The following is a 212990-nucleotide window of genomic DNA, read 5'->3' as shown; positions in this document are numbered from 1 at the left end:
CCTCATCCAATAAGCAGGTCTCCCTGTCGTAGAAGGAGATCAGGTTTGTCAAGTATGACCTGCCTTTCATAAACCCATGCTGACTGGGCCTGATCATCTGGTTGTCCCGCATGTGTTTTGTGATGGTACTCAGGCTGAGCTGCTCCATCAGCTTCCCGGGCACCGACGTCAAGCTGACAGGCCTGTAATTTCCCAGATCATCCTTCTGACCCTTCTTATATATTGGCGTCACATTGGCCAATTTCCAATCTGTCGGGACCTCCCTGGTCAGCCAGGACTGCTGGTAAATGATGGAAAGCAGCTTGGCGAGCACCCCAGCCAGCTCCTTCAGCACCCTCGGGTGTATCCCGTCTGGTCCCATAGACATGTGTATGTCTATGTGATGCAGCAGGTCACTGACTGTCTCCTCCTGGATTGCGGGGGGGTCGTTCTCCCAGTCTCTGTCTTCTGGCTGAGGAGGCTGGATTCCCTCAGTACAACTAGTCTTGTTATTAAAGACTGAGGCAAAGAAGGCATTAAGCACCTCAGCCTTTTCCTCATCACTTGTTACCATGTTTCCTCCTGTGTCTAGCAGGGGATGGAGGCTCTCCCTGGTCTTTCTTTTGCTGTTGACGTACTTATAGAAACATTTCTTGTTGTCCTTGATTGCTGAAGTCAGATTAATTTTCAGGTGGGCTTTAGACCTCCTGATTTCCACCCTGCACAGCCTCACAGCATCTTTGTAATCATTGTGAGTCGCTAGTCCCTTCTTCCAAAGGCCGTAAACTCTCCTTTTCTCCCTGAGTTGCAGCCAAAACTCCCTGTTCAGCCAGGGTGGTCTTCTCTGTCATCGGCTTCTCTTACAGCACCTGGGGACAGCCTGCTCCTGTGCCATTAAGACTTTCTTCTTAAAGAGAGTCCAGCCTTCAGACCTCTCCTGGCAGCCTTTCAGAGTCATAATAATGAGCAATGCAGGCTGTCTGAGGAGATCCCAGTACAGTTTTCTCCTGCAGACCCAAAGACACCCCTTTCACTCTCCAACCTGGAAGAAGTGAGGAAGGTTGGAGGACTAGGACATCCATTCTCCTCCTCCTAGGGCTGCAGGAGAGCACACAGTGTTCATTTGAAATGTGTTGTTCCTCTTAGCACCACAGAAATGATGCATGTGGCCAGTGCATGTGGGCTGGGAATGCTCTGTGTGAGCTGGCAAAGACCAGTCTGCTGTGCATAACAGTCCCCAGTCCTTGGGAAACTGGAGACAGGTGTTCCTGTAGGATTATCCATTGTTTTATATAGTGTATTTTGTTGGAATCACCTGGAGAGCACAATATTGTCAGGATCAGAGTGAGACTTTGAAACTGGGGTTTGAGTACAATTAAGCTGATATTGATAGAAAATGTTTGGGTTTGGGAGGGGAGGGAGAAAGGTTCCTTCCTGAGGAAGACGTTCTGGTGCCATAACACATTAAAATGTGATTTTACACGGCTGGATGGTTGCTCATGAGTGCAAAGCAACTAGCATGCTGCTTCAGCCTGGGAAGGGCCTGCTGCTAGGAGCAGCACTCCTACTAGTAGGACTCAGCTCTCCAAAGCACTCATGTGCCTTCATTGTCTCTCTCCTTAATAAATGCATTAACTGAGGCTGTCTGGAGCTTGCAGTACCTGCAGTACTGAACCCAGAGTTTGTTTAATAAGGAGCCATAAAACCATAAAGACAGCAACACTAACTCCTTTGCATAAATAATGCTCTAATGCTTTGACTCAGTATTAGAGTCTGTGTCTTGCTAGTATTGGCCCTGATTTAAATAAATGGAGGCTGTGTGCCCTCTTCCTCTTCTGTGGATCTTTAGTGATCCCGCACAACTTAAAAATTTATGTTCTTAATGCCATGCCCAGACTCAGCAATAGTTTGTCTGTATGCCTCCTTCTTGCCAAATCTCCCTTGCAGATTTGATTACATAAAGCATCATTCATTTCCTGAACTAAACCTGCTCTGTTATCTGGTGCCATTCTAATACTACCCTGAACAGAAATGTAATTTGGTTATATATTCAGTGATGTCTACATACTGCATAAGTTTCTTTGGTGCTGAAATCATCTGTCTGTGAAATATGCCATGTAAATCCATTGTCTTAAGCGATGGAAAAGTATGGGGCATAAACCCATAAATTAATATAACCATTCATTGTCTTAGACAAAATGCCAGAGGTATTCACTATTGTATTTGTAATGGGCCAGGATTTTCAATATTCCCTACTGGTCTTGGTGGAGTTATTGTGTCAAAATCCAGCAAAGCCAGGGTTAGGTTCAGTCATTCCTGATAATTGGACATCAGTCCCAGACACACACCAGAGCTTGGGGGCTTGCTTTTTGGCAGGAAGGTTTTAATATGCTGTCCTGTTTTGTTGCTCTTTGTGCATGGACGCTACAAAGAGACTCCTCTATTTCAGTCAGTCAAACCTACAGTCTGTGTCTCTTTGCTCAAAAAAATAAACAGATGAGTAAAAAGAAATAGGCACATTATGTGACAACATATTGACCTTGGCTCACCCTGTCTCACTCACACTGTTTGTTCACTCGGGCTTTGCAAAGAAGATGCCTTTTTCAAAACAGCCGTGCTCAAAAAACACCAATGGACTTCACTAAGAGGTATGCTTGCTATTGGCGGCAGCTCAGCCACACCAAGGCACAGACATCTCCCTGCTGGGAGTGGCAGTTTGCTCCCAGGCAGCAATGGTGTGCCCCAGGTCCTGGGCTTAGCCCTGCTCAAACATGCAGTGAAGTTCCCAGCCAGGTCACTGCAGCCGGGCGCTGTGATGGTCTTCGCAGAGAAGCCAGCTGTCCACCACTGACGAGCTCTTGTGAGGTGCCTCCCTTCTTGCCTGATCAGCTGCTCAACTTTTGTAAATTTGGGACACTTTTGCTTCTCTTCAAATTGAGTTTCAGACATGAGTTGCACTCAGAAAGCCTCCACACCTGTCTACCTGGAGCACCACCAATAACAGCACGTTCCTCAACACAGCTAAGGAATTTCTCCCGAGATGGTAGGGATATTGCCAGTGGGACAGAAATTCATCTTGTCCTTCATACTCACTTCAGCAAGGCCATGTGCCACACTGAGATCACTGTCAGAGGGGTAGAATTTCTCTGTACAAGGGCAGCCATAATGTGTTCCCAACAGCATGCTGCTGTTTCTATTTCAGCTGTTGTCTACTACAAACTAATTTATAAAGCTTCTCAGAGTCATAACATGCTACCTGATTTATGAAGATATTTACATGATGATTTAAGATATCTAGGTCCCATTTTCAAAACTGACTTATGTAAGTAGTTGTCTATATCCTATTTTCTTTTAATGGGCCTTAAACACAGAAAAGATGCCATAAAGTATGTGTATTCCTAAGGATGCATCTCTGAAATGTTTCATCTTTCCATGACCATCAACCATGTGAAACAAGAAACTCTCAGAATTGTTAAAGTTGAATATCTGTCAGCAAAGAGAGGCCGAAATTTTCTTTTTCTTGTTAGCATATCATTTAAAAATATCTGTATGTGCTGAACAGGATCAGCCTGTGCTCTGCCCAGCTCTGTGGGGCAGCCTCTGTGCAATCAGTCCAGAGAGGGACAGACTATAAAATACAGGCCAGGAAGAGTGAAGTCAGAGACAGGAAGAAAATGAAGACAAATTGGGAACCCACCAAGCAAGGCAAAGAAGTGTAACTGCACTGAGATAACCTTTTACACGTTGGAATTGGCCAATTCTGCATACAGTGCAGCAGTGCTGAATTCACTGTGACAGAATAAACTCAGATCAGCCCAAATCATATTTGCAAAGCAGCTTTTCCCCTCATAGCTTGGCTCTGTGGGCACCCCAATGCCAGCAGCTCCAGCCTCCCCTGCCTTTCTGACCCTGCGGCTTACTGGTGCTTTGCAGAGCAGGCAGCCAGCTGCTCCTTGGGGAGAAGCACTGTCAGGATAAATATTGGAGCACAGTGGCTAATCCTGCATGTCAGGAGACATGCGAACTTCCACTGAGGCTTGTAGGATTCTCAAAGGGTTTCCATTGTTTGTTATAGGAGGAAATAGTAAAGCAGCTTCCCAAACTCCTGGGCTATTTACACATGTAATTTGTGTGCCAGCTAAAAAACATTCCTGATGGAAATTAAAATAAAGTCCCAGCCAATGTCCTACCCAAACCTTCCTTGAGGGGAGGGCATGGGAGAGACACAGAAAAAGAGTTTTATTTTTTCCCAAACCACGGGTTGGGGAATTTTTTTTTAAATTTTATTCCCAGTACATACTTTATTAACCTCTTAAAAGAGCATCCCACCTAAATATTGGTGTATTCCCACTGCTATCTCCAGATTTATTTTTTCACAAAAAGTCATCCGAAATACAAACTCAGCAGTTTGGTGTACAGGGAAAGTATATGATACTCTCTACAGACCCAGAGACACCCATAAGTTGTAGGACACTGGTTGGATCTGGGGCCCATTTTGCATGGCAAGTTCCCAAGTGGTGAGAAACCCCCAGCGATGGGAAGGGAGGCTGCACCCACCCCTCTCATTCCTGCTGGTGCAGTCACCTCCACCTCTTTCCCCTTATGTACAAAGAAGGTCACCTCCACCTCTCTTCTCCCGTGTACAAGAAGCTTCCCCGAGTTTCAGACCTGAAAGGATTTGCCCCTTCATTGGACGGGTCCATTAAAAATAGCAGAAGTTGGGGAACTGGTGGTGGAGAGTCCAAAGAGCAAATGCTGCATGGGCACATCAGATCTGGGCAAGGTCCAGGGTTCACAAAGATGGTGACAGTGTGTCTTCAGGCTCTTGTAAAGGAAGATTTCAGAAAGAGGATAAAAGAGCTCTTGCCCCAGCCCTCAGGTTGTGTCTTTCTGGCTCTAAAAAGTAAAGAAGTATCCAAGAGAAAAAAATCCATACATCTTTATTGCAAGGGTATGGAGAATAGTGTGAAATGTCTTTGGTTTTCTAATTAAGAATCTCACCTCAGCGTATGTGTATGAAAGAGTGCAAAACCTATGGGAACCTCAGTTTGAACAGTCATGTTTCATTTCTTTCCAGTTTCCTCTACAGAAAAAGCATCAAAATCTACAAAATGTCTGAGCAAAACCCCACATCAACTTAAAGTCTCCAGAGGGCTTGAAAGCTTGCCTAGCTTGCAAGAAAATGTTGCTAATTTGTGTTGCATTGACCATCCCAGCAATTCAGCTGCATACTTACCCTTCTTTTTTCACGCCTACAGCAGAATTCCCTGTAAATCATCAAGGAAAAGAAAACAACCACCTCTGTTGCACAACTGTGTCCATTTACTTCATCCCAAAGCTTTGGTCCAAGTAACATGTCCACCACCACCAGGCTGAAGTGAGAAGAGATGGCAGGCAGGGGGCAGCTGGTGGGTTGCCCAAACTTCATTTGCCATGTGGGTGGAATGGGGGGAAAGAAAAAAAGCAGGAAGGGGTTAAGGCAAAAGTCTCCTCATGAACAACTGTGCCTGGCTCAGTCCTCTCCAATCTGGAAAAGCCCACGGGAGACCTCAAACATAAACAAGTGAATAATGTGTGCAAGATCCAAGGCTCTCAGTACCATTTTGCAGAAAGGATTATTTCATTTGAATTTTCTATAAATGAGTCATGACCTACTGATAGCTACAAAAGTCTCTGTATTGCTTCTGCTAAAACTGGGCCTCGGAGATGTCGCCTTTTTTTTCCACGTTAAAATTTTGGCTCCTCATCTGGTGGGAGCTGTGGTGCTGACTGCGGGTGGGACAATGCAGTGGCAGAAAGCAAAACCAGGGAAATTTAAATAGGAAAAGGGAGAGAAACAGAAGATTTAGTGCTGCTGGAGCCCGACCATTCACGGGGCCAGTTTTAGAGCTGGTGTCCCCTCATTGCTGCTCTGGTTTTCTGTCCCAGCTAGGGCTGAGGGACACAGGCGCTGCATCTAACACCTTGCCTTGCCTGTCCTGCTGACCAGTCACCAGAGGAAGGATATATGCATGGATCCCTTAATCCTTGTTTTTTAGAATCTTTTGCAGACCACCTTAAATTCACTGGAGAAGTGCTCGATCTTGCATTAGGTACAGCCCTGCCATCTGTCGGATTTTTTTTTAAATTAAACGGTTGTTTAATATCAGAAAAAAACCCCACCTGACAGCAGTTGCTTGGTTTTTTATTTCAGTCAAATATGTGTTTGCTTTCCTAAAGGAGTTCAGAAACAAGCAACAACCCTGACACTTCCTGGGGGAGGCCAGTTCATCCAGGGCCCCATCCACACAGCCAGCACCCAAGGCTGCACCCCTTCCTCAGAGCCTGTATTGCCAAACATGTAAACTGGCTTCAGAGATGGCAACATCCTGCTTCTGTGGGCATCTTCCCACATGAAAAGGAAAAGTTTCCTTTTAAGGGAAAAAGGTTGTTTTTTTCACCTAAGATTAACAGATCATCCGTCATGTATGTTTGTTTAGGCTCCAGAAAGACTTTCTGGGGGAAGAAGACCAAGGTACTAGAAGACCCTTTAACCTAACAAAGATAGGGATAAGAAGACAAGCGATGGGCATCTCAAGCCAGACAAATTCTTATTAGACACAACTATTTAACAGAGGATGAACTATAACACAATAGATGGAGGGAAGTGGCAGGTCTCTGCCTTTTTGGAGTGAGATTCCCCTAGATGTTCTCCAATGGGGACAGCTGCATGTCAGCTAGGGACCCTTTCTGTCTCTGGAGAGCAACAGGCACTTCCATGGCACAGTTCATTTCTTCAAATAGACACTTCATCCTCAGGAGAAGATGCATCACATCCTTGCAGTACCTCTGTACCTTTTGCTCTCTGGTGACCATGCAGGGAGCTTGGGATGATGGTCAGAGAAGTGTGCCTTCTGTGTCTAGGCATCTCTCTGGTAGAACCACTTGAATGAAACACAAATAATGATGCCCACAGCTCAGGTGACCAGGTGCAGTGTGAAACATGATGCTTACTCATCCTCAGGTGATTTCACAGTCCCTTCTGGCCTTGCTCTCTGTGTTTCTGGGGCTGGCATCACAGCAGAGCCACAGGCATGGTGCAGCCTGCAATGGGGATGACATAGGCAGTTAAGGCCAGCCCATGATCTGGATGACCTTGAAAACTGCTTTGGGTTCCTTGCTCCATGTGATTGTCAATGGAAGGGGATGCTCCTTTGGCAGTGCTCAGTGTCAAGCCACAGGAGAAATCAGCCGCAGCTACCCAGCAAGCACTTGCTCCACAGCTGTGCCCAGCACAACAGCCACCACCAGCTCCTTCCTTTCACCATGAAGAGGGTTCAAAGAAAAAATGAAAACAGACTTACCAGAGAGCTTCTGAGCATGGAGAATATGTTCATTACTATTGTTCTGATTCAAGTCTCCAATGATTTTGAATATTCTCACATTACTTACTTGCTCTGAACAGAAGAAACGATCACTCTGGCTTCTGTTTTCATATACTTAAGCTACATTTAACAGAGAAGAAGCCCCAAGAGGTTTTTGTGGAGTGACCCAGGAAAGGTTAGTTAAACTGGCAACTGGATCTTTTTTCTTATGAAAATAGAAGAAGCAGGGTTTAGAAAGTGCTTATTCAAGATGCTATTGCAAATGCAGACAATGGCAGAAGATGGTCCCTGAAGTATGCTGTTGGAAATAGTATTTTTAGAACAGTTGGTGTATTCGTAGCAGGGAGCTTGCCCTGTTCTTCCAATAGTCTTATCCAGTTTCACACTGCAACTCTTATTGATGTGTCAAAACAGGCAAATTTCCTCTCTGAAAGCCAGCAGGGCTAAAGAAAACACTGGAGATAATGCTGTGGGTGTTTTACACTATAACAGAAACAACAGGAGAAAGCTCACATCTAGTTTGCACTTGAGAGGTTTGCCCACCCCCCAGAAGTTCTTCCCCACAACGGACTCATTCAAAAACTCTTGGGAAATTTGGTCCTACCCCAACTGCAGCTGGAGCTTGACAAAAATAATGGAGAACCCAGGCAAAAATGCTTTCTGAGTCATGTATCTGATTCAAGGCAAGGTTGCAGTGTGCTGGGAGACAGCCTGAGGGGAACATGCATGGATGAGCGACGTTGCCTGACGCCCAGCCTGAGTTATGACAGTAGCAAGAAGGTGACATTAGGTGAACATGCACTCCAGACCTTCACCATGGGCAAATGCACCCTCACAGACATAGCCCAGAGGATGTAACTACACTGGTATGGAGGGGTAAAGCTCAACTCTCAATTAAAATCTCAGCAATCTCACTTAACATCCACATTGCTCATATACATGTGCAGGCAGCCTGAACTTTGCCCAGCCATGGAGGAGGCTGGAGGGGAGGACAAAAAGACACACCAGTTCAGGCAGGGTGGCCACACCATCTAAATTAAGCAGGTCATATATGGATTGTAACACCTCAGCTGCATGCACAACCCGCACGGTCTCCAGGCACCTTCAAAGCACTGGACCAACCTGGAACTTTCTTCAGTGATGCTGGACCTACAGGTGCTCGTGCTCCCAGACACAGTTCAGGGTCAGCGTAGGTCCCCTTCACAGTAGTTTGGGTGGAGACACTGATCCAGTTTTGGAGGTAAGTGAATTTAGTAGTGCAGATACAAGCTGTGCTGCACCTGCTGGCCTCAGAGTCAGGTAATGGTCTCTGGTCTGTTTTATTATAGTGGAGAGACAGCCTCTGGGTCTAAAATGTACCTGATCATTTTTCCATGTACTTTCTGCTAACAGGATCTAGAGTTTCCTACTATGCATTAAACTGGGACATTACTATCATTAAAAATCACTTTATCCAATCAGTTTTATAGTCGTCTGGCAGTTACAAACTTTTGTATTCAAGTGCACACTGAAAGTGTGTCTACATGACTGTCAGCCCTTTGTAGGTCTCATGGAAATACCAAGTACACCTTTAAAATGTCTATCTGGGGTCCTGCAAACAGAGTTGCCATGGCAGCATGGAAATCTGGCCCAGCAGGACATGTTTGCTTGCCTTTCCAAAGATGGCAAAACATTCAGAGCATCTAATGGATACTTCTTTAAAACAAACTGGGATTAAAGAAAACCTGGCTTGCCCCACTCTCTTAAAGCATCATCCTGAGACCTAAAATCACTAGTTACATAAGAAAAGGGGTGAGACCATGGCATGAGAGACCCATTGGGATCAGAGACCCCTGTAAGCCTGATGTGAAATCAGAGCAAGCCCCCAGCAGCAAGAACACAGTCACGTCGCTGCCAGTGGCTGGAGCAGCTCTCGACACAGCAGTGTTGTAGTTCTCCCTTTGCCTTCTGCAGGTGGCTGTTGCGCTAATAATTACTGCTGTTGAAACTACCTGGCTTTATTCTCTTTCATTATGTTCCTTCTGACTGGAGAAATTACTGCACTTGGAAAGTAAACAGCGTTTGTTACAGTTCTCCTGAATATCAGTGCTGCTATAAAACATTTAGAAAAACCACACACTATGCAGGAAAATAAACAATACTGAACACCAGTTGTTAGTATTTTCATCATGCCATAGGAGTGCCTAATGTTTGACTGGAATTACAAAGACAGCTGAGAGCGTCTGCCCTCCAGGGCCTGTGGCCTCAGTTCTTCAAAGACTTCAGGACGTGCTTTCATCTGCCCAGAGCAGTTGTGCAGAGGGGATGTTTCATGTGCATAAAGGTTTGTGCCTAAGTATTTGCAGGGCTGGAGCCTGACCTGATGACCACAGAAAGTAGGAGAAAACTAGTAAGAGTAGCAGAGGAGTTCAGTCTTTATTGGACAAAATTTAAGTTGAGGCACTCGGCAGCATCAGAAGCCATTTATGACCAAAAACTTCTGTCCCTATGAGAAAGGAATGCAGGAGCACTTCTTAAATGCTTAGTCTAATTCAGACCCATCACGACCTGATGATCCAGAGGGATGCAAACATCCCCAGCTTCTTCGTCAAGTTGTTCACACTATACATGTCCAGCTGTGCAGTGATGAACACAGGGAAGGAACAAGGGAATCCCTCCTGATTTATGCCCTGAAGCTTGACCCATAATTTAAAATCTCTGAGACTCCTACATCCTCATATTCAACCTCACCCAGAGCTTTTTTTTTTGAGACAGATAGCTCCAGAGCTGAGCACGAGTTTGAGCCAGATAGCTCCTGTTGACCTGCAGCATTTCTGTCTGCAGAGTATCCAGTCTGGATTTGGGGAATCCTCTTCCCCTGCATAAACAACTCCAACACATTTCCCCAGCCTGCCAGAATTTGAAGTTTAACCCCTTTAATATCTTGTTGCTTTTCAATATTGACATATTGACTCCTCTCTGAATGTATTCCAGGCATTTATTTATAGGCCATAAGGAACTCTCCCATTCATCTTCTCTTGTACAGGCCAAAACTTGTTGCACCTTCTGTATTTGCCTCCTCATTTTCTCATGGTGAGCATAAATCCATCAGCCTTTTAATCTTCTTTTTATGCCTCAGCCCACACCTCTGATGAAGTGAGATCCCACCAGTGTGAGAACCAGAGGTCAACCCTATGCTGGGTGAGGGGCTCCCCCTAGCCCAGGCTTCACCAGACACCGATTTCCACAGGTGACTCCTTGTTCCTAGCAGGGACCATGCACGTCGGCTGCACAGTAAAATAGGAGGCCACCTAAGCTGCAGCTTTTTTCCAAGTGCTGTGTTTTTACCTCTAAGAACTGCTCTCTTTCCTTAAAAGGTGGGGGGAAGGCTTAGAAACATGTCCAGGTAGTATTTTCTTTGTTCTTGTTTTTTTTACCCCTCCTTTTACTTAGGACACATCAGTAATTTTGAAGCCCTCAGTGAAATGGTCTTGTTAACAGCCCATGTGCTTGCATCAGGGAAACTCCCTGCCAATGATCCGGACAACCACTGTCAAAGCAACACGGCATTTATTGGAAAAACAGTTACATAACAAAAAGCTCCTACAGGTTTTCTACAGACTCAAGTGCTGCCCCCAGCCAAGGCTAGCTGCTTCCCAGCAACCCAAAGCAAAAGTGCCCTGTGGGACCGCCTGACTGCCTCTGCCCCCACCGTCACCCCAGTGAGCCTCAGCACAGGCCATGGCCAGAGGCAGCACTTGCAAAGGAGCCACCCACTGCCTCCCATGTGAGGATTTTTCAGAATTACTGTTTTTTAGGTAAACAAATCTTCCTTGAAACAGGGGGAGGAAAGAAAAAGTCAGGGTTTTTTCCTGTTTCTAGTGGTTGGGGTTTTTTTCATGGGCTGGGAAATGACTGAAATGCAGGGTTAGTAAAAGAAGAAGCAATGAACCAGCCCAACATGGGTGCCTGCACACCCAGCAGCAGCAAGGGAGGCTGTGCAGTGGTGGCTCTTCACTGGCGTTGGACACTTGGAGATCAGGGTTTTGACTTGACTGTCATTATCAGTGTCTCCTGGTTTTGTCCAGGTTCTCATAGGCAGCTGCCTTGGTGAGACTGGCAGAAGAATCTAAAAGCCCATGTTCCTGAGGCTGCCTGTTTCATCTGGTTAAAATGTGGGTGGCAGCACTATGAGCCATTTCTCTCCTTCACAGGGGAGCAGGAGGGGAGTTTGGGCTGAATTTTAGTATTGGGGGAAGAGGGCATATTTCACAGTCCCCTTTGTGTCCTGCCAAGATCTTACACATTGCAGAAATTTTGCAGAAGGTGGGATATCTGGTGGGAGACAGGAGAGAGTCATTGCCCCACATCCAGCAGTAAGTGCAGCAGTTCCAACATTTCTCCCCGCTTATGTTATTAATGCAATTTTGGAAATGCCAAACAGACAATGTGGAGACTAAATTCTGATAATCAGGAAAAAAACCATAGCAAACATGAAAGTGGCTTTTTTATGATATTCTTGGATGGCTACAGCTCCAAGAGGCAACCACTGAAGATTTCTTTTTATAGCAACAACAGCTCCAGCATCACCTAATGGGGACTTAGAATTTGGGTCATGATAAGGGGGGGCTCTTGCAAAGCGACGTTTCCAAACGTGACTCTGCTCTGCGCAGTGCCGCACATCGAGCATCGGCAGGTAGAAGAGGAAAATGCAGCACTGGTGCACACAGGTAAACATTGCCTTTCCCACCCTGAAGTATCGTAACTCAGTAGTCAAAACTCCCAGAGGGACATCTTTCCCATTGCACCGTGAGGCCTGGTTGTACACCACACGGGAAGCATTAACATGGCTTGGCCAGTAAGGTCTGCAGTAGGATTTGCGGCAGACCACTGCTTACCTTGTCTAATGAAGATGGCTGACACGGATGGTGCACTCCTGCACTCTCTGAAGCAGAGGAAACCTTTTTTTGAACACCTTGTTCCTAGGGAAAAGGTATTTAGCTACAGCCTAAGCAAATGTCGGTTCATAGTGCCAAGCATGGAGGATGAAAATGTGCTTTTTACAAGGGTAATGGGTGGGAACGTGCCAGCTCAGAGACTATTACCACCAGGTGATGGGTTGCCCTTTCTCTGCCTGTCTCCAGCCAGCCTATAGCTGCACTATATGTGTGTCATGTTAGGAAAAGGCATAGAGCTGAGCACCAGAGGAGAGCTGAGGCAGGTCGGGGATGGGCAGGAGGCTGTAGGGTGGTGATACAGAGGGTGCCCGTGACACAAGCCAGGGCTTTGGGCAGCTGCCAGTGGGAAACAGGCAACAAGAGCAATTTATAGAAGAGGAGTACATGCTGCCTTTGATTTAGCAGCTTACTTGGTACTGTCAGAGGGAAGCAGGGAATTATTATGATATTTGCCCCAGAGACATTTTCAGAAGCTGAGTAAGTAAAGAAGTAGGTGTAAGCTCCAAATTTGTTGGGAGAGAAAAAATATTAATAATGAATGGATGCTTTTCAGATTGGAAATACTGCTAGTAAAACAGGCTGTTCATCTGACCAGTGGTAATCTGGGAAAAGGTGTAGACTACGGTGTGTTAATTTGGCTAAGAATAGAAATACATATAATTTAAATGCAGCTGTAACATGCCACTGAAGCTACAGAGGTGTCTCTAGTGTGACCATCGGTGTGGTTTCGAAAGAAAAAAAAGCTTTGCATCTTAGGACATATTTTGTGGTATACATGTAACACCTATGCATGTTTTCTGCCTCTTCTCCCTCAGCCTTTACTCTTATATGAGATGCTATAAATACTGAAGAGCCCCATAAATACAACTTCTTTCATCTAGTATATGTTCAAACTTGACACTACAGATAAAGACCATGCTCTGGTTTTATCAGATCTGTACAGCTGGCGGTGTTACCCCTTCCTGCTCCAGAAAGAGCAAACAGGGCTCTCCTCCACGCAAGTCCCCCAGGCAGTGCCCAGCATAGTCCCAGGAAAACCCAGACCCCGAGGTTTCTCTCAGACCTGAGGTGACTCCAGATTTCACTCATGGTTATCCCTGCAGGTGTTTTGGGGAAGGCCCTCTGTCATCCCTATCCTCATGGGCCGGACAGGAAAGGTGTCTGCACATTGGGAATCGCAACAAACAGCAAAATTATGCAGAAAAATACACAGTAAAAAAGCCATATTTCTTTAATTTGAAAAACTGGCCAAAATTCACTCCGTGACAGTGCTGTGCCAAGGGGTGACCTGTGTTCAAAATGAAGGGGCAGGAGCCAGGTTAGATGCCCTGATCCACCTTTTAATCTGGGGTAGCAGGACATCAGCTCTCTACCACAAAAACGCAACAAAACTCCACAATTTGTCTGGAAAAGCTACAGATTTGGGCCACAGGGCTGTGACTCCTTGGAGCATTACCTGAGTGCCCATAATTTGTCCTTAGCAGAAAGAGCAGTCCCATGTTGGCATGCAGGGGAGGAAGAGTGACACCCTCCCAAATGTGGATCAATACTGCCAAATTAACATGCTCAACAATCATGCCACAAACCTCAAAACTCATAAAGTTGTTTTGAAAAGCACATGATTTTAAAAAAATGCACTTTTTTTTTTTTTATTTTTCTGTTTACTCAGTCTCCAGACTTCTGGTCCCTGAGGTCGGCTCTGCAGCCAAAGGGCTACAAACGTTTTCCAAAAATGAAAGCCAAGCTTCTCAAGGAATTGTTTAGTCACACAAACTTTAAGAAAAAAGCACCAAAGATCACAAGACTCCTGATAATTTTCTGGACTTGGCATCATACATGATTTGTCATATAAGCCTGCGGAGAAAGATGGTTTCAAAATCCTCAGAAATGCTCTCTGGTTTTATGGAAGCTCCTGAAGAACTGAGTATTGGATTTCCTTTTTAACTTTTTCTTTTCTTTTTCTTTTTTTTTTTTTTTTTTTTTAAATTAGTGTGGTCCCTGAAGTACATCAAGTATTTATGTACTTAGCATTTCAGAATTTGACTATGTCAGGGAGCATTCACAGATAGGCAACTTTCTGTCTATCCATCTGGATTCAGCTGGAAAACTTTGACTCCAGCCTTCAGCATATTCCTTAGTTCAGATTCTCAAATAACACGAGAGTGGAGTAAATACTAAATTGGCTTCTATTATTGTGCAAATGGACAGACAGAAAATGGAAAAAAACGCTTAGTACAGGAAAAATGAGTCTGTAAAATAGGTAAAAAGAATTTTGTCAAATATTCTCATTTACAATCCCACACATAGTTCTGTTAATATGGTTAAAGAAATAATAAAATTACATAGCTTACCACCAGTGGGTTAACAATTGCCTTAATAAGAAATGGGAAGCAGCAGAGTGGCGGGGAGGAGGCAAAAGGCACAACCATCCCAATGCGTCTATGTGCCCTGACATCTCCATCTGCAACTGGTGCCATTGCTTTGTAACTTCAATAAAGTCATGATCACACCAGGTCTCTCTTCTCCTGCTTCCCCCCAGTTTAAAAAATAGACTTCTTGCAGCATTTGCTAAGCTACAAACATGCTTTTCAGAAACATGACCATGAAGGCTGCAGTTCCTCTTCCACTCACCAGGGCGTGTGTAAGGACACTCGATTAATGTGCCTAGCCTTAGCAATAAAATGAAATTCTGATTTTATCATAATATTCTAGCTTGCTGATCTCTTTCACTAACAGAAATGAAAAGCTCCACAATACCTGTCCTCTCAACAGCACATACCACTTCCTCAAGGTTAAATAGCTCACATTGCACTGCTCTCTCTGCTACTTGCATGTAATTATATTTTCTGTGTAAGTCTGTGTGTTCCTCATCTCCCAACAATTCATAGGGACATACTCTGGTGGCATACTCTTGTGCCAGCCTTTGGAAATTGTCTGTTTTCTATGAGATTAAGTTCTTCCCTCCTAATTAAAAGAATTGCTCAAATTTGGCAAAATTAATTGAATATACTATTAGCTAATTTATTTTTAGTTAGACCTAAGGGAAAATCCAATTTTAGATTATGAAGTTCTACAGCGCATCTCCATCTTCTCCCTTCCCGTCAAGAAACTATTTCTGATGAGCCGAATCCTCCCAACATTTCCCACCCCCAGTACACCAGTACCACTGCTGGCTGACTGGAAAGCTGCATACGACCAGTCTACAAACCAAACTGACCCCTAGGACCTGAAATCTGAATGGTGGTGACTCCAGGTGACTGCAGCTCCCTCTGCTAGCTTGTATGTTGTAGAAATCCAAGCAATACCCCCTTACCGTAGCTGCAGTGTCTGCCCCACTGGTGCCCACATGTGAATTTAAAAGAATTCCCTGATGGTTTAACTGAATATTTGCTTAGGAAAAATGTCTTTGTGGGTAAACATTTCCTTGGAGACTGGAGGATACTGCATTTCTCCAGCCTGATGCTTGGTAGCTATCCACCTTAATCGCTTTCAGATGCCCTGGTATTTCTCCATTGAAGCTCTCCTGATGGTGCACTGACAGTTTACCCAGTCAGAGCTTTTGTCTTTGTAGAAAATGAGCAATACTGCAGTGCTATCTGCAAGGCACTGCTGAGAGAGTTGCAAAGGAGCACTGTGCATGGACTGCATGCACATGCACCAAAATTGCCCCAGAAACGAACCCTGCTAAAAGGTTAAAGACCAAAACGGCTCCATTTTACCAGCTTGCAGCTGACAAACAGGGACATACTTCTCCCCTTGTCAAGAAGATGAAGGTGAAATAAATAAAGAGTGCTGTAATAGCACTCACCTGAGAGGCATCTGGCACTCTGAGCCACAGCAGTATGCACACACCGGCTTTAGTGTGACCCTGGCAGGAGCATGCTCCTTCCCAGACACAAGATGTTTTATACAGCAGCAGCCCAAAGGGCAATGCTTCCCCCCTGAACATGAGTGATTTCAGACATTCAGGTGTTATGGAAACCTGAGTCAGGGGGATGTGGAGTTAAGGGATACACTTCAATTTGAGAGGCTCCTTCTCCCACCTGAATTTACCTTGGATTATCAGCAATGCAGATGTTTCTGCTGTTCATCCTCTTGTTGGATTCAGTGCATGCCGAGGGAAAGAAGGAGGTTTCAGTGTCATGGTTTTCATGCACAGCTGAAAACTAGCTGTTAGCAGTAAAAGATGCATTTCAAAAGGAGGCTAACCATACCAGAAATGGAAGATTGCTGTGTGTATACATATACACAGCACTACTATGGATGTGTTGCACAGTATATCTAACTAGTTAGTAGCTATTATTCAGGTGAACAAAGAAGAGAAAAAAGAAAAGAAAAAAAAAAAAAAAAAGAAGAAATGAGAATGTTATCAAAATGTACACCGGCTGGTGGCTGGGACCCCCTCTACAGCCTCAAGGCCAAATTCACTGCCTGTCCAGAGGCAGAAAGTGCCAACGGCTATCAGGGAAGCCATTGTTATGTGAAGTCTCTCTGTCCAGGCTAAAAATCTTGTATTCCGTAGCCTGTATGAAAACTGGATGCTGCTGCTCTTATCTGGCCATCCTCAGCACCTGGCTTTAAGACCACGTTCACATTTCCCTTGCTGTAGGGCAAACCAGACCCTCCTGTCACCCTCAGCATAAAAGCAAGTGACCTCAGGGCTGTCCAGTCACCTCCAGGGCCGGTGAAAGCAGCCCAGGTCCCTGCTTCAAGAGGCTAGGCTCCTCTCAGGGAAACAGTGGTGCTGGGTGCCCATCACCTGGGCACAGGTACCTGCGGTGCCAGCAGCCGAGTCACTCGTGCCAGGCAGAAAGAGGGCTCCAGGGCTGTACTTCAGTGGAAATGGCCCCCTGAAACACCACAGGGTGAGGTGACTGGGAGCAGCTGGGGCGTTGCAGGCACAGCCTTTGCCAGCCAACTCCCCATAGCCAGCTCGCCAGCACACACCTGAGGGTGAACAGCCACTGCCCTGGGGCCTGAGAACAAAATTCCTCAAAAAGTTAGTGATGCTCTCAGCAACACTGCACAGCTAAGCGTCTGGTAATCGGGGAGAGACGGTTTGCAGCTAAATGCTCTCTTGGTGTCTGTGGGGCAGCAGTGACCCACAGGAGCTGCTGCTGAACCGTTTCCTCTGTCCCTGCCATGGAGTTTTATCTGCATGTACCACAGTGACCACCAGCTCCTGCCTGCTGGGGCTTGGCTCCTCCACCAGCAAGGCTCGGGACTGTAATTTGTCAGCCCAGATGCAGCTGTCTGTGGGTCTTTTTCTTTCAGGTCTTCTTCATTTACAAACAAGGCAGATGTCTGCTCCAAATGCACATCTAGGATATCCACCCTCTCTTTGTCCTCAGTGGAAAACAAGTACTTTTTGAGTGCAATTAATCTCCTCAGAAAGCAGAAGTCTGAGCAGGTCAGATGACTCACATGCAAGAGGCATCTACTTTTGTCCTTCAGCTGGAAGGGGAGCATGGGGTGCCCAGGACAGCAGTAGGCAGCAGCAGTGTGTGGTCCCACAAAAGCAACACTTGGGCACCATACCCATTCCAGCTCCCAGGGACCCCCACCCTAGAACTGCACAGAGATCTGCTTTTAGCACAGTGCAGCTTTCACTGATGTGACCACCCTCACGAAGGCCAGGTCAGAACAGCTATTCAAAATGTCATGGTTTTGAGTGTGCAGATCCAATGCTGTCCTCTGGCTTTTTCCTAAATGTTGGGCTATCCAGGCTGTGGTCCTAGTGGAGGGCTAGAAGTTAAACACATCAAAGCCTAACAATAGGAAAATTTATTTCCTTGGTTTTATATGTCCTTACTCATAAATTTGTTTTTTGTTGCTGTTTCTCATCCTACTGCAGTATGTTAGTCTAACAATAACCACCAAATCTTAGATTGCAACGGGCCAAACTGTGTTAATAAATTAGTCAACAGGCTACTTGGGACTTCATGAAACCTGCTGATAAACCTTCGTTACAGAGAATTACAGATTTTCCTAAAGGACTGAGATCCTATTCTTGGAGGGTGACATCCAAGGCTTTGCCTGTTTTATAACATAAGAAAAAGGCAGAAGAAAGTTTAATTGCTGCATTAGAGACCAGCAAGTCTTGTCTATCAGCTTCTCATTGATTTCTGGTAAGTGAAAATATCTGTCAAACTGTTCACCAAATACAGCTACCATCCCTTTAATTTTGAGACAACCACCTATTTTAACTCTTACTGATAGATGGCTGATTAGTTATATTATCATAAAAAAATTTTTTCCAACCCATAGACAAAATTATTTCATTTCAGTCAACTTTGCAGGCTTCTTAACTTATACTCTCCAAGAAAGATTACAGAATGGAAAGCAGAGGCTCTGCAGAGATGCTGCTACTTATGCAACTTAAATTTCATTAAATATAAGGTGGTAAAATGTATTTGTTTGGATTACTTATCCAAAGGTCGGTAGTAGGAGCAGGGAGATACGTAGCTAAACATAATCAAGACTTGATGTAAAGATGAACCTCACAGTCTGGAGTCCTTCCTCTTTAGCTGGTTGTGGGACAGGTTCTTTCCACATCAGGGAGTTTGAACAAGTGAGGTATTTCAAGACAAAGTCTCGCTTACTAGTGGTGAAGCAGAGGACCAGTAGACATAGTGGTATCACTGTGTTTATGTTTTCTGGCTACCATGGTGCAAGTTTCACTCATCTCCTGCCCAACCCCTCTCCCAGGCTCATAATGCTCAATAATGAGCAGGCTTTCTATTTTATTCTATTTTTCAGAGTGACCAACTCAATCTAAAAAGCAAGCACAGAGAATCCTGATTGTGGAAACAAAAATGTATATTTTTGTGATAAACCCAGTGGATATAGTAATTACATGCATCACCTTTTTATGCATATCTCTCCTGGCAGTTCTTTGTCAAAAAGTTCTTCATCAAAAAAAGGTCGTTTAGATGAGATGTTGGGGGATATGGTGTAGGGGAGAACTTTGTAGAGTAGGGCTGATGGTTGGACTCGATGATCCCAAGGGTCTTTTCCAACCTGAATGATTCTGTGATTCTGTGAAATACGATGTCTGCCTGGGTGAGATGCTGTCTCTTCTCTACTGCAAAGGGGTGCATCTCTCACCATCTGAGCTCTCGTTTTCCCTGCATGCCCAGAAGATCTCACATGGCATGGAGAATAGCCAGATATCTGTGCTATGTGCAGGGTAGCAAGTGTCCTCTGTTTTCTCCCATAAGAATGATAAGGCTTTCCCTAGATTTACTCAGAAAGAACAAACCTCTTACTCTGCTATCAGATGATCTCCTTATGGAAAATGCAAGCCCCAGGAAATAGTTATGGCTCTAAATCATTTCAGACAGGGCCTGGCCACAGCCAGATTTTCAAAGCCCTGTTAAAAATAGGTTTTCACTCCCCAATTTCATTTCCTATCCAATTTTCTTTCAGTACTGCACCACACCCACACTATTTCTCCTTAAACTGAAATGCTTCCCACCACTGCTTCCTTTCAACACCCCTCGCAAGGCTTGTCATTTACTGTACATCTGCATTTTGCAAGCCATGGCCAGCAACCAAAAAAACTGAGCCCTTCATGTTTTGCTTAGCACCGGAGGGAAAAAAAGCAACATGTTAAAAGGAGGCCCCAGCAGATGGCAAGCCGCCCCAAAATGGGTGCAAGGCTGAAGGAGGGGTGTGGGAATACTCTAGTGGCTCTGTAGTACTTAAGCACAGAAGACACTGGGACAGTCTGACACATGAAGGTTATTTAGGACTAAGAGCCTTTCTTGAGGTAAACATTCCCCTGCAATCACCAGAGAGGACAACTTTCATAGTCAAGTCAGTATTGCAATGAGTGAAGATGATGAGATGGGCCCCAATGGATCTTATAAAAACCTCAAGTTCATCTCTACTCGATACTTTCATACAGCATGAAAATACCATGTGAAAATGTATACAGTAGAGTTTGTGGATGACAGAAAACTGAGGAGTGATTTGGAAGAGAGACTTGAAATATAGCATGAGCTAGATAACTTGCAGAAATAGAGTGCAACCAAACTGAGATTTAAAAAGACAAATGTGAAATGCTTCCTATCTAAGGGAAACATCAGATGCATAAACACACAAAGTGGAGATGTTGCTTTTGCACAGCACAGCCCAGCCTAGAAGGAGAGTGGATCCACTGGATACAGGAGGCACTGGCACAAAGCCAAATGCATCCCAAGCAAGAATATTGCTCAAGTGTAAAACAAGTAGGGGCTTTTCCTGAGCTAGACTGCCACGGGTAGGTCTTGGTGTGAACACAGCATTCATCTGGGGTCATCCTTCTGTCAGAACTGACAACAAAAATGTTGGAGGAAACTCAAAGAGAGAAATGAAAACAAAAGACAAAAAGTTTAAAAAAAACTGACAATTGAAGAAAGCGAAACTGAGTGTGTTCAAGAGGGGTAGGAACATGTCCGAAGAGGTCAGTGAGGTGTAGAAGGCTACTTCTACAATTGCACAGATGACTTCCCTATTCATTTATAGAAGATAAAATAACAAGCAGGGGACAAGAAGAGAAAACAAGGATAAAATTATATGTATTTTCAAGAAAAGGTGCAGAATTACCATAATTGGTGGAATTAGATGGGACATGCTGTGTAGTCTGGGCAGGTCCGTGCTGCTGGCTGAAGCTGGCATGGGCAGACCACAGCTCTCCCACTTACAGACTTGAGTCTTGCCAGCTCCTGCAGCCGCAGGGTGCCGGTGCTCTGGCTGGTGCTAGTCAGGCACTCAAAGCCCCCTTTCCCTTCTACCCACCGGAGCCTTGCCCCATCACCCCTCTGACACACGCTTCCCACATATCATTCAGAGTAATTATTTTAACAATGATTTTCAACTCAGCTATCCTCAGCGGGATTTGCTTGCTTATAACTACAGGCACTTCAAAATGTCACTGATCTTGCTTACAGAGGCTTTAATTTTTACTTGGTTTATATCACAGATATTATCCTGAAAATAATGTGAGTTTCTTTTGAACAGAGATCCGAAGCAACACATCAGCCAGCACAGAGAGGTGCAGAGGGACTTTCCCACAACATGGCACCTTCAGTGGGCCCCTCTGCCCTGTGTTGGAGCTGAACGTTGTCTCTTGCAGAAATGGTGGGCTGCTGTTTCAAAATACTGAGGAGAAATTTGTAACCCTTTTCCTAACTTCAGGCCTTAATTTTCTTCCCCAAATGTTGTAATGTTGATTTTCTGAAATTTTTTATTTTAATTATTCAGGGGAAGCTTATGTTATGCAGTAGCCTCCTCCCACTGCTCCCTTCTGCAGAGGCTGGGGAGTGGGAAGCCCCTTGGAGCCCCCCGATGCTCTGCAGCTCCCTGAAGCTGCTGGTCTTGCATGACAAAAGCAGACAAGCTCATTCATTGGAAAGCAAGAGGTCTGCGGGGAAGCTTCTTACAGGCTCAGTGAGCAAGGACACAGGAGGACTAGATTGCATATGGCTTCAGCTGCCAAAATTTATGTCTGCTTCTGTGTAGTGAGGGTCATGCTGCTCTTGTCTTTCATCAGACCCTTTGCTGTTTAGTTTTTATATTTAGACAGCACCTTCCATATTAGAAACCACATGTGTGTGTGTGCATGTGTAGGTTATCTCACTTGGAGGCAGAGGATACTGCGGCACGGTGTGACAGATGCCCGTCAGATTTTAAATGTCTCGCTATACTAATGCACAAAAGACCCGTCCTCTGTACAGCAATAATGAGAGGACCACACATACAGTGTGGCGGCAGGAGGTGGCCCAGAATCCCAATAGATTCACTCCAACATCTGCACAATGATAGATTTTTCTTTTCTTTTTTAAAAAATTTTGATCAGTTTGAAAAGAAGAAAACAAGCAAAACCACAGGGCACAGTAAACTGCACAGAAGGGCAATGGTCTGAAGTTGTAGAAATCATCGCAGCACTGTGTTAGGACGCTGGGAATTCAAAATGTTCAACTATAAAAAGAGAGCTTGCATTCAAAGGTGACATTCAAAGCAATTCAAAAGGCATAATAAAGCAGTATGTAATTAGGTACACAGTTTGTATCAAAGGTCCTCTTATTAAAGAGCTGCTGAGCGTGCTATGCAAAAGGATTTAAAATAGACATTTCTTGTTAAACAAGGTCTTGTTTCTAACATATCTTCCTTTTTGACTTGTTCCTGCAGCCAAGGAGGTCATATCATAAGGCTAAATTTATGATGACATAACTGTTTCCATGGTAGCAAACTATTGTCATAAACACTGAGCTTTATGACTTCACAGCTGGATTAAGAAAAAAAGAGAATCAGGCTGGAGAGAGAGGAAGTTTTTTATTCCAATAAGAGTTAAGGGAATACAGAACATTGCAGGCAAAGAAAATTGCTTTTTGTGTAAATGTTCTTTTTTAAGTTTACCCCAGTGTGAAAGTCCCTTTTAAGGGATATAATTTGGGTAACGATCCCTCTCCTATTTAAATGCTCATAAGGCTAATGAGCAAGCTTGTCTATTTTTGGAACACTTCAGCAGTAGGGCTGGATGTTTTGCAGCAGGAAGCCAACTGTATTGAAGTGTGTTTTCCTCGCTTGCCTGCAAGCTCCTGACCCCTTCCTCAATGAATTTCTGTAACTTCACCAACTAGAAAGCCATTTACAGGTGAGGTTAGCTTATTTATAAGAGCACATTGACCCTACCGGCCACCATTCACCTCCTCATTACTTGGATTATGGTTTTGTTTTACTAATTATGTTGAAACACCTGTGACTACGGAATGAAAATACCTGTCAAGATGGACAGATTAAAATTTAATTGTGTTTTTAGGAAGAGTTGTTTTCCTGACATGGTCATTTATGTCCTTAAGCTGTTGGTAATTATCAACAGCCCTTGAATACAAAAATGAAATCAAGTAAATTTGGTTGTGAGACGTCAGAGCTGCCCTGTGCTGCTGTATCACCAGAAGATGTGATATACCGTCACACCTCAGATGATGGGACTCACCCTTTCAGGGGCAAATCCTGGGCGAGCTTTGTGAGCATGAAAGCCCCATGGCTACATGCCCATCCCTGTGGGCCCAGCCCTGTATCCCAGCCCTGCTATGGCTAAAAGAGAGAGGCCTAGAGAGGTGCCTGGTGCCCATCACTTGCCACTCCAAGAACCATCCCATTCTTCTTGCAGGGGAGATAAGGATGGGGTGGCTGTAGGTCTTCTGGGTGATCCAGGGAGAGGGGTAAAGATTGAGTTCTCTGGGAGCCCTCAGTGGTCCATGGGGGGAGACCTCAGGGCCACCTCTCTGAGTCACCCTACCACTCTGCACTGGCAGGTAACTAGCCTGTGTGAAAGGGCTCCCTCCAGGCAGCTACAGCAGACAGGACAACCTCCATCCTCACTGGCTGGGAAGGTGTTGTCAAGAAAAGTGTCACATGATGAAATGCTCAATATTCCTACATTAATGCAAGTGGTGAAACGCCCTGTGTTGGCCTCCATCAAAGACAGAGCTCAGAGCTAAAGGAGGTTTATTACTGTGTCTCCTAGTGATTCCCCTGGAATTTCTACAGCAGAAACAAATTAAATATAACTCATTTTACAAGTAATTAGCACATTTCATTTCAAGAAATCCCAGCTGACTTTACCTACTAGGCACTAGATTAGTATGTCCGGCACTAAAATGCGCCTGCGATTTAGCTTTCTAACAAAGATTTATTCATGTGCAGGTACTCTACCTTGTCAAAATATAAAATAATAGTGCAGTTAGTGCTACAGGCTGCAAAATTTCTCCCTGAGCCACACCAAAATGAAAATGCTTAGAGCACAAGGGCTGGCCAGCCACAGATCCAGCACGCAGCTGTTGCTCTCCCATCAACTATCAAAGTCTCAAGGGAGCATTTTTTATTTTCTTTGAAAGGAATCCAAAATAAACAGAAAGGTCACTTTGTAAGGCTACTTCCTTCCCATGAGATGGAAAATGGCCTTGCTCTGTAAACTGGAAATGCCAGGTCTGGATACTGAGAGCTGTACACTAGAGGTCACTGCTATAATAAAGGAAAGAGCTAGCTAGCAGGTAAGGCAGGGTTTGTTCTCCACCTTATTATAGGGTGACTCATAATGAAAAGCAACAGCTAAGCGAATTATATTGTACTTCATCAAATGTAAAGAATCACTGAATAAGGACTATTCAGCTATAGATGAAAACTGAGAGATCTTCAGATGTTTGGAGAAAGAGATAAAGACAGAGGTGCGGGACCCTGTATTTTGAAATACCAGTTCACTTTCATCAGTTTCAAGGGGTTTAATTGGAACTGGAAAATTACGTCAGCCTGTGGGATTTCTGTCACACTGGTCCTCTTGCCTTTTTTTTTTTCCCCTTTTTTTTTTCCCCCCCTTTTTTTTTTTTCCCTGCAGGGTGTACTACTGGGTTGGCTCATCTTGACCAGAAGCCTAATGCTACCTTCATCTCCCACATTCAAGTTCTGCTAAACAGTGCTGGTAATAAATCGACAATAAATGGACACAGAGAACTTTAATACAAATCAGAGATGCAAACCAGTGGGCAATTAGTTGAGGATTACAGGTGGGATGCTGATGAAACAGCTGCCTATAGAGAGATTGTCACTGTTAACCATGTGCCAGTCAACTTATCCTGAGGCTTCCTAAGTCTCCAAGCATGCTCGCCTTTTTGCATCTGTATCTGTATACTCTTAATTAGTGTCTGAGACTGTTTATTTAATGAGACATTCCACTCTCTGGCAGTGCTAACTTCTCTCTCTCATATGTTGTTGCTGAGCAGACATGATTAGCCTGAATTTTCAGTCCATCTTTTCTAAGCTTGTGTCATAATGTTATGATGCTATTTAAATATCTTCTTCCCATCCCTGGTAAATTATTAATTTCATTCAGGATCGAGCCATGTAACCTGTCCAGGGCCTGCTTGCTGATGATTCATGACACATTTCCTGTTTTGTTTCCGTTATAAGAACCATGGTTCCTGATATTTTGCACATCTTCATGTGGCACATCCTGTCCAGGGAATTTCTTATCACAGTGGTCAACAATATGTTTTGTCAGCTGTTTCTCCTTATTGACTCTTAGTTCAGTATTTCACGTCCTTCTGGCATTATTTTATCCCATTCATTTCATTTTCACAATTTTGTTCTTTTCTTGTGTCGAATGGCATGTCAAGCAGAAACGTGACAGGGGAAGGTATTTTCATGGTGGTCAGCTGTGATACCAGATCAGCTCATCTCATAGTCCTGGCCCATCTACATGATAACTTCTTGTATGTTCTCTCATGTGTCATTTTGGTCAGATGTCACACACCAAGAGACAAACCTGTCACCACTACAGAAGCCACCTAAGGTCTATATAGTTTCTTCACAGATCACCCCATTCGTGTACAGCTTTCTGCCAAAGCATTTCCAAGACACCCAGCTTTATATATCTCTTTTATAGCTATCATCTTTCTTACCCCTAAATAGTCTTCCTTTTTTGCCTCTTTTCCCCAGCTAAGGGTAGCCAAAGAATTTCTCTTTATCTCCAGTGGCAATACTGTTCAAATATCTGCAAATTATTTTTGTCTTTCTGACAATTGATATGCTTTTAGGCCTTTTAGGCTTTAGATCTGCAACTGAAACTTACGGTCAGCTTTGTAATGCTACTTCCTATTACAGTTTCAGGTCCAGTTCATCCTTTGTCTGAGTCCATCATTTCTCATATGCCTTTTCCAACATGATAATTTCCCAGGTTTCCTACCTCTACTTGAGTACCAATTTCCAATTTGTATACACCAGAAACTATAAGGTCAGACTGTTTCCAACATTAATCTCATTGCTATGAGTCTCTCCCTGCCCAAGAAAAATTAATTTGAAAAAAAATTATCATGTTTTATTCTGGTCTAATGACTTTCATTTAAAGTAGTATTTGCAGCATGCGAGAGCAAATTTTGGGAAGAAGTAGTCTGGAACTATGAGTACTGGGAGTGTTTTCTGTGTAGTATAAGATTGCTGTATGTTTCTGGTCATGTCCATTACCTTCATGACACTTTGTAATTGAAAATAATGTTGTTGTGATGCTGTTGAAATGCAAAGTGACTAGAAAGAAAAGTAGAACACCAGTTCTTTTCCAGACCTTGCACAGAGCAAGCAGACTGTAATATGTTGGTCATTGGGAGGAATTCCTGTCATAGCATAGTTCCCCCAGTATTGCACAATAATCGCAAAGATTTTCTAGCAAATACATAAATGCTTCTTGCCTTTCCATATGCCTTCTGTGAAAGGAAGTCCCCACAACAATCCCAGCAGCAGCTCAACATTGCCCTCTCCGATGTTCCCTCAAACACCCCTCTGCCACACTGCCTACCTCAAGCCCCACAATGGTGAGCAACAGGTCCGCTCCACACTGCATCCTCCCCTCCTTCTCATCAATTGCCAGGTGCCCTGCTGGGACCTAACCCTGCAGCATCTCTCTAGGCCTCCCTGCAATACAGATAAATAATAAGCAAGGGGGTTGTCTCCGAGCTGCTGGCCAGACGGTGTTTCTAGGTCAATGGTTCCCTCTCTTGGAGCTGTGAGCTTGGAAGCACTCATGACAGTGACACTGCCACTTGAGGCCACGGGAGAACAAAGTCATGAGGAGAGAAGTTTGAAAATCCCTTCTTCAGGCTGTAAATTTTTCTCAAAAGGGGTTTTCTTTCAAATGCTTTTATAAATTATTGCTCACACTGACCTTTCTAATGTGTCATAAGAAATAGTGGAGACAGCATTAAAATTGGGTGTATTTTGATGTTGTTACCCACAATAAATCCAGAAGCTGACTCCATTTCTAAGCTGGGCTGCTGTACGTGCTCCGAATCTACACATGCTCTTCATTCTTCTTCCTGGGGTTTAAACTTGTGTGCACACACATTTTATTCAGCTTATGCTCCTACTCCCGTTCTTTATTTGAAGGTACTTTGGACCCTGAGATCTGAAGCAGATTTTTCACACGAGCATCATACTGTTCTCTGGAAAGCTTTTTGGTAACATGCACATGACATCTGGGGAGGGCAGAGCATTTGTCAGAAGACCACAATAGGAAAGTTTCTCAAGTTTAATTATAAAACAAAAGCAGGCTAAGTAGTGTGGTACCTTCATTCATTTTTCTAATGCATGAATTTAACAAATTCACTCTGCAAAGGAATGATTTGGAAGACTTTGGTAAGCTTAGAAGCCAGATACATTATATTTCAACTCCACATTTTATGTAATACTTCTGTTGGGCACCTACCTCCCATTTGCATTTACAGAAAATTAAAGCTTGTGTATAAAGAGAAGAATAAATGAGTCATAACATGTGTTGTTGCTTCATCACGAATTTACCCAGGTTGCATGAAGATACAGGGGTACAAAAATAAGCAATCATTTTAATGTCAGATTAAAAAGTTCCTGAAACAGGAGTGGAGGAAGGATAAACCCCCTAGTTAGCTTTAAGATGGAGCCGGGATGAGATTCATGGCAGCTAGCAAGCACAAGGGCCTGACCTTAGCAACCCCCGAGGTCCCTTCCAGGCTGGAATTGCCACATCTGTTTTATCCAAGTCTGCCAGCGGATAAGTCTGATCGTGCTGCACTTCTCCCCAAGCGAGGTCATGCTCTCACATGGTATTTGTATGGATGAAGGTTTTCATTGTTTTCAAGTGATGTCAAGGAGTAGGATCGCAACCATACACACGAAATTTCATCATGTCACTTGGCTGAACGCTCCTTGGGGCTGGGATGGAGGCGTATGATGAATTTTTGGATGCTAAACAAATCACCATTAACATTTAGCATGAGGTACTGCTGAGTTGTGGAGATTTGTGTGCAGGACTGATTTGTTGGAATGGTTTTAGTTTTATTTTTTTCCTGGGTAGACTTTTGAGAATGTTAAAGGCCTAGCACCAGCCTCCTTATAACCCTCTCCTTGTTGTTTTCCAAGGATGATTTTGGAAAGTTCTTGGAGACTAATACCAGACTGCACAGACAGACCCAAAAACCACAGAGCTAATTCTCAGTCATTTGGGACATTCTCAGGCTGTTGGGACAGGAAGCTCTAAACCACTTTTGATTCCCCCATAATCTAGGGCTGTTTAGGGGACCAATCTCTCTCCATGGTACAAAAATAGCCAAGAAGTTCATGTGGCTCTGGAGTGCTGCCCCCTTGAGCAGTACGTGCTGGCCACATCCTAATGAGACATCTTCACTGGAAATGGCAAGCATAGCTAGTCTGGAGCCCTTGGAAAGATCTGAGATGACTAGAGAGGTCCTTTGAGCAGTAAATTTTCTCAGAGGGACTTTTAAAAACCATTTTCAAATCTCTTTATGTTCACTGACTGGTAGTTAGCACAGGCTTAGGCTGTGGAGGCTCCTGAGCCTCTGAGACTGCAAAGGGAAGGTTCCCCCACCATTTGCAAAGGATTGGAGGTATGCAAGCTGCCATTTAGCCAAGCCGTGCAGACGCCCCACATTACAAAGGAAACAGCATGCATCCTCATAAAGACTTTAGTTTGTCTCTGACCTGCTATTCCTCCTTTCCCATCCCATTTTCCCCAGACTAAAATAAAAGTGTATTGATTGTAAGCATATTGCTGTCCTTCGTGTGTGGAAAACATGTCAAAACAACAGCAAGCTATCTGTAAAGGGTAGTATTAACTACCTCAGAGGATCACGAAGAAGTTCATTAATTTATTAGCAAGATGTTCTAACTGGAGTAAGGATCCTATAATTAGCTTCTATTTCTGCATTGCCAATGCCTTTATGTGCTCTTAGTAGAAAACAAAGTAAACCTTAAATATGCAAGGGTACTCAATTTAAAATAAGACGTGCAAGGAATTCTTCAGCTCACAGGTGATGTGATGCAGAGATGATTTTTTTTCCTAGGGCTTACAGTAACCAGATCATTTCACAGACATGGGGCATTTCATAAACTGCAACTCCATGGCGACAGGGATGCAGGATTTATGGAGACAGCACAAGGCGACCTGTGCCATCTTATCCCCCTTACCCATATAACATAGTGTGCGTGAAACAGAACCATCAGCTCCTTCTCCATGGGTGACTACCACCATGCCACGCTGGCAGGACATCACCTCACCCCCCAGCCACGGCCAGACACCATGCCACAGAAAAGTTCCACTGCACCCCGTCTTATTTTGGCAGACCCTTAGACCCCTGGCACACACGTGCCTTCCCCCCTCCTATGCTGCCTGCTTTCGTGGGCTCTGTCACGGCACTGTGACACTGCCAGCACCAATAATTGGAGTTAATCTTTAAAAAAGGCGGGGAGGGGAACACTTGGTAAACAACTCTTTATTCTATTTTAAAGCCCTTAAGATTGTAAAGGCATTTTGAAGTCCAGCTGGCACTAAATCCTGGTGTCACCCATCAGATATAAAAAGTCACCTCTTGTAAGAAAAGGAGGGCTCTGATAATTAATTATTAGAGTATCACCAAGAATTTTGCAGAGGCAAGGGCAGGGTGAGCACATCCTCCATCTCAAGGCTGGGAATAAGCATGACATGAGCAAGGGAAATGACATTACATGGTCGGAGTGAGCCCTCTGCCCTGCCAGGAGATATGGACGGGAAAGGAAACCCTGACAGCACAGTCTTGAGACTCCCTGCCTGCAGCAGGCTGCATACACTGGAAGGGGATGTGTTCCCTGTCCACAAGTATACATTACAAGTATTAGGAGAAACAAGGGAGTACCAAGTGTCCTAATAAGTGCAGAGGAAAAAGAAAAACAACATTTAATGGGTCACCCGAGTTTCTCAATAGGATGGTAGCAGCTAACCCAATATCTCCAAAGCCTGTGTCTAATCTAACAGTATCACCATTCTCTGTATGTGATTTATGTACAACAGGACAACCGGTTAACGAAAGTCATTTTAAGAGACATGCAGGGTAGAAGGTACAACATCTTGGTCAGTAATCTGAAGTACTTCTATTTTAGCTGAACTGTGGAGAGCAAAGTCTTGAGAAGTTTGTTAATGAAAACCATTGACACTGACCCCTGTATGAATCTGCACTTCTGTGAAGTCTGAATCAAGACAATTTTTCATATCAGAAGGAATAAATTTATTTACTACTGCCTTCACATAGAACAGTGAAATAAATGGTACCTACAGACTTTAAATGGGAAGCACTGTAGAGAAATGAGCTCCATGGAAGGAGCTAATGGGGCTGATCTTTACAGCATCTGAAGGAGATAAACAGTCTGCAATCTAAAACCAAACTCATTTTCTAAAATGTTTTGGGTAAAAAGGCAAAGAAATCCACTACAAAGCACAGGTCTCATGGCAAGTCCAGAGAAGCACAGAGCTTGAGCTACTTTGATTCATTTGTTTCTAAGAAAAACACCTCTGCGCAAAAACTTTTCTTCATCAGCTGCATACTGAATATTACTGTACCCACTGCTGCTATTCTGACTGGCCAAAGAGTTGCCAGATGACCATGTTCCAGTTCAGTTTGAAAGATGTAATCTCAAAAGAATATTCTTTGTCCTAACAGCTGTGCAAGAAAAATGTATATGCCAAAATAGAGAAACAGAGGGGAGTCAGATCATCAGCACTGGTAAAATTAGAAAGAAGCACAAGGAAAACTATTAATGTTACTCACAAGCAGTAGGGAGTGTAACATAAAACTGGGGCACAACAAACTGTACAAATAGAGATGCAGCATAGAGACATTTACAGGAGAAGGAGACATCAGACAAAATCAGATAAAACAGAGTACTTAAAAATATCATTTCCCTCTCCACAAAGTATTGGAAAAACATAATAAGGTTGGTCATCTATAAAGATTATAACAAGTTAATCAGAAATAACAGCAGCTTGGGAGAGAAGAGAAGGGAACGAGGACTGGCTCTAGGATGGACACCGGGGCAAGAGATTGCAATACATAAAGGACACCATCACTCTCAAAGAAAAACTGAAATCTTGTCATGCAATCATATTCCCAGAAGAGTTTGCTCAAGTGGTAATTGGAGCACCAATATTATTAGAGAACACTCAAGTTGGGCAAGGATCCAAAGAGACAAAACCGTGCTCAGACAGGAAGAAAGATTTGCCACTGCTGCAGGTTATCAATGTGTTTGGCTGAAGCACACTGCACAGCTAGCAAGAACGTTGCATATCTCTAATCTGTGTGCAGACTTTCAAGGTGTGAGTGCAGGATCTTAAAGATCAATTTGAAAATAAAGTATATGCCCAGACAAGACATTTCTGTAACACATATTATTTTGAGGTGGACAAAGTGCAAAAGAGGAATATAACCTGAAGAACTTGATGCAGTTGATACTAACATGTCCACCAGTGACTACAGTATTTGCTCGGAAAATGCTTGTATTTTTTACTGCTTTCCCCATTGAGTTTTAGCCCACAGGAAGTAGCCTTTAGCTGTTCTGAAACTACAGAAGTGTATCATTTACTACCAGTTAAGGAACATGACCTTTAGGAAATCAAATATAGCAATAAGAGGAGCAAATTAACCTTTTTAAAGATGCAGTCAAGTCAGGATACCATGCCTTTGGTATCAGAATCTTTAACTAAACATAATTAGACTCCGAAGTATAGTAATAATATTATAAAAGGTAAATGAGTGCTCCAAAGAAAATGAGCCCAGAGATTTCCAATAAAGAGTCATAAAACACAGACAAGTGTATTTCCATGCCAGAACTCCCCTGGTCTCACAGTCATGCACAAACAGAGGAAATAGCAGTAGTAGTTGTGCGTGGACAGACTTGCTATGGATTGAAGATGATTCATGATGTCCCATAAAGGGTCTAACAGCAATAGCCATGAGATCTGCTTGAACACAGTGAGAATTGCCTACCTTCTGACAGAGAGTATCCACCAAGTCAATGCAAATGAGCAGCAGGGGACTTAACCTCCCAAGAACATACTTCACTCTATCATAATCACAATTAACTCCTTCTGGACAATAGATTGCATCATGAGTCTGAGGAATTTTGAAGGTTAGAGGGCAGTCTTCCATTTTAGTTCTTGGTTTAATTTTGGTTCAGAAGGAAGGGTAACAGAAAGGCTCAAGGGATACCCCCGAGAGCTGTGCAAGATGGGTGTCTGTGGAGAATACTGACCTACAAGCAAAGTTGTAGGGCCTGAGGATTGCTCTTACTAGCGCAGGGTAGCACTGAAAGAACTGCCTTAGATGCTGCCATTGAAGGAAGAGACCACTAAATGTTCTTCTAATGGGCTTCATGTCCATAGAGAAAGCCAGACACAGAGCTACAGCCAAGAAGCACAGTCAGCAGAAGGTATTACTTGCAAGGACGACAGTAGACCAAACACAGAAAAAGATTCAAGCTCAGAGGCTAAAAGGGTCGTCTGGCCTAGTGGTCTTGCTTGACAAGAATGTCAGTGATTGCATTTCCAACCTTCTGCTTTGTAAAGGAAGGAAGAAGTCATGTGTACTTCAATAAAAAAAGGATTTGGTCATATGTTCTCCCTTTAGAACTGCACAAACTTACAACCTTATGACTGCTCTGTGTGTGTGTGTGTGTGTGTATGTGTGCTGGGCCATGGAGAGCAAAGTGAGTTAGGAAACCAGATGAATAAAATTTTGTTTAATTTACCTTGCCCAGTGTAGAAGAGGGACCTACCTGGTTCCTCACTGCTAATGCAATCTTTCCCACTGAACACTGCCTCACAGGTAATACACATCCTTTCCAAACATAATATTGCTTCATAATAAAACTTAGGAAAACATATTGAAAGGTCAAAATAACAGTAGCAAGTTATGAAACTCTTTTACCTATTCAAGGTCTCTATTTCCAATAATCTTTCTTTAATCTTTTTAATCTAATTTCTTTTAAAACTTTCAATATTTGCATAAACTTTTGCAAACTTTATTAGGCTGACATTTTGTGTTTCGGTGGACAGTGTTAAAGTGTTAATCCCTACATGCATTTAAACATGCAGACTGTGTAACTAAAATATTTAATGTCTCTAAGGGGTCTCTTTCCACTTTCTTACGAGCAGTTTCCCTTAACCTAGTCCTGAGTGCCCTGGCAGAAGCTCACCTTATGGTCGAGCTGTTCAATCAGCATCAGTAGGCATCTGAGCCTTATCACAGGAAGGCTAAACTGAGGTTGGTCCAGATGATGAGAGCTGAGTGGAGCAAGCTGTCTCTCCCTTTAAACATGAAGGATTCCTTCTGATGGAAACCAGATCACGGAGAGCAAAAAGGGAATTACCAGTGCCTAGGCATTGTCCTGACTGGGTTGTGAAGCTCTCCCATGTCCCACCATCAAACACAAGTTAAAATACTGTCTCACAGACCAGCTTCTAGGATTTAATTCACAGATACTCATGGAAGCTGTATCAAAGGAAGTTTGCAATGCATTATTCTGAAAAATGTGCTTTTAAGCAATTTTCCTAAAAGCATACAAGGTAGAGCTAGAAATGGGAGTTTGGCCTTCTAAAGACAGGCATATAAACCACCTGATTTCAGTTCTTCAGCGTCACTCACTCACTTTTCTGGGACTCAGGACATGGGCACATAGCTGAGCGTGAATCCAGAAGCAGTGGCATTAGGAGCTGCTGCCGATCTGCTGGGATGCTGAACTTGTGTGCAATATTCACAGAGCACACGCACTTTTCAAACTGTTTATCTGTTTCCACACTGTTTATCACCACCACTTTGTCCCTGGCTATCACCTGCTGTTGCAATGCAAGCAGAGTAGGGCACACACAGGCACAGGTCTTTCAGTGCCCAGCCCCCTGAATTAGCTCACACCATCCTCTGCAGCAGTTCAGGCTTCAACACTGGACGTTGCATCGAGAGAGGTCAGGATTGCCCCAAAGGTCCCTGCCTTGACCCAGTTGTGAGGCTAATTGTTCCCAACAAAAGGGTGATAGCCCACGGCTTGGGTGAGAATGTAAGAGGTAAATGGCAGTAAAACCTTATATTTTCATATGTTTTTGCTATGCAAATATTTGAGGTGAGGGAGCAGGTAAGCCCTCAGACTTGGCCAAAAGCAGAGTAAACTTGCCTTAGGTTAGTCCACCCTCGCTGAAGCTTAGTACAGCAATGTTACCTTGTGCTGGAGAAGGCTATGAATGGCACATCAACAGCTCAGCTGACAGGCAGGTATAAAATTAATTTGCCTTAATATGATTACATGTTGTCTGTTCCTTCACACCCGAACAATGAGCTACTTACTTCTTATGGTATCACGTGAAATTATGGTATTTTAATTGAAACCTAAAAGCTCTGAGGCTTTGATGGATCTTGAGGCTTCTATGACAACAAATCAGGTAATGAATCAGATACGAATGAAAAATTTCAAATATTAAAGCTTCTACTACAATTTTTTAGCTCTTATCAGGCTCTCTTACCGCAGTTAAAACTCTAACTCCTGTGAGGAATGCAAAGCCCTACAGCATTTTTGCTGCAGTCTCCAAACTCCTGTGGCTATTGTAAATTAAAAGTGCTGGTGGATAAGAATTATGAACTGTTCATTTGCCCAGCACTAAAACAGTCGACATATATGGCTACATCTGAGCTACAAGTGGAGTTATACAGATGCTTTGGATTGGCTCTGCATCTTCAATAAAATAATTAATACTTTCAATTGTGCACATTCAGGAAGCAAGCTAAGTAACTTCAGCATTCTTCTTCTGAATACAGGCTTAACCACAACGATGTTACTACAGGAAACCTTCACACTTTTGCAAATGTGACGTAACTTTTATCTACACAAATAAAGCAAGTCATAGTTTCCCTTACACATCCGCTACACTTTATCTGCTCTCCATAGCCCTTCGATACATGAAACACAATACTTCATTTTCGTCAAAGAGAAGGTGCAAGTCTGGGTTTAGGCATCACTGTAGGCGTTCATGTTGCACCGCAGCACTGGAAGAAAATGGCAGGCCAAGGCAAGAGAGGGAGGAAAAGACGAGTGGTTTCCTGGGGCCCTGGGGAGGCCGGTGGGCACCAGAGGGAGCTCACACAGCACGGCAGGCCGCCTCACCAACACCAGGAGCACCCCTCGGTATCCCCGCAACTACCCAGCCCTTCGAAACTTCCCCCCCCGCCCCGTGTCATATTAGCACTTCCAGGATCCTGTCATCCATGTTTAGAGAGAAGGGAGACAGGCCGGGGGGAGATGGAGCCTAACGGAGAGCTCCCCAGAGATGCTGCAGGGCCTGCGGCCTTCCCCTCGCCTCAGCCGCTGCAGGAGCAGTGCGGTTGCGGGCAGTGAGCTGCACGTTTCAGACTTGATGAATGGAGGAACCAGTGCTCTGGAGACCGGATGAATCATATTTTCCATGTTCAGCTGTAATCTGTGTAATTTCTTTAACGCAGGGCAAAATGCATTAAAGCCCAAGATGCCACAAGGTAGCAGCACTCTGTGGGCTGCATTGTGGTTTTCCTCCTCCAGTGCCAGCTGGGCTGCCCCCTCCTTGTGCATCTCGTCTGGGGCACTCACGTCTTGGCAGCTACCTCTCTTCTCTCCCTTTGACGCATCTGCCTTCCTGCAGTGGGGCTCAAGGGCACTGAGAGATGAAAACTCCTGCTTGGTTGATCACCCTTGTGCCCTGGGAACATGGACCCACCTGGAAAGAGCACAGGGAGCATTCAGAAAGTGCTTCTCGCATCCACAGCCCCGCAGGGTGTTTGACTCCTCCTCGCCTTGCCTTGCCTTTCCTTTGGGGGATTTTGGTTCCTCCTCCTGAACATTGTTCCAGAAAGAGGACTGTGCAGACAAGGAGCTGCATTGTATGACATTCCCCACTCGGCTGCTCCTACCTGCGTTGGCTATGGAGGCAAAAAGTGGCTGTACATCTAAACTGAACATCAAGCTGCCACTCCTGAACATATTGCCAGAAAATGCTAGGTCTGGCTTTTAGCCTCACCAGGCCCAGAATAGCTGTGTTCTGTGTGTGTCCCAGATCCTCATCACCCGTGTGGATTTTCCTTTTTAACTCTGTCACAGCCCTCACTTGTACTGCCCAAGTTACAGCAATTTTCTTAGTCATTTCCTTATCTACCAGACATAATGTCACACCGGTCACTGTGCCTTTCCGTGTAATGGTGTCCTGTTTTCGATGCTCTGGCTATGCCTCCATCAGTAAATTAAGCAATGTTGTGTCATGGCTCCTCTCCTGGGGTTTTTCCACACTGTCAAACTGGCAATGGGGTTAAGCAGCACCCTTCAGACCTGTGCCCCACAGTGCTCTCCTAGACAGTGCCCAGGACCAGTCTAGGATTAGCACTGGGCAAGGACCATCTTTAATAGACAGAGTGGGTGCAGTTACCCTGATCTGGAGGGTGAAATATGTAACTATACGAACACAGCCCATGCTGTGCCTCAGAGACAACAAACAGATCCTAACCCTTTTTATGGATGGGGCTAAGGACTAGAGAGCCAAACTTCTCCTTTCTCTGTAGAGTTACCACCTTCTCACCTTCTTCACTGGATGGACATCTTGGGGTGGGCTTCACCTCACCAGCCTTCAGCTGTTTAAACAGCAATCGTTAGTCTCCCTCCTTAGTAAAGGGACAGAAACAGGAAGCTCTAATGGGCAACCTAAAATAGATGGGGTGAGTCAGGAACAGGAGACATCTGTTACTATCCACTGATTAAAGACAGAGCCAAGAGGGCTAACTCAGACAACTATCTTGACCCAGCTAAACTTGGGTGATGTGAATCTTGCTTTATATGAGTTTGCCTCTAACTAGCTTACTGAGTCCTAGCACAAGGCAGTGTGATATGCATGCTGTCAAACAAGTACACTACTGATGCAAATGTACTAATAAGAGTTTCCTATGTATTTCTGCGCTGATATTTCCTGACTTCTGAATAATTATTTCTGCAGAATTAATGTTCTGAACATTTGCTTTCCAGAGGGATATATGTCATGCCATACAATCTGTGATGTGCTAGTTCTGGATTCATGTCATAAATTAATTTCAGATATATTTTTAAACAACATATTTTTTCCCTGGGTTATATCACATGGCTGAAGGAAAATCTACACTCTGTCCAGTCCATTGAATCCCTTAAAGTTAGTCCTCCCAACAGCTCAAACAGAAATGGATCAGTAGTAGTGACTCTGTCTAGCATATATAAGACTAAGTTAGCAGCAACATCATTTTATACCCACTGATGGTGGCATTTGTGACAGCATGGAATAAATGAGAAGCTGGAAAGTAGCTCTGCCTAAGTCCTGTTCCCTTCCGCTGTTTGACATCTTCCATTGTTGCAGCAGGGATGAGGAAGGAGGGTTGGAAGAATGCATGTTTGTTTCTCCACAGGCCATAAAATATTGGTACAACAATTCTCTTTGAAACAGCCAAAACCTCATTTTCCTCTTGCCTCCATGTGCTCATGAGTGTGTGAATAAATATAAGCTGACATGGGATTTGTATGTGTGCAACAGAGTGAGGTACCATTTTACTTTGCACTGCCAAGCTTTTGGCACAACCTAATGTCTCATGAGGAAAGGAAAGGTTCACAAACCATGCAAGTCTTCCTAAAACACACATCATAAAACCTGTGGCATGCTCCAAGCTGCTGTGCATGCTGGTTGTTCCACTTACTCCCTTCCAGTGTTAGTCTTCCCTTTCAAATTCCTCTGATTCTCCCCCTCTCATTGAAACACATTAGTTACTATGGAAACTGATCTGTGGGTACCTAACTTGGTGACATCCACATGGAAAGGATGCTTCCAGGGAACCTAAATATCGACTGAATGGTTATACGTCAACAGCATATGGCTTAGATTTTGTAAAAACCCGCAGGAGGCCACTGAGGAAGAAGAGATAGCAGCTGAGGTTATGATGAAAGAAACCCCAAATCCAGCCACTAGTATGTTCTGTAGTCCCATGACCTTCCCAGTGACACAGCCCTGTGACTCAGAGGGATAGAAACCAGAGACGGGCTGTGGTGAACCGCAGGACTGTGGATCCCTCCCAGGAGCAGCTCCATACCAACAGAATCACACAAGGTTACTACAGCTTTCGTGGTGAGCTTTAATGATGCTTACCAGAGAACTGTTAGCAAAAGTTAAAACTAACTAAAACAAAAAAATACGACACACAGCACACCAAAAATGATCATGAATTAGCTGTTTCACAGAGGGTCTTTCTCATAAGGTAGAAATTCATCTATTGCAGAAAATCTGTCATGAAGACGCACTTGGCCAGGTGGTACTTTGCTGTGTCACTATGAGGAGAAAAACCTCTTAGAAGAATTGGGTCTACCTGAAAACAACCACGACAAAGGTAGCCCTGCTCGCAAGTAGACAGCACCCAGCAGAGCAGTAAGACCAGGTAGCAGCAGGAATCAACACTTTCGCTGGTGTCAGCCCACACAGCTCCCTGCGGTCACCAGAAGTCACCAGCCCCACCTGGCCACGTGGGGATGCCTCTTGGTCTCATTGCTCATGAAATGTTGTTTTCTGTTCTCATTAAATAAACTTATTAGATACCAGCTCCCTTGACACAGGCAGGAGGCTAGTCAGAGGAGTGCAGGGCAGACAACTCCCCTCCGCCCCGGGCAGAGGGGAACCTGCAGGGCAGGCAGCAGGGAGGTAGCACCGCAGGCAGCAGAGCAGAAAGCAGGGGTGGCAGAACCAGACTCAGCATGGTCTCAGCCTAGGTTTATGGATTCCCAGCCCTTTTTGATAAAAGTGTGAATCACTTTCCAGAATAGAGGCGCACATGCTGAGTTGGGGTGTCATGGTGCAACCAAAGGCACATGTTTTGGAGCAACAGTTGTTCATATAGGGGTTTTTCCAACCATGTTTCCAGGGTAGTAGGAAATGTCTCCAAGCATCACAGAAGAAAGCTTTGCATCATTTAACAGACATCACGAAAAGAGGCAGGGAGGCACCAGGGGAGGGAAGCAGGCAGACAGACAGGCAGGGCCAGAGCTGCTGACAGGGCAGGGATGGGAGCCCAGGATTCAACAGCGCAGTGATGCCTGACAAACACAAAACAGAAGCTTGTGTTTGACAAGATTCGGAGGGCGTTTTTCATCATTGCAAAGCCTGTGTCCAGAAACCCATCCTGTTCCTGGTGTTAAAGAATCTGTCCCAGTGTGTACCAGCATAAGTCACTGCCAGGGCAAATGCTGCTAAATGAGTTTCCTATTGGAGAGGGCTAAAATCCTCAGACTAGAGGGGTTGCTTGACTTGTTTTGGGTTGGGTTGTTTTTTTCTTTAATACAAAAGGCCTGTGGTATTTCAGTTCATCTACAAGCCAGGCCAGATGGCTGTTCTAAGGTACCAACAATCCTGTTTCTTTACCTGGATGCATGAGGATGGTGGGGTACAGGCTTCCTCCTCGCCCTTTGCTGCTCACCCCACAGCCCTGAATGGGGACCACTCAGGCTGCCCTTCCTTCCCTTGAGTAACCCAAGCAGAAGAAGGCTGTAGTAGATTTGGAGATCAATGGCTGAGAATGAAATCTGATCTAATTGCATGATCCTCTTGAAAGATTAAAAAAATGTTCAGTAGTTTTTGGACGTTGGTCCCATTACACCAGCAGCAGACCTAGTATGGGCAGTAAGATAAAGAGGTAGAGATTGCGTTTTTTAAGACAGTAAGTGGGACTATCCTCAAAGACAACCAAGTTATTTAACACCTTGCACTGTGCTGTCACATTTTCATTTAGCAACTATGTGAAAAGTCATCATGTCCCATTTTTAGATGGCCACCTCCCTGTTCACAACGATCTTTATAACAAGCACGCAAATGCCCGTCTATATTTAAAGTGGGCTTTTCACAGAACCCTAGAAATTTCAGTGAGACAGAGATTTGAGGCTGAATATGGGCAAACACATAGTCCCATCTTTTGCACAGTTTGCCTAAACTATCAGGACCCGCCCTCTGTCCCCAGGCTCCCCTCCAGCATTGTCCCTGTTCTCCCCTTCCCTGCTCTCTCAGGCATTAGCAGGACACAGGCTACCTTTGTGAGGGGGTGGCTCTAACACACTCCTCTTTCATTTCCCAGTGTGTCAATTGTAGGGATTTTCCAGAGGGCTTTTTAAGATCCACCTGTTGTTTGTTCAGCCAGCCCCACAGAAACATATAAACCTGTTTTACTTGAAAAGGGAAAGCAGGCTAACCTCTCTGTGCAATTAGATTGAGCCGTCTGTCTGCTCTCAGCCAAGAAGAAAAATGCCAGCCAGGTTGAAGGAACAATTTACCTGACTGACATCTGAAGAGGAGCAGAGTGAATCTCCTAAATGAAACTTTCTCTGCAGCCACAGGGCAAAAAATGTATCCTATTCCCACGGTTTTGGCTGTTCCCCTCCAAGTCTGCCTGAGGAATGATGGCTCTGTTCTGTTCTTGCTTGAAATAAATTGGCTGGCCCATCCCTAACCAAAACCGGTGTTTAAAATGTGACAGAGGAGCAGCTGTCCAAAAATTAACAACAAGCTGATGACCCAGATGTGGAACATAACTTGCAAAAACTCAGGCTCTAAAATACATGTATTCAAAATGAACATTACATAAATATTGCTAGATACCAATAAAGAAGCTACAGAAATAGGCTGGAAAATTGTATGGTTTTGTAGGAATCTTATGTGCTACACACACTTACAAAAAAAAAAAAAAAAGTGAAGCAATAGCAAAAATTGCACTTGATGGGAAATCAACTGGCTGGAATTCATGCTGGTCAGAAAGAGAATGATTGCATGTTATAATGAGTTGTGCTGAGCAATAATTGAGTGGAGAAGTAGAAAGAAATTTGAACAGCAACATCTCCCTATCTTTCCTAACAAGGAGATGTCTCAAAATTTAGCGTCATTTTGAGATGGTAAAAAGTACCTTCAGAGCAATCAGTGGGAGAGGTGACACCTCAGAGCTGCAAAGTCCCAGAGTGGAAAAAACGATTGCTAACTTATTCTGTCCCTATACAAGGCATGCCACAGGAAAAGGCAGTGGAAAGTCCAGAGCCAAGACTCGCCCTAAGGTCAAAGATGAAAGCCAAGACAGGAAAAAGATGAACAGAAGGGCAGCACCATCCTCTGATCACCTGTGTCAGCCAGCAAGACCTCTCTCATATTTGCATTCATTTTTGCATACTGATGTGAGCTCTAGACTTGGAGCCAAGGGACTGAATTTTTATTAGACACAGGATGTCAAAGCATAGACAACGGTAGCGTAGCAAGGTTTGAACAGCCTCGGTCTAGCTGAGCAGGACTGCAACTGCTCTCCATAAATACACTGGGTGGGGGTAAGCGTCAGGGGAAGGGAGAGCTATTTCAGATAAGAGACATTTCACAAGAAGAACAAATGGCTGTAAAGCGTCTGGGAACATGTACAGGCAAAGACTCAGCCTGAAGAGGGGACAGGCTGTGCTGCCCCAGCTCCATCACAGCAGCTGCCTCCCCGGGTGTGGGCTGGATTCACTCCGGTCCATCGGGAGCAGCAGGGAGGCTGGCATGTGCTGTGATGCAGAGGATGGGCGTGAGGAAATATCTGAAGCCCACGGGCTTTGCTAAGGTGTTTTGGGGTGGCTGTGCGCTCCCAGGAGGATAAGGACTCAGGACAGCATCCTGCTGCACACCAGGGGCCCCAGGGTTCCAGGCACAGAGCCAACAGCATGCACTGGCACCTTGGTCCCACGTGTCTTTCCAGCAGCATTGGTGTCTCAGGTCCATGGAGGATGGCCGCACATTCAGTAAAGCTTTCCCAAAGACTTTGACTGGAAAGCCCGGATTTCAAACAAGAGGATGGAGTGTCCCTATGAGGAAGCTGCCAGCAGCATTGACTTTGAAATAAATAGTGAAAATAAAATAGGTACTAAAAAATATTCAGGGAAGTACTACACCATACTTCTTCCTTTCTGGTGTTCAGAAACACTTAGTACACAGCTGCACAAACTTTTTCCACTTGAGCAGTGAATTATCAAACTTGAATATTCTCCAGAAGGCTCTATAGCATTGCTTTGGGGAAGGAGAGAGAAGAAGGAAAGCTCCACCGTGAAGGATGGCAAGGAAGGTAATAAACAGGGCATATGGCAGGGGAGGAGATCCTAATGCACCGGTAGCCCAGGGCTCTGCCCTGAGGAAGGCAGGCGGGGGGCCGATGTGCTGCCCTGATGGGAGACCATGTACCCCCTCTGCTCCACCATCTTGTCCCCAGGGCGCAGGGGGTGCTGGGCGCAGGCACAGCTGGCCCATCATGCTCCCAGCCCCACTGTGGGAGGGTGAACAGGCAGCCAAGGACCCACAGCCCTCATGTGGGGCAGTCAGGCATCTGCCTGCAGCACAAGTTTTCCTCTCACCAGTAAAGTACTTGTAACAATTAGCTGGACCATTACCATTACATTTAAAAGGCTACTGTCAGCTTATGGATGGCCCTCTTCTTTTTTTTCTTTTCTTTTCTTTTTTTTTTTCCAGACCTTGAAGTAAATAGAAATATTTTGAAGGGGGGGGGTGGGGGGTGGGGGGTCCTGTTCCAGTAAAAACAGCTGGGTTTAGGCAAATAAATATTATGTTACTATGTAATAGCCACAGCACAAACAATGCAGCACCAAGAACCTAACAGCAAAACTACCCAAATTAAAAACTGCATTTCAGTACCCAAGCCAAGAAACAAACACAGAACATAAAGGGAGATTTTTTTAAACTCATCTGAAATCTAATAATTTCAGGTATTGCTGGTATCACTAGTAAAGAAATACATGTTTAAAATATAAATTTTCAATACTGGAAGCAAGAATGTAGGCTGCAGGGCATTAAAGTTTCCCGAAATGAAACTCTTCCTGTCCAAAACTGAAAGATAGAAGAAATCTGATAAACATCAGACTCTTGGGGTTTACACAGGCCTAGTCTGAAGTATGTGTACAGGAAAGCTATTCTTCTGCAAGAAATAGTGATCTTTAAATTGAATCCTTTTGTTGGTTTCCATCCAAATTCACTTCGTTCTTAGTTGACAAGATCACACCAGAAAGCCGGCCTTCAGCTTGCAGTCATGGGTTAGCAGCAGCATCATTGTACAGTGTAAAATTAAGCTTTCACCAGACCTATACCATCTTCCACTGCAATTACAGAGGTTTACAACAAATTAAGATAATGGTTTCATCTTGTTCTGACTGCACGATTCTAGCATTGTAGGACTTGGGAGCCCCGTCAGAGGGGTGGTTTGGAGACTTCCAGTGCTGGAGTTGTTCAAACAAGCAAAGAAATGGTCCTTGTTGTGGATTTGTCTACATCTAGTACCCATCTGCTTTCCTGACAAGCCCATCAATGGCATAATTTGTAAAATGTGTAGTTTTATTATACCTGTCTGTAATTTGGCCCGTCTAAACAGTCTGTTTTTTCTGGTTAGTTTGCAGCATTGTACATAGAAAAATACTTTTCTTCAGCTACATAATCTAGAGCGAACCCAGCGTTTATCAGCCTCCTTGTCCAACATCCTACATCCCATATCAAAACACTTCACTTCTCTGCTGATGTTTTCAAATAAACATAAGAGGCTTTTCCTAAACACGGGATTTATATAGCAGGTCACACTGGGATCTCATTCATAAGAGAAATCATGCTATAAGAGGGATGGCAAAGAGAGAAGAGCTAAACAGTTTGCCAACTGGGGGCATGGGATGATACAATTTAAAAAATGCTGCTGGGCTAGAGGAAGGCTTGATAAATACCAGCTCAGCTCACCCAGGACATCCCACCTGTGTGAGCCGGGCATACCATACGGCAGGCTGGGAGGAGAGGAGTTTTGCTGCAACTCACAAGAGAAACCAGCTGCACCCCTCAAATTCTGGTGATCACACACATTCCTTCTTGACACGCTGTCTTTCGAAGCTCAATCTAACAAGACTTGTGGAAAAGTCTCAGGATGACCAAGTGTTTTCCTTTCTTATCCAGAGCAGGTTCCTCACTGCAGTTCACACAGAATCAGCCTCGTCCAGGGTGATCTGAAAAACTGACCTAATCTGTCATCTTCCTGTGCTTCCTAACACACTGCTCTCCCCTCTCACCCCTCAGGACAGTGATGTTTATTATCACAGCCGATTTTGATGGTGGTGTGGGGATTTGTTTTCTTTCCTTTCAGTTGATGTGCTGCAGGGGTCCTGCTGGGAGCAACAAACATCCTCATCCATTCGTAGGGATCAAAACCCACCCTGACGTGATATTTTGGGAGTGGAAACAATCAGCTTCAAAGGAAAACTGACCAGAAATATTTCCAAGCGGCACTGCTGATTCTGAAGCTGTAGAGAGCAGTTCAGTGGTGTTAATATGATCTCACGAAAACAGCCTCATAAGCCACCCAAAGGGAAAAGAAGTCCCTGCAGCCCTTGCATGTAGCTCATGGTGCAGAGCTTGGTGTTGATGTGCCTCCTGCCTCTATGTCTTTGAACCAATCCAGGCTGACCAGCGATCATGAGGGGATTTTTAGATCTGCCACCAGCATGCCTTCAAGGACCACCTTGCCTCCGCCAGCTGCAGGGCAGAGCTTCTGTGCATGCTCCATGGGACTGTGCTGTACACGGGCTCCTCCTCCCCCATAGCCAGCTTGCCCAGGCAGCCAGGGGTGTCATATCCACCTGTGTTGTGAAAAGAAACCACTGCTGTGTCACAGACATGGGCCCACTCCTGCACCTGCATGGCACAGCCGAGGGTTGGTGCCACCTGGAATGCTCCCAAGGGAGCACGGTTGCCAGGGAGCACTGCCCCAATATAGTTTGGATGGGGCCACCTTGTTTTGGACAGGACAGGAATTTACCCATGTAAGCGTGAACTGCCCCCCATCACCTGACCCCAGCATCATGAACGCTGCCTCATTTTCCTGGTTGTAAGTATACCCAAACAGCATTTTGAGGTCAATTTTGCCTTCTGGTCACTTCTTCAAAACTTGCACAAAGACGTATGGAGTTACAGCAGTAAATAATTTTAAAGTACATTATTTTATAATAATTTTAAGATTCTCTTGTCATTCTCAAAGACAATGTCAGCCCTTTAATTGAATAGGAGGGACATATTCACATCCCTGAACATGGAGTATTAGACTTCTCCCAGTGATAGTTCCTACCACGTGGTCTAAAATTCCTGTTTTCTTTTCCCCAAGCTGGCAGCAAACAAAAGCGTTTGTTTAGGGGGAAGCCTGTCTAGAATGATGCTGTTCTGAATAGCAATCCCACAGAGAAGAGAGAGAAAGAAAACACGGCTTAGGTAGGAGAGGTAGAAGGCTAAAAGGTTGAGTTCAATCTTTCAAAAGAGGGTACAGATATGAAAAGACGCTTGTAGATAGCCCCAAAAGAAACTTAGCAGCTCCTGTCAGCTCCATCACAGGAGGCCTCCTTCTAGCTCACCTTCTGCCCTTCTGCCCATGGGCAACCAGAGGTCCAATGTAAATCCCAGGTACAGCTACATGGGGATACACCGCCCATTTTTTATCACCATCAAGTCTGCGTTGGTTGTATGCAAACCTAGGGAAGGAGTAAAAGGCAGGGGAAGTCATGCCTGTACCCATGTGTGACAGAGTGGAATAGCAAGATGAGCAACGCTGGGGAGAGATGTGACTCCACTGAGGTCACCAGAGATCCTGGCTGCTCCCATCGGCTCTGGCTTTGGATCTGGGAGCACCGTGGAGGATCTGGGCATACATGAAAATAGGGTGTGGAAGTGACCTTATCTTGTTAGCTGCTTTCCTGTTTTACATTTGCTGCCAGGCTGCTTTAAACCACATCCCAGGGGCTGGGTAGGGTTAGCACAGAGCTGTTATGCCAACTCACTCCTGCCTGCCTGGCAAGGGAATCCCCTCCCTCGTTTTTTGTAGCACTCGAGTGCTGCCAAGGGATCATCACGGGGCTTAGCACAGAGCTCATGTTGATGCTGTCTCACTCTAGATTGTAGTGTGTTGTTATTCCTGCACTTTTCTGCCTAAGCGACAACTGCAGTAACTTTCCATTCCCAGGTTAAGTCACCACCAAATCTGAACCAGGATTTCCATGAGGTCACACACACCTATTTCTGGACATATTTTGCTTTGTTTGCCTCAGTTAGTCCAGACAAGAGATGTGAAATTCTGTCCAGTGAGTAAATCTGCCCTAACCTTTGACTATCAGCTGGCAGGTGGACAGACAGGCTCCAGGCACAGAGGGAACGTGCCCAGATGTGTCACTGCCAAACTGCCTGCTGTCAGAGAAATATCCCTTTTCATACCAGGCTTTTTTTAACTTCTCACCATAGATCAAAAGCCCTGTAGCCAAATTAGTGTTGTTTGCCTCAAAACCATTTCTGTCAGAGGAAAGAAGAGACTACCTGCTCGGGGACATCTGCTGTACACAGCCACTTCAGGCAGAACAAAGGGAACTGCAAATAGAGGAGCCTGCATCCTGAGAAGGGCAGCGGGAGTAACAAGACACACCTTTCCCAAGTTGCTTTTAACTTTCCCTCCTTTCAGCAGGCCTCCTTGGTCTCAGCTGTCCATGCAACTATTCAGAGAGTGGAGAGGAAAGCTGGGGTTTTACACCATTTGGTACTAACCCTGGGAGGGATCCCCAGCCACCTCCCTCTCTCATCATCAACTAAAGAGTCTCATCAGATTTATGCTGAATTTTTATGGACTCTCACTGCCAGTGCCACAACTACAGTGGACTTTTCTGTTTAAGGGTGCCATGGGATTCACACAAGGCTGCTAAAGCCTGGCTGCCCGCACAGTTAATGGGGAAAAGCAACTGAAGCCCACCTGAAGACACCCTGGGAAGGCCACAGGTGATATGAAACACAAGCTGGTGGAAAACAGCAGGACAGGGACCAGTAGCATTGAGTAGTCCTGCTTTTCTTGGGTGTGATCCAACTACAGCATGGGCCTGGGTTGATTCCCCTGAGGAAGGAGGGTACACCCCGAGGAGGGGTTTCTAAAAGAAGCTCGGTTTCTGCAGGCAGTTACTACACAAAACTTGCCAACTTGTAGCACAAAGCCTTTTGAAGGCTTTTTTCTCCCTCCTCTCTCTGCCCCTACCACCACATGTATATCATGCCTGGGACCCCAGAGAGGAATCAGGGCAGGAAAACAGTTTGACTAGGAAATCTTTCCAATGTCAACATCCTCCATCCTGGGGCCTTGCTTTCCGGGAAAAGATGGACTTTGTATACACATCTGCATGGACTGGGCTTAAAGGCAAAGACCCTCTTGTGGGTTAAAAAAAAAAAGTTAAAAGGTATTCTACAGACTAAACAGACAGGGCTCCCTGAGTACTCTAGTGATGTATTTAGCAGTATTTAGCAATATATTTATTTAGACTGAGCAAAGCCTTGGGCATTTCAATGCGCAGGGAAGCCCTGGGGCCACGGGATGTTGCACCAGACTGCATCGCCATCAACACTATGAACTGCTGCTCCCATCCTCAGAGAAAGCTGAGGTGAACGATTTAGGGACACACAGGCTATTCAGACTCCCAGGACATGAGCTGGGACACCTATGGCTACACAGATCCCTGAGGCTTTTATGTCCTCACCCTTAATTTCTATTGAAGCAGCAGAAAGCTGGCTTGATCAGCTGCTGTGACTTCTCCATGTAGCCAGTCCTGCCAGGGCAGAGATAAGAAACTGAACCAGTGCCTTAAGGCTGAAAGTCAGACTAATAGTGCCTGGTCCTGAAGAGCAACCAAGCAGGATCTGCTGAACTGCACCTGTTAGTTGAACCAGTGGTTAGGAATTGCCACAGCATCATTGTCTGTTTACCGTGCCCCGTCCCTTCTTAATCTCAAGGCTGATGAAAGGTAATCCTTGAAGCAAAGTTACCCAAACTATGCTTTTCTTAGGGACACATATCCTTGCCCAAAAGATATTCCATAAAACAGGGACATTTATGACTGCCATGCTGAAATATTACCATTTCAATAGAAATACTATTAATTCTGCAAGGCAGGAAGGCGTTAGCATTTTGACAGTGCACAACACCAAGAAGCAGGTTACTTCACAAGACTGAGATGCATGTTATTTCGAAGGAAGCTCTGGCCATGACTAAAAATAAACCTATGTGTTTCCCTGTTTGAATTTCCTGTAGATCTTTAAAGAATACAGAAACCCAACCAAGTCATTCTCTTTGAAGGAAACATTTGAGATCATTAGCAACTTGCCTGCTGGGAGGTTCTCGGATCCAGATGTCTTTGTGGTAAATTTGCACAGAGCATTTAATATCCTATTTATCCCCTCATTTACAAACCATGTGCAACTCGTAAAGTCAGCACTGCACTAAGGCATGACTGGTGGTAGCTCTGCTTACAATAGACAGGCATTGGATTAAAATGAGGTTTCATTGTTAAGTGAAAAGTTAACTTCCAGACACAGTTCTTAATTTAAAACATCTGAAAAATTAATATTCCCATTTGGGCATTTTTCCAGGTCAGATGGTAATGCCTGGATGTTCTCTGGACAAACTATCTCATCCACAGTAAGTGGCTAAATGTTTGGTTTCTCTAATGTATGTAAGTGAAGAATGATGTTGTTTTTATTAATCACCCCAGAATTAGTTCAGCATCCCACATCGCAGGATTTTGTTCCACTGCTGCTTCTGGCTTGCTAAAATCAGAGCACTTGTGTCGCACTCTCTGACACTCCCCACACACTTTGGCAGTTTCAGACTTGGATGACTCCAGTTGCTTTCATTTTTAATAGCTTCTTGAATCCCTTCAGCACTTGTCAAATCTACATCTTAAGTATGCTATCAGTCTGGGGTTTTTTTTCTAGGACAAGTTAAGATCTCTCAACTAGTTTCTATTCCATGAATCCAAACTGATTGAAAACACAGAGGCACTGTCTGCACAGTGCTTCCTGCAGTGGGTCCCCACACCTTTGGTTTGGTTTCCAGGCTTTCCTTATTACATCTTCAAACAGCACCTCTGTTCATGGTCATTGTGAGCTTGAGCAGTCCATCAAAGGAAGTGACTTACACCTCAGCTTGACGGAAACTTGGGCTTACAAGACTGAATTGTTATTAAGACATATAAAATAACCTTACTGTTCTATTTGGTGCTGATAATGTCTCTGCTGGAGAATATCAACCAGTTTGGGGCACCAAGCTTCAAAAAAGATGTAGAGTAATCAGACAGAAACAAAAATGTGAGGGTGTAGGAAACATGACCTGCTAGGAAAGGTTGAAGCTGATCAGTCTAGCACAAAAAAAAGGCCTAAGGAGAGACATTAAAAGCCTTTAAGAACAAGAGAGATGCAAAAAGGGAGAAAAGAAATTATTCATATGTTCTTTGGAGGTAGAACAAGAGTAATGCATTTTGATTGCACCAAGAGAGACTGAGGGTTGGTGCTAGAGACAGCTTCCTCTAGTGATAAGGACAGTAAACAGTGGAAAAGGTTGCCTAGGGAGGTTGTGGAATATCCATCACTCTTGGTTTCTAAGAGCAAATGTGACAGATGCGAGTTGGGAATCATTCTGGTATAACTGGACCTGCCTTTGGGCAAGGACTGTGGACAAGTTTATTCCTCAAGGCACCTTCCAGAGCTATTTATTTAGTATTTGGTAATAACATGCCTCATAGATCAAGAGGATTAAATATTGAATACCACAAACAAAACTATCTCAAGAAAAGAAGAGTGGAAAAAAAGGCCTTGGACATTGCCAAGTTTTGGGGAGCTAGAGGTGTGCTTTAATCTTCAAAGACTCATCTGTTCTGCTTTCATTTTGCATAAACTTAATATAAATGATCACTTTGTAGGCAGCATTAAGAAGCCTGTTGACTTCAGAAAGGTCACTTAAACGGGATAAGCTGGGCAGGTGCTGGAGTAATTTCTGATACCTCATCGAGTTTCTCATATCTGTCCCAGTGGTGGGTCTTATGAGAGAAAGTGCATATATTCCTTGGCTGAGTGAAGGGTTGTTCTATAAAATGTTCAGAATCTTTTTTGAAGACATTCAAAGCTTAAAGTAAAAGTTTAAAAAAAAAAAAAAAAAAATCAGGCACACAAAAATCCTAGCTCCAGGACACTGAACTAAAGTTTAAGGACCACATACAGAAAGGAAGAGAGAATTAAGATGGCCATAAATGTTTATGCTAAAAATATTAGAGATGTGACCACAGTTTAGGTCATAGAGTCTCAGTTTATCATGTCTCATGCTATGCACAAGGATTTCAGAATATCCAGGTAGGGAAGGAGGTTGCTGGGTTATCCCCCTTCCCATGGAAGAAATGAGAAGAGTGTCTGTCTTGAAAGGCAAACACGACCATCTTTCAGAATTCCAGTTAATTTCCTTTACTTCTTAAATTATCCAGTACTTTTATATAAGCCTCCTAAATCTTCTTCACTGTTACTTCAGTAAAATCCAATACCATATCCATCATCTTATGGTGCCTTCCCCAACTCATTAACAGATTTTCCAAATTCTGACTTCACTGGCACACAGGATTTAATGAACTGTTGAGATTCAAAGCAGAATGCAGATGATGGGAAAACTGAGGTCTAAAACAGCAAAGACAAGATGACATATTTCTAAGGGCTTCACAGCCTTTATTTCTGTGAATATTCTCATCTGCGCTAGTATAAACTGGGAGCAACTCCACTAAATATAGCAAGTACACTTCAGTGTAGTCCCACTGTGACATCATGATCAGTCTTGAAATTGCTTTCATCAATTATCATTTAGATGCTACCTTTTTTGAAAACCTCTACCAATAATTGAGAAGAAAACAACTTAAATAAAGGCACTTCACAGTTCTACTCACTGCAGAATGATAATTTATAAAAAGAAAATACCTATGTTTTTTAATTTATGAAGCTGATATGCTTTCCAAATGCATACAGCAAAATCAAAATACTTAAAACAATAAAGCATTTCCAAGATGAATATTGTTAGTTTGGGGATATTATGTGAAAAGTGGCTGAGTAGATGAAAAAATTACATTTGAGAGGTTATGGGTACACCAGAGATAAAGCAGCAAAGGACTGCTTAAAATGACATACAGACTGTTTTAACAGTCAAGATTTTCAAGCCATGGGAAGGGAACTTGTAATAGCAATTAATGCTTCCCTATCCTTTCTAATGTCTAAATTCTGTCACAAATAGCAAAGTTCATTCAGAAGCAAACAAAAAACTTGGAGAAATCCCCCTGTATTTTGGTACTAGTGTAAACCCTAAGCTCAGGTCTGACCAATTGGAATTGTTTGTATTTCTTTAAATAACTTTAAATTAGGAAAATTTTCTTTTAATCAGGCTTTATGGACCACTTAAGTCTCTCATAAACCACATGCAACTTAGTAATTATTTTTTTTTCAACTGGAAAGATGGACAGGTCTGAGCTTCCAACAAGTGTAGTTTTAAGTTCTTAGATTTTTTCGTGAAATAGAAAACTACATTTTGAGTCCATTCAGTACAAAGCAAAAGCACAATCATCAAACATATCTAATACACAGCCTAAATCTGCCAAGTTTGCATAACAAAAAAAAAAGCGGGGGGGGGAATAAAGAGACTGGCTTTGCAATGGCTTCACAGCTGAATGACAGCAGAAGGTGAAGATGAATGAAGAAAAGTGAATGCTGTGTGTTTGTATTGTGTGGAATAATTTATGGGGCTTGAATGTCTTTGAATGCTCTTACTATTGATATATGAATACTTTTGATTGAGGAAAACACCCCTGGTGAAGAATAAAGAAATGACTAGATTCCAGTACTCCAAAACTCCCTAAGAAAAACCCATGCTACATAAAAATAAAAATCACAGATTCTTATAAATGAGCACAATTAGTCATAGGTATATAAATGTAAGTATAAATTCAAATTGTATGTACATATTAAAGGGAAATATGTTAAAAGAGAAAACTGTTTTTCAGAATAAGATGTAACATACTGAGCAAAACTACAGCACAAACAAGGAACTTCTTTCACACGAGAAAGCCTGAATGCCATTGCAATAGAGGACCCTGGGGCTGCCAACATGGACTGTATTGGAGTGGGGGCACACCACAGAGAACACTTCTCTTTCTTGGCCACCAGCGAGGGTGCCAACACCAATGTCCCATTCTCTAGCAGCAGCTCCACTTATGTTGAAGTGCAGATGGCTAATTCTGTATATGCTAACTATTGGAGTCAAAGACAGTAATTTTTTTTTTTTTTCCACTTCATTTGGCCCACTGAAGCAATTCCAACAGACGGCTGCACAGTTCAGGCAGCCAGGCCAACTCGCTCATATGTTTTTAACACTGAACAGAGGCTGTTTAAGTGAATGAGAAGAGGTATCTATAAGGAAAGGGACTTCTTGGTCCCCTACTTCTTTTATTAGCTATCTGTCAGGTATCCTGGAGTCCCCTGAATTTGTGCCCGAGCCTCATATTTCTATTCTACGTCATGAATTGGTCAAGCTCCTCACAGCTACTTCCACCACCCCCTTTATTCTTATGTGAATGTTTAAATATCAAATGTAAATGTTGTAGTTACTAGATATGTGATACATCCTCAAATGGCATCTATCGGACATTTATAAGCATCTCACCCAGTTTTCAACTGACCAAGCACTCTTGGAAAGCATTTCTAGCATTTCATTTGTAACTTCATGCAGCTACTAATTAAAAAAAAAAAAAAAAAAAAAAAAGCGCCTTACTACAACATGTTCTCTTCCTTTTTTGCAACTTTGAAACTGTTCTATATTGTCCTAGCACGGATTAGATCCTGTCAGTAACTGATCCTTAGATTAGAAAATGACAAAGTTAGATATGCAACATAATACTAGCTACCTCATTTGTTGACTGCGGTTCCAAGGCAAATTTTCTCTTTGGTGTACAAATTGGTGTAACTGCCAGGAAAGCTAGCTGGATTTGTGATTCTGCAAAGGCCCCTCTAAACTTGCGGTGTGAGTATATCTGGAGTAAGCCCAGTGAGCATGCCGGAATCAGGGCTACCACAGGAATAGCAACTGGCTCTGGAGGCATGAGAGAACTGGTGGAGGAATAGTAGCTATCTCCTGTGCTCCTTCCCCAGAAAGGGAGAAAGGCTTCAGATTTGAGCCCTCTGTGAAATGGCAGCAAGGAGCAAGAGCTTTTCAGAGGGCTGTTCTTTCAACAGCCAGGCTGATTGCAAATTGGGATGAATTTGCGAGGCACTATTCAAACACTGTTTTTCTAGGTCTGTCCAGGCACAGCATCTCCTGCAGACATCCTTTCATCTCAGGCCATGAGCTCATAATCCTCTCCAGTCACTAAAAGGAAAGAGCTTTCATGCTTTCTATAAGGAAGCCGGAGAAGGAGCAGCTCTGTCTCTCCTTACTGCTGAGGGTGTGAGACACAGCTGGGTCAGTTGTGCTGCTTATTCTCAGATTTTTACACAAGCAGCATAGAAGACCTCCATGAAGAATTCCCTCCATCTAGCAAAGCTATCCCAGCACATATGTGTCACCACAGTTGCTGACTTCCAAACTGATATTAAGGAGAACGGAAATTAAATTCCATGGTCTGGACGAAATAATCATTATAGGCAACTTTTGGTTTTTATCTAGGCCAGCCCTCCAATCTTAGTGTCTGCCTTTCTTTTCCAGGAGAATCTTACATTTAGCAGCTCTAGTTGCTTTTACAGGTTGATCTGCTCCAAAGAGCATAGGATGAACGTGCCTGAACCCACCGGATGACAAAAGTCTTGCCCTGAGTTGCTGGTGCATGGCACGAAGCATATAAACCACCTAGCAGAAATCTTTGTCTGGGTTCCTGAAGCAGCACAGCTTCACCAGAGTAGCAAATTTGTTCAAAAAAAAAGCAGCACAATGATACGGCACTCCCATTCCAGAACAGCTCATGTGATGCTAACTGGTGGAGCTCTGCAGTGTGATGCACTGCACAGTGTTAAGTAATAATAGTTTCCTAGTGTCATTAATACTGATTAGATCTTAAGTCTCCACACTTAAAAAAAGATGCAGGACATGACACAAGTATTGTGCCAGCAACAGCTCAGAAAAATAATCCAGATCAGAAAAAGGGGAGAAGTCATAGATTGCTAACTTTTTGAACATTTTGGGATTGTTTCTGTAAGGTTTCCCAGCTCTAGTTTTCGCACTGACAGTATTTAGCAATGCATGTTTTGCAGAGAAAACCATCCACAGAGATTCAGGGTAAGACTGCAAGTGACCACACATGTGGTATGATATAAAATACTAGTTTTACCTAACTGATCCTGTTTATTTACATCCGTGAGACATGTTCATAGTGAAGTCCCTTGTTTTTTTCACTGTGCTGAACCTAAGGATTCCCTTTTTCCTACAGCTACCACCTCAGCAGGCAATTAAACATGGCTTCTTGCTCTTTTTGTAGGGCTGAGAATCTGAACCATTTGACTCTGAGCATCTGCGAGTTATTGAATCACAAACCTCTGAAAATTAGATTGCTTTGTCAAAAAATCAACTTTCACTTAAAATATTCCGAAATTGACATTCCAAGGGATGTCAAAGTAAACTTTGCATGCCTCAAAGCAGAACAAAGTAACAGGCCCCAAAGAGAAAAAGGAGACTTCTGGCTTGAGATTTAAATTTTACTTTCTTTACATTTAAATAACAAAAATATTTTTCAAAGTATGAATCCCGTGGGCACTGTCATGTTATGTCACCAAATAATTCATTAAAGAATGTTAGCTCTACTGCTGCTGTTTGAAGTGTCAGGGGTTTCTTTGCCTGAAATGGCCTGTTATTCCCAAGGATTGAGGGAAGAAGAGGGTTCTCTTTGTATTTTTCTTTCAGAGCACAATGGATTAAAAACAAACAAAAAAATCCTTAATAATGAGATAAGAGTGAGAGAACTCATTCTAAAGGATTCTGTAATAGTACGTCACCATCCATAGTAGTGCAAGGCTCTGGTCCCTCCCTGCGCACAAATTGCTTGATTGCACTCACTGCCACAGTTTGTTTCCTAATATTCATCATGACGTTTCCTGTTTCTAGCCTTGGGCTTAAGTGGGTTTGATCCAGTCTGTCCTGAAATTAATGGAAAGACTGCTATTTACTTCAGTGACCCCTTTTTCTTCTTACTGCAGCCTGTTGGCTGCTCCAAGGATTTCTCTTGCTTCCATTTTAGCTGGCCTTCAAGTCCTTCCAAAACATCATACCTCCTGTTCTGTACACAAGCACAGACAGAAGGAGGGAGAGACGAGATAATAAGCTGTTCAGCTCCAAACCCTTTATCAGGTGTGCTGGCCAAGGGGGATGGAGCGGTTCATGTGGCAGAGTGGAGGGAACGAACAGGGCCCCTCTTTCCAGGCAGCCCTCAGCTGGCTCCCCAACCTTCCCCAGATACTCCCACTCTATTGCAGTTGCCAGTACCAGCATAGCTAAGAGCTACACTGCAGCTCTCTGCATTTATCAAACACTATTTGTTGAGTTTTTGAGGTCCCTAGATGCAATCCTATACCCAGTCCTGGTATAATGCCCATACTTGGGTAATTTTCCTTGTAATATTTCAATCTATCCCGAAAAATGGGAGTGTGAATATTGGTCCTTGCTTACGTTATAGTGGTTAAACTATTATAGAGATAATCTCTCTTTGGGTAACCTGCTTGCTTGGCTGCAAATCCCATGGGTTTGTGAGGTACTTTAAAAAGTCAGGTGTACACCTTCCAGGTACTTGATACTGAAATACATATCAGGTTTTTCTCCCACTGACAATCAACACTTCTGATGCTATGGTATTTAGTCATTATGGGCTGATACTTTTTTGTCTGGTTTTATGAATTTAACATAAATTCTGAGAGGACTGTAGCTTGCCCACGGTGGCAAGCTTTGGCACATAGGTGTTTCCCTTTTGTCCTATTTCTTGCTCTTACTACCACTGCTGTTTGCCAGAGCTGAGTATCAAAGGTATACATTCATCCTGACAGCAGGCATTTTTACCAGACTGCTGTTAACACTTTCTGCAGGGGATGTTTCTCCATTCAGGAGTGGTTTGACATATGTTTTCTTTTTAGCAGTTTTCTTTAATAGGGCTGCAGCAATTTTAAGCAGCAATTAAGCTTTGTCATTGCAACACAACAGTGACGTAGAACTCCTCTTCCAAGGTAAATCATCTGAACAGAATGGTCCAGGTCAGGGCCATTATCTGAAAGCACAAGGCTGAGGGTACCAGGGCTGCTGTGGTCAGTGCAGTGTCTGACAGTTGTCTGCTTCCCAGCAGCCTGAAAAACAGACCACAATGTGTGCACAGACAGGGAGGGATGAGCAGCCAAGGCAATTTCAGGGCCTTGGTTAGGTCAGCTCTGTTAGGCAGTAGTGATGTGGATGGGAGGGGATGAACAACCTTTAACTTTTGTCTGAGGCACCTGTAACTATCTATGTCTATGCCATTGAATAAGGGAGGATCAGGGACTGATCCCTGGTCCCAGTTTCCAAGTGGAACAGACTAGATCATGTCCACCCATCTTCAGGGTAGTCACCTACGGAGAAGACTGTCCTGAAGAAAGCTAAGTTTGAGTCAACCAAGAGAAGCCTGGAGTGATAATTCAGTGTGAACAACGTGCTACCAATGCTCAAGTTCATTCCCACGATGTCCCTCATTTGGAGCACAGACAAACCAAATGCTATGTACATTTCATCAGCTTTGGGCTGGTTTTTCACATTCCCATATGAACCCCAACTGTTTACCAGGTCTTTGATATCCCTGGTCATGTCTGCCAAACAGTGACATCTCCAGGTTTTTGGAGACACACTTCAGTTTCAGAAGGCTCTGTGAGGAAGCTTCTGTGATCCGAGCACTGAGAGCCAACTGCCTTTAACTATGATGCTATCTCGTATGCTCAGACTGTCTCGATAATTCAAGTACTCTATGCATGTGGGTGGGAGTTCTCCTTTGGCATGTGCTCAGCTCTACAAAATGATAGATATGAGCACTTGTTTCATATGGTTTGTTCTCAGATATCTTTCAGACGCTTCCTTGACAATGGTAAATAATTGGCTTGATTGCTTTCTGTGCCTTTCTGTTATCCATTTTTCTAGCAATTTGAAGATCTCATATTTTTGTTCATTTGCTGTACTTTCATGACCAGGAAATGAAGTCAGCTATGTATATCTAATTCCCCCTTTTCACTGTGTACCTCAAAATTGTATCATTGCAGTTTCAGCATCATGGAGAGTCACTAGCAATAACTCCTTTAAAATGCTCTCTAGTGATTTAGTGTCATTTTCTACTTCAGTTGCTTTACATCCTCAAACTTAATGATGAAACGACTCACAGAGAACACGATTGGTAGACATTTCTTCTTGGTTTGGGTGTCTCTTGGTTCTGTGGTGATAATGAACTCAGTCCAAAAGCTACCAGCTGTCTCTGCTGTAGGAACTGGTACTCCAAACTTCAACTCACTAGCATCACATCATGTGGTTGCCTTTTCAGTCACACTGTCATATTTTGGAACAGGATAAACACTCACCGGTTCCCTGGTGGTATGTAACAGTTATATGTTGTAACCATGTCTATGCTACCTTTTTTCTTTTTTTCAGAAGTCAGCAGCTGTCTGATGGTGGGAAAATAGTAGAAATAATGTCAGCTACTTTAAAAACCTAATATGAAGTCCCTTTAGAAATTATCTTTATATGCAGCTGTGTTGCTTTTACCTCTTTGGCACATAAACCTTGGGAGGTCAACAAATGCCTGTGAATGACATGGCAGAAAGTGCATTTTTTTACTATGTTTTCAGCCAAATTTTAATCCACTTCCTGAGCTCTCTCAAAACAGGCTGTGGCCATGATCAGCTCCAGCTGCTGCCATGCGGTTTCCTTGTTGGTGCAGCAGAAGGTTGTGAGATACGTGCTGCTCCCAGTAGATCCAACTAATCCCACTCCTATTGTTGGCAGGCATTACTCACTTCTTCTGCAGATGGGATCCTAAATGATATTCCCAACTTTTTGTATCTAGATGAGGCCCATAATCTTGCGGAGGAGACATTTGATTTACCTGAGTACTCTTGCCATTACCACTGTTTGCCATGGAACACTGGGAATTGTTCTGCTTCTCCAAAGCAGATAAACCTCATCGAGGAAGGTATTTAGTCATGAACTACAGTTGTCTGCAAATATGCACTTGTCTGGCTGTGGTGCTTGCCTAGCTTTTCCTATCCAGTCATAGCATGGGGAAAGTGGAAGCACTCTCATGGAAGTGCCTCAGGGTCACCCAAAGGGCACTTTTGGGCAAAGGTAGTTTGATTACCAGTCAACTCTTCTAAGATCTCAAATGAAGGAAGCACTGAAGTGAAGCAAAGCGTAGGCATCTGAAAAGAAAGAGCGTCCTGCTGGGTAGGAAAAGTGCACAAGAGACACTCATGCACAGAGAGTCATCATGATCTGTGTAACGAAAGATGCTTATCCTGCCCGAGTCGGTACAGTCCATGACAGCCCTGTTGACCTCACCCTCAAGGGACTCAGAATAATGATGGCAGCTTGAATTTTATAGCATCCTACCACCATTATAGTATTCTAGCTGGCTCTGGTTGACTGGCTTCATCTCTCAAACAACGTTGAGGAAGTCTTTATCGCTTCACATATTTACTACCATCCTACTGCTTGTTTTGCATTTGATTTCCTGGGGACTTTTTTGTTTGTATGATGGCGTTTGATTTCAGGCAGGGATTTCTGATGCCGTCTTGTATTTGTGTCATGAAGTTGTCTGAGGTTTACAGCAGCATTTCTTTTTCCACACCTTTGCGCTGCATTAATGTTATGTGCCTGCAAAATCTCACCCTTGGTCTCACTTCCTGCTTCCTTGACAGTGTTATTTTATAGTTTTTCTTTTATTAGTACTTTTGATCTCAATGACTTCTCTTTCCATTATTATTATATTCAGAGTCTTTATGCAGGGCACCCTTTATTACCCCTCAGATTATTCATGTTTCCCTTTTAATTTTGTTTGTCTACTTTTTTACCTCTATGCATTTAGGTTTTGCATTCATATGGGTACATTTTCATGTTTTCTCTCTTCTACTTAGTGATTAACAATTCTAGGTCTGGTCCATCTTAAATCTTCCATTTACATGGGAAACTGCACCTTATCCTTACATACAGCTCCAGCTTTTGGAGACTTGTTGAGGAATCTTCTTTTAAGTCTTTAAAATGTTTACATTTAAGTCCTTTAAGATTTGATAATCACATGAATCTTGAACTGTTCAGCAAGCTAATAATCTGTACCAGTCTTTTGGTTGCATGCACTGAGCAGATACTCTTTCTGGATGGAAACAATCTTAGAGTTTTTAGATCTTCACTTGAGTACTCATCAGTTTAGTGCTGATGCATCTGTTCAGCACGCAGCTGCATGTCTATCTCAGAGACCAGTGTGGCTGCATTTATTTTGTTTCTCCTTCTGCCTGACTTCACTACATGCTATATCTGTTTTCCATTGCAAGCTAGGGAATGTCCAAATGATGAGCATGGTCTATCTGCATACAAGCAGCTATGGCATGGTGCCATGATTATTGTTTTTTCTTTAGTTGGAGGATCCAGAATTCATCCTTAATGATGGATGCAATTACAATTCTCAAGCAAAAAAGGCTCCCAGTTAGAAATTAAGCCAATGAGGGCACATGTTCACTTTGACACTGTCAACAAAACAGTCAATTCAAAATACTACAAGAGGTGAGAATGCAGCAAAATGAGGGCGGTGGCACTCAAACCTGCAGCTCCACAACAGCAGCCCATGGTGCTGCCAATGTGATGACAGCCAAGGTGATGGCTGCTTCGTGGGAGATTCGCCCTGAAGCACATCCATTTGCAAGTGCCAGCAGACACAATGTGGGCAAAGAGCATGATGAGCACACTGCTGGCTTGGATGTGTTTTCCTTGGAGATAACAGCAGCAGGAGAGGCTCCGATTAATAAGCTGAAAGCAAACGTGAATCTTAGTAATCCTTATTTGGAATCCAGTCCACAAGTCAGCATGTCATTAGAAATAGGGTTAGTATCAGTAAAGCAGTACTTCGAGGCCCTAGGTATATGACAGGGATGAATGGATGCAGCACTAGAATGAAGACAGCCTCTATGTGTGTGAGTAGAAAGCAGCAGATTTGGGAAAAAGGGTGAGCAAGGGAATGTATGAGGAGTTGGGCCCCTGCCCCAAGCCAGGGGACCACCCACCAGAGCTCCACTGTCAGCAGATAGCTAAAAACTCACTGGTAAGATGTGCACTTTGTACCTTCCTAATTGTTGTCCCAGACAGACGATGACAGCCCACTGCTTCTGGGAGGTAACTCTACAGCCTCCGGAAGGAGGAGTGCAGGCAGCCAAACGACTCTCCCAACCCTCTAATAAGCTCATTAGCATATGTCTTTGCTAACGATACATATGGAACCAGACTACTTCCATATGACAAATCTCTGGGTTATTTTACCATTAAAAAAAACCTGGGAAATCACATCCAAAAATAGATTAAAAGAACATGAGAAGTGGAAGGTCAAACGTTCAACAGTTGGGTAGTGCCAGAACTGGGAAGGTTTATATAACCTTGCTGTAGCCTCCCTGAGTGGATGCAGTAGTTAGTCACAGGATCGTGGGTATTTTTTTCCAGAGAATCCTGACTCATTTGGTGACGTAATGTCCAAAAGGATTAAAGAGAAAAATAGAAATATTGCTCTCCTCTCATTCAGGAGGTGGCACTGTGCAGAAACCCAGCCTCACAATGGAAGTAGAATTACTAATTTTCTTCATGAGCTTCTGCAGTACAGCTTGCCCAGAATATCTTTTAGTTCTTCGCAAATAGTAATTCATCTTCACGCTGAACAAGTAAGAAGGCTTTGTTATCCGCATTTATATGTTGGGATCAGAAGCACCAAAATCAAAGTTTTTCTTGAGTAATCTGAGGTATCCTTATGGGCTAAGTTATTTCTTAGCACCCACTTACATTTTAGATCTGAAGACTGCTATCTTAGTACAGTGTGGCTTGGAGACAGTGACAGACAAGAAACAGTTTACTTTTATTTTTTGGCATTTGGGGATAATTCTTTGGAAAGAATGTGTACTGCTGGGAATCACAAAGCCCTACATGGGCCTATTTTCTGGAAGACGGAGTATGTATCTGCAATTTGTCAATGCATCTGCTACGGGGTTGGTCTGTATAAGTAAATTAAGAAAGTGGTATTTAAGAATAAACTCAGGCTTTTTGCATCAGGTTTATTCCACCATAGGAAGCCAGCCTTCCCAGCATTCCTCTGATGCTCAGCAGAGGGCTAGCGCTGTCAGCAGAAGGAGGACAATGATGCATCTTCAAGTGTATTGACTGTTCATCCTTTCTACAAAATTATGGAATGTAAGGTACACACTGCCTTCTGTATCTTTGAAAAGATACTGTTCCCAAAAAAGAATAAATATATTCCTTGGCTGGATCATAGATGCACTGCCGTTCCCAGTGTCTTTCTCCCACAAGCTCCTCACTGTCATTTAAAAAAATATTTTTACTGAAAGTCAGTACATTTTACCAACTTTCAGAGAAAGTTTAAAATGTTTATTTGAGTAAGTAAAATAAGAGTAAGGATTTTTTTTTCTGACTTTAATAGGATGCAACTTTTAGTAAGTCTGGACATTATGAAAAGATGGATGTAATATTTTTATGTTATTTCTGGATTTCCTCAGGTAACCCCATGTGTGGGTTTTTTCCCCATGTCCATGTGTAGCCACACAGAGTGCAAACACATACAAAGCTTATAAGCACAGACATTTATCTTTTAGAAAATGTGTGATCCCACTTGAAGATGTCATTCTTACAGTTTAAGCACCTGCTTTGCTGGTTTGGGAAAACCTCTGTGCAGTGTCTGAGGAAACACCTCTTCCAAGTTGTGTTTTAGGGACATTTTAAGACAAGAAGAAAAACAGGCTGGTACGAACATAAACATTAGAGATCAGGCCCTCTACAATAATAAGAAAGGCCTCTTTTGTTTATTCTTTAAAGACATAATTGTAATCAAGTTTCCTCAGTCTACCTGTTCCCACAAATGGTCTATCTATTACACTAAATGCAAAGCGCTCTTTTCCTATCCCTGCCAAAACCCTTCCTTCAGCTCCCGCGTATTAGCGTGATTAGCGCTGCCGAACAGGATGAAGCGCTCGGCTCAAACCCTTCCCTTCCACTTCCAGGCTGCTGTTCCCACCTCGAAGACGGTATCCCCAGGGAGGCAGATCTGCCACCTCAGCATCCCCTGGCGGTAATCACCCATGAGTCAGCAGGACCCATTTAGCACTCCCCAGCCAAAGCACCTCCTGAAAACACGGTGGGAAGTTTCAGGCAAATACTGTCAGCCTCTTAAAATACTGTAGGCAAGTTCAGATCCTTTCTTTCCCCACTACTCTGTAATTATTATTATAATATGCTATACATGACAGGCTATAGCTGGTAAAATACACACAGCCAAAACCAAAACGAATGGAAGCCTTGCTGAGTTAGCAATGTAGAAAGGGAGGAAGCACAAGAGAGGATATAAAATGGCGAAGCTGATTAGTGACCTGTTAGTCTGTGATTAGTGTAGTGGTTTGAGTGAAGAATTTGAACATGACATTTGGTTATCCTTCTGAAAGGTAGTCTCAATCAAAAAGTTTGTGATAAAAAAAAAAAAAACAACCCACTCTAAAACTTACCACTTTGGGGATCTTTTAAAATACAAGTTTCTTAGGTTCTCAAAGAATCCAGCAAGTAATGCTGATGGGGTTTTCTGAGAGGCAGTCTAGTTTTACCAACAGTGGTTTGAAACAACCAAGAAACCTGAACTAATGTCCTGCCCTGTTCTACAAAAAAGCGGCCTTGACATCTCCTTGCTCTTACAAACTTCAGCGTGTTTTGCTTCTCAAAATACTACTTTTCAGTGCAAAGTGGCTATTATTTATTCAGCATACATGCATGATATCTGTCATGGATTTCTTGCCTGCTGAGAAGTCTGACGGGCAAGTTTATTTATACATAATAATATATAACATATTTATATATTTATTTACTTATACAAATAAATCCTAAGCAGACTCCATAATTTTCATATTGCTCAACTGTAAAAATAGCATGACTTTTTGTAACTCTATAGGAAGATAGGAGCACAGAATAGGAAGGAAAGGGGAAAATCTTGACACCACATTATTTAGCACATGTGACTGCAGAATTAATCTGTTGACAGTATTTTTCATGGTTTCCATTAAAACGGCTGATGGGGAAACAGTGTTTCAGTGGTCGTTATTTCAAGATTTTAATGAATAAGTGTTTTAAGGTGAGGTTGGAGAAAGAAGGATAAAGTAGTTTGGCATGGGGCGGAAGGCCACATAGATGAAGGTGGGAGAAAAAAGCGTTATGGACTTAAGTCTAAGATGTTTAGAAAAGTTGAGGGAGTAAGAGGAGAATGTAAAGAGCTGCTCCTGTATTATGTAGGTAAATTTAATTATTTCTTCTGCTCTTATTTCTTCTGTCAGATTTTCTGGGTGATTCCTGAAGGCAGACATCAATATGGTCAGAACGTGGTGGTGAGGGCCAAAGAACAAGACTTGTGCAAGGAGGAGCCACTGTGGGCATGCGCAAGCTTGACTCACGCAGAGGCAACACACCAGCACGTCTCACCTCTGCCACAGGGCCCACAGGAACTCACAGCAGCTCTGCTGGTCTTTATGATCCTAGAGAAATTACAGCTCCCCTAAAAGGGAAACCCAAGGCAATTTCCCATGCAACTACCAGCACGTGGTTTCTGACTCTGCACCTCGCTCCCCTCCAGCTGTACTAGCTCAGAGCATCAGGCTTTCTATGGCACGCTGCCAAGCCAGTTTATCTGCCCAGGCTTAGAGCAGCTCTGTGGCTGATGTGTGATATTGTTTTGGTTTGCTTTCATTGATTAGTTGTTTTCTGGTTTGGCTCAAAAGAGAGTGGTGGGTTGTTGTTTGGTTGGTTGTGTTTTTTTTTTCTTTGTGACATTCTGGTTTTAATTCACAGCAAGAGCATTCAAAGTTTTGGACAATGATTCTTTATTCCCGGTTTCTTGATTATAAAATTAAGTGCATTTCTTTCCTATAGTGTTTGCAGGAAGAACATCTGGTTCTTTGATTAATTTCCAAGATGCCTAAGATCCCCAAGAATATAAACTTCTATTGATTTGTGAGGAGGTAAGATTATGCATAAGCCCATAAAAAAGGCAACCTTTAGGGCATGCAAAAATGCACCTTTTCCTAGAGCCAGATGCTGTTTTTCTTCTGAGAAGCCTAGAGTATTAAGGCACTGTTTGCAGTTCTGATAGTCTCCAAGCTGGAAATCCGTAAGTGCTCTCCCTCCAGACTGTGCTGGGCCAGCTGAGGTTGGTCTCTGGCCAGCAGATCTGTTCTGCCTGAGCTGGTGCCTGCCGCTGGCCCAGTGGCTCCAGTGTGAGCTCCTCAAAGTCCATAGGATCAGGATGCCACTAGGTGTTTCTGGAAAGGCGGAACCAGACCTCTCCACTGAGCTGCCATTATCATCCACCAGGATAAAAAGCAAAAATTGGGTTTTCAATTGATCTATGCATTTCTACTCTTGTGCTATTTATACCTTCTATATGGTAAAATAGATTTTTTTTAAAAAAAATCAATTTGGGAAAGTCTAGGAGGGTAATTAAGAATGAGCTACCTAGGAGCCTGAAAATTTTGTTTGTTTATAGATCTATAACCAGGTTTTAAATGAGAAGTGTCACGAGTGACATTTTCTTTTGGAATTCCCTCTCCAAATTCTTATATGAATTAGTGGAACAAATTCTGTAGGGTCCTGAAATGTAATGATCAAGAGTCACCTACACACAACATGCACAGCCACCTAGACAGAGAAGTGAAACACTTTTTTGTTGTAAACACACGGCTGTAGACATACTGATAGGAAACAAGGTTACATTTGAACCTGTAAAACTGTAATTTCACCAGGAAATCAAATCATCAGGATGAAATGATTCTCTGGTTAAATACCGGCAGCCAAAAATGAAATCTGGGGAGGAGAAGGGAGAAGGAAACGTAAAGTTTATTTATTGGAAACTTGTATGATTGTTCTCTTTGCTATTTCAACGTGTTTTATTAAGTTTCTCTCCCTTTGCATCTGTATTTTACATGTCTCTCCTGTTCTTGTCGAAGCCTAAACTGCAATTTCTTCAGTGCTAAGGCAAAAGAACTTTCCAAGCCTAGGAGGCGAGTGACGGCGAGATGTGCCAATCTGTCAGCACGGGAGCATCCGAGGTCACGGGCCGGGTTGTGTTGGAGAGGGGACCTGAATCTGGAGCGTGCGGTGCCTTCAGTGGGCGTCAGAGGTGGACGCGAACACCTTGAGAAATGCCGGGAGGAGTGACGCCGTCGCTGAGGACCTGAGGGACACAAGGCGCGCAGAGCTCTTCCGCTCCTGCCCGCGGAGCGAGGCGCAGCGCGGCGGGAGAGCAGCAAGGCACCGCGGGCGGCCCGGGCCCCAGCAAAGGTGCCCAGCCGTGCCGTGGGGACAGCCGGTACGGACGCCCCTGGAGATGGCCGTGGTGGGGCTGGCACTCCTCCCATCACGGCCGGCTGAAATACTCTGCAATTAAACGCAAAAAAAAAGAATAAACCGATAACTCTGGAAAACCCCTGCACGTTTCATTACCATCGTTGCCTTATATACCCGCTATTGCCAATTTCGAGAATTAGGGATAAAAAATCATGATAATAAACCAAGACGTCGTCTTTCACAAAGAGGCATAATCTGCTTAAGGTTGTTCTCCCATTGATCGGGGATGCTGAGAAATTCAGCTCCCGCCTCCCGCCCCCCAAGGCGCCCCGGCGGGGTGCACGCGGCGGGGCCCGGGCCCCGGAGCAGCGTGAACCGCTCCGGAGGTGGCAGCTGCCGGCCGCGACCCCCGCCGCGGGCCGGCCCACCGGTCACCCCTCCTCTTCCTCCTTCTCCCTCTGCTTCGCCCTTGGCTCCTCTTCCCGGGCAGCCCGGGGCAGCCTCCGGCCCGGCTCCCGCGGGCCGCCCGAAGCTGCTGCTGCCGCTACCCGGGGGCGGCGGCCGGCGGCCGGGCGCTGCCCTCGCCGCGGCCAGCGGGCGCTGAGGGGCCGCCTCGACCGCCCCGCCTCCCCTGCCGCTCGCCAATCAGAGCGACGGCGGCTGCCGGGCACGCCTCGCCATAGGCCGGTGGCGCTGCCAGTCTGGGGCCACCCCCGCGGAGGGGCGCGGCGGCGGGCGGGGGGGGAGGCGGCGGCGGCTGCCGGCTCCGTGCGGGCGAGCGGGGCCGGGCGGCGGCGGCGCTGCGGTTGCGCCATCTGTCAGGAGCCCCGGTGGGAGGGGAGCGCCCGAGCCGCGCTCACCCGGGCGGAGCGGAGGCGAGGCGGCGGCGGCAGCAGCAGCAGCAGCGCGGAGACCCCGTGCGAGCTCATCCCTGCCCAGGCTGTGGCTCCGCCGCCGCACGAAGCCGCCACCGCCTCCGCGCTTGGCCGGGGCTCGGCGCAGCGCGTCTGCCCGCGGGGAGAGGCAGCGGCGCCCGGAGCGGCGCCCCTCGCTGCGGGCGGGAGGGCGGGTGGGGGCAGCCGGCGGAGGAGCGGAGCGAGGAGGATGTGAGTGCGGCGGCGTCGCCCCGGCCCTGCGCTGCGCCGAGCTGAGCCGAGCCGCGCCGAGCCGAGCTGCCTCAGGTAACGGAGGGGCCGGAGCCCGCCGCGCCGCCGCCGCCGCCCGGGGGGAGCGGGAAGGGGCCGGGGGGGGTGGTGGATATGGATGCTGCAGCGCGTTTGTTTCCTTTGTGCGCCCGAGCGGTGATGAGGTGCGGGGGCTGCGGGGGAGGGGAGGCGGCCGCGCTGCTGCGGGTGTCCCCCACGCACCCCCCCCCCACGCACCCCCCACGCTGCCGGCTCCCCCGCCGGGAGCCGCTGGCCGCGGCCTGCAGCGCGGGGAGGGCCGGGGGCTGCGCCGGTGAGCGGCTGTGCGGGGCCGGGCGCTGCGCCCCTGCGTGCCCGGGGGTCGCCCGTGTCCCCCGCCCCCGCGGCCGGGGAGAGGGGAGGGGGCGCGGCACAGGGCTGTATTTGTTGCCACCGAACTGCGAAAAAAGGCGGGGGGGGGAATAAATGAAAAGACCTTCTCTCCCTCCGAAATAAATCGTATAGGATTTGCGCGTCGGTGACAAAGGCCTCTTTCAGGGAAGAAAGAAGGGACGCACAAAATGCCCAAGGGTGGTAGGATGTGAAAAGAGGCTTGTTTCTTGTCTTTCCCCTAGAGCCTCTCTGTGCCTCCCCAGATGAGGCCGCTGATCTGGTGCCAGTTCCTTTCCAGCCACATTTTCGATTAGCGAGAGATACCAAACGCCACACCATGGGTGCCAGCGTTTTGCTGCGTCTGCAGAGCTACGGTGTACGTGTCACCCGACCTCCTTAATAACGCTCACTTTGGTCTCTTGCTTCCCCGGGAACTCGCCTTATTTCTGCTCCGTGTGGATTTTGCGTGTGCGTGAGGGCCACGGGGGGAAGGGGATCACTTTGTGAAAACAAGACCATGGTATCTTGGTCCATTCAGCGGTGATGGGGAGGGCAGGGCTGAGTCGGTGCTGGAGGAGAAGGTTTAGGCTGAGTGGAAAGGAACCCTCTGCAGTTGTTCATCAATCACTATGATACACTCCTGATTCTTAAAATGCTAAATAACAAGTGGGAACGGACCAGGCTTTTGAAATGTATGCGCAGGACTGGGAACGCCTTTGAGACCTTGTCATTTTCCTCCTTGTATACAACCTCCTTAACTCCCACATCCTTCCTTCCACCATCCCTGCAGCTGTAACACTTTCCAGTATCTCCTCCCCACACCCCCATCGTTTTTTGGTTTTGTTTTTTTTGTTGTTTTTTTTTTTTTTTTTGTCTTGATATCTTTTTAACTAGCGTTCTGTGGCTGAGGCTTAGAACAATTGCAGGTGAAGATCTGTTTGTTTATATGCTGGTGGAGGAAGTGTTTTTGTTAGGGTTGACTCGTCTGATCTCCCATGAGGAGGAACAGTAAGCTAAAGGGACACTGTCAACTTGAAATCCGGAGAATGTGCATGATGAATGGAGAGCTGTGTCCAATATTACACCCACCGTTGAGCTCCCTGCTGGAGATCTGTGGTTTTTATAAGCCTGTCTTCTGACTGTGTGGGTTTGTCATGCAGCGAAGGAGTAAAAACACACTTCAAACAAAGTTCTGTTAAGTGAACAAAGGAGGCCAGAAGAAAAATACCAGAGTGGGAAGGGAGGGAAGGCAGCATCTCCAATTTCTCAGTTACATCCATTGCAGCCACTGCTTAACCCAGTGGGAAACTGGAGGGGAGAGAGGTTCATTTTTACAACTGAACATTTACTTAGTATCAGTAAAGTGGAAAGGTTATTACCTTCCCCCCAGTGATGCAGGAGTTTTCAGTGCCTTGATGTATATGCCCAGAAAACTGGTAACACTTGATGAATGTCAGTAGATGGGTGCCTTTTCACAGTTTTTAAGAACAATTTTCAAAGGGGAATCTATTGGAAAAAACAATGGGTTCCTTCTTGAGCCTTTTTTACCCCACAAAGTTGTGATTTTGCTGAAAAAGAGAAAGGAAGATTGCCTAATTAATGCCTTTAGAATTTGTATTCCGTTGGTAATAAGCTGCAGATTTCTCTTAGTTTGCTGAAACGTTCAGATGCCTCTTAGAGGGTGCCTGTAAGCCTGCTTCTTCTCCACCTCTAACAAATTACTGCCTCATCTGCATGGCTCATCTTTAGCAAAGATAAGAATTTCCAATATGAGGTTGTCTAATGGTAGGCCACTGGCTGTGGTGTTTTGTGGTTTATGCTTCAGGCATGTTGTTTCAGAAATTCTGTGTTGCCTGCTGGTGGAAGATGTAGTGGCGTGAAATACCAGTTAAGTATAAAACCCTGAACAGGCTTCTCTGGAAATTGTTTTGATGTTGAATAAGGACATGTCTTCAGTGAGGGATAAACAACTTCGGTGGTGTATGGGCATGGCAGTTGATGTAAGGCAGAAGTGAAGAAGGTGGTACAGAGAAGTTGCTTATTAATGATTTTCATTTTAAGTATCTTTAAAATTTAGGACCTGTTGACAATTTTTTATTTCATTTGAGTAGGACAAAGCATTGCTGAGGAACTAGTTATCTTTGAGATACTATACTAGATTTCACAATACCTTTACATGAAATGCCTGAATAGTGTAATCCAAAATGCGTGGGTGGAGTCTAATATGGAGAGGGCCTCTGTGGCCACTGGCCCTATGGCTTAGCTGAATTAAGCTCAGTATACTAATCTGGACATGGTACGGTCTGCACTGGATTTACAGCATAAAAAAATCATGGCTAGATGAGTGAAAACTGTCTGGTGCCTTTGTGATGGTTTAACACTGTTACATGGTACATCTACAATATCATATATTTAGTTGTGTTAAGGAAGGCTTAGAGCTGTTGGCCACTTTATGCCTGATTACTTTTATTTAACCAGTGTCTTCACTTTGCTGTCTTGCTGCATTATAGTGCTTTTACTTCAGGGAGAGAAAGAGTTGCACGCATGTGTTTTCCTTTCCTTCTTCTCTCTGGGGTGCATATTAATATTTGATTCAAACTTGTTCTGTAAAGTTCTGCTTAATTCAGTTTGGGCACTACTTTGAATGTATAATATGGCATTTGTTTGTGTCATGGACAGCACTTTGTAATTTGCTTTATGAGCAGGTCTGCTGCTGGCAGTGTGTATTGTCAAAGTGACCTTCCTTCGAGACAGAGAAAACCAGTAACTTCTGTCCCTTTCCTGTCCCTGCAGCTCCCATAGAAGTGTCTTCACAAGTAATTTTGGCCCATTGCTTGAAAACCAGGACTTGAACTGACAAATCTAATTCACCCAAGCAGTCTCATTAAAATCCAGCAATTAAGGACTCCTTTGGTGACAAAAGGCCTACAGATCTGTATCGTGCAAGTCAGCGATTTACTCGGAGCAAAACCCAGAAAAGGGTTTGCATGCTTCAGTGTGGAGCATCCTGAGGCCCTGCTGTCGGGGCGGTTGCAAACCCTGTGGATCTCTCATCCCTGAGCGAGGGATGTAGCTGCTTGCTGCACCTTGCTGAACACGGTGTGCACCTCAGAGCTGCACTCCAAGCGGCCGGTGTGCCAGGGGAGATGCTGCCAGGGCCCCCCAATGCAAAGTGCCTCAGAAGGCGGTGAAACTCCAGTGCTGCATCTGCCTGCCTGCTGCGTGTCTTACTTGGTACCACAGTGGCTTGCTCTTAGAGTTTAAAAGCCTTAACCTGCTTTCATAAGATAGTAATAATTAAAAAAAAAAAAAAAGCTTTGTACTTTGTATTTCAATAGCATGTGTAGAAGAATCGGGATTTCTAGCATTTGCATCGCCTCATGGGTTTTGCCTTTAGTGCATGACTTCTAGATGGAAAAAACAACAGGTCCAGATGAAATGTGAAAGGTTCAAGTTGTTTTGGTACATCCGAGAAGCGTATGATGCTCCTTAAAGAGAGCGCTGTGCTGTAGGGCAGTCTTACTTCTTAATGTGCTCAAGCATTGGTTTGGTTTCAGACAGGTAAGCTGCCTCTCAGTTTGAGAGTGGTCAAGTTAAACCTGTCTCTGGGAGATGTCCTTGAGCCCTGAAACTAGAAACAGGCCTGATCTTATGGGAGTTTGCAGCCAAGGAGAAGCACCCCGTTGTTCTCCTTACCATTGGCCACAGGAAAACAATGACATTTTGTGAAGGATTATCAAAACTTTCCTTCACTTGGAACGGGAACAAAACTGAACAATATCAGCACTTTTACTGGGGGAAGTGAAAAATAAAATTACTTCAATCAAAACATGTCGCCTCATCTTGCTTCTGACTGTTTTGAGTGGTAACTTTCTATGAAAGCAAGGAGTTCAACTCAAAATATTGGCACCTGTTTGGAACAGAATAGAACCTTTAACATCTTGACTTTTTACTGAAGTATAAAGTCAGCAACAGTTTTACAGAGCTTTCAGATATGGATAGAACTGAATTTTCTCGCATAAAATGACTGTCAGATTTTTCCTGACCAGCTCCACTCCTTGTATACCATGAATTTGAATGAGTGTTTTTGATCTCAAAAAGCCATCAGAAAGCCATCAGAAAGATAGCCTGGCAATATCAACTGATTTGAATTAGATGGCCTGAGTGAAATCATGTTTTTAAACAGGGGAGAGGACAGCAAATGAATTTTAAACTTGCTGTCCTTCCCAAAATGCAGCTCCTTTTTTGTATCAAAGGCATCTCAACTTGAATGGATCTACTGACTTTGTAACAAGGTCATATGGGGAGAAGTTACCCCATGTTTTTCAGCACACCTTCTCTTGATTCAGGGAAGTCTTGCACCTCTGAAAGCTGCTTGTTCCATGCTATAATTTTCTAGAGTATCTGTGAGTAGTAAGTCGTACTTGAGTAAGCCAGTAACATAAGTTCTTAGAGCTAGTTAGTTAATGTTCTTCACATCGAGACGTGGTTTAGTATGATCAAATATACATGGCAGCAGTGATGTGAGAATGTTTTGATGGGAACAGAGAAGGTCACCCCTCTACGCTTATCTATTTTCTTTTATTTTGGTGGGGTTTTTAGGAGGCAGCAGTGACTGGATGCTTTTTCCCATCCTGCTTTAGGTACTTCGTGGCTACAACCAGAAAGGAGGGATGTTGAGAAGCAGCTGTCGAGTGATGTTCTCAGTGCTCTGAGCAGCCCAGCCAGAGCTCCTCAAAGGATCCAGAGGTACTTTTAATAGTATCAGATCCTGTGCTGTGAGAGCAGTTGCTGGGCTGTCCCCAAAATGGATGGCCCCATGGTTGGTGACACTATCAGCAGCCAGCCCTGAACAAAGGCTCTACCTTGCATAATACACTTTGCTTCACAGCTCTTGGGATGGCCTGGGGAGGAGCTTCCTCGCATCCTTGATGCTGCCTTGAACAGCTCTGGGAGCTCTAAAAGATAAATATCTAAAGCCTTGGCTGTGCAAGAGCTGTAACAATTTATTTTAACCTGAAATTGAGACGTTTTGCAGGCAAAATGCACCATCCGTACTGAAGCTTCCAGAATGCTTGAAAAATGTTGGTTTATTCACTAAAGCTATGTCACTTGCAGTGGTGAATTTGGTTTTGAAGCTGAAAGTGATGGTAATAGCACCAGCACAACATATGAAGAAGCAGAAAAGTACCTGGGGTGGAGGGACATTGAACAGACCAAGGGAAGAGCTGATTGAAGCAGGCAGAGGAAGCTGCTCTTCTGTGTGTGAGTGAGGACATTTGCTGGAAAAGAAGTGTTTGGCACCACATGCAAATAACTCTTGTTTTAGTGATTTTTGGAGGAGGAAGGAGGAAACTTCAAATGATTGACTTGACTTGGATGAAATATTTTCTCTGTTTGAAATTGTCCTTTTCCTCTTGGCTCCAGTTTTCCCATGTTAACAGATTTGACCAAAATAGTTCTTGAGCTTTTTTGGTAGAGTCCAAGATGAAAATATTATTGCCAGATAATTTTTATCTTGTTAGGCCTCAGTTTGCTATATGAAGCTATACAGAGATGTTAAACAGCATATGAGAATGAAGACTAATACCCATTCAAGGTTTTTTTAAGAAAAACAATTCTGTTCCATGAGGTTTTCTAATGACCATATCTGGTGGTTCCTTCCATCCTTTTTCTTTACAATTTCTATTATTTTATTTTTGAGTTTTTTAAAACAAATAAACTTTAACATTCATTTGAAGGCTTTTTATTGTATTACTAAAGACCTTCCAACCTCCCTTGTTTTAGAACAACCTGTGTGTGAAAGAGCGCTTTGCGTAACGTTGATCTTTGACTTGCAGCTGTACCACTTACAAAAGAGGCAGCTCTGAAGGTTTTCCGGGCATGACTTTGGAACATCATGCAGTTCCTATCTTGGCTCCTGATATCAGTGTACAGATAATTGTTTTGTTGTTTTGTTTTGGTTTTTTTCTTTTTTTTTTTTTTTTTACAAATATGCTGGGTTTGGATGCCCCCCTCCCTGGAAGTGTTCGAGGCCAGGCTGGATAGGGATTTGAGCAGCCCCTTTGTGCCTGACCTTTAAACTGCAAAATTGCTCTGGGGATTATAATTGAAGTTGATGCTCTTGCCCAAAATAATTGGGAAGACTTGTTACTGGTTAGTTCAGAAGTTCTTCAAGCCAGAAGCTGCAAATAGTGTGCTGCATCGCAGCATTGTGCTGGGAGATGAGAGCGCTGGGCACCTAGCTGGACCTGAGATTAGCAGCCATGTTGGTGAACAACCTCATGTCAGCTCTAGGCCATCAGTGAGGTGCACAGTAAGAGCACTCATGGACTTTCTCTCTCTCTTTTTAGCCCATACAAGCTTCATCATTATGTTAATAAGGGCTGTAGCTATCTCTGTATCAACCACCATCCTGTGACTCTGGGGGTTGTGCTAACTGTCCAAAAAAATTACAGCAGAAACTTGTCTGTTATTTTCTAACTTCTGGACTTGTATCACATCTCCCCAGAACTACTTTTCCTTCTTCTGTGGTAACTTAATCCCATACCTGGTCATTTCTTAGGATTTAGCATAAGACTGGCTGTTTGGAGGGTGGCAATGGTTACATCCTACAGCCAGCTGCTTTTACCCTGGGAGAAGGAGAGCAGGTGTAGGAGAAAATAGCTCTCAGACTGTTAAAAGAAAGAATATTTGTTTGTTTCTGGGACTGGGTTTTAATTTGTGAGCAGCCTCTCACTAGGAAGCAATGATATATTTTTTTCCAGGAAAAAAAAAAGCATCTCTAAGACTCGGAATGAAAACCTCTATTGTCTGACTAGGCAATTAGACTATTTCTTGACTTACACTGAGCATTTATATACAGTTTTTATTTTTAGTGGTGAAGGTTAATGGTGGAGGGGTTTTTTTATGGTGAGATTAAAAACAGGCAAGAGGTCATTAGACCCCTCTGTGGACAGGTCCTCTTGCATGCTGTCACTGTATGCTAATGATGTTTGAAAATGGGTCGGTCTGAATAATAAGATTACAGAGAAGGAGCCCACATCCAGTAAGATTTTTGTTTGAAGACCAGCAAAAATGCCAGTTCTGTGGCTCATCTGCCTTCCTGGGAAGTAACTGAAAACTCCTAAATCCCCTTCTGGGATTCGGCTAGGAGATAGCCAACAGATTATGAAATTTCTGGTCATTATTACTCTGGGCAGCATTTGAATTGGTGTTTTCAGCAAGAGACGTTCTAGGTCCTATTTCCAAATTAATTGATAATGTTTTGGTGGTCTCACCCTTCAAAAAGGAATAAAACTATTTAAAGCTAATCCCTTTCAGTAGCACAGTATCTGAAGTCATTCTTAATTTTCATTTAAAGCCTTTAGCCAAACATGCAGGCCTTTTGTTCCAAATATTAAGTTCTCCAGATGTCTTTGAATGGTCAATGGTCTTGTATTCATAAGACCTTGTACTTTGGATAGGTGAGGAGGAATAGCAACTGGATTTTTTGTTTGTTTTTTTACTTTGTAATCTCTTTCCTATTTTATTCAGAAAGACTGAGGCAAACTGCCTTTAAAAGAAAAAATCAAACATATGTTATTAATGCAATCCATTTTATTAGCTGTAATCACTGTTGAAAAACTTTGTAAGCCTGTCAGCCTACAATTGGCATAAGGTCAGTGTACAGAAGCTGGCAAGATGAAGAGCCAGATTTAACTCTCGGTGTAACAGGCTGTTTGCTCTCAAAAAACACACATAGTGTTGGCTTCAGTTGCTTTTGACCACCTCTCTAGGAGTTTCCCCCATCCTCTAGGAATGAGCCCAAAAGTTTGGCTGAGAAGAGAGCTGCTAAACAATGTGACTTTGTGAAAGAAACCTCCCTTACATTTGAAGGTCAAAAATGACCTTGTGTGCATTGGGGGAGGTAGAAGATGAACGTTGACTGACTGTCCTGCTTAGGGCAGCATTACTGACGTGCTTAAAAACTGCAGAACTCCTTGTCCTAATGTTCAAGTGGGGCTGCCAAAAAGGAACAAATAGGCCTGTGGACAGTGTGCGCAGGGAAAGATTGTGTCCCTCTTCATCCTCCTCAGTCATCGCAGACAGGACAGGGGGCACATCGGTTTGCACTACTTGATGACGTTCAGAACAATTTGCTGCCAGTCCTGTAAAAGGTTAAAAAACTTTTCATTTATAGGCTTTTTTTTTTTTTTTTTAAATTGTGGACTTCATCTGGCATCAGTGTGATTCGGTGACTATAAAGGTTGAGGTGACATTGTCTCTGCTAGGTTTTTAGTAAGTCTTAATTTGAACTGTTGTAAGGTTACGTTGTTTGGGGTTTTTTTGTTTCTTTCCCATGCAAAAGAGTTCTGCTTTATGAAGCTGACTGTATAGCTGTAGGTGTTAAACAAATCAGCCAAATTTTGCTTTTGTGGTTAACTCCTCCACGATTCACCATGTAAATTTGTTTCTTACAAAAGATAGTTGTCATCCTTTTAGAGCTAATGTGGCACAGCAGGACTGTACTGAGAATAATCTCGATCTGAATGTGGATGGTAGGTCAAAAAAGTATTGCTTTGGTTTTACTTCCTTGGGTAGAGCAGGCCTCAGACTTGGGATACGTCTGTATGGCACCATGCCAAGGTGGACAGAAGAGCTTGTGTGTGAGAGTCAGGACAGGCTCAGCAGCCCAGGAGGAGCATCATGTTAATGTGCCTGCACTGCTTCCAGGACCACCATGATGTGTTCATACTTGTTGTGAGTGTATCTGTGTAGCAGCGTGTGGTGTTGTAGAGGGTGTATTTACTTTTTGACACAAAAAAGAAGAGACATGAGAGCGATGACCTGACAGAGTGGATTAACTAGATGAGTGTTCATTTTCACAGCACCAAAGACTACTCAAACTAGCTTTTTTAAAAATTGCTACTAAACTTAAAAGAAATCATCATCTTTTTTTTTTTTTTCATTATCTGCCCTGTTGAGGAAGAGTGATTATGTTCCTCAGGAGCACCATCTATAACAGCTATCCACAAGCTTTAAAATGACATGGCGCTGCAGTTGTATGCAGCATTTATTTTCAGTCGTCTTTTTTTAAAGAAGGATGCAATCGCCATTCAAATTATGTCATCATGAGAGTGGGAGAGTACTTCTTGATGAATGATATCTTGTTAAAGTAAACTGATTTAGAGGGTTTGCTGTCTCAAATTTAATTTTGAAGTGTTAATACATTTCTGTAGATTTCCTAGTGCTGTTGGACCACTGTTATCACTCTCTTCCAAAAGTGAAATATCACAAACATTAAGAGAATGCAGATATGAACAACTCTGCAAGGGAAACAAGTCTGTGTTTACCAATAATGTAGTCACCCCAAACTGTGATAATAAGAATTTCTTCTGTAATCAGCGATATGTTGCCACTGTGAGGTATAATTTCTCAGAAAATATGTCAAAAATGACAGTCAAACCACATCATGTAGATTTACTTTTTGATTGTTGGTATGGGAACTTGCTAAACCTGTGTATATTGTGACAAGTATGTAGCTTTGGACTCTTTCATGTCATGCTTTAAACCTAGGGGTGACAAAACCCCCTAGTTTTGTTTGAAGGAATGATCACCTACAATTTTTTTATTTTCTTTTCATCCACCAATTATATTGTAAAAATTTATTTTCTGTAACTGAGCTCTCTCTACAGCTAACAGACTTCTCTTTTAAAAGTACTTTTAAATAGTTATTCTATTAAACTACTTTTTAATAGTCTTTCTGACTTCTCTGAGATGAGCTGTTCTTCCTTTCAAAATTTAAACAGAAGAATCTAGGTTTGAAGGGACCTCTGGAAATATCTCCCTGCACAGAATAGGGCTAACCTCAAAGCCAGGTCTAACTTCAAAGTCAGGGCCTCATTGAGGTTTTGAGTATCTCCAAGGATGCACTGAACAAACCCAGCTCTCTTGATCTCTCCTTCGTATGACAAGTGCTGCAGCATCTTGGTGGCCATCCACTGGAGTTACTCCAGTATGTCATTCTTTCTTTTCCCAGGACTCCCAAAACCAGACTGTATACTCCAGATGTGGTCATACAAATGCTGCATGGAGAGGAATAATTACTTCCCTCCACCTGCCAGCTAATTAAATTGCTTATTTGGTGCCAGATCTTCCGTTGCTGTCAGTTGCCTTGACTTCCTTCAAGCTGGAGTGGTGGAAACTCTCCTTTGCAGGGGAGTACTTGTGGGCTGCTTTGTCATCTCAAAAAGAGCTGGAACAGAGAAGGCCCTTTGCTTCAATGACATGAAGCAGATGACCAAACCAGTGTTTACATATACAAAACTGTGAAGGTTTCCGTTTCCCTGCAGTGAATTTTTGCACCTGACTTTTGTGCTGCATACAGCAATATAACCTGAAGCAATAAGATTGTATCGCAGTGATTATTTTGGTGAAACAGTGAAGAAAATGCATAGTAAACAGCATATGCAAAGAGATGCATTGTTTGTGTGTTCTGTTTGTTTTCCTGGTGGTACTTTAGCTATTAGTGAAGTTACCCACTTTAAAGTTAATGTTTGGTAACAAATATGAGGATTGAAATAACAGGCATGCCACCCAGATGAGCCTCATGGGAGCTGTTGGACAATAACATGTGCTTAAGATTTTATACCCAGAAGGTGTTTCTTCTCCACTAGATTTCTGAGACTCTGTCATTGCGAGTTGCGCTATTATAGGTGACTGAAGTACATGTGACTAACTATAGTCTGTGCTTTTTAAAGGTTTAATCTTCCTACACTATTTGATTTTTATTTTTTATACATTTTTTTTCAAGCACACAAAATGAAAATTTTATGGTTAATGGTTTAAGTACTTAAATTAGTATTTGCCTGAAAAAAAACAGAACAATCAGAACATAAAAGAAACCCACAGTGACCACCAAATCCATGCACATGAGACTTGTGCTGCAGTTGCTGCTGCTTCGAGGAGTGTATGGCTCATATCACCTAGCTCTGACGTCCTCATGCCCCAATGTGGGAGAGCAGCTGAAGGTGTAAGTCTTCTACATGCATATGCCTGCTTTAATGTATGAGATATTAGTATTTAGCTTAGGAAATTCTGGGTCCCAAGAAGCTGTGGCAAGGCAAGCATTTGGGGTGTTGGGTGGATACTGTCTGCTGCTTGGCCAGCTGGTGGTGAGGGAGGTGGCTAGGCTGAGTGGTTGCTGTGTGTCGAGGACCTCCTTGGTATTTTGGTACAACCAAAGAAAGAAGCCTTAAAAGCCCGGTGGGTGTAAAAGGAAGTGATGTTAGAGAGGTTTATGCTGGGAAGGTGGACAAGGGAGGGAAATTGTCAGGCTTTATTTTTTTTTTCCCCCCTTCACCAGTTGTCCCCACCAGGGAACTTCTTCAAAGTCTCCTTTTGTACTCTGGTTGTTGCCACCACTGTTTTCCTCCTGCAATTTTTCTTTGGGTATTTGTTCTAGCTCTGTGACACTGGCTGTGGCCACCAAAGGCTCTTTTAGAGGTCTCTTTCACCTGTTTTGTTCCCATAACCCTGCTTACAGCAATCCTGTCTTCATGCTTGCTTACCTCAGTCCTCTCCGTTGCTCACCTTCCTTGCCTTGCCTGCAAATCCTCTCATCTCCCAACACAAATGAGCTGTTTATCCTTGAGCTAATGGGTGTTCACAATGCTCTGATAATAATGCTGCAGAACTGCTTATATTCACGGCGATTAAAAAATAAAAAGATGGATTATTTTTTGCCCTACTCCAGAGAATTAGTTGTATATTTTCACTCTGTACAGTTGTCACTAGGTTGAGTTGATTTGGGCTCAGAGGTGAGTAAGAAGCCCCTCCTGGTACGGAAACAAACCTTGGGTTAAAGAGCTCATTCAGGTTACCCAGGCATCGTTGCATAGCAGAAGGACAGTGTGCAAGAGATATACCAAAGTGGAGGCTTCCTACTAAACTGATCCCTGTATTATGTGGAGAAATGTGGACTTTTACCTGTTGACAGTAATAAATGCACCCCCTGGACCCCTCGGGGACATGGACCTTCCCTGGGTACTATTGGCAGTGCTGGAGAATGGCTTTTGCCATGGATGCTCAGGTGAGTTGAGCATCTGAGGAGGGTGTGTGTTTTTATTTATCTGCTGTTATTTTAGTCAGAATCTAGTGTCTCTTGGTGCTGTATATAAGCTCTCATGGGGGAGACAGTGAGAGTTTAAAGCATTTTGAATTTTTGTTCCAGTTTTGATTTAAGTTATGTGAAAAGCTCACCAGCTTTCTGGTGCTCAGTGGCAGCTTGAGTAAAATAGTTTCAGTGGGAAGATGAGGGGGATGTATATCAGCTCATAGTTAATATTTGTTTAAACAGGTTATGCAAGATAATTTAGCTTATTGTTAGCAAACTAGAGAAGTCACAGAAGGTGTCCTTCTCCAAAGAGTGTAAAGTATATTGTTTTGGTATAAACTCAGAGAGATGAGGCAGCAGCACTGAGCACAGGAGATGAGTACCTACTCCAGACAATACCAGCACCTTCAGTCTGCTACATCCTGTCCCTGACCACTCATTTGAGTAAAATTCAGATGGTGACAGGACTGGAAGCAAGTGTTTCCAACCCCAAATGTTTAAATATTGAAGTGGTTTTGGAGGAGAAGAAAAAAGGGCTGGAGTTTGGAGCTGGAGATGTTACATGGGTTCATTGGGCAACTGAGGTCAAACCTAGTCTGGTGGGAGCCACCACTGAAGATCTCAAAGGTTGCTCTCATTTTCTTATGGAATAAATGTGTGTGTGCTTGTTAACACCTTCTAATTAAATCTAAGATACTCAAATCATGTTGGAGATCGGTTCCACCAGTGTGACTCAGATATTTTTAATATATGTATTTTGATTGGCCTGTCTGGAAGACTTGTTGGTAGAGTTCATTTGTGGCTAATATATGCTGTTTTGAAATTGCTGGTACATAGATGGGTGTAATAGAGGCTGATCCTAAAAATGTTCTCAGTTTTCTTCTTCTGTTAATGTTGGCAGATGTTTCCAAGCAATACACTAACTTCTTTGTATATCATTTTTAATCTCTCTGGCAAAAAAAAAAAAAATTTGAAGAAGCAAAGGCCTCTGTAAAAGGAGTGGTAAAAGCTGGGGCATTGCTCAGTATGAGGCACTTGAGGCCATCCCAGTGTGCTATTTAGGAGGAATAAGCAATTTATAACCGCTTTCTTGCCTCTGTTTTGCAATAGTTAAAGCATTAGCAGGGCTGCTCAGACAAGCCCACCAACTCCTCCCCCCTCCCCCAGCCAAATATCATACACTCCCGAAGATGCAGATGCCTTCCAGGATATCTGACCTTGGGCTGTTCAAGCACACCCGCCGCCTGTGTGCAATATGTGTATGAATCAAAAAGGTCAGAAATGGTACTTTAATGTTACAGATGTGAGTCAGTTTCTTGGGTTTTTTTTCCCATCATCTTGTGACTTTATTCTCTGAGAAGCTTGTGGTGGCTTACCACTTGAAAAGTGGCCGCTTAGTTTTTGATCCTAAGCACATCATGTAGTGACTGCTGTTTCAAGATGGCTCCTTATTCCCTCTGGTTGACACTTGGAAATTCCTAAAACAATCTTGTCAAGAATTACTTTTTTGCAACTTAATACCAATTATCACATTTGCTAAAGAGGCAAAGGAAGGGATACAGTATATTAAACAAACAAAAAAAAGTGTAAGGAGGGTCTCAAATAACTTAATCTCTAAACCTTCATTTTGCAAATTACCTTTGCTGGTGCACTTAAATCTGAGTAGGTGCCACATGCTTGGACTAGAGGCATAGTACATGCCATTGCCTGCATATGTAGATAACTGATTTTGAAGTCTTTTCTTAGGGTTTTGGGGAGTTGGAGAACATGTTAAAGAAGGAATCTGACCCATTTTTGACTCAAGGGGAGGGAGACCTGGATGATGATTTTAATGAGCTAGCAGTGACTGAGCCTTGAAAAAGCAGCATAAACCTTCTTGGCAGAAGTTCTTGATATTTTTTCTTCTTTTTTTTTTTTTTTCTTTACCTGATGTTCACAAGAAACTGCTAACCTAATTTTGGTATTCCTATGAGAGCTCATTTATGCTGAGTTGCCAGAATTCCCAAAATAAATTTTAAGCTCCTTGCTGGCATCTGTGGGTTGGGTTTCTGTTTTTTAATACCATTTCATTTTTTCCCTGTGTACAAATTTGCTTTCTTTAGGAAGAACATTTATCAAACCAACTAAGCCTAAAATATGAAGTAGAATAAATTCTTCAGGTCTACATAATGAATACATGAAGATTTGTGCCACTTCTATGGCTTCCTGAAACTGTACCTGCAGTCTCCTGTCCCCCTTGCTGTAGTGTGAGAGACCACATAATACAGCTGACTGTATATTGCAAAATTTAAAAAGTATTAGTGTAGTGTGTTTTTTAATCTAGAAAAGAAATAAATGTTAAAAGCATGAATTCTTATATATTCTGGATTTCCTGTAGGCATAAGCCTTACACAGTTTGTTCACTTGTCCCTCAAACTTCTGCAGCTTTTGATCTCTTGGAGTAAATTTGAAGGCAGCTGTGAATGATCTTCATGACCAATTTCTTTCAGGAGAGGCAGGTATACAGAGGATGCTTTTAACCCTCCTGGAGAGACAGTCAAATTCAGTGCTTATGGATGTCAGCCAACTTAGTGCTGCCAAACTGGGTCAGCACGTACGTTTTGCTCGACTAGCTCTTCTCTCATCTCTTTAGGGTGTCAACAGACATGGAAGAAAAGGGTGGGTGAAGGGGAAGGCTCAAGGATCCAAGCAACTAGAAAGTAAGGGGTGGAACAGGAAGACACATTGTTAGGAAGCAAAGCTTTGTTGGCCCAGTGATTACAACTTGGTACTTAAATTCAGTGACCCTTATTTCTAGGAAGTTTAAAACTGTAGCCACTCAATACCTGAAGTAACAAATTTTTTTTAAATGCAGAATCTTTGTCAGTAGAGTTATTTATCCGGCTTTTATAGAGCAAAAGTAACCTAAGCCGCTCAAACTCACAATGCTCAATAGAGGATTTTAAAACCTGATAGCCAGTTTGCCTTCTAGGCAAACCCAGCAATTTCCTAGACTTGCTCTACCAGCCATTTGTGGCATTTTAGTGACAGGAGTTGACTGCATCTGCATCTGAGTAATGTTTCTGCTGAAGTCTGTTGGAAAAATGGTTGACTTGTGTGTAACCAGAAATAATGCCTTACTATATTTAAATTCACATGGATAATACGCAGACTATGTAAAACTAATTTTCAATCTCTTCTTCCTAGGAATAGGGATTTTTAACATATTAAAAGTTAATTTTCATTTTTATCTCTTTTATTCTTCATTCCAGGAACTGTCTGCTTGGTCCGTTTAAGGTCTTGCTGGTCTGGTTTTGGTGACAGTTATGGGAATACTTGGTATAAGAGAAATTTGGGACTGGAAAGAGAAGAAAGGGGAGGAGACAAAACTCATTCTGTTTCTAGGCTGAGGGTTCTATCTCTGCATTTTAATCTAGCAGTTTTGACTAGGGCCAGCCCTTTCCTCTGAGGGTATCAGGCTCTGACCCTTCATTTGTTCTGCGTTTTCAACAGCAGCAAAGGTACCAATCAACATGCTGCTTTTATCTGGGCTTCTTCTGCTTTTACTGGTCTTCTTCAGGATAAATGCATCCTCTAGAGAAAAAGAAGGAAGGAGGAGTGGGGGGAGAGGAAGAAACCTATTGCTACAGTTTTAGGGGGATGAGAAACTTAGTGATTCTTGGGAGTCACTGTTGAACATCAGATGATTTGTCAGTTTTGTTAACCATCTCTTACTCTTTTCATTTTTTGTGGGTAAGCATCCTGCATTAGTTCTCATTCAGTAGGGCTGGGTAAATTGTGCCACCTGGGCTTAATTTGATACTTTCTTATATTAAACTGATACAGTGAAAGGGATTTATCTGCCCATGTGAGGGCTCTAATGGATATGTTAAAGATTTGACTGTGCTTTTTTTCTTTTCTTCTTTAACCTGTTACTGTTCTGGGGCTTGCCCTTCTGCAAGAGTCTGCCACCCTCGTAGGTTGCGATGAAGTAGCGCTTTTCTGTACAGAGCTCTGCGTCAGACCTTTATAGTTAACACTGAGGGATGGTTTGTGTTGGTTTTACCCTCCTGTTAAGTACAGGAGCCTGTGAGAGAGGTGAAGGGATGTATCTGCCCATCACAGGCTGGTTGAGCCTGGGCAGCTTGCTCAGACTGCGGTGTTGGCCTTGCTCTTGGCAAAAAGGGTAAAGGGGGGTGTGGGTGTTTGTCCATCTGTCCACACTGCCATTACTAGAGTACCTGGACTGACATTTTAGTGCAAAGGCATCCTGACAGCTGTAGGCTGGCTGAGCTGCAGGCACATACAGTATGGACATCTACCCTCACCACAGAGATGACGGCACCCTAAACTTTAGTGGGTTTAGCTCTGGCTACTCACAGCTAGCACAACCCCTTCTTCCCAGTCATCTTCACCTAAACTGCTATGCAGAAGTGTCAAGAAGGAAAATATCATGTACATAGTAATTTGTTTTTATTATCTTCCCTGTGTTATACATTTGTGTAGGCTGCTAATACATGTTCAGAACAGATCATTTCACAGCTACTTCAGAGAGTTAGGAGCTTGCAGTTGCAATAGCTCTACTGCCATTTGAGAGAGACTTGCTACAAACCTCATAAAGGAGAGTGAAATGTTTGGAGATGTGTTGGTCCTAAAGTATTGCCAATACTGCTGTACTAATAACCTACTGTTTCTGTAAGGGAAATTGTTTTTCCTAAGTACTGGTATGGCAAAGGATAGTTTTTTATTGCCAGCTCAGTTACAAACACGTGCCCAGAGCTTTCTGGCTGCTGTTACAGCGTGTATGTCATCAGTGTTCAGTAATAGGTGCTAAGTGGGAGTAGTACCTGCCCATAATCTCTAGCAGGTATCTCACTTGGCTTTTTGTAGTGTCTGTATCCACTACTGCCATAACATGTATGTATTTAAATCAGCATTGACTCAGGCTAGGTCTTAAACCACAAAGCACACAGGCATGTTGAAATAGGGGCAGGCGGCTGCAAGGTGAAGTTTTATGAATCTTGCTTTTCTGAGAACAACTTCGGAGACTGACGTAAAGTTGTGCGTTGTCGAAACTTAGGATGGGGAGGAATCTTAAATCATTCTTGCCCTAACGGTATGAGTTAGGACACAGTGAACACAGGTCGTTACTGAATCCCAGAGGGGTCAAGGGAAGAGCATCTCCAACATGCCCAACTGCTCTTTTCTACACTTCTGTTGTTGGAGAGCTTCTAATATCCAGCTGACATCGGTATTTGTACAGACCATCTCTATTATCTTCAGTGTATGTGGTGAAACAGAAGACTGAAAGGGCACAGGTCATGAAAGCCTCTCTGTTATTCCTGCCTGCATTACTCATGCTAGTAAAATATACTGTCACTTTGTGCAAAATTTGCTTCTTCGTAAAAGCCTTCTCCATCTTTCAAGGCTGCTTGTGTACCCCCTTTGCATTCTCTCTCCTTTTTAGTCAACTTGATCGATTTGTCTAGCCTCTCTGCACAGGCCACGGCAGGGAAAAGACCTTCAAGCAGGTTGAGGAAGAAGTCATGTATTCCAGAGTCTCTATTGTCTGATCTGGAGGTAACTGAACTGAGGATTTGAGGGCTTGGGTTCTTCCCTTCTGCTGGTAGCAACAACCCATGAAATCTGTTGATAAATGAAGTGTTGTGCACCCCTCTGCCATCCCCCTTGATTCTGGTTAGCACAGAGATAGAAGCAGCATGAAGTTTTCAGTTTTCTCCCTGAGCTTAAAAAGGAGAGATTGTGCATCAGCCTGCTGATTAATCACAGGCACTCATGTGATGAAAATTTCTCAAGGGATGGGAAAGGTTAGTTTGCTTTTAACAGTCTTAAAATAGCCTCATTTCAAAGAACGTTTCCATAATTTATTTTTTTTTCTTAAGTCAAGGATGTGTAAGAGCTTGCAGCATTAGTGTGCATTACAGTTTGGGTTTTAGTTACGTGATGTGATCCTGGGCTTTTCAGTGGAGAAGAACCCCACTTCCCTTAGTGCGCCCAGGAGCAGACCAAGACAGTAACAGGAGAGATTGCCTCCTGCTGAATCACAGCTTCATCTATCGCAGGAGCTGGGAGGTGCCACGTGAAAGAGGTAGAGGTAGTGAAGTTTGTAGGAAGGAAAAGGCAAGGATCTGCTAGGCATCTGGAAAAAAAAAAAATCCACTTAAGCACACACCATTATGAAAAGTGACTTATTTGGCTGCGTAGACATGCTGATAGACTGTGGGGTGACTGAGGAAGTGTCACGTACGTGCAACTGCAAAGGAAGTCAGTGGACTCAATGCTGTGAGTGTACTGAATAGTCAGGCCTCAGTTGACTCAAACTGGGCACCTAAATAAAGAACACTTTTATTAAATTTATCTTCTCTTTGTCATAAAGTGCCAATAATACTCCTGGTGTCTTTGGATGCTATAAAAAAAATGCATGCTTTTTGAGGGAAAACTCAGGCGCTGAGCAGTGCAGGGACCCATGAGTGAACTGGTTGTGTTTTCAGAGCAGGCTGGAAAGAGTATTCTGTGAAATGATAGTGAATGTCAAAAAGAAAAAAAAGTATTAAATGACCACATTGAATAAGCATCAGCCATTTTAGGCACCAAAACAGACTGTGCTCTTATGGAAAACTTTCTGTTCCGTGTGATCGTGTAATTAAGAACTGCGTCACAGTGAAGTCACAGACGTGTTGGAGGAGAGCAGGCAAATGTAAGCGGCACAACCAATAGCAGCTCTGGAAAGTCTACGGTTTGTGTTTATAACTTCATAACCTTAATATTTTTGTCACGCAAATATGTGTAATTGATCTTTGAGTACAAATTTGCAGTGACGGGATGGGAGGGGCAAGGAGCAAAAGGTGAGGAGTGAAGCTTCATATTGTTCAGGTATGAGGCAGCACACTCAATAACTGGAGAGGTCTTGCTACTAACTGGTGTTGCAAGTCAGCACATGTGAACCATACCAATTTGCTGTTGCCTGCAGCGCTTGTGGCAAAGATGACAAACCAGCCTTTGTGCGAGCGAGAAACCAGAAAGGCACAATGCAGAATGGAAATTTGGTGCTGTTGGGACTGTAGGCGTTCGCAGGCTCCTTGCCTCTCTGTTCCTGTGGGTGGGAGGGTGTTGTAGGCGCAGGGGGGAAGTGGTCTGAGCCGCAGGTTGGCTTTCTGAGTGAGTTAGAGACTCTGTTTTATACTGCGAGGAAGCCTGGCACCCAGGAGGATCTTACAACTCAGACTTCTATTTTTCTAACTATCTGGCTCATACATGTGGCTTTGGGTAACCAAAGTGACTTTTTTTCTTTTTTTAAACACTAATAGTTAGAAGTCTGGTCTGTACCATGGTAAGAGCTCTTCAGTTAAAGAATGTGAAGCAGCTCTCTAACGGATATATATTATTAAACCTTACTGTCCTTTACCGGTAACACAAAGCAGAGTCATAACATAAGCAATCCCATGTCTGTCAGCACTGTTACTCTGTTAAACCTAATTATACTTGAAAGGTGTAGGGGAAATTGAGAACTTGACTTCTGGCGCTTATCAGCACAATCTTAATTAACCATCACTACCCCTTTTCATGCATTTTTGTGAAGAGCTTCAGTCCTATGATCTCACTTCCCTCATCTCATTTGACAGTTAATACTCTCAGGTGAATTTCTCTTAACTTTATAACTTAGTCTATCTTCTGTTTAAAAATAAATGGTAAAACACTTCTCAAAACTGTTGGAGGACCCCCCTCCATGTCAAAGCACAAACTCATTAAATCCTTTTGTCCTTTTTCAACTCTCAGCAAGAGACTTCAGGGAAATAGTCTCTGGAGTGCTTGCAATGGGGGTGATAGGGTATTATGAAATGCACTTGTGCTGGTAAACAACATTATAAGATGCACAGAAGACATGCAACCAAGAAATTACATACAACTTTTACTTGCTAAATGAGGTGTTTGTAAATGAATCCTTTGTTAAATTGAACTGAAATTTTTTCATTGTACTGACAGAGTGCACGAAAATATAAGGCATAAAGGTAGTCATTGAACAGCTGACAATGTGACAGAAAAATTTTATAAATATGAATAAAAAAGTTAACTTGTTTTTTGAAAAATTCTGCTTTTCAGTGTTATAAAAACTTCTTTAAACATGACAGGCTTGATAAATTATCAGATAGAGTTCTGAAGGTTATTAATTTTTTTCCTCTTTTGTGTTTTGTTTGATTGTTTTTTGGATTTTTTTTTTTTTTTTTTGTTACTGCCACTTTGGTTTTTAGAAGGAGAGGGGAGAGGATTGTTAGAGGAGGTTAGGGGAGAGGAGATCTTGTTGGAGATTGACTTTTATTTGAAGTAAAAATATTTTTAAAGCCACAAAATAGCATTTGACTCATATAATCCCTGTTGTGGTTGTATAAGCTGCTTATGAATTATAATTAAAAAAAAATAATCCCAGAAGGTCCTTGGTCAGAAGTATTTGGACACTTGATGAAACACTTTCAGGAGTCTAAAGAAAAGAAAAAACCCTGACCATTTCCTATACCCATTAACATTATTGTATTAATAAAAGCTGGTTCAGTGCCCATACTGCGTGTCCCCAACACGATGTTGATGACATTTTGAGAGAAGTGGGTAAACATTTATACTGTGCTCTAAGAAAAGGTTACGTGAAAGCCTTTTGATGGAACTTGGATTTGCAATTTTGTTTTTGCTTCTTTAAACAGAAAAAAACAGGTCAGATGTGTCTGTGAGAGGTTTTCTTCTTTGGGCTTAATGGAACAAAGTAAACCAGGTCATAAGTGCTATATGTACATCAAACAGGTTTTGTATCATTGTTTCTAGACTTAAATATATTTATTTAAGAATATATTCATATTCTTTAACATACAAATAGTAAGAGGGTCTGCAAAATGTGATGCTGCTTGTGGTTGTAACTTTAAGAAAAATCCATTTGTATTTCAGGGCACAAGCGGCCAGAGTGTACACTTAACTTACTGAATTGAAGGGGCACATCCTGTGACTGGTTTCCTGCAGTCTCCAGAGGACAGTGGTCTTTTCCATTGTCATTTTTTCTGTCCGTGTAAAATACAGATTATCTGACGTCTGCCATTTCCTCTTCTCCCTCCCTCTCTGTTTCTTTCTGGGGAGAAGGGGAAATAAATTCTACCTCTGGCTTGTGCAGATGTTAGTGCTGTGGGGAGCTTCTCTCGCTCCAGCTGCAGGAAACATTTCCCAAATGGACTATAGTGTCCTTTGGTCTTATTCTGTCTTTTTGCTTGTTTTTATTTAAGATTGTTATTGTGCTGGTTTTGCACTGGTTCACTGCAGTAGTATGTGTTTGTGGTGATTCATTTTGGAGGCACTCATCCATTAAAACAGCATGTGAAGGAAGAATTATTCGATAAAAAAATGTATGAAATATAGCTCTAGTCCACTTGCCTCAGAGTCCAGGAAAGATGCTTCTAAGCAAGATTACAATAGTACATACTGTACTATTGTGTGACCAAAGCATCTGTGCCACAAAAACAGTGAAAAGATGATAGATGCCCACAGTATGGAGGGTTTTGCTTATTTAGTAACTGAAATTTTCTGCCATCTACCATCTGTTGTTTTGTTAAGACTGCTTTCATTCTACCTGTGGAGTTCAATGAAGCCCAGACTTCAATCTTGTTGTGTCTCAATACAATGAAAATCTTGCTTGCAAAACTCTGCTGAAGTTTACAAGAAGGAAATGCCATGTCTTTATGATTTCCAAGCATTTTAAAGGATCAGAAGGATTAAAAAAAGGGATTTCAAGTTATCTGTGTATGTTTCTCCTTGCTCTCTACCCCTCCAATCCACTGGCCTACGATACCAATGTACTGTCTTCACTCCCAAAAATCGCTGCCACCCAGGCTAGTTGGAGTGTCTGACCACCGCTCTGTTGGAGAGGTCATGGAGTGAACCGGCATGAAAACCACGTTGACTTTGTGTTCAGGGAAGAACTGGTGTTAGCAGAACAGTCTGGGGGCGATGTTGCTTGTGCTGTTCAGTCTTTGAAGCAGTATTTATCCACAAAATGAGGGACCTTAGCACCAGCCACAAGCCCTGGAATAACCAGGACTTGCAGGTTTTTATTCCACTTTACTTGCAAGCAAATTGCATTTTAGTAGTGTATCTCCTGATCTTTAGAGCTCAGAGAAAGCTGAAGTGGTAAGTGGAAAGCTAATGAAGTATACAGTAAAAGGATTGTGAACCCTTCTACAAGCCTGCTGAAGTCAGGAGATCAGTGGTGAGGAAGAAGGTGCTGTTTCTTGCAAACAAAATAACATTTAAGTGGATTGGTAGTGTAGGCTTTGCATGGAGTGAGGAAATTAAGATCCACTGACAAAGACTTACTAGAAACAGTATGTTTGCAATATTTCCTTTTCTGTGCTGCTTTCCTCCCATCCTCAGTGGAGGTTGTTTTATTTGGAAATAAAACCTGTTTCTCTACTTGGGGTGGACTGATCGTCTCTGGGAGAACATAGCTACAGCCAGCCCTTTTTTCAAAGAAAAGTATAACTGGTGGAGTGCTGCTCTTCTAAGTAGGAAGAGCAACAGTGTCCACATGGGCTTGTTTGGGTGTTTTTTTCCCCCACCCGTCTGTGTTACAGGGAGCTTGGGGGAGTAGAGCAGATCACAAGCAAGCCTGGGAGTTTGAGCGGGCGTCTGTCTGAGCGTGGGTGAGGTGAGGAAGAGAACATGGGTGGGTTTTTTTAATAAAGGTTGAGAAAAGGTTCTAGGGAGGAGGTGGCGGAGACTGAAAATACAGCCTGGACAGGAGAGAGTCTGCAGAAGGAAGAAATGTTGAAGCTAAAGCAAAAAACACACCCTTGAAGCAAATGTAAAACCCACAACACTGTGTAATACAGATGAGAGTGAATTCAAGCCAAGAAGTCAAAATGTTTTTAACAAAGCCACAGGGGATGCCATAAGCTCATTGACCAGAAAGCTGTTTGGTTGTGTTATAATTAAATGCAATTTACACATTTTGATATTTCAGAATGTGCCTGCTTGGGATGTGGCAGTGCAGAACTCTTTGTTTTACCTGTGTTGTCCTTAAAGAGTGGGATAATGGTTTTCGCATTGTCCCAGTCTGAGCATGAATCTGATGAGAGAGAGGTGAAGATGCTGAGATATGGAAAGGCTGAACCAAGCTGAGGACACAGTGGCTCAGAAAAAGAGGCATGGAGGTGGCTGCAGGCAGAAGGAGGATATGAGCCCCTGGAGAGGGATTGAACTGGGGAGAGGGAAGCAGGAGGGAGGTTAATGTCTCGTTCAAGTTGTAAATCTGTTTGGCAATGTACTCCTGCATGTACCTTTGCTTTACCAAGCACATATGTTTGCAGTGTAAATACTTGCAACTACATTGACAAATATGCTTGATTAAGAGGGCTAGGAGAGTTAGCAGCAGGAGTTTAAACTGGTAGGAGAAAAGATGAGAGTTTTTATCTGGAAGTTGCAAATTGGATGTGGTACAGAGAGCAAAAGTTGCTGTATAAGGGATTTTTCTTAGGTCTGCCTGGGAGAGTAAAATTAAAAAAAAAAAAAAAAAAAAAGAAAAAGGAAAAAAGAAAGAGAAAGGTGCTTTGGTAAAGCGTGAGGGAAGGGATTCAGTCAGTGAATTAATATCTGAGTTCAGGCCCAGCAGTCAGATAAGACTTGCTTAAGCTGTTGTGGTTTTTCAAGACAAATTGTCAGAGAGAGGTAGTGACAGGCAGATGGAGTGCTGCCTGCTGAGGAGGGATGGGGATTCTCCATGTGGGAAGCAGGAGACAGCCTCCTTTTTCCTGCAGCTCTCCAGGGAGTGAGAGAGGACCTGGATTTATTGGGGCTGCAGTTTACAGGGGGTGGGGGGGGGGATCCGGTTAAGCTGATAGGAGGCATGCTTTAAGACTCAGTTTCACAAACCAATGCATGAGGTATTTTTGAAGAATCAGATGCTGTTGCAGAAGGCAGAGTCATCTCATGACCATCTGAAGCAGAGACAAGGCTTTGGCTCCCAAGGAAATTTTGCCAGCCACAGTGATGGTGGAGCTGTTGTGTGAGTCTCCCTCTGTGAGAGGGGAGAAGTTATGTCAAGGTGAAGAGCAAGTTATACTTTGCCGAACCAGAACTGCGGGCCAGGTGCCATGGGGATTTACATAGGAGTTACTCAGGATAAGAAAAGATGGCAACCTCTCTGCCTGCCGGTCCGTATGTACACATGGTAAAATGTCAAAACACTTCTGTGTATTTTTAACTAGCTTGGAGCAGAGGATCTACTGGCTTAGGGCTCTTGTGTTTGTTCTCAATTGCTTCATGTTTTTTTCCTTTCTTGGATTAACATCTGGAGGGAGCAGTTTTTTGTGTTTTGGGGGATTTTTTTGGAAGGCTGTGGACTGCAAGCAGAGGGGAGTGGGCAGTGAATAGTGGCAGGGAATGGGAGACAACTGGAGATGGATTTAGCCGTACAAACACCCATGTGCCCATCTCCATTAGGAAAGCAAGCATAATGGCAGTAAAACACACTTTACTTTAATCCATTCCTCTATGCCTTTATTTCAAGATAAACTTTAAAATTCAAAGTACCAAATAAAGGAGTTGCATGAAGGGCAGCTGTTGCTGTACCCTGGAGCGTGGTGTGCAGCACGATAGGAAACTCTTTAGCAAACCTGGAAATCACAGTGAAGAAATAGGACAAATGTTCAAAAATGCCTTTAATTAACTTGCATTATCAGTAACTGCACTGAGTTGGTTTCTCATTTAAATTTTCAATCTAGAGCTCCTTCTAACTGGAGTATTTCAGTATTACTGCTGCAATTTAGCCTTTGCAATTGGGACACTTCAAAAATGATGGGCTTTCCTATCTAAGAAAAAACTGCACCAAGTTCTGGCTTTTAAAGCTTAAAACTCATTCTCATACAAATGAGAAAAGTGTAGCTTTGCTATGAATCTTACTTTTTTGAGAAAGTTGGGAGGTTTTCATATTTATTTAGATAGTGATGTTTTAAAATTTGCATACAGTTCTTTGAAATTCCACCTTTTGTTGCTGCAAATGTCATTTTTAGTTCTAAATGAAAAATGATAAATACTTTTCTAGGAGTCTGGAGCTCAAGGATTAATGTGGTTGAACTAGTTAAATGTTAAATCTATTCAAAGTAAAACTGCATAGAGACTGCAAATGTTCTTGCATGCAAGTAAATCCTTTTTATATTGAGTCTGGTTTGCTAAAGACGTAACTGCTCTGGCAGCTTGTTCTATACAGATAAGTTATGTATGTTATAGGCACTCTATCTTAGGGTGCTATATTTGCTGTCCCTGTTAATGCTAAGCTGAGATCGCAGTTTAATTCTGCTTTGTATTAAAATGGGAATCAGTCTTTTTGAATGGAAGATGCTTGTACGTAGACTTCATATCCTTGATGGGTAAAACCAAAAGTTTTCAAGAAAATTACATGGGCCATGATAGAAGTTTAAATATTTCTCTTGTCTATTTCAAGTAAATCTCTCTTCAGACTTCATCCGATATGAGTCCTCGATGGGCTTTAGTTGAATTCGGTTACATATATGAGATGAAAGTATTGCACATCCCAACACCATCTTTTTGTACCAGTAAGTGCTGCTGAAACTTCTGCTTATCAAATGATTGAGAAGTCTTAATTCTGTCCCTTGATTTATCAGACTGGCCATCTGTTCCCTCATACCTGATTTTAAATAGGAAGGTTTTGCAAAACAGTCGTCAGGATGATGTCTTTATATCACCTGACTTATACGAACCCATGGATAAAACACTGTGGAAGAGCCGCTTTGGGATTCCAAGTTCAAGTACTCCCAAGTTGGTGAGTGAAAAGCATTTACTCTGGGACAAGTTTCAGTGTGCTGTGTTCTCTGAATAAAAGGTTCTTTTTTTTCACCCAGCTACATTCTTGGAAGTGACTGGGTTGTTTTGGCTGCAGCTCTTCAGAAAACTCAGCCTGAACTTGGTGCATACAACTTCAGCACAAAAGGTCTACAGTCACAAACGTTTCCTAAGCAATGAAGAGCAATGTGCTGGGAAGCTGCAGGTACCCCCAAACGTAAATTGCTGATTTTTTTTCTTTAAGATTTGGGATTTAAAATTAATTCAGTTTGGGCCATTTCTTCATTTTCTGCTGGTACCATCACACAGCCTTTATTTTTTTTCTCCTCCATATTAAACAAAAAACAGAGTTGCTACACCTGGGCCATACCTGTGGCACAACAAATCCAGTAGTTGGTCTCTGACTTAACCAGATCATGGTGCTTTGGGAAAGGTTTTTAATACCACAGGAGACAGGGAGGAGACTATGAATCTTCTCTTACCTCCTTTGTAATTAGGCTGTAATAAAACCTTACACGTGATGTTTACTACCCCTTCAAACACCATTACAATATTACAATACAGCAAAGTATTACAATACAGCAAAGCTAAGTGCTGTTCTGCATATAACAGTATGGAGAAATGGACCTATGTTCCTGGCCCACTGATTTCTCATGGTGACTTCAGCAGGCTACTAGCTTATAGGAAAACTTATTCCTTCTACTGTGGCTCAACTTCCATAATGCCTCTTCTTCCTGAGTTTGAGTCCCTTAAAGGCTGCAAGATCCAGAGATGAGGCAAGTCATGTGCCACCTTCATTTCACCAGCAACTAACCTACCCGGATGGTTCTGCAGCTGCCAGATGTTGTCAAGCACCATCTCTTCACATAGGCTTTTCTAAAGGGGATACTAATCAGTTCCTCAGTGTTTCTTCAGGGTTGACATGGTCCTGACATAATTTTTCCAAACAAAACACAGGGAATATATGAAGTTAATGAAGTCTCTGATTGCAAAGATGGGAATGAAGATGTAAATGTAGTGTTAGTTTTTCAGTGTGGGGACTTGAGGGTGATCTAAAGGCTATATATATACACACACACATACACACACATATATGAAATCACGAAAAGAGAATTCATGTAATTTGAGACTTTTTCTAATTGCTTCTGCCATGTGATATTGAAAATAATTACTTCTCCCACTCCTGGTTGCAAGATCACTAAACTGCAGCCCAGTCATCTATAAATGGAAACTTCTGCAATATTCTGTTTTCCTGACTAGTTCTGAGTACTATGAGAGCTGTACAATTACTGTGATTGAATCAAATGGAAACCCATCCAAGAAGCAAGCAGGGTGTTTCCAAAAATGATCCTGGTCGGGGTATAATAAGTTTTAAATCCGTGCTGTTATATATAAAATCTGTGGCCAAAAACTTGGTAAAAACTTCAGAAACCTTGTTTTTGCTTCAAAGAGAAGATTTATTTAGCTTTCAAGTAATCACAAGGCAAACATGGCTGTGGTCTGTAATTTTTATGGATGTAGTTAAAAAGTATTTTTGGAGGTTTGAGAGCTGTTGATAAAATGACAAACTACTTGTGCTTCATGAGCATTTCCTTCACTCTGGAAACTGGAAATGCTCTAGACGGTAGTGGTGAAAAATTATGTGTTTCATTCATAAATAATACTTATTTATGTTAATAGATTTAATAACTAGTATGGTATCTATGCAGGAATTATTCCACCTACAGCCTAATGTTACCCTTATTGCTTTCTGTTAGTGATTACTTAAGTGCTTAAGAAGTAACTTTCTGCTTTGGGGGAGAAGACTGGGGGACTGATGACCATTATCTGTCATACTTCTGCTAGCTCCTTTACGATGTGCAGGCAATTTCTGTAAGAAGTGGTGTTGTCTTGTGCAGTGGGGGGAAGGGGACTGTTTGTTGGTTTCCATTTCGGTGTTTTGTTGTCTGAAGTGCCATTACCCAGCTGCAGCTCTCTGGGACCCAGGTGGCAAGGAGCGTGCAGAGGTCCCTGAAGCTCACCTCTTTGAGGACTGATAGTATATTAGGGTAGAAGCAACCTCGGCCTTTTCAGGTGCATATGTTATTAACGAAGTTCAGAAAGACACTGTGAGAGAGCTACAACAGACTGTGTGATACCTGATTTTCATGCCTAAATGTTCCAGTGACTACTTCCCCCCAACCCTTCTGGGTGCCTCAGGCTGAGGGCACTTCCTAACCACCTTCTGCAATGGCTGGGGGCGTTAAAGCAGCGATGTGCAGCTCCTCCTACAGTGAAGTAATCTGCCTTCCCTTCCTTTTTTATTTGGCTGGGTTTGCTGCTGCTTTTTGTTTGGTAGCATTTTCCTTAATATAACCGGGGAAGCTTCTGAACTGCCGCTAATAACAAACAGCTAAAACAGTGGTTGTAAACTTAATCCTGTCAAACATAAATCTACTTTCATCAAAACCACAGAAGTTGTTTTAATTTTCATCACACATTATCCTTGCCACAATTTTTAAAAAGACTAGGAAGACTTTAAATTCTGAGAGGGTGCTGAAACGTAGCAAATCTGTAACAAAATAAAAACAAAACAAAACTCTGGCCATGTTGCGTTCTTGGAATAAAAGAGTTCTGGGGTTATTCCCTCAAATTAGCTTTGTAGGTAAAATAAACATATAACAGGGAAAAAGGTACACCTTTTTACAGACTTGAATGTGCATGTATTTGTTAGCAAGAGACTCGTGTTGCTTCTGTCACATTTTTATTTCTTCCATACTTCCTTTGTTGTATCTTGCCTTTAATTATTTTTGAAATCCCAAGAAGCAGCTGTATCTGTACTGTATATGATAGGGTACAGACACAGTGATGTCCTGGAGCTCTCTGAAGTGCTGCAGAATAAGCTCTAAGAAGTAGAAATGAGAGAGTATAGGCTTCAGCTGAGATTCCTTTCATCAGGATTTTCAGTGTTGCAGCCGTCACATGAATGGCAAAATCAGGTCAAAATTGCCAGGCTTCCACTTTCTGAAAGAAAATTTTGTGTAAACCTACCACTTCAAACTTTTGAAACAGAAGACTTTATAAACAAGTATCATTATGGTTTATAATACAGAAAACAGTATTATAATAACTATGTTGCCTCAGACAGCTTATTTCAGAATTTTTCTTCATTTGATTTTGTAGTATTTGTAGTGCCTGAATAAAGTCTGTGTTCTGACACTTCAGCTTCTGTTAGGGAGATTCTAGTGATGCACTTGCTAATGCACTCCTTGGTGCTGTTTGGCTCTTTAATTTTTACCCCGTTTAAATGAGGTGAGTGGTTATTGCTTGGCTCAGCTGGTGCCGAGGCGTGTGGCCAGAGCCACAGAAGAGGCTCCTTCTCCTTTCACAGAGGGTGTGATGAGCTGGGAGAGGAAAGCATGCGGTCCTCTGACGTGACAGCCCTGGGTAAAGCTGAAGCAGCCACATTAAAACAGATGGGTGAATAAGCCCCTGCTGCCTCTCTTCTGTTGGTAGTCTTAAATCTCATAACTCTTGGGAAGCCAACTGAGCAGAGGAGACAAAATTTGTGGTTAAATAGTGTAGTGAGCTTGGATTGGTATCTCAGTGCGGAGGGGAAGCTCACTCTGCCCTGCACGAGGTGCAAACTGCCAGTGGAGCTTGTGGCAGGAGCAGAGTGGATTTGGAGATTAAACTCTGTAGTTGTGAAGGAAAATGCTAGTGCAGTGCTGATGATTAGTCCTTAAAATGAGACAAAGGATGTGTCTGTCTAGTGTGGTGCCTGATGTTGGAGAAAGTGATCCCCTTCTCTGGACCCCAATTTTCTTACAAAGCTTCATTCGTCATCCTGTTCTCATCAGTCTGTATTTTTTGAAATTCCTCAGGACTCTCAAATCCTGGGAAACAAAATGAAGAGCTTAATTTCAGCAAGTGTTTGCCTCTTCAACGGAATTGGCTCCTTTTATCTAGTGGTTCACATTAGGACATTGGGCAGTGAGACAGGGAGCTCAGCTGCCACTCTTCTTCGCAGTTAGCATCACTGTGTCAGCATCAGCTTCTTCCTCCCTTCCTCCTATGAATTTATTCAGACCAAATTTGTGTGGCTTTGATAGAAGGGAAACAGTGTTTTCTACCAAAGTATTTGCTGAAGGTGTCTGCTTCCACTACATAGGTCACTGGTAGCCGTAAGACAGGTGGAATCATCTTGGCTACTGAAGCAATTCAGTAATTTATTGTGTGTGTTTAAGTAGCACTAATCAGAACTAAATTTGGCCAAATTAAATTTAAATTCTGTTCACTTCTTCACCAGTCAGTGGAAGCATGGGAATGTCTTCTGGAGGTTAGATGAGATTTCATTGCACAAGCTAGGAGGATTTCTCTTAATTGAATCTGACCACTAGTAGTTCATTGTTTTGGATTGCTTTTCTGGTTTTCTCTTTGTGCCTGGGAATGCAACCTTGATCTTCTGCAACCTAAACTGAGCCTCTCAGGCTGCACGCATGTGAAATGCCGCAACTTCAGAGGCATTTCCTTTGCCAAAATGACTGCTAGATTGCCCTGGTTTTGTGTGACATAAGCATTCTTAAGTTTTGCAAGTACAAAAACTGTTCCTATAGCAGTTTCTTAGTGGATGGATTTGATTTGTTTCTTTTTTGGGGACAACTGCACTGGAGATTACCTTTATGTTGTTGACATGTTAAGTTTTAATTTAGCAATATGTTTATTAATGCTTCCATCTGGTTTTCTATTTTATTCTAGAAATTAACACTTCAGGTGTTTAATTAAAGCCTCTGGGATTTTTTTTTTGTTTGTTTCTCTTCTTAGTTTAAAAAATCTTTTGTATGAGTCTAAAACCTTATTTTTAACCTTTAAAGTACTTTTAAATGGTTGGTTCATGAATATGAGTTCTAGTGAGTTGATATAATTTTGGTTTTAAATTTGACTGGCAAGATAAAGAGCAATTCAAAATTTTCTGTTAAGCATCATGAAGCTTTTGATTATTGCTTTCTTTCTGTGTATTCTAATCGGTACAGTTTTGTTCTTTTGGTTGCTTCCAATTAGGTGATTAACTTATAAGATATTTGCCATCAGTGCATGCCCGCAAGAAAAAAAACTGCGGAAGTTTTTTTAAAGGTGATTTCAGCACGATCTTTATTTAGTATTGTCCCCATTAAATGAGTGTTGGAGACACCATCCACTTAAGAGAAATAAGGCATTAGGAGGAAACAAGTCAGTATGGGGTAAGCTGAGGTGCATGTTTGCAGCTCGTGGGTTTCTGGGCACCAACTCTGTATAAATGCTCAGCACTTTGCCTTGGGTAACTCCATACTCTCCTGCAACTATAACACAGGATAAAAGTATGCTTGTGGATAGCTAACAGAGTGTTAGTTAGTTAGTTAGTGTCACCTTCTAGTAGAAGTTCACAAGCTACCACAAGTTATTACGTAGAATTTGGGACCATAAAGTGGTATTTCTAGCCCAAGGTTCATGAAATTTGGACAGCACAGCTCGTGTTTCCATCTACAAAGAAGTCTGTGTTAAACATTATCCTTGTAATTGTGTTAGTGCAATCTGCATTTTAGTACAGAGGGTTGGTTTGAAGGAGGCCATATTCTTCTCTCAGAGTAAACAATGTTTCCTGATTAATCTGGGTAAGGACTGTAGTTGTCTTTGTATGCATGTTCAGTTCAATTCCAAATGGCCGTGACATTTGAAACTCCTAGATAAACTTGCATCTATCATCATTTACAATATGTGGATTCAGGTTCTAATCACTCACTTCTCTTAAGCTGCCATTGTTTGCTGGTCTCTGGCCATGCTGGATGTGTAACTTTACGACTGAGCCCATTTTAAAATAACCCAAAAGTAACTAGATACTTGGTTTTGTTTAGTTTTCACTCTTTCACAGTGGCAGTAATCTAAAATCAAAACGCAATTTTATTTTTTTTTTATTGCCTTTCTGAATATAAATAGACAGCACAAGTTTCATTCCTTGGTAATGTGTCAAGCTGACATTTATCTTAGTGAAAACATAGAGGAGTCTCAGCTTTGTTGTGGTAAGGAAGCCAAAAACTTAACACTACTTAGCTCTGGAGTGACAAGAGGAAGGATGGAAATGAGAATTAAACCTTTTCTTTTCTTTCCCCAGAATATTCTGATTCCCTGTCGAGTGACTGTTAATGAAGAATAATTTTGTTAATATATTTTTTAACTATTTTGCAGTTTAGTAATTTGGCCAAAATATGTGCTTGTTGGGTAACAGGACCTACATGATGCTTGCACATATGATGAATTTATGCTTGTATGAACGTAACACGGGAGCTGGAAATCAAAGCAGCACCATTAACAACTGCCTCGCATCCAGTTCAGAACCAGTGATAATCCACTCCCATGTGGAGCTTCCTTGACAGCACTGAGAGCTATAAACCCTCCTGTGATGATGTAAGATTTGGTGCAGGAAGTTACATGTTGCAGGGTGATGAACTGCCAGCCTCGGCTATAAACTGGGTTTAGATTCTTTGTCATCTGATTTTAATAACAAAAATCTGGAGATTGATGGGGAACTTGCTGAAGTTAATGGAAAGACCTTAATTTGACATCACTGGGACTCGAACATGCAATTGACTGCAATTTCTTTGGCAAAAAGGCCCTTCTGTGGTATTCTTTCAGGGTACTTCTGTAACAGCAGTGTACCTATGACTGCATGTAACCATTTTCAGTCCCTTTTCATGTGCTAGTTTCTCTTTATCGTGAACAGTTAACAGCTCTTTGTGTTTGGCTACATGTGCAGTGCTATTGCTGGCTGCTGAAGAGCAGATTTCGAATGAAGCCTTTGGGTGTGTACTGAGAGCTCAGCTGCAGATGGGAAGTGCCTTTCCTGTGGAATTTAGATTAAAATTGCCACACAACATATCATTCTGCAGTTTGAAAGTCTAGATTAGGTTGTAATTGATAAAACAGATATTGAAATTTTAAATATATCATTTTGCTGGATTATATCTTTCTTCCCCAAGCTCAGTGCTGTTTGTTTATATTAAAGCAACCTCATGAAATTTTTACAGGAAAAAATTAAGCGGTGTTTTGACCATTAGGTGCAAACCTAGGGTTGAAATATTACCGCTTATTGTTTCCTGTAAGTTCTCTTGTTCACGTATGGGTGTGTAATGCCTTTTTTTTGAAGTGCGGATGTATCTCTGGATATCTCATCAATTATGCTTAAAATGAATAGGCTTTTAAAATATAAATATCACATCATGTATCTAATCCTATAGTAAACTGTTAAACTCCCATTGGAATTTATAGTTATCTGATCAATTAAAGGAGGGCTGGATAAAATCTCATATAATGTCTTGAGGAAGTTCATGTCTAAGAGAAATCTTTATTCCTAATTTTAAATAGTATTCTAGTACCATGTAAGCTTTTAGTTATTTAGCGGTTAAAGTGTTTCCTCCCATTTTGATGGTGAATTGCTGTATCTGTTTAATTTTCCTTGGATCATTTCCTGTCCACAAAAGACTCTATCTTAATTCTCAGCCTTTCTAGTAAACACTCAATAGATAGGAAGTTATAGCTTCATAATAGACCACATCCATGTGGAAATCTGTAAACATCCTTTTACATCCCTTTTTTTTTGAGATTTATTCATTAGTCATTCCTGTTACACTGCTTGCTTTGTGTGACAGCTCGGCTAGGCAGTGCTTGTGAAATAGGAACCACCTCACTCTGTCAACACACCAAACTAAAGCTCTACAGAGAAGGTGTATCAGTTTGAATGTTACAGTATTGTATGTAGCCTAAAAAGCAAACAGAATAACCTGATAGGCATTTTTGATGGCCAGAGAAAGAGCTTTGCACAAACACAGAAATTATCTACTGCCCTGGAAATATTTTTTTTCCTCATTATCACTTTGGAAAAGGTTAGTATTAGGAGTGGGATAAATTGATGACCATAGACCTGAAACACAGTAAATTTTGTGCTGAGCTGGTAGTCCTGTTCATAAGGTGATCAAAATATTTTTGGAGTTTACAGCTTGTTCTTTGCACATTGAAGAATATCAGTCTTAAAACAAATTAGGTCTCTGACGCATGAAGTTTTGTGCATTGAGGTTCCTGCCACAGTGGGAACCTTGTCCCGCTCCACATCACAAGCTCCAGGAACCTCAGCACAGTGGTGAGTACCTCTGGGTCTGGGACCCCATGGCTGACTGGCCTGCCTGCCTACTGAACCTGGCATGCCTGGTCCTGGTCCAGAGGGAAAACACAGCACCACGAGGTAGCTGGAGGGCTTATGCTTCCCTTCAGCCTCAGCTTCTGTTCGGCTTTGCCCCATTATACATCCCAGTGAGGAATATAGGAAATAAAATTCTGTCAAGAGCGTCTGCTCAGTTGAATATATCTCTTCGTTGCTTATGGATCAAGACAAACAGAAATTACCTCAGTCCAGATGAACTTTTTCTGTACCTTTTAGCATAATTTCTCATCCTTATTTGGCTCAGAAGTTGAGATTTATGTCCAAGGAATTCGTGTATGTGTGTGTGTACATAATATATTAATGATTTCATCATCTGCTTTCTCATAGTCACTGACTTCATTATAATGGCTCCTAGGAGAGATGCACAAAAGATTCTGCCTGAAGTTGTTTGAATTAAGACTTTAAGGCCTGAGAACTGGGTGGGTCTTGGTTTCTAATTCCAGATACTTCGATATTGACATTCATGTTTTTAATTCCTTTTCTAGCTAATTTGGCAAAGTGATGATGAGGCTATTTTCACTAAGAAACCTCCAAATCCTGTCAGTTTTGGGAAAGGTGTCTATTTCCTTTCCCCCATGACTTCTAGTTTCACTTAAGAGCTCATAAGTAAGCGGCAACCTCAGAGGTGGCTGATGTAACTTCTCTGGAGCCCAACAGCACTCCTCTTGAAGCAGTAAGTCCCCTTGTCTCAGTTCAGGTAATAGAACTGTTGCTTCTGCATCTCCCTCGTGCTAGCCAAAGAACAAAGGAGCGTGCTGCCTTCATCCTGACTGAATTGAGATTGTGCATACAGCATGTCTGAGGCCTGAGAAGAACTGCTTCCCTTCATCCACTGAATTCATATGATTTTTTGAAATTATTATTTTTAATATCTGCATAGTCCCTAGGAAGACTGACAAGGACATCATCTCAGGTCAGGCCTTACCGTGCTGCTGCAATGCAAACCAAAGGAGGTAACTTCTTCAGCCTACATGCCATAAAAACTAGCTTTCTTTGGAGAGCTCTCTCAAATCTCAGATCTGTCTGTGTTTCTGTTCTTCCCTTCCTGTTTCACTTTCATGCCTGTACTCTGTACAAAATATCTGTATTTCTGCATGTCTGCTCTGTATTATTGGATGTTTGGGGAAAAAGCAAGTATCACTTTCCCAAAACCTTTTGGACAGCTGGTATAAGGAAGGAAATGGCCTGATTTGTGTATTTGAATTACTGACACAGTCTCCAAATATCTCAGATTGCCAAGTCAGGAAAGACTTTGCAACAAAAACTGTTTCAATGAAGGCAATACTTCAGACAGCTAATTCTTTTCAAATAGATAAACCATGCAGAATCACAGCTATATACTCCTTTCTGATGGATGTAATGTTATTGATGAATTAGGAGCTTGCTCTTTTAAAAGAGAATTCTGACTGTCCTTTCCCAGAGTGTCATGTTGTTTGTGTTTATCAAGAATTAGCATTTTTCTCATGTTTTGTGCTTTCCATGACCCAAAAGAAGTACAGCTGGTTGGGTTTTTCTCCCAGATAGTGTTCCATTTTTACTCCTGCATGAATTAGCAGCCAAACAAGATTCTTGAAGTCTCCTGTTTCCTACCCTCATTTGGAGCTAGGAAAAAGGAAGCAAATATAAAGCTAGCCCAACTTTGCCACCATTTGTTGCTCTGTCCTACGCATCCTCATATGTTCTTTCCTTAAAACATTCAATCATGAATGCCCTTTTCAATTTACTTGAATACTGTTAAGTATAATAAAAATTGCATAAAGACTCAGAGATCAGTATCCCATAATCAGAATAAGTAAAAAAAAAAAAAAATCAAAACCACCAAAAACTTTATTTATGAGAAGATTCCTTGTGTATTTTCCATCTTGAAAATAAATGACTCTGCAGCTTGTATTACATGAGTCTATGAATAATCTAGCAAACTTCTGATGGAGTACTACAGGATACTGACCAACTACCTTAGCATAAGCTGAACACAGAGCTGTTACAGTAACCAAGATCTTGTCCCTGCCTGGAAATAATACTGTGTCATCGCATGGTTTAGTAGGAGTGGTAGTGAACATGGTTTTGCATTTGCCTATATTAACTGTTAAGTTGAAGCTGACATCAGTATGCTCAGTCCTGTGAAGTCCAGCTGATGTGTTGAAATAGTAATATTCTGGATAATACCTACTCATGCATAAAGATGCTCCTTCCTGCATGGTGGCATTCACTGTAACTCTTCTGTGCTTGAGTGGGAGACTTTGGTCTACGAGGTGTCACCCTGCCATCCCTACCAAACACTAAAATGTCTCCTTCCCACACAGTACCACTTGTGCAGAGCTGCCTCTCAGCTATCTGTTGGCATAACTGTATCACTATTTCAGATGTAAGCATGTGACTTTCCAGTTGCAGATGACTTATTTCCTGTAGAAAATCCTAAAGCGGACTTGTGTTGCAACGTCCACTGTGCAGACCATGAATAAATGTTCCAAATAAACCAGCTGTATTCACTTTACTGGAGAAAAAGAAGCACCTCCGAGATCATTTCTGTAGAGTTGCCATACTACACACAGCTCTACTGACTGTTGAGCAAGTCACAGTAACTACATGTAACGGTGGATTTGGAGGGGGTAGAAGCGAAGAGGAAGCACTGGAATAAAAGCTCTGATCTCATGGCACACGGTCAATTAATCATCTATCTATCTTCTTCTGGAGTGACTGCAGAGCAAGAGATGACAGAGCTGAGAGCAGCAACTTCTAACTAGAAAAAAATTTGCTGAAGAGAATGAGGTGACGGTTTATAAGTAGAGCTGTGTGAAGACAAAGCTGCAGATAGGAGTTAATACTGCCTACCGATTTTTAAACTGTAGAAGGAAACCAGTGGAGCAGTGGTAAAGCTTATCTGTTTCTGTGAAATGGTTCTCGCTGGTAAGTGTGAAGGGAGTTAGCTGCCATTAACCTTCTGCGTAGGAGCTTATAACTGGTGGTGCAATAACAGTAGCTATCTTGAGAATTGTGTGGCCTTGAGGAAAAAGAGGTAATTGCTTCATGTCTTTGGCTTTCCTTCTGCGCAGTGGTGCCTTCTGCAGTGCTGCTCAAGAATCTGCTGCTCGAGTGCAGAGGAGGAGGGCCATTTGGCGTGCAGTGCCTTGGCAGCACAGAACTGTCCCATACTTGAGATACACTTTGCAAGGCAAGCTGATGCGGGCATTGGTAGGGACACATTCAGTGTGTGACTAATCTGAGAGCAAATTAGATTCTTACTCTGTACAAATGCGTGTCTCGTGGGACGTACAAATGGGCTGTTAAGATTTCGTTCTTCTTCAACTAGCTTCCTGCATCAGGCTTCCTAAGAAATAAGGATGCTTATGACTTTGATCTCTAACTGTTGTGATGGCACCCAAGGGTGCTACCATCACAAAATGACCTGTGCTTCTTGGGGCTATTTGAGAAAACTGCCTGGAAAAATCCAGCCTCATGCAAATGCTAAGTTGTATGCCTTGGGTAACTAATCACTTTTTAAAAATGAAAAGAATAATTTTAATTTAGAAGCCTACTTGGTTTAGTGTTTTAGAGGGTTTTTTGTATAATGTTCTACTCTTATTTGCATAGACCTCAGAGTGCTTCGTAGGCCGGGTATGCTAGCAAGTCATTTCATACCAACCTTTTAAGTGGGATTTTAGGAGTGGGAGATATTCATAACTTTTTTGCATTTGAGGCTCTGAGGAAGCATTAGGCCAGCCATTTTAAATTGTGCAAGTGCTGTTGCCTCAGAAAACATACAAGAATAGTTTTGGGTTTGGTTTTTTTTGTTGTTGTTTTAATTCTGCCATGTAGCCTTATAGGCAGACTGAAGCCTTGAGTTTTTATTATCACCTGTGACTGAGGAAAAAAGCACATGTGAAATCCCAAATTACTTACCCCTTTCCAATATTGGTCTTGAGAGCTGGGCAAACACATGGACTACAGAATTCTTTGGATACTTAATGGAGTATTTTGCTTTTTGGGACACCATTTTCTGTTAGGAACAAGGAGGTGCTCGTGTGCTTTCAGTGGGATCTTGGAGTCAATAGAAATCTCCCATGAAACAGCACTCCAGTAAAGCTTTTGAAACTGGAAGCTCTCTTCTTTCATGAGATATCTGGCTCAACATACTAAATTACAGGCAAGAGAACGTTGCGAAGCTGAAATTGTTAGTGCCCATGGTAAGCCTTGGGTTATTCTCCCTCTTCCTCTACTATCTTACAAACACACAGCTGGGGGAATGGGCAGCAGGCATCTCAGATGCCACATAGCATCTGGGAGGGGAATGGATTGAACAGTTTGTTACTCTGCCCTCCCTTTTTCTCCTAAAGAAATGTTGGTCCCTAACAGTTTGTCAAGGTATCTACACTTGCAAGGAAGGAAACTTCTTGTTTTTTCTTTCTCAGTGAAAGGTAACTGGTAACTGCTTGTTCCTCTGTCTCTGGCACCATGCTCAGGTGTTCATTAGCACCTAAATTCCCCACATCAAAACAGGTGAGGTTGTTTAGTGAGTTGCCATCCCCATTAGTTGCAGAAGTCTATTCAAGTACTACATGACTTTGTTTTTTATGCTCTGCTGAACATGGCAAGGCCCAGAGGATGTTATTTTTGGGTGCATTGAGGAACCTGTAGAGTGACCACAGAAACAATAGTATATGTACCCACTGACCTTGCTGCTTCTTTGCTGTTACCAAGTGATCATCTTCTCCCAAGTACACATGACTAATCACAGCTACAGAGAGCTCAAAGGGAAAGAGAAAGTGGACGGACACAGATGTTTTGCAAGCTCAGAGTTGCGTGGTCATCCATGTCAATCAGGTAACAAATAATGAAAGTTTCTATGTTTTAAATGCATGCCTAAATCTAATGGCTGCTTGCAGTTGTGTTTACGTGTCTGGATGGGTGTTTCTAATGCAACTTTCATTCAGAACTACAAATGCCAAATATTTTAAATCCTTCTTTTTCAGTCACTTGGGCATAACACTGACTTTCTCATTATCTATTTAAATAAGAAGCATAATCTAGTTATTTTGCAACATTTCTTTCATGAAAGTAAGAATGTAAAGTTAAAAGAACACGTGATTACTCAAAATGTTGTTGGCTTCCCTGTTGAAGTTGTAGGGCTAAAGCCAAAAAGGTGGCTAAGGATTTAAACTTACATTAAGTAGGATTTAAAAGCCAGACTCCTAAATACCTTTTGCGGATTTGTTGCTAAATGTTTTAACAAGAGTCACCATGTTCATCTTAGTTTGTCACAGCTGAGAAAGCTACAAGCTCTTTCTGTGTGAAAGCATAGAGATGAGAGGGGAAGAGTGAACATATTAAAGTGAAACCATGAAATTGTTTGACTGCTTTTTACTACCCCGAGGTGAAGTTCTCCCTACTCATTGCCCAGAACCCCGGGGGATGGAAGATGAGGTGAGGCCAGAGACTGGGTCCTCAGCAACATGGGCTTTCTCTCAAAGCCTCATGCAGTCACCTGCCTCCGCAGAGCAATGAGGAGAGAGTCGTTGCCAGCACTGGTCACAGCTGGGCATGGACCTGCTACAGGCACGCTCTGGCTTCAGAGCTGGAGAGCATCACCCCTGGCAGAGAGGCAGTTGAGAGGGCCATCTGGAGAAGCACCTGGCTTTACTTTTCTAGTATATGCTGGAGTTTGCTTTTGTTCTGGGTTTTGGGCTCATTTTCTTTCTCTTTCAAGAGTTTGGTTTGCCTTAGGATTCAGCACTATGGTAGCATTAAGGTGAAATGAAAGTTTGCAGTTCCTGTCTGAGGTTTTCAAACAAAAAGGTTAAATGGTTTATTTGTCCCCTTCCAAAGGCCTGCAATATATTTTCACTAAGGTGTCGTATTTTATGTTAGAAGAGAATACTTGTGATTTTCTGAATGCAGCTTTTGTGGTGGATTCTGCTATCCCTTGAAAAGGAACCTCTTACATTTTACTGACAGTAGGAAGCAGCTGTATGTGCTTTGTGTTTTTTCCCTGTCTGTGGGAGCCTGCTCCTATAGAAATGAGTGGGAATTTTCCTGTTGATGTTGGCAGGAAGGATGATCAGACAAATGCAAAGCTTCCGTGCTAGGAGTCCTTAGTGGTGTTGGTCCTTTTGACGTGAAGCATCTAGCTTTGGCCCTGTAAAGATCCTACTCCATAAAATCCCTGGCAACAAGAATGGTGAGTTCTGGATGCAGAATGATGACAAAAAGCCCATTTCTCCTCTGTGGCAGAAACTTTGAAATTACTGGCACAGAGATATTATTGTTAGAAATTCTAAAAGACAGAGGGTGTAAAAACCTGCAAGAGGGGAAAACCACACGTAGCTGATGACTGCATCACGTAAACACTTAGTGACATGAAGTGGGTTTAGCAGAAGCAGAAAACATTAGGAGCACTGAAGGTTTGGCTGAAAGTGGGTATAACACACTGACATTCTGGATATTTAGTACCTGTGATTTAACTTGCTCAACTCACCCAAGTCTAGAGTTACAGCTTTATAATGCACTACAGAAGATCAGTTTTCAGGTTTTTTAGGAAAAAAAAAAGAATAAAAGCTATCTTTGTCTTGCTGGTATTAATTTAGTGACAGTTTATTTTGTGCCTATGGGTGTGTTTAATAAAAATTCTGCATCTGCTAGAGGAAAAAGAACTTGTCAAAGTTCATCTGTGAAGGCACTTTATTGTGGCTTACTGAATGTAAAGGACTGGTAGATAAATTCAGTCATTCAGAGTCTAAAGAGGCTAATATTTCAGTTTGCCCAGAAGTCTTGTTCTTTTAAGTCTAAAGCTTCAAGAAAGGTCATTTGCTGTGTTTTGTATATACCAGTAAGTCCAGGAGACCTGATAGGACTGTCTGTGCAAGATGTGTCAGCTGGAGCATTGCTGTATTCATCTTCAGTGCCAAGCAACTCCAATTACTCTTTGGTCAAACAAACTTTTTATTCATTGAGGTGCAGTTGTTTGCCAGAGCTATTTGCAGTCATGTGGCAGAGGGGGCACAATTAATACATTGTAAAAATGAATTTTTTTTTTTTAATGGTGTATGCTATGGAGATGTAATGGAGCCCCTCTGGCAGTGATCTGAGGAGCAGTGCAGGGCCAGGATGAGGATTTGCCAGATCATAGCAGAGCACTTGAAATTCTCCAACCAGCAGGAAGGAAAAAGTGTGCATGAGAGAACCCATGGGAACTGTATTTTGGTTCAGCAACGTCCGTTAACATTGTCAAACTGCTTGTCTCAAAGTGTTAAAACTGATAAACTGCCAGTAATTATCATTTAGAAAATTAGTGGCTGCCAAGACCATCACACACATCACATGTGTTGGTTGGACTGGTTTGAAATTACTTTGCTTTAAAAAAAAAAAAAAAGAAAAAAGAAAAAAAAATTCCTGAGCCTGCATCTGCTCCAAGAATAGCATTGAGTTTTGACACATGACAGTTGGTGCTGGCAGTAGTTATTTTTGTTGTTCGGAGTAGGCTTGGGGGATGCTTTCTTGGAGTGCGTCACTATTGCTGTTTACTTTTTGGGTAACAGGGCTACTGAGACCTCTGAATATTTGCAGCAAATCTAAATAAATAACTGAAGCTAGTGGAACCTCCCTTTACTTTCTTTCCTTGCCTATGACACTGGACAGAGAGAGAATTAAAAATACTGGTTGCCAGAAGGAAAACTTTCCTCTTTTGCAGCTGATTTCCAACCACTGTACAGAAAGAGATTCAGAGTGGAAGGGCTGCTTTTCCCTCCAGGTTGTGGTTGAAGCAGGTCATCTGGGGCAACACAGCCAATCTCTGAAGTTCCTGCTCGTGCTTCCTCTCCTGTGTGGCTCACCCACCGTTGTTTCAGAATTTAAACCAAAACATTTTGGAGTGATTGGTTTTAAACTCCAGTGTCACCAGGACCCAACAGTCAGTGCAATGTATCCAACAGGCATATCAGTTCAACTGAGGTAGTGAAGAACTCCAGCAGAACAGCCTCTGCATCCAAGGAATAGGAACAACTCAGGGTTTTTCTTCATCAGCGTTCCCAGTCTGTGTTGGATCTACACCTTTACAAAAACTGATGTCATATATCAGCTTTGTGGAATACAGAAGGAGAAATTCCTCTTTTAAAATAATATTTCAGGCAAGATGCTTGCTTATGACTTGGAGAGTACCAGATAGTATGTCATGAAAATGAAAGGAAAATGTATTATGTTTCATTATTTCATCTATGTGAACACTTTACTAGGTCTAATTCTGTTAATCTAAAATTATAAACAAACTTACCCTGATACAATCTAATTTTCATTATAGACGCCAAATGCTATTATATTGGGCAACAAATTGGCTTAAGATAATTCTGTCTTTAGCAAATAACATTGTAATCAATAGATTTATAGTTTAATAAAGTCTAATGATATGTGTATACCCTATAGCTTTTAGAGCTTTATTTTCAGTTCAGGGTTCCCATTAGTCTAATTTAGGTTTATTGGAACAATCATTAGATTTAAGATACGCCTTTTTTTAACCAACGAAGAGTGTCAGTGTGAGATACTGGAAAGAAGCAGTATGAGGGAACCATCTATGAGGGATTTTATTACAAAGCTGTTGATGGATTATGCAGTGAGAGCCTGCATTTTGTCTAGAGTTTGGAAAGGGCAGGGGACAGTGAGGATATGTAGGGTCCCAACTGGAAAAAGTGAGGTTATTTTAGTCTGAAATAAAACTTTTGCCAAAAAGTAAAAGCTTTTTGTAGATCAAAAGTCTTGTCTCTTTTTTCCTTTCTTTCTTTCTTTTCTTCTCCACTAGTCAGGTCTAAACTGTAATCTCTGAACAGTATGATACAGTTTAAGTAGCTTTTGTCTTGAGATTTAAATACCCAGTAGCAGACCTCTCCCAGATATGGATGTAGAGAATTAATTGCATCTTATTTGTGGAAATATTTAAACAAAAGAAATTATGGGTTTGTCTGTTTTGCATGTGTGTGTGTGTTAGTTTCTGATTTATTATTTATCTACTTTTTTGTACTTTGAAACAGTTTTGCTTTTTTTTTCCAAAACAGCTTTTTCTTTTATTAAGAAAAGTCATGTGCCTGCAGTTTGCTCAGCTTCTTGTCTGAGCAAACTTGTAGAAATAATTAATTAAGCTTGGCTAGTAAGCAGACTGTGGATCTGGGTCATTTGTAACAAGTAGGTGAGATTTTACGTGATGATTTTGCGAACCTGATAAGGTGTGTATACAGGGGTGTGGATTTCTAGCTGGCTGGCTGAGCGTGATCAAGATTAAAGTACGTATACTTTTATTTCAGAGAGTGTATGAAACGTGAGGATTTGTGAACATGGTCTGGTTTGGGATCTTCTGAAGGCCAGGCTGGGGAGGGACCAGGATCTCTCCCTCCTGGTTTAACCCTGTGCTGTTTCAAGGACCTGTAGCCTTCCTTAGGTATACTTGGTTTAATGTTGGCTAAGAGCCTGTAATTAAACGTGTGTGGCTTGAGGAGCCTGGAGAGAGCAGTCCATGTCAGTTACGTGCGCCTGTTGGCAGGACGGGCACAACTTGGATCTGCGAGCGATGGGCTGTGGCACAGGCAGATCTTTCACCGCAACTGTCCAGCCAGGGGGGCTGGGGAAGAGCCGTGTGACTGCACAGGGGCTCAGCCCATGAGTGACCTTTTGTGCTGACAGCACAGGGAGACCTTATCTCCAGTATAACTGGAGGTGGCAGGGTGTATGCCGGGGAGCAGCTTCCCTTTCCCTGTGCCCCCCTTCACCCATGATTTTGGAGTAAAGAGAGGGTTTCTCCACTTAGAAAACTGCATTTAACAAGGATGGGAACCAAGAGACAGTTCATTTCTATGGAGAGTTGCTATAAATAGCTTGCTCTGTTAACATAAATTCTTTCACTAAGTGAATCCTACAAATAGGGTTTTGTCTCAAGCCTACCAAATGCTTTGTATGCCCTTGTCACGTTGTGCATGCTTGTTCAGATGCTGGCACATCCCCCTTCAAAATGAGAGGTAAGCCTGGCACTTGCAGTGTGACAGTGCTCTGTTGATAGACTGAGGGAGTCAGCCTTCATAAAAAGACCTGTTACAGCTTTAATTTTTTGTATCATTGATAGCAAAATAATTGCTGAACAGTTTTCAGGTAAGTAGGGCAAGAACTTGCTGAAGTCCATGCTCACAGGTGTTTAGACCTTCAACTAGGCTGCGATGTTTTCTACCACCCTGCTCTCTACTAAAGCTTGCAGTCAGTCTGGGTCAGAAGCTGTAGCTACAGCAAGCCTTGAAAGCTTCTCAGGGCTTTTAGGAAGCTTGTAATTGCTTTGCTGTGAATCCTAGAGTGAGAAAGAACACGCCCAGGAGGAAAAAGTCTTCTGGTGCTGCTAGTGCAGTGGAAACTCTATGAACATAAATGGTCCCAGCTGTATGATACGCATCTGTCACTCTACAGAACTGCAGCTTTTAATTTTCTTCCTCTTAGATAGTCCTGGTACTGGAAGACCTCTCCTTGGGAGAAGATTTTCTGCTTCTGTTTAAACATGTTTCTGCATTTGACTGTCTGATGCTCAGTCCACATCCCTTCCTGCTCTTTGCATGAAATGGCAGCCAGTGAGCTGTTGAAATTTTAACAGAGCTGAAAGATGTGACCCAGAGGTGTCTGTGTGGAGAAGGGAAGTGATTTAGAATTCAGACAGTTGATAAAACACACATGTTTATGAGGAAGCATGCTCTCTCCTACTTTCTGTCCTTTTATTGAAATGCATCTGTCTGCTTGTGGAGACTGTACTGTTTTCATTCCCCATACACATGTATGACAAGCTCAAATATAATTCCCTTTCTTGAGACCCTTTCACACATGAGGTGCTTCAAAGTACTTGCTATAGCTGTATGTCCTTGCAGGGGTTAAAAGCGAAGTAAGCAGTGGATAGGCAACTACATAACATGGGCAGAGGAAGCAGACCAAATAATCTGGTTGTCATCCAAGGTGAATACTGCAGTGCATGGTGAGAAAGGCATGTTGATGTGGCAGGTAGCATTTCTGCATAGGCTGTCCAGCTGCAATGGCAGTGGCTTTGTGGCACTGTCATAGTCCCAAATTCTGGTGACACTTTGCCACTAGATGTAAGAGTACATGCAAGAGAAATGAACTTGACATTTTTGGCATGTACAGTCTGGTTTTAAAATATGGCTATCAATTAGTTGTTGCTGATGATTTCTGTTGAAATCTTCACAACTGGCCCTTGCAGTGGCTCCCAGATTGTGCAAATGGTTTTTGGAGGGAAAATTAATTAGCTGTTTGCATACTCAAAAAAAAAAAAAAAGTCTTGCCTCTTTGTGGTTCTCTGGCATGCATCCCTCTTTTTTTCCATAGGATTGTTATGGATATGTACTTCCAGGGATTGTACCATCAGCCTGTACCATTCATACATTTTGCAGAGTTCATAATCGAATGCGTTCGCGGCTGCAAGTGGCACACGTGCTGCTCTGAATGCTTCTTCTCAGATGTCTCCTGCTTCTGGTAACCCACATTCTGCAGCTGGAGGCTGCACTCCGGGCGCCGCATGAATGGCGCGTCTTGTGTTTCAGCGAGGCGGAGTGAACTTGATTCTAGGTCAGAATCAAATGTGACATTTCCTAAATGCGCGAGTCCAAACTAGTTACAGCACTAAAAAGGAGAGCCTGTGAGTGCTTTTTGTGTGTTACTTCTCAGCAATTTACAGTCTATTTTACTGGGGGCGTGGGGGAGGTTGAATGTGCTTTTATAATCCTGATTACACCTGCAAAACTGAGAGTAGGGACAAAATAAACCAGTGCCACCTCATCACTTAAGGGCAAGTCTTTTGCACCCCTGCAGTACTGAAAATCCACTTTTCTTGTTCCAGGGTGAGGGTATCCAGCTTACGGCCAGTGGCCTAGATAAGACCTGCCAGCATAGCTCCTCAAATCTGCAGCCTGCTCCTCCCTTCTCCTCTCTTCTTCCCCAAGGTCTCGCAGGCACAGCGAGAGCAAGCAGTGACCCAGATGCACTGCTCTGAAAGTGCCATTTGTTTCCAGCACTCAGCGTGCTGGCAGATTTGACACATGGCTACACACGCATCCATCACTGGACCAAAATACCCATCCTCGGTGTTGTAAGGGGTGTTGTATCAGCTAAGTGACTGCTGACAGGGCCAGTAGCTGCTCACACGTCCCATGAAGTGTGTGAGCGCGTGGGACGCGCGCCCTTCAAACATGAAAGAATTTGTCGAGCTGCAGGATGCGGAAGCTGGCTACAACAATAATTTAAATTTTTTTTTTTTTCTGCTTAAACTTTCCAAGGGGTTAACAGGCAAGCATTTTGCTACTACGTGCTTTGTTACCTGTCACGCAATGAAAAAGAAATAAAGGGAAAGGCCTTATTCCACTTCTGGTTTTGACAGGGAGATCAGGGCTGTGTTCTTTCTCTTCTCCTATGCTTCTGACTACAACTTTATTTCAGATTTTTTTGCCTACAGACAACTATTACATGTATAGATGTAAATATGTATTTATATACTCTCTATATATAAAAATCATCATAGAGACATAGAAATGTAGATATATATATCTACGACTCTTAGGACTGGAACATAAAAATAGTCCTCTCTCACACCTTGTCTAAGCTATAACCTCAGTTAGTCTTTCTCCACCCTTTGTGGATGTGAAGCCATCAGGTCTCATGCAGCATGTCTAAACAGATATCCATTGATACATCCTTCCTCCTTCCACCGGCAGCTCTCCCCAGTATCTCCCTCCTCTGTTGCCATGGACAACACCAGTGTCCCTCAGTCAGGCCAAAATCTGTCCATCCCCCAGTTCCCTCTGTCCTTACTCCCAAGTTCAGCAGATTCTTCCTGTGTACTGTCTCTTAAGAAATGCCCTGTGCTGTCTGGATCACACAGCTGAAACTTGCACCTAAGCGCTCATTTGATGTCTTGAATGAATGCAACATCCTTTTCTCTGGCCTCTTCAAATTATAATTCTGTCTGTCCAGAATGTCTTTGCAAATGGAATTTTATCAGCTTCCTCAATTTCTAACAGCGTAACATGCCCTTATGCATTCCTTTACTGGCCCCCTCTTTATTCAATACAAGGTGCTTGTCTTCATCACCAAAGCCTCTCACTCCCTCTCTACTTTCTGTCTGTCAGCCAGTTCCAAGAAGACTTCTCCAGCCACCCATGATGCTGGTCTCTCCAGTGCACATGAGTTGCTTTCTAACAAGCAGTTATGGGTTTTTTGCTGACATAACCCACTCTGTTAATGTTGGCAGGACTACTTTCATTTTGTCCTTTAGGACTCTCCTTTAAAATACTCTTCTTCCTTTTTTTTTTTTTTTTTTTTTTTTCCCCCTCCTGGGATGCAGGTGATGCAGAGTCCCTGCCTCAGGCAGATTCACCCATCATTCACTTTTGGAGTGTAGCACTTCTCTTGTACAAATAGTAAGTATTCACTGGAGGAATTTTAGACCTTGCTGAGATTAGGGCCTTAACCGGCATCTTCTGTCATTGCAGACTTTTAAAAATAGGCTCAACGTGCATGGTAATAGCAGCATTGTAACCATGGCAATGCAAGGAAGGCAGGGTTTGCAGGCAGGGATCTCTTAACAGATCAACTGGTTCGGCAGAGGGCCGGACCAGGGCAACACTGGAGTGAGATTTCAGCCTAAGGGACTTGGACCCTAAAGCACATCTATTTTTCCCCAGCTGGGTCAGGTGGCCTAATAAAAAGAATAACATACATGCAGTTGATTCTGCCTTGAGTGGGGAAGCAGCCTAGGTGGTCATTCAAGGTTCCATTTTAATCCTGTGGCTCAGTCTTAATAGGGAGAGCTGACTTCTCGTTCTCTGTGTGCTGTGTGTTCAAGCATATGTTGATCTTCTGCTGATACCAACAGAAGGTCTCTGAATATCAAGAAACCAGAATATCCTCATTAAGGATCTGCTTGGAGGATGTGAGAGTAATATATTGCTCTTTGAGCGGAGGCTGGCTTTGTGCAGCAATAAAACATGAATATTAAACAGGAAGCCAGTGACACTTCTGAAACATGCCTGAGACAGTAATCCAGATGCTGTTCAGGGATACAGCATAGCCTTTAAGCCTTATGTGTATGCTACGCTTTTTATATATATATATATATATATATACACTGCATCTGCATAGTTGGGTGCGGGGAGGGGGGGGGGCACAGCAAGAGAAAAACCAGATTTTCTAGCCTAGTTTCCTGAGGAAGTGGGGGTTAGGCTGTTAACTTGGTGTGTCTGTGCACCAGTCCTATTTTGTAACTTCACAGGCCGTCTCCAACCAGGGAGGGGGCTGCAGGGGCAGCATCTGGCTTCCCGGTCCTTTCTCCAATGCATTGGCTGCTGTGAGGAGATGGGCTGGATGTGGGTTGGCAGGGGCAGGGTGCCATGGGCAGCCCCAGAGTGGCCGGCTGGCAGCTGCAGCAAGGCTTGCCCAGCAAATGTGGCTGGGTACTGGGCATCCAGCGGTGTGGGGGAGCCAGGAGCACTGAGATGCAGCCCTGGAGGGACTCGCATTGTAAATTTAGCATCACGAGCCCAAATGAGCTGGAAATCCAGTTTCATTCATTCCACTGCTCAGGCATTTGCTTAATCTTGGAGGAAAAAAAAAAGGGGGACAAAAAAAGTAGGGGGGGTTATACTGAATAGTAATGACATTTTAAATCTATAGAATATTTCAGCAAAATAAATGCTTTTGTGTGGCTTTTGTATTGCAAAGAGGTTTACATAAATGTAGTGCAATCCTGGAATTACACAAACCTTGTGTTTATTCTGGTTCACACCGGGACACTTGTTTTCTAAGGGGAGACCTGATGTATTTAAGGGCAGCGTGAAAGAATAAAAACTTGATCCCGTGCTTGAGGCTGCAGAATTATGTCACTGCAAAATCTTTTCATTTGTATTTCTAGTGTGTTGTCTTGAGAATTTAATTTCCTGTTTTTCATTATGAGAGACTCTTTTTTGGAAGCCTCTAGAGAGCAGGGTTTTTTTTGAAAGTAAACTGTCAAAATACAGTGACTTTTTTGGGTTGCTTTTTTTTTTTTTCCCCTGGATATAGAACTCAACAACATGAAATCTCAATATTAAAATAAGTAAATAAATAATCAATGAAGTAGCATGAGGCGCAGCCCTCTTTCTCATTTTTCCCCACCCTCAGCCCATCAGTGATTTTTCCTAAGTTTTGCAGTGATGCTTCTCAGGTTTAAAGCTCTTACTCCCTTCGCTTTGTGTTGTATGACAACCAAGGACCTTATTTATTTGCTTTATTTGTCTCACTATAAAAAAAATAAACCAAAATGTCACGTTTTCTGTTCTTCCATTTCCAGTACTCTCGTTTATTTTGAAACTTCCAGAAAGAGATAAAAACAGCTTAAGAAAAAGCTCTCCAGAGCAATCCTTTAAAGAGCAACAAACAAACATTGCAGATTGGTCCTAAAGGCTGTGCTTCCTTTCTGGGGGGAGGGAGGTGGGGAGAGAGGATGTTTTCTTCTTAGCTTTGCTCTAATTATCCGATCTGGGATTTGATAAGCTCCACAAGTCTGAAACTGCTGCCTCCTCCCGTCTTCCCCCTTCCTGCCTCTCAGAAGATTAAAGTGAACATGGCAAAAAGGAAACAGTTTATTTTCAGCTCGTTGTAGTTAATAATTAGTTTACAGTGAAGAATTTTCATTGTTTGTGTCTTAATCGTGTTGCTATATTCTTTTCTTACATTGTTTAATTTTCGCTTCAGGGGCTTTCTTTGATACAGAAATAGGTTTACAAATAGTTCACTCTTGCAAAATTTCAGCCTCTTTTCAACATTTTTATATTTCACATCAGGAAATGTGACCACGTGTAGGTGGTGTAGCTTCTGCAAAGAGGCTTTGCCTTCCCTCCTCCCAGGCCCCCCCCAGACTCGTGGGGTGCAATTGCAGACTGTGCCACGCTTTCATTTCACTCCATGACAATTTTAGGATTACAGAAGTTAGGAAAATCGAATGTACAATATATGGAGTGATTAATCCATTAAAGTATTACATGTACAAGATACAAATATTATTTGACATACTCAAAATTAGCTAAATCTATGAATTGACTTAACTACAAGAAGTTCTTAGTAATACACTGTTCCTTTTTCACCCCCAGTTTATCCTAACAATGATAGGCTATGTGCTGAATTCTTTAAAGGTTTTAAAGCCTGGAAGTAAATCGGACGTGACTTGAGATCGTTTCTTCCCGTGTGTGTATTTTTAATGATTTTTTGCACAATGGGAATAGCTGACATTATGAGTACTATAGTATTGCAACATTAGCATATATATTCTATATATACTGTATATGTATGTGTTCATTTCATTGTACATCATGGATATAATGTCCTTAATTAAAGCCCTGGACACTGATTAAAGCACAAAAATGTTTATTGCATAAGTAAGTTTCTCTCTTAAGGGGGAGGGTAAAAATTGTTTATAAAAACAGTTGTTTAAAAAAACCAAACTTGTATATAGAAAACCTGTATTTACATTGCAATGTAATTGCACTTCTAAATGGCCTTTACTTCTTCTGCAGAGGGTTTATAAATATGCTGTTTAGCCAGGTTCTGCTAAAGGTACTTTAGGGTCAATCCCGTATCTTTAGAAGAAAACCATTCCCTTCTTTGAGATAAACTGCAAAATCATTTATTAAAACAAAAGCTTCTAAAATCTTACATTATGCTTGCTTTTTTTTCCTTGCTATCTTTTTTAACTTTCATAATGATGCGAGTGCTTATTTCTGGCCATAGAAGCAGTTCACAAATACCACTGATCCCAGATATTTGGCAGGGAAGGATGTGCAGGCTGAGGGTGCAGCAGAGGGATGCAACACTGGCTCCAGCCACCGCGTCCTTGCCTCGCTGCCTGCCCATGCCCTTCCTTGGCTCCAGGGGTGCCCAGCAGCGTTCCTAAGAGCCAGCTCAGAGGGTTGGAGAGTGCAATCTATTTTTTAGGACTGTGGGCTCCATTCATTTATTTTTAAAAAAAAAAAAAAACGTTTGGTGCATAGTACTTCTCATTTTTCTGCAAAGAGAAACGTGAACACTCTTCCCGCAATTAATGAAGTAATTTTTCTACTGTTTTGAGAACTGAAGCATGTTGCTGCAATCACATGGTCCTCATATATGAGTAACATTCTCGGTCTAAGTGCATGCTCGGTATTGAGCTTGCTAATAGCTTCCCCTATTGATTGCTCAGCCGTCGTGATTGCTGACGGCTGCCTGACACAGAGGCAGGCAGTTCCAGCGGGGTGGCCAAGGTGTGCAGTACATATGCTGGCTTTCAGCTCACAAAAGAGATAGACGCTTGCATCTCTCCCAGGCAGTGCAGATGGTGAGGGGTGCCACAGACTGGGGGATCTTCCCAGAACAACCTCAAAAGGCAGAATTTAGGAATAGGCCATGAGTGTCGTGGCGTTTGCCTTTCCGTCGCTGGTACCCTCACAGTGGTGTGCTCCCCTTGCTCACCATAAGCGCCAGCTGTCCCACCAAGTGTTTCTTAACGCTTTTGGCATCTTCTGATTTGTTGCATCTGCCTCTGCTACTTCTCTGTACACGTCCACACGCTGTACCAGTATTGGCATTTGGCATGCAGGAGTTCTTGGTTCCATGGTGCCTTGATGCTTTCAGAACCCAGCTCCTTTATGCTTTCAGCTCTCTGCTGTGTTAAAAAGGACGTTGGTGCCTGGAAAAGCAGCTGTGAATGTAAGGGAGATTTACTTTAGTTTATCTTGCTTGAAAGTTGAGAGAGGGAAAAGGTACTAGTATCACTGATACTGAGCTGGCAGTATCAAGGGGCTTAAACTGCCTGTGGGAGTGAAGCATCCCAGGGAGGAGAGCAAGCAGCATGCTTCGGCAGGGCTGAAAGCCACAGGACACACAGGACGGGGGGGACCAGCTGACAGCAGCATGGCTGCTAAAGAGAAGTCAGTAGATCCAACGTGTGAGGAGATTAGTGGCGCAGAAAAGAAGCAGTTCAGCTTATGATCTTTAAAACAGTTTGTGGTTTTTTTCTCTTCATAGCTCTGTTTTATAAAAGTAGAAAAAGTTCAAACAAAGTCGCTGTATTTTCCTGATGTTTTTTCTCCCGTGTTTCCTGTTTCTTAGGACTCATTGCCACAGCAACAGTGACTTTGCTTCTGAGTTCCTCCTGTTCCAAACAGAAAGGGCAGCAGTTTGAAAGATGGGATTTTAGACAGACACAAGTTTGATGGTTCAGACAACATTTTTTTTTTTTTTTTAAACTACTACTCGCTTTTGGGACTCCTTTAAGAGAGGGACCTAGTTATCCTTATTTACATCCTGCAAGTGCATGAAGCTTTCAAGTAACTGTTTTAGAATTCCAGTGACTTTCACATGAAAAAATGCAGGATGCCTGTGCCATAGCCACTGTCCTCTTTCTAAGTTTTGGCAGTGTTGCATGGCAGGACGAACCACCAGAATGATAGTGTTGTCTTAGTAGAGTCTTCTAATGGTGTTGCTGGTTTTTTTCCCCTCTGCTGGTGTCCAGGGTTGTGTCTGTACTCATTGCAAGAGTTACTTCCAGTAGGAGCTCTGTCTTTCTGCCCCTCAGCTCTCCCCCCCAGCCCTGTTGATGACTAGGCTTTTTCGTATCATACGCCTGTGATCTGGAACCCTCACTTAGCCAAGGAATAGTTTCAGGCTAACAGGGAAGTTTCTGTCTCTATCTAAGAGCAAACCTATAAGCTTCTCTTAAACTTTAAATGTTTGTTGGAAAGCATTCAGATGTTCACAGGATAAGGGGTGTTTATATGTAATCTGGCATTGCACAGTAAAAGATTGCTCTGTGTAAGTTAAGATGTGCAGTTCCTTTATAAAATGGCCATATGAAGTCAGCATGCAGGAGATTGTTTTTCTTCTTGTGTTCCACATTGCTTTTAGAAGGGTTGGGTTTTTTAAAAAATTTGGGGGGGGGGGGGGATTACTAGGATTAGAAATCGTAAAATGGTGGGAATGAGTGGAAAATGCTGCACCCTAGGCAAAACTGAACATGTGCCTCTGTACATTTGTTCAAATGCCGGTGTCAGCAGCCTCTTGGGTAACAGAGTCCTCAACCTGTCTAAAAAAGGGTGACTCAAGACTCTGTTACTGTAGGGCCATAGTAACCTACTACTGAAAAATACCTTCTAGACTAATTCATGGCCCAAAATCTACTTAATATAATGTAACATAAACACAAATTACATTAGGACATATATAAAATGGAAGGGTACTGCTTGACAGACTAACCAACACTTTCTCTACAAAGTGGATCCAGTTCATTTACAGGTTACACATCCTGACACAGATGTGTTAATTTGTAAACCATTCAACCTGAAAACTCCTTCTTCCCTATTTTTGCCAAGTAAAATAGCAGCCCGAGAACCAGGGAAGCCTGCTTCAACTTGAGGTTTGGAAAAACAGTAGCAGAAGCATGTTACTAATAGAAAACTGACAGATGCTTACCATTACGTAGACTTTCTTCTGTGTTTGCCTATCATAAACTGAATTGCATCTACTAGCATTTGAAAAGTATTTAAGATTACGTATGACTTCAGCCAGCCACTTCCTCCAGCTGGGTGAAGCTTGCATGAACCGCAACAACTGCAACATGTACCAGACCAGAATCCCCCATGTAACTGCTTTTATGCCTTAAATCATGTTTTTGTCTGTTTTAAATGGTGGGTAAATTGTCACTTGAACAATTTTCACTTTAATGAAAAATCGGGGTTTGTGGGTTTGCATATAGGATTGTTCACAGTGGACTTTGATCCAAAGATCCTTGAAGTTGGTGGGTGTTAATGGATTTGGGAGTGCAGGCTTGAGAAAAAAGTAGTTACTATGTCTGTTGTCAGTGATTTCTCTTTTGCCACTAGTAATAAACTTCATTCTGATCCCAGTATGAACCGACAAAGACGTATCTGGAAGCTGATGAGAAGAAACAAGGGTTGTTTCATGAAGCAGGCAATGTCACAAAACCAAACACGCAAATGACACGAGGTTATGCTACTCATCACATTACCTTTCATAAAATACTTTTTTCTTTACAAAAAGCAAGTAATTTTTACACACAGCTACATAAAAACACTGCTGGTACATGTGCAACACTGGGAGGGGAGTATGTTTTTTTGGTAAAAAATTTCAATTTGTTGAAGCTGGTGCTGCTTCCAGGAAAAGGCTGTTCCTGGCGGATAATAACCCTGATTATTTCCCAAGAGTGTTTTATTTTTCTTTAAAGTTTCAAATCAAGTTTCTTTGAGATTCAGAGGAACTTTTCATGTCTGTTGGTGTGCTAACCATTTTACCATGTCTTACCATTTAGGAGGAGATGCTTGGACAGCTTTTGTTTGGACACTGCTTCTATATTGGCAATGACACAATGCATGTGTCACAGTTTGGGGCGACCCTGTTGTAAATGTTTTTGACTGGGATGAGTAGCAAGTTGCAGCTACTTAGAGGAAGCTGATGTTGCTTATATCTGGTACTATTCAATTGACCGTACTCTAAAACAGCCTTGTTCTGTATTTGATTTTAGATGGCAAGCAGAAGGGGAGTTCAAGGTGATTTTTTTCAGAAAAGGTTTTCATTCTCAACACTTTTCCTTCATCTGCAATTTCTCTTCCTTCCCTGCTCTTCTGCTGGCTGGGGTAACAAATAAACCTAAACATTTACTATATGCCATTCAGTTGGTGCCAGCAGCCTGTTGGATATTAGGGTATACTTTTGTGCATTTACAGCCAACTCTTCATAACAGAAACAAATCAAAACCTTTTATGGTAAATGCCTTCTGTTAAAAGAACTATTTGTGAAGATAGACTTATCCAAAAGAAGGGCACCTTCCAGTGAATAGTCACATGGCCACTTCCAGGTATTCATTTTTCCCAAGCACAGAAACTTGAGAATGCAAGCTCTCTTCCATTAGTAATTCTGGTCAGACAAACCTTTTGTCACCTCGTATATTTATTATACCAATTGCAAAAGAAACCAAAATTGGTGTGGTGAAGCCTATGTTCATTTATTTTGCACCTCCTACACTGTATTCTCCAAAGTCAGCAAAGCTTTTCTGAAAAGTGCTGGTCAGAATTTGGAGATAAGTAATGTTATCCAAAGTCTTCAAGAAAAAGGAATATTCCTCCCACATGCTTATGTAGAATAAAAATCACCAAGGCTAAAACCAGGTTCTGTACAGACCCCAGACTGAATACAAAGAAAGAGTGAATAAACTTCGGTTTTCTCTTCAAGGCATGTCCAGCCCTCACCCCCAATTACTCAGCAAAAAATGTTCCCTTCCCTTCTCCCTCCTTGCCCCACTCTACCTCCAAATACTTCATGTCCTTTGTAGCCAGAGAGACAGTGCACATTTTATATCATCTTCTAAAATCAAGCAAAAAGCATTCCCTGGAAAAGTTTCAGAGTTTTCTACTGGCCACCCCCGAAGTTCAAAAGATCTTGAAAGGCTAGAGATGTGGTAAATTGTGTCTCTGACTCAGATTTAACTAGATAGCCCTTTACCTAGCCCTCTTGCTAGTTTTTGTCATACGGGGTCTCAACAGAGGGCTTGGACTAGACTCCTTTAGCGTGTATTAAGGCTGCTGCCTGCAATCCAGTATCATAACAGTGGAGTTTTACTGTTGGTTGAAACTAGCACTGCAGCCAAATAGGCACACCTGCCATTCCCCAAATCCTACATGTCTGTCCGTACTGTCCTCCCTTTTTCCCTAATGCCAGCACAGGCTTTTTTTTTTTTAATTATTTTTTTCCAGTTACTTTGTGAACTGGGTTAAAGAATTCACCCAGTTCATTTTAATCTGGGTTGTTCCCCCAGCCCCGTTTGCTGCACAGGCATTTGTGCTGAGGTGAGGGAGAGAGGGAGGGAGCGCTGCTGGGGCTGCATCCAAGAAGCTCCATACCAGTGCTGGGGGTGGGCTCAGCCTCTTTTGGCAGTGGTGCTGGCCCCTGTCTTTCAAGTATTCATGGGACCAGCAGCATGGAGTACAGAGTTTCCCTTATTTGTCACTTCTCTGAGGAAATTATTAAATCAGTCTCTTGGTGTAGAAGAAAATAATGAGCTAATCTGGAGTTGAGGTGCTATTGGATTGTTTCAGACCTGGCTAGTCTCTTAAGCTCCTAACTTTTCTGCATGCAGATGTTATCCAATTAGTTCGGAGGCAGAAGTAGAGTTTCTAGACTTGATTTTTTATTTCCAGGCCAAATGCCTGGAAGCTAGGGAGGGAAATGGATGGCACTGGAATAATAACCACTTTCCCCGAGTTTGAGCAAAGCAGTTAAGAACCATCTTTTTTTCAGTGTTTTCACAAATTCTGCCAAGCTGTTCAAAAGGTGTTGGGGGAGGAGAGGGTGTTGGGTTTTCTTCTTTATTCCTTGATATGCCCAGGTTTTTTTCTCAACCACTAAACGAAGAAAGCAAGCAGGGAAGATGCTTTGGTTTGTAGTTTTGTGATTAAAAATGTCTGTTCCTAAAAACTTTCACAACAGTCCCTTCTGATTTGTAAAGATTCTTTTTTTTTTTCCTTCCCTCCCCACCCTGAACTCTCCACCCAAAATGAAGTCTCAGCCTTATGAGATCAGAGGTCTGCTTGCTGATCAGGATTTAGAGCAATGTAATGCAGTTGTCATGTTTTAAGGAAGATTTATTCCTTAATAGAAATTTTATTTTCTTAGCTACTTTTCATGTAACGATGACCACTAAAAGTAATTTGACCTAAGAAGCCATTCCCCCTTCCTTTCCTGTGGATGCCTACAGCATCCTTCAGGAGAGGTGCTGGTGCAAAGATCTGCTCCTTCGGCAGCTGAGGCTCAGTGATCAGTAATGCAGGGCTCAAGTCATCTGTGTATAGCTGTAAAGTTACTCATCTAGCAGTAATTTCACAGATGCCTCTCTCGTGGAAAATTCAACCATGTACTTGGGGGCGAATGGGAGTTTAAAATAGTTCAAATCAGTTTGGCTTCACTGGTGTGGACACTTGGGCACTGAAATGTGTGTGCTTCTCTGTTTAATGTACAGTTACCTCTCACAAACCTGAACACCAGCAGAATCATAGCTCCTCCATCTTCTAGGATTTTACAAACTAAACGTTTTAACATCATTGTTAGTCTGTGCTCCGTGAGTTGTTCTTCCAAAGATTTTGCCTCAAGGAAAAATAAGGAGTAGCTGTCATTTGAAATTTACTCAGGGTTGGCAAAATGATGGCATTTGTCACTTCTGCTCTCCATCTTCTTCAAACTGGCCCTAGTGTGCGTCAGACTGGATATTGTGCTGACTTACTGCTTCTTCTTTGTTCTTCTAGAGAATGCAGAGTAATTAGTATAGTCTAGAAATGTACTGTCGAACAAACCCGTTTTTTTTTCTTTGTTTAGTTTTTCAAGCATGGAGGCTGTCGAGACCCTTACATGCATCATATTTCAGAAGCAGTTTGTTAAAGCAAAATCACTAAGAGATACTGGGTTGCCAATTTTTTTTAGGGCTGCATCTGAATTGACACACTTACTGTATGCTGTTGCATGTTTCGTGTTGTTGACCTGGTCTCGCTGAAGTCTGAATAGCAGTCGTTGCAGTGACAGTGATGTGTCTGAGCAGTCTGAGGGAATCCTGCAATTATTTTAATGTTTTGCATAATACTGGTTGAATTTAATAATTAGTTGTGAAGGTTCAAATCCAATTACCTCCTTCCCTAAAACAGGAAAAATGGTGGAAGTTTGATGATAAATGCTAGCAGAGTCAGAAAGAAGTTTAGCATAATTTGTGGTGTTCCAGTCACTAATTTTTTCTTTCCCTTTCTCCCTTATTTTACAGGGCGTGTTTTCAAGCCATTTTTGAGGAAATGTGGTGAATGTAAACTTGCTCTGTTTGGGGGGGAAATTCTGGTAAGTGGTGCTGTCTTGATCAATTTTGGTTTTCAATGAGAGTTTCAGAAAGATTGTTTTAGCATTTTTAATTTTTTTAGCTGAGGGAATATACAGAGACATAGTTGATTATATGTGTTTTTCTTCCTCTGGTATGGAGACTCACAGTGTAAGAAACTGACAGAAAACAGCATGCTAGGCCTCAGGGCGAGGAATGTAGTTTCATTTACTCCAGTGGCATCTGTTTATTGCATTTCTAGCTGTTATATTCTGCTGAAAAGTGGGTGAGCTAAAACCTAGAGTAGAAGAAACACAAAGGCCTAATTTCAAAACAATGGGAACAAAAAAAGCATGCTAGTGGTGTAAAAAATCAGGAGCAAAAATAATGCAGAGGAAGCATAAACCTCCAAAGTGCTGGGGATGTCCAGTTGCTCTGAAATCTTTCCATCCCTCCTCAGAACATCTGACATGCTTGCCACATAGAGCTAGGATGAGTAGCTTATGCCTGAGAGATAAGGAGGTAGTTAATGCTCTTGTGTGCTATACCAGTTTTCCTATTCCTCCCTTCCATCCCACGTGACAAGCTTTGCTGCTTCTCTGGCTGTTCTGTATGCAACACTTCCAGAGGCACCAGCTTCCTACAGACTTCTAGTCCTACAGGCACTATGGGAATATGGCATGCCATGTGTGATGTGTCTGTGCTGCTGAGCTGTGCTGCTGTGAGGAGAAGGCGGCAGAAGAGAACAGGAGGTAATTGGTGACATGCCCCAACTGGAGGGGAACTAATTCTGAGAAAACTCTTCCAAACTGCAGAAAAGCAGCAGATCTGCAGTAGTTTGTAGGCTTATCTAGAGGCTTTTCCCACTAGGAGACTGTCAATATAAACAGTTCTGGCTAGTGCCAATCAATCACCATCACCCTTGGGAAAAAAATGAAAGCAGAAGATCGTGTCCTTTCTTTCCCTTGGCCAAGCAGGGTATTGGACTGCTACTTTTTCTTCAGCCAGCATGTGCAGATTGCAGATGAAAACTGGCTTATTCTTCACTGGCAGAAGACTTCAGAGTCAGATAGCCTGCAGGGCAGAAAACTGAAAATCAAAGACTGGCTCTGTGAGAACACTTGTTCTTTTCTGCCATTTAAAAAACCCAGATGCTGTTACATCATACAGAAAGATCTGGATTAGCTAGCAGATGTTTAAATGTAGATCATTTAGCCTTTTGCAGAATGTATAGTCTTAGAGATAAGAAAAGATAACCAAGATCAGAATTTTACAAAAAAGTTGGCCAAATGCATGAGAAGTCCTGTACAATGGTCCCTGGGTAAACCCTACTGTAGCTCATTCTTTCAAGCAATTTTCTCTCTGCAGTTTGGCTTTTCTGACAGTTGGCCATGTTGTAAGCTTGCACTTATATCTGTATACTGGGAAATACGAACAACAATTACTTAACTAGAATTTAGTGGTAGAGCCAAAGATGAGCCACAGACCAGCAGCATGAGCTCATTAGTCCATGAGATTTTGTGCTGACTTCTGTTACTGCAAAATAGGATAGGATCTATATCTAGTTTTCTTTTTGGTGGTAGTAATGATACATCCTAAAAGTTGTCCAGTGTCCTTAGAGATTGGCTGATGTTTGTGTGGGGTGTGACAAAGCTATGGTGCTCACAGGTCAAGGAATAGAGTCATAATTCAGAAATAGTGATGCTGTGTAACAGCAAGGAAAAAAGGTTTATCAGCAGACCTAGTAGTTAGATTGTTATGTTTTCATTTCCTTTCAAAGATGCATCAGCTGAGACCAGCCTAGTCTTCATGGCTGGCCTTAATAAAAGAGCATAGTTCAAGAGCAGCAAGAGGAAAGAGACAGAAGAAGCATGGTTTTTAGAATCATAAAATGGAAGAAACTGCCAGATGTCATTTTGTCCAAACCCCAACTTGAAACAGGTCCTATTAGGTCAGGATGCTCAGGCCTTGATTTTCAGAATTCAGCTGAATGGCAAGGCTGGAAACTCTACAGCCTCTCTGGGCACCTGTTCCCATACCTGACCATCCTCAGAGTGAAAAAGTGCTTCCTTGTTGCTTCTCACTGTTGTCGCTCACTGTTGATCAGTGCGGACTTTGAATCTTCTCTGCCTGTGAGAGAGGAGTCTTGGGGAAGACCCCAAAATCAGGGAAGTTGCTTCTTGTGGTTCCAAGGAAATGTGGTATCATACACATGCAGTAAACTTGTTAGTGGGGGGAAAAAAAAATCCCGCAGTCTGGTTTATGGAGGTTCTACTTGGGTGATGTTTCTCAACCTATAGTTCATGTTCAGACTTGGAGAGCATGGCTGCTTGACTTGGTTGAATCTCAAAACCTGGGAGAAGATTAGCTGAAAAACTGGTGTTCCTGAAAACTACCTGTTTTCCTGACTTACTTAGATATATAAGCCAATTAAAAGAGACACTTCTCACTGCTGGATTGTAAGCATCCTGGAATTTCTTCAAGCCAGTCTGGAGCTGGGTTTGTACCAGGATTTTGCCCTAGAATTTAATATTGTTTTCCTGGAGCCATTATAATATGTAAACAGACTCTGAAAATTTTGCTTGTTTTCACAGCTGTTCCTTCCCCTCTTTCCACTTCAAACTGTTTGCAAAATCTTATTTTGAGGTAGAATAATCAGGAACCGTGAGTTTCTCATCTGTAAGGATTTCTGAAATATCTCTGACCCCACTGTTGGTTTGCATATGGCATTCCAAATTCCCAGAGAGTTTAAAAATAATTACATAAAAGGAAACAGTTTTGCCCAGTCTCTGTCCCTAACCCACTGAATCCAAGAAGGACTGGACATCAAGAGAACATTTTGAATTTATCTTGACATAGCAGCTGAGCTCAGAGGCTCAGCGGTTATTTATTCATCTTGTATCAGAGTCCTAGAAAAGGTCATGCAGCCTCCAGATCAAAAATTCATAGTGGTTTTAGGAGCTGATTAGAGAAGTATACTTGAATGCTGGGAGGGAAATCTTGGCTGAATTTAAAACTCCCTCAGCTAAGCTGATGATATCTTTCTGAGCAGTGTGAAAAGAGACCTCTTTTGATGAGATTCCTGTAAAGCAGCCTTGTGGATGTCAGAGCAGAATTTGCATGGAATTACAGGTTTGACCTGTCTTGCACTGAACACCGTGTTCGGCAGGCGGTTATGGAACGGCCATCCCTCCACATCAAATAATTACACGACTGCAAGGAATCCCAAGAAGCATAGCTGATGTAGGACAGAAAACCTCGGGGTGATCTGTGTTTTATGTTTTTCCCTAGTCAGACTGCTCTTTGCCAGTTCAGATTCCCCTCGAAACTTGCCTTTCATAAGAGTTTTTTGTACAGCATAAGTCATGCTTAGAAATACAGTATGGTGTTCTGTCCTTGTCCATCTAGACCCTGTAGTTGGTTACAGCTGTAAAGATCAGAGGAGGATCAAGCTGTGAAGTTAATAGAGGGGCTGCTGTATCGTAAACCTGATCTGCATCTTCCCATGCCAGGTGCGCCACTGTCTGCTTGTCCTTTTCCTATAGATTTCCTCTTCCCAGGAAAGCTGTGAATGCTTCAGACACAGACCTTGAAGCAGAACATACACCTCAGGGCCTGGAAGTCCACTGCTCTTTTCACTCTGAATTTAGGCAGGGATACCTCCCCAAGTTTGGGGCTTTTTGATGTTTCAGCTGAAATCTGAGATGCTGTGCTTCTATCTTCACACTTCTGTATAGGTTAGAAGCAACTGCACATTTTAAACAATGGTTTCAGCTATTTCTAGTTGCTCAGATATATCATGGAAAATTTGGACTTCAGCTGCTAAGACACTCATCTGATTTTTTTTTTTTTTTTTTTTTTTCCATTAAGGACAGCCAGGCTTTTCTTCTCTATTTAAAAAAAAAATATTAGCGGGTAATGCCTGCTTTGATTTTAAGAGATTATATAAAACCACATTTTCAGTATCTTTACACATATTAAATTTGTTTGCCTTTAGAAAGATTGTGATGCTCTGTGCATTCCTGGGTGTCCAATTTGTATGATATCATTATTTACATCCTTGATATCTACCAAAAATGCTATTGAATTTCTCGTGGTGATTCTTCACACTGGTCAGGTTTCTGACATAAAGTATTATAGAACAACTATGTATTATCTGCAAAGAGCTTGGAATATGCGCTCTCACTGCAAAAATAGCCCACTGTTACTTTTGCTTTATTACCTGTGTTCTGCTATGCCCACAAGAGGCTTTGACGGAATCATTAGCTGTTCTCTGTAATTGGTGCTGACCTGCTGTATTTTGGGCCTATTTCAAGTAGTTTTCCAGAGTCAATCATTCGGGCACTGATGGGCCTCATAATGTGCTTCTGTTGTGTATCGTCATTATCTCTTCCTATGGGTTGAAGATTATCATGCATCCTTAGGAAGGAAAGTGTGTGGAAATGCCTGAGCATTTTAAAATACTGGGTTTACCAAGATTTGCTATGCTATGCTTGTAATTCCTTCAGTTTTAGTCTGTTTCTTTTCTTCCGGTCTAGTCTGTGCGAAAGATATGCGTATTGGTGCTGCTGAGTGTGGTAAATGTTAAATCTGGTCCATAAGATTTCTAAGGAATGCAACTTGTCCCCTGCCCAGACCTGCATGTCTCCAGTTCCGACCAGGTTGTACTTAGTCTGCTTTCTTAAGAGATGTGAAGCACTGTTGTGTTCAGTTTATTAAATCAGATAACCCTACACAAGGAGGTTATGTTCCAGTCTCCTGCAGAGAGATCTTTGTGCCTCAGTCTCTGTTGTTTTTCCAAGTGTTTTCCCACATCTTACTGGTAATCCATTTAGTATAGCTTTTTTTTGCCTTTTTTTTTTTTTCCCCCCCTGAGGTTGAGGTGGTCCAATTGTTGGAATTGCTTAGCAAAAGAGAGTTGGTGTGTGGGCCATCCATCAGGATGTTACTCTTGCTGTAGCTACTGGAGAAGAAACAGGGAAGGACAGTTAAAACAGCAGATGGAGCAGAGCACTGCATGCAGCTGTACCTCCCAGCTTTCTTAGCTGGCTCAATGGCAGAGATGTATGCAGTGGATCATGATGCTACAGCAGCTTGAAGATCCATGATAGCATTTTACAAGTGGTAAATTGGTTGGTTTTTTAAATCTAGATAACAAGCCCTCCCAAGTGCTCTGTTGAAACAAAAGCATTGAATTTTAAAATTCGTATGTTGCTTTAAGGAGTCTTACATCAACTTTGCTCTTTTCTGTATGCGCGTTGGGGTATTTTTGTCACTGTGCAGTTGATACAAAAACTCCTGTTCCATCACACTTACATGTTCTCATACCTTCTGTTCCCCTTCCCCTTCCACCCCTATAGAAAATTGAGTAAAAATACGTATGTGATACACTGCAGGGGCCACTACCATCCACTACCGTTATGAGTTCAGATTTAGATACGGAACAGCCTTGCACCTGGATTCATGTCCAGCTCTGATCATTTAATATTAAAGTATAAGTGCAGCTTGGAGCAGGAAGGTCGCACCCAGTTGGTAGAAGGATCCTGGGGCATTGTAGGTGTGATCTCCAGGGAATTTAGTTGCTAGGAAGCATCACCTCCTTAGTGAGCTCATGCAAATAGAGGTTTATTTTTTCAGAGGTTAGTAATTTAGTCATGTTTGGGAGTTTTCTGCAGAGATCGTAATACAAAGATTTTGCCTTGACACCTTGCAAGATTATGGTCCAATCACAAAACCTCTCGAGCTGTTCAAGGAGTGATCAGAAGCTTTTAACATGAACAAATCACTCCAGTTTCCCATGCCTTGTTTCAGAATTAGCTTGAAAAATTTTGGCTGAAGTCATGCCAAAAATCCAAAACAGCAACAAAGCAAGGAAAAAAATCTCCCAGCAAACATCCAGCATGGAGACTATTGCCAAACTTTGGACTGTCTGTGCCAAGTTTATAATCAGGCAGCAACAGGGTCTTAGTAGGTAATGCTCTCAACCCGCAGCTAATGAGCCCCACTGCGCAGAGCGGGAGGAATGCCACAGAGAGAGGCAGGGCTCTTACCCAGTGCCTGGTTTGCACGATGCGCTGTGTGTAAGACACAGATCATACCTGAGATTAAGAAGAATAGAGAGCGTGATTTCTGGGCATTGGATAAGGCCATTTCTGTGGATAAGAGTCTTACTAAATGTATGCATGTTGTAGTGATAAATACATCTATAGGTAGAGTTCAAGGTGCGTAGACAGATGTAGGTTTTCCTGACCTGAGCACGCTGTATTTTGTAGTACAACCACAGCACTGCTTTACTTCTAGGAAGGTGGTTAATGTAATTATCTTGATATTAATTCTGCCTCATCAGTACTTCATGGATTTAATAGGTTTCAGAGCTACAATCATTTGGGAGATTATTTTATCAGCAAAGCACAGTGGAGGTTGCTGAAACTAGATGGGAGGACAGAATGCGTATGTGTGTGTGATACAGGATGCTGCGGTATCAAGAAGATTTAATTCTTATGGGATTTGTTTAGGAGATTTCTCTGTGCCTTTTGTGAAACTTTATGTTGGGCGCTAAATACTTCACATATAGGCAAGTTATCTCTTCAAAAAGAGTTTGGTACGGATCTCTAGGCACAAGTGTCTGTTTACACCCCATAGTCTAAGCACACCGCTCTAGTTCTTCATCTCTCATTACGTCTTCCTCTCGCTTAAATGCTCATCTGGCATGAACATAATGAAACTGCATATAAAGGACCATGAAGAAGAGGAGAGATCTCATTGCAGATTACCAAAGCTGAATATTTTTGGACATTGAGTTATTTATACTAATCAGTTTGCTAAGCTCAAAGATAAAAGAAAGCCTGGGATGCAATCCAGAAAAACCAAGAACAGAAACTAGTGTGAAGATCATGCGTTAGTGCATGTTTTGAGAATGCCTGCAGTGCTGTATCACAATACCCATTTCAAAATAAAAATGAAGATGGGCAGATCTTGAAGGCCAGTGCTCAGTGGTGGAGGAGATTCCTGCTTGAGGTGTCACACTCCATCAGCTGAGGTGGAAAACTCTGTCAGGGAGTGCTCTGCATCATCCTGCAGCTGCCTTGCTAGCAATGGTGAACAGCATTTATGGGCTCCAAGGGGTCCCACACAGCCTCCACTGATCTGGAATTCAGCTCTTCTCATGACACTTTATCAGAGAAATCACTGATGGCCTTTTTTAGAAAATATCCCATGAGCTTAAATTCATGAGAAGTTTGTGTTCATGCTGAAGTATCACCCTGAAAACCCCAGAGCTAACAGAGGTTTATACAGCCTTCTTATAAATAGTGTTTTGTCCTTGTGACCTTTATACCTGTTCTCCGCCCATCTATAGGAATATATCTAACATACCAGTCATATTGGTCCTTTTGTTTTTAGGAAAGAGAAAATAATAAAAGATTCAACTGTGTAAATGTCATTCCTGCCCAGCCCATTTATTATTATGAGACAGGGAGAAGTCTGCTTTGAAATTTTCCCTCTGGAAAAAGCTTGAAAAGCCTTGAAGATTGTATGCATCCTTGATCATGTCATGCAACAGCAGTAGTGAGAAATATAAAATCTACTAGCTCTGTCAGCTAGGGTTTTGAATGCTGTGCTGAGTCCTGAGAATCCTGCCTTTCTAGTCTTGCCAGGTGGTATCTAATCCTGTAACAACCTTTCAGACCATATTGATTTACTGACATAAGTTTGCTCTTTTTTAAATCAACCTGCATTTCTTACCTTGTATTTTATTTTGTGCAAAAATCGTGACAACTGAAGCAAGTGGCGTTACGGGTAGAAGGATGAAGATAGAAATAGTATGAGACTTTTGGGGTTGTTTGTAAACTTATTAGTTAAAAATATGCATGGATCTTAGATGTGATCTGAAACGTTAACTTTGTGGTTAACAAACCTTACCATTCATGCAGTTAAGATGCTAGTTAGGAAAAAGACTCTGTGGAAAGAAACTTCAACCGCACACCTTGAAAACAGGATTTCAGGTCATTTCTTGTCCTCTTTTGCTGGTTATCAAAAGTTAAAAGTTTGCTTTTTTTTCAGTGGGAACGTACAGCAAATTATAGTACAGTATGCTTAAAGCTAGTGGTTGCATCGGTGCACCAGCACCCATTGCTGTGATGGGTGCTGAGTCTGGTGAGCTGTAATTGGACTGAATAATCAGTTTAGGAAAGTCCTCATCTTGCTGTGGTATTTGTTGGTTGTGCATGACACTTAGGAGTTTCTGTCCATTCCCCCCTCCCCTGCTGCTAGTTCTGCAATATTAGGGCATTAGTCTCTTGCTGCATGCCATTTACTATCAAACATAATCCCCTTCTCCCCCTATTTCTTTCCATTTACATCCTTTGATGAGAAATATTTAGGCCACTACATGTCTTTATTCTTGTAAGACAGAGGCTGATGGAAGATCCATTACATGAAATTCTGGTCTATCTATAGAGCAGGATATCTCCAAATACATCTGTAGACATATAGAAAACAGAGAATGACAGCTGATAGATACTGTAGACTTCTCATTGTTTTCTACCATGGTGATTATGCCAAATGTGTCAAAACACAGAGAAACAAAGTTGTATATGAGTGAAGTGGCATATTTTTTGGCTGAGAAGACTATGCAACATCCCTAGTCCTATTTTTAAGATATCCTTTATGACCATTTTGATATCAGCTAAATACCTTTGCAGGAGCCCAAGATTATTCTATTTGCTTTCTTAAATGTTTTGCGCTTGAGTTTTGCCCTCTAACTGACTGTAATTACACAGGGAGGCTTAGTTTGAGTCTAACCACCAGCTTTCCCATATGTCATTAGATGTTGTTGGGGGATTAGCATGCACAGTTGTAAATAACAGTATATATCTTCATTTTCTTTTTCGGATTAGGCTGTTTATGAGCCAAGTGTTTCAGATGAGAGAGACAGCACTATTCAGAGCTGACAAAGCAGAAGGAAAGCTTGTGTTGAATTAAGGAGCTGCTTGCAGAAGCCTTTTGCTCACCCCAAAGAAGTAAGAGCATGCCGAAGACATAAGCTGCCTTGGGAGTGTAAAACAGGATTCTTACATGTTGATACTAAAGTGTATCAACTTTAGTTGATACAACATGTATCAACTGTGTTAGTGCAGCATGTGCCTTCCACGTGTGTGTCATCCTCTCCATGTGGTGTAGATGTTATCCAGAAACAGTTATTTGCAGAAACTTGTCTGGTCATGCGTGTGGAATATGCCATTGACTATTATCAACAGTGAATCTTGCACGTAACTGTGGCTCCTCTCTTGCTCTGAGCAGTTTCACGTTGTTTATGCTCAGTAAAAGATACAGCACCCTTCATCTAACATCTCTTGCAGCAGTGTGCAAAAGGACTGTGTGTTGCCTAGTACACAGAAAGCAGCCCACCTTGAAGATGTTTCAGAAGGTGGATGTTGGGCAGAGCTCGGAGAAAGGAGCTCAGTTTTCAGGCTGAGACCAAAGCACTCGAGCTGTGCTGTGCACAGCTGGGTGTCATCGGGAAGAGCTCACACTCCAAATGGTTTTGTTACTTTGCTTTTCCCATCCAGTTTAGGTCCCAGACTTGCATCTGCTTTTACCCATGCTTTTAGGCCTGTGTGATTTGGGTAAATGTATGTGAGACCTGAGTTTTAAATTTCGCAGAAAACACAGAACTGTTACTCTGGTATTGCAAGACTGCTTTTACAGCACCTTTACGTTTCCAGGAATAAAAAGAAAATTATGTTTTCCCTTTGAGGCATATATTTAAGACATCATCAAAGTCACATGTATTGCAGAGAACTTCTAATTGTTGTATTAAATATTTCTGTTGCTTAACATCAGAAGTTTCTATTGCTGTATTAACTATTTCCCTAGTTGTACTTCTGATTAAAGAAATAAAAAATTCCTAAGCTGTAACTTATAACCACCTCTTCTTCTCTAAGAAAACTCTTCCTCAGTACTATGAGAGACCAGTACCATTCCAGGCTACCATCCTGCTTCAGCAGGAGCTGTAAGAGTGCTGCTGTAGAGGATTTTTGTGTCAAATTATCGCTGCTGCTTCGCTTCCACTGTAAGCAGCAATCCTCATGGTATTTTTTTTCCCCGAATATTTCTCCTCTTTTTGAAGCTACCCATGAATATAGTGAATGTCTTGCTATCTTATTTTTCTTTTGGATCTCTTATGTCTGGGATAAATTCCAGGAGCTTTATGGTGTAGCTTTAGGCTCCTCTGGGTTAGAGAGGCTTCTGCTTGTCACCCAGACAAGAACTTTCCTTATAATTTAAAACAATAAAAGAAAAAAAAGAAAGAAGAAAATGAAGAAAAAAATAGAAAACCCTTTTCAGTTCCATGGTGGAGGAGGACACCCCAGGCACAGCTGGCAAATAGTTGTATAGTTTCTTCAGGTTGATAACCAGCTCTGGTAGAAATGTGTTCTTTGATGGACAGCTCTCTAATGATACTGGACAGGGAGAGCAGCAAATTTACTGTGCTCTGCAAGACAGGGTTAGTTGAAGCACCAGAAGACTGTGAAAGTCTGAGAGAAATCCCCTTGGAGCTTGCTTTGTCTGCTCACAACTTGCCCTTTCTTGTATTTAACCAGTTTGACTTAATGTCATCTGTCCTAGGCTCATCTGTGTCAGTGTAGTGGGGAAGGGTGAAGGGAGCTTTTTTTTTTTTTGCTTTTTTTTTTTTTTTAAACCCAGAACACACGAGCAAAATAGCAGGTGATATGCAAGTTGAAATCATGGCAGTCCACACAAAGTGTCAAAGTAGCCATGGTATTGGTGCTGCCAGAAATCTGTTCTTGGTCAGTCTGGCAAGACATAAACTAGCAAGTGACTCACCAAAGGTACTTCTGTGGTTATTTGTCAGGTAATGCTGAATTTACTGTGTTAACAAACTTGACTGTAGCTTAATATCTCCAGCAACCTCCAATTAAACTTTCTGTAATTGACACAAGTAATTCCTTCTGGTGTTGCGTGCTGTTTTCCTGCAAGCGTCTGGAAACATCTAAGCCATCCCAATCCATTCTTTAAATTTTATAGATGTCGCTCATCTTCTGATTAAACAGAGGCTTGAAAAATAGGATTCTTCTATGGACCCCAGTTAAATCTTTTGCAAAGGCTGTTAAAGTGTCAGATATGGCTCGCAAATAGCAGAGACTGACACTGCAGATTATTTAAATCTGTATGACATCATCAATGGGTAATTTACAAACCCCACTTACTATATAAATGAATTCAGTAACCAGTAGAAGGTTTATGTATGTGAGAAATCGTACTTCTGTGTGCTGTAAGTCATCTCACCTGCATTATGTTTGTTCTGGGTGGAAAACAGTGTCTGACTGCCACTGGGAGCCTCTCCAGGGAGCTCATCCTCAGACGGTTGCTGCTGTGATTTACAGGAACAGCCTCATCAAGCTTCTTGAACCCTTTGGAGCTTCCTGCTTCTTTGTTGGTCTTTCCACTAACATAATTTTAGCTACTTCTTAGCAATTATTTTAGGCACGGCAATTTTCTTGTAGAATTGCCTGAGCAGGACCTTTGGTAAACTGTAATAGCCTTGTTGTGGCTCAGGAGCATTTGGCAGGATAATTAAACTGGACTTCAGTGCCACAAATGCGTATACAGTTAAACACCACGGATCTGCTCAGGTGCTTGCTTAAGTTTCTATATACGTTGTCTGTCGTGGCCATATGTGTCTTCTGTTTATGGTTTCTGCTGCATTCTACACATCATTGGCTCTGGAAAATCATGGTTTAAATCCACTAAATGATAAAGCACTTGTACCTTTTATCCCACAAATGTGCCAACATTAGATGGATTCAAGGTGATTTGTGCCATGTCTTTCTTGGGTATTTATTTTAAAACTATTTTAATCCCTGAACATTGAGGGGTTTTAAGATAGAGGAAAGAGAAGAGTTAGAGATTTCATACAAGTCAAGAATCACTTTTGTGAGGACCTTTGCAGATAAGCCTAAGAACTATACAAAACTGATGATTTCTTTTTTCATGAAGGGTCCGTATTGATTTTGTGCTGCATGACACATCCTGCTAGGTCTTTGTGCAAAAGAAACCATGCTAACCTCCTGCCCCTTCCCCTGACAGCCTCATCGCCTTCTGACTGCCTGTGTCTGGTGCCCCTGCAGCTATCCCCATAAACACAAATGCACCTTTCAACATCATTTCTTGAGCATTTTCCTCTTCATTTCAGAGAGCACAGAGAAAAGCAGAGTGTCCCTGTCCACACACAGACATACCCTTACATTTCCAACCAATAGTCTGCTGAAAGAAATACCCATGGGTAATTAGTACTTTGTATGTGGTTAATCGATTTAAAATTAAATGCCACTGGCACTGGCAAAAGGTCATACTAAGTTTTGTTATGGCTTTGAAAAAAAAATCTGTTTTAGTGAAAGCTGTCTGTGAGAAGGGATGTTGGTTCTTTGTGCGCTGTCTGCGACAAAAGAGAAGCCGGGGGTGCAGTTTTCACAAAGGGTGCTGTAAATTTTATTATGTTTTCACCTAGATCATGGGGTTTCCATGTTGATTTTAAGGAAGCTGCCCTTCAGTGTAAGAAGGCAGCTGTATCTTATGCACAGCAAAAGGTGCTGATGTGCCATTGGTCTTGGGGGTGAGATAAGAAACTCATCTCCAGCTTCCTAGTCCATCATCCTCATCATTAGACAATTCTGCCTCCTAGGCAGACAGATTGCTTCATATTTTCATTCATTAATGATTTATCAGACAGCTCCTCCCCTAAAGGCTCATCTCCTCTGTTATATTCACAGCCCACACACAACCAACAACACGTAGCTGCCAGCTGGCACTCTGCTGCCCCCTCCTCCTCTCCCTTCCCAGCTGCCTGGCTCACCTGCCCGCTCCTCGGTGTTGTAGCTTGCACCAGAGCCATCAAATCTCCATGTGTCCTGTTCTCCTATCCCGTCTCTCCAACCTGATTGCTTAATGTGCTTTAACTAACTATATTTAGGAAAAAAAAAAAAAAAAAAGAGAGAGATGAGGTGACCCCACTTGTAATGCGGCAGCGCTTGTGTTTTTGTTATGGAAATAATGGCCTCTCAAAACACAGGGCATTTTGGTGTGAGGGTATGCTCAGTGGTGACTTACGTTTTAGTTCCAGGTAGAATTACTAGAGAAGAGGGAGTGCTAGGGAGAAAATGAGCGAGCTGTGTCTATGAGCAGGAAGGTGTGGGTTGGCTTCAATTTCAGGTTTTGCTATCAGGTGCTTGGCACAACAGCTCTTTTGAAATCCTTCTCCAGTTATCTGTGTGAGAGTGATTTTTATCACATTACTGAAGATTAACTCTATTCTTGTTCTCTGTTCTACTCCCAGAAATCAGGCATGCTCCGAGGTCTGGGAAAGGGAGTCCAAATGAAATCTCATGATGAAAGGGAAAAAGTCCAGAATTGTTTACCACTCTCCAACTTGTCCACTGCAGGCAGGTTGTGACTGAGAACAACAGGGGAACAAGGGCTGCAGGACAGGAGGGAAAAAGTATAAGCTAGAAGAAGAGGAATAAATGAAACTCCCATGAATCTTTTGTATGTGAATGTATAACTCTTGAGTGCTTAATCTACTCTTGGCAAGTGGTGACTGATAACTAATTTCCTCTCTTCCCTCTCCCACACCCTCCCAGTGTCTTCAGAAAAGACATGTGACAGGAATAATAAATCTCATTATTTGAACAAGCTACAATGGAAATTATGGATTAAAATGCTACAGATGCCTCAGTAGAGAGAAAGTGGCTGTTCCTAGGATGCCTAAAATATATTTTCACTCGCACTGTTTTTGAGAACTTCCTGAATTATTCAGGCCCCTCCATATACCCCTTTGGCACAACACTTTAAAGTAAACCAGTGTTAAAGGCATCAGGATCCAATCGAGCAACAACGTTGCTCCAACCACTTGAGGACAGCCAGAGCCTGACACTGAGCAAGCTCAGGCTTTGGGAGGAGCCTGGATCTAAATGCAGACTGGTTTATCTTTACTCTAGGTCTCTGAGCTGGAGCTTTGCACTGCTGTTTTAAGGAGAGAGCTAGAAGGAGAGAGGGAGTTCAGGCCAACACACATAATGATGTCACCGTTATGTTATATGCTGCAAGACTAATCAATTTGGATGCCTTTGACTTTGGAGGGGAGAGAGGTGGGTGAGAACAGCAGGCACTTGTGTGCTTTGGTCAACCAGGTGTCTGGAAATCCAGTGTCAGCTTTGAGGGAGTAGAGCAGGCTTCAGGGCTTCCACAGAACCCTTCTTGCCCTTCAGGAAACCCTTCTTGCTTCTTTTAACAACGCTCATTGGATTCAACTCCAGGTGGGCTTTGGCTTTCATAACCCTATCTGACCCTGCTTCCATCTCTTGTGCACTTCCATTTCATGTCTGAGTTTAGTCAGGAGATCCTTGTTCATCCATGGGGGCCTCCTGCTGCCTGTGCTTGACTCTGCGAATTGAAATGGATTGTTCTGGAGCTTGCAGGAGGTGATCCTTAATAATCAACCAGTTTTCCTGGACTCCTCTTTTCTCCAGGACTGTATCCCACAGGATTCTTGAAAGCAGATCCCTGAAGAGGCCAAAAGCTGCTCTTTGTGGGGGTTTGGTACAGCTTTTTGGAAAAAAGACTGTCTACCATCTCATGGTCAGTGCAGCCCAAGCTGCCTCTGACCTGCACATCTCCTGATCCTTGTTTGTAAGTATAAGGTCCAGCACAACATTTCCCATTGTCAGCTAAGTCACCTGTGTTAGGAAGTTAGTTACCATCAGTGCACTTCAGGAATCTCCTGGATTGCTTGAGCCCTGATGAACGTTGGCATTTTCTGCTTTTTCTCATGTTTAATGTATCTGTGGCTGCTATTTCTTTGTGCAAACCATTCGGTCGTTTTACATGATTAAATCGTCCTGAGATTATGCCCTGTGGAAAGCAGTTCGCAAAATAAGGCTAAGTGAGGCTTGTACCAAAATGAAACATGTAACCCACCTAACGGGTTGGGTATTATTTCCTCCCCTTTTCTCACGCTTAAATGTAAAATAAGCATTATACTGTAGGAACCAGGCAAAGGCTAATTTGCCTCATTTGAATGTGAAAAGGAGCCCACATCCTTCCTGTGCCCTGCAAAGAATGCAAAAAGACTTTACAGAGAAAACAGATGTACTAATATGTATCACTTGTTGGGGGCAGGGGGAATCCAGGGTGGCTGACATTAAAGTAATGCTGAACTTGCAAGAAAACAAAAGCACCAGCATACAAAATGTAGTGCTGGGAAGTTGACACAGTTGGGACTGTTTCTCTTTTGCTTACATTTATGCTCCTGGCATCTGAAAAACTGCTCTGAAAAAATATATACAAAAGGAAACATGTAGCCTCATTTTTCACGCTCAAGAAAATCTTCACTGAAGATGATTAAGTGCCCAAATGCAAACAAAAAGCAGAAGCTCCAGCCCAGCCTTAGGGAAATCTTCTGCATTTCAGAGTCAATATTGCCTTGCCAGAAGAGTACACTACTGACATCATAAACAAAACAAGCATAACTTTTTTAAGTATCCCTTGATTTTATTTATATTTTTAACTCCTCTAACTCTCTAACATATAAATATGAAAGAGTTCTGTCATTTCACCAAAAATGCGGGACATAGTGGGGAGGGGTTTAATGGTTTTTAATGGTTCTCTATCTTCCATGCTAGAAGAGCATGGAAGATAGAGAACAAATGAACACTGGATGTTATTTCTACAGCTGTGCAATCCTGTTCATAGTACTGTTCTTTCCTGACTCATCTGTTTATCCCTTCCCAAGAACTTCAGGAATGAGCAGTCAGCATTGACCAGTCAGCTTGTGAATCCTCTGGAGCTCAAAACTGCCCAAATTCAGCAACCTGCCGGATGCAGATTTGGCCTTGTAGCGGTATAGAGTTTCTTGCCAGCTTTTAGCTTGCAGACAGGAGGCAGTTGCATGTGGCCATTTAGAATTTATTTTATACATGTATTGTCAGTCACAGTAATAAATAGGATAAGAGAATGCTTGAAATTTTCCTCTCAAAAGGCTACCTCAGACTTCCTAAATTAAAAACTGGTTTTGCAAAAGCAGAGAAGTGAAGCGTAGTAGTCAGTCAGGTTTCTTTGTTCAGCAGTGGTAGCTGGGTAGCATCCATGGGTGGGTGCAGCACTTCATGAAGAAGGTGTTGTTCTGTTTCCCTAAATGCAGCACAATGGCTGTTTTCCTCATCTGCAGGACGTTTCCTCCTGAGGTTCAGGACCACAACAAAGACCCTTCAAAACTGGCACTTCCTGCTTGATGTACTGTTTGCATCTTCAGGAAGTGTTCTTAATTTAAAACTGTGGCATTGACACACAAATATCCAGCTATGGATAAGACAGGCTCAATAACCTTGAAAAGAGAATCTTTAAGCCCACTTACCTAAATCACTTACATGAATGTGAATGCAGTACAACAGCTTGAGGTGTTTGAATTGCAGTTTAACTGCGGGTTGTTTTGTAGGATGAGGGTAAATAAAATCTTGGCCTTGAACTAATATCTGTGTGTTGGAACAAATATCTCAAATGCAGCACGCTGCAGAAGGAAGTAAGCAGAATAGAAATTAGATCACTTTCCTTTTCTGCATTATTTCTTGTAAGTGTAGTCTTCTTACGGTCAGAATACACATTTCCTGTTGTAAAAATATTGTAACAGCCAGCTGTAACCAAATAACTGATAACCTACTGTTGCTGAAAACTGGAGTCATATTAGACAAGCATGTTTAGAGGGAAGTGTTTGAAGCCTGCAGATGATCAGATCTCTGGTGCTCTGAAAAGATAGCAAGTGTGAACTACGTAATAACTGCTGTGATTGTCCTAACAGCTGTAGTTTTGCAGTATGGAAGAAATAATAAACTTGGACTCTTCATACAAATGGCAGTGTAAAGATATGGGTGCATTTGCTTCTTGCTTTTTGTTTTGTATCATCTATACATTTAGACAAAATCATGTGAGTCTCATCCTCTCTTTTTCATGTGCCTTAATCCTAGAGTACAGATGCTTTATTTATCTTTGTCTATAGGAATACCGGTTTGTAACCATGTTCCACAAGTTCTCTTACAGCACCATTAAGTCCCAGCTGCATTAACTGCACTGTCTCTGTACTGTGATAACAGCCATGGAGGTGGGAATCCAATTTAATAACAGAATCATCAATCATAGAATGGTTTGGGTTGGAAGGACTTCTAAAGATCATCTAGTCCTACACCCCTGCCCTGGGCAGGGACATCTTCCTCTAGACCAGGTTACTCAAAACCCCGTCCAGTGTTAAACATTTACAATGTTGGGGCATCTGCAACTTCTCTAGGCAACTTGTTTCAGTGTCTCACCACCCTCATCATAAAAAATTTCTTCCTATGTCCAATCTAAATCCAGCCTCTTTCAGTTTAAAACTGTTGCCCCTTGTCCTGTCACTGCAGGCCGTGATAAAAAGCCTCTCTCCCATCTTTCTTATAAGTCACCTTCAAGTATTGAAAGGCCGCAGTAAGGTCTTCCTAGAGCCTTCTCTTCTCCAGACTGAACAACCCCAACTCTCCCAGCCTTTATTCATAGGAGAGTCCCCCGATCATTTTGTGGCCTCCTCTGGACCCGCTCAAGCCAGTCCAAGGTCTTGTGCTGGGGACCCCAGAACTGGATGCAGTACACCAGGTGGTGTCTCACGAGAACAGAGCAGAGGGGAGAATCCCCCCTCCCTTGACCTGCTGGCCACACTTCTTTTTATACAGCCCTGGATACAATTAGCTTTCTGGGCTGCAAGTACACACTGCTGGCTCATGTCCAATTTTTCATCCACTGATGAACCCCAGTCCTTCTCCCCAGGGCTGCTCTCAATCCCTTTGTCCCTCAGTCTGTGCAGATACTGGTGATTGCCCCAACCCATGTGCAGGACCTTGCACTTGGCCTCATGAGGTTCACACAGGCCCACTTCTCAAGCCTGTCAAAGTCCCTCTGGATGGCATCCCATCCTTCAAGTGTATCAGCTGCACCATTCAGCTTGATATCATCTGCAGACTTGCTGAGGGTGCACTTAATCCCACTGTCTATGTCGTTAATAAAGGTATTGAGCAGTACCGGTCCGGATATGGACACCTGAGGGACACCACTTGTTACCGATCTCCATTTGGACATTGAGCCATTGACTGCAACTCTTTGGATATGGCCATCCAGCCAATTCTAGACAAATCCTTATCCATCAAATAGTCCATCCATCATATCCATATCTCTCCAATTTAGGGACAAGGATGTTGTATGGGACTGTGTCAAAGACATTGCAGAACTCAAGGCAGAGAGTAAACTTTTAGTTTGGTTAAAAGCTTCTTGTCATTCCTAGTATTAGTAAAATGTTTCAACCATACTTTTGCATCTTGACAAATGTTTTAAAAAATATAACACAAGAGCATGAGAAATTCAAGGAATTCCTTAGGACATTCAGCTGTATTTTTGATCAGCCTTTGTCCTCTGACTTTCTAGAGCAGTGACTCCAAAGGAAGTGCATGGAAGATTGTGCAAGGAGCAGGACACCACACGCTTCAAGGACTGAAGTGTTTGATAATTCCTGACAATTGGTGGTCTTAAAACTCTTATTCCCTGAACATCACAACATTTACGCAGGTCCCAACATAGCTGGAAAGGTCCTGCAGCCTCTGATGGTCAGCTAAACTGTGGGCCACACTTTGTGGCCACATTTCGGGAGCAGAAGGGTGGGAAATGAAGAAGGACAAAAGTCTGGTTTTTATTTTGTGTACGGTGGTTTGATGTTCTAGATCAAGTAGTTTGTGGCTGTAACACATGATCACTCTTCTCTCAGAGACCATGCTTCTTATACCACGCTTCTTACAGACATACAAAGTGGTAATTTATCTCTCTTTTCACTGTGGTCAGATAGCAGATGTAGACTTTTATTGTGGTAGAGTGACCCACACAAGTAGCTGCTGAATAGCAAAGTGATAATGCACTCCTTCACAAGAGTTTCTCTTCTTGGAAGCACTCTCGGCATACAGAAAGGGGAAGCCTTGAGGTTCTCATTTGGTTTTTGTGTGATACCTTTACAGACAATCTGTCTGCATGGACTGATGGGGACCTGGAGGAATGGGAGAAAAGGAAACTTGAGAGTAGCAGAGGTGGAAGCCTTTCTTAGGAGATGAGATAAAAGAGGGAGAAGGGAAGGAGCTTGGGATCTGTTTCTTTGTTCTGTTTTCATTGTATAAAGTTGAGGGACAAGCCACATTTAACCCTGCTATTTTCCCTTATGAGTTCTGAAAAACTGTATCACTGATGTATGTTTTTTTCTCTTTTCCTTTAATACAGAAGTTATTTCAGGAGCAACAGCAACCAGGTAGAGAAGAAAATCTTTAGTTTAATCTTTTATTCTCAAGATAGTCATCGTGGCTTCCTTGATCTGGTTTCCTAGCATAATTCATCTTTCCCTTGGAAAAAGTGTCCCCAGTCTCTATTCTTGTACTCCCTCTCAGAGTTGCCTCAGCGTTCTCTGCTATCAAACTGTGCAGCCTTGAAGTTGCCAAAGCTTGGGCATTTAAATGAGTAGCAAGGCAGGAAAGTTTCATCCTGACAATGATATTGAAAGCAGGTCCAGGCAATCCCCTAAATTTTAGAAGAATAAGAGAGAAGGAAGAAGAGCAGTTTGCTTTAAGGTGAGGGGACTATGTTAGGAACTCTTTTGAATGTACTGTAGCCATAAAGGACTGAATTGTGCTGTTCCTGGGGTTTTAGATTAATATCCTTTATGGAACAGACGTTTCATGCATGTTATGTGCAAAGAGCCAATTATATATACAAGTTAGATAAGTTAAAGCTATAAATGAAATGCTGTGTATACATCCAAATGATACTTTGGAAACATTTTTCTTGGTTCTCCCTTTCTTAGACAGCATGTAGTAGTCTTGCTGCTGAGAGGCGGGCATGTGTTTGGCTAGGTTTTGGGTTGTGCTTTGGTTTCTCTTATTTTTTTCTTCAGTGAGGAAAGGAGATTGGGTAAAACTCTTTTCTGGTCTCTGTTGACATCAGCACATTTGATCTGCCTGAGTCCAAAAGAATTATGTCAAAGCAATTGCCTGCATTTGTTTCTTAGCATGTTCTCCAGCAGCACTGTTGCTTGAGGGTCAAACTGAATACATTAAACTGGAATTGGGGCAGAAACTGCAGCCAGCCTTGGGTCAATGATGCCTCTTGAGATTTGTGAAAGTGACACTTCTGGGGTTCATTGCATTAACTTCCATAGCATTTCTGCGTCTGGTCTGGGTGACTTACAAAGGCAGATGGGATGGCTAGTCTCGCATTCTCCATTTAATTCTTTCTCTGTGTGTCTGGAGTAAAAGGACAAGCCTCACATCTGACTTATTTCTTAATATTTCAGAAAGATTTTTTAAATCCACATATTAAAGCTATTTGTTTCATTTATGTTTAGGAAGATTACCACAGTTACTTCATCTGTAAAAATAAATTTGTGGAGTCTAGCCTATGTGAACTTTGTAATGGTACATCTTTTGGTATAAGCAAGCCTTTACAAGGCTTAAAAACACAGTTGCACATGTGCTTAACAAAACATCCTAATGCTGTAGGATGTAGCTGGGGTTGTGCCAGAGGAAGAGGGAGAAAAATGCATCCAGGAGGACAGAAAGTATTGAGATACAAAAATGAAGAATTCAAACTGTATTTTAGCAGGCTCTGATTCATCTTTTATTAGTAGCTCTGAAAGCTCACTCTTGATCAGCTTTCCCAAAACTTTTGCTCTTTTAGTGACTAAAGAGTTGCCAATCATAGTTTTGAATCTTGGGATCTGTTGATAGGAAGACCAAGTATAGCAAAGACCAGGTGGAGGTGTGTGTCTGAACGCATGTGCACATATCTGTGTGTGTCTATATACATATATATACCCCACATTTGGACATGCCTTTTCCTCCCTAAATTTTCACAAGCTTTCTTGCTTTAGTTTACTCTGCAGAAGTTTTGTAATACAGTAGTTTACTTAAGATGGGATATTTCTTTTATGTTTGTAACATAGCACTGAAATTTTACTATGCTATGTATGCTGTGTTTTAGTGGGCATCACTTACTGAAAGTGACTGAAAGTTTGAAAAACACATTTTTTTCCCACCTGTTGAACAGAAAAATATCTGTAGAATCATAATTAAATATAATTAAATGTTTGTATGAAATAATGCCTTCTAAATTTCTGGAGTGCTGTATGTGAACCAATGCTGAGCACAAGTAGTTGAGATTATTTTATCTGTTTTATTTGCAGAATTTACACTGCAGCACTCAGTCATTCCAGAAGCTTAAAATGAGCTGATGCCAGCCACTGGCACAAATCAAACACTCCCCAGCCTTCCTCACTCCTGCACATTGACAGGATTAATACTCTCTGGCCAAAGGCCCAGGTTAAGGCAGACAGCATGGACAAAAGCTTGCACTGCATCCTTAAAAACCACCAAACTTAAATATTGGCAGGCTGCGGGATGAAGCAAATTCAGTAACCAGGGCCCCCTGCTGAGCACGTGGTCCTTAGGAGCCCACCTTCTAGACCCCATCCTTGGGATGCAGAGCCAAAAGCTTTCTTGGCAGCACCCGGTTCCCTCAACAGGGTGAAGGGGAAGGAGAAGACATGTGGATATCCCAAGTGAGCTGGGAGGTGCCTGCGGGAGCAGTGCTTACAGCCACTCACCCCACTTAAAGGCACTAACTTGTTTTCCTGACGAAGGTAGCTAGTCTATCAGTTCATCCCAAAAGGGTGAAATTGGGAGGGTGAATATCTGTGCGGTATGGAGGACTCTTCCCTCAGCCTGATCCATTAAGGTCACCTTCTGTGGCTGGGGGATCCTGGAATGGGATCCCAGGCAGATCCCTGGGATGAGATCCTAGCAGCAGGCAGAAGATTAAATGAACTGCTGAAGCAAGGAGTCGCAGGTAGTCTCTCACTGTCAGAACTGTAATAACCCCCACTGGTTTCCTAAAAGTTGTTTCCTTGGCATCTCAGTGTGAATTTTGTGTGGAGCCAGGTGCTGGAATTCAGAGACGGCTGCCTGCAGATCCTGCAGAAGATGGACAGTTGGGTGTCATCCATCCTTAAATGGCACCTCAGCCCCAAAAGGTTGGGGTTTCCCCTGGATATATTTTGTAGGCTCTGAGCAGGAAGGCTGCCAGGATTACTACCCTGAGAGGGAAAGGAGTGTTTCTTAATGGAAACAAAAAGCACTGTCTGATGCGGTGACCACTCACCCAACCTCCAGCTTTATGCAGGAGCTCCTGCTTCATGCCTAATAACCCAAGGTGCATGATGTGCATCCTTTTTAAATCAAGCACAGTTATTTTCACAACTTTGCAGAGATGGACAGTACATCACAACCTGGGGTGCAAAGGGTTAATTACTGGTTAATTGTCCATAACAGATCATTGCTGAAAAAGCAAAACAAAATTGCCTGTTCACAGTCTGGATTGGATTAGTTTCCAGTTCCAATGTGTTTTCCACCTTTGCTAGATTAGAGCCCACTGTTGTCAAATGTATTCCCTGTATGAATACTCCTGTACTGTGAACAAAATAACAAAATTCCTGTTAAGCTTTCTGTTTTTAACAAAGCCTTCTGCTACCCAGTGTTTTCAGTTCTTTAATCTCTCTTCCCTGAACACTCTTCCAATTTTTCCAACACTTTATTTGAAAAATGGAGCAACAGAACCTGATACACTATTCATGAGCAGAAGAACAAGAGCCAAATACAGCGTCACTGTAACCTACCTACTCATCTTTTGATTTTCATTTGTTTGTACAGCTGAGGTTCGCATCAGCCCTTTTGGCCACAGCCTTGCGTGGGGAATTCATGTCGAGCTGATTGCCTCCCAGGACCCCCGGTCTCATATTCAGTCTCTGCTTTGGAGGATAGAGTCCTCTCTCTCCCTCTCATTGTGTAAGTACAGCCTGTATTATTTATTCTGATAAGGTGATTCTGCACTTGACCATATTAACACCTAAACTGGTTTCTCCCATCTTTCTACAGGCCCCAGTTGCTCTGTGTCAGGCTTGTCCTTTCATTATTTGTTTTTTGCTGCGCCCAGTCTTGTATCTGACCATAATGACTTAACTTTAATCCAGGTCACTGATAAGGCTATTAAATAGTGAAGGGATGATCACCAGTAGGAACCAAATAGGAACCCATCTGTTTGCTAATAAATAGTTTCCCATTTACAGTTACGCTTTGGCTTCCTTCATTTATCAACTTTTTAATACATTTGACTGTGGACTCAGAAGTGTCTTCAGTATAAAATATGTTTGAGATTTTTGCCTGACCCCATACAGTGCTGTCCACCTATGGAGTCCTGCTCTCCATGTACAGATGGAGACACTCCATACAAGCTTCAAAGCATTGTTTCTTCTTAAAGATATTCTACAGAACAAGTCAAATAATTTAGACTTGTAATACTGTCAACAATGCTGACTTTGTCAAGTGAACTTGTAATTTTGCAAGAAATGATATCAGATTAGTTTGACAGGACCTGTTTCCCTTAAAGACAAGTTGATTGGCTTTAATTCTAGAGCTTTTTTTTTTAAGATTTTATTAATTGAGTCCTATGTTGGTTGTTCTATCCTGTGCAAAATAGTGGAAACTCAGCCAACTGGCCTGTAATCACTTTTTACCCTTCTTAAACAGTGGCCCAGCATGAGCCTTCCTCTTGCCCCTGGTCCTTTCCCAGGGGCCTAGAACTGCTTTAGATGCAGCAGGAGCAGCTCTAAGGCTAGGTCTCTGAAACCTTCTGAGACAAGTTTGTTTCTAGAAACTAATCTGAAACACCTATAATCGTGTATCTGCTGCTTAGTGTCCCCTCTCCAGGGGCTGCTGTGATGGGAAGTTATTTCATCATCATAAACAGATCGTCCAGCCTTTTACCTGTGTGCTAATCAGAAATACTTATTGAATAACTTCTGCTGCTGCTGTATTGTTATGAACAATTCTACCACTTTTATTGTTCAGGATTCATCTTTTATAATCTGCTTAGAAAAATAAGAAATTATGTATCTGATTCTATCTGCCTTAATTTTTCCCAGTATCTTCTTGCTTCCTCTGTATAATCTTTATTTTAGCTTTTTTACTCATTATTATCTTTTCCCCTTTCCCCCTTCATGTGTTGGTTTTGTATATAACATTTTATGTTTTTTCACTTCCCTGGTAAACCCAGCTGTTGGGTTTCTTCTTTGTGTGTTATTTTTATCTAGCTGTCTTCTTTTCATGGTTGTAACATTGTAGGCATTTAAGAAATGTCTTAAACCATTTACAGATGGCAGCAACTTTCTGTACGTTCTGTCTTCAGCCTGATTTGACTCCTGTTCACTATAGTTATGTGAAATTGCCGCTCAGAAAGCATACACTATGATTTTAGCTTATGTATATATGAAGAGCGTATGTTCATATATTGCATATAATTTTACTAGTCTGGATTTGATCACAGACAGCATTAGTTATTTTCACAGAAAGTGTTGGTCCTTTTCAGTCTAAACAACCAGTAACCTTCTTTCTGGTTTGTGATCATTTCCTCCTTACTGAGACAAAATCTAGAGCAGGGATTGTCTGGCTCCTCTGCTAAACCTCATATGACTCACAAGCAGCTCAGGTGTAGCTACATCATATGACCAGCGGTAAGTTGTGCTTGTGCCGGCACCGCAGCTCCTGCCTGTTGCTGTCCCTGGCTGGGGCAGGGAGCAAGTCAGCTGGTCCTGCTGCATGTGGCGTGGTGGGGTGACCACTGTGGGGTTTACCTGTGTGCAGTGAAGTTTAGCAACACCCCACAAGCTCTTCACATTGTGGTCCTGAATTCTCCATTCCCTTTGATGCTGCAAGGCCTATATTGTGTATGACTCATTTAGCTAATTGGCAAGAGCTTTAGTTCACGGGGTTAGGAAGAGTGATCTTTCCTTTAAATTAAGAGTTAGTAACTTGTCATTTGTAGCCTTTTGGAAAGTACAGGCATGTTTTAGTGCGAATGACATAAGGTCTCCAGCATAAACAACACAGGGGTTTTTTTATTCTTGTTGTATATAGGTGTTGAAGAAGCTCGTCATCCTGTGCTCTGTAGTGATTTCAATGATCTGTAACAGATACCAACTAATATCCCACCTTGGGTCTATCTTAATTCATAAATATCCAAGATTACTTACTTACTTCCATGTTGTCAGTCATTCGGACAGACATCATTTGTGACATATAGGGCCTGTGAGCTCCCCTCTTCCATTTGGACTTCTTAAATTGGCTATAATATAGGGCCTGTGAACTCCCCTCTTCCATTTGGACTTCTTAAATTGGCTACAACTGTTTATTTTAATATTCTAATGATATAAATGTAGCTATTATTTTTTAAGGAGTGTTACTTTGCATTGCTACTCTGCAGGCAGAGGATTTATCCATTTTTTCAGACACTTGTAATTAGCATATAGGCGACTGAAAAAGGTCGTCTTCTTACAGCCATTGCTTTGGTTAATGATATCATGGATATCATGATATATTGTTCTTGATATCATGGATTTGTGCAGAATGTGCTGTTGGTTTGTTGTTTAAGCTGACTCGCCCAGCCAGCCTGGCTTACAGAGTATGCATTCGTTTCCTGTCAAGATACACAAATCTGACGTCTGTCCTCTGTGCTGTTCACCTAGTTGTTAACTTCATCAGCCTTTGGTTTTGTGTCTTTGTGTGAGGAAACAGGAAGGAAGTCCAGACAGGGTGTCCAGATCTCCTGAATTGTCAACAGTTGTGTAGTCCACAAGGTGTATCACAAAATGGTCACCTCGGGTGAAACCCTGCCTGTCTGATCCTGATTACCATCCAGTCCTGCACTTCTCTTTTGTGTCTTAAATACGAAGAAACAGAGAAACTCTGTTGACTGCCTCTTCCTCACGCACTGCTCTTTTCATTCTGCTGATGAGGATGGTTGGAGCCATCCTCAGGGGCACTTTGGGTCAGTGCTTTTCAACTGCTCTTGCTCAGAGAGCTAAACTGGGGAGGGCGTGCAGGCAGTGTGAGGGAGAGCTCAAACACCACCAAAATGTTGCCACAGCATCCCGTGGATATGTATTTGCTTGGTCATGTGTGTGCTGTGGGCTTGTAGACCACCTGATGATATATGGCCCCCAGTGCTCTCTGGATTACCAATTAAGGAGCACCACTGCAGATAATCCTGCGTGCTAGGTTAAGAAAATGTCCAACTGGGCAAACTTCCACACTCTGTTCTGTGTGATTAACAGGATCTTCGGGTAGGTTTTTAGAGCTTTGCAAATGTACATTCATTCACAGGCCAGTTTTAAAGTACAGTTTCTTCTCCTAAGTGTATGAACCTTGAGAAAGAATGAAAGAGGGAGCAAGAGAAATAAAGAAATCACAGTTCCTCTGGCTTGAGGGGAGGGGCTATTAAAAAGTGTTTGCATCCACTGTTTTGGTCACTCATTGAGTAATAGAAAACGACTGAAAGAGACTCATCCATCCTTCTAACCAGAGGCAGTGCTGTCCCTGGCACATACTTGTTTAGCTTTCACACTGCCTTAGTCAATCTATTCCAGGTTGTTTTGCTGTCCTTGCCAATAGAAAGGACTTTCTTCCCTGACACCTAGCCTAAATATCCACAGCTTCCATTCAGTCCATTATTTCAACATGATTTCCTGCTTAGGCCATGAAGGATTAAAGTAGAACCTCCTATAGCTGTGCTAAGGAGATTGAAGTAGCTTTAAGCTAAAGGACCAGGTTATGGACCTGTATCTTAGAGTCACTACACATGACCATCCCTTGCAAATCATTCACTGAGCAGTATGTGTAATGACCTCAGGTTCATGATGAAATCAAATTATCTCTTCTACTTGCCCTCAGATGTAGACATAAAGCTTAAAAATAGATCTACCATATGCTTAGTGATACTTAGGTATTTTCACAGAATCACAGAATCACAGAATCATCTAGGTTGGAAAGGACCTTGAAGATCATCTAGTCCAACCATTAACCTAGCACTGACAGTTCCCAACTACACCATATCCCTAAGCGCTATGTCAACCCGACTCTTAAACACCTCCAGGGATGGGGACTCCACCACTGCCCTAGGGAGCCCATTCCAACGCCTAACTACCCATTCTGCATTTTGATCAATGTAGAAGGACCCTCTAGCTGTTTGCTGGCTTCCTTTGGAAAATGCTCGCTAACCCAGCAGAATCTATTTTTCATGGCCCTTAGCTGGCATCTGATCGCTTTTTAAGCCCCATCTTCTTTGTGTAGCAGAAGGGTCCTTCCCTCATGGTTTTCCTCACCATCACCTTTTTTTTAAACTCCAAGTTCCAACTCTTGAAGCACCTGTGATGTTCTCCCATGTTTCTTGTTGTCTCATTCTCCTCCAGACTGTGACGTTCCAATTCAAGTAGTGCAGCCATCTAAGAGTCAGGGCAGGCTGTGGGATTAATCACCAAAAAGGAAAACTTATCAGTCCTACAACCATATACACTAATGCAAAGACAAAGAGGACAATACATTGAGGAGAGAAAGCATCTGTCCAGCATTGTTGTTCTGTGTTCCTCTGTTACTGCTGCTGGTATCTTGAATGCTGGTATCTTTTAAAGAGACAGAGTGAGAAGGAGACAGAAAGAAAGACAGAGACAGAGAGAAACAGGCCTTTGGGGGCATAGGTCCACATGTATCAGTTTTGGTACTACCTCCTAGAGTTCCCTGACATAGCAGTGGGATGTAGGCAACCTTGTTGGGCATTGGGCGTTGCAGGGTCCACTCTGAGCTGAGTAGTATTAATCCACCTTTGGAGGAGGCAGAGGGGCTTTGCTGTGGGTCACTGGTCCTCAGCAGAAGCCAAGGAAGGGGACAGTAGCTTCTCTTTTTCCTCCCATTCTTGTGGATTCTGCCTTGATTCCCCTCCTGTTACTCACCTCTTTGCTTTGCTCTGCCAATTGCCCCATTCAGCTTTGGGTAGGTTATCTCTGTTTCTAGGGGCATTTCCGAGCTTTTTGGCGATAGGCACTGTGTGTGGTTTAAAGGAAGGAGAGACTGACCATAGACTTCCTAGAAAACATCCCTGGTGGCACAGAGGAAGCCACAGGATTGTAGAATATGGGGAGCTTCAGTTTGTAGGTTAGTTGGCAAAACAGAGTTGAGAATCGCTGGTCTTAGTGGCCTCGTGATTGGACTGTATTCATCAACGCTGTCACTCTTCTGTAAGAGAGAATGCAAGTTAGGACCTGTCTCCTTCCACATCCCATTGTCCAGGGTGTTTTTCACTACCATCTCAGCCTCCCACTCTCTTGTTTTCCAGATTTCAAAATCTCTGCTAAAAATGGACTAGATGGTAATGTGTCATCTTTGTAATCACAACAAATTCATCTCCAGGCAGTACCTCAATTCTTGCCTGTCTGGTTAACACGGCTTAACTTGTGTACCTCTGAAGTTATTTTTCAGACCAAGAACATCACTTACATATTACTCACTGTGGTGGGTTGACCCCAGCCAGCAGCTAAGCCCCCACCCAGTCACTCACTCACTGCTCCCCAGCAGAATGGGGTAGAGAATCGGAAGGGCAAAAGCAAGAGAGGTTGAGATAAAAATCAGTTTAATAAACAAAGGAAGTAAAAAGAAAACAAGTGATGCAAAGGCACTCACCACCTTCCACCAGCAAACTGATGCTCAGCCAGTCTCCAAGCAATGGCTACTTTCAAAACACTCAGCTTTTATTGCTGAGCACGACATCATATACTGTGGAATATCCCTTTGGTCAATTAGGGTCATCTGTCCCAGCTGTGTCCTCTCCCAATCTCTTGCCCAACCCCAGCCTACTCACTGTGGGGGCAGAGTGAGAAACAAAGAAGGTCTTGACTCTGTGCAAGCACTGCTCAGCAATAGCTAAAACATGGGTGTGTTATCAACACTGCTTTGGTCACAGATCTGAAGCACAGCAGGGTTCGGACTGCTATGAAGAAACTTAACCCCATCCAGACCCAGTACACATATCTAAGCTCTCATACAGAAGTAAGCTGTTATACACTGAAACCACAGTGGCAACAGCTAGGGTTGAGAAAACAGGTCTCACTAGTAGCACTTTTTGTGTGTGTGTAAGCGTACGCAGAGTTTTTGTGTCTTCCCATTACTGATGTAGTCAGTACCTTCAGGACTCTGGTTGCTCACTGGCCTTTGTCACCATGTGGTTGCCACCTTGTCTGGGGTCTCTACCTGTAAGCATCTTTGCTGTTGTAGCTGAAGCCAGCTGCAGTAATGGTGAGAAGACTGGGGATTTCTTTGTGAGCTGGCCACAGGCAAATTTTTGCTCCTATTTAGGAAGGAGAGTACTTTTTTCCCCAGTATAACTGGACAAATAAGGAATTCAAATAACACTTCTGAAATATTAGCAGTAGCAACCTAGGTGAAACGAGAGCCCCTTCAGGAGGGAACAGTGCCAGGAATGGTCTCAAAGTAAATCATCTCCTGATTTGAGACTCAGCTTGCTCCCATTTCCTTTCTGTCACATCCTCCAAATTCTTCTGTCACCAGAAATCAGACAAGGCAGAGAAGAGGTTAGTTTCATTTGTGCATAGACAAAGGAGGGTGGGGAGGGAGCAATGGGGTTTCTTGAGAGAAAATCTTTCTCTATGCCTCTTACATACTCCAAAGAAACAAGCAGGTAGGACTTCTATGCCTCTCCCCTCCCCTTTCCCCCCCTTCCTTCCCTGCCCATCCTGATTCACATTTTGCATTCTGCTCCATGCCGCTCCCATAGTGTGGTTCAGATGAACACCCATTAATCCTGGGTAGATTCTAAAAATAAGAATTGAAAGAAAAAAATCAGAACAGTGTGAATCAACCTGCAATCATCTTTCTGTTCTCTTAACGGAGGAAAAGAAAGAGGAAATCAGTGGAGACACTGTTTCACTTCTTTTTACAAGATAAAATGATTCTAGCATTTGCAGCAGTTGTTCTCTTGATACAGGTTTTCTAATTTATATATTTAAAAGACACTTTAAAATTTAGGTGCATTAGCTCAAAATGCTTATGCAGACCATCCACCCACTTCTCTCTGCTTGTGAATAGAGTTACCACAAGCAGCATGATGAAGGCGGAATGTAGCTTGAAATCATGCTATCGAATTTACGTGTGTTACTCAGAACCAAGGATAGACCCATCCTTTGGGGGGGTTTAACTGTAGAGCAAGCAGTGTGTTTACTGTGTGTAGCTGCTGCCTTTAGCTGTTAATTTCAAAGCTTCCTTTAACTCACTTTAAGCACACAAAAAAAAGAAAGAAATCCTAAGTGCAGTTTTGAGTCTGACTTGGTCTTCAGTTTATGAATGTAAAACCTGCAGGCCTTCCTTCTCACATTAGTTATATGTAAGCTTCTTCCTTTTAGATTACAAGTGAAGTCTGGATGTTGGTGGAAAAAGAAAAAAACACTGATCTTCCTGTGCTGCATTTTTCTAGGGCATCTTTTTTTTAAAGTAATAAAAGCCCTGAGACAGTACAAGGCATTAACTCAGTTACTGTTACTTTAAGAGATTGCAGGGTGAGACTCTGCTTTAATCATTTCTTATGTTTTGTTCTGGTTTGGTTTTGTTGAAAGGGATGTATCACAGAGAGTGAAAAAGAATTCACTGTTTTTTTAAAAAGATGAGGCCATAACTGTCACAGACTCGGCTGGCAAAGAAGCTGCAGAAAACCAAAAGGGTGGCAACGTGTCCTTTTGTGGGCAGTTTGGAGTGTTTGTCTCCTCTTCTTGCATCAGTTGCACTGGGGAGCTTTTGATTACAGCTGCTTGAACACCTGCATTTGCTAATGCATCTTCTTGTGGCCTTGTTAGGTGACCTCCCCACCAGCCAGCTCCCAGCCAGTCCCACCACAACTGTCCCTCAAACAAGCACCACACGTGGACATGGTTATTGTCCTTCCTGCCTGGGTGAAACACTGACTTCCTTCTTCCTCTCTAGCTTGTCATAAATAGATTGTACAAATATATAGATAATAAATATGTTTAGATTGTAATAAATCTCTTGCTGGAGAGGGACAATACCCCACCAGCAGGACAATGGATCTGTTTGTCAAGACATTCATCGCTCTTTCTTCCTGGCATTCAGTGGCCACCCGCCCTGCCCCATGGACAGATGTGCTCACAACCTCTGGCAGAAGCCAAGGGTCTGGTTGCAGTTCAATGAAATCCTTCAACACACACCTTCCCTTCACCAGTCCTGGCCTCTGAGGCTGGCTGAAATTAAATGGGTGGGAAGAAGCCCAAATCTTCATCTTTCATAACTGACTTTTAGTTCAGGTCCCAAAGGGGAAAAAGAGGGAAGGCAAGCACAGCGCTATACTTTGCAGACATGTGTTACAACTTAAACATCGTCTGTAGTGTCAGGAAGCTGTCATTTCCAGGGCTGCGTCCCCAGTCACTCCGTAAATGGGGAGGAACAGCAGGGCAAAATATGGCACTTCAAAGCTCCTTGCAGGGTCTGTTCTTCTCATGGCAGCACGAGCTGCTCCTTTTCCTGAATCCCTTCTGCCACCACTGTAGAAGACTTCTAAAGCAACTTTATGCTGGCAAGAAACAATAGTAAGAGCACTACAGCACTGTAAAAGGCATTTGCTTTGAGCCAGAGCAGTATGGCAGCAGGAGCTCATCTAAGACTGCTCTTCCTAATCCTCCAGCCATGGATGTCCACTGACACAGGGCAGTGGCCTGACTTTAGACTGCTGCAGACAAACAAGCAATTTAACTGCTGAGATTTTTCTTTTCAGCCACTAAAGCAGAATCTGGGAGTGAAGTATTAAAGGACTTTCTTCAAAAATCAAATGAATGCAGCCCAGGCATTTTTCAGTGCTGTTTTTCTCATGAAAATGCTGTTTCAATGCAGTCATTGATCCTGATGCATACTTGACTTGAAGTTTTGCCCTGGTGTTTCTGGCCTTTTGTCCAGGAATACCTCATTGTGTATGTGAGATTTTCTGCATATCTTTAACAGTCACAGGACATCCAGTGGTAGTACTGCATCTTCTCCAATTTACACTTTCTAATGCAGTATGACAGGTGTGGTGCACATGTAGATTTGCAGGCATTCTACCAAATCCCCAGTTTCCAGCCTCTTTCAAGGCTGAACCAGATCTATCACATTGCAGTAAAATTCTTTTCTTTCTAGATCGGGCCATTAGTATAAAAATTATATGTATATATATAGTAACCCACAACCCACAAGCCTGAGAAATAATGAATAACACCCAAGAGTTTGAATTATTTTAAAGTATTTGTTGTATCTTTCTGACCTGCTTTATGATCACTAAAAACTGTGGAATCACTGGTCAAGCTGAAGTGAAGACAGTCCTCTAAAAGGTCCTGGAGTTACTAGATAAAAACAAAAATAATGCAACAAGTGTTGCTATTTTATTCCATCTGTTTAATTTGAGTTGGCTTGAAGCTAACACAGAATTAATTCTGGAAATCCAAAATGCTCCCATCAGCATAAATGTAAGTGAAAGAGAGGTCGTCAAGCAGATAGCATGAGAATTACTGACCTACATAGGACTAGTTTTAAGTGCCTATTTGTTGCCCAATTTGGAATGCCTTCCGAACAACTTGTGGTAGTCAAAGTGGGTGAGCAAGACCTTTCTGAAAATTGGGGGGTTTTAATGTGTCTCAGGCTTGTGTTTCAAAATATGTGCTCCATCAGTTTCTCTCTAGGGAGCTACTAATGGTGGCATGGAAAGTAGGACATTTCAACTTCAGGGTATATTTCTGTGTTGATTATTCCTCCTATCTAGCCTGCAGGAGGCATTCCACAGCAAACTAAAGTGTCTTTTAAAAATTCTTGTAGTTCTTATTCTTGGAAAGCCTTTTCTGTCCTTCTTGCATCTTCACGGTATCTCAGAATGGCATTTTGAATATTAAATCCTAGTGTAGCTCATGAAATTTGGCTTATTTGATGTCACAGACTGATACTTCTGTGGTGCTTTCAGCAAAACATAAAACACCAAGAAGATATCCCATAGAGAATATACTTTTCACAGCCATGCTGCCTGCAACCCTTGGTCTGATTAACAAGCATGTTCACCACAGAGACTGAATAAAAGCCAAGGATTTTGTTCTTCTGATTCCCTTTTAACATAACTGGGTTTTAACTCAGCTTTCCTGCTGGTGCTTTCCAGACAAGATTTGTAAGATTTGGTCAGAAAAAGACAGTTGACAGTTACCAGTCATCCAGCCTTTCCCTTTCATGTCTTTCACTGAAAGAAGTTGTCCTAAAAATATACCATCAGATTTCATTCCAGAGAAATCCAAGAGGAAGGAGAATGTGCCCTGCTGGGTCTGAACCTGCTCCATGTCTCTTCAGTAGGTTGGAGCCCTCTGCCATGGTGGTCTCCTTTCCTACACAAGGGGTTGGAGAACAGAGGCCATGGAATGGATAGAAGGGTGCAGAATAGACAGGTGTTTCCCTGAATCTCCCTCTGCCCCTCTCTCAGACATTTTAAAGACCTCCTACAGCACTCAAAAAAGCAGGTTCTGAAGAGGTAACCATAATTCAGAGTTTCAGCTGCAAGTTGCCAAATCTTATGGAAAAACTTCTGATGCTCTGAAGGAGTGAATTTACACCATCTTCCTCCCATCCATCTTTTCCTGATGGCTTACAACAGCAGAAGCTAGACTAAGCAAAAGCTTCTCAAAACTTTTTGCTTTTCAGATATCACGTGTTGGAGCTTTTACTTTTAAAATAGGCTTTGATTAGCTGACAGAGTACTGCTTTTGTTTCTGTTAATAAAGTGGATGTGTGGCTTTGGTGGATGTTTCAGTCTTGGTTTCCGTTTTGTATCAAGAACCAACAGAAAAACTGAAGGAGGGTGATTTACGATGATAATAATAATAATAATAGTGTTAATAACATCTGCTTAGCTTTAGTTTCCTAACTGAAAGTAATTAAGGTGCTATGGCTATATAAATAATTAATAATTATATAATTAATTTTATATCTTTGTCAAATAATGTTTTCACCATGTTGGAGGAAACTACTATTCTGGTTAGGCTGATGGTGGATTGCTTGCAGTATAAATGTTGGAGTCCAAGAAATATAACAAGGACAAGAAAGCAGACAAATAACATAATGGTTATTTTTATTTGTCTCTAAGGAAATCTCAAAAAATATGTAAATGTTTTATGTTTTCATGAAAACACATGTTTTATATTGCCCATAAAAACACAACTTTAAAATAAATTCAACTTGCTTGCATTAGAAAAGTTCATTTTAATTAGGCCAGTTACATACCTTTTAACAATACCAGTGTCAAATTATGATAGTGCTGCATGACCCGTAACTCACACATCTGAGAAATGCTGCCTTTCCTAATGGAAATGAATAAAATCTTGTTCCTTTACTGTAAGTTGTGCAGCATGTTGGATGAACAACATTGTGTGCTCGTCTCTAGAGAGTTTAGTGTAAAACAGCTCCAGATTTTGTTTGGTGATCTCAGAGCTGGCTGAATAACTCCAGCCTTCCACGGCTCCAAATGCTGACATGCAGGGAGATGAGACTTTCGGATATTAAAAGCCTGCTCTGTGATACTGAAGGAGATTAGTTTTTGGAATCCATTCACTGACACAAAGGCCAATGCTGAATGGAGTTTATATTTATTGTCTATGAAACCCCTGAGTTAGCTGAAATCACTTTAAGCATGTACATGTGTACATGTATTCTCTCACATTTATCCAACTCCCTGTGATGCTGGTTTCTTTGAGCCAGGAACAGACAACTTTCGGGGACTTGGCTTGAAAAGATGCATGCATGTAACACCCTCTGTCACATTTTACAAGAGGCTACAATCAAGCAGTCTTTATACTCACATTGTCTAGACACTGTGACAAAGTGGGAGAGGGCAAGTGAAGAAAAAGCCCTTTTTGTCAGTCATTCGCTTTGCATCAAATTCTCCTTCCCTGTGTGCTGCTGTTGCCAGCAAAGATAAAGGGAGCAAAAATCAAACAAAAATCAAGAAACTGACAATTCGATAGTTTTCTATTCATATCATTCCTAATAAAAAGAAAACCCCAAACCATTATTTTTCTGAAACTACCAGTACATATGTATACCATCTCCTGGTTTATTCACTTTTTTCCAGAGTGAATACTTCGAACAATTTTATTTTTGCAGCTGATTTGTTGTTTTAACTTTTTCCTCATCAATGTGTAAATGAATTGTGTAGGGCTGTCTTGGCAGCACTTGTAAATTGGTATGTAAAATCTTCCCAGATTTCAGTGGAGATTTTTTTCCTTGCTCAGCTGAACGTTTGTGAATGAGCCACAAGAAAACCCCTTTCCTCCCACTGCTCTCCCAGATTTCATGTTTCCCATCTCTTTTTTTCTGTCAGTCTTTCATTTGCTTTTCTACTTTTTCCTGTGAAAACACATGGGAAAAATAAGAGGAGAAACAGAGCTAGGAGGGTAAAGGGAGGAGGCAATAGAGTTTCATAGGGAGGTAAGTTTTCAAGCCAACAAAAAGGCTACTGAGATTCTTCTTTAAGTACTAACGCCTGAATATCACTTAACTATTTTGAGGTGAATAAGCATATGTTCCATCACTTGCACCTTTTAACCAGTCTGTTTTAATGGGTCACTCTTCCCTGTTCAGACAGTCGGCACTTCTCTCTGCCCTTTCTCTTGAGCTGGGATTTCCCTCGTGGCATCTCCCACACAGCATTTGCTCACTGCCCATATTTGCTCTCCACACACCAGAGGCAGGCTTTCACAGAGGTGTAGCAGGGTCCAAGCAGTGAGTCCCAGACTCATCCTTACCACCTGAAGCCTCCCTGGGCTCTGCCCATGCTGGTAGCAGGGAGATGAGCCGTCACCTCATGGAGCCCTCACCCGCTCTGTCGTCCTGCTTCACTCCCTGGCATTGCTCCTGGGGCTCCTTGGCTCTGAGAGGAGCTGGGAAAACCTCACCTCTGAATGACATCTCCAAACAGAGGGTCTCCAGAGGCAGACCATCCTGCTGTTGAAATGGGTAAAAGCAGCAGAGATATCTCCGCAATCGGTTTTTCACAGCTGATACGAAGCTGGCCTGTGGACTCCCCTGGAGTCACTGCTGGTTCCAGGGATGGACAACCTTGAGCCCCAGCATGGTACCTCCAGCACCAAGCCAAGTACCAGGGTGAGCAGAGGCTGGAGGCCAGCATGGCTGCCGCAGCAGTAGCAGCAGTGGTGTATTTTGCAGCCTCCAGGCTGCAAAGCCCTTTCCCTGGACCTGTTGTCACTTTAGTCTCTTGAGGGGCGTCCCAGCTCGTGCCACTCATTGCAGCAAGTACAGAGAGAGTCAGGAGTCCTTGTTTCTGTTTGTGTGAAGCGACTTAAATGTTTCAGTGGGGGAACTCTGCTGAGTGGATGTGGTATCTTGAAGGAAATCAAGAAATGCAAAAGGGCACCTTTAAGTTAAGCTAAGAGCAAGAGACGGTAGACCTGTGCTAACTGCAGGCAATACAACTCTGGGAAATACATTAAAATGGTGCTTGCTTTTCTGAACAGGCTTGTAGAATAACTGCAGGTATCTTCAAATGGTAGAAAATACCCATCAACAGAGGTGGGGTTTTTTTAATTAAGCAGCTTAGATTTAGGAAGCAGGTATCCAGACTGTGGACTGTCACAGACAAGCAGGGAGCTGCTGCATAATTTTTCAAGCATCAGCAGCGGAGGAATATGCTTTTTCTGAATCCCATGAGTTTGTCAAAACCAATTTCCTGTGCTGATGTTGGGGTAAGGCATACAAAATAGCCAGCCTGGCAGCTACAGAAAAATGAGGATATTTGAAAAAGAATAGGCTTTTTATTTACCCTAAGTGACGGATATTGGCTGAAATGTGAAAAGAAATATGGGAGGGTGAAAGTGTGTTTTGCTATACTTCTCTTTTTTTTCTCTTGTCTGCATTTTCTCCCTGTCTGTTTATATATTCTGGACAAAGTATGTCTAGTAAGACTAATTTTTTAAAGTTTCTTCTATTGTCACTGCTATTCTTGCAGCCCCAGTGTTTAGAGTATGTTGTTTGTGTGCCAGGTTACATGTATGAGTCACCATACCAGTTCAGATCAAGGGTGCATCCAGATGAGTATCTGATTCCCTAGATTCATCACGCCTGGCTTCAGAAACTCAGGGTTTGTGTCTGGTTTCAGCTCGAGTCAATATGAGAGAGTTCAGTAACACCAGCACATGGATTATAAAATGTTAGAGCTCACAGATGAAAAGCAATACCAGGTAACAGGACTAACCTTGCAGTGCTGCTTCTAAGGTGTGGTGAATCACACTCTGTCTCCCTCCACCTAGAGATACATAGGCACCTAAAATTAAGAGATTAACCCAGGCCCTGGTAGTGCCCCATGAGGGTGCTGAACAAGAATTAAAAAACTTAGAGCAACCTTTTCCAAGCCCACCCTCTGTTTCCTCCTGTCCAGGATCCAGACTTTGAGATGCTCTGCATTTGACATGTTAATTCTTCCGGGACCTTCTCTAGTTTCTTAACTCTTGTATACTTTTGGCAGCCCCACCTTCTGCTACCAGCAGGTTTTACCCTTCAGTTCAGTACTGCATAAAAGGGCGCTTCCTTTTGTTTTAGTTGTGCCATCTGATAGCTCCCTCCTACTTTCCTGGGTTGTAATAACTATCAGCTCATTGTGTCTGCTTTTCTGCCTGTCACGCACAGCTCCAGCAATGGAAAAAGGTTGTATTGCCTTTAGGTGAAGTCAGCGCTGGTGTAGTTGTCAAACATGAACCATGAGCTAAGTGCCTCGCTCTGTTTTAGAGTCAGACTTGAACACCTCCAGCTGTACGTTTTTGGCCAAGTCCATTGCCAGCCAGTCGTGCTCTCCTGGTGAAGGCTGAGCGAGAGGGGTTTCATCCTCTATGCAAGGCATTGCCTGGCAGGGCTGGGCAGAGAGCTGCCACTACCCTAAGAGCAGTCAGGACCTCCTTCTCCTGGCCGCGATGAGAAACCACTAGAAGGAAGATTTTGTGTGAGCTTTTCCCAGTGTTGCTGTTTATATTTAAACCACTGTGGGGTTTTTTCGAAGTACTTAACTTTTGAGCAGTGAACTTAATTTGATCCTCTTCATATGTGGATTTTGGGGAGATCTGGTGAGCATCAACGTATGAACACCTGTCCTCTCCTTTCTCTCCTAGGATTTTAGATAATGGGCTGTGTGCAATGTAAGGATAAAGAAGCAACAAAACTGACTGACGAGAGGGATGGCAGTTTAACTCAAAGCTCAGGCTACCGCTATGGGACAGATCCCACTCCACAGCACTATCCTAGCTTTGGTGTGACTTCAATCCCAAACTACAACAACTTCCATGCCACAGGAGGCCAAGGACTGACTGTGTTCGGTGGAGTCAATTCCTCCTCTCATACAGGGACGCTGCGTACAAGAGGAGGAACAGGTGAGTTTCAAAGTCTTCTCTCAGTGCTCTTAGTGAGTATCAATCACATAATAGCAGCAGAGGCACAACTGTCTCAGCATGCTGCTTTTGGGAAGTTATTTCATGAAATAGCGCAAAGAATTGAAGTGGGGGTGGAGCTGGGTCTTCAGCTTGCAAGTGCCAGTTCACTTGGGGAGTGAGAAATTATGTATACATGCCCAATTTGACTGCCTGCCTGCCTGCCTCATCCCTCTACTGGGGAATGGAAATACTCGACGTGGCTATGTCTAAACTCTCTCTTCAAACTCCCCATTGCCTGTTTGGGATGCTACACTGTGTGTGGGTACCAAACCAAAGAGTAGCCCACTAGGGATCCTACACCATGTAGAAGTGTACTGATGTAGTGTACAGAGTGAAGGAGGTGGCATGCCCGCTGTCTGCATAAAAGCAGAGGGATTAGAATAGTTGTCAAAAAAGTAGGAGGCTTCAGCATATTTTGTTCCTCAACAACCAGAGTAGTTTACATTTGGCTTAGACACTTCATCTCTTGGGGCTCCTTTCCCTCCTGTTTTTTGTGATGGAGTATAACTCACCTATCTTCTTCTTCAGGTGTAACTCTTTTTGTGGCGCTTTATGACTATGAAGCAAGAACAGAAGATGACTTGAGTTTTCACAAAGGAGAAAAATTTCAAATACTTAACAGCTCGTAAGTTTTAGGCTTGGGAATATGCTTTTTAATATTTTTAAACTTATAATGTTGACAATTATATTTGTCTGCTTGTATTATTAGTAAAATATTTGATATTCAAGATATGAAGGGGTTTTACTCTGTGCTTACTTACTCGTCTTTGCATTTAGTGAACTTATGCAAAGTGCTTTGCTATTGAAAAAAAAAAACGTTCAACCACATGCAGCTTTACTTCAAAAATAAGCGTTAGTTTTTGTGATTCACTGCTTACATTTCACAGTAAACTTACATTCAGAACTGAAAGTACCAGCTCTGTACTTTACCAGTAGTCGCAGAAGTTCATCAAGGCATGTACTAACACTTTTTGTAATCTGCTGCAAGTATCTCTACACAGAAATGATCTAAAAACTGATTCACAAAAGAGACGTTACCCAAACTTGTGTGCCAGGTTTAAAAGTGGGGTTTTCTTTCTTTTAAAGGTGGGTAATACAGTCAGAACATGCTAGGAAATTCTGTTAAGTGAGAATGCAGCACTGTACAGTTGCATTTGACATGAAAACCACACTTCTATCCTGAAAATCATCAACTTAATTTTAATTTTATTAACTGCCCATAGAAAAAAAATCCCTTAGCAATTTAAAAATAACATCTAAAACTTACTGTGCTACTGACCTATATCTGAACATCTTGTAATTCTTGGCTAAGAACATAAAGTTGAAGGCTCTGTGTTAAGTTTAGTATTGCTATCATGTAGAGGTAAAAATGGGTTCACAACCAAGTATGTTGTTTTCTAGAGGCTTTGTGATACTGCTCTCATCTTTTTTTCTTACACTATGTGACAGTGAGGCAAATTCATCCCTGGTGCAACTCCTGTTAATTTTAATAGAACAACTCCAGGGTTGGAGTTGGCTCAATGTGCATTCAACTTAAAAAAATAAAAATAAAAAAATCAGGTAATTCTGTAGAATATTTCATGAAGCCATGAAGCTGAAGAGCTTTGATGTAGATGAAAGCACAGAAACTTCAGTTATGACTTGTAGAGGGAGCAGGAGTTTAAAAACCTCTCTACTTCTAAATTAGCACTTGGAAAAAAAACCTTTTTTAACCTATCATCCATTTTTGTTCACATTGCCTGATGCTTTCCTAACCTTGCACAAACTATGCCATAACTTGAAACACGAAGGAATACCACACATTATAAATTCCTTACGCATGCCAGTTGATAAAATCAGGGGGTGCTCACCAGGACTTGCGGAGAGATCATACTTGGAGTCGGTGGGACAGAGAGATTCCCCCACCTGTGGGAGATTGCAGTACATGCATTTTGATGCAGGTGATTACTGCCTGGAGGAAGATTTTCTAAGAGGAAAAAACCCCAAGCATCCACTGATTTTCTTGTAGGATTATAGAAGCTCAGTTCCCATCGTAGTCAGCTGTCTGCTTATAAACATGGACCTAACCACACTCCTGGAGTACTGACAGCCAGGCTGGGAATCTCCAGAAAGCAGATTTTCTGTGAGAATGCTTCCTCTCTTCACTTACATCAGAAATAATATGAAAGAAGCCCATTTTTTTAAGAGTCTGCCAATGCTGCTTGCAACCAGAAAGCATATATGTGCACAGAACTAGTTTGTCTAGAATTTTTGGACAGGTTTGGATTTTTTTTTAGCTCTCAACAAATGAAATTTGATTTGTGCTTTGGATTAAAAGTTCAGAATGGCAATACCTGAAATGGTGGACAGAGAGTATCCCTGTGATTTGAAGTCAGAAATGATACCAAGGGCAGTCTGGGGGAAAGAGGTACCTGCAGGGGTGGTTCAGAGCAGAGCCTGACTTCAGGGCTCAGAAACACTCGGCCATTCCCACAGCCACTCCCACACACCCTGGCTAGCCCTAGTGACTAGCCTACTCCTACTTCAGTTGGGTGTCTAAAATTAAGAGCTGTGGAAAAAGTCTGCATTCCTCCTCCTTTCTGGCAGCACTTTGAGAGATTTAAGCTTCTCTGTCAAAGCAGAGGGGGTTGTTCCTGATGTGATCATCCACGGGTGTGCTTTTTTCCTCCCTAGATTGATAAAATACCTCCATCTAGTGGACTCTCTGTACAGTAAGGAGAAGAAATGTAATGGTACGATTTACCAACCACAGTATGGCATAATCTCTCAGAAATATTCTACAGCAACATATGGGGAAAGGGTTGGCACTTCAGCTAGTAAAACTGGGGACACAAACAGAGAGGGCCATTTGCCTGACATACTAATGTTCACAAGGTGTATTACAATAGTGTCAGTTGCCAGCCTCTAGAAAAGCTATTTGTTCTTCACTTTTTTGAACTGCAGAATTGGAAATGTCTCCTTTTTGACTAATCACAGCTGTTTTCTAGTTGTTTTCTGGAGAGTTTGTACTCCTTCAAACCGTTAAAGAAAGTGGAGTTGAAAATTTAAAGAGCTCACCTTCACACAATCTTTCCTGCCAGTAATAGCTTACACAATGTGTTTTCTGTAACTGCTTGCTTACAGAGGAGGCTGGCTTCTCTGGACACATTTGATAATAGTGTTTTATTTAGTGAACAAATCTGTTTTACAGAGAGGAGAAATGAGAAAGAGTTTCTAAGCAGTCCAGAAATAGAAAAGAGAATGCATATTAGTAGTGCTAAGAGTTAAACATCAGTGAATCTGGTGCACAGAATGAAATACAAATTGCAAAATCCCAAATCATTGTATCCTGTAAAAAGCTGAGAAGTAAACTTCTCTTAAAGCTGTGCATTATATAGCAGCGCATATTGTCTGAAGGGCAGTACCATGTCCCACTGCGCACACCAGTGTAAGAGAAAAATTGACGCTAAGCCTGTGGAACACTGCCGTAAGATGGTCCTGCGCGGACCTCTTCATATTTAAATGTTGTAGAAGAATGGGTTTTTTGCAAGTATTTGAAAATGCAGCTAGTCCTCTGCTACTTCAGATACCTCCTCTAGGTGGCCAGGAGAGGGAATCTAGACAATGAAGTGTGATCCTTAAGGGCCATCTAAAACTCCATATTGATAAATGGCTTTTTGATGCCTTTGGGTTTCAGATTAATTATCCCAACTGAAGTTTAAAATTAGCAGTGGATGTGACAGTGTTCAGTTTGGCAGTTTTTCTGTTAGCTCTCTCAAGGGTCTGTATTAGAATAATTGCTATGGAGACAGTTTTCAGTATTCTAATCCAAACTCAGCCCTCACCAAACCTGATTTCACTGGGTTGTTATGTCTGTTTATGCCATTATGCTGCATTTGGAAGGCTACATTACTAACCACCACTGAAATAATAATAGGTGTAACAGAATACATATATTATTTGGGTTTAGATGCAAACAGCTCTCTCGGAAGCATGCCGGTGATAAAGAGATGAGTTGCTGTGGCTTCTTAGGCCATGCAGCTGCAGGTGCTGTTAACAAAGTCAGATCATTGTCTTTACAGCTGTGTCTTACTCTCACTTCTCCTCCTTACCTCTCTTTCTGCAGGGAAGGAGACTGGTGGGAGGCCCGGAGCTTGACAACAGGCGAAACTGGTTACATTCCCAGTAATTATGTGGCTCCAGTCGATTCCATCCAAGCAGAGGAGTATGTTTTCTTTTCATAGTAAAGACCCATTAGTGGTGTATTTGAAGGAGGTTTGAGGCGTTGGTTTTGATTGATTGCAGCGATTTTTCAAATGACTTACATTATTTTTATTTCAGTTCTTAACTGCACTGATAAATAATTAGGTAATTAGTAACAAAAGAAGCACAAGCTCAGTGCTTTTTCAATGTCAAAACAAAGGAAGAAAACCTAAAGGAACATAGGTCTGCTTCCTTTATTCAAGTGTTGACTAATTTCAAGCTTTAAGCAAAAGGTGCCCTTGCTTTTCCTGAACCAACTTGTAAAAATATTTGGAGTCAATTAGTGTGCAAACTGTCTATTAAAGAGGGCACGTTTTATCAACAAATACCTACCAGTGGTAGGATGCCTACAACACATACAGCAGGCAGCATAATGAGGACATATCTGTGAAAAATGGAGTGCTGTGTGTATCCATATCATTCCAGTATAAAAGATACACTGGAGGAGCTTACATAGGTGAGCAGGTTCTACTGTAGTTTGTTCTTGGATGACTGTGAAACAAAAAAAACCAAACCCAAACCCAGCTTGCTGCAGGGAGGAAAAAGGTACTGAAACTCTGAAAGTCTTCTATAACCACAGTAAAGTACTTGCATCTGGTCCTTCTACTGAGGTTTTATAGCTGTGCTGCAACAAAGATACTGAATACTGATACATCGCTATGTAAGTCAAATACATAGTTTGTAGCAACATCTGTAAAATACTGCTCTTCAGCAGCGATGCATTTTTCTGCCCTTTTCCTTGTCTATTCCTTCCCCTCGCCAGGTCTTGCTCTCTGTTCATCAAAGTCTGGCCTTTCTCATAAGACACCAAACAAGCATTCTCAGCATCTGCTGATTATAAGCTTAATGCAAAGTGCTACTGCAGAATGTATACAATATCTACTACAAAGTTTGTCACATTAGATTCCCACCACAATAAGAGAGACACAGTATGACAAAAAAGGTTGAATATACTGGAGTAACCATAGTTTCATCAAATAATCCTCCATATCTGAGCTCTGTTACACTACCTAGTAATTCCATGTAGCATTTGTCTTACTATTTCTGATGTTTCCCTAAGGTGGTACTTTGGCAAACTTGGCCGAAAAGATGCCGAGAGGCAGCTGTTGTCATTTGGAAACCCCAGAGGTACCTTCCTGATCCGGGAAAGTGAAACTACCAAAGGTAGGCTGGCCAAAGCTATTCTGACTAGAAATGAGACAGTATATGAGAAAAATCATGCTGAGTGTGTGAAATACCATTTTCAGTGGTATGAAGGTAGAGATAAGTGTGACCTTGCATATCTGTGTGCTAGGGAATTAGATGTCTGGGCATCCCAGGTCTTAGAGTGAGTGTTCAAAGCAGAGAACACCCTAAGTGCAACCCACGCCATGCTCAACCCCTGGTATCTGCAGTGAAAGTCATGCACAGGCAGGGTGCTCTGCTCTGCTCTCAGACTCTGAAAATCACAGTCTCTCTCAATGCATGTGTTGAGGATACTACAATTGCAATGGAGTTGGGTGGAGAGTGGCCCCTCACATTAGCAGCTGTGGGGCTACAGAAGGCAGACCTCCCAGTGTCCTTATTCAGGTCCAGGCACAGACAGCTAGCTTACTGTGAACAGATGCTGGGAATCTCCAGTCTAGTTTGGTGAAAATTACTGCTTGCTTCTGAACAAGCAGAATATTTTAATCTCCTCTCCTGGAAGATGTAAGATAAGATTTTGAAGTGGGGGGAGGTACTGGTTATTATTTTGGGACGATTAGGGGATTTTTTCTGGCCTTTCCCCTTTGAAATGCTGGATCCCTGGGGAAAAAAAATAAATAAATATGTAGCAATTTTAAATTCATAGATTAACAGTGAAAAGACTTGAAAAATATTTCTAATTCATATATTCACACAGTATTCAACTGTATCCATTCTGTTGAAGTCAAGTGGAAGGATGTATTCTCCTCCTTCCCTCTAAAAATATTGGAGGAGTTCCAGTTTCCTTGGTGGATGCTGTCTTTGCTTTTACATTTTGTTCATGAGGCCTGTCAACATCTTCTTCAAAGCTTCACATGTATGAAAAGATCTCTTTTAACTCATACAGCTATTGAGGAGAAAACCTGCAACTAAGTGAAAACAAACCTGGCCATTTCTCAATTAACCAGCAATCCAAAACAATAGCTGTGGGAAGCATAAGTCACTAGAATTAGTTCCATGTAAGTTCTGAAGTCTAATGATGGCTCATGTAATTAAAGCACTGACTTGTCAATGCTTTGATCAGAGCACACTCTGTCAGCTAGAGTTAGCATGCAGAGTGGTTGGAGTCATGGCTGGTAAAGGGGTTTAAAGAAGAGAAACACTACTTCCCACTCCTCGCTACCTGACCTATCTTCAGGTGCTGCATTCTGTCATCTCAAATCTTAAGTTTTACATTTTTGACTCCTGCAGTCACTGGTTTCTTCCTTCACTGCCTATAACTTTGACAAGTGTTTTCTGATACAAAATCTGAGTAGACGTGCTTTTGTTTCAGACAGCTAATTTCCCATCTTGCCACCCCACAGCTTCACCGTACCTTATGTAGCAGTGAGGCATTCTCACCAGGAGCAAGACAGGCTCTGACTTGCTCTTTTTCTGCAAATAGCCTCCACCTGTTTGTTTACACCAGCAGTTGCTGTGATGTATGTGAGGAGCAGGACTTCATTCCACTCTGTGCCGAGTTTAAAAACTCACTCATATAGGCATCCATGGATCTTAAAAACAAACACAACACCGTTTCTCTAAACCACATTATCAGTGTAGTCTGTTTTGACCATTTTTTATACAGTGATAGGGGATATGTTTTGCAGGGCTGTTTACTTATTTAAGTCAGGGGGGTTTTTTAGAGCTTCTTGTGAGACACAAAAGCATTGGGGAAATGGAGTAATCTGTCATGGATGGACTTAGAGCAGCAAGCTTAACTTCTCTGTATTTGAACTTAAGGCTTTCTACATCTTCAGGCTAAGTGTGCATCAAAGCCATTGGAAAAAAACAAACATGCATGGTTTTTGTCAAAAATGCCTATTTCCCTTCTCATCCTTGTGGTGTTTCAATATGTTGTTAGAAGAAAACAGAGGGAGCTTGTTGTTAATGAGAGAGAAAAAAGTCAGCTGGGAGGGCTCGAATGGTGCCTTTTCCCATAAGTCTTCTCAAAATGCCTTACTCCAGCTAGCCATGTTGGGCTTGAGGCAGGAATTGTTTGTGACCTAGAATTGTCCCTTCTGCTTTAAATAATAACAATAATAAAATTAATCAGGATCATGTTAAAAGTATCATCATGGATGACTTCAGCATGAATTTAACCTCCCTAGATCATGGTTGCCTTCTCTTCTTACTTCCAAAATAAATCATACGGAGCTGACTTTTCATTTTTTCAATGCCTGACTACCCAGGTACTTCATCAGCTCTTGTCTGTATAATCCTTCACCTGGTTTCAATCTCCACCCTCCAAGGCTGTCTGGTTTTAGGTTTGTTTTTTTAAAAAATTCATTAGTATGATATATTGTAATGTCGTATTTCTATCCAAATTTTTATTATGTATATCTCTTATATTTTAATTTATTATCAGATAATAATGAATAGTATAAATAACCAACAGCCCAAATAAATGAATAATGAAATCCATCTTGGTTCTTGTTTTTGTCCAGATTTGAACTAAAGCTCCAGTTCTGCAACTTGATCTGAGGTCAGCGGGGGTCCACAGAGGGCCACCCACACAGCTCTGATTGCAGACCTGGAGCCACAGATTGTTTACATTTTCCTAAAGAATCTAAAATAGTGACCAGATAGGCAGGGAGCGTGACTAAAGAAAATACAGCTGCTGCCAGTGGATCAAAACTCACAAATGCGGAGGTGGAGAGCACTGCCTGGAAAATTTTGAGAGTAGGCTGACAGTGTACAGCTGAGTGGTAGTACAAAGCATACAAAAGATGCGCTTGCAAATCCCCAAAAAGCTTTGAACTCCTAGCTGAGATGTACTTACTCAGTGGGAGAACCTCCTCAGAAAAATACCCTAAACAAACAGTGTTTTTCTACACTTAGAAATAAAAACCCTGTCACTCCTCCCAGGGTGTCTCCCATTCGCATAAACCAGAATCATCTGTGTAAGTGCTGGCTCTTTTCCTCCTATTTAGAGGACAAACAGGGAATTTGAGAAGTCCTTGGAGTCAGGGTGGAGACATTTGTTCACTGCAGCTCCCTCAGTGGTGAGCCACCCGCCAGTGCGACCTGTTGCAGGTTAACATGGTCGGAGAAACGTCTTCCTGAGGAGACGTTCAGGAAAGCCATCTTGCACCAAGAATCTCAACCTCATAACTGTGGGGGTTCTTTAAACCATTTCACTTAGGTGGAGGTGGTTTTGGAGGATGTGAACCTGCCAGATGTGTTGAAAAGTACCCTGACTTGGGATAAGCAGTAGTCGGTGCTGTTTGCTATCAGACCTGCAGGAAATCAGTCCACCTTTCATGTTGTCCAAAATTGTCTGCTGGCAGATTTCCTTTCCTGTCCTTAACTGACATGGTTACCAATGAAAGCAGCCCAGACTCCAGAAGGAGGACCTTCCTGAGAGCTCTGCAGCTGCCAGTTACCTACAGTTTTTTTCCTTTTAATGTCTGAATTACCTTTGAGCAAACACAATATTTGTCTGAGCCATGAGTGAAGACTTGTCTCCTCCACTGCCTTTGAAATGTCCATGCTTTTGCTCAGAAACTGCATTATGCTGAAAAATGTGGCTTTGCTTTTGAGGAGAACCAACATGTGGGTGTCACTGTAAGTAGAATAGGACTGTGCTTCAAACAAAACACCTGAATGTGCAAGTCTGCATGTAGGTGGCCAAGCTCCCTTGACACCCAGCAGGAAGCCGGAGTTCCATTCAGCTGCCCACAACTGCAGACACTCAGTGCTCAAACCCGCATTACACCATCAATATCTACAGTGCCGTAACACTCATGGAAACTAGGCTGGGATTCAGCTGCCCTAATAGCACCAGAAGCTTATGTGTGGGCATCTAAATCAAGCCCATAGCCCGCCTGCAGACAGCTACCACTACACCTAAAACTGAATCCAGCCCCTCAACTGAGGTTCCTTTACCTGGCCATGAGCATCCAGAGCCATTTGAAATGCCTGCAGGGCATCCAGGTGGATCAGACAAATGTGACAGCCTGAGGAAAAACTGCCAAGCAGGATGTCCTGGGGCATCTCACATGGGACTTAAGCTCTGTGTTTGGGCATCTGAATCCCTCTAGTAAGCTCTAAAGGTCCAGCATGGATTTGGAAAGTGAAACATGCAGTTCTTGCAGATCTCCTGGTGCACAGTCTTGGTGTAGTGCCACCTTCCAAACACTGTAACATACAAAGTATGCTAATTTGCTTGTTTTATAAAGAAGTTTGGGATCCATCTGGGTAACAACGCTGTGCATATATAAAGTCTTTATCTCCCGTGCTTCCTATGAAAATCTTGATATTTACTGCCCACTGGCATTTACCTAAAGTATAGTATTTGCAGTAACCTGACACTTAGAACAGGAAAAGTCAATTTAACAACCTGAAGCAGTAAATGTTAAAATGTGAGTTTTCATTTACACAAAAGTCCTGATTTCTTTCTAGAGAAGTGTGAGAGGGACATGGTGTGAACATCATACGATTTCTGTGGTACTTACTTCATTGTGTTAGATTCACTTGCTCTTTTTCAAGGTATAGTAAGCATTTTCTGGAAGCAATATCACTTTATAAGAACTGACCAGCAAATGAGAATCTTTGTGTCTGAAAGCTACTTACAATTTTTTATTTCTCCTTTGCTTGGAACAGGTGCCTATTCCCTGTCTATTCGAGACTGGGATGATATGAAAGGAGATCATGTCAAACATTATAAGATTCGTAAACTTGACAATGGTGGATATTATATCACAACTCGGGCACAATTTGAAACTCTTCAGCAGCTGGTTCAGCATTATTCAGGTAATTTTTCAGATAATACATGGCACTCTGAAGTATTTTTAAACAAAAGTGTTTGCTGCTGAGCTGATGTATGTGTAAGACACCCTAAAGAGTCATTTGAGGTATGACTCTTGCTTGTTGTAATGCATCTTCCATTATCCCTTTCCCATTACAGTTATAAATGGCTCTGAGTGTTGTTCACAGTGTATAGTGGCAGAGCTTTTAAAAGCTAGCACTCTACTGAGGTAAAGGTTTTGCCTGCTCTCTTTCTTCTAAGCAAACAGAATTACTGAATTTGACTTGCACATCTAAAAGCATGAATTCTCTGTGCATAAGCAAGTGCTAATGTGTCCTGTTTTGCAGCACGCTGTTGCTAGTAAAGCAAATAGGGAATTGCATTGTGCAATTCAGTCACCTAAAGCAACGACCAAAAGGTTTGCATATATTACCTGACTCAAATTTTCCCATTGGATTTGTGTTCAATGTGCAAAGTATTAACATTTAAATTATAATTGGTCTCATTTTAAAAAATATGGCAAGGTGGGTGTTTCTTCATGCACACTGTTTGTGTCCACCCACCAAGCTCTTTTTTTTAAATTTCTGTGATTATGAGTAGCATGTACTATTTAACCCAAAAGTGCATCCTGCTGTCACTGGCAATTGGCGTGCAACAACTTTAAAGCCCCTCAAACCTCTGCATAGGACAACCAGTTCTTACGTAGAAGACTGCCGTGCTTCTCAACATGGTCATTTTTTAAGCAGAAATGTATATTTTTAATTATTTTTTTAATTTTTTCCTTACTTTAGCTTTTCATGATATTAACAGATGATCCCAAATGCTCACTGCTCAAAAACTTTTCATAATTTTTACTTGGGAAATCAACTTCTCTGTGGGGTGTTTTTTCTGTATTCTTTGTATTCTGTCTGCTGTATTCTTATGCTATTCATACTAGACATCTGGCTGTCTTCTCCGCCCAATTTCTGATGGTTGTATGCTGCCTGGGAGAATTTCTAGTTGTGTCTGGTGACTCTACATTAAACTAGGCTAAATAATGTATAAAAACTCACATCTAAGGAAGATAATTTTAAACCCCACTGTACCAGCTGGTATATGTCAACTTTTAGTTTTCTGTGGGCAAATTATTTGGGTGGTATATTTTCCATGCACAGATGCAGGAACAAATAGATCTGGAAACAGCCATTTCTGAGCAACACAGAGGCATAGTCAGTAGCATCCAGGTAGGATAGCTCAGGAGAGCATGGTCCAGACCCACACTCCAGAGGTTTCACCTGTGGTCTCCCAGATTCAGGTGAAGACAGGAGCCCTCACTCCATACCAGCCCCAGCTGCCTCAAAACATAAGGGCTGCCTCTAACCGCTTGCTCTGCACTCTGGACTGTGGGAGGTAGATTAGCACAACGCCTTGTGAGTGCCTAAATTTACTTCTAGGGAGAGCTCAGAGATGCCCAAATGACTCCATAAAGATCAGCATCGTTTCTGCAGAACCACTGCTGAGACCGTAGGTCAGTGCCTTCACAGCAGGACAGGTGTGCTCTGCAGCTCACCCCTCAGCCTTCATCCCATAGCTATCCTGGCTGGAGGAGCGCTTCTGTCCAGGCAGCTGGAAACCAGGCTACCCAGATAGACAGTGTGGTCTTATGTAAGCGGTCCTGGGTCAGGAGTTGGAAGTAAAAAGTGTGCACTTTTGTGCATGCACAGCACAGGTATCCGTGTGCTGTGCTCCCACTGCCCTGCCAAGTACCCTTATTACCCAGACTTCCCTCTTATCCCAGCCCCTTCTTGCCTGCATAATAAAGTTAATGGCAGTGTCTGGACTTTCACAGATGAGATTTACAAATGAAAAATATTGAGATCCCCAGGGTGTCCTGATGTCAGAGTAAATTCCAGTAACGGCACATCTGAAGCTGAAGCACCATTCACCCAGTCCGTAACAGACGGCCTGTCAAGCATAAGCTCTTGTGAGTGCAGTCTAGACTTAACTGGAGCACCAGCATGCCAAGCTTTTTTTTTTTTTCAATTAAAGAAAACAAGGAGATCTTAAAAACCTCCAGTTTCTTTCTGCAGCTATCCAAACTCATAAGGAAGCTTTCCAAATACAATCTATATGTTGAGTAGTCCCTGTCCTAATGTTCCTCTTGGAATTACCTTGGAATAAGACATGCCGAGTGGTTAGATAATCTTCCCGGTTTTGGGGTCTTTCTTGTCTTGCTACAGGAGACACAATGAGGTCCATGTCAGGGTATCAGTAGGGACTTCCCCACCATCCGACAACATTTGTGCTGAGGAGGTAGAGCTTGGTGTTGCACAGAGCTTCGGTGCTTGCCCACCTTGTGATGCTGAAACAAACTGTTCACCTGCCCAGAAAGAAGTCTTGCACAGGAGAATAAACATTATGTTTGAGTCTGAAATACAATTGTAGTTCCCCGCCTTGTTCTGCTCTGCTGCACCTGTTTTAAGATACAAGTCACTGTGCAAGCTTTATATTGTAGTCTGTTTTGTGCAACATGGCATACTGCACAACAACATGTGTGTATATTTGTATATATCATTCGTTTACTCCTGCTGAAATATCCTGTGACTTTTGTCACAGTTCAGTCTTCCATGAAGCTTTGCGAGAGATGAGTATAATGAATCTGTCCCAAATGATGTAGGACTGGCTGCATACACTAGTAAAGATTTGCTTTAGAAAGAATGGCAGAAAAAGTTTTTTACAGGACACCTACAAAAACACCTTTTCATAGAGTAGAATACAGAAAACATCTTTTCCCAGGATACCTAGAAAAAAATTAGCAAAGAAGTCCACCAAATTTTCATTGCTGTGATTTTCAGAAAAAGTGAATCTTCTCTGTGTTTCTTTCACTTAGTACAGAAACAATCCAGTTTGTGACTTAGAGATAATTTTTTAAAGGTTATACTGTACTATAGTATACCAGTTACTCATGAAGTTATCTTAATGCAGCATTGTTGGAGAAGGGAAGTCCTGAGTCCACAGAGAAACCATTGGCGGTCACCTTCTATTTCAGGCTGTGGAAGCAGACACTAAAATATTTCCTGTTCTGTCTCAATGAATATGTTTCAGTGTTCAATTTCTAATCTTCCAGGATGCTTTGTGGTATGCAACTAACAGCTGTTGTGAGTAGCATTGTTTTTATGCTTACTGTTTTTGTTTCATGTCACACTTTTTTTTCTTTCCTCTCCTTTGCTGTCGGCTTCACTTCTGGCTCCATCAGAAAGAGCTGCAGGTCTTTGCTGCCGCTTAGTAGTCCCCTGTCATAAAGGAATGCCAAGGCTTACTGATCTGTCTGTCAAAACCAAAGATGTCTGGGAAATTCCACGAGAATCCCTACAGTTGATCAAGAGACTGGGAAATGGGCAGTTTGGGGAAGTATGGATGGGTATGGAGCAAAATAATTATTCTAAAATAGCTCTTTGTGTGGGGATTACAAGATGGAAGGTGAAAATGTAGGACACTGTGACCCACAGGAAAAAAAGAGCAAAGCTCAAACTGTTAGGAAAAATGCCTTTGGAATCATGTCTTTGACTTTGAAAGTCTTTAATCTTCAACTTTCACTGTAATTGATGGCAAACGAAAACTGAAGTTCTGTGTTTCCTTGGAAGGTTTTGATTTTGACAAATTGCCACTGTCCTTAATAAATCAAGGCTCGCATAGTAATCTATTAATTATACCAAGGAGCCTTTTTCTGCAAGCTAACAAAAAAGTCCTTACCTTCAGTATCCAAAAATCAGTGTTTGCAAATGAACTTTAAAGCAGCACTGAGAGACAAGTCACCTTCCATCTTTTACAATGCATGCATAATTTTGGATTATAAGTGTGTTTTTTTTATTAATTTCCTCTCCTATAGAGAAAGCTGATGGTTTGTGTTTTAACTTAACTGTGATTGCTACGAATAATACCCCACAAACTGTTGGATTGGCTAAAGATGCATGGGAAGTTGCACGTGATTCATTATTTCTGGAACAGAAGCTTGGTCAGGGGTGTTTCGCTGAAGTGTGGCGTGGTAAGGCAGAGAATATATTTTGCTTTGGATGGATCTTTTAAGGCCCTCTTGGCAGAAATAAACATTTCAAGCAGAGATCTTAAAGCTAAAATATCAGAATAGTGTGAAATGTTAGTCTATATCACCTAAAACAGTCAGACCTAAAAACAGTAATCCATGGGGAAACTTCCTTTCACTTGCACACACTGGTATGAGAGGTTAGGGCATTAAACTTCATTAATTGCATTGGGTTTGTTTGGGTGACTAGACAATTGCCAGGTATTGAAATAGGAACAATGCTAAACTTGTAAGGCAGAATGGCTAACCAGAAATTAATCTGGTAAGTAGACATTTTTCTTTGCTCGTATTTTTTTAGTACTGATAGGATCAGACCTTGAAAATGCTTCCATCCGATCTCCCAGTTTAAAAATGATGGCAAGTATCAGCAAGCTGATACTGTCAAGCTAGCTTTCCCATGCATCCACTTCTTTAAGTCTGTTTGGAAATTTGTATCTGCAGCAGAACCCCATAACTCGATACAGAGACCAGGGACAATAGAGGCAAGACTTGCCCAGCCCAGCTGAACCCCCACTTTGAAGTCCAGAAATATTGACATTTTCCAAATCCACTGGCATTGTTTTTTGCACACTTGCCAGCTTTACTTACTTCCCCCCCTCTATGGGCCTCATTCTTTTAATGACTATAAAACAATAGCAATTTAAAATATACATAAATCTTAGTATGGCCATAGCATTGAAACACAATATAGTGGCCATTTAATGAGAGGTAGGCGCAATTTTTGTGCCAAATTGCATTCTGTGTAACCTCTTTAAAATGACCAATTCAAATAAAGAATTGCTATATGTTGCTTCTCCATAAAAATTTGGTGGAGCAGTTTGGCAGCTCTTTTTGTTGCAGTGACACAAAAGTATGTACGAGCCAAATAACCAGCTGGCTCTCCTGGGTTCTTGCAGCTGTTTTCTGTTGCAAGACTACAGCAAGGAGCATGGCAGCAAGTCTGTGAAATTTATAGAATTTATGGACTAGAAATGTAGAAATTTATAGAATTTCACAGAATTATGGTTGACCTGTTGCAAACAAAGCTACCTATGTTTTCTATTAGCATCCCCAGATAACTGCAGTTTCATCTTCTTGTTCTCCATCTTGAATGTATGTGAGAGTTTCAAGTTGATGTTAATACTTAGTGCTCATTTTTGTGTGCCGTAGATCTTAAACTGATACAGTAAGCTAAAGGAGCAAATGCAATTTAAAAAAAAAAAAAATCAGCTATGAGAAATAAAGTGCCAAGTACCAGTACCAAATATCTGTCAGAAATGCAAAATTATTATTACAATTATGACATTGTGTTTCTTAAAGTAATGTATAGTAAAAATATTTTAACAGCCCTGAAGCATTACCAAATTGGAATAGGTTAACACAGTAAAAATTAATAAAAAATGCATTAAGTAGTAACTAAGTACATATGGGAGGAATTCAGAGGGAAGTCTATTCTAATTTTGTATTAGGCAGAAACATACCAAACCACAAGAAAATTTAACAATTTAACCTGAAATTTGGGCTGAGATTATAAATTAACCTTTTTGTTTGATTTTCTTTTTTTAACTGGAGAAATTATAAAAATATTTAAAAATAGACCTGCTGAAAACACTTCATGGTAATAGAACAAGTCCTGAGATTTTTTTTAACACAATGCAAACAGATAATACACAGTTAATCCTGTTAATACACCAGGTAAAATTCTAATTTATTAATGCCAGTGACAGAAGCCCTGATGCCTGTGAAACTAGGGTTTCATTCCTGGTTCATATAATTTGCAGTACCTCTGCAAAGTGGCTGTGACTGCTGGCACTCTGCAGTCCAGAGCCTCAGTGGCTCCAGATAAAACATGCTCCCTTTCACCCATCAGAAAAGATTTTGGCCACCCTGCTTGAAATTAGGAGGCGAAACCACATCCTTTCCAGCTTACATGGGAGTGCCACTAAAGCAAAGTCCTGCTTCAGCTCTGGTTTGAAGGACTGAGTGAAACTAAGACCTCAAGAGTCCTCCTCAAGCGTGCTGGGGTAGCAGTGGTAGCAACTCCAGAAATTACTCCACCACTGGTAGAGGTGACAGCACCTGGCACTGAGCTAGCAGAAGAGAGGCAAGGCATAGTGGAAACCAAACTTGCACTGCACACCTTTGGCTAATACGTGCCTCAAGGGCCCCTCAGACAACTTCCTCTGTTGCTGTGGGGATTGCCCTGTAAGTGAGGGACAACACAGGCAGTGGCTACCCTGCCACTCCTACCCTGTCCTTGGCTAGGCGAGGTGGCAGCTGGGACCTGACCACTTACACAAAAAATAATCCAGCTCATTTTATGCTCTGGCAGGTTGCAAAAGCTCACGATGAAGTTATTTTGGCTTAACCAGTTCCCATGCAACAGCTGAGCCCTGGTAACTGTTAATGTGCTTTTAACAAAGACAAACCAGGCTTATTTTACACTTTACCTTTTTTGATGATGTCTTCATCTCTAGATCTGAGCCGGAGTCTTTGTGTACTTTGTAGGCCTTCTGCTATCCTCATGCTTAAGTACAGAGAAGTAATTTTTACCCAATGTGATTAATTCCTAAAGTCATTTAGCATTGTTCTGTCTTAACACGCAGCAGCTCCCTGTCAACAGATCACAGGTCCCATTCAAAGCCATTTCAGCCCTGACTCTAGAGCAGGGTTCTGGCAAGTCTGGGCAAGGAACAACGCGAAGGCACTAGGAAAGTGATATTTCTGTCTTTCTTAATAATTTTTTCTTCCTTTCCCTTCTCCAGCCCCCAATCTCTCAAAAAAACTCTTAACATAGGTAGGTGTTTTGGGGGTTTTTTTTCCTTTCCAGTCCTCCTTCTCCCCCTTGCAAATACAGAAGTGAAGCCCCATGTCTGGTGGGATGCCCTGAGTCAGCATTCACCTGCAGTCTCCAGGTCCTTGTGCGGGCTTTCAGGTGTTACAGAAGACTTGGTAGATGATGGCTGAAAAATGGTGCAACTTGTCCATTTCAGTGCTGACTGCAAGTAAAGAACAAAGTGAAGTGGACAGGAACCACCTCGTTTTCAATCAGCAGCTGCTGGGCTTCTGGGGATGAGGAGGGGAAGGAAAAAGATGCATTTCGGTTTGGAAACACGCCCGTGTTTCTAAAATGAAATCGATTCAGAATTTGTTTCTTGGGAATTCCGAATATTTTTTTCCTCTGACTCAGAACAAAAACAAAATGTTAAAATGTCTTGCAAATGAAAAGTTCTGGGTTTAACCGGTTTTATTATCCGAATCTGTGACTGGAGCTGTGTTGTTGTCTGTAGCAATTACTTGTTAGCAAGGGAATACACAAAGATGGGTTCCAGCAGTCCCATGCTTCTTACTCAGAGAAGGTGTCTGTGAACATCAGTGGAAGGATTGTCTGAGTAGGACAACGGTGATTGTGCCCCAGTGCCAATGGGAATATTATTTTTCAGTATAATAGAAAAAGACTAAAATATGAGGGAGGCGTGGGAGGAATATAATGATAAGGCAACATGGGAAACCACACTTTAAAAAAATTATTATATTAAGTGTCCTTGCTAGTTTATTCCTCGGTTACATTAGGCATCAGGCAGAAAAAGGAGCAGAAGATGTTTAATCTAACTAAGTATCTGTGCTTGTAGGTACGTGGAACGGAAATACTAAAGTGGCTATCAAGACCCTGAAGCCTGGCACTATGTCTCCAGAATCCTTCTTAGAGGAAGCCCAAATCATGAAGAAGCTAAAACATGACAAATTGGTCCAACTTTATGCTGTGGTATCTGAAGAACCCATCTATATTGTCACAGAGTACATGAGCAAAGGTGAAGCCAGAGCTGCTGCCCTTGATAACAATATTTTATCTTTATTGATGCTCCTTGGGGATACTGAGGGAGGTGCTGTGTGATACATGAACAGCATGTGAGGAAGGAGAGAGGGAACAGGAAGATAAATTCACCTCTGGCTTCAGAAGAATTATGAATTCAACTCTGAGCTGGGCCCAAAACATGAAATCCACTAGATGTACAAAGAAAATTTGTGCTAGGTGAGGGAGGGGGAAGTTGGTGCAGCCTAAGTGATTGCAACTGCGTCAGCATCTGAACTTCCCTGACGAGTGGAGATCTGCATTTTCTAGGTTTGAATAATATTAAATGCCACTTCCCAAGATCCTAGCTTTTACTGGTGCCAGAGAGTTCATATGGCATCTTCTTTCGGTGTTTACTTGTTGGCCTAAGATTTCTGTTTCTTCTCTTAGCAATTCTAAGTTCTGTCACATGCACCTCGCTCTCAGATCACAGCTTAATTTTCAGCCCACCCCATTTATCATTTTAATACGTGATTTGCACATATGATTCTTTCCCTCCTCTTTCCCCTTCCCTTTCCCCTTCTCTCTTTTCTTTTTTTTAAGCTACTTAACTGATAACGATGTAGTAAAAGGAAAAGGAAGACTTTTTGCTCCATCAGATCTCCAGCAGGGGTGCTGAGAGCAGAGCAAAAAATCTGCTTGTTTTGGAAAAGCAAATGAACCAAATAGGAAACATAAGTTCTCACAGGGAAGTTTCATTGTACATTGGAGGATACACTCTGAAATTTTAAGTGCATTTTTTCAGTCTATTTGGAGTTGATTTTTATTTTCCTGGCAGGTGCCTGCCCACCTCCCTCCTCAGAGGCATCCAAGCCCTGACTAACTCACACTTTAATCATATGTCTCAGTGACAAGCATGTGCTTTTTCCCCTTTAAAAAAAAAGACTTCTCAAAATCCTCCTGAAGTACGTGGTTTATTTTGGCTTACTTTACTAGTTTTTACTGTAACATTTTACATCTTTGGATCTGAGCTTGAGGCTGACGATTTATCAAGGGAGAAACGCCTAATCATCTGTCTTTTTCCCTTATTTATTAAACCAAATCACTGACCCTGTTTAAAGGAGACTGCGACACTTCTCTGTTTGAATACAAGATTGGGAAGGGAGCTATAGCATCCTAGGCTTTTTTTTAAAAGCTACAGGGAACCTCCTTGCTTTCCCTTGCACTGAGGAGCTATGTCCTTATTGCTTTTGCTAAAATTACTTTCATTTGATCTCTGCTTTGTCTTCTCTAGTTTTGCATAGTGGTCTTCTAAAATTAATGGTTCATGCTATATTTAGTTATGGGCTACCTAGAGAAGGAGCACTACTAATTTCTAAGGAAAAATAGCCTTTGTTAATGCTAGCCCCTTTGGGCTTACCAGGCTCCCGGCTGACCTTTCTTTTGGAGCAGGTTGAGCTGGGATCTGACTTTTTCCATAGCTTGTGTGGCTTGGAACTGAGCTGATGCTTTGCAGCTAGCTGGGGCCTTTAGAGAGCAGCAGGTATGTAGTTTCAAAGAGCACTGGAAAAGTTAAGAAAGATCAGCTTTCTCAGTAATGGTCAGGAAAATTAAAAACAATGTTTCTTTTCCCTGAAACTCTCTTTGGACTAGTGACGTATTCTTCTGCGAGCCAACCTTAAAGAAAAGTGAAACAAGTATAACAGGAGAATTCTAAGATATGGTGTGGGTTTTTTGAAACTGTCCACTCGAACTCAAAACACTGCTGTCTTTAATATTGCACATATTGCTGCACCTCCATCCTGATGAATAGCCATTGTTTCCCTAACATCTGTCTGTTGTGTCAACTTTGCATTTGCAGGGAGTTTGCTAGATTTCTTAAAAGATGGAGAAGGAAGAGCTTTGAAGTTACCGAATTTGGTGGACATGGCAGCCCAGGTCTGTCTTCAGAGTATTGAGTACTTAGGTGTATATGTTTTATAGCTCATGTATGTCTGAGTTTGTTTTAAAATGCACCGATTGTGTTGCATGCTTCTCGCAGGTGGCTGCAGGAATGGCATACATTGAGCGAATGAATTACATACACAGAGATCTGCGGTCTGCAAACATTCTGGTGGGGAATGGCCTAATATGCAAGATTGCCGACTTTGGATTGGCAAGACTGATTGAAGACAACGAATATACTGCCAGACAAGGTAGATACAGCGGCAGGCGTAGCACTGTAGCACATCCTTGTGACGGGAAGAGTGGTACATGGCTTTGAAAAGCTCTCTCTCATATGCTTTGGGGTTGCTTTCAGTAAATCCTGAACTCATATTAACTCCTAGCCCATAACGTCACTGCTGGAGGCATGTCCTAAAGAGATCATTTTATTTACTTGTCTTCCCTTTTAAAAATGACCAAAATGAAACAAAGATGATGAGTGAGAGCACGGGTGGGTGAAGTGACAGTAAAGACAAGATCCTCATGGTGCCATAACAAAGAGGGTACTTTAATTACCAGCCTTGAAAGCCTGAATGGGGTAATCCAGAAGAGCCTATGTAAGCTATTCCTTTCATAGTGTGCCTTCTAGTATTTACTAACCACTGTCAACATTGCTGTGCTACCGCTATCAACATTGTTGCACTATTCTTATTTTCTTCATTTCAAACGGGTCAAAGAATCGTGTCTCTATGCAGTGGAGCTGTCTCTCTGACCACTGTGTTTTCCTTGGGAACTTAAAAAGTTACTTTAATAGGAAAGCCAGTTTCCAGTGCCACACAGAGTGCTGGGCACAGCCGACCACTGATACACTATAAAAAAGTATCAAAGAGTATTGTAGCTTTTTTTAAACAGCATGTGTGTGTTCAGACTGAGCCATGACACAGTCTCTTTGTAGTTAGTCATTCTTTACAAGTCATGCTTAGTTGTCAGATGTTGATCCAAGTTTGCAGAGCTACAGTTTTGTTCTCTTTCTGTTGGCAGTACATTGGTAGTGCTTGCTCAATATCTGTCGGTAAATACCGCTTCATCCATTTCAGTGCCAAAGCTGAGGAGTGTCCCATTAAACCCTGTTGTATGTCGTCAGAAAGCACAGGTCGGTTAAGTACCTCATAACCTGCATTTACCCCTTCCTGTTGTGAGGTTTTTTTCTTGACCAGAAGTCCCTGTTTCAGCATGGATTTTACCATTAATTCTTAGGAAAGAGCTAACCTCTTTCTGTAACTTTCAAGTGTTGACAGAAGGAGCCAGAGAGCTTCCAGCATGCCTTGTCTTGGCCTGGTAGCAGCAGCTCTCATGCCATTCACACCCCTCTGAACTGCTGTCAGCAGTACCTAGTCGCAGGGATGTGGACCACAGGCTGTGTCCACCCTAAAAGGTACTTGCTTCAGATTTGAACAGCGAGGCTTGAATATTTTGGGGGTGCCCTTGAAGAACCCATGGTAGGTACTCATGCAGAGTTAACAACTACTGATTTCAGCCTGAGGGTGGGAATTGTTCCTGACTAGAAAAAATAGCCTCGTGTCATTCTCTCCAGAGTAATAAGAGTGTCTGCAGACTCTGGTAGACAGAAAGCTGCCTGCTTGCCCTTCCCCTGTGTAAAATGAGAAGAGTTTTCCTTGCACGAGGCAGCCAGATCCAGTCTGCAAAATGGCTTTGAAACAGTGTCCTGTATTATCTCTCTTTCTGTCTGTTTTACTGCCATGTCTTTTGTTCACTTTGGAAACCACCCAACGTATAGTTTGACATGACTAATTATTTGGTTTAATAGACAAGTATGTGACCTACTTCTGGCCAGATCTCTTCAGGCTCCTGATCCCTAGGAAATCCTGTGATGACCTGTTTGCTTCCTGGTTTAAATCCCTCAGAATAGTTTTGCCCTCTTCACATGTTAGAAAGCTGTGAAAACCTGTCTGACTGATGTTGGGGACAAGCTTTGATTTTTTTAAGACAATGAAAATTACTGGATTTTGAGTGGGAAAACTTTGAGCTGAGAAAAGCCTCACACTGGGACTGGCAGAGAGAGGAAGTGTAGTCATTGCTATCTCCTGCACTTTTTCCATGGCAGAAATCACTTGTATTGTGGAAAAAGTGACTGGGAAGGGAGAAGTATTTGGCTTTTAACCTGCATTGCTGATGATCCGGAGATCTGAGTTGTGTTTGCCTGGCTTCATCTCACGGTACCGGTATGGAGAAGACACCCATCCTTCCCATAGTTCAGGGCAATGGACAATACTTCCTTCCTCTGACCACAGGGTCAGGCTTAAATCCTTCAGAACTACAGAATTCCTTAGAAGAGAGACCCAAAGAGCTGTAATCACAGGCATCTTGTAGAAAGGTTTTCCTACTTTCAGTAATGTTATTTTGACCCTTTCTTAAGTGGTAGCTTGTTCTAGGGAGGGGCACATTTTTGACCAAGCAGCACACTCTCAATTTACATTTCATTGCAATTAACCTGGATTTCAAGCCAGTCGGGCAGCCAGGGTGAGCCTAGGACCTTTAATTTACTGAGGAAGAGACATGGCTTCTAATGTGCCACTGGAATTTTTCTTCAAGTGGGATTCAGTCCTGGTTTGTTTAGTTAAACTTCAGTTTGAGCATTGCTTGGTGGAGACCACAGTATCAGAAGGAAATGGTTGCCTCTGCTTGTTTCCCATGACCTATTACTTCAGCCTCTAAGGGGATGCATCTGGGGACTGCTCTGTTTATCTAGCTGACTACTGCTTCAGTGGGAATTTTGACACAGAAGGAGAGCCTGGCCAGCAGAGGGGAGGGGGACGGGGCGCGCTCCAGACTGGCAGCTCCTGTGGGAGAAAGGAAATGTTTTGCCTTACAAAATCTGAAGATTAAAGCTTCTGGTCACTCCTCAGCAGTCGTCCTTCTCTTGGCTTAAGTGTGTTAATACAGAGCTCATTGTTGGCGTGGGGAAGAGGTGCTTTTCTCCAGCCTTGCTTGATCTTCTACTCCCTTCCCCCACTGTCACTTTTGTCTCCGATTAAATATGTTGAAAGGAAACAGATGGGGATGCTTTGAGACCCAGCAGGCTAGAGTGCAGGATTCCTGAACCTGTGTGGGTATTACCAAGCCTGGTGGTAACGTTTTACTGACCGGTTTATTTTCTTTTTGGTTTGAACAAAGGAGGCCTGACTGTTCCTGATTTATGAGAGGTAAATAAAAAGTGGTTCGTTGTCTGCACTGCCATTTCTCAGCAATCGTCAGGAAGGAAAGAGATGGTCATGCCACTAATGATTTAAAGTGTGTGACTAGCAGCTATACACTGCCATTAAATAATGCAAAAAAAGTTCTTGGCTTGTAATGAGTATTTGGCTCCTCTTGCTTTTAGAGGAAGTGAGTAATCAAAGGGGAAAAACATGCCTGTTAAAGTGACGCCCATTTTAAAGGCTACACTGGTGGACTGTATTGCAGCCTGCACCACTGGGTCTTGCTTCTTTTGGCTGTTGCTGTTGCAACATTTTCCCCCCCGGCCAGCGTCAGGCATTCGGTCTTGTTTCCTTCCATCGGTGATGACGTTTGTGTCAGTCCTGTAAGGCAAGACTTAAAAATCCTGATATCCTACAGGACAAAGAGAAACTTCCCATCACCTCCAACACAAGATTTCCCATGCAGTTCTGCTACCCTTACACTGATCTGGTTCACAGCTCTGTGGAGTTTTGGCCAAGCACATGGCATTTTTGAGGAGAGTGCTGAGTGCTCCACAGAGTTGCTTGGGAAGAGTTGTTACTATTCTAAGCAGTAGCAGCTGATACAAATTTAAAATTGCCTTAATAAAAAAAATGAGCAAAGTTATTTTCCAGGCTGTGTTTCTACTGCATACACTGGCAGCACTTGCAGCAGTGCCGCTCCAAGCACACATGAAACAATAAGGATCTTTCTGATGCCTTCCAGACAAGTCAGAGCTATTTTGGGAACTCTAGTACGTGTTTGTAAACTCTCAGATCATTTTTGCCTCCTTAACACTTAGAAATATCTCCTTCCTGCCCTGCTTAAAAACAAGTGATGCTTCTTATTTTGATTTCCTAGAAATGAGCAGGGATTTTTCCCCCCTTCTAGGCTCTCCCCAGTCCTTTTGCAGGGACTTGGCTCACAGCTCACAAGCTAATCAGATCTCTCTTGTTCACAACTGACTGTGCTGCAGGCTGTAATATCCAGGGCTTTGTCCTTGCTCTTTACCTGCCATTCCCCAGGCCAGCCGTGGAGCAGACAGGAGGAAGGACTCTTGCTTCTCAACAGCCAGCCCCCGGGGTCCCAGAGAGGAATCACTGATATGCTCCTACAGAGATGCCATCTGCTCTGCGAGAAGGAGCACGGCCGGGTCAAGAGGAAGGGCGAGGGGAAGTGGGGGTCGTGCAGGCAGAGGGAGAGAGGGGTGTCTAGACCCGCAGTTCCGCCTCTTGTCCCCCACTTCCCGGGGAGGGGTCAGCCTGCGGAGCCTGCTTCTGATCGCTGATGTTTTGCCAGGCTTGTAATTTCATGTTCGTTCTCACAGCACAAAAAATGTAATTGCGCAGTCCCTCCCACACGGCACTCATCATCGCCTACCAGGGCTGACTCGTTTCCTGTTACATGCTTGCTTCAGCACTTCATTTTTACCTTTTGAGGCTTTCCCTTTCCAGCCTCGGGAGCAATTTGGTGCTGCACTACGTTCTCTGGTCGCTATTGCAAGAATTCCCCTGGGTTTTGGGTCTTAGAGCTTTGGGTGCTGCATTGGGTTTGGTTTTAAGGTTCTAGAGGTAACAGCTTTGTAGCATTTCTGGAAACAGGATCATTATCAAACTGGCAGTGGCTCTGGGGCATGAATTTCAGAGGTTTCTGCTTCGTCGAGATTTAGACCTGAAAAAACAAAGCTCTGAGGGATTTTCCCTCGCCTCAGAAGAAACCATGCTGAGAGTTGTACGTCAAGGTCACTCAGTTATCCCAGCCCCCTCCGCTCCTTCCTCATCACATGACCTGCTTATAGCTGACAAAGAATTAAAGCAGGGCCACGGATTGATTTTTCCCAAGGAAATCCTCCTGGGAGATAACCTGTGTGAATGTCTGGGCAGAGCCGGGCAGAGGTCCTAAGAACAAGGATGAGGCTCACAAAAATCCTCAGAGGTAGAAGGCAGGGCTGGCTGTTCTAACAGTAAATTGTATGAGCAGCTCTGGCTTGATGTGGTTTCGAGCAGTGCAGAAACCCAAAAAAGGCTTTCCCCAGGCTGAAATGTTTCAAAAAAGGGACAGAGATAAAAGCTGCAGATTAGTATCTCGCTCTGGGGCAAAGACAGGCTATCCTGACCTAATGAATGCGGTGTGCGGTTGGTTTGTACACATGGAGTTACTGACCTGCTAGTTTGTAATAAAATGGGTTCCGGCAAAAAAAAAAGATAAATCCCCCCCACTGATATAAAATCTGCCTTCTAAGTAGGAGATGGGCTGCCTTGTCAGCTGGGGTAATTTGGCTTATCAGATTTATTAACATGCTTGTCAGTAATATGCATTTTATCTGATGCTCTGATGCTGTAATTTGTTTGCAGCACAAAGTCAGCTTGTTTAATAAGCTGCTGAGGCCTGGGCAGAGGGAGGGGATGGGTTTTTTAATCGGTGTGTTGAGAAGAGCATAAGCACGGAAACTGTGTGTCGGTCAGGAGTCGTGCACAGCATCTGGTCTGTGCAAATGCTTCGTATAGCAATAGCAATCAGGAGGCTTTGGAGCAGTGCTCCACACGTTCAGGGATTTTTGTGTTTTCACAGAAGCACACTGCATATGTCTCCAGTGCCAGACATTAGACGGGAGGCAGCACCTTGGGGGGATCCCTGTTAGACACACACAGCCCCCCCTGCCCCATTCACACAGGCTGTATGTGATCTCTTTGTGTTATGGCAGTGAATGCCTTGTACCTGCGGCTGTGCAGGTGGCCAGCCTGTCCTCACTGGTCTCTCCTCTCCCCTTACTGATGGCTCTGCCATACTGGATTGCAGGCTTTCTTGGACCATGTAGCCTCCCGCACATGTCGCTGGTCCGGAAAACCACGAGGCAGGGCTCTACTAACAACCTCTCTGCCAACTTGCCTTTCCCTCCTCCCCATCTATCACTTCAAACCAAAGTTCAGGAAATACTGCACAAAATGCAGAACATGTGATTTTTGTATTAATTATTTCATCCAGAGGATCACCCATAGCAGGGGCAACATAGAAATGTAATGAGTAGCTATCCTGTCATTGGAAAATCCACAGCACAGACCATTTGTCTTCTCCAGCAGTGCTTATCACAGTCCAGTGGGGTTTGTACTGCTCTAGCTCTCGGGAAAAGGGATGTGCTGGAATTTTCCCCCGTCCTCACTTACTTACCTCGCTTCAGATCTTCCCGTGGTCCCTCAACATACCACATACTCACCTCCCAGTGCCATACCGGCAGTAGATGAGGAGGGCAAAAATACCAGGGGAGTTGGCCACAAAGGAGTCTGAAGAGATTTCTTTCCTCCAAAGATGAGTTGTAGGTGGTTGCTACCTTTGGATCTGATTATGAAGCACCAGGGAATTAGACCAGGTTTGGCTCAGCTTCTCAGAAAAACACAACTGATTAAAGGAAAAAAAAAAAAAAGTTGAATAAAATGTGTGCAACATGTGAGTGAGCAAACCCTCATGCTTGGCTATCTCACACACCACCAGCCAACATCCAAGCCTTCAGGCTGCTGGCCAGCTGGGAGCTATTTGTTCAGCTGGCACGGTGTATGTGTACTCTCTCAGCTGCACATATGAGAGAGCACAGGGACACTGGCCCTCATATTCATGGCATGTCTGTGCAAGCCCATCTAAAGCCATGCACTGTTGGCCTGGGAAATCTGACCACCAGATACATGCAGCTTGCAGTTTTTCCAGGGATCAGAAAGGGGTGTATAGCCCCAGGATCTGCTGGTGGCTGGGGGAGCTGGTTGCCAACCCCACGTGCCTGCTGGTGCTGCTGAAGCGGGGCCAGCTTCCAGGACAGAGGCTGAAGTGATGGCAGGCTCTTGCTGCAGAGATCTCAGACATCATGGCCAAGGCGGTTATTAAGAGAAGATGAAGTTCTCTAAATTTTGAGTCTTGTAAACTAAGATTGGTCCCACAAAGAAGTGTAAGTTAGGGAGATTGAGACCAAAGCTAAGCACCCAAATTTTAGCTCCTGCCTGCATATCAACTAGTGAAAATACAGAAGAGGCATGCTTTTTTTGAAAGTGAATAGACATCCAAAAATCCTCCAGCATCTTTGCAGATCTAACCACTGATGTATTGTTGCTTGACTAGACTTAAGTTCCTGACTTCAGGTATTAGGGATTTGAAACTTTGACTTGCATCTTTTAATTTAGCAGGACTTACTTGAGCAACTGCAGTTTTCCCTAGAAAAACATATTTGTTTCTGAATAATAGTCTCTCTTAGGATCCCTTACATGTAGAGCAGGAAAAATTTTAGCACACCTGATGTTTTACTAAGTAAGGAGATGAGAATTACCTTGTTTACTTTGTACTCTGAGTCATGTCAGATTGCAGAGTATAGCAGAAGATACAGGGCATTGAGCACTGGATGTGATGGCAGAACAGCGCCAGCAGGGAACTGTAAACAGTGCCGTAACTTCACTGTCTGAGAGTGATTTGTCCACGTTGTTACATTTTCCACACTCCTTCTGAAAGCTAAGGGAACTTTTATGAGAGGGTGGTGAGAAGTCAAAGTCAGTCTGTTTCCAAATTCAAGAGTGTTTGTCACTAGGGATCAGCAATAAGCAATGCAACTCTTTTGCCTGTATGTTAATACAAGACACCAGGGAAATGTCTGCATATTTTTTCGTACATACTATGAGTTAATTATTACCACAAGACTTTTCTTTAAAGTCATACTGAAAATATTTTCCCTAAGAAAACAGTAAATGATTGGAAAAGCAAATAAATCAGTGTTTAAAGGCTTGTTATCTTACCATCCATACCACAACTGGCTCCTGCAAGCTCTGATGATGGATGAGCACATTAGAACTGCACGTATTTAAGGCACTACAGGCTTTTCAGTGCCAGGAGCTTAAAGTACACTGTCAAGTTATAAATCACAGGCCAAAGTTGTGCCTTGACATCACTGCACTCTAAGCAACTCGAATGGCAATATTATTTGTAAGTCCTTGCATGTTTCTCATGAAATATTAGGTTTGTTTTTAATTTACGTTTTTACCATGTTTGTTTTGCATTTTCCTCAGCTTGAGCAGGGAAACTGGGAGGTACATTTCCAATAAATCTCACTTCTATTCATATGTGCTAACTGTGTTTGACTTGCAAATATCACAGGGAAATGTTAATTTAAAACATTCTAGGAGAAAGAATTTCTATTATATTAAGCTTATTGGTTTTAAAAACTTTTTTTTTTTATAAAACTTCAAACCTGAATTAAAATGTCTTAGCCTTCTCTTGGGGTGTGGGACAAACCCAACCCTTCCCTGCTAAGTCTTCCTTTCTGCCCTGCATATTCCACCCGCCTGTCCTCTCTGACCGTACTCCATGGAGCTGTTTGTTAACACTTGCCTTGCAGCTCTGCCCACCTGCACATGTTGCAGAACACAACAGTCACCTGCAAACTGGTACTTTGATTCTGTCTCTATTCTGATTAAGATTCCTTTACTCTTTCATTAGGTGCAAAGTTTCCCATTAAATGGACTGCGCCAGAAGCAGCATTGTATGGAAGGTTCACAATAAAGTCAGATGTATGGTCTTTTGGGATCCTACTGACAGAGCTGGTAACAAAAGGGAGAGTGCCATACCCAGGTAAGAAAACAGTCTGAGCCCTGCTTCACCTGGGGAAAGGAGTGGGAGTGAGCCATATGCTTAAATTGGAATATTTATTTTCACTGGGCTCAAAGGAGGATGGTTATCATGCATAAGTTCTGTGTAAGTTTGAAAACTCAATTTATTCTGTCAGTCTGGTTTTCTGTGAGGTTTGATGACTGTCTGAATGTCTAGTATTACCAGATCTTTTTTTTAGAAACTCTTAAATTTCAATCCTTGCTTTTGAGATGGATGGAAAGGAAAGAAAATAATTCTGTAATGCGCAGGCCAGAGCTCATGGCAGGGTCACAGCGGGGCCAGATTCTCTGCATGGGGGAACTGGAGGCCCCATGGCTCTTTGTTGAAACCCTGCCAAGTAGCCAATGGATTAAGATTTGTAGGAGAGGTGATTGGATCTGCCTGTGCAGAAAGACCTTTTCATTCTGTTGCCCCCCTGAAGGTTGTACGCATTCAGGTGAAGAGGAAAGAGGTGAGGTGAAAGCAGTGCACTACGTGGAAAAGAACCTAATCCCTTCATTTTCTCATCAGCACAGATACTAACAACAGGGCATCTAGCTGCATCTTTATTCTTTTCATACAAGAAAAATTCTCTAAATCCTCACCAGTACGGCTGTGTGCACTGCAGCTGATTTAATGGAAAGTGCCCTAAAGCGGTTCCGATTTTCCAATCTGTGCCATGATCAAGCAGTCAGATCCATACATCAAATTGCGCAGGAGAAGCATCAGGGTGGAGTTCAGTTTATCCTGTGGTATCTTATGCCACTTCAGAAGACTGAACTCAGCAAAACTAAACTTTCAGAGTTTTACCAGGAATTTCAACTTTGCTGGTGGCTAGCAGCCAGTAGCTGATTATTTGGGAGCAGAATATAGGAACTGGAAGGCTTCTTGTGATCAACAGTGAATTTTGGCATGATTAACAGGGAGCAGCTTAGCAAAGCTGTGATTGTGACAACAGAATGAGGTAGCAGAAAGTGAGATGACGTGTTTCTGTGGGATGGATGAGTCCCTCTGCCCAGCACTTCCCCATGTGGTTAAAGAAGAGCGGGTGTTGCCAGGGCATGGAGTGGCTGTGTCAGTAGCTGGCGCAGAGGTTGCCATGAGGATTACTGGCAGTGGCGTGGGAGAGACGTGATTTCACCGGGTTTATTCAGGGTTAAATGCAGACATGGCACTATGTACAAAGGTCAAAGACAGAAAGAAGATGTGTAAGACTTAGCTGACACGGTGTTCCTCCCAGAGGGTGGGCAACGCTTCTCGCTGGACTGCAGGAAGAGAAAATTCCTAGTCACTACCAGGGGAGTGGATGCACAGGGGCTCTTGCCAGCCAGGGCAGAGTTAAGGCAATTTTTTTTCCCCTGAGCTCCACATTGGTAGGGCAGAGATGCTCAGTGACTAGCCTTCTCTCCTATCACATACATGAGCACAGACGTATGCACACACAGGGAAAATACTACTCCGAGCAAAAGTCACCATCTAAACCCTATGTTAACTCACAAGTTTGTAACTGAACACAGTGTTGGCCATGGCAGCAGAGGATATCTGCATTTCACAAGTGTTCCTTTCCCTCCCTGAAGGAGAAAGAGGCCACTGGATGTGCATTTAAGTGCTTGAAATATATAACTTCTTGTAGGACCCATGACAGGAATCTCAGGCATGGTCTGTGTTCTGAAAATGTGGATAGTTTGATTACGTAGCAATTTGAGCACATCAAAGACAACTAGCAGCATCTCTGCTCTCTCAGCACCATCCTCCCCCGTCATCCCTCACCACATAAAGCCCTCACATACTGAAAGTCCTTCTGGCTCACTCTCCCCCACCCATGCTAGGAAGACATCAAGTAGCTGGAAGCAACTTTTTGTGTCACATATCACAAAGTCAGCAATTTTCTGGATGGTCATGTACTGCCTTGGTTACGCACTGCCCGAACTCTACACCAGGGCCCTTCCTTCCCACCAGGACTCCCACCCTGCTCAGCCAGGAGGCCTTAACCATTCTCATGGTCACCATCACTCCTCTCTCTGTCAGTTTTACCTAAGCGCAGCCTCTATTTTAGATTTGAATTTCCAAAGTCTTTAGAGATTTCAATTTGATCCCATTCCCCAGACCCTAACTGGGAAAGCTTTTATAGGCTGAGACAACGGTGGAGAGAAACTGGAGCCTTCTCAGAAGGGTCTGTCTTTGCATGTGGGTTGAAAAGAGGACTTGGACTTCCCAAGGTGACAAAGACCTCCTGAGCTCCTCAGAAAAGACTCTATTTTACCCTGACATACAAATGATCATCCATCCCTGCTTCGTGCTGCAGAGAGGAAGGACCACCTGGAAGGATAAAGCTTCATGAGTTCAGATCCCTGCCTGGGACAGGGAGTGGGGTTCAGATGCACCCACAGGGCTTCTCCTGCCATCACAGCATGGCTTGCACAAGGAGGAAAAGATGGGAGTTCAACAACCCTGAGAGGCAAGACTCAGTCCTCTTCACCCAGGTAGACAACCTATAGGTGAGAGAATGCAGTTTGTAGGCACCGCCAACCACTTTGGCACCCAAGGCATGTGGATTTGCAAGCTCTGGAAAGGGTCAGCCTTGAAACAAAGAGGGTCATGGAGCTATGGCTCTGCTGTAATACCCAGTTTCTGAAACAGTTGTGGGTATGTTGTCCTGATGTTCCTGCTTACAGCTTGTAGCAGGCTGGGGGGAGTGGGGAGAGGCCCTCAGACAAAGGGATTGCTCTCTTGCTTGACAAGATCTTAGTGCCTGAAGAGGTTATTTATAGCACACATCCCAGTTCTGTGGTGGTAACCATGTCTGCAGGGCACTGTACCTCATGTCTTGGAGAACCAGGCATTGTTTTAAGCTTGTGTAGGAGGGAGAAACACAAAGAGGAGGACAGAAGAAGTCAGGCAGTATATAGGAGAAGAACAGACTGTGTGGAACAGGACTTGGCCTTCACTGGCCCCCAGATTTCAACTAGTTCCTCTCCTGATGCTCCGTTTTGGAAAAGCATTTTGGAGCAGTGGCAGGACACATGAGCCATGAATGTTTTCCTGTCAGAAATGAAGATCAGGCTAGAGTTCATAATCAAGCCTTGCCCCAGACCCTATAGCTCCTACAAGCAAGACTGACTTTTTGACAGGTGTCCTCATCTTCATCCTTCAACCAAGCCTGTTTCTCTGTCAATGAACATAATGGACTGCTATGATAACTAATTTATTAGTGCTTTTCCTAGCCTTCCCTAATGTGTTCCCATTCTTTTCACAAGGCAGCAGACTGAAATAAGCAACTTCCAGTCTTTCTGGGCATTGAGGTTCTGTTTCCACTATTACAGTGGGGAAGTAAAACCTAGATATGGGCAGAAGAGGAGCCAAGTTTAAAAAATAGTCTGCTTAGTCGACATTTTTCAGTGTCTGTTTCCTTCTTCTTTGACAAGTTCCCCTTGGATCTTAGTTTTGGGTTTTTCAATGGAGTTTAAGGGTAGGAGGCTGCATTTCTCTAGCAGCAGTCAGAGAATTGGGGTTTTGTTTAACATGTTGCCTTTTGGATAGGCAAAAATCTCAGTTGCACTGAACAAGTACCTCTGACCTTGCCTCTTCTGCTTTCTGCTGCACTTGTCACATCAAGACCATTTACATTTTATGTCTAGTGTGACAGCCACCACGATGCTATCCACATTGCTGCCTCTAGCCAGGCAGGTCTTTGAGTCTGGGCTCCAAGCAGCTCTGCAGCCCCTGGGGAGCTGTGTTCAGCCTCTGCATCCCTGGGGGAAGCTGGGCCACAAGTTCACAAGAGTGCATGGTACACTGGTCAAGGTTGGGTACACTGGTCAAGGTTGGGGCCAAGTGCACATCAGTGAGCCAGCATAGGTGTGTGTACCATCATCACGGATGGTAGATAAGGAGTTGAGAGAGATGGATACTCAGCACATAGCACAGATAAGCTCAGGTGGGTTTCTTTGTGAGAAGGAAATCTCCTCTCACAAATGCTGTAGCTCAGAGTTGCATCTCTTATACCAAGCAAATAATAACTTATTTTAAAAAACCAAAACCAAAACTAACAAACTAAAAAAAAAATTAATCAGATATTAATAGCCTAGCTTTGTGGGTGTTTTGAGGATGAGGAGTTGATGGGGGTTTTCAGGCCTTAATTTCTAAATGAAGTGTCATAACTTACAGATTTTTAAAACTTGGTTTTACTTTTGCACAGAAATAACTAGGTTCATATTTACTCAGTAAGAACAGCATTATGCTGCAAAGGTTGTCTTCCTTTAGGAGCAGCTTTCCTGTTCCCTTCAGTGCACTATCATGCCTGTGTATGGAATAATCTTCCTGCCTAAGTCCCATATCCCATCCCTGTGCCCTCCCCTGGCTTTTGCTTGGGGCTGTCCATGAAAGTTAGAAATTCTGCATCTAGATCAAACTGAACAAAACCCAAAAATCAACCTATCTCCATTGTAACACTCTCTTTTGAGAGCATGCTCTGAGTGCCAACGTGATCCAGCCCCTCTGGAGGACTACACAGTTTTACATTCTCAGCTGTACTAGAGAAGGGCCAACATGTCCATGTCTGAGGAACCTTTGAACATGAGCAGAGGCACAGCTCTGGGTTCTTGGAAAATCTGAAATACAGCATTTCTGGGGATAGGCAGCAGCTGAGCTGTTGATTTGAGTCCTACTTTAAGCATTTATGTCTGTATTAGTTTGATCATTGGTCTGAAAGCACATCTGCTGTGCTCCATCTAATCAAGTTCCTCAGAGCACTCCAAAGCACTTTCAAGTGTTTTCTTTAGCCACAACTGGAAACTTTACATCCTCTTTTATGTCACAGTAACTCTTACTACTGCAGGTTTTCTAGGAAGAGTCAAGCAGCATTATGTTTCTGTCCTCAGTACGTATGGACAGTACATTTGTATTGTGCTGAGCATTAAAGTAGCTATATCCTGTGGAATCCTAAGGTTATTGGAGGTTTCACTAATAAAGCTGGATGGTGGGAGGTTTTCATATTTGGTCTTCTCAGGGAAAAAAAGCTAATGGAAAAGCCATCTTTTGGAATTTGGATATTTCCTTCTTGGTCCAAATAGTAATTCTAGAAACATCATTAGCAAAAACTGATTCTTCGAGCAGGTGAAATAGCTGTAATCTACAGAAGAATATTGCTGAGTATTTTATTCTACAGATTTAAGGATTTTATGATAAACTTTTAAGGGTCTAGAAGCGTACTGCAAGCAGAATTTCATTTATTATTTACTAAAAGAGTTGAAACTCTCGGGTATTCATTAGGAGAGAGGAGTTGTACAGACTGCTCAAGTATTCTCTGTGGTGTTAGAAGTGCAGATACAACAAGCTCCCACTATCAAAAGAGAAACATTAAAACTTGTAGGATAAGATAAGTGAATATAGATAATAGGTTTGTAAACATAAATAGGCCTTTTCAGCCATAAAAAGTATACCTGAAACACTGCTGTTTTTATAAGTCTGACTAATAATCCAATCGATTTTGAAAAAAATTTATTTGAAACTCCTTTTCTAAATGAGCAGTACACGTCAAAACTGACAAAATTTCTTTGGCATATCCTGGGTGCTGCAGCACTTGCTGGATGTATGAATTCCAGTAAGAAACATGAGGTTTCTTGTTTGAAACTGAACTTGGTTTAGTTTCATATCTGAGTTTTACTGGAAGGGAGGGGGAAGGAGAAAGGAAAAGAAGGGCATTTTCCTGGAGTATACCGTGATGAGAAGACATAGCTTGACTGATTTTCCAGGGACAAAAAATGACTATGATTTCAGACAGCAATGTCTCTTTTATGTTCTTTTTTCTATCTTTTTTTTTTTTTAAATGTGAAGTGAAGAGCTGTTTATGTTTTTCCTCCCCTCTCTCTCTCCTCAGGGTTTTTCTTCCAGCATACAGTTCATTATCGAGTTTCAGAGTGTGCTTTGCAGCAACTGAGTAATACACTGAATAAAAATACCAAACATTTGATATCTTAGAATAACAAATCAGTTGGGAAGGAGCTTTTCTGCTGCTGTTGCTCCCAGTCATGTTGTACTTAAAGAGGTACTGCAAAAATAAAAACAAAGAAGGCAGTTTGTTTGTGATTTAGGTATATACAATGGATGAGTTACTAGTAACACTTATTTTCATAGTCTTTAATATGTAAGGGAAGCAAAAACAGCAGAAGTTCTTACCTCAAAACATGAGGTAGTTCAGCTGATTCGAAGACAAAAATATGAAAAAAGTGTGCAGATTTTTGTCCAAAACAGAAATTTTAAAAACTTATATTGAGAATACAACATGAGCAAAATGCCCGTTTTTCTCTTGTAGCATCTTGAAACCAGCAAGGCCAGAAGATTTGGTTTAATGCTGCCTTTGGGTTGATGATGACTAACAGACCACTAGTGTTGTTTTGTAATTTAATAAAAAAGTAAAATATGATTGAATATGTTCTTGCTGGATAATGAGGAACACCCAAACATTTGTTCAGTGTGTGGCAAGTTTTTCTGGTTTGTTGTGAGCCTGTGTGACCTAACAGCATCAGTTTGGAGTCAATAATACAGGAGAACCTTAACTCTATGCAGAATCTGATGTCTGCAGAGGACTGTTATTCTCTATTTTCATCATTCTGTGGAGTCCTAACCACAGACCACTTTAGGTGCTGTACAGAGTGTTTGCTCCTACTGATGACATCTAACAGCAAAAATACAGTGGGTGGATGCAGGTGATAAATCAAACACAAGAAACCAGTGGTAAAGTGTTGGTCCGCACATTAGGAAATACTGTAAATCTAACCTTTCTTTTTGCAATTATCACTGCTAAAGGGAACGGTAAGGAGAGGTCTGTCGGAGGATGAGGCAGTTTTCTGGTGAGGTTCCTCCATGCACAACAGGCAGCATAAGAAACAGAACATCAGTGCTTGTTTGAAAATCGAAGGTGCTGCAGTAAGCTAACCAGAACTGTGGCTTGACCAGGACTTGGCCAAATGAGACCCTAAATGCTAGTGGGGCAGCCTGTGAGAGGCTTCGAAAGTGAAGACAAGCATCTGGTGTTTTATATAGAAAGCAACAAGTAGCAAGTGGCAAGACCATGCTAGGGTGGTTACAGTAACAGGCTAGGAAAATGATCCTTGCAGAGACACTGCAAATGGATATCAGCAGAAGGAAATTACCCTGTCAAGATAAGAGGAAAAGGTGTTTTGTAATCCTAGCATGAGATGAGAATCTAGATGTGGATGGTCAGGAAAAGCTGTATTTTGCGGATGCTCCTTTCAAAACATCTTTAAGAATTAAACACAGTCAGGACGTGATGACATGAGTAAAGACCAAATCCAAGGATACAGCTAAGTCACCAGCCTAAATGCTACACAGTGTAAGGATATTATTCCCACTAGTCAAGGTTTAGAGTAGACAAATGAATCTGTATTGAAGAAGGTAGTTGAATTATTTCTCACAAATAAGTTTACCAAAAATATGAGCTAGAGATGATCCCCAGGGTCCTGAAGGTGGGACAAGAAAAGAGGACGCCCTGAAAGAACAGAGTGGAGGAGACCCAGGGAAGGATGGTGTCTTGGAAGCCAGGGAGAGGGTAAGCTAACAGAAAGAACAACATCAAGGTGCTGGTTTCTAGATTTGATCATGGAGGAACTTGAGTGTCCCTAGTAGTTCTCCTGCAGAGCTGCTTGGCAGGACCCACTAAGTCAGGGGAGTGAATGTTGCAGATATTTTTCACCAGAGGACTGGGGCAGGGCTTGCCAGCTGGCAAGCCACAAAGCCTGCAGTCAGTGTGCACTCTTTCTCTGAAATACTTCTGCACGCCTGTGGTGCCAGTCTTACCTTTGGTACTGTTAAAAAGCCAAAGGAATTACTGGAAGAGATACTTAAACTGAAGCTGAGATTGACTGCAATTAACGTATGGTGAAAAGCACTTCAACAGAGGAATCAAGGGTTTGAAGGGGTTGCATAGAAAAGACAAGGTAGCAAAGGGCCTGGCTTGCCTCTTAGAGACAAGCATGATGGTAATATAACTTTTTACCTTTTTTGAGAGAGAACTGTGGCTATGCAGTGGAGCTGTTTGCTTGGCATTTGAGTTGTCTTCTGGGCAACTTTGTTCTTTTCTGGGTTGGGATGGAACAGTGAAATATGGTAGAAACAATACTAACCAGCACAGATCAAGGGAGTGCGGAGCAGCAGCAGCAGCAGTAAGCTTCTGAACTGATGTTGAAGGGAATCCTGCTGGACATCCCCGGCAGCTAAAAGTAACAGAGTTTGTCTTGAAGTCTTTGCAGCATGGCCTCACAGAGCACTTCAGGAAAGGCCCATGCTCAGTGTAAGGGTTTCAAAAATTCATCTTCGTTTCTAGAATTTTAAATAATGTTTGTTGTAATGCATTTATTTTCCTGAACCATTTCCCATATTTCACGGCTACCGTTGTTGGAGAGGGAAAGTGCCAAATCCCGCTGATTGTGAGTAAGCCAAGATGGTAACCATGGGAGTTGCATTTTACTCATCACTGGATCCTAAAACCCTCTACTGAAAAAGAAAATAATCCAGGTTACCTTGCAGTAGGTGAAGAGCTGAAACAGGACATTGGCATAGTTTTGTTTCACTTGCCTGAACCAAAAGAAACTAGTATGATCAAGAAAACCATATGTAGTGTAGATACAGTTATACTCGGGTTAATTTTCCTGTAATTTAACAGTGTGGATTTGTCTCCTCTTTACAGGCATGAATAACCGTGAAGTCTTGGAGCAAGTAGAACGTGGTTATCGGATGCCATGTCCTCAGGACTGTCCCATCTCCTTGCACGAGCTTATGATCCACTGCTGGAAAAAAGACCCAGAGGAGCGTCCAACTTTCGAATATTTGCAGGGTTTCCTTGAAGACTACTTCACTGCAACAGAACCCCAGTACCAGCCCGGCGACAACCTGTAAATCCCTGGTCTCCAGACACTGTCATGAATTACCAGGTGTTTCTCAGCCCTGCCCCACTTGGCCTTCACCTTCCAACTCCGTGATCGGCTTCTCCAGAGTGCAGCATCTTCCAGCACCGCCATGCACAGGAGGGGCTGAAGCTGGGAACTTCTGCAGCCCTTGCCTATGACCACTTGTCCTAATAATCTGAATGTCCTGGATGAAAAGGAGAAAAACACTTGTCTTTTTCTTAATCAAAGACTCCAAAACTGCATTGTATTGATGTTATGTAAACTGCAAAACCTCTGTTCATTGTAAATAGTAACTCAGTGCCAATAACTGATCCTAGTGCTTTCCTTTTTTTAAAACGCAAAACCTATGTGATTTTAACTAGTCTTCTCCTGATTCAACTAAAAGTATTATTTTCCAGAAGTGGCCTCTTTGTCTAAAACATTTTTTTTCATGTTTTAACTAATAAAAAAAAAAAATCAGGACAGGTGTTTGGTTTTTTGCTTTTTTATATATAAAATATATATAATATATATACATACCTGTACATACAGTATATGGGTGCTATTGCAGAGGAAACTCATTTGGAATGGAATGACTCCTGCTGCAGCAGTACCCAGAAAGCGATAATTTTACTGAAGACATGAAAACACTGGTGGAATTCTGAAAGCCAGTGATCTAATTTTTGGCTTTTGCCAAGCATGATTTTTTTAAATTGGATTGCACTTTTTGTTTATGATTATGTACCTGTAGATGGTTGTAACTTTGCTCTTTCAGGAATCATGTGCTGTATTTACAGTAATGTTTCCAATGTTTGACAAGTGTGTGATGATTTGTTCTTGAAATTAAAACAAACATATTTAAAGCAAGAAAACTACACCATCACCGTTTGAACTGGAAAATTGAAACTGCAAGGACTTCTTGTATCAAAACACGTATACTGAAATGTTTCAAAAAGATTTATTAAACAGTGTAACCACATTCAGATGGTCTTAAAATCATAGCATTTAAGCCATGTCCACCTGCTAAACTGTTGGTCATACAACTAGGATTTTTCTGTTTTATGTGTAACATTTTTCCATTGTAAAATAAGTGTGTTAAATGTCCTGTACTGCTAATGAAATTACTTTCTTTATGTCTGCAAGTTCTCCAGTGGAATTACTATGCACTTCTTTACATTTCATGGGGGATGCACAGAACAAAGTATTACCTTTTCAGTTGTCTGTACCAGCCTTGAATTACTTACATTTAACCAAAAAAAAAAAAAAAATTCCTTTCTATTTCTATTGAGTTTTTAATACTGAGTTGCAAATTTTAAAGTCTTAATTACATTTTGTTATGGTTTATTTGCAAGTTTACATTTTAAAACTGTTTAACTTTCTTAATTTAGTAATTAAAAAAAAAAGAGCATTTTACATTTGGATAGTTGTTCTTTTGTTTAAACTGTGGAGATAATGGTGGAGATGAGATAAAAACTTTTCAGGAAGGGGTGTCATGCCATTTGGGGCATCATATTTCATAGGAGTATGCAGACCAGTTATCTATGGAACATCATTTTCCAAATTATGAAGTCAATATGTTTTTAAACAGCTGGAGTTCAACTGTAAGGAAGATGGTTGAATGCATAGCTAGTCTCTCATTTCTCTGTTCTACAAGCAGTTTTTAATAGTTCTGTTGCATTTAACGTGAATACTTTTACAAGTGTTGCAGGAAAATATTTTCTATGCCTTGTATTTCTGTTATTGCTTTAAATATTGCAGCCAAGTAAGACTTCCTGACAGTTGAAACTTTTTTTAAAATTATTTAACACATTGTGAATTCATATTCCGAATATTCACACATTTTCTAAAGCGAACCTTTTTCCGTTCCTGAAAACTAACCCAATAATGAATTGAGATTCAGAGAACAAATTATCATTGTTTTAATATTTTCTATACAAAGCATTGACTGAATCTTGCAATGGAGGCTTCCACACTTAGCCTTTCTTGAAGTGTGAATTTATATGGCAATGTTGCTTGTTACAAGATTTCCATGATAAATTGGTTAACGTTTTACATGTAGAGTCTATAAGTAACGTTATGTACATGATATATTCAATGTTGCTGTACCTGTAGCTGTGGAGTACTGAAGAGGTCATAAATCTTGTTGGACTTTTAGCTTCCTCTTAGTACTTACAAAGGAAGTCATGGTCCTCTTTTTTCCCACAGCTACCCCCCTGCCTTAAAACGTCATCCACTGAACTGAGGACTCCATAGTAACTCAGCGGGCTGGCGAAGCCAAAATGTCACGTATTCGGCCCAGTGCTCGATGGCAAAGCATGGCCATTCTGCCAGGTTCCTCAGCAGCCTTTGCTATGCCACAAACTTAAGTGCAGTTTCCATCTGTAATGTGGGATGAGCCTAAAACATAAGTTTTGCCTATGTTTCTCATTGTAAGTAAGACTCAGATGGGGCGTTGTTGGGGTTTTATGGCCTTTATTTCTGATTCTTGGGTTTGCTGTTCCTTGTATTGCATTTGGTCTATGAGTACCATGTTGGTCTCTGCCGCATCTCTGCCTGCAGCTGGTTTGTGTGCAGACTGGTGCCACTGTTGAGTGGCAAATCCAAACCATTTCTCATCGGTAGCTTTTCCGCTTCTTTTTCTTAATGTTGGGAGTTTTGTTGTTTGGGTTTTTTAATCTCTCAAATAAAAACATTAGCAAAAATTTAAACAAGGTTGTTAGCATTTTTGCTATAAATTAATAAAAGCCTTTTCTTAAGCACTGTGTATACACCACAAATAGCTGTGTGGTGATTGTAAAAGTAGAATTATGAGATTAAGAATCTCCTGTTCTGCCCAATAATTTTTTTTAATGTAAGGCTAAATAAATCCCATCCGGATAAAAACAATTGGCCAAACGCTCCCCCCACCAGCCCACCTGACTCCAAACTGATCCATGGTGTGCCAGCAAAGTTCCAGAACAGGTGACCTACCAGAGCTGAAAAGACTCTTTGGGATGACCCAGGCATCTCTAGGCCGAGCTTAATCCAATACCAGTCCCAGGAAAAACAACAGGCAGAAATGTAATGCTGCTGTGAAAGGGACGGTTAGTATGATTAATGCCTGTTAACGTATTTCTATGAGAAGGAAATGATGTGAGACTTGGTGGGTCTTCAAAAAGGTCCAAAGTTTGTCAAAGGCAGTAACATGATATTCTTTAGCTTCCGCAAACAATGCTTGACATAGTTCTATGTGACGCTCTGGTTTTGATTTAATTACCGCAAGTAAACACAAAATAGAAAAGTGATTAACTGCTAAAATTACAAGAATAATCACAAATGGAAAATCTGTCTCCAGTGCGAGCGTTTCTCCTGAAGCCTCTAGACTGGAAAGGACTACCTGCAGACCAGGAAGGAAGATTGCTAAATGTATTTGACCTTGCCACATAGCTTCAAGGTGAGTGGGAAGTTGCTCAGATTTATTTTAATATGCACCATACTTTTCTCAAATGCTGCAATAAAAAAATGCAGTACACTAATGAATGCTACCACATTGTACCCAAGGGGTTTAAGGGCCTCACATGAGGCTGAGCCCAAGCATGCAAGAGCTATTAGGAGATATACAGTAGCTCCTCTTCTAATGTGTAGACAATATTCATTCATCAAAGAAGTCTTTTCCTGTCTAATGGGAAATTACCACCAGCAGTGCAGACAAAAGGATATTTATTTTCTCCAATCGTGTCAGTTTGAGGGTCTGTCCGTCTTTCAGGAATAATTGAAGTCTGTTTGTAGCTCAGAAATCTCATTGTGTTCTGCAATCTCGGTAAGCAGTGATTATAATTTCCTGTGACTCATACACAGGGAAATTTTATCGCTGAAGGGACTCTTGTCAATTGGGGCAGCTTTCCCTGCCATCTTAACTGAAGAAGGGGACACTTCAATTTTGGATTTTCCTGCACAGACCAAACCAGAACCCATGTCCTTTCAGCAGAAAAGGGAAAGAGGCCCTTTGCCAGGACGCCACTGGCATAGGGTGTTAGTGTCTCCCTCTCAGTGCTTCTGAATTTGTCAGGAGAAATTCTGACAGCTAAAACCAGGTTACTGAGGTTCATTTTGAATGTTAGAGGGGAAATGCTAGCTTCACATAAGTGAGATATTTTCTGTTGACTTTTAATACAACTAGTGTTCTTATGTGTGCGTGTATGTATTTCTGTATCTCAAAATGCAATTTGCACACAAAACCATCTATACCTACACAAGTGTCAATCCATCTCCTTGTATTCCTCCCCTGCAGCTGAATGCTTCAAATGTAAGATCAGGACATGAGTAGATTAGAGGACGGAATGGTGTTAACAACATAAGAAAGAGATTCTTTTTTTTTTTTTTTTTTTCCCCTGGCTTTCCACTACATGATCAGTTATAATCCCTATTCCCAAGCCAGGAGAGGGGTGGTACCATCAAGCACTGCTGCTGCAGCCCAGTGATGCTGTGGGTCTCTGGCTACTGCGAAGAGCAAGCTGCAGCTGATTTCAGAGTCAGGGACAGAGAAAACATTTCTCCCAAGGGCATGGCTGCAGTTTGGGGCCTGTGGTGTGAGAATGCAGGAGGGCCTAAAGGGGAGAAGAGTGCCCTCCCAGGAGAAACAGGTCATTAGCTGGTAGGCTGTGCATCACATAGTGCAGAGTGAGATCCAAAGGTTGCAGCACCAGCTGTGCTCGCAGCGGCTGTGTTTTGCTGTGGCCAGGGATTTAGGTGATCAGATTAGAGCAGACTGGTGAGCATGAACTGCAGTTTCTCTTACCAAGTGTAAATATCTTCTCTGTTACAGGGTAGGGGTAAACACTGTATGTTCAAGATGAGGAAGAAAAATCGCAGGACTGGTGGGCTGTGACTGGAGGGCAAAAGTGTTGCATCTGCCTGACCAGGCCAGATGGAAGTTTGATTGTTAGCCTCATCGTTGGGAATAACTCAGCATTAAGCTCTGTGAATAGCTAAAAGGGCAAAGAGCAAAGAAATAAGATTATCCTCCTTCCTCTACAGCCTGGCTAGAGCTTGCCAAAGGCTCTGGTTTGCTTTTTTCTGCATCAGCATTTGTTGCCAAGCCCCTGCACCCAGAGTCTTGTGAAGTTTGCTCAGCTACTTATTGTCACAGCTTCACACAAAATCCCTTAGCCCTGTAATGGATGGATTTTCATCTGGAAAAAGAAAAAAGGATGCAGGGAAGCTTTCTGACCGTGTTGTAGCCTTAGTTGCTGGTCCTGGGGCTCACCCTCATGCGGAAGCCTGCCCAAAAGCCCTGGCATCCCCTACACTTTATTCACTGCCACAGTTCAGGCTTTGGGCTGCCTTCTAGCCCTGCTGCACTGCTGGATTTCCCCAGCTAGAAGATGCTACTCATACAGGAAGGGTCCCTGGTGTTGGGAAAGGGGTGTGGTGGTCCTAGCACACCCCTCCGGGTGGGGCCAGAGCCATCCCTCCCACCGGGCCAGGCTCCTAGAGGAGAGCAGCAATGCAGAGGTGCCTGTGGCTTCCCTGGAGGCCCTTCTGGCTCCCGGAGCTACCGTGGTCCTGGCCATCGGCAGCAGCTCGGGCATGGCTGCATGTAGCTGCCGCTGGGTCTTGGGGTGACTTGGCAGGGCTGTGTTGGTACAGCTCACTGTCCTGGTGACAATGGAGAAGTGGATGCTAACTCCTGCTCTCCTAAAAAAGCAGAGGCAAAAAGCCAAATCAGGAACCATTTTGCATCTTAAAGACAGAGGACTAGGTACATTTGATCATACACAAGAGCTCAAGTGTTCCCTCAAATTCCCATGCCTCCCAAAAGCAGCGCAGCCGCCAGCTGAGCTTTGTATATGACCTCATATACATCCAGCGTATAAAACACACACCGCATACTGAACATTTGCATATGTTACACATCTTTTGTTCCACTTGGGTGGCCTTCTCCTCCCCTTCCCCCTACCTCTCGCCCCATTACTCGCCTACGCAGCTCCCCTCACGTTATTCTAGACGTGTCATTTCTGAAGGACTACACATCCCGGTCCTGCAGAGAGTGGGGGCTCTGTTAATTGTCAAATGTTGAGTGGGTAATGATCAATGGATGACTAATTGGAAGCAAGAGGGAATAAAATAGGTATTACTTAGCTTCTGCTCTTAATTAAGAGAATGCATAATGCTGTGGGGAAAATCTTAACAAATGGCAGGAGGGTTTTTGTCATTATGCAAGGTTTAATTAGAAGCACTGCACAAGCTAACAGCCAGGTACTGTTTTCTCTCCTTTCAGGTGTCTCTCCAGGGCGTGACTGAAAAATTCCACAGCAAGAGCCTTAAAAAAAAGGGGGAAAATATTTTTGTAGGCATGTGCCTAGCAATCTAAACAGCAAGACATGAAAGAAAGCCCCAGCTTCCCTCACAGTGCAAAAGCAGCAAGAGGCGAGCCGAATGCAGAGAACCGGAGCGAGCGTGTCGTGTGCATTACGCTGAGGCAGATGGGATTAAATGCTCGTTGCAATGTCTCCAGGTTAATTCACAGCACCAATGTTAAGAGTGGAGCAATGTGACAGTGCTTTATTTGAACAGTTAATCATTTGGAAGCAAAAACATTTATGATTAGGTTCTCTGAAAATATAGATGCAGTAGGAAATATAAGAAGTAGCACTCGATATCTTCCTAATCAATAATGAAATATTACAACTCCTGAAGGACTAGGAACCACTTTTTATAAACAAGCTCCATGTTAGTTGCCTTGCAAATGAAAACACTCATCCTGCACTTGAATATTAATCTGTACTTTCTATGACAGGCCCAAAATGATGCATCACATTCTGCTTGTAAATAATATACAGATGAGAGGATACTAACTTTAAAGAGTTCAGAGTTTGATCTGGCTTTCAGTGAAGTCAGTAGGAAGACTTCAGAAATATAAAATAGGCCTTCAGAAAGCAATTAGTTTTGGGGACAGGGGAGGCTTTTGAAATTCTGAAATAAACCTGGATATCTGTTGTCTAAATTCTCTAATCCAAGAACAAGTTAATTGATAGCAGTTTCTACAACTTTGTGGGAGGGTACTTAGGTTTGGGGTGGACCTTATCTTTGTTTTGAAACGCACTCAGCAGACAGTGTTGTTAGCACAGTTAGCAGAGAGTGTCTTTCAAGCTTTTTTTTTTTTTTTTCCTTCTTTCTCAGGCTGCTAAGAAAATTTGTAAAGCTCAAGTGAGAGGAACTGCTCCAAGTACCTGCTAGTTTCTGTGGTTTGACAAGTTAAAGAGGGGACAGAGATTGGTCATTTTGTCGCAGCTGCAGACACCATTAGGTCCATAGGTGTGATTTTTGGACCTGGAAGTGCTGGCCAAGCTCTGCTGGGGCAGGTTGGTGTGGGTCACAGCTACAGCTGCCCTCCTCTGGCCAACAGGCAACTGTCTACAGGAGAGGCAGGTGGCCACTGTTGTTTGCTGGGTGTTGCAGCCTGGTGTCCAGGGTATGACCAGTGGAAAATGGAAGAAATCTGTCCATAACCATTGCCAACAAGGGAGGCTGCTGTGCTGTGTGAAGGGAGTCGTGTCTGATGGCTGTACAGCAAAGCCCTTTACAAACACAGCCCACAAATGCAGGTACTGATGCAACATCCTGGTGGAAGACTCTGCCCGCTGAGTCCCCATGCCCAGCCATGGCTGCCCACACTCCCCACTCCCTGGGGAGCTGGTTGATGCACTGCAAACACTACCTCAGTCCTTCACGTAAGCTGCAGGAAGGTCAGGCACTCCTCAGAGCAGCTCTCCCTCCCCACTCCCACCCTGTGTACATTCTTCAAGGCCCTGGTTTTGGCTCCTGTGTGGCCTTGGGCCCCTCGCTGCCCTTCCCTGCTGTGACACCCAGGCTGCAGTGGGGCCATTGCTGCTCTGGGGCGGGAGGCCATTGGGAGGCTGGCGAGGTGGGGAGCCACCAGATCCAGGTGTGGTGCAGCTCAGGGCTCAGGCAGCCCTACAGAAAATGCCGGCTGTGGGGTGCTCATGGTGCAAAACAGCTGTGCAGCAGAGCTGCCACACTTGAGTCCAAACCAGAGGGATTAAACCTTCAGCTGCTTCAAACAGCTGTGACTGTCATGCAGCCACTCCGGCCACAAGGATCGATTGCCTGTTGTGTCTGGGTCTGGCTGGGAATTGCTGGCGGAGCAGGGGAAAGAAAGTCTGGGGGCAGCGAAGGACAACTTCGGGATGCCCTGAAAGGGAGGCTTGGTATCCTGCTGGCCTGTGTCTCGGGGGAGGAGGGAGGAGGGAGGAGGGAGGGAAGGAGGAGGTCAGGACTGCCAACTGGAGGGCTACATTGACATGGGGTTTCTCCACGGGGAAGATAAGCTCAGGCTGCGGGGCATCACTGCACTGCCACCGATCCAATCGTATTTACTACTCTGCTTGGGGGCACGCGCTGCTCCCAGCCGCTTGAATTTTCCCTCCGGAAATGTGAGCAGTCATTCCCTGACAAAGAGGAAATCAGTGCCTGCGTCACAGCTTCGCCTCACAGTCCTAAAGAGGGGCTGGCAGAGTGGTGGGTGCCCAGAGAGGGCCCGTCTAAAGGGAGGAATGCCGGGCAGGCGGCTCCCTGCTCCACCCCCAGTGCCACAGGAAGGGCACAGGAAGGAGAAGCTGCCTGAGCGAGGAGCTCAGGGGTATGTTTAGACGTCCCTGTAAGCAGAGGCTGGCCGATCAGGCATTAAGGCATCATGCGGCAGCAGCCCATGGATGCCTGGAGGATGAAGAGCTGTGCACAAGTTGCAGTCAAGTCAGACTCCTGCTAGGGTTAAACTAAACAAATGTAGGCTAAAGATCAGGAAGAGCTTCTTGGCAGGGAGATGCGCTGAGTGGGGGGTCAGGAAAGCAGTGTAGGCTGGGACGTGCAGCTGCTGTGGAGCCTGGCACTGCGCCGACCAAGCGGCCGGCATGGCTTACTGGGGCTCTTAGAGCCCCACCACGCTGTGCTATGAGCACCGGCGTTACTCGGCTTTCAAGAGCTGTGCGAATAGTAAGGGTTTCAGCTTGTAGGAAAAGCAGGTTTCTGCTCCGTGAGGATGTAGAGAGAACCATGGACATGTCTAGAAGTCTAACCTAAAATAAAAAAACAGATGAGAAATACTTTTTTTTGTTTTTTATACAGTTCTTACACCCATCATGTGATTGTCTTCAGTAGTCTGAATCACAGTTGGTTTAACGTTTGGCATTGTCAGTAAGTGACCGAGGACTAAAAGCAATGGATGACTTTCCCTGCGAGGCACACTGTTTGGGAATCACACCGGGTTTCCCCTACAGTTATTTATCTGTAGGGCTCACAGAGAGGCAGCCTGGCTTCCTACGAGAGAGGGAGCGAGCCGCACGCAGGCATTTCAAGAGAGTTTTAAGCTTCAAAGTGTCACTCCCCCGCGGAGTCTCCCACCGCCACCGCCGCTGCGTTGTGCCGTGCCGTGCCGTGCCTCTTCCACTTCCTGCTGCAGAGCCAGTTCTGCCGCTTACCTGGGAGAGGCAGGGAGGGTGTCGTAAAAGGAAGAAAAATATCCACCCAGCCGGCCAAGGAAGGAGACCCAGGCACGCCAAGAGAGCGACGGGGTGCGCAGGAGGCACGCCAGCCCTCTCGCTTTCCTCGGCCAGCCCAGCTCAAGCCTCCCTCGCCCGCAAGGTAAGAAGTGTTAGAGATGCTGCCTTTCTCGGTCGCTGTTTGTAATTAGCTGTTGACCCACTTCTGGCTCTCGGTGGGGGTTTATTTTCCCTCAAATTGCTGTCTCACTCCCTTTCTCCCCCTCTCTCATGTAATGATAGCCTGAGTTTCACAGATGGTTACAACATGTTTCAGCCATTTCACTGCAGTTTTGTTGGTTTTTTTTTTTTTTTTAAATCGTGAGGATTTGGGGGTAAACACTGGGAACAGACACGCCTGGTGTCGAAATGTTGTCCTGCCTATTTACGTAGATGCCTGGCAATGCCTGGCAGCCAGGCCTGATCCCACTCCCGCCCTGCACGGCTGTGTGAGCTCAAGGTGGTTTGTTGGCCAATGGCTCTCCTCTCCTCTCCTCTCCTCTCCTCTCCTCTCCTCTCCTCTCCTCTCCTCTCCTCTCCTCTCCTCTCCTCTCCTCTCCTCTCCTCTCCTCTCCTCTCCTCTCCTCTCCTCTCCTCTCCTCTCCTCTCCTCTCCTCTCCTCTCCTCTCCTCTCCTCTCCTCTCCTCTCCTCTCCTCTCCTCTCCTCTCCTCTCCTCTCCTCTCCCTTTCCTCAAGGAAAAGGCTCCCTAGGACAGGTCCACAGACCTGGCGAGGGAGAGGTGGCTGGAAAACGTGAAGAAAACAAGATCCTACACCATTCTCCATGACGTTGGTATGGAAACAGTGGGAGCTAGTTGGTAGTATTTAATTAGAATAAAATCAGCCATATAAACCTGCTCCCATTTCACACAGTAACTGTTTCAGGATGCAGGTTTTGTAGGGCTAGCATTGGCTGGGCAAAGAGAACAGCAGATCTGGGCTTACTGGTCCTTGACCGCCACCAGTGACCACCAGACCAGAAATTCTCATTTCCTGGAAGCCCCAGGCGGGTTCAAGACCTGGCCTGGCCATGTCCATGCTGCCTCAGGCAGGCAGTGATGCCCTGCAACCACCGGCTCACCAATGCCGCTGGCTGCTGGCAAGCATCTGCCGATTGTGCTGCTGCCTGCGATGCCGTCAGCCTCTGAGGTCGGGCTTGCTCTTGCTGAGCACCAACAATGTCTTGAAGCATGCTTTTTTTTTTTTTTAATGGGGTTGGGTTTTCTTTTTGTCTTTCTAAGGCAGGAAACAAGGCATGTGCAATTATGGTGTTCGTGTCTGTCAATGCCCTCCACCCCCAGCAGTGGCTTTTGAAGTTTGGCAGAGGGTACACGTCTGAAATATATATACATTTATGCACGTTTCATGGAAGCAAGTGAGCTACGCTTTTCTCACGCCAGCTGAGGGAGATGCATCAGTCCCCCAGGCTTCCCTGCGCCCTCCCACCACCCACACACCCCACAGCCCTCGTGCTGTGGAGCCAGGAGAGTGGTTTGGGATGAGGGATACGTCAGCCCTGCGAAATACCGGAGGTTCTCCCTTATTAGGAACTGGAGGCTCCAGTGTAAGGCACGAATCTATAGGAAAGCAGGCTGGGGAGATTTATACCTCTCAGGGTGGTCCCCCCTGCCCAACCCCACTCAGCCCCAATTTTGTGCCAGGATTTTTAGATGTCCCAGGGCCGTGGGATATCCCAGTTTGGGGGTTATTCAGTGCCTATGGGAGTTTTATCAGCATCAGAAATGGGTGGGAAGTAATCTCTGGAAAACAAATATATTTTTAAGGATACCTAAGATCATTGCAGACATTTTCATATTTCACAACTATTAGAAAACTGGCAGGGAGTGCTGCCTATATGTGAGAGGCCTGTTTGGATCCTCCTTGACGATATTGCTCTTCTAGTTTCTCACTACTTATTGCCTAGCATTCCTATTACATGCATATCAAAGTCTACACTAAAGAGGCAAAAACCATCAGGTTTGTGCTAGCCTTTGCACCATGGAGTGCCCAGTGA

General features: G+C 42.7%; 2 protein-coding genes across 12 annotated transcripts in view; both read left to right on the top strand.

The window, feature by feature from the left end:
- The first annotated feature begins 66390 nt into the window (after nt 1–66390).
- On the top strand, nt 66391–202850 carry FYN (FYN proto-oncogene, Src family tyrosine kinase). Of its 6 annotated transcripts, XM_074862315.1 has the most exons (16): nt 66391–66794; nt 71774–71879; nt 125130–125200; nt 148010–148144; nt 163387–163644; nt 164233–164329; nt 167810–167908; nt 169007–169110; nt 173755–173904; nt 177135–177299; nt 177768–177923; nt 181592–181771; nt 183614–183690; nt 183794–183947; nt 192382–192513; nt 201239–202850. In XM_074862315.1, the coding sequence occupies exons 5-16, from the start codon at nt 163398–163400 to the stop codon at nt 201445–201447; spliced, it is 1770 nt and encodes a 589-aa protein (XP_074718416.1). In that variant the 5' UTR covers nt 66391–66794; nt 71774–71879; nt 125130–125200; nt 148010–148144; nt 163387–163397; the 3' UTR covers nt 201448–202850. The 6 variants fall into 6 exon arrangements, with proteins under 6 accessions (XP_074718416.1, XP_074718415.1, XP_074718418.1 ...); XM_074862314.1 differs by lacking the exon at nt 71774–71879; XM_074862316.1 differs by lacking the exons at nt 66391–66794; nt 71774–71879 and adding an exon at nt 67488–67506.
- An 8060-nt stretch (nt 202851–210910) lies between these two features.
- Nucleotides 210911–212990, top strand: part of TRAF3IP2 (TRAF3 interacting protein 2) — a 27057-nt gene continuing 24977 nt past the window's right edge. For all 6 annotated transcript variants that reach the window (XR_012628121.1, XR_012628119.1, XR_012628120.1 and 3 more), the window contains exon 1: nt 210911–211079. The gene's annotated coding sequence lies outside the window, so the exon portion shown is untranslated. The remainder of the gene's footprint in view (nt 211080–212990) is intronic.

This window comes from Strix uralensis, chromosome 3 (genome assembly GCF_047716275.1).
Source record: "Strix uralensis isolate ZFMK-TIS-50842 chromosome 3, bStrUra1, whole genome shotgun sequence".
Classification (NCBI taxonomy): domain Eukaryota; kingdom Metazoa; phylum Chordata; class Aves; order Strigiformes; family Strigidae; genus Strix; species Strix uralensis.
Note: the sequence above shows the minus strand (reverse complement) of the source record. Positions and strands in the feature narration are given on the sequence as shown.

What these genes read in the sequence shown, in the direction of transcription:
- FYN (XM_074862314.1), top strand. Translation starts at nt 163,398, where the DNA reads ATGGGCTGTGTGCAATGTAAGGATAAAGAAGCAACAAAACTGACTGAC. An exon ending in GCTGGTTCAGCATTATTCAG is followed by an intron (nt 173,905 to 177,134) that starts GTAATTTTTCAG and finishes TGGCTCCATCAG; the next exon opens with AAAGAGCTGCAGGTCTTTGC. An exon ending in CACAGAGTACATGAGCAAAG is followed by an intron (nt 181,772 to 183,613) that starts GTGAAGCCAGAG and finishes TTGCATTTGCAG; the next exon opens with GGAGTTTGCTAGATTTCTTA.